At 43.5% G+C, this 252,877-nt stretch overlaps 35 protein-coding genes, 4 long non-coding RNA genes and 2 other non-coding genes across 63 annotated transcripts; 18 read left to right on the top strand and 23 right to left on the bottom strand.

Annotated features, from left to right (window-relative positions):
• Positions 1-1,151: 1,151 nt before the first annotated feature.
• On the top strand, positions 1,152-2,892 carry LOC107277470 (probable WRKY transcription factor 70). The gene is made up of 3 exons (XM_015760947.3): positions 1,152-1,982; positions 2,082-2,201; positions 2,293-2,892. The coding sequence occupies exons 1-3, from the start codon at positions 1,621-1,623 to the stop codon at positions 2,816-2,818; spliced, it is 1,008 nt and encodes a 335-aa protein (XP_015616433.1). The 5' UTR covers positions 1,152-1,620; the 3' UTR covers positions 2,819-2,892.
• Positions 2,893-5,148: 2,256 nt separating this feature from the next.
• On the top strand, positions 5,149-9,997 carry LOC9269169 (vacuolar-sorting receptor 1). The gene is made up of 12 exons (XM_015760943.3): positions 5,149-5,704; positions 6,177-6,866; positions 6,947-7,035; positions 7,113-7,182; positions 7,271-7,354; positions 7,481-7,557; positions 7,635-7,716; positions 8,583-8,665; positions 8,747-8,804; positions 8,948-9,076; positions 9,302-9,408; positions 9,510-9,997. Exons 1-12 carry the CDS (start codon positions 5,392-5,394, stop codon positions 9,606-9,608), a joined length of 1,881 nt encoding a protein of 626 aa, XP_015616429.2. The 5' UTR covers positions 5,149-5,391; the 3' UTR covers positions 9,609-9,997.
• Positions 9,998-10,039: 42 nt separating this feature from the next.
• Positions 10,040-15,411, top strand: LOC4349609 (protein TOC75, chloroplastic-like). 3 transcript variants are annotated; one of them, XM_026021365.2, is made up of 8 exons: positions 10,040-11,026; positions 11,427-11,648; positions 11,772-11,879; positions 11,989-12,183; positions 12,278-12,526; positions 12,855-13,109; positions 13,276-13,618; positions 15,112-15,411. In XM_026021365.2, the coding sequence occupies exons 1-7, from the start codon at positions 10,112-10,114 to the stop codon at positions 13,525-13,527; spliced, it is 2,196 nt and encodes a 731-aa protein (XP_025877150.1). In that variant the 5' UTR covers positions 10,040-10,111; the 3' UTR covers positions 13,528-13,618; positions 15,112-15,411. The 3 variants fall into 3 exon arrangements, with proteins under 3 accessions (XP_025877150.1, XP_015616430.1, XP_066161555.1); XM_015760944.3 differs by having other exon boundaries at positions 15,060-15,411; XM_066305458.1 differs by having other exon boundaries at positions 13,276-13,629; positions 15,060-15,411.
• Positions 15,412-15,642: 231 nt separating this feature from the next.
• LOC4349608 (uncharacterized) lies at positions 15,643-18,585 on the bottom strand. Its single transcript, XM_015760955.3, has 7 exons — positions 18,407-18,585; positions 18,222-18,299; positions 17,328-17,434; positions 16,821-16,898; positions 16,324-16,425; positions 16,071-16,149; positions 15,643-15,972 (listed from the first exon to the last, which is right to left on the bottom strand). Exons 1-7 carry the CDS (start codon positions 18,531-18,533, stop codon positions 15,854-15,856), a joined length of 690 nt encoding a protein of 229 aa, XP_015616441.1. The 5' UTR covers positions 18,534-18,585; the 3' UTR covers positions 15,643-15,853.
• A 1,433-nt stretch (positions 18,586-20,018) lies between these two features.
• On the top strand, positions 20,019-23,329 carry LOC4349607 (chalcone isomerase-like protein 2). 2 transcript variants are annotated; one of them, XM_015760958.3, is made up of 5 exons: positions 20,019-20,198; positions 22,060-22,149; positions 22,247-22,405; positions 22,691-22,917; positions 23,027-23,329. In XM_015760958.3, coding segments are annotated over exons 1-5 (639 nt in total). In that variant the 5' UTR covers positions 20,019-20,197; the 3' UTR covers positions 23,189-23,329. The 2 variants fall into 2 exon arrangements, with proteins under 2 accessions (XP_015616444.1, XP_066161557.1); XM_066305460.1 differs by lacking the exon at positions 20,019-20,198 and adding an exon at positions 21,232-21,535 and having other exon boundaries at positions 21,630-22,149.
• Positions 23,330-25,909: 2,580 nt separating this feature from the next.
• LOC4349606 (RING-H2 finger protein ATL74-like) lies at positions 25,910-26,834 on the bottom strand. The gene is made up of 2 exons (XM_015759718.3): positions 26,715-26,834; positions 25,910-26,627 (listed from the first exon to the last, which is right to left on the bottom strand). Exon 2 carries the CDS (start codon positions 26,619-26,621, stop codon positions 26,115-26,117), a length of 507 nt encoding a protein of 168 aa, XP_015615204.1. The 5' UTR covers positions 26,622-26,627; positions 26,715-26,834; the 3' UTR covers positions 25,910-26,114.
• Positions 26,835-28,417: 1,583 nt separating this feature from the next.
• On the bottom strand, positions 28,418-29,932 carry LOC107275307 (non-specific lipid-transfer protein 1). Its single transcript, XM_015759719.3, has 2 exons — positions 29,423-29,932; positions 28,418-28,713 (listed from the first exon to the last, which is right to left on the bottom strand). The coding sequence occupies exons 1-2, from the start codon at positions 29,767-29,769 to the stop codon at positions 28,704-28,706; spliced, it is 357 nt and encodes a 118-aa protein (XP_015615205.1). The 5' UTR covers positions 29,770-29,932; the 3' UTR covers positions 28,418-28,703.
• Positions 29,933-36,566: 6,634 nt separating this feature from the next.
• On the bottom strand, positions 36,567-37,386 carry LOC4349605 (non-specific lipid-transfer protein 1). Its single transcript, XM_015761855.2, has 2 exons — positions 36,953-37,386; positions 36,567-36,846 (listed from the first exon to the last, which is right to left on the bottom strand). The coding sequence occupies exons 1-2, from the start codon at positions 37,297-37,299 to the stop codon at positions 36,837-36,839; spliced, it is 357 nt and encodes a 118-aa protein (XP_015617341.1). The 5' UTR covers positions 37,300-37,386; the 3' UTR covers positions 36,567-36,836.
• Positions 37,387-44,055: 6,669 nt separating this feature from the next.
• Positions 44,056-46,865, bottom strand: LOC9270252 (uncharacterized). Its single transcript, XR_001541475.3, has 3 exons — positions 46,169-46,865; positions 44,864-44,945; positions 44,056-44,337 (listed from the first exon to the last, which is right to left on the bottom strand). It is a non-coding gene; the product is annotated as an uncharacterized lncRNA (long non-coding RNA).
• A 2,034-nt stretch (positions 46,866-48,899) lies between these two features.
• On the bottom strand, positions 48,900-55,165 carry LOC4349602 (non-specific lipid-transfer protein 1). 5 transcript variants are annotated; one of them, XM_066305454.1, is made up of 4 exons: positions 54,911-55,165; positions 52,804-52,899; positions 49,389-51,487; positions 48,900-49,274 (listed from the first exon to the last, which is right to left on the bottom strand). In XM_066305454.1, the coding sequence occupies exons 3-4, from the start codon at positions 49,727-49,729 to the stop codon at positions 49,265-49,267; spliced, it is 351 nt and encodes a 116-aa protein (XP_066161551.1). In that variant the 5' UTR covers positions 49,730-51,487; positions 52,804-52,899; positions 54,911-55,165; the 3' UTR covers positions 48,900-49,264. The 5 variants fall into 5 exon arrangements, with proteins under 5 accessions (XP_066161551.1, XP_066161552.1, XP_066161553.1 ...); XM_066305455.1 differs by having other exon boundaries at positions 49,389-50,428; XM_066305456.1 differs by having other exon boundaries at positions 49,389-49,870.
• Positions 55,166-58,552: 3,387 nt separating this feature from the next.
• On the bottom strand, positions 58,553-59,569 carry LOC9267894 (non-specific lipid-transfer protein 2). Its single transcript, NM_001404792.1, has 2 exons — positions 59,066-59,569; positions 58,553-58,976 (listed from the first exon to the last, which is right to left on the bottom strand). Exons 1-2 carry the CDS (start codon positions 59,410-59,412, stop codon positions 58,967-58,969), a joined length of 357 nt encoding a protein of 118 aa, NP_001391721.1. The 5' UTR covers positions 59,413-59,569; the 3' UTR covers positions 58,553-58,966.
• A 7,652-nt stretch (positions 59,570-67,221) lies between these two features.
• LOC4349601 (non-specific lipid-transfer protein 3-like) lies at positions 67,222-68,054 on the bottom strand. The gene is made up of 2 exons (NM_001404442.1): positions 67,609-68,054; positions 67,222-67,518 (listed from the first exon to the last, which is right to left on the bottom strand). Exons 1-2 carry the CDS (start codon positions 67,962-67,964, stop codon positions 67,509-67,511), a joined length of 366 nt encoding a protein of 121 aa, NP_001391371.1. The 5' UTR covers positions 67,965-68,054; the 3' UTR covers positions 67,222-67,508.
• Positions 68,055-71,921: 3,867 nt separating this feature from the next.
• On the bottom strand, positions 71,922-72,797 carry LOC4349600 (non-specific lipid-transfer protein 4-like). The gene is made up of 2 exons (NM_001404441.1): positions 72,361-72,797; positions 71,922-72,254 (listed from the first exon to the last, which is right to left on the bottom strand). The coding sequence occupies exons 1-2, from the start codon at positions 72,708-72,710 to the stop codon at positions 72,245-72,247; spliced, it is 360 nt and encodes a 119-aa protein (NP_001391370.1). The 5' UTR covers positions 72,711-72,797; the 3' UTR covers positions 71,922-72,244.
• Positions 72,798-73,682: 885 nt separating this feature from the next.
• LOC107279457 (uncharacterized) lies at positions 73,683-76,984 on the top strand. Its single transcript, XR_010737828.1, has 6 exons — positions 73,683-74,167; positions 74,728-74,818; positions 75,036-75,101; positions 75,632-75,703; positions 75,817-75,941; positions 76,754-76,984. It is a non-coding gene; the product is annotated as an uncharacterized lncRNA (long non-coding RNA).
• Positions 76,985-77,186: 202 nt separating this feature from the next.
• On the bottom strand, positions 77,187-81,236 carry LOC9268373 (pentatricopeptide repeat-containing protein At4g18840). Of its 2 annotated transcripts, none has more exons than XM_015761706.3 (4): positions 79,468-81,236; positions 78,855-79,254; positions 78,042-78,761; positions 77,187-77,925 (listed from the first exon to the last, which is right to left on the bottom strand). In XM_015761706.3, exon 1 carries the CDS (start codon positions 81,234-81,236, stop codon positions 79,623-79,625), a length of 1,614 nt encoding a protein of 537 aa, XP_015617192.1. In that variant the 3' UTR covers positions 77,187-77,925; positions 78,042-78,761; positions 78,855-79,254; positions 79,468-79,622. The 2 variants fall into 2 exon arrangements, with proteins under 2 accessions (XP_015617192.1, XP_015617193.1); XM_015761707.3 differs by having other exon boundaries at positions 79,521-81,236.
• On the top strand, positions 81,130-88,854 carry LOC4349599 (uncharacterized). Its single transcript, XM_015761705.3, has 9 exons — positions 81,130-81,757; positions 83,559-83,741; positions 84,227-84,319; positions 84,510-84,692; positions 84,789-84,891; positions 84,987-85,172; positions 85,827-86,785; positions 87,330-87,754; positions 88,059-88,854. The coding sequence occupies exons 1-9, from the start codon at positions 81,542-81,544 to the stop codon at positions 88,114-88,116; spliced, it is 2,406 nt and encodes an 801-aa protein (XP_015617191.1). The 5' UTR covers positions 81,130-81,541; the 3' UTR covers positions 88,117-88,854.
• Positions 88,855-91,594: 2,740 nt separating this feature from the next.
• On the top strand, positions 91,595-97,745 carry LOC4349598 (probable serine/threonine-protein kinase WNK7). 2 transcript variants are annotated; one of them, XM_026021257.2, is made up of 4 exons: positions 92,335-92,753; positions 94,647-95,955; positions 96,124-96,203; positions 96,921-97,745. In XM_026021257.2, the coding sequence occupies exons 1-3, from the start codon at positions 92,646-92,648 to the stop codon at positions 96,162-96,164; spliced, it is 1,458 nt and encodes a 485-aa protein (XP_025877042.1). In that variant the 5' UTR covers positions 92,335-92,645; the 3' UTR covers positions 96,165-96,203; positions 96,921-97,745. The 2 variants fall into 2 exon arrangements, with proteins under 2 accessions (NP_001410064.1, XP_025877042.1); NM_001423135.1 differs by lacking the exon at positions 96,124-96,203 and having other exon boundaries at positions 91,595-92,753; positions 96,921-97,733.
• Positions 97,746-103,759: 6,014 nt separating this feature from the next.
• On the bottom strand, positions 103,760-105,820 carry LOC4349595 (protein GRAVITROPIC IN THE LIGHT 1). Of its 2 annotated transcripts, none has more exons than XM_015761271.3 (2): positions 105,693-105,820; positions 103,760-105,229 (listed from the first exon to the last, which is right to left on the bottom strand). In XM_015761271.3, exon 2 carries the CDS (start codon positions 105,222-105,224, stop codon positions 103,956-103,958), a length of 1,269 nt encoding a protein of 422 aa, XP_015616757.1. In that variant the 5' UTR covers positions 105,225-105,229; positions 105,693-105,820; the 3' UTR covers positions 103,760-103,955. The 2 variants fall into 2 exon arrangements, with proteins under 2 accessions (XP_015616757.1, XP_015616758.1); XM_015761272.3 differs by having other exon boundaries at positions 105,373-105,767.
• A 3,985-nt stretch (positions 105,821-109,805) lies between these two features.
• Positions 109,806-110,248, bottom strand: LOC107275460 (putative RING-H2 finger protein ATL61). The gene has a single exon (XM_015760597.2). The coding sequence runs from the start codon at positions 110,246-110,248 to the stop codon at positions 109,844-109,846; it is 405 nt and encodes a 134-aa protein (XP_015616083.1). The 3' UTR covers positions 109,806-109,843.
• Positions 110,249-110,826: 578 nt separating this feature from the next.
• Positions 110,827-111,264, top strand: LOC107276734 (E3 ubiquitin-protein ligase EL5). The gene has a single exon (XM_015760596.1). It carries the CDS (start codon positions 110,827-110,829, stop codon positions 111,262-111,264), a length of 438 nt encoding a protein of 145 aa, XP_015616082.1.
• Positions 111,265-119,129: 7,865 nt separating this feature from the next.
• On the top strand, positions 119,130-122,241 carry LOC4349594 (CBL-interacting protein kinase 15-like). Its single transcript, NM_001423134.1, has 2 exons — positions 119,130-119,335; positions 120,331-122,241. The coding sequence occupies exon 2, from the start codon at positions 120,638-120,640 to the stop codon at positions 121,940-121,942; it is 1,305 nt and encodes a 434-aa protein (NP_001410063.1). The 5' UTR covers positions 119,130-119,335; positions 120,331-120,637; the 3' UTR covers positions 121,943-122,241.
• A 2,520-nt stretch (positions 122,242-124,761) lies between these two features.
• Positions 124,762-125,958, top strand: LOC107279318 (uncharacterized). The gene has a single exon (XM_015760595.1). It carries the CDS (start codon positions 124,762-124,764, stop codon positions 125,956-125,958), a length of 1,197 nt encoding a protein of 398 aa, XP_015616081.1.
• Positions 125,959-127,713: 1,755 nt separating this feature from the next.
• LOC107277868 (uncharacterized) lies at positions 127,714-129,323 on the top strand. Its single transcript, XM_015761970.3, has one exon. It carries the CDS (start codon positions 128,276-128,278, stop codon positions 129,014-129,016), a length of 741 nt encoding a protein of 246 aa, XP_015617456.1. The 5' UTR covers positions 127,714-128,275; the 3' UTR covers positions 129,017-129,323.
• Positions 129,324-132,456: 3,133 nt separating this feature from the next.
• LOC4349593 (uncharacterized) lies at positions 132,457-134,742 on the bottom strand. The gene is made up of 2 exons (XM_015759600.3): positions 134,236-134,742; positions 132,457-132,818 (listed from the first exon to the last, which is right to left on the bottom strand). The coding sequence occupies exons 1-2, from the start codon at positions 134,386-134,388 to the stop codon at positions 132,702-132,704; spliced, it is 270 nt and encodes an 89-aa protein (XP_015615086.1). The 5' UTR covers positions 134,389-134,742; the 3' UTR covers positions 132,457-132,701.
• A 2,680-nt stretch (positions 134,743-137,422) lies between these two features.
• LOC4349592 (stress response protein nst1) lies at positions 137,423-143,263 on the bottom strand. Its single transcript, XM_015761846.3, has 3 exons — positions 141,515-143,263; positions 140,458-141,383; positions 137,423-137,790 (listed from the first exon to the last, which is right to left on the bottom strand). Exons 1-3 carry the CDS (start codon positions 142,868-142,870, stop codon positions 137,652-137,654), a joined length of 2,421 nt encoding a protein of 806 aa, XP_015617332.1. The 5' UTR covers positions 142,871-143,263; the 3' UTR covers positions 137,423-137,651.
• Positions 143,264-145,986: 2,723 nt separating this feature from the next.
• LOC4349591 (phosphoglucan phosphatase LSF2, chloroplastic) lies at positions 145,987-150,139 on the top strand. Its single transcript, XM_015761335.3, has 4 exons — positions 145,987-146,370; positions 148,461-148,666; positions 149,180-149,350; positions 149,432-150,139. The coding sequence occupies exons 1-4, from the start codon at positions 146,136-146,138 to the stop codon at positions 149,633-149,635; spliced, it is 816 nt and encodes a 271-aa protein (XP_015616821.1). The 5' UTR covers positions 145,987-146,135; the 3' UTR covers positions 149,636-150,139.
• Positions 150,140-150,167: 28 nt separating this feature from the next.
• On the bottom strand, positions 150,168-151,842 carry LOC107279504 (uncharacterized). The gene is made up of 3 exons (XM_015761338.3): positions 150,883-151,842; positions 150,705-150,767; positions 150,168-150,597 (listed from the first exon to the last, which is right to left on the bottom strand). The coding sequence occupies exons 1-3, from the start codon at positions 151,553-151,555 to the stop codon at positions 150,584-150,586; spliced, it is 750 nt and encodes a 249-aa protein (XP_015616824.1). The 5' UTR covers positions 151,556-151,842; the 3' UTR covers positions 150,168-150,583.
• A 113-nt stretch (positions 151,843-151,955) lies between these two features.
• LOC4349590 (uncharacterized) lies at positions 151,956-157,443 on the bottom strand. Of its 7 annotated transcripts, none has more exons than XM_015761329.3 (14): positions 157,261-157,443; positions 157,008-157,172; positions 156,118-156,216; positions 155,857-155,943; positions 155,702-155,770; positions 155,515-155,611; positions 155,327-155,429; positions 154,814-155,030; positions 154,572-154,685; positions 153,643-153,774; positions 153,268-153,348; positions 152,580-152,696; positions 152,415-152,483; positions 151,956-152,329 (listed from the first exon to the last, which is right to left on the bottom strand). In XM_015761329.3, exons 1-14 carry the CDS (start codon positions 157,375-157,377, stop codon positions 152,321-152,323), a joined length of 1,476 nt encoding a protein of 491 aa, XP_015616815.1. In that variant the 5' UTR covers positions 157,378-157,443; the 3' UTR covers positions 151,956-152,320. The 7 variants fall into 7 exon arrangements, with proteins under 7 accessions (XP_015616815.1, XP_015616816.1, XP_015616818.1 ...); XM_015761330.3 differs by having other exon boundaries at positions 152,421-152,483; XM_015761332.3 differs by having other exon boundaries at positions 152,415-152,458.
• A 713-nt stretch (positions 157,444-158,156) lies between these two features.
• On the bottom strand, positions 158,157-160,786 carry LOC4349589 (uncharacterized). Of its 2 annotated transcripts, none has more exons than XM_015761340.3 (6): positions 160,563-160,786; positions 160,209-160,314; positions 159,179-159,417; positions 158,790-158,987; positions 158,639-158,698; positions 158,157-158,514 (listed from the first exon to the last, which is right to left on the bottom strand). In XM_015761340.3, the coding sequence occupies exons 2-6, from the start codon at positions 160,288-160,290 to the stop codon at positions 158,356-158,358; spliced, it is 738 nt and encodes a 245-aa protein (XP_015616826.1). In that variant the 5' UTR covers positions 160,291-160,314; positions 160,563-160,786; the 3' UTR covers positions 158,157-158,355. The 2 variants fall into 2 exon arrangements, with proteins under 2 accessions (XP_015616826.1, XP_066161549.1); XM_066305452.1 differs by lacking the exon at positions 160,563-160,786 and adding an exon at positions 160,463-160,514.
• A 6,090-nt stretch (positions 160,787-166,876) lies between these two features.
• Positions 166,877-166,958, bottom strand: TRNAS-UGA (transfer RNA serine (anticodon UGA)). Its single transcript has one exon. It is a non-coding gene; the product is annotated as a tRNA-Ser (tRNA).
• Positions 166,959-167,257: 299 nt separating this feature from the next.
• On the bottom strand, positions 167,258-169,690 carry LOC4349587 (peroxidase 4). Its single transcript, XM_015761336.3, has 4 exons — positions 169,393-169,690; positions 169,115-169,306; positions 168,877-169,042; positions 167,258-167,814 (listed from the first exon to the last, which is right to left on the bottom strand). The coding sequence occupies exons 1-4, from the start codon at positions 169,615-169,617 to the stop codon at positions 167,423-167,425; spliced, it is 975 nt and encodes a 324-aa protein (XP_015616822.1). The 5' UTR covers positions 169,618-169,690; the 3' UTR covers positions 167,258-167,422.
• Positions 169,691-178,110: 8,420 nt separating this feature from the next.
• Positions 178,111-179,350, top strand: LOC4349586 (biogenesis of lysosome-related organelles complex 1 subunit 1). Its single transcript, XM_015761343.3, has 3 exons — positions 178,111-178,330; positions 178,428-178,633; positions 178,938-179,350. Exons 1-3 carry the CDS (start codon positions 178,240-178,242, stop codon positions 179,025-179,027), a joined length of 387 nt encoding a protein of 128 aa, XP_015616829.1. The 5' UTR covers positions 178,111-178,239; the 3' UTR covers positions 179,028-179,350.
• A 402-nt stretch (positions 179,351-179,752) lies between these two features.
• LOC4349585 (cationic peroxidase 1) lies at positions 179,753-181,502 on the bottom strand. The gene is made up of 4 exons (XM_066305453.1): positions 181,261-181,502; positions 180,990-181,181; positions 180,561-180,726; positions 179,753-180,334 (listed from the first exon to the last, which is right to left on the bottom strand). Exons 1-4 carry the CDS (start codon positions 181,474-181,476, stop codon positions 179,949-179,951), a joined length of 960 nt encoding a protein of 319 aa, XP_066161550.1. The 5' UTR covers positions 181,477-181,502; the 3' UTR covers positions 179,753-179,948.
• Positions 181,503-184,131: 2,629 nt separating this feature from the next.
• Positions 184,132-186,577, bottom strand: LOC9271062 (uncharacterized). The gene is made up of 4 exons (XM_015761341.3): positions 186,226-186,577; positions 185,997-186,147; positions 185,129-185,195; positions 184,132-184,566 (listed from the first exon to the last, which is right to left on the bottom strand). Exons 1-4 carry the CDS (start codon positions 186,470-186,472, stop codon positions 184,423-184,425), a joined length of 609 nt encoding a protein of 202 aa, XP_015616827.1. The 5' UTR covers positions 186,473-186,577; the 3' UTR covers positions 184,132-184,422.
• Positions 186,578-188,836: 2,259 nt separating this feature from the next.
• On the top strand, positions 188,837-189,582 carry LOC9269768 (uncharacterized). Its single transcript, XM_015759930.3, has 2 exons — positions 188,837-188,962; positions 189,063-189,582. The coding sequence occupies exons 1-2, from the start codon at positions 188,902-188,904 to the stop codon at positions 189,317-189,319; spliced, it is 318 nt and encodes a 105-aa protein (XP_015615416.1). The 5' UTR covers positions 188,837-188,901; the 3' UTR covers positions 189,320-189,582.
• A 2,378-nt stretch (positions 189,583-191,960) lies between these two features.
• On the top strand, positions 191,961-193,991 carry LOC4349583 (BTB/POZ domain-containing protein At3g56230). Its single transcript, XM_015760384.3, has 3 exons — positions 191,961-192,462; positions 193,137-193,313; positions 193,409-193,991. The coding sequence occupies exons 1-3, from the start codon at positions 192,274-192,276 to the stop codon at positions 193,868-193,870; spliced, it is 828 nt and encodes a 275-aa protein (XP_015615870.1). The 5' UTR covers positions 191,961-192,273; the 3' UTR covers positions 193,871-193,991.
• LOC4349582 (transcription factor bHLH61) lies at positions 193,965-200,392 on the bottom strand. Of its 2 annotated transcripts, XM_015760385.3 has the most exons (4): positions 200,160-200,392; positions 199,547-199,663; positions 194,419-194,610; positions 193,965-194,263 (listed from the first exon to the last, which is right to left on the bottom strand). In XM_015760385.3, the coding sequence occupies exons 1-4, from the start codon at positions 200,241-200,243 to the stop codon at positions 194,171-194,173; spliced, it is 486 nt and encodes a 161-aa protein (XP_015615871.1). In that variant the 5' UTR covers positions 200,244-200,392; the 3' UTR covers positions 193,965-194,170. The 2 variants fall into 2 exon arrangements, with proteins under 2 accessions (XP_015615871.1, XP_015615872.1); XM_015760386.3 differs by lacking the exon at positions 194,419-194,610.
• Positions 200,393-202,887: 2,495 nt separating this feature from the next.
• TRNAP-CGG (transfer RNA proline (anticodon CGG)) lies at positions 202,888-202,959 on the top strand. The gene has a single exon. It is a non-coding gene; the product is annotated as a tRNA-Pro (tRNA).
• A 4,382-nt stretch (positions 202,960-207,341) lies between these two features.
• Positions 207,342-215,945, top strand: LOC4349579 (uncharacterized). Of its 5 annotated transcripts, XM_015759837.3 has the most exons (6): positions 207,342-208,205; positions 208,296-208,409; positions 210,895-210,905; positions 210,999-211,084; positions 211,152-211,217; positions 214,737-215,945. In XM_015759837.3, the coding sequence occupies exons 5-6, from the start codon at positions 211,183-211,185 to the stop codon at positions 215,650-215,652; spliced, it is 951 nt and encodes a 316-aa protein (XP_015615323.1). In that variant the 5' UTR covers positions 207,342-208,205; positions 208,296-208,409; positions 210,895-210,905; positions 210,999-211,084; positions 211,152-211,182; the 3' UTR covers positions 215,653-215,945. The 5 variants fall into 5 exon arrangements, with proteins under 5 accessions (XP_015615323.1, XP_015615322.1, XP_066161547.1 ...); XM_015759836.3 differs by lacking the exon at positions 210,895-210,905 and having other exon boundaries at positions 210,999-211,217; XM_066305450.1 differs by having other exon boundaries at positions 208,989-211,217.
• A 4,677-nt stretch (positions 215,946-220,622) lies between these two features.
• LOC136353985 (uncharacterized) lies at positions 220,623-221,916 on the bottom strand. Its single transcript, XR_010737614.1, has 2 exons — positions 221,536-221,916; positions 220,623-220,989 (listed from the first exon to the last, which is right to left on the bottom strand). It is a non-coding gene; the product is annotated as an uncharacterized lncRNA (long non-coding RNA).
• Positions 221,917-222,385: 469 nt separating this feature from the next.
• On the top strand, positions 222,386-224,737 carry LOC112936879 (uncharacterized). Its single transcript, XR_003239303.2, has 2 exons — positions 222,386-222,607; positions 224,294-224,737. It is a non-coding gene; the product is annotated as an uncharacterized lncRNA (long non-coding RNA).
• The last annotated feature ends 28,140 nt before the right edge of the window (positions 224,738-252,877 follow it).

Raw genomic sequence — 252,877 nt, 5'->3', positions numbered from 1 at the left:
TTAGTTTTAATGTAGTATTTTTTAAGACTAATCTATATATGTTTTTCTAACTTCTTCAAACTAAATATTTTCCGATAGTGAAAATTCTAAAAGTTTAACCTTAACCTTATCGAAAATAACAAGAAACTAAGAAGTGCATTTCTTTAATTTGGTTTCAAAAATATTTAATTTGGTTTAATTCTCATGTGCGTTCCTTTAATTTGGTTTCAAAAATTCTCATGTACATTACTTTAATTCTCACGTAAGTTCCTTTAATTTGGTTTCAAAAATTATATATTGTTGCTTGCTCATCAATCATGCATAGATATATAGGAGTACTTTATATGGATATATATGTAAAACGTGACACAGAAAGCTGCTTTCAATCGTGCATATATATACTGCTATATGGGCAAGTTATTTAAGTAGTCGCTAATATACTAGTATTGCAAGTTGCAGCCCTCAATCAGTTGGATCTTACGCGAGCGTACTAATCTTAGGCAGTTAGTAACTTAATCATCTTAGTTAGCTTCATTGGAATGTTCCGATCGATGGCAAAGATCGATACAAGACATTATCTATTTGATGATCTCAGTGTTTATCTGTATGCTAATTGCAACACACGCATGCGCAGTCGATGGGAGCTATAGCTAGTGTCTTTTCTGATTTATATAATTGCAGATGCGCGTTGAGGAAAGATGATGACCTCAGTTAACCCGCAGATCGTTCTATGAGTTTTAATTACGACATTGCGATGAATCCCGTTGCTTGTTTTCACAATTTCACATGTATATATATATATATAAATTTATGGACGCGTTTTCCTGCGCTGGGGTTTGAAATTCAGAAGTTAATTCTGAACCGTAATTTGGCTGATTGCATGGACGCGTGCGTACTTCCGTTCTCCATCTGCAGCAACATATATTCTGACTCTGTCCGATCGAATCGAGTCCAGATGGAACCTCTGAACATGCAGATTAATTTGCAGTTGCAGGGTCACCAATTCTCTCTGCATGCGTGCAGGGTGAACCTGTTGGTCAATAACTACTTATTCCAACCATCAAGTTGGAAGAAGTAGAGGGAAATTAAGCTTTTATTTATTGTTCATCAGAAATTCAGATGATGCAATATGAAATGAGATATGATGCACGCAAGCCATGGATTGGTGAGGCAGGCCAAGTGGAGAGACTAATACTGAGATAGCACACATACATGTGTTACACGAGTGCTTGTGCTGGTAGCAGATAGCATCCATCGATCGTACATCAGGTACGTCGTCGGTCTCGTCAACGTTGACGACGAAAGCAACGTCTTCTCATCCAAGCAAACCTAGCTAGCTGTTCTGCTGTTGTGTGGTAAGTATTTTCAGTTTCACAGCTAACAGCTGATCAATTCCAAGCATCTTCTCTTCTTCTTCTTCTTCTTTCCGAGAGAGAGATCGAGCTAGCCCACAGCATAGTACTCCGATCGAACGTGGGAGAGCTCACCTACTGATCAAAACTACGAAAGGCCGGTCTCAGGCCATCCATATATAAAGGATCACACACCACAATTAAGTTTGCAGGCTAGCTAGCTGATCCAATCAACGAAGAATTGGATTAACTAGCTACACACAATTGCATATAGTTAGCTAGCTAGTACATGGCAGTTACTGAATCAGCTTGTTTGAGTTATGAGCAAGAAGCGGTGGCAGTGAGGGAGGTGGCGCAGGTGTACGAGCTGATCAAGACGCAGCAGCCTCTCCTCCTCGTACACCAGCAGCCGCAGCAGCTAGCGCACGGCCTCCTCAACCACGCCCTGCGAGCCCTCAACGTCGCCCTCTCCGTCATGAACCAACCACATGCTTCTTCTTCTGCTGCTGCTGCTGCCGTTCCGGTGATGAGCTTGATCAAAGCAGAGGCGGCGACTCCAGCGAACAGTAGTTCCCCTGCAGCAGATGTTGCAGCTGACAACCATGTCGTTGGAAAGCCAAGAAGATCATCATCGGCCGCCAAAAGAAGAAGGTATATATAATATATAGTGATCAAGTTCATTGCAAAATCAGCTGATTGTTTGTCTCTACATCTGCCTAATTATATATTTTGTTGTTACTACGCTGGTAGGATTAATGGTGAGGAGTACAAGTCGTCGTCATGGTCTCAATTCACGCCCGTGCCTCATGAGGATGGCTTTCAGTGGAGAAAATATGGAGAGAAGAAGATCCAGGGCACTCACTTCACAAGGTTCGTTTTGATAATGAATTAATTAATTCTGATGATGAATTATGTCCAAATCATTTCAGTTTGTTAATTACATGAAAAATATCCATTACAGGAGCTACTTCAGGTGTACGTATAGAGATGATAGAGGTTGCCAGGCCACCAAGCAAATCCAACAAAAGGATAAGAACGACCCACCCATGTTCCAAGTGACATACAGCAACGAACACACCTGCACCACCACTAGGCTTATTAACAACATCAATAATCCCGCAGCATTGCACAACTTGACAGCCAATCCAAATGGTCACCATGATTCAGATGATGATGATACCATCTTCACCAAGATGATCAAGCAAGAAGAACAAGCTGCTTGGCTGCCTCCTCCTCCTCCTGCTGATCTAGCAACCATTTCTAACAATTTCGATGAAACGCCAGGATTACATGTGTGCCAAGAGGTGCCTCCTTCTTCTTCCAATTCATCTGTCATATCTCACTACGCTGATGAATTCGACCATCATCAGATGTTGGAGACGACGGTGATGGAGGAAGCATTAGGGCTAGGAGCAGATCTAGATGATCCTTATTTCTACGATCCAAACCTTCTCCTCATCTATGAGAGCCTCATGAACTGCTACTAGCTACAATTAAGGCTGAGTAACACAATTTTCAGAAGATACAAACTGCTCTTTGATGAGTAGTGAACCTTTAAACATTTGAGAGCTAGCTTAGTTCGTAGAGTTATTCCTGGACATACATATCAGGACAAATTAGATTTTGTTGCACACTTGTACTTGTACTTCTTCTACTGAACCATCACAGGAAAAAACAAAAAGTAACATTGTCGTTGGAAAAGTAAAAAAAAAAACTCATTTTAGCATAGTCCATTCTCTAGCCAAAATGTCCTCTTGTACTGTTGGTCGCTGGCTTAAGGTTGGATTGTTGGAAAGAAGTGATTTGTTTCTGTTAGAATAGATGTCGAATATGCCAGTCCTATTTAGTTACGGTTGGACTTGGAGTTGTAATAGGTGTTAGGGGGTAGAGTCAGAGTCGGACTCTGTAATCCGGCATCTCTCTTAAATAAAGAGAGGGCACCACAATGTAACCATGGCGACTACAATGTAGCGTAGACACGCAGGAAGATGACGGTGGCGTGGCCATGGACTCGTAGCGGTTAGAAGCTATATTGGTTGGGGAAGAGCGCCCATAATCAGAGCCCCGGGGATGTAGGCTTCGGCTGAACCTCGTTAACAAATATCGTGTGTTCTTGTGTTGTCATCTGGCATGTCTTAGGTGATCAATGACTGAAGCGATCGGGAAGGTTAGTCAGTTTTAAAGCGTCCTAGCAGTCCCTTAATCTCTCTCTCAATATAAGTAAACATATGCACCTTATCAAAAATTTTTCGATGAAAAGCTGTCATACGACCATACGATCCTCGGATGGTGTAAAAGTGGGATGGCCTTCTTCCCTCTTACATATTACGAATTATCATAAACACTTTCAGCCCCCATCGATTGGCCTAATAAGCCAAAGCAAAAGCAAAAAAAAAAAATTGAACATGATTTTAAAGTTAATTTTAAAATATTTTCAACATAATTTCTTTTTAGCATTGGCTTTTAAGTCGCTACGAATAAATATATAAAAGTTTTACCTATAAATTAATTTTTAATGGTTTATTAGGGAATATGGACAATCGATGAGACCGTTTTCAGATTGAATGATTTTTATAACAAAAATTATATATATAAGTTTGTGATATTTTTTAACACATCTTTTTAATAATTAACTCGTTCTTTTGCACTCTCGAATATTATCACAAAATCAGATAATATATCATCCATTCAGGATAAAATGGACTGAGCCTCAAACTGGATAAATGAGATCAACTTCTATAGTAATGGGTGAGCGATAAATTCACATGTCATGTTTTATTTTTTTATTGTAATGACTGCAATAGGTCCCCATCGTTTGGCTTATTTCCTAATAAGCCAAAACGGCTTATTAGAAAATAAAAATGAATTTATGAGTAAAACTTTTATCAATATATTCTTTGTGACTTAAAAGCCAATGTTGAAAAAAGAAACTACGTTGAAAATATGCCAAAATCAATTTTAAAATTAAACTTGAAAATTCAAAATTTGCCTTTTTTTTTGACTTATTAGGCCATCCGATGGGGCTAGTAGCGTCAAACATATTTCACCTTGTACCTCAGTCAGTTTTTATCATCATGGCACTACTTGCATGACTCAGAGATTGGAGATTTGTTTTTCTAGTTTATTGGGTCAGTATAAATCATCTGTCATGAGAAGTAAAGGTCTAGGGCCAGTTTGGTTCATGGCCTATATTTGGCTTACCAATTTATGGGACACATAAACAGTAGGAACACAAATTTGGTTTGGATCCAAATATCGGCCGGCCTGAAGAGAAAGAATCGGTAACGTCATTGATGGGAGCCGAAGTGCGGGCTTGAAATTTGAACTCCTACGCAGGCTTTGGCGGTGGCACATCGACCATATGTATTCCACGCTGCACACAAAAGTTGGCACCAAACCAAACCTGGTTTAGCCAAAAATTGGCAAGGTTAGTTTTGGCCCTTAACCAAACACAATTTGGCCTTGTCAAATATTGGCCATGCTAAATTGTACCTTTGGCCAAATATTGGTAAGGTCCGTTTTGGCCTCAAACCAAACTTGCCCCTAATTTAAAGGCTATTTTTTAGAATATATGGATTTTCAATTACATTTTAGAAATTAGTAAACTCTAACTAGATTCTTAAAAATGTCCTCTATTGTGAAGAAGAGGCTCTATATAGAACTTTCGTGTGTGAAGATAATGATTTTCAACAAAATAGAGCTGCTCAAAACTTCCAGAAAAGAGAAGAACGCTCAAAAAAGGAAAAAAGAAAAAAAAATGGAGCCATGGACACGTTGCTCATGCTGCTTAACTGAATCTGCTTGCTTTGCCTGCTTCGTTACACAAGAACTCGCGGAAATCCCGTCCCCTCCCAAAATCTCACCACCGACTCCAAATCCATCCACGAATCTCTTCCTCACTCCAACTGCCTCCCCCCGCCGTCAAAATCCAATCTTTCCTCTCCACTCCGCCGCTTTCGGCACGCCCTTTCAACCCCAAGATCGATCCTACCCCCCACCAATCCGATCCAATCCGCAGCTGGGTTCCACGAATTGCAAAGGTCTAGGCGTGGATTGGAGCATGGCGCTCCGATCCCCCAACTCGATGCTGTGGTTAGCACTACTGGTGTGGGCCGCGCTGCTGTGCGGTAGCTGCCATGGGAGGTTCGTGGTGGAGAAGAACAGCCTCAAGGTGACGTCGCCCAGCGACATGAAGGGCACCTACGAGTGCGCCATTGGCAACTTCGGCGTGCCCCAGTACGGCGGCACCATGGTCGGCGTCGTCGCCTACCCCAAGGCCAACAAGAAGGCCTGCAAGAGCTTCGACGATTTCGACATCTCCTACAAGGCCAAACCCGGGTCACTCCCCACCTTCCTCCTCGTCGACAGGGGAGGTCAACACCAAACTACTTAACGCCAATCATGTGGGAGTATGTGAGCGTGTACGCAGTATGCCTAGAATAGATTTGTTGAGGTTGAGGCCGTTGAAGCATTGACCACAAGTGGGGGATAATTATTCGTTGATTAATATTTTGGTATTTAGTTAGGTGCGTTCAAAATTAGATCTTGCGTTGTGATGAAATGATTAAGTTGAATGATCCTTGACCCAGTTTGGTAAAACGACCAAATCTATGATGTTGAGGAACCTAGTCTGAAACATTACTGTCAGGCCGTCCTGCGGTTTGTAGTTTCTGCTTTCTGGGTCACTGTCTTGCTGTTTCACCTTCCTGTTTTGTTGCATTGATTTTTCTTTCAACCCTGTTAGTATTATGTAACACTTCTATTTGTCTTCTCTCTAATGTCTCATTCTTACTTGATTACCTAAATATACAGTTTGTTATGTGACATGGTCTCTGTTGTATACAGATTGCTTTTTCACAAAGAAGGCATGGAATGCACAAAACGCTGGAGCAGCAGCCATCCTTGTTGCTGATGACAAGACGGAACCCCTGATTACAATGGACACTCCTGAAGAGAGTGGAAATACAGACTATTTAGAGAATATCACCATTCCTTCTGCGCTGATAACCAAGAGCTTTGGGGACAAACTCAAGAAAGCAATTGATAATGGTGACATGGTTAATGTGAATTTGGATTGGAGGGAGTCCCTGCCTCACCCTGATGAGCGTGTTGAGTATGAATTTTGGACTAACAGTAATGATGAATGTGGCCCTAAATGTGATAGCCAGATTGAGTTTGTCAAGAGCTTCAAAGGAGCAGCACAGGTACTTGAGAAGAAGGGATACACACAGTTCACTCCTCATTACATTACCTGGTATTGCCCAGATTCCTTCATTCTAAGCAAGCAATGCAAGTCCCAGTGTATCAACCATGGGAGATATTGTGCACCTGACCCGGAACAGGATTTCAGCAAAGGGTATGATGGGAAAGATGTGGTAGTCCAGAATTTACGTCAAGTCTGTGTTTATAAAGTTGCTAAGGAGCATGGAAAACCTTGGCTGTGGTGGGACTACGTGACAGATTTTGCAATCCGGTGCCCAATGAAGGAAAAGAAGTACACCAAGGAATGCGCTGATGGAGTTATCAAGTCACTTGGTATGTTGCTGTTTTCTTATGCCTTTCTATGCTTTGTGGTGAGGTGCAGCAATTGTACTGAGTATGTTTAAAATGTCCAGGTCTTGATCACAAAGCCATAGATAAGTGCATTGGTGATCCAGATGCTGATAAAGAAAATCCTGTGCTGAAAGCTGAACAGGATGCACAGGTTACTACATACATGCTATAATTTTCTATTCATACAACTGGTAATCTGAATTTAGCATCACCCACCATTTTATGTAGATTGGCAAGGGCTCTCGTGGTGATGTTACCATCTTACCGACTCTTGTAATCAACAATAGACAATACAGAGGTTTGTGCTCTGCTATCCATCATAACTACAAGAAGTAGAACGCAATTTTGAGGTTCCTTGTGTGCTTATCCAAATCTTTGTTTGTCAGGGAAACTTGATAAAGGAGCGGTTCTTAAGGCAATTTGTGCTGGTTTTCGAGAAACCACTGAACCAGCTGTTTGCTTGAGTGAAGGTTGGTGCATTAATTTCAATAGGTTTCTATCTGTTTGCTCATTCATGATAAAAATTTATACAGCAAGCTTAACTTGCTTGGGCCTTGCTTTTAGTATTTGTTCATTCATGTTACTTCGAATTGTAGATATACAAACAAATGAGTGCTTGGAGAACAATGGTGGCTGTTGGCAAGACAAGGCTGCTAACATCTCTGCATGCAAGGTATTTCTTATGGTGTTATCTTCTTCAGAAACTTTTCCATCTGGCTATGCATATCATACTTGGCTGTGTACGTGTAGGACACTTTTCGTGGAAGAGTTTGTGAATGTCCAGTTGTAAAAGGTGTTAAATTTGTTGGTGATGGCTACACTCACTGTGAAGGTATGCTACCAGACATTAGGGCATAAGTTATCAGTTGGGATATTTGTTGTCTGCATGTGTAGTTAAGATTTAAAAGCATACTTATGTAGATTAATAAGAAAGTATCATTTTTGTGGCAAGCAATTTTCGTCTTCTTGAATTGTTATCAATACTATATCTGGGGCCCATTGATTTTACAAATCCCTTCAGTTTTATTCATGGTGAAGGGTAGTTGTAGTTAATATTAATAACCAAGGGAGCGTATCCTATGCACACAGGCCCTCGCGTGTACACACCGTGTACACCAACTAAAAATTATCACAAAAAATTCTAGGAAAATTCATACATGTACTTTCAATAGTATTACATCTACGTGCAAAGTCGCATCTTCAAATTCATTCTACATAGAGAATAACAAAAAAGATAAAATTCTGATAAAATTGCAACCTTAAAACTGTCAGATTTTTTGTTTTTTTTGTTACGGCTAAAATATAATGAATTTGACGTTAAGATTTTAACCCTAGGTGTAATACAATTGAAAGTATGTGTATGATTTTTTCTAGATTTTTTGGTGACATTTTTTAATTGGTGTGCACGTGTGTACACGTGAGGGCATGTGTGCATAGGATATGTTGCCAATAACCAAATAGGAGATATGATAGTGACGTTTTTTATTTTACTTGATCTTGAAGAACTGCTGTTTGTCCTGTTCAATGCCCAATGTAATATGTTGTACATTTTGCAATAGCTACCTATGGTGGTAGCTTATCCACTGTTCCACATACAGTCTGAAGAAAATGATTTTGCATGAAATTTACTATGAATTCATAAATTTGATCTCCCTTCAATGATCAGCACATGCTAATATGTGCCTTTAATTGTTTTAGCTTCGGGATCTGGCCGTTGTGAAATTAACAATGGAGGGTGCTGGAAGGATTCCAGGCATGGCCGGACATATTCTGCCTGCACGGTAAGCCATCAGTTGGGGTATTTGTTGTCTGCATGTGTAGTTATAATTTAAAAACATATTTATGCTGTTTTTAATGTACAGAATGATGGTTGTAAATGTCCGGATGGGTTCAAAGGTGATGGAGTCCACAAATGCGAAGGTAAGAATCGATTTGTGAACCCTGTTCAGCTGTTGGATGTGCTTGCCATCCTGCAAAGCTTGTAGTTTTAGTGAAATATCACTTGCAATACACCCTTGTTGTGCACTTGACCCCTTGTACTGATGTGAAATATTTTGTGAAAGATATTGATGAATGCAAGGAAAGGACTGCATGCCAGTGCAAGGAATGCAAATGCAAGAACACATGGGGAAGCTATGAATGCGGTTGCAGTGGCGGCTTGCTTTATATGAAGGAGCATGATACATGCATAAGTATGTCCCTCCCGGCTCCTCATGCATATGTTGCTCTTTCTTCATATCAAACAGTCCACTACTTGTGCATTCATATACTTTTGCGGTCTGTCTGATCTATTTGACGGACCCACATAAATCATGATCAGCATTCTGCAACCATTGAAAGTGTAGAATGTCAGTGTATAGATTATAGAAGAAATTTTACTTAAGTGAGTAGACTAATTTGTCTTTGTCTGTATTTAGGCAAAAATGCAGCAACAGAGGTAGGATGGAACTTCTTGTGGGTGATCTTCTTTGGCCTAGTGGTAGCAGGCATTGCAGGATACGCAGTATACAAATACAGGATCCGGGTATGATATGGGTAACTTTGTTCAGGTTAACTCTGTTGATAACTCTGAATTGGCATCTAAATTCTCGCTTTTTCTTTTGCATTGGTTGTGCCTGTGTACAGAGGTACATGGATTCAGAGATCCGCGCCATCATGGCCCAGTACATGCCCCTGGACAACCAAGGAGATGTTCCCAATCATTCTCACCATATCGAGCTATGAAAAGAGGGAGGAAAACATGCAACTTCCCCCCATGTTGCTCAAATGGGATGAGAAGAGGTGAAAAACTGGAGATCATGAGCTGCAAATGAACACACAGCCTGACGATATGTGTGGTAGTATCACTCTGAGGATCTTATGTTTAGCAAATTTAGCCCATTGTAAATTTCTGGATTATCCTGTGGCCGCATAGTTTCAAATCGTACCTGGCTGCTTTGCTCCCATATAGCGCTGGGGAAATATGGAGATTGCAAAATTAGGCAAGTTTGTGATCTCGAGGAAGAACACAAGTATGGCATTCCCCACCCAAAAAGACCTGTTTGGAAAGCATGAATTTTGTATAGAATTTTCGTGTGAATCAGTTTTGCTTGGTTCTTGCGGAAAAAGAAAAATCTGGCATTCCAAACATAAACTGGTTGCGCGATCGATTATTCAGAAGCATCCGTCGTCGTCGTCGTCGTGGTGCTCTCGCGCCATTGGCGCCAACCTTAACAACCGCAATCGCAATGCCAAGCTGCTTCACCCTCGACTCCGCCTCCGATGATGGAAGAAGCACTGCCCAGGGCCAGGGATGGCCCGCCGGAGTCGGTGGCTTCCTGTCCGGCTTCTTCTCCGCCGGCGCGGCGCGCGCGGACGGAGGGAAGCCGTCGCCGGACTGGGACGCGCACGGCCTCGCGGCTAGCGCGCTGCCGGTGCCGCTCTCCAGGCTGGACGGCAAGAAGAGGTACAAGGTCTCGGATCTCACCTTCCTCAACTGCCGCACCCGCGCCGCCGCCGCCGCCGCCGCGGAGGCCCCCCTCTTCGACGCGCTGCGCCCCGGCGGCGTCTACACCAGGGCGCAGCTGCGCGACGAGCTCGACGCGCTCGCCACCTCCGGCATGTTCGACCACGTCACCCTCCAAACCAAGCCCAAGCCGGACGGCACGCTCGGCCTCACCGTCTCCTACGCCGAGACCGAGTGGCCCGCGGTCGAACACTTCAAGTGCATCAACGTGGGCGGCCCCATGGCGCGGCCGGACGGCGATGAGCTCGAGCTCGACGACGACATGACGGCGAGGGAGAGGATGGAACACCTCCGGAGGCAGGAGCGCGAGTACCAGCAGCTCGTCCGCCGCGCCAAGCCGTGCGTACTGCCGGAGAAGTTGCAGAGGGAGCTGCAAGGGATGGTGAAGAGGCAGAGGAAGGTGAGCTCCGGGCTGCTCAAGAGGATGGCGGGGCGCATCGAGAGGTGGTACCACGACGAGGGGTTCCATTGCGCGCAGGTGGTCAGCTACCACGGCAACCTCGACGCCGGCGAGGTGGTGTGCGAGGTGGTGGAGGGGGACATCACCAAGGTGGAGTACCAGTTCCTGGACAAGCTCGGCAATGTCGTCGACGGCAACACCAGCATCCCTCTCATTGACAGGGAGCTTCCTCAACAGGTTTGCGTACAAATAATTTTGCTAGTATCTATCACTGTCGAGCTCAATGTCTAAATTAATGTTCAGATTTTCAATAGCAGATGGCTATGATTTTGTTGTTTAATTTTGCGACGAATTTCTTAGCCGATTTCTCCGATAATTATACTGGTTGAGCCAACGTGACTGTTTTGCAATAAAATGTCTCTTGATCCAAGTTTTGTTAATGTTGCTAGTATCACTGTCAAGCTCCATGTCTAACAAGAAAAACTAACATTTTTAATAGCAGATGGCTATGATTTTGTTGTTTGATTTTGCAACAAATTTCTTGGCTTTGCGTATATTTGATTATGATTCTCTGATAATTGTACCAGTTGTGCCAATGTGACTGTTGTGCAATAAAATGGCTGTTGATATCTTACAGCTTCGTCCTGGGCATATCTACAACAATGGGGCGGGGAAGCAGGCTCTGAAGAATATCGATTCGCTTGGTTTGTTCTCCACTATAGAAGTACAGCCTCGCCCTGATGAGACAAATCAAGGGGGAGTAATAGTTGCAATTAAGCTCAAGGAACATGACCCAAAATCAGCTCAGGTGATCACAGATTGGAGCATTGTGCCTGGCTCTCAAGGAAGACCAACTCTGGTAATGTGCAACCTTTTGTTCTTCCAGATCGAATATGTACTTAACATGCTAGACACCATTGTGAATATATACATTCCCTCATCACTGCAAGTCATTTTGTATAACCTCACAACTTCCTCTTAGGCGTCCATTCAACCAGGAGGAACTGTGTCATTTGAGCACCGCAACATCTGTGGTCTAAAAAGGTCTCTCATTGGTTCTGTTACATCCAGCAACTTGCTCAACCCTGAGGTGAGTTGGTAGTTAGTTTTTTTTTTCTTTTTCCCATCAGCTTCGATGCTGCTTTTGGCTGCTGTTATATCAGTCATACATGATAGTATGGTATTTTGGTGAGTATTAGGATGATCTTTCGTTCAAGCTGGAGTATGCCCATCCTTATCTGGATGGTATCGACAACCTTAGTAGGAACCGCACCTTCAAAATTAGCTGTTTCAACTCCAGGAAATTGAGTCCTATATTCGTTGCTGGTCCCAATATGTATGAAGCTCCACCTATCTGGGTTGATAGAATTGGATTTAAAGCCAATATAACAGAGGTTTGCACAATTGATATTACCTTCCACTCCTTTTAACTATCATGGACAGTTATTAACAACATATAGGAAACTGCATTTTGGATCTTTTATTCAGAGCTTCACAAAGCAGAGCAAATTCACGTATGGCCTCATAGTGGAAGAGATTACAACACGCGATGAGAATAACAATATATGTACACATGGTTCTCGACAATTGCCTAGTGGCGCCTTGAGCATGATTGGACCTCCCACAACCTTAAGTGGGACTGGCGTAGACCGAATGGCGTTTCTACAAGCTAATATAACTCGAGACAATACAGAGTTCGTCAATGGTGCAACAATCGGTGACAGATGTATATTCCAGGTATGCTTATTTGTACCCTGGTTCTAGGAACACAAACTCAACCTTTACTCATTGCCAGGTAGCTCTGTAGCAAAAAGTTGTCACCTGAAAAGACCAATGAGACTGATCGATATTTTGGAAAATTTTAGGAAATGTTTCGGTACATTTGTTCAAGAGTTTCAAAGGAATAGTGAACAAGTAATTTGTGCGTTATTGGGAAAAAAAACATTTTTGCAAACATATTGATGATATTTGGGCTAATAAGTTTTGTTCAAAAGTAGCATGTTTTTATACAAAATTCTCCATGCTAAAGTAAACTCTCTGAACAAAGTTTTCTTGTCGGCTACAGATGGACCAAGGTCTCGGCATTGGAAGCAAGAACCCGTTCTTCAACCGTCATCAGCTTACAGTGACGAAATTCATAAATTTGAACAAGCAAGAGAAAGGCTCTCGCAAGCCACCACCAGCTGTTTTGGCTCTTCATGGCCGTTATGCTGGGTGTGTAGGAGATTTGCCAAGCTATGATGCATTTGCACTTGGAGGACCTCATTCAGTAAGGGGCTACGGTATGGGTGAATTGGGTGCTTCCAGAAATCTTCTTGAGGTGAGTATTAGCTAGTCCATCAGTGAATTTTGAGTCTCATGAATTGCTGAATTCAGAATTTCAGTTGAACAATTTTCACCGTTTATGATGTTACATGCTTAGAGACTCAGATTTCCAAAAAAAAAAAAATACTGCTTTGTTTTCTGAATTGTTGTGACCTATGAAGGTTGCCACTGAGCTGAGCGTGCCTATCACCGTGAAGAACAGACACACGCAGGTGTATGCATTTGCTGAGCATGGCACTGATCTTGGGAGCTCCAAGGATGTGGAAGGGAACCCTACTGAGTTTTTCAGACGTGTTGGCCATGGCTCATCCTATGGCGTCGGTGTCAAGCTTGGTGCGGTAAGGGCAGAGTATGCTGTTGATCACAATGCTGGCACAGGGGCCTTCTTCTTGAGATTTGGTGAGAGATTCTAGTCTAGGTGATGTGTTCCAGCTAGCTCCAGTCACCGGAAAGGTCATAAGATTTCTCTTCAGGATTCATACTACAATGCCAATATCACACAAGGTAGTCCCAGAGTGAGCATTCTTCTTTGTATGATACAGTCACTTATACTAGGTGAAACCCCGCACATTGCTGCGGGAATTTAGTATAATAACAATAAAAAAAATATGTAATATAGCTAGATAACATCAGATTAAGTAAATTAATGTGGTTTATAATAATTTAAATAGTATGTAGAATGGTGATTCAAACGTAAAAAGTAAGGTGGCACGACTTTATGGAGGAAGAAAAGTAGGGAGATAACTTGGACCATAGATTAATCATCTAAAGGCTAAAAGCAATTGATGTGATATGAATTAATTAGAGGAAAAAAGGACAAAGATAATTTGGACCATAGATTAATCATTCAATCTAACTAAGTGAGGATGAACTATATAAGTATATAGAATATCATAAAACATAATAAAGATATACATTGAAACATTATGTGAATTATGTTGGATGATAATTTAACATGTTTGTATTTGAAAAGCTCTTAAATTATAAAAATTATAAAGATATAACATATTTGCATGATGTTTAAATGTGATGATTGTTAGTGGATGATGATGTGGCATCTTGTTAATTAGTGGATGGTGATGTGGCATCTTTGCATGTTAAGCTTAAGGAGTTAGTGGGAATAACTTTATAGTAATATAGGATTAGAGGACACAACAAGGAACATTCTAATTTTGGGCTGGCCTAATGAAAGTAAAAGATCATATTTTTTTCAGTATGGATCTTTTAAACCTGGTAATGGGATGGAAATAAGATTTTGGGAAGACACATGGTTGGGCTTGCAACCTCTCAAATATCAATATCCTTCTCTGTACAATGTGGTTCGAAAGAGACATTCTACTTTGGCAGAGGTTATGAGCATAACACCGTTAAATGTTTCATTCCGTCGATCAATTGTAGGACCAAAGTTAATTGAGTGGAATGATTTGATTTCTCGACTAGCTAACATAACCATGTCAAATGAAAAGAATTGCTTTATTTGGTCGCTACATAAAAATGGCCAATTTTCGGTCAAATCCATGTATAATGCGATCATCAATTCCAATGTAAGAATCCACAAGAGGATCTTATGGGAGGTAAAGGTACCACTAAAAATCAAAGTATTTATGTGGTTTCTTCACAAAAAAGTAATCTTGACGAAAGATAACCTCATAAAGAGAAAATGGAGGGGTAACAAGCAATGTTGTTTTTGTAATACACAAGAGACCATCCAACATCTTTTCTTTGACTGTCATGTTGCACGTTTTGCTTGGCGATATGTCTTTTTTTGCCTTCAATATCCCCCTCCCCACAATGCAAAAGATATTTTTTTTTGTAACTGGCTAAGGGGAGTGCCTAGACCCACAGAAAAATGATTTTATTTGGAGCTAGTGTTCTATGTTGGTCAATTTGGCGTTGTTGTAATGATATGGTTTTTAACCATAAAAAAATGCTTAACATCATGCAGGTTATCTTCATGTGTTCCAATTGGCTTCACTCTGTGTATGATGCTTTCACAGGAACAACAGGATACTATGCGCAATGCTGCTACACGCTTGGAATTGGTAGCCAAGGAACTTTTACTCCAGTTTGGATGGCGTAGTACCTACAGAATTTTGTGATAGAATCTACGTGATTTTAAAAAATATTATTTTAGTAATTCATATTATCTGCAAAAGTTGGGGGTTTGTCCCATCTCGCCTTTTTTAAGCTCTTTTCTATTCACTTCTGGACTTTTTTGGCTGTATGCCTACGGGCAGAGACCGGAGATGTAACCTATTTCCATTATCTTAAAAAAAAGGATTAGAGGACACGGAAAATCTTAAGGTTCAGAAATGTGTGCATTGAGATAGAGAGAATTTTCTTGGTAACAGTTTCTCATTCTGTTTCATCACTAACCATCTGCAGATTCGCTTGTTCAACTGTCGCCAAGTCGTATGCCATTTTCGGGGTGTACATCGGTAGCTAAACTCTAGCTTCCTTTTGATGTTATTCAGAACGGAACCCCGGCTTGAGTGTGCAGACATGTGAAAATGCCATGAGATGGATGATGGATCTTACAATGTGTTTGTCTCATTAATCATCTGCTCTGGTGAAATATGTACGCACATATGCAGTACAAAAATTTGAGAAAGCATTTTGATCCTGTCGAGGGTTCAAATGCTGTAAACAATACAGTCAAGCCTGGGTGAGGTGAGGGAATGGGCCAAAAATGCGGAGACAAAAACTAATGCTCTGTTGATGTCTAGTCTCTCATCTCTTCTATGCTCTGTTCATATACTGGCCAGTTCTTGAATCAATCAGGATATCATCGCCTACGTTCACAAACGAGGGCACTGTGACAACAGCTCCTGTTTCCACGGTTGCTGGTTTTGTTCCTCCTACAAAATATACAGTTAAAAGATTATTATTCTGATCGTGTCAGCTTTAATAAGAAAACATTTTTTTTTCTAATTGTGATATTCACATGCAGTTATACCTTGTGCACTGTCACCTTGCCCTGGGTCAGTATCAGTTACAGTCAGCCTAACGGTGATGGGGAGATCAAAATCAATGATCTGCAGGACATATTAATGTCAGTGACCAATATCCTATTCTGTGCAAGAATACATAACTAATCAAACAGCACATTATCAAGAGTTTGAAACAAAATAGGAACATATGAACTGACAACAGCCAATTAATTGATTGGATTTGGACAGCAGATTATGTAAAAACAAAACAGGAAATACCCGTCCATTCCAGTATAACAAATTGCAGTCCATTCCTTCTTTCAACCATTTCTGCCTGTCGCCAACATCTGACTCATTTAAGCGACTTTCTTCAAAGGTAGTCTGGAAAGGAAAATTATAAAGATAAGTAACATTATGCACTTGGGGAACACACCATAAAAGAACCATTCATTCTCTTTGCCTTCTTTTTTGGCAGCAGTTTGCTGAAAACAAAAGGAATCGGCAAGTTTAATTCATATGTTTCTAAAACTTGACTGTCTGTCTGTAAAACTTCCGACTGTCCATAAAACTTTAAACGATACTTCTACCAGTAGTTTCTACATTGTAGAAATCAGCGAGTTCAATTCATATGTTTCTATAGTACCATATTCCATATGGTTAGCACGTGCTTAAATTTCAAACATGGGTGTTCCATTGCATACTGATTACTGAAGCATACAGACAGCTAGCGACTACTCTTTTCATGATATGTTTGAATGAAAAACTGAAACATGTACCAGATCCATGAACACAAACTGGGCTCCATCCTTGTAGGTAAATTGCTTAGTTTCCTTTGAAATGGATGCCTCTGGGATCTAAAACAAAAGTGACAAAATAAGTGCTCTTCTTTGTTAGAACACATTGAAGGAGAGTTGATGAGTATCATATCAGTTGCTTCTGATTACATAAGCTAAAGCATGATCTGATACAGTCACAGAATGGTACTCCCTCCGTTCTAGGTTATAAGACATTTTGACTTTGGTCAAAATCAAACTGCTTTAAATTTGACTAAATTTATAGACAAATATAGTAATATTGATAATACTAAATTAGTTTCATCAAATCAATAATTGAATATATTTTCATAATAAATTTGTCTTGGGTTGAAAATGTTACTACTTTTTTCTACAAACTTGGTAAAACTTAAAGCAATCTAACTTTGACCAAAGTCAAAACGTCTTATAACCTGAAACGGAGAGAGTAATTTCTACAGGTTTAGAAAGGTGAGTTTCTGCTTGGATTACCGTACTTCCAGCTCGAAAGGTTTTGTCAACTGTGTTGCCAGTGATATAATTACGCATTTTTGTCCTTACAAAAGCAGCACCTTTTCCAGGCTTGACATGGAGAAATTCTGTTGTTGCATGAAGACAGAAAGTTTTATATGCTATATTTCTTATATCGAGCATCTAAAGTAAAATGGAATAGATGAGCAATAGATGGCAAGAAATTATATACATCTGTCAGAATACTCTATGACATTTCAACATTTGTTTTTTCACAGATATAGATTTGTCTGGAATTTTTTTGAAAAACACATAATTTTATTTAGATCAAACGTAACAAATGAAACTCTTAAAGCTCATTTTATAGGTACTAGAGTATGCTTTACCATTCCATTCTAGTAACTGAAAGAAACATAGCAGTGAGTGATCTGAAAAGCGGGGAATACTTGGGAAAGCAAATAACATTCACATATTGTGGCAAGCTAAGCTATATGTGAAGTTTGAAAAATCGAACCAACAGAAGCAAATTTGCTCAAGTACACACTGAAAGGTATGAAAGGAGGTAATTCTTCTGAAACAGTGGATGTAACAAGCAAGAAAATAATTGGTTTTTATAGCACTAGAGTGTCACATTGCTTATGAACAACATGGATTGCAGTTGTATAAAAGGGAGTTGTTATTCTTCCTAAAATGTGATAAAGAAATCAAGGTAGCAGCTTTCGTCCCCCCATCTGGTCCTATATATGCAATGCAGATAATAATGTGCCTTGAAATAATGAAATTTGTGGCTACATGAGGTATGTTCAACAAAGCTACTGTATCCACTGGGAGACTCCAACCAGGAATCAGGTATGTTTTTAGTACTAGCAGAAAGGAAGAAAGAAGATGAGATTGTGAGTGGATACGATTACGAACCAATAACCTTCCAGGGAGCTCCGTCGACCTCGAGGTTGGAGCCCACCCTGATGTCGTTGCTGGACAGCGCATACACCCCTGCAAGAAAGAAAGGAACAAGCAGTAGTACTCAAGCAGTCAGCTGAGAAAAGAAGAAGTCGGGATTGGGACAATGGGATGAAGGGAAGGATACGGGCGTAGCGTACGGGTGAGACGAGAGCGGAGAGGTCGTGGTCCGGCGAGGCAGGAGGAAGGGCGGCGGAGTTGGGCGAAGGAGGAGGGTGGTGCAGTGGCGCCGGAGGGAGAGAGGTGGCGGAGGCGGAGAGAAGCCATAGCTCAGCTGAGTGACGCTGGCACCTGGCAGCTCAAGTGATGCGATGAAGACGATAAGGAAGAGGGGAATTCCAAGGAAGAGGTGATTCCACCCAGGTTGGTTCATCAGTACATGAAGCCCATCGGCCCAGCATCAGTTTAGGCTTAAATGATCAGGCGGCCCATCAAATATGTGCTCCGTCCCCAGCCTTTTGAGAAAATGGACATTTCGCCACGTTAAAAAAAAAAGGTTTCGCTAAAATGCCAATATAGAGTGTGTGATCACAGCCACTTAGCTATTTTCTCCATTTTCGCTAGAATGCGGTTTGATGAGACCAAATTGCTTCTCTCACTGCTTGATGAGCCATGACCAGCTCGCGGCGGAGCTCCTGGCACCGACAATGTCGACCTCAATGCCTAGCCTCCTAACGCAAGCCATGCGAGGCTAGCGTGCACACAGCCACGGTCAACTCCACCGTCCGCGGGGAGGTGGTGGCGAGGAGAGCGCTAGTTAAGCACTTGGTTTGGGGCCACCGCCGCGGATCCGCACGGCGAGAGAGGGGCGGAGAAGAGGCAGCTGAGGGAGGCGAACGCGGCCGCCCTGGACCTCCGCGAGCGCTAGTCAGGGACCGGAGACGAGGAACTGACCCGCCGTGGGGATGTACGGTGGGAGGGAGGAGACGGTGCAGGCGCGGTCGACGAACGCGGCGTGAGCTAGCGAGCACCCGTGCGCCGGTGGATGTGCACCCCGCTGCTTGCTTGGTCGGTGAGGCCTCCTCGGGAGCTAAGCTTGTATGCGTGTGGCTCGAGGGCGAGGGATGAGGCACTGCGCAGTGGAGGGAGGTGTCGTGCCGCTATGCCTTAGATTGTAGCCAAAATAAACCTTATCAAATTTTGTCAATTTGGCAATATTGCCAAGTTTTGACATGATTTATTACGTATTTACTCCCTGCATCCCAAAATATAAGCATTTTTAGCATAGTGACAAGTCAGACATTTTCAACTTTGACTATTAATAGAAAAGATAAAAAAGATCATTCATATAAAATTAATGTTATTAGATTTATCATTAAACAAACTATCAATAATGTATAACTCTTTTTATTTAAAATATTTTACTTTTATAGATATTATTGGTCAAAAATAATATCTCGTTGACCGTGTCAAAGTCTAAAAATACCTATATTTTGGAACGGAGGGAGTACTAAAGTTTGATAAAAAAAACTAAATTAATGTACATATTTAACAACTTAAAAAAAGATATGATTTAAAATGACATCAAGCTAAACATCTGAAGCTAAATGCATCGTTCGGTGTGAACCTGTATATGTTTTGGCCACGATCTAGAACATGGTACCTACCCCTTCTATTAGCAATTTAGCTGCTCTTCTTGTTTTTTTTTCCTTAAGTTCGTGGGGAGCTTGGAACTTTCGGAGTGGTAGGTGTATCTGAAAGTCTGAGATGTGCCACGCCTCTTTTCTTCTGTCCTGTCTTCATCTCCTACCTAACCCCTGCCTGCATCAACCCTCATATGTTGTCCTTGGCGAATAAAAACATTTCCCTACTCACGCTCTTTCGATCTTCAGCTCCTCTCTATTTCTCTCGTCAACAATTAGCGCTCTCTATTCATCGCAAGGAGCAAAAGCAGTTTCAGTTCCAACCTCCTTCTGGTTCCATTGCTAAGAAGTAAGTTAATCTCTCTTTCTTGCTTCCTTCTGATGGATCCTTGCTAGTAGTAGTATTACTCCGAGCATGTTTAATTTGGTTGCTACCTGAGAGAAGCATGCCTGGACTTATGTCCTGTTTGAATCCAGGGACTAAATCACATAGAATGTTTGATATTAATTAGAAGTATTAAACGTAGACTAATGACAAAACCTATTCTATAATCTTAGACTAATTCGCGAGATAAATCTATTGAGCCTAATTAATTCATGATTAGCCTATGTGAAGCTACCGTAAAAATATGCTAATTATGGATTAATTAGGCTTATAAAATTTGTATCGCAAATTAACTCTCATTTATGTAATTTGTTTTATTATTAATTTATATTTAATACTTCTAGTTAGTGTCAAATATAGTCCTTGTCACATCGGATGTTTAGACGCTAATTTCGAGTATTAAATATAGACTAATTAGAAAACTAATTGCATAAATGAGAGCTAATTCACGAGATAAATTTTTTAAGCCTAATTAATCTATAATTAGCACATATTTAATGCTAGCATCACATAGACTATAATCATGGATTAATTAGGCCTAAAAATTCGTCTCATGAATTAGGTCTTATTTATGCAATTAGTTTTGTAATTAGTCTATGTTTAATACTCTAAAATAGCATCTAAACATCTAATGTGATAGGGACTAAAGTTTTAGGCTGTGTTTAGATCCAGGGGTGAAAAGTTTTACCGTGTTACATCGAATATACGGACATACATTTGAAGTATTAAACGTAGTCTAATAACAAAACAAATTACAGATTTCGCCTGTAAATTGCGAGACGAATTTATTAAACCTAACTAATTCATCATTAGAAAATATTTACTGTAACACCATATTATTAAATCATGGAGTAATTAGGCTTAAAAGATTTGTGTCGATCTTGATTGGTTGCTACCCAAGACTGTTCTCCACTGGCCTGGCCTGACGCATACTCCAGCCATAGAGGCGTGCAATTAGCGCGGCCGATTTCTGTCGCCCGAGGCTCCAGGCGTAAACAAATGCGTGCTTTACCATCGAAATCTCAACTGTACGAAGTCATCACCGCGTGCCGCCATCGCACGAGGCTGCCCCTGATCTGACGCCACTGCGTGAAGCCCACACCTACCTCAATCGCCACCGCCGGCAAGCGAAGCCACTGCCGTGGTCGTCGTTGAGCGAAGTCCCCGCGTTGGTCGAGTTTGTACGAAGCTTCGCGTGATCCCCTTTGCCGGATCCAGCTTAGAGCGAAGCTTCAATTCAGCTGATGCTGCTGATTTTGCTGATCGTTATTGCGACTTTGGGGATATTTTTGGAAAGTTAGGTATGTAGCATATGGATTTTGTGAGATTTTTCCCGAGACGCCAAGCCGTTTTGTCGAGATTTTTGTTCTTCCCGTCTAATACTTGAGTTAGCAGTAATCATCTACTCGATCAGGCAGCAGCAGCAAACCAAACAAGCAACTCGTCAGGTGGAACCCATGAGTTTGTTGGAGTGCAAATTCTTCAGGCGTGGTGCTCAGGTCACCAACCAAACAGGCCTTCTGTCTTTCGTCCGTCTTGAGGGATATCAAGAAAAGACATTCTCATGGTTCTAAAAAAAAGGGATATCAAGAACTCAAAAAGACTTTCTCATGAATGAATGTATCTAATTCCATCTGAAACTCTGGTGGTAGCTTCATACCCACTTCGGACTTTGCACTAGCTTGTACATTTAGAGAAATTCTGAAAGTAGTATGTGAAGGTTGTTGAAATATGCTTATATACAAAACATGACCATACATGTACTGGTAATTACAAGATTTCAATGCCCAATTAGTTGCATTTTGCATGATTGTTGTAAGTGCAGTGGGCACAGAGATAGCCACCGTGGAGGTGGAGGGCATCCCATTTCCTCAGGAGATAACCGTCAGTAAGCCATTGTCACTGCTTGCTAATGGTAATTAATTAATCTACTAACGAATTAAGCTGTTAACTAATATCAGATTATCAGTACAACACAAGCCTCTAAACGCCTTTGAAATAACCAATTGCAGGCATCACAGACATTGAGATCCATTTCCTTCAGATCAAATACAACGCCATCGGGGTGTATCTTGAAAAGGACAATGTGCTAGCGCATTTGGAGAGTTGGAAGGGCAAGAAGGCCGAGGAGCTTGTGCAGGATGATGGCTTCTTTCAGGCCCTAGTTTCTGGTAACTAAAATGACCCCCATCATTCAGATTTTGCACTTCAGAATCTGTAAAAGCTGATTTAGAATTGCCTGTTCTACAGTATGTCAATGCCATTCTCCCATTTCAAGTGACAAATCACAAATAGTAGTATTTTCTCTGTAGAGTTTATAGAACATTGTTATATCCTATAAAATAAAACAGAGTAAGGTTCAGCTTCAGCTCGACAGCTCATGCATTACAGCAATAACTTTTTTTTTTCATTATTTCATTTGAATCATGCTGATTGATGATGTTTACGTGTGGTAGCTCCGGTGGAGAAATTGTTGAGGATAGTGGTGATCAAGGAGATCAAAGGATCACAATACGGCGTGCAGCTGGAGAGTTCAGTGCGTGACCGTCTCGTGTCAGTAGACAAGTACGAGGAGGATGAAGAAGAGGCTCTGGAGAAGGTCACCGAATTCTTTCAGTCCAAGTATTTCAAGCCCAACTCCGTCATCACCTTCCACTTTCCTACCACCCCTGGAATTGCAGAGGTATAATCTTGTAGAGTACTCCTTATATTCAGCTGGGTTTGGTTAAGATATCAAGTGATCAAATCTTTGTTCTTGCAAACCTAATTGAATCATGCATATATGTGTGCAGATATCATTTGTGACAGAAGGCAAGGGCGAGGCGAAGCTGACAGTGGAGAACAAGAATGTGGCCGAGATGATTCAGAAGTGGTACCTGGGTGGAGAATCTGCAGTTTCTCCGACGACTGTGAAGAGCCTGGCAGATCAATTCGCAGCACTGCTCTCTGCATGAGGCATGGAGTAATAAACTACTGTAGTAATGTTGCCCGTTTCCCTTTCATTTTTAATTCGATCATGCTTTGATTTGTCCAGCTGCTCTCATGTGCATGCTACAATTGATAATGGTATTGATTTCCCTACTACTTCAAATGCATGATTTACTTGCTCCAAAGCAGAGGAAACATACTCAAATGTATATGTTTCAAATTTACTTGTGTATCTGATGCAAGCAGCCTAAGACAGTGATAGAAGTGAAGGTAGGAATCTGTCCCTGTACTGCTCATGTTCGAATTAAGTCCACCAGTGGTTCCAACTTCCAACTTGTGTATTGAGCTTGCAAAATGAAGCTGGAAAACGACACCAGAATATCTTTGAGAGCAACATCATGACACAAATTCATGAATAGTACTGTACTGCCATAGTTTGGTGTGCAGTCTTCAGTCTTGTACATCCTTTAAAACCTCCTTTCAGTGTTGTACTCATTTTGGAATCAACCAACCCATACAAGTTACCTACTCCAACAAATAAATAAATTAGAGATGTTCTGCTTTAACTTCTTCTAAGCAGTGGCGGAGCCAGCATTTCGAAGTTGGGTATTCCCGTTTAACAAAAAAAAGTTCATAGTAAAAAAAAATCAATGGTTCACAGTATGTCAATACCGATAATCGAAGAAATAAAACTACAAATTATTACATGGTACCTCTAATTTTCTATTTCGGTTCATTCATGGTTTGGAAGAGTAGCTTTAATTCTACGTTCCTTCATGACTTGAAAGCGGTTTATAATATCACAGTCCTTGACTTTCAAAAACATCTCACGCTCAATAAATGTGACCAAGCAATGATTCAAGTATTGATCCCCCAGCCTGTTTCTCAATTTATTCTTCACATAATTCATGGCAGAAAAGATTATTTGAACACTAGCTATTGCTACTGGAAGTACTATAACCAATTTGAGAAGCTTGTAAATAATCTCATGTCTATTGTGCAACTTTGTTTCAACAATCATAATGGAAAGATCAGGAAGATTTTTCACTTTTTTAAACCTTTCAACTATTTTATCTATACGCATCTCAGTGAGGAAGAGTACTTGGCTAATTAATATGTGTACATGTGCATATATTGAAGTATACTTGTTTTTTGATAAAAAAAAGTTGGGTATTCCTGGGAATATGCAGGAATCATGGTGGCTCCGCCCATGCTTCTAAGGATGATCTAAAAAAAATATTCTTCTAAGGGGAAGTTAGGATGCATGTTGCCAACAAATCGTAGATACTAGTCCACAGTCAAGTCGGTTCTTCATTTTGTTTTACAAAGAATATAGTACTATATTTGGATAGCAATGGAGATAAGATAGACACCACTTCGAATAAAGGAACAAATTAAGGGAGAAATCTCATAGGATCAAAATCACATGGATTTTTTTACCACATATATATCCATTGAAATTGTTGGGTTTAGTCCCACATTCGTAATTGTTAATGGAGGGGTACAATTTAAAAGGTGAGGACGGTCGTTACTTATCAGACTAGTCTTTTAGGTTGTGTAGGCCCATGAGCTAAAGTTGTGGTACCAATTGAGTTTGTAGTGGAGTAGACCCAATGTGACCACAGTCGGTGGGCCGGGTTGCACACTATCAAAGCCCACGTATGAAAACACAAAACATTTTTTATAGGTCACATGGTGGGGGAGCTCCAGTAATGTGGCGGGGCATATTATTGGGCCTCGGCTACTTCAGTGGAGGCGGCAGATTCCAAGGAAGGAAATTTGAGATGCGGAAGGAAATTTGAGATGCGGCAGATTCCAAGGAAGGAAATTTGAGACGTGCAGGCATCGTAGTATTCGTTTTGGCCGTGGCCTGCACATCGAGATCCAAACACTAAGAAACGTCATAGAATATCCAAACGTGATGACAACACCGAGATACAATATTTGTTAACGAAATTCAACCGAATCCTATATCTCTGGACACTGATTATGAACACTCGTACTAGATGTAGCATAATTACAGCGTATCAGAGGTACAACAAACTTCGGTCGGACATCGTCGACAGCCATTCCCTCTCGCCTATGCTAAGTTGTCATGTGGTTAATTATAATAAGTTTGCCTCTCTATTTAAGAGAGCTGAAAGAGTTTGACTCTAACTCTACCCTACTCCTATTAAACTTAAAGTTCTAAACTGAAACCGACTTTATATACATATTCACACAAACTCTAACAAGAAGAAAAGATAATCAATTAGAAACCTATATGGAATGACTTAATATATCCGTAGAGAATTTTAGAGGAATCCAAACATAAGATTTAGCATCACCGAAGACGTATTACTATGTGCCACCCCAGGCACCCTCTCCCCAAAATCCTACGTTATTTTTTTGAAGCATTATTTGAACAGAACAATTGAACATTTTCTGAGTTTTTACTCCAATGCTTGTGCCATAACTCGAGCGCAGAACGTTGGCATGGAGCCATCTTATTCTTAGCTACTAGTACTAGTTGGCAACGTGAAGAAAAGGGGAAAGGAAGAAGGTCTCTGGCATGGGAGGTGATTAGATGCTGGACAACACCAATTTGAGAAAAGGACTTGTCACTTGGGGGAAAAGTTTGGCTGAACATGCATCCAAAATACCAATGCAATTCTTCCAAAAGAAAATACCAATTCAGTGCTTTCTCTCCTTTCGTTTTGTTGTTGAGTGGTGACAAAATTATGCCCAGAACAAACGAACAGCGAATCTTGGGGGAAATATCATGTGCTAGCACACAAATTAAAGGAGAAAACTCATAGAAACAGCTAAACAGATGGATAATCCAAGTGACAGAGACACTTCAAACATTGTGTCCAATCCCTTGCATTTACGCAATCCCAATTTTGGAGTACTTTACCACCTATATTCTATTTACATTTTAGACCTCTTCTGTTCAAGAAATTATATTACTAGCTATGTTTGGCCGCCGGCGACGACTCCATGGACGGAGAGAATGGAGTCCCGGCAAGTAGGGCAGGACGTGTGCGCGGCGAGCCACGTGTCGATGCAGCGGACGTGGAAGCCGTGGTGGCACCTCGGGAGCACGCGCACCTTGTCGCCGTCGGCGAAGTCGCCCAGGCAGATGGCGCACTCGCCGTCGGGGACGCCGGCCTGCTTGGCGCCGTACACCTCCACCGGAATCCTCCTCAGCTCCGTCTTCTTCAGCCCGGCCGTGGCAGCTGTCGACACCGACGGCGTCGGCGTCGCCGTGGTGGGGGAGAGGCCGCGGGCGCAGTGGAGCGCGCAGCGGATGAGGGAGGTGAGGCCGAGGGCGCAGATGACGACGCAGAGCAGCGCGGCGAGGATGACGACCATGCTGGCGTCCAAGGCGCCGGAGCTCCCCCTCCCGCCGGCCTGCTGCATGGAGGCCGGCGTCAGCACCAGCGCAGGCGCCTCCACGACGTCACCCAGCCGCCGCATGGCTGGCTGCAGGTACCTCTAGTTAAGCTAGGAGTCAAGCATATGCAGGAGGAGGAGACAAATTATAAGATGTTCTTTTTAATTTTGTTGTACATTGAATTTCCTTTGGATTTGGTGATTGGGTGCACCAGCAGAGTGAGATTATTCTGGTTCGTCGCTGCAGCCAAACCACACATTGGATTGAGCTCTCTCAAAAAGTGGACTCTGAAAGCTAGCTAGCTACATATCTCTCTATTTGTTCAATTAGTTTTCCCTGTTTCGTTTTCGTGTAAGAAATGGCGCTAATGTCGTGGCACGTTATATTTGAGCCACTTCCGAGGATGGACAACAATGCCCCTACCAGTATCTAGCGCACAATACTTCGGCACCCTTTTTCTCAACCCTCCTCCCTTGTTTTTCGTGCGCACGCTTTTGAAACTGCTAAACGGTGTGTTTTTTTAAAAAGTTTCTATACGAAAGTTGTTTGAAAAAAAATCAAATTAATTCATTTTTTTTAAAAAAAATAGCTAATACTTAATTAATCACGCGCTAATGGACCGTTTCATTTTTCGTGCGTACTGGTAGTGTTAGGAACAGCGCTGCCGAACACAGTCTATATATGGTTTAAAGAAGTCCACATTAATTAATTTAATCATCAACTATTGCAATATTGTTCCAACTTTGATCATTTAACTCTATGAAACCGTTTATTTTTGTCTCCCCACACTTATAGATGCCCAATTTCGTTCCTTGGTCTAAATTTCATCCTTGGGTCTATTCCAGGATGATTTTCGATTACGTGGAGTTGCAGAGGGTATAGGTTTCATGCCCAAGTCTATTTCCAATCAGCCAACGACAACTTTTTACAATAATCTATATATGAAAAGGAAATTAATGGATCTACCATTTCAAGCAATAGATAGTGCGCTTATCTATTCATTAGCTCATGTCGATCAAATTAATCTTAGGTTTAGACTTGTAGATAGGGATCGGGCTCCCTATCATTGTCGAATATTCACAATGTGAACATTTAAATTATACATTAAAAGACAGTGTCAACGTGAATATGGGTGACGATGTGAATCCTTAATGTGTGAATGTAAATGTATTGCCACACTAGTGGAGAACCCATTTTTAGCACCAGTTGGGAACCGTTTTAGATGTAGAACCGGTTCTAACAAATCGAGACTAAATATCTCGATCTTTAGTACCAGTTGAAATAACCGGTACTAAAGATGCATACGAAATAAAAAAAATGTGTGGGATATGTGATTCGAACTCAAGATCTCTCACCTCAGCCCTCACGCGTGTAACCATCCACCAACTCCACCCATCAGACATGGATATGGATGTTTTCTTTTTAAACTAGCCCTGTAGGCATCTTTAGTACCGGTTATAACACCAATCGGAATTAAAGATGTTTTTGGTAACCGGTGCTTAAAAATATCTCTAATACCCGTTCTAAATCTATCCGAAATGGATATCCCGATAAAAGATCAGTTGTGTAGTAGTGCCATTTTGTATGACTGTGCATAGTGTGGTGCATCTTTTTGACATACTACAATAATGATACATGAAGTTGTCTTAAGGAACTGCTTGTGAAAAACGATTTTCACATACGGGTCTATTAAGACAACGGCCGCACTAATTGTTTTTAGAGTGGACTTGTTTTATGCCTGTAAAATAATAGAGATGATTTTCTATATATATAGCAGGATCACATTAAACAATTTTGTTGCGTATCACAACGAGGGATTACTACTACTGCAGATTTCCTCAGCAAGAAGCTGGAGTAGCTAGTAGCTAGGACAAAGACATTTGGACAACATGCAATTCATAAAACGTATAGGATTACACGTAGTACACACAGATCGTGTACATACTGAAGAAAATTAAGATAGAACATGCACACAGGGAGCGTGCAACATAAAGTATACAGCTGATACAGAGAGAGAATGGAGCGCTGCATGTCTGCCGCAGGTGTTATTTTAATTACTTTGTTCATATATGCTGTAGCAAATACGTGCTTAATTACTAGCTGATCAACTCCGATCGAGCTAGCGTGTTAAGCTCGATCGATCGATCCAAGCAGGATTAATTGATCTAGCTGACCCTGCACCAAAGAAAAAAAATGCATATATATAGGTAGTTATTTTATGGGAAAATGTTTCATATCTCGAGAAATATCTCATTGTTGCTTTCATCCCCCCACCTTAATAGCCATTAAAAAGTAAAACAAAATGATAAGATAGATTAATATTAAATATGCATGTCCATAAATATACATGTTTAAATTAAACTTGTACAAGTTGTAACAATAATAACAGATATAATAGCGAAAATACGTTAACTAGTGTTAGTTTAGTTTGTTTTTTAATTTAACTTGTATAAGTTGAATTTAATCTTTTATGTCTATGAAGTGAGATATATCTCACATATGGTAATCTATCTTAACTTGTAAAAGTTTTTATTAACTATTGCTCCATTTTAGATTATAAGACGTTTTGACTTTGGTTAAAGTTAAAATACTGTAAGTTTTACTGATTTTGTAGTAAAAAAGTAGTATCTTTTTTAACCCATGACAAATATATTATGAAAATTTATTCAATTATGGATTTAATGAAACTATGATGGTATTTAAATATTATTACTTTTTTCTACAGAATTAGTTAAACTTAGAGAAGTTTAACTTTAACCAAAGTTAAAACGTCTTATAACCTGAAACGGAGGGAGTATTTAGATAGCACGTAAAAAATAAAGAGATATATGCGTGTATATATATATATAGAGAGAGAGAGAGGAGTCATAGAGAGATGATATACTTGTTGCAGTCGGTGGAGAGGCTGATGGGGAAGCCGACGTTGACGCCGCACTTGCCGGGGACGCCGGCGACGGTGCCGAGGTTGAGCGACTTGATGCTGCCGGCGAGGCTCTTGAGGCAGCGGCAGGCCGCCTGGCGGTCGGCGGTGGTGCGGGCGGCGTTGTTCAGCCCCTTCACTCCGTTGCAGCATCCCTGCGTGAGGCCGCTCCTCCCCGTCACGTACGAGATGCACGGCGCGATCGCCGATCCCACCTGCCCGCACGTTATCGCCGCCGACGCCCCCGGCGCCGCAACCACCATCGCCACCACAATCACGGCGACCACCACCTTGCAGTTAACTGCAGCCATATCTAGCTAAACTGACGGATAGCTAGGTGATTAAGCTAGCTAGCTTGATTATATCAGTGAGTGTCTCCTCGTCGCCGGTGATGGATCGTCGGTCGATGGGTGGAGGGTATAAATAGGAAGATGCTGGGCAACGAGCTGAGATGCGGATGATAGATGGAATCATATATACATCCATTGATGGCAGTCGCTGCTAGGTCGTTGGGAGTTGGACTCAGATCGACCTAGGTACTCTACTAGAGTCTTCTCAATCTCAATGATGTACTACAGCATGTGTTCTCTATCAGTATCAGGTGATTTAATTACATCATGGGCGATCCAGTTGGAATTAATATGATCTCTCTATCGAGCGAATTCATCTTCAACAATATTGATGAATATTGCTCCAGTCTTCTGAATATCAACGTTAACGACGTAGTAAAAGTCTTCTGAATCTCGACGTTTGTACAACATGCATGTGTTCCGTTATATAATTCTATCAGTATCTGGTGATATAATCATGGTCATGGGAGAGATAGGAATCATTATTAATTATACTTGCTTTTAGCTCTTCTAGCGAAATCATCTTCTAATTGCGGCAATGAATTATTTGGAACACCAGAATCAATATTCCCATAAGCTTTAATTTCGGTACAACTGAATTTTACATTACTATGTACTCCCTCCGTCCCAAAAAATGCGATTCCTAAGATTCTCGAGGCAAGTTTAGAATTAACATGAAATTACTAAAATACCCTCATTAACTATGTTTATCCATCAACACTGCTATTCTCTGCACACATTAATTTAGTATACTTACTCCAGTACTTTGGAGGAAAGGCAAAAAAAAATTGAGTTGCATTTGCCTCAAGAAAAGATTACATTTGCCGAAAAGGGAACATCTCTCCAATAAAAAAAGAAATATTCTGAATTCACCTGCAAGAACTTTGGCAAGATCAAAGAACAGAGAAGAACTAAGAATAGAGGGAAAAAAATGAAATCAGGTTCCTGCATCAGATCTGCCACAGATAGGTATGCAAACTTTCGCCTTCATCTCCTGCATCACAACAACATGCCCTGCCGTCGCCGCCGTACCATCCACCGCATCCATCTCCTGCCGTCTCTGCCGCATCCATCTCCTGCCGTCACTGCAGATGCGGGAGCGATGGGGAGTGGCGTGGAGAAGGAGGGACGTGCAGAGAGGAGTGGGAGGGACATGGGGAAGGGGAAGGAGCTACCGAGCCAAATCCTTCCACCGGAACCGCCTCTGGCATCAGATCTACCTGCTCGCAGCCCTCCCCCGCCGTATCCAAGCGCCCGCATCTTGGTAGACGAGGAACTCCGTAGGGAGATGCAGAAGCGAGGGAGAGCGGCGTGGAGTGGGGAGGGATGTGCGGGGAGGAGCGGGACAGAGGTAGGGAGGGAATCTGGACGCCGCCGTGTCGATGGAATCGATCCAGGAGAGGGCGGCGGGGAGAAAGCGAGAGAGAGAGAGAGAGAGAGAGACGAGAGAAATCTGGGAGGTGGTAAGTTTTGTGTGGTGTGAACAAGAGAAGTCGCCGTCCACCTATGGCCCACACACGATACGATAGAGAGAAAGTTTCCGGTTTTGTGTGCAGGAATTGGTTTTTAGTGGGACAAAGCCTTCCCTCCGGAAATCTTCTCTTTGTGGGACGGAGGGAGTATGTGCCTAGCAAAATTAATTTACTAGTACTACTCTCTCTATTTTTTTACTCATGACATGGTTTACTTTTAAACGTTATGTGTTGACCGTTTCTTTTATTTAAAAATTAAGTAGTGCATGTAATAAATATGTAAATACGTAGGTTGTGTTTAAATTTCTTATATGTAACAATAAAAACAAGTGGCAATAAAATAAATATACATAAGTAGTTTTAAATAAAATGAATAGCCAAACATCAAATTCAAAAAATAACAATATCACATATTTGGAAACAGATGCAGTACAATGCAACGTGTGGGGATGCTACTGTGTGTGATGTTATTGTCTAGGTACGGCCGGTTCCCTCATGGCGGCGTACCTCTACCGCCAGCAGAAATGGATTCATCATCTGGTGTCTGCTCATGCGACGACTCATCTGCAGTCAACACGATATGTAGGAGAATGCATGTGTGTAATATATGCATGCCAAGCAAATAGGACTATAGGAGTAATTGCCATATTGCCCCCCGCTGCGTGCATGCATGATTATAAGAGTAGTTTGTATGTGTATAGGATTATTTTACCGGCGTCGATGGATGGTTATCCATCCTGTTACAGCCAATCAAAAATCTGCCAACAGGTCTTCACTATAGCTGATCTTCAATCACTTCATTAAATATATCGCTAATAGTGATAGCTTTAAATTTTCTATTGAAAAGTCATTGTTTATAGTAATAATGTAGCCCCTGTAGCTCCTCGCGTACATACGTTCTCTATATTTCATCTTGGCACAATGACAAAGGACAAGTAATTCTATTTATCATCCATTTAAACATGCTACTAGTTATTACTCGTAGACAAGCAATTCATTAATATTTACATTTCTCGATTCCTATGTAGTCAATCTTATGTGGAAAAATAAAAAGTCACACATTAAATCTGAAAAAATCATTAAGATGATAGGTGGTTCAATTGAAATATGCCTAACAAAAGTAAATTTTTCAGATTTGAAAATATACCTATATATCAAAAGTAGATGGAGGGAGTATTTGGAGAAAATTACATTTGTAGTTTTTTCAAAAATAATTAAGCTAATACCAATTAATTTTTGTGAAAATACTACTCCCTCCATCTCAGTTCTCACTGAATAAGACACACACGTATTCTAATATTCAATTGTTTAAATATCTGGTCAATAATTATTTTATTATAAATTAAATTTTATTTGATGAAAATAGTATTATTAGATTGATATTTTAATTTGCTTTCTTATAATTATGATTTGTGATCATAAATATTATAATATATGAGAAATTTAAAGTTAAAGATTAATTCTGTAGGTCATGCCAAGTTTGATTGTGCATTGTTCAGTAACGGAGCGGGTAATATATTTAGCATCACATATGTGCCATGTATTGGATTTGTATCACTTTCAATTAATTTCCTGGTTAGTGATAATATATTTAGAAATTTTAATGATATTAAAGTTTAACACTGGAAACTGTATCAAATTGAAGGCTGTACACCTTATATCTTTTTCAGCAGGATAGTATTAATACTTTAATAGTAGCAGAACATATTAAGGAGTCAAAAATTCTCTCACAAAGTCACAAAGTGATGCATTAATATTTGCTCTGCTCAATCGATAATGACCAGCTAAATCTTCTCAGCCGTGCAACAATGCAACACATATATTAATTGCTTCAATTAATTCCAACTGTACGAACGAGTATCTCGCGACTGCATTTGTTTGTATTAGAGCTACTAGAAAAGATTTCACGCGCTACACCGCGTGGATTCCGAAACAGGTTAGCAGGCTGACTATGCTTATGTCAATCGACTTATCAGATAAAATTTAAATTTGGAGTTTGATTTTAGGATTTTTTTTTCTATGATGTTTATTTTTTTAGTCTTTATTTTTAACTCATTAAAAACACATATATAAAAGCATTTTTTATAAATTATTTTTTATAAACCAGTTATGGTGAGAACAAATTGGAGTGAAAAGATTTGTTAATGGCACACAACTTCACACAACTGAAAACTGCATAAAGCAAGGATAGCCTCATCCGCTGGAACCACACTGGAAGTCTGGAACTACTAGCATGGAGTAAATTCCCAAAACAAAATTAGCCACTGGAAAATATAGAGACCTTAAGGCTTCGCGAAAGGAAAATTTTGGGTGTCACATCGGATGTTTGACCAGATGTCGGAAGGGATTTTCGGACACAAATGAAAAAACTAATTTCATAACTCGCCTGGAAACCGCAAGACGAATCTTTTGAGCCTAATTAAACCGTCATTAGCACATATGGATTACTGTAGCACTTATAGCTAATCATAGACTAATTAGGCTTAAAAGATTCATCTCGCGATGTCCATGCAAACTATGTAATTAGTTTTTGTTTTTATCTATATTTAATGCTACATACATGTGGTCAAAGATTCGATATGATGTTTTTGAAAAAAAATTAGGAACTAAACCCGGCCTAAATATAAAGCTACAAGTTACGGGTTTTGCAGAAAAAGAACAATTTGTACTGTCCTGCATTTTTTAAGAAGAAATTTGTACTATCCTGCTAGCATGGGTTGAAAACTTGGAATCATAAGAAAGATAGCGTCATCTAATTAATCATTTCGCTGGGAGTGGCAGGTTTTAACCAATTTTGCACGGACTAACCAAGTTTGCAGAGTAATAAGTGTTTTGTAAGTTATTGCACCTATTTGTTTCCACCTGTAAACTCATCTATCGTGAGTACAATTTACTCAATCAAGAATTAATTTGCAATATTTAAGAGTGGTGTTGATAGCAAGAATTCTGGGAAAATATAACAGACTGATAATTTAAAAAGATATATGTTAATACTATCTTACTATAAAGTTAATGCCCCCTAACTTCTGAATCTCAACATGTAACCATGTCACATGCATCATCACCCACTAACAATAATTATATATTTAACCTCATACAAACATATAAAATCATCTATAATTTATTTAATTCTACAAACCAGCATGCAAGTATATCTCTAATCATTATTCTTCACATCATTTCCACAATATTTTAACAAATATATCTATCATTTATAATATTTAACATATACATGTTCCACGTTAAATCGTGGGTATCATCTGTTTGTTTTATGATAAGTCCTCATGAACCCTCGCGTTTCATTTTTTTTTCTTTTTAATCCTAGCTCGATAATCGAAAAAAATATTAAAAATTACTTAGTAATTCCCGCAGCAAAGCGCGAGGATCACCTAGTATTTTAGAAACGAGAGTACTTTGTTAGCTTTCTGATGTTGGGGGGTGTTTGGATCCGGGACTAAATTTTAGTCCATGTCATATCGGATGTTTGGACACTAATTTGGAGTATTAAACATAGACTACTTACGAAACTAATTACATAATTGATAGCTAATTCGTGTAAAAAAAATTTTAAGCCTAATTAATCTATAATTAGTACATATTTACTGTAGCATCACATAGACTAATCATGGATTAATTAGGCTCAATAGATTCGTCTCGCGAATTAGTCCCAGGGTTATGGAATGGATTTTGTCAATAGTCTACGTGTAATACTTATAATTAGTGTCTAAACATCCGACATGATGCCTAAAAATTTTTAGTCCCATCCAAACCAATTAATTCCGTTTTATCTCTGTACCTGAACTGGGATCGTTATCGATGACGTGGTGTCAACATATACAGAGTCCAGAGTAGTGATGACATCAAGATAACAATCAATATAAATAGATAGCAGCAAAATAAAGAAATAAAATACTACAACCTACGTGTCAACCTCACTACATTTTCACATGGTGCGGACTCAGTATAATGTACATACATCAACACAGTAACAATATAACATATATACATGCATGATCTCCATTTTGGTGTGCATGGCAGCAGCATCCGTGAGATGCACAAGCGAAATAGACAGAAGTTGAGATGGTGAGTTAAGGTCAAGGGTTAATTGATGTCCTGAATTTGTGGGTTGAGCTAATTTACCGTTTTCATGGGCAGATAGTCGGCTAGTGAGCTGGTGGGCTGAAAAATTCGGATTATTTAATTTGCTAAACGGTTCATCGGATAATATGTTCGAAATACCGAATAATTATATCCACCGATTTTTTGCAATACCACATCCGATCCACACCTGCACCATACAATTCGCATCCGAGGGATTTAAACAAACATATACCATATCTTGCTCCAACCAAATTCGGAGAGTATCGGATCAGAAACTATCACATCCGTTTTCACCGCTAATATCTAAACGGAGGAGTATATATAACCACTGAATAAGCACATATACTCCACTATGTACTCTTAGAATTAGTGAACACTAGTTTCAAACATATATATATAGTAGTACTTTAACCCTGGTGAGTTTGGGTGTACAACGACCGAACCGTCTATCCATCCAGTCATAACCCAGCTGTTTTCTTATGAAAGTGCTACTAGCTAGTAGACATAGATCTTATTATCACCATTTTAAACCGTTGGATCAGGCTATAACATCACACACCATCCGTTGGAGATGTGTGATTCCGACGATAGAAAATGATTTATTATCTGTTTTTATGTTCATTCTTCTCCCTTTATCAATTCTAATATATAATATTTTTCATATTTCGGTAGAATCAATTTCAGAGTATCATTCTTCCTTGTGAACAATCAAGTAATAGAGTGGCCACGAGTATTACACAGATGCGGATAGGATTTCAACATGACTTTAGTGATATTAGGGATGTGCTGTTGGTTTTTGTCTCTTGAAACATGTGTTAGAGGACGTATTCACGGAGGTATGAGTGTAATGTTGTGTGTATAGTGGTGTGTATGTGTGTACAGCTGTCATGTAAATTAAAAATAATAATAAAGTGCAGAGCTAGGGAGCATGATGTGCATTTATCAATTTTTGCATATGACATACTCTCCGTCCAAAAAAACGAACATAAGACTGGATGTGACATATTCTAGTATAACAAATCTAAATATACATCTGTCTAGATTTGTAGTACTAGAATATATGTGTCATATTTAGTATATTAGGTTTGTTTTTATGGGATAGAGGGAGTAGAGGGGACAGGGGAATGTAACAAGGAAATTACTACAGATTGCCTCGGCAAGAAGCTGCCAAGCTGGAGTACGTAGTTAGCTAGGTCCAAGTCTGGACAAGATGCAATTCATCAACGTAGGATTACACGTACACAGAGCGGTGTACAGAGTCAAGAAAATTAAGATAGCATGCACGCACGGAGCGTGCAACATAAAGTATACAGAGATAGAGAGAGAGATGACCAGCGCTGCATTGATATGCCCCAGCTGTTATTTTTACTGTAGCTATTATTTTGGCTAGTTGATCAACTGCGAGCCAGCATCGATCGATATATCGATCGGTCGGTCCAAGCAGGATTAATCGATCTAGCTGACCCTGCACCAATGAAATAATCATGCATATATACAGTGGATTAGTCAGTAAATTAAGTTGAATTAACTTGAAAAAAAGTAGCATGCATATGCATGGATGATTAATTTACTTGCTGCAGTCAGTGGAGAGGCTGATGGGGAAGCCGACGTTGACGCCGCACTTGCCGGGGATGCCGGCGGCGGCGCCGAGGTTGAGAGACTTGATGGTGCCGGCGAGGGTCTTGAGGCACCGGCAGGCGGCCTGGCGGTCGGCGGTGGTGCGGGCGGCGTTGTTCAGCCCCTTGACGCCGTTGCAGCATCCCTGGGTGAGGCCGCCCCTCCCCGTCACGTACGAGATGCACGGCGCGATCGCCGACCCCACCTGCCCGCACGTGATCGCCGCCGACGCCCCCGGCGCCGCCACCACCATCGCCACCACCATCACCGCCACCACCACCTTACCGTTCAAAGCCGCCATATCTAGACTGATGATCGATCGAGTAGCTAGGTAATTAAGCTAGGTAGCTTCGTTCAGTGAGAGTGTCTCTCGTCGCCGGTGATCGATGGATCGTCGGTCGATGGGTGGAGGGTATAAATAGGAAGATGCTGGGCAACGAGCTGAGATGCGGATGATAGATGGAATCATATATACATCCATTGATGGCAGTCGCTGCTAAGTCGTTGGGAGTTGGACTCCATCGAGCTAGCTATACTAGACTCTTCTCAATCTCAATGATGTATATACTAAGAGCAGTACAATAGCAAGCTATAAACCAGCTGCAAACATATTTTAAGGAGATAAATAAAAAGAGAAAAGCAGCGGGCTACAGATTTGTAGCCAGCTATAGCACGGACTCCAAGACACGGTGTATGTATAACAAGTGGGATCAGTATTAATAGTATAGTATGTAACTATTGTGCAAATGAGCTATTAGATTGGCTATAGATGAATTGGAGCTAGTAGTTGGCTATACTATTAAACTTGCTCTAATATGTGTTCCATTAAAATAAGTTTGATAATAGTATAGCTAATTAAATGCCATCTTAAAATTTTCTATAGCTAATCAAACAGCACCATTAATACTTGATTCCTCTCTCATATACATATAATACTCTTAAGCATCCGTAATAGTAAAGTAAGGTGTTATCTATAAAATATGTACATCTCAGCAATAGACTCGATTAATAGTAAACCATCTTAATAGACTATCTCTAAGTTAGTAGATAGTTTTGCTAAGTTAGTAGCTCTCTCATGTATTGCCTCGTTTTTCTCTATAGACTATCTCTAAGTTAGTAGATAGCTTTGCTCTCTCTCTTCATTTAATACCTTTCAAATAGGAAAATATGCTGACATGGATCTCTTGTAGAGAGCCTATAGATAATCATTGTTGGTGCCCTTAGTGTTCGACTAGTACTTAATTAACCGGCGAGTAGTAATCACTACTACTCGTCGTTCAGTGAGAGTGTCTCTCGTATAGCTTCGTTCAGCTTACTTAATTATGTACTCCCTCCGTTCCATTATACAAGGCGTAACTGTTTTTTTTCACAAGTTCCAGTACAATATAGGGCGGCACATGCAGCCGCACCTCCTTGACTCCATTATTCTCGTTCATGCGCATGCATGCATTGAAGGAAGCTGCAGAGGCGCCTCTTTGAATCCTGTAATTCTCATCCATGCACATGCATGCATGCAGTGAAAACTATTGGTTGGTTGCTCTGCTTGTTTTAAAGCCCCCTAATTCTGCGGTAGTTATATGAGCTTCCTTGGTTTTTACATCAAAGCAATTACGCCTTGTATAGTGGAACGGAGGGAGTAACTTGTTATTCTACCTGCTCTTATTAGAGCAAGGTTAATGGTATAGTCAACTACTAGCTCCAATTCATTTATAGCCAATCTAATAGCTGATTCATATAATAGTTGGTTACTGTACTATTAGTATATGGTCCCACCTATCATACACATATTACGTCTTAGAGTTCGTGCTGCAGCTGGCTACAGATCTGTAGCCTGCTACTATTCTCTCTCATCTTTTATCTCATATTTGTAGCTAGCTAATAGTCTGCTATTGTAACTGCTATTAGTGTTCTATCAGTATCAGGACATTTACTGATCATGGGCGAGTAGTAATCACTACTACTATACTTGCTTCTAGCTCTATAGAGCATTCATCTTCTAATTAAGGCAATTAATTATTCTTTTGAACATTAGATTTGATTTTTCGCTAATAATATATATATCGAGCTTTGTTTCGGTTGAACTGATAAATGTTGATCAGTTACAATTATATATATTTAGCTAAGAAAATTAAGTAACTGGCATACTCTCTCAGTTTTGTAATATAAGGTTTTATTCACTTTTAGACATTATATTTGATTGTTTTTATTTTAAAAATTAGTGTAAATATGAAAAAATAAATCTTGAATAAAGTAACCTTTAGTGTAAAAGTTTTTTTTAAAAAAAACGATGCACATATAAATTAAGGTTTTGAAGGAAACGAATGATCGATCTAACATTATTTTCAAAAGTTAACCGTACCATATATTTAATTAAAACGGATATAAGTATACTGCAACGTGTATGGAAGCGATCGTGTGTGTGCGGTTATTCTCTACCGGTTCCCTCAGGGTGCGGTACCTCTACAGCCATCAGAAATGGACTCATCTGGTGTCGATCTGTGTGCTCATGCGACGACTCATGATCAGTCAACACGATGTCGATCTGCATGCCAAGCTAAATTTGCCCAACCGCAATCATGATAAAATAGTTTGTGTCTAGGATTCACGATTTTACCGGCGTCGATCGATGGCTATCCTGTTACAGCCAATCAACAATCTGGCCAGCAGGTCTTCAGTTGATATTCAATGACTTCATTAAATATGGCTAACAGTCATAGCTTTAAATTTTTCTGTTGAAAAGTCATTGTTGTAATAATGTTGCCCCGCTCGATCGCTCCTCGCGCGATCGTTGAACACGTATTTGGAGAAGTAACATTTGTAGTTTTCCAAAAATAATTATAAGCTGATACTAATGTTTTTTTTCAAAAATCTTTACCTATTATAAAAATTCAAGGTGTTTTTGCCCGTGAGTTTCGTACGTCAGCCCAATAACACGGGATTTTATTTTCCGACTCCGTTCAGCACACCAACACAACGCACGATTTTTTTTTGTCCGACTCCTTTTTTTTATCCGTGCGCCGTTTCTCTCTGTCTTGGTTTTTTCCCCTTTTTTTCCACCGTTGGATTGGTTTTTTTGCGTTTTTGTGGGCCCGGTGTGTTTCCCTTCTCAACCTGCCTTTTTTCCGTCCGGTTTTTGTGTGCCTGGTTTTTTTCCCACCATACGATTAGTTCTTTTGGTTTTTTTTCGTTTTTTTGTGGGCCTGGTTTTTTCCCTTCTCCACTTGCCTTTTTTTCATTCGATTTTTTAGTGGGTCACGAGTTTTTTTCCTTTTTATTCAATCTCCTCCAGTCCGATCCGCACGCGCCGCCTCTAATTTGCTCTGATAAGGCCGATCGGTGAGTTTGGTTCATTCTAATATTGGAAAAACGGATAGAGCAGATCGAGTGGATCAAAAGCCCTCTATTAATTTTGAGAGATCAAAAAAGATTCGGCCGAATTTGACGAGGAGGATCAGCTCTGGTATTTCATGGGCACGAGAATACTTTCGCGAGGTTGAAGACTTAGTAGAGTGTACAAGCTGGGACTGCAGCTTCACTTGTGGGCTGGGGCGAAAACATGTAGCGTAGTAGGCCGAGACTGAAAAGGAAAAAAGAAATGGGCTTTCGACCAAAAACAAGAATAATTTTCATTAACTTTTTAATTATAATGTTTAGCGATTATAATATTTTAATTTATTACTTAGCTCCTAACAGTTATTGTATATAAAAAAAGGACTTTACCCGTTGTAAAGCATAGGCATTTTTTCTAGTAATATATATTTAGGGTCATATAGGTGACATGTATTGGATTTGTATTACTTTCAATTGATTTCGTGGTTAGTGACAATATATTTAAAAGTTTTAATTATTAAAGTTGGAATTTGGAAACTGTAACAAAAGGCTATATGCACACCTTCTATCTTTTTCAGCGTGCGGAGGAAAAATGTATATAGTTTTCGCAGTAGCAGGACATTTTAAAGGTAAACATTAATTCTCACCATTAATATTTGCTCTGATCGATCGATAATGACCCGCCAAATCTTCTCAACCATGCAACAGTGCAACACATATATTAGCTTCAATTAATTCCAACTGTACGCATATCTCTGCCGCATTTGATTGTTTCAGTTATATAAATTATACCATGACCTTCAATTAATTCAAGCTACCAAGCAAGAATAAATATAGATAAATTACACTTATGATATACAAACGTATATGGTGGAAATAAATATAGCAACTTATAAAACATTCATTTATGTACAATATAATAACCTGTTTAGGCCATGCAAACATATGCAGATTCAAACATATAGCTCGTAGAGGACTCACATGTTTATTTTGGGATGAAGGAAGTATATGCCGTGCTAGAAATTTGTAGTATTTTTGTAGAAAAAGAAAAAAAATCCAATCTTGTATCTCCGATTACTCTGCCTTTCTGACTTGTCATAGGGTAGCACAAACTGATTGCATGAAGAGCAAAATCGTGATCACCGGCTGGAACAGTGGAACCACACTGGAAATTTGTATTTTGTAGACAAAAAAATTCAATCTTGCCTCTCCCATTACTGGGCCGTCCTGACTTGTCATAAGGGGAGATGCACTTGATAGTGAAGTGGCAAGCGTGGTTTTAATCCTGAAGTCTCGTGTTCAATCCCCAGTATGCTCACAATATCTTCTTAAAATAATATGTTTAGAATGATGTCTCTTTCACAAAATCTTGTTTTTTTACTTGCCATAATAGAAGCCCAGATTGATCATTGATTGCATGAAGAGCAAAGTTGCGGTCACTGGTGGAAACCACACTGGAACTGCTAGCTAGCATGCATGGACCCCCATGGAATTTTACTTGGCAACTAATTTTCCACACCTAACCTTAAGGAAGTAATAATTTTAATAGATATTGTTCGGTTCCTGTCACAACTCTACTTTGTCCTCAACCTTAGTTAAAAATGTATGACAACATTAGTCCTCAAGCCCAAATTCTCCAATAAAAATAGCCATTGAAAAATGCAGGGACCTTAAATACTTATATAAAGTTATACAGTGCAAGTTATGGGTTTTTTTTCCTGCAAAATAACAATTAATTAGTACTATCCTGCTAGCATGGGTTGGAACGTACAAGCGTGTTATAGAGAGCGTCTTGTAAGATCATTTTCACTTGAGTGGTCGGTTTAAAGTTAGTACGGACTAAGCAAGTTGTCACATCGCAAAAAGTGTTTCGTTGCACTTATTAGTATCCACCTTAAGTTTAATTTTACTCAAGAAAGAATTAATATGTTTTAATTGCGGGAAAATATAACATGCAGATAAACATAAGAAGGTGTCCATATTAAAGAAACAAGAGTACTTTATCAACTTTGTTTCTTTAAAAAGCATATATAAATGCTAAATAAGACACCATTAACTTGAATTAAACATCTACAGCTATAGGATTGTGCTATCACACAAGCAAAGCTCGGCAGCTCTCAGTGGTAGCATTCATCAGTAGGCCAATATAATTATAATTTGTAGTGGGCCATGGGCCATATTTTAAATCGCCTTCAATCCTATTACCAATATTGGATGGGCCAATCCTAGCCGTTTTCAAAAGGAATAAGTTCACCTACCATCCCTTAACTTTACATCGAGTTTATATGACATCCTCAATCCCCAATACTAGATATGTCTACCCCTTAAATGTTCAAAACCGTGCAAAATAGGTTCTGTGGCAGTATATATGGGTGGTTTAGCTGATGTGGCTTCCTAATTAGCAAAGAGGGAATAAAAATTATGGGGCCCAGATATCATCCTCACTCTAATTCTCTTCTCTCTATCCTCTCTCAGCCAGGAGCAGGGCAAGCGGGGTGGCATCGGGCGGAGCGGCCACGCACGAAGCAGGTAGGAGGAACGACGATAGCCGGAGCTGGAGGCAAGGGGGCGGGGTAGCGGCGGTGGGGTGCAGAGGAGACCCGGGCAACACGCCTTCTACCATGGTGGGCTCATCGGCGAGGAGCTCAAAACGCAGGCATAGCTCCTTGAAGGAGCGGAGCACCTCCGAGGATGATGGCGGCATAGAGGATGATGGTGCGCGCCGTAGGGGATGATGGCGCGGCCGATGGTGAGGACGACGATGACGCGGCGGGCAGAGTAGCCCGGCGGAGCTCGTCCACCGCCCGCTACGCTCCTCCTCTGGCCACCTCCGCTTGCCACCTACTGCCGCCGCTCGCCGACCGCTGCGACGCTTGCCTGCCGCTGGCCTCCCAGACCCGCTGCGTCCGTCCCAAAATATAACAACTTCTAGGATTTAGAATTTATCCCAAAATATAACATCTTCTTCACCAACATTATGTCCCCAACCAATCATAACTTTTCACCATTCAATTTTCCCACCTACATCCAATTTTCAACTAATTACACTCATCCTCCATTTAATTTTACTTTACTTTCTTAATGACGTATCGAACTCTAAAACTTCTTATATTATGGGATGAGATAGTAGCAATTATGTATCGAGAAAATGGCTTATGGAAATTGCAATACAGGCGCCAATGCCGTAGAGATAGATGGCACTAGAACAGGATCAGTCATCTCTAACGGGCTAAAAGCCTCATCTCTTTCGAATATAGCCCCCGTCACCCGTCACTAAGTAAAGGTCACTGATGTGGTAAAATATCTCAATCGGACATCCGGCCGTCACGGATGACACACATCTCAATCGGGCCAACACAAAAGCCCGTCACAGATAACTCTCATCTCTAACAGGCCTAAACTATAGCCCGTCACAAATGACTCTTATCTCAATCGGGCCTAAACTATAGCTCGTCACAGATGACTCTCATCTCTAACGGGCCTAAAGTATAGCCCGTCACAGATGACTCTCATCTCTAACGGGCCTAAAGTATAGCCTGTCATGGATGACTCTCATCTCAAACGGGCTCTGAGTTAATGCCCGTCACAGATGAGTATAATCCACAAAAAAAAATTGTTTTTTTAGCTAGCCTCAGGCCTTTGCTAGCAATTTGGATAAATATATGAACATCGATCTCAATTCATACATCAAAATTCAAGTTTCTAAAGTTTACAAAAATAGTCCATCTAAGTTCAGTACCAACAAATTCATTCAAATCGGATTTAGAAATATACAAATGGTCCATAGGAAAATTAAATGTGTTCAGTTACAATTCATCAAACACATGTACAAGAAAATTGTCTTCCAACAGTCCGTGTTCTGTGGTGCTTCAACCTTGGGTAACATTCTGAATTAACTGCATACACTTTAGATTCAAGCTATGGCCTGAATGAGAAGCATACCCTGATTTTCATGATGTGCAACATTCTGTAGATATTTAACTGCAGCACTTTAGATTCAAACTATGGCCTGCTAAGAAAAATACGAAGTGCCGTGAACAAGGTAAATTATAAAAGGTTTGTAAATAAGAAAAAAACAAGAGACTAAAACTAATTTATTATTTGGATGGCATGTATCTATCCAACACATGTAGCAGCATGTGTCTTGCCAAAAGATATACAAGGACTTAGACTTGTGAAGTATGTATTTGCACTTCTAGAGGCTAGAAAGCTCTAATGTTTTCATGCATACAAACTGAGCTAAAAATATGTTTTCTTAGTTACTGAAACAGAGAAAACAAAACACTGTAACACTAATTATTCACACAATCCTTACGATGAATTGCAAGGCAAAAATAGCATAAGAAAAGCATCTACATTCTAATTAAATTTGTTTTTCTAGGGAAGATATTAACCAACATCTGCATTCTAACTAAATGTGACCAAGAAAAGCATAGTGTATGATAAGACACTGATCGATTAATTCCATGCCAAACAATTCACTACCAGACACAAACAAAGTTTTATGAGTAGCAGGGACTCTAGTGTGAAAGTACCTGTGGTGCCACAACATTAGGTCTTCACAAAATGGCCAGAGGGAGGAAAATTAGTTGGTCCTGACATAATTGTCTTAGAAGGCTGAAACAAGAAACAAATCATTTAGATGTAAAATAAATATTATAAGCTAGGACTAATCCAAGAAAATTAAATCTCTATTATAGAAATTAAATTACTCTTATGGACCAAATCACACAATGTAGACTAATATGGGAATCAACTTGTCTAGCTTAATGTCTGGGAATCAGAGCTCTGAGAAAAAATAGTAATTGGCAACAATAGTAACGGATGGATGGTTTGCTACCTGATAAATGAAGCGAGCCAGGGTTTGACACAAGAACCCAATCTAGATCTACTGACATTCCACTGGCAATCATTAAACTTCTGGTCAAGGGCCAATAACCAAATCCCTAGCCACTAATTGTGTCGAACTCTAGATCTACTACTGGGCAATCACATAATACAGATCGAAGCCAAAATTTTGATACACAAGTCAGGTTACCACTCTGCTAAACCAGCACATTCCTTGTTGTATTTGATTTCCACTGGACAAAGCAAGGGATTACTTTCACTTGCTTATGCCATAAGAATTTTGACTTCAGGAACATGACATGATAAACCATGAAATGGCAGGCATTATTGGAGAGACACACACATATACACAAGCAGTTTGCCAGTTTAATTATCTTTAGAAAATTCAGAGAACAACAAGTTCATGAGGCATAAACCAAAATGAAACTGAAATAAGCTATGGGTTTTTCCCTTTCTGAGTCTATATCTATTGAAAAATAGAGAAGGCGTCCATTATTTTCTCCTGTCATTTGATCTGAGACCAAAAAATTCTGAAGAGATAAATGGATAAGTGACTGGTAGATGTTCTGCTCATGTAGTTCTATCTTCCTCTACACAACATTAACATTGGAGTATCCGAACTAATCGCTAGCCAAAAATCCAGAAACAAAATTCTTAAAAATGAAACCTACTCGATCTATCCAGAAATATAGCAAAAGAACTAATTTAAGAGCGTAAAATAAATACAAAATTGAGCATGTCTCATAGTTGCAAACAGGAGAAATATCTTCAGAGTGACTCACAGTACAAAGCACATTTCAGTGCATAAAAAGTTTCATTATCTCTGATCTGCAAGTAACCTCAGCATGTATAACACTGCAATACGCCAGTTCCCACCAGAAATATTTGGTTTGCACTCCATCATTCAAGAAGCATTTGATTCATGCACGTCAACCAAGTAGTACCAAATTAAACAACATTCGCTCTCCAAATTTGATCCGATCGAGATTTACCTGGTCGCCCATGGGCACGACGACGCGGACGTCACAGTCGCGGCTGCGGGTGATGAAGTGCAGCCACCACCGCGCGCGGACGGATGACGGCGGCCTCGCCGAGCGCGCAGTCGACGGACAGGTCGACCTCCTTCATCTGGAGCGGGATCAGCGCAGGGGGTCGAGGCGGCCGTACACGTATGGCTGGTAGCTGGGCATGTCAGGGGTGTCGACCGTCCCCGGGTCAGTCACCACCGCGTACGCCATCGGCGCCGACGGCAGCAGCAGCGCCGCCACGGAGGCATCACCCCCACCCCCACCACGGTCCATCCCCGCCGGTGGCAGGAGGTGGTGGTGGCGGTGGCGCCGGATCCCCAGTTCCCCACCCTACTCGTCGTCGGCGGCGGAGGTGGATTGGGGTTCGGACACACCCGGCTCGCCCCACCCGGTGCCGGAGGACGAGGGGTCGTCCCGGCCCCACTCGTCGTCGTCGATTGGGGGGTCGGGCTGGGAGGGCGGCTCGGGCGCGGAGGGCGAGCAGTCGCCCCACTCGTCAGGGACGCCTGACGGGCTGCAGCTGCGACGGGCTGGCGGCGGGAGGAGCGGAGGGGGAGGCGGAAGGGGATCCGAGGGGGTTGTGGATGGTGGACGAAGGGAGGAGGAGGGACGCGTGGGAAGGGGATCCGAGCGGCGGCGAACGCGATGCGAGATGAAGTGCGGAGGGTTAGGGTTTGCAACCCTACATATGCTTCATTGGCGCAACGATAGCCATTCGACCAAGAATCAATGGCCAGAAATTTATGGGCCGAGTTCTGTAACGGGCCGATTTCAGGGTTTAGGCCTACTAACATATGTGGTATTTTTTTAATTTCAATTTATGAGAACTTTAAATTTAATTTTAGGCCGATTTTTGTGTTTCAAATGCAAAAATTATAAGAAATAAAATTATATAACTCATCGAGATCTACAACTATTGTATTGGTCTTTTTTACGAAAAAGTTCATTTGAATAATTCAAATTTTGAATTTTCAAATTTTGACAACTTCGAACAATAATTGGGGTTAATAAATGATTTCAAATGGAAAATTCACCAAAAAAAAAGTTGTAGAGCTCATCAAGATGCAAAATTTTTATTTTGGTCATTTCTCCATCTGTCTCTATTTGAACAATTTGAAATTTGAAATTCAAAGTTTGAGAACTTTAAATAGAATTTTTTATTAGTGAACAACTTCAACTGAAAAAGTCATCAACAACAAAATTGTATAATCCATCTATATCTACAGTTTTTATTTTGGTCATTTGTTCATCCGACAAAGTGATAGTAACGTTGTTCACAAAATTTACGTATCTCCCATATGGTTTCATAAATTATAAGAGAGATGTGTAAATTTTGTGAACAACATTATTATCAGTTTGTTGAATGAACGACCAAAATAAATTTTGTAGATCTCGATCAGTTCTACAATTTTTGTGTTCATGACTTTTTCAGCTGAAATCATTTACTGCTTCAAAATGTCGTTTGAAGTTATCACTTTTTGAAATTTAAATCTTCAATTGATAAAACAAAGTCACATGAAAGTATGGCAAAAATAATAGTTGTAATAACACAATAAATTGATAGATCACGAATTTAGAGAATTTTAGAAAAAAGAATAATCAAATTTAAAGTTAGTATGGGGGAGAAAGACAACCTACAAGTTTTAGCCAGAGATTAAAAAGAAAAACCACACTTGTTCTACAATTCAAAATTTTGAATTTCAATATATGAGTCTTCACTGTTTACTTAACGGCATGCTATAAGTGCTTGAAATTGTAGACAATATTTTTATAAGAATACTGAAAAAGGAATCGTCCAATTTCGAGTTCATATGAGCGAGATAAACTACTTTAAAATTTTATTCACGCATTAAAAGTAAAAATGTGCCACTATTCTTGTGAATTTTATGATGAACCCACGAGTAGTGATGCAGGTCCATTACCTGATAACATTTTGATATATAAAGAAAAGTGCATGTACTGTGACAAAACACTTGAGTGGCTCAGTGGTTAGTCCTTAGGCTTATTGTTCATGTAGTTGTAGGTTCGAATCAGGGTTTCCCAAACCGTCGGGGCCAGGATTACCGGTTACCCCGCGGTAACCGTACAAAACCGTGCAAAATTTATCAAAAATTTAAATTATTTTTTAAATTTATTTGAATTTAAGGAGGTTACTGCGGTACTTATATTACCGTACCCCCGCAGTAAGCCCGGTAACCGCGGTAACCGCGCGGTTACCGGCGGTAAGGTAAACCCTGGTTCGAATCCCTTGACGAGCAACATTTTTCTTTCTTTTTATTACAAGGCGCAGGCCACCCTGGTGGCCTGCTGCTGGTCTTTATCGGGCCTAAATAAAAGCCCGTCACCGATGAATGTAATCCGTGACGGGCCGTAGTTTAGGCCCGATTGAGATATGATTGTTATCTCAATCAAGCCTTATGTTGGCGTCCGTCACAGATGATGGTCATCCGTGATGGGCCGTAGTTTAGGCCCGATTGAGATAACATACCATATCTCAATCGGGCCTAAACTACGGCCCGTCACAAATAGGTGTCATCCATGACAGGCGTGAGTTTTATGACCATATCTCAATCGGGCGTTTTTTCGGCCCGATTGAAATGACTTTCTTGTGACAGCCCGCTAATTCTAGGCATGTTAGAGGACGTCACAGATGAGAGTATCTATACTAGTGTGGAGCTCTACAAAGAGCTATATATGTACCAAAAAGAGCTATATGTATGTGTAATATTCCAAAACAAGCACGTAGTACAAGGAGTTGCAGTACATGCATGTAGAATCTCTAGCTAGCTCTCTCTGGTACACGTACACCTCGAGAAGGAGCAAAACGTACGAGATGAACACACAAGAAGAAGAAAGCTAGCTAGCCTGACCGGCCGGGCCGATCAACCATGGATGCACACACATGCATGCATGGTGATTGATCGACCTTAGCTAGCTCATCTTTTTATTCCAGAATACGTACAGATACTACTAATATTGGATACAGAATTCGATCGGCTCCACACATCGACCCACCGTCGCGCTTCTGTATGCATATAAATGATCCATCCGATCGATAGCTCAGCTCACCCTGCACACATGCACATATATATATTAGATGATGGAGTATATATCATGCAATTAGCCATGCTTAATTAATTATATTTAACAGAATATATATAATTAGAGATGATGAGATGAATACCTGGAGCAGTCGATGGAAGCGCTGATGGTGTAGGGGACGCTGACGCCGCACTTAGAGGGGATGCTGGCGGCGTTGCCGGCGTTGAGCCCCTTGATGCCGCGGGCCGCGTTCTTGAGGCAGTTGCACGCGGTGCGCCTGTCAGCGGTGCTGCTGGCTGCGGCCTTGAGGCTCCTCACGCCGCTGCAGCAGGCCGCCGACGGGCCGGCGCCGCCGCGGGCGTAGGTGAGGCAGGGCCCAACGGCGGAGTTGACCTGGCCGCAGGTGATGGCCACGGCGGCGTGCGGGGCGGCGAGGAGCAGAGCTGCCACAACGGCGACCAACACCAACTGTGCACGGGCCATGGTTCCTACTACTGTTGCTCGATCGATCGGTGTGAATTGGTTCGTTGCTGATGAGATGGATGAGGAGAATACGCGGGAATGCAGGGGCTTAAATAGGTAGAGTTGCTAGTGTGGATGCATGCACAGATGCGGTGCACGCAGCTGCAAGAGATCGAGCAATTAACAAAGCAAGGATGGGTTTGTGGTGTTTAAACGGTGCATGTGTCCATACGTTCATTCAATACGATTGGGAGCTAGCTTAGCAGCTGGTGGTTGGCTGTTGGGAAAACCAGAGCTATTCCCCTCCATCCACTGTCGACTGTATTTGCTCCCCTTTTACGGTACACGTGGAAGGCAATATGAAACGATCTTCGCATATTGCGAATTGTGTTGATGTAAATGTGTAGAAAGAGTAAATATATTTATATTAATTTTGGGGAACGAGAGAACACTAGGGCCGTGTTTAGTTCACCCCCAACTTCCAGCTTTCCATCACATCACATCCAAATCTCTCCTACACACATGAACTTTCAATTTTTTTTCCAAACTACTAACTTTCCCTAAACTTTCAACTTTTTTTAGGAACTAAACATAGTCTAGGAGGAGAACTGTTTTCCACGAGGAGGATGGGTATATGAGAAATGCGAGTAGTCGACAGTTAACCTTAAAAAGAATAGTTGGCAGATGATCAAGACAAAACTAAGTTTAATTTGTTCACACCTGCAGAATAAGAATATTGTTTGGTTACTATTATTCCGAGGGATCACTACTACAAAAAGGGACATATATATCGGCACTATAGGTACCGGACGTGCTAAAACTGGCACCTATATATAATGTTTTTCAAACCTCAACGGGATGAAAACATAAAAAAACCGACACCTTTAAACAACTATAGGTGTTGGTTCTAAAGAAAAATCGACACTTATACTATGGGTGTCGGTTTTTAAGAAAAAACCGGCATCTGTAATATATTATAGGTGTCGGTTAATTAAAAACCGAGACCTATAATATATTATAAGTGCCGGTTTTTTTAAAACCGACACCTATCTGCCGAACTAACCGAGCCGAGCTGAGCCACCCTATCTACTCCCATCCTTATCTCTTCCTCCCCTCCCTCTCTCTCGAACTCTATCTCCCGCACCCGCAATCCACTTCCTCCTCTCTTCTTCTTCCTTCTTTCTCTCCATTTCTTCCTTCTCCTCTCTCCTCCTCTTCCATCCACAACAGTGGCAGCACTCCTCTCCTCCTCCTCCATCCACCATGGCGGGGCCCTCCCCTCTGCCAGATCCGATGGGAGGGGAGGCGGTGGTCCAGCGGCAGCACGGCGGCGTGCTCCCCTATGCCAGAGCCGACGGGAGGGGAGGAAGCGGCCCGGAAGCGGCGGCACCCTCCTCTCCGCCAGATCCAGCGGGAAGGGAGGCGGCAACATGGCGGGGCCCTCCCCTCCGCCAGATCTGGCATGTCGACCCCCGATTTTGTAAATCGGAAATCTTCTGTGTTTATCAGTACCAATCCCTGGATCAGTAGTTGGTACACACATACATAGCCGAATCACAACATATCACGAATGAATTCAGGCTAAGAGAGTTAAATACTTACATTAGGGCCAGGCAGGCCAACAACTATCAGAGAAACAACAGTGGAAGACAAAATAATACAAGGGCTCAGTTGACATGCCACAAGCAGTCGACTGGGGAACGAGACCTAGAACAGAACCGCACTCCGATCATCTTGTTAGGTACGCAAGCGTACTAACAAGGGCTTCTCTTCAATACTCTGCTAAAAGATATACATAGAGCAACAATGAGTACAAAAGTACTCAGCAAGCCACCACAGAAAATGCAATAATGTACAGGATAATACAAGGAGTGGCTATGGTTACTTTGCGTAAAGCTGAGTTTTCAAATATCATTTCACAAACCTAAGACCTAGTATAAACTGATCAAGTTTTAATTCTATTGTTCATTAAACAGCGACGGTTCTGTCCACCATCCATTGTGTTCCCAAGGATAGCTTCCCGCCACTGGTCGTCATGGTTTTCTGGGGTTTACCCCTTCTCGCCTCTCGAGAAGTTGATCCACCAGTACAAAATCATCATGCAACATCCCACCTAACCAGTTTAAGAATTTAGAGTCTAGCCAAGTGTAATACACGTCTCGGTGCTCAATAACCGCGAGCACGGCTATTCGAATAGATTTAGTTTACTCACACTGCAGTGGATGTACACTTTACCCGTACTCCGCGACTTGCCCAACACATGAGCCTAAGTCCCAACGAATGAGACTTGCCATGGCAAAGCCTTTCAACAACCTCACTTTGGCAGTACCCGCTCCATGAACTTTAGTCCTCATGCACTCTAGGCGTCCAAGGTTTCTAACAGTGAGAGGAGTTCTGGCGCTCCCGGGAAAGGAAGACTCACACATGCATTAAGTTATAGTTAAGTTTAGGTTTACATATGGCAGTCCTACCGATGACGACACCACTGTAGGCACCCGCCCCTCGCAGTCCTACCAATGGCTGCCCCACCGTAGGCCCTACCTCACACACATCAAGAAAACCACTATGCAGGGATACTGCCTCCGCTCGGCTATTTACTCTGCTAGGTCTATACCCATACGAGAAGTACGGTTTTACGGGGGTCGTTTCATGCTTAGCTTCATGGCTCGGTCCTTAACTGACTAGGGACGGCACTAGCCTTTTCCGGACACCACCCAAGTCCTCCAGCCGCCCTAGTCGAAAACATTTGTTTAGTTTTCATTTTCTTTCACAAATCATCTCATCAATGTCATGGCAACGTGGCACTCATGTCTCCACATGCCGTATCTCAACTACCTCCCCAAGGTAGTTTCCCAAGTATAAAGCATTTGATAAATATGAGAATGCATGAATCTAAATTAGCATTACTAAGCATTTGTCATAAGTGACTAGGGACTCATTGTAATTATGGGTACAAGGGAATAATGAGATAAGCAATAATCAAAGGCATGGCATAATAACAAGTAGGATATTCATCACTGCATGCAATTTTATTTGTAAACAAAACAATTTCACAATTGGGATCAACATGCTCAAGGAATGGGGTGATGACTTGCCTGCTCAGGATAGTTCTTATTCTTGATATGATCTTGATCAACCTTCACCTCCTGGAAGCTGCATACGTTGCCTCACGACTAACCGATATACAATTTCTATAATATGCGAGAAAACCAATATTCAAGCAACAATCAAATATGCACAAACAAAATATAATTGTTCGGAATATACCTAGGGCTATTCATATCACTCGTGCTTGCTAATGGATTGTAAGGTGCTATGAAGTCTAAACTATGGCTGCTCACATACAGAACTCAATACTCAGGACTACGGAATTATCTATCAACTATTGCTATGTGGAGTTCATGGCTAAACCAGCTTTGATCGTAATTTAAATGGTGACACCCTACAGGAGATTTACCAAGGCTCAGTGGATAATTTAATCATAACAAGAGTTCTAACAGGATGGATTATCTAAGCATGGCTCTACAAATATTACTGTATTAGGGTTCCAACGAATTACATGCTATGTAGGTTAGATTAGTGTGGTCTATAATATTATAGTTAAAGTTTATCTCAATGCATAATTTTACCATAAATAATCCTAAGTCACGGTCAAACTATAATTGTGTGAGGTCAAGATTTATAATTAATGTTTTATCTACTATACACGCTTATCATAGACTCCTCAGTTTAATATATGAAAAAGGTAGGTTATTGTTCTTGTGTATGATTTAAATGGACTGTACAGTAGTTGTGAGTGCAATAACATATTAATATTAGATCATTTACTAAGCATGAGCTATTTACTGTAAGCTATACAGTATATGTGATGCAGGTGGATTTGGCGAGTTGGTACTGTTTATCAACTTAAGATTGATTACCAACTTAAAAGATACTATTCCAAGGAACATGACGTTAAGTAATTAATTTCGTATAGGTGATTTAATCACACTAGCTCTGTTATTATTTCTCATAAACAAGTTAAAGATTCATCTATGAGTATTAATATTTTAGTTACAAAATATAAAGCTAAACTTTATGTAACTAATTTTTAAGTCATGAATTTAATTATATGGCCATCGAATATTAAATAAGCACTAGTATTTTCCTATACATCCATTCATTTGAGACATCACTTATACTTAGTTTATGTGGTTGCTACAGTGAAAAAACATGTTAAATATATTTATTTGACATCTACTCTACTCTACTGTACAATATCAATTTTATTTATTAGCACATTTTTAAGTTGACCATAATCTAATCATTTGATATTAATATATTTTATTAAATAGTGAGTTATATACCATTGGAAAGCTTATGAATTTAGATGAATTTAGGTTCAAGTTTCACTCGAATCGGAGCTAAAATGAATAAGTTATACTAATTTAAAGATTCAAATTTGAGTTAATCCGAGAAATTGTAAAAATGCACTGTTCATAAATGATTTATTTTTAATCGGAAACATTATCCAAAACCCACTGTGGTTGACATGTGGGACCGGCCCTGGTTGACTTAGGGTCAAACCTGCTTGTTTAATTACCATTGGGTCCCGCCTGTCATAGGAATAAAATATATAATTGTGTTTTCTTAGATTTTAACTATAGGGACCCCACCTGCCATTGAGTGGGATAATCACCGTTAGGGATAGGATTACTGTGCGCTAATGACATGTGGGTCCCACATGGTTTCTCTCTCTCCTCATCTTCTTCTTCCTCTCGCCCGTTACCGAGCGAGGCAGAGGCGTGACTCGGCGCAGCCGGCGTGGCCGGCCCGAGCCGGGACGGCGGCGGGCGGCTCGGCGAGGGCCGGGGTGAGGCGCGGAGGAGCTCCGGCGATCTCCCGCCGATGGCAGCCGGCGCGCGAGGAGACGGGGGCGCGCGGCGCCATCAGGCGACGCCATGCCCGAGCTCGGCTACAAGGGGCTTCGGTGCTAGGGACATCCTCCGGCCGAATTGAAGGGTGCGGGAGCATCTACGGGGTATGGGGATTCGATTTCACGAACTATATGGAGAGGGGAGCTGCCGGGATAGCCTACCCACGGAGAGCTCGCCGGCGACGAAACGGCGGCCGGGGCGGCACGGCCATGGGCGCTAATCGCCGATTTTGGAGCCGGCGCTAGCAATTAGATGTATGGAGGACGCTACGGGCGCGAGGGTGTACCGCGAGACGGCGAGATGGCGAAACGCGGCGAAGTGGAGCTCGACGCGGTGCAGGACAGGGGCAGACAGCGGCGATGTAAGGTGCTCGACGGCGTTTCTTGATGTCCAGCGGCTACCTGGCTTCCCCCATGGCGACGGCGGCAGCACGGCTCTTCCTCCACTCCCTCCAACCTCCAGCTCCGGCCGGGGAGCCTCACAATGGTGATCTCTAGCGGTGGTGAGAGGGTGATTGCAAGGTGTTCGATGAAATGCATACGAGAAGAAGGCTGAGAGGGATGGGGATTTTGTTGAGGGCTTCGCTTAGGATGCAAGCAAACTATGGGGATAAGATCACCAGCACATGCCTAGGCGAGCTAGAGTACTAATGGTGATCGGATAAGAGCAATGAGGTGGATGACGCGGCTGAGATTCATCTCCTTCTCCATTAAGGTTCTGTGGCTTAATCATCACACCTATAACCTATAGACTGCAGGTCTGGGTGCTAGCTGGAGGAGAGGGCTCCGTTTTATCCATTGGGCATGGATAGGGGCGATGGGACGCGCGTGTCTGGGTGATGAAGGCAAGCGTGGCGACGGCGACGCGCGCACATGGGCGATGGCGCAGCTCCGTGTTTCCTGGAGAGAATCCAGGAGAGCGGTTAGAGGTGCGGCTTGGCGTGGCGCGGGCCCTGGCACGACGCGGCACGGAAGGGACGACGCGGGCGCGGGCGTGGGTCCGGCGCGATGCGACGCATGGCGCGATACAACGCGATGCGGTTGCGGAGCGGCAAGTGCGGTGCGGCTAGGGTTGGGGTCGGACGCGGCTGAGGGGAAGGAGGCGCGGTTGCGGTGCAGCACGGGCGTGACTGGCACGGCCGGAAGCGATGTGGTGCACGCGGTAGACGGGATCGAACGGTTGGCGGACAGTGAATAGTAGCGGCTGAGAAAAGAGAGAAAAGGAAGAAAAAGGGAAAGGAAGGAAAGGGAGGGGCTAATCTGCAAAAGTGAATGGGATTGAATTTGAATTGAAATGTAATCAATATATTTTGGTTTTGAGAATTCAAATGTTTGATTTGAATATTTATTTGGTTATTCATTAGTTCCCAAATGAATTTGCTTTCCATTAAATTATCCAAAAATTATCCAATATAACCTATAAGCTTTGATATTTATTAAAAACTAATTAAATATTCTAATGTGACCTTAATAATACAATAGCACATTAGTCGAGTTTATTTGTATAACAATGTATTTTACAAGGACACGTTTAATCTATTATTCCATAAAAGTAAATTGATACTTGGTACAGTATTGACCTAAATGTTTAATTAAACACTCACATAAACATATTTTATATATAAAGTTCAATTTATTTGCATGACAAATTATTTTACATGAGTGAATTCATCCCATGAGAGACTCGATGAAAGTTATAAATATTAATTTAATTATTCTAGTGGAACACTCCTATATATATAAAATCATTGTAGTGGTGACTACTTCGTGGTTACTTAGATGTCATGACACTTGTCGATATGGTTCAAGTATTTAACATACAATTTGTAATTATTAATAATTGACTTGTGTTTTATTTGGCTTGCTATCATGTACACAAATATTTATAGGATTAATAATAATTATCTTATTCTAATTACTTCTTAGTTGTACGGCTTTAGCTTAATCTTCAATCGTGACAATTTATAGTTTGGCAAGCAATAGCAACCATAACATCCAGCATGATGCAAAAGTTTTAAAAAGTTTGAAATTTTAGTGATTTTTATTATTAGGGATTTTCAGGATGTTACATGGCAAGAGTGGAGACGATGACCCAGTGGCAGCCCGGAGGGGCGGCCCAGCGGCGGGAGGCGGCATGCGGCGGTAGGAGAGAGCCGGCTGGAGGTGCGACGATGTTGGCGGCCACGGATCCATCTCTTCTCCTCCCTCTTTGTGATTTGTTCATGTTGATGTGATCTAGATGTGTATTATTTGATCTAGATGTATTGTTTTTCTAGGGATTTTTTTACTATAGTTCATGTGTTCATGGATTTGACGCAATTTAGTTCACGTGTTCATGGATTTGACACAATTTTGGGATTTGGTTATTATTTGGGATCAGCTTGACGGCTCGATACATCAAGCCGTTTTTTTTTTGGCTCGTGTATGCCTCAAAGGTGTCGGTTTTGACCCGAGTAATCAATGCCGCCTCCGTGGTGCTGGTTGGGAAAACCGGCACCTAAGGGGGTTTCTCAACTGGCACCGATTAGTGCTTCTGTAGTAGTGGATAAGTAAGGATGTATGGGCCATGAAGCCCTTTCCCTTGTATATACTCCCTCTATCCAAATAAAACTTATCTTCTAGAGTTTAAATTTTGTCCCAAAGAAATCAACTTCTATCATCCTACCTACTCTCAACGCATAAAATGAGAAGTTTTATCCCTTAAATACCTTTTACCTACCTATCACTACTACTGCCTTTTGCAACAATAAGAGGTATTTTGGTCATTTTTACTCTCCACTACTTTCTTCTTGGGATTGGAATTGATATTTTGTGGGATGGAGGGAGTATGATCCAAATGGATAAATATTTATGCATGGCATAGCTTCTTTTCCATATTTGAGATTATTTTGACGTGTATTTGGGCCAAGGGCATCTTCGCCAGGAGAAATGAAACAAGGCCGGCCTGCAGTGCATCCGATTCAAATGAAGAACAAGAAACTTTAGGAACTATATATAGTAGTACACCGGCCTGCCTGTATATATATCGTCCATCCATCTTTTCAAACATTATATTATATCAAAAGAATAAGAGTAAATTGAAAAAGTTATCATATTCACTCTAAAGGTCTAGAAAAATAAGCATCTTTTTATTATGCAGCAGATAGGATAATCATTCTCACACTCTGCGAGCCTATAAAATGTGTGAGGTAAGTTATAACTGGACATATCTTCTTTCTTTTTTTTTTGCGGGGTAGAGATATAAAGCTTGGTCAGATGATTGCAAGATATCTGTTGGCTATCTAATTAATACAATACTCCAACATTGTATTCGTTGAACAACTTAATTAAGTGTTGTCATAGTTTTACCCCTTTCAATAGTCTTTCAAAGTGCGGCTTTGACTATATTAATAATTCCATCCAAAAATATAAGTATTGTTGTACTTCGACATTGTCTTAACGATGCTACTTTGACTAACAATATTTGTTAAAGTAGGGCTGCTTTCGACAACATGTGAAAGAGAGAAAGTTTGTCTCGTTAGCGGTGTGTTTTTTTACACTACTAAACGGTGTGTTTTACACTACTAAAATAGTTAATACTCAATTAATCATGCGCTAATGACACACCTCATGTTGCGTATCTTCTCAATCTTCTCTTTTCTTCTCCTCTTAAACTCAACATATTTTAAATGAAAAGAGTTGCATATTACGACAGTTTGTTTAATGATAAATCTAGTAATATCAATTTTACATTATTGATTTTTTGCTATTAATAATCAAAGTTAAAAATATTTGACTTGACGCTATTTTAAAAATGCTTATATATTTTGGGATGGAGGGAGTAATTTATTAATTGATTATTAGAGTATACATATTTCAAGACAAATTAACACAGTACTGTTTTTTTACCCAAGTTTGTATATATGTGTAATGCCAGGAAGATGGAGGAATCGGTGTAGAACATGTATATGTATACCAAAAGAAGCTGTCTATATAATGTATAATCCACAACGTACACGCACGTAGTACAAGTAGTACTGCATGTACATGCAGAAGTTCATATGCATATGCATGGTACAAAAACTGATCTCTAGCTCTCAGGTACGTACGTAGTCGATCGACGAATAAATTAAGGAAACAGATAGCGTAGTGACCGGGCGATCAACCATATGCATGCATCGATCTAGCAGCAATGCTAGCTAGTCTCGTCATGCATGGCGATCGATCGATCGACCTAGCTAGCTAGCTCTCATTTTATTCAGCATAAACACAGATAACACAAGATACAAAGCGTGAGACGACGACAGGTGCATGTACGGCCTGCGATGTCACACCCTCCGGCCGGTAGCGATCGATCGATCAGATTAGTTCACGCTGCAATTAAACGTACACGCACAAATTAATTTATATGTACTTAGTTAATTAGATGATCGATCATGCAAAACGATATAAAATTTGATTACCTGGAGCAGTCGATGGAGGGGCTGATGGTGTAGGGGATGCTGACGCCGCACTTGGAGGGGATGCTGGCGGCATTGCCGGCGTTGAGGCCGCTGATGCTGCCGGCCACGTTCTTGAGGCAGTTGCAGGCGGTGCGGCGGTCGGCGGTGGTGCTGGCGGCGGAGTTGAGGCTCCTGACGCCGCTGCAGCAGGCCGCCGACGGGCCGGAGCCGCCGCGGGCGTAGCTGAGGCAGGGCGACACGGCGGAGTTGACCTGGCCGCAGCTGATGGCGGCCATGGTGGTGTGTGGGCCCGCCAGGAGCAGAGCCGCTGCCACGAGGGCGACCAACACCAGCTGTGCACGGGCCATCTCGATCTTGGTCGTGTGTGCTGACGATCGATCGACTTGCTGCTGCTGCTGGTGTGTGGTGCTCGTTTGCTGCTGCAGGTGAGATCGATCGATGAGAATTCCCGGGAATGTAGGGGGCTTTAAGTAGCTATGATTTCATCTGTGCCGATGCATCGACCAAGTCAAATGTAGTTACTACGTGGAATATATAGTCCACCTATAATTATAATTAGAGAACATATCCTATACACAGAAGCTTTACTTATGTACACACTATACATATCAATTAGCAAATGCCACAAAAGTTCTAGAAAAAATTAGACACATACTTCCAATAGTTTTACACCTATATGTGAAATCTTATCTTTAGTTTCATTATATTTTAGCCATAACAAGAAAGATAAAATCCTGACATTTTTACCCTTAAAACTGTCGGGTTTTTTCACTTTATGTTACAGCTAAAATATATTAAATTTGAGTATGAGACTTTCCAGATATGTATAATACTATTAGGAGTAAATATCTAATTTGTTTATAGAATGTTTCATGACATTTTCTAATTGGCGTACACATAGTGTAATTAAGCTTGGAGTGCTAGTGTTTAGGCACCGTTCTTAGGGCAGTTCCAACCCATAATGTCCATAAGCAGTGTCTATGGTGTCATGTCAATAAGACATCACAATAAAAACTACACTCCACAACCCATGATTTCTTAAAGTGGGCCATTAATAAATACATCATCTCTCTTCTCTACCAATCATATTTATTCTTCAACTATTATAAAGACACTATTCTCTTCCAATGCAAAACTTGATAGTGTCTAGTGCATAGATTCTCGTGTTGAAGCTGTGTCTTGCATGAGACCCAGTTTCTTCCTCTCTTCACTCTCCTTCTTAATTAATATATTAATATAGTGCCACATAAGTTAAAAGTCATACATGACAATTTAGTTAATGCCATATATAGACACCATTTTAGGTGGAGGGTTGGGACTGCACTTAGTCGTCGGTGCGTCTAATGTTATTCAATTCAATTCAATTGAATCAGGGTGGTTGGTTGTTAGGGCTGGTTTAGCTAGCTAGTCACACAGTGTTAGTATTAGTGATGAGAAAATGATTAGCAGCGGCCTAACAGAGCTAGTCGTTTGTAGCAGCTAGCATGCATGTTGTACACTTGGAACATGCAAGTAGTTGAGCGCATTCATGATGTTTGGATCCAAGTGTCCATCATATCAGCAGTAACATCCAACGATCCTTCCAGTATTCTTCTTTCAACCACAAGGACAACTTATGCACACGCGTACGCTTCACCTGGTTACACTATAGCCCAATAATGCGCTCGGCTATTGCTAAGAAATATAAGAATCTTACAAGCTAAATAGACTAATTAAAATTGCTCAGCTGCTACAAAATAAACTACGAATGCCAACCAACAATTAACGACGATGAGTATTTTTAGGAAACACAGTGAAATATCTCAATAGCACATCACATTTTACACTGGTGGAGAAATCATCTTTAATCGGTCGACCGAAATTTACAATAGTCTCGGTTCCACTAAAAACCGGGACTAAAGATTTAGTCCCGGTTGGTGGCTACAGCGGATATATTTGATATCGGTTCTAAACCTATCATACCTTGTCAGGCCCCCGGATCTTTAGTCCCGGTTGGTAACACCAACCGGGAAGAAAGCGCATGCACCAGCCCACGCTTCTCTCTCTGAATCATGTGCATGCGCAACATCTCTCCATGCTTATCTCTTTTTCTTCTCCTTCCATCCTCCCCTTGCTCTTCTCTCACCCCCTCTCCTCCTCCCCTCCCCCTTGCAGAGGCAGCCGACGGCGGCCGGGCGTGGGCCAGCGGGATGGAAGCCGGCCAGCGGCGGCCCGGCGCGGGCCGGCGGGATGGAGGCCAGTCGCCTGCGGCCTCGCCCTCCCCTCCCCCAGATCCGGCCGGAGGGGAAGCGGCGAGATGGGTGGCCGGCCGGCGACGGGATTGGAGGCCGCCCGGTGAGTCGATTTTTTTTGTTTTTTTTATTTGTGGTTTGGATGTTTTGATCTGTGAATGAATCTATGAATCGATGTTGTGAATGAATCTGGGATGTTGTGAATGAGTATGTGACTCGATGTTGTCAATGAACCTGTGAATCAATATTGTGAATATATTTGTGATATTGTGAATGGATATTGTGAATGAATTTGTGATGAATTTGTGAATCGTGCTGTGGAGTTGTGATGTGGATTTGGGGTTTGATTTGACGATATGCATACCACTCGATTCGGGAGAAAATAAAAAAGAAAAAAAGGACCAGCTGGACCGCCGCTACCCTCTCTTTAGTCCTGGTTGATAACACCAACCGGGACTAAAGATCGATCTTTAGTCCCGGTTTTTTCACCCGGAACTAAAGATAGCGATCTTTAGTCTCGAATTGGTAGTCCCGGTTTAAAAACCGGGACTAAGGGGGTTATAAAACGGGACTAAAAAACACTTCTCCACCAGTGTTAGTGCACAAGAGATTGATATACAATTGGGATAAAAGAATAAAAGTCATATTAAGAAACTAATCCAAATATATTATATGATAAAATTCGGATAACATATATTTAGTAGTATTTATTCATGTTCAGGACGTGTATTGTATCAACCATGCATGCATGTATTTAAGAGGTTAAACCGAAACTTCATGTTTCTTATCACAAAAATGTACTAGCTGGCTTGGCATGTGCTCCACAATGCAAAGCTCTCAGCAGATCGATCAATTAATTAAATCTAAGAATTTTCAGTTACTAAGTTTAACGTAGTTTTTAATCAATCAGCTGTATGCTATTTTGCAATCCAATTAAGCTCTAGATAAGACCACGTACACTATGGAGTAGTAGAATTTTATCTTTCTTTTTCACAAGACCAAGCTGCTAGCTACTCCAGTTAGTAGGAGTATTTATTTATCGTTGACGTAGGTTATCCCTCCCGGCCGGGACGGCTGTCGGTCGCCAGCAGGTGGCTTCCAAATTGAAGCCGACGATCCATTATGTTCATGTCATTCTCGTATCGATCTACCTGCCAACCGTTACTCCTCCTCCTAGGTATTAATGCATATCATGATGCCACCTACAGCAACCCATGGCCAACTTTCTATGTAGACGTTAGACAAATTAAAGAGGGCTACCATCGGTTCATCTTGGCCCGTGTTAGTTTCAAAATATTTCTTCAAATTTTTAATTTTTTCATCACATCAAAATTTTCCTGCATACACAAACTTCTAACTTTTCCGCCACATCGTTCCAATTTTAACCAAACTTTTAATTTTAGTGTGAACTAAACACAACCTTGGTGTTTTCATCAGGCTTGTATGATAGAGCACTATTCCCTTTGAAATAAGGGTGTGCTTAGTTCACGTCAAAATTAGAAGTTTGATTGAAATTGGAATGATGTGATGGAAAAGTTAGAAGTTTATGTGTGTAGAAAGTTTTGATGTGATGGAAAAGTTGGAAGTTTGAAGAAAAAGTTGGGAACTAAACTAGGCCTAATACAGAGAGTTTGAAAAAAAAGAATTGGACGTCACACGCTCACTAGCATATGATAAATAAGATTAGAGGCCTAACTCACATAACTTCGGTGGGCACACGTTTTACTGTTGAACGTATCTGTATATGTAGGTAGAGTATATATATATATATTCTCTCAAGAGATTAAATCTAAAAGAAACAAGCATATGTGCCTATACTATGGCTTGAACCAAGATAAAAAGGTTCTATCACAAGAGAAAGAGCGTTATCATGAAGTCTGGATGACTAATAATGTTTTCCAGTGGTCGACCAATTTTTCGTGACATCAATGGCTATTTGCAGTGGAGATGTCAACGACAGAACCTAGGCAGCCACCCGAACACAAGGACCTTAACTATCAGTTTGTAGCGTTTACAATATTATCACCGCGCGTTTGCAAATTGGCTTATCAACCACATCAAAAATTTGAATTTTCAACCATAATTCGAGAGTTGATTTTCAGGTTTCCTCTATCTTGGTTTGTTTTTTGCCATTGTGTTTTAAATTGCCAACATGGATATACAAGTTTTATCCTGTAAATTATTTTAGTTGCTCTGTTCTTTTTTTTTACGGCTATTAGCTATATATCAAACGATGAGAGTTGAAATTATGATTTGAGGTGCACCAGTAAATTGAAATAAATTCTTGGGATGTCCTTACGAATATATGGGCTAGGGTTTTTTTTCCATCCCAAACAAGTCCTTTAATCTTTTTATTGGGTTGAAACTCAATAAATATATGATAGATTTATTACAAAATGCTAGCTAGCCAACTAGGACCCAGGTCAATGAATAGAACACAAGTAGATAAGAAAAATAAGGGGAGAAATAAAAAAAGCGATAAGTTTTATTTTAGCGGTAAATAACACATTGAGCCTCATAGTTGCCCACCTATCCCTCTTCCCTCCCTTTCCCTCGTGATGTAAAAAAAATATACTCTCACAAGCATTGGTTTTGTCCTACACTCTCCAAACTCCCCTCGGACCCCTCCTGTCCCTCTCGTTCCTACCCTCCTCTTTGGCACTCTCTAACCTCCTGACGAAAAAAAAGATTACTCTCAACCTTTCTAGAGTATAAAAATTATCTTGTAACTCCCCTTCCCCACACCCGCTCTTTTTTTTTGAGAGGCCACCTCATCCTCTTACGATGAAAAAAGAAGTATCCCTTGTTTATGAACATAAAAAGAATATAAATCTTGGTGACAAAAATATTCTTTCACATTAAGAGGAAAGAGTGGGGCATAGTTATTAGGACCGGACTGGCGGTCCGACCGGGAAAAACCCTAACCATGGCCTCGGTCGGTCTGGTCCCCTTAAAAGATCGACTGCGCAATTGAACCGGGGAGACCCATTGAATCGTGCAGTTTTTATATAAACCGAGCTTTGAACCGGAGTGGTAAGACCTCGGCCGGTCCAGTCCCCTTAAACCGGGGAAAACCCATTGAACCGGGCGATTTTTATATAAACCCGGCTTTGAACCGAAGTGGTCAGACAGGGTAACAAGCTACTAGGCTTTTGTTGATGGGCTGAGGCGAGGCCCAATGAGCAAACTCCATCAAAAGCCTTAGCCCACTGAGCAAACTCCATCAAAAATCGACCTTGGGTCGCATGGCTGAGAAGAGCACCCACTACCCAACCCTCTATCTCTTCACTTTTGTTGGTACCAAACATTTACGTCATATTGTACATTAAACCGCGGTTGGACCGGCCTAACCAATGGTCGAACCACCAGACTAGTGAACCGAGAGCTCGACTGGTTAATTCTCCGGTCCGGTCTTAATAACTATGGAGTGGGGAGTAGAGGGGACAAATGAAGAGCCTGCTATACAGAACTAATGTATCACATAAAGGTGAGAGTAGTTTTTTTTTCATAATAATTAAGGCGAGAGAAGGGGAGTGGGTATACACAAACTTATGTGAGGACTACTACTTACAATAAACATCCCATTGAACTGTGTACAATAGTTCTTTGTTTTGTTCTTTTCTTCTTCTTTTTTTCCATTTTACCCCTTTTTTTCTGATTAACTAATCAAATTTTGTGTGGCATGGGCCTGGCAAAAGGAGGTAAAAGGATATAGAGCATTCTCCCTTGGAAAAAGTACACCGAAGGTCCCTCAACTTGTCATCGAGTTACAAAATAGTCCCTCAACCGCAAAACCAGATACAGCGCATCCCACAACTTACAAAACCAGTGCAAACTAGGTCCCTCGGTGGTTTTGATCCCGGTTTTGTCCGACGTGGCGGTTGAGTCAGGGTGGGACCCATGTGGGCCCCACATGTCAAGCTGCTACGTAAGTAGGCCAGCCTCTCCTTTCCTCCTCCTCCTCTCTCTCTCTTCTCTCTGGACTCTGGACTCTGGGCAGGCCGGCTTCGTGGCGGCGTTGCGAACGCCGCCTTGCACGACTCCACGGCGGTGCCATGTGCGTCGCCGCTCGCCACCTTGGGGGCGACATATTCGTGAGTCGTGCGTCCCGACAAACGAGCACGACCTCGCCTTCACCGGCTCGGCCACGAACCGCAGAGGCGCCGCCGCCGCCGCTTGAACTGGAGGAGGTGGTCTGGGAAGCAGGACGCGCCACCGCCAGCCGTGTCATCCTGCTCGTCGTCGATGTCGCCTATCATGTGGAGGTACTTGATGGCGAGGAGCACCTCGGCTGCGTAGAAGTGGGCGGAGGGGAGCGGGAAGCGGCGGGATGGCATGCGGTGGATGAGAGAGTGGAGGTCGCCGCCGGCGCAAAACTCCATGACGACACAGGAGAAGTGAGTCGTGGCGTCGAAGTCGGCGAAGAGGGTGGAGGAAGAAGGGGTGGTCGAGCTGCCGCAAGATCCGCTTCTTTGCCGCCGCACGCTCTAGCTTCTGCTTCCTCGCCACCGCCCACCGGTCCACCACCTTCATCGCGTACAGGCACAGCTCTCCCTCACTGCCGCGGATGCCGGTGAGCTCCGGAGGCGGCACAGGTACACCGTCCCGATGTAACACCCCAGCCCGTTTGAAGCCTAGTAGTGTGTATTTGGCCCATGTGGCCCAGAAGTGGTTGTATAGTGGTGGTTTAGTACCACCTTGGAAGTTTAGGTGGGTGAGGGCCTGCTTATAAGCCTTGGTGCTCCAACCATGGTATCCCCGGGTTAACCCTTTTACACGAAGCGAGGACGAAAGTGTAAGCGGGATACCATGCAAACGTGGGTCCGCTCAACGTGTAGAGCGGACTAATGCGGATTTTGGAGGTAGGGTGTTACACCCGATGTCGCGGCCGCCGATGCGTCGCACAAGCTTGAAGTCCCCCGGCCCGAGCGGCGCCGCGGAGGTCATCGACGCCGTGCGGATGGCCGTCCATGCGACATCCCCGGACCTGCGCAGTCATGCAAGGCGGCGACCGAGCAGCCGCTGCCATCGTGCCGCGTCGGGGCCTGGCGGGTAGGGGACAGGGAGAGCGAGGACGCCGTCGCTGTCGCGCACGTGGCTTCACCGCTTCTCGTTCCCCAACCTCAGCTGGGGCACCCACCGCCTCCTCCGCTGCTCCAAGAACCCTGCCTCGTCGCCCCCACCCGCGGCGCCGGACACCCCTATCGTCGGACGAGGAGAAGGCCGCCCTACCGCTTCACTGACGGCGTGGGCATCAGCGGTTCACCTCAGCGGGGTCTGCAGTGGCCGTGGAACCGTCGCACCGCCACCGCCCCGCCGCGTCTGGAGGGATCGGACGATGCGGCCGATGTCGCGCCGGAGCGAGCGCCGCCGCCGCTGGCGGCGACCAAGAAGCGGATGTCCTCCAGGAGCTTGCCCAGGTCTTCAAGACGAGAAGAGGGGAGAAACTGAGAAAGAGAGAGAGAGATGGTGTGTGATGACGTGGTCACCCTGACATGCGGGGTTCACGTGGGTCCCATGCTGACTCAGCTGCCACGTAGGATAAAACCGGGGTTAAAACCGCTAGAGGATCTAAAGTGACCCGGTTTTGTTAATTGAGAGATGTTATATATCTGGTTTTGTGGTTGGAGGATGATTTTGTAACTCGATGACAAGTTGAGGGACCTTCAGTGCACTTTTTCCTTCTCCCTTTGGATTGTTTAATGGGCTAGGATCCAAGAAATGAATTGATGGGCCATATATGCATGTCTGCATTACGTTTTTTTTTCTTTCAGTTTTCAGGCATGGTGTGCTGCCGGCCCATAAAAAACGTATGTACGGAAGTACGTTCATCACTACGTGGTCGCATGGAGCCTCGTCACTGATCCATCATTATATTCCAGAATTCCATTTGGCATTTTTTCAAATTAATAACAGCTCATATCATTCCATCCATATACTATTACTTATTGAAGTAAAAAAACGGGGCACAGCAAGTTCAAGTGTGTGTACGCATGTATCAGTACGACATTATTATCATTATTAGATTATTATATATGAAAAATATATAAGTAGTGTACATAGTACACTACATGTAAACATTGAAACGCATTATTACATTATATAGTGCACGTACGCATGCAGCAAGAAAATAAACAAAGCTAGCAGTGAACAGTCACTCTCTAGATCTTCCCATACATATCGATCTCAGCTGGAGATGATCAAGCTAGTAATTAGTTGATCCTGCATAAAAAAGGAAAGAGGAAATTAGCTTAATTAGGCCAACACATGGATGGAGCAAATGAAGATAGAGAGAGAGAAAATGTAGAATACTTGGAGCAGTCGACGGAGGTGCTGATGGGGAAGGCGACGGAGACGCCGCATTTGCTGGGGATGGAGGCGGCGTTGCCCATGTTGAGGTTCCTGAAGGAGGAGGCCATGTTCTTGAGGCAGCTGCAGGCGGTGCGGCGGTCGGCCGACGACGAGGCCTTGCCGTTGAGGGTCCTCACCCCGCTGCAGCACGACGACGACGGCGAGCTCTCCCTCCCCATCACGTACGACAGGCACGGCGCGATCGACGACGTCACGTCGCCGCAGCTCACCGCCGCCGACGCCCTCTCCGCCACCACCGCCGCCGCCACCACCGCCACCAACGCAACCAGCGCCATCGTCCTGCGAGCACCCGCCATTGTCTCGATCGAGATCTAGCTCTAGCTAACTAGCAACAATGTACACTGGTAGTGAGCTGTAAGCTAGAGCTTGTGGTGGAGTACTGGAGTGAGCAAAGCTGTCGAGGAGGGGTGGTATAAATAGCTAGCGATAGATGGAGGTGGAGAAGAAAGAAATTAAGGCCGGGTTAATTAGGTTAGCTTAGCTGGTTAGCGATAGGAAACTTCCAGATCGGCCGGCCGGCCGGAGATGGGAGATGATCTACTGTGTTTAGCTAATAGTATAGAGCGTGCATGCATATGCATATGTACCAGCCGGTGGTTGCGTATTGGGACCCTCGGGATCTGTCGATACGTGCGTGAATGCACGCATGTGATCCATCCATCTTTGTTTGCATGCTCAGGAACAACCTTCTTAATTGCCACCACTGTTATCTTGCGTCTTTTCACTCCGCGAATGGACTTCACCATTTTTTTTTTGACAAATTGATCTTTTTAAAAAACTTATTTCGAAACTAGCCACTGCCAAAAACTTCAACTATTTCCGTCGGCTCAGCGCTGAGGTTGTAAATAGCAGCGCCACTGGACCTGACGCTGACCTCGTGCCAGCGTGGCGGCCGAGCCGACCCCCCTGCCGACGTGGCAAGAACCTCAGCGCCAATCGCTTCGGCACTGTGTTGCCCAACCTCAGCGCCAACCGCTTCAGCGCTGAGATGCCCACCCTCAGCGCCAACGATCCCGCAAAGATTCTCTACAAGTATCGAACTTCATAAGTAAGTCCAGTTGCCTCCGATAACCATACGTAGAAATCAGGTTCAATTCTTGGATAATTCATCTAGTCGGTCCTATTTACACATTTGTCATTAAAAAATTGCATATTACTATGTCTTGCGTGTAGGGTGGACAGAAGGAAAAACAAGAAGACCACCGATTGGACTGCTTATCATCAGACACACATCGATCGATGGAACCAGTTCGAAGCCAACCGCATGCCGGATAACGCGATGCACAACAGGTAAGAGTTCGACGCGTACTTAGCCTGGCTCGCGAGGAACTACCGCAGTGCCCTACGTCTGGCTTGGACGCTAACCGACATACTGGATGACCTGATTGAGGTGGAGGAGCAGAACAAGTACGATACAAGTACCCATAGAGGTAGCACGGTCGGGATGGGTCCGGTTCGAGACAAAGTGGTGAGTATGGGTTCTATTTACTCGTTTTCCAATTTCTGTACTTCGTGCTTATAACTTCTCCTACAGACACGGGAGCTGATCAGGACAGTCAACGATGCGGGCGTGGCACTTGGCATGCCCCCTAGCTCGCAACAAGAGAGCAGCATTCTTCGGAATGCATTACAGGTAGATTTGTAAAATTCGTGCACCGCACACATAATTGGAACTAACTGCTTCCTTCTGTTGGTGCTAGACTCTATGACAGCGATGCAGAAGTTGGCGGCATGTCTGGGATGCAGGGCCGACGATGCCTTCGAACCACCTCGACGGGCTGAGCAGGGGACAAGTCGAGGAGTGGCTCAAGAGGGTGTACAAGAGGGAGAGGAGGAGGAAGAAAGAGAGGAGGAGGAAGAGGAGGAGCAAGTGGAGCTCGGTCCCTCCTAGCTGTAGGACGCTCCACAGTCGTTGCAGGGGCCATCTCGACCACAACACAAGATAGCTCATGTTTCAACTGGAGGTACACTCCCGATCAACCTCGTGCTCCAAGGGGTAGGAAGAAGTAGGTGTCACAGTCGATAGCCTCTTTAGTTGTGATCTTGTGAACCTATGAACCTATATTTTGTGAACTTGTGAACCTATATTCTGTGAACTTTGTGAATGGATGTGTGATGGATGGATGGATGTGTGTTGGATGGATGTGTGCTGGATGTGTGTTGCCTATGTGTGTTGTGGATATATAGATGGATGGATGGATGTGTTCTGTGCTTGCTACTTGCGGCTTGTAAACTTGTGAATGGATGGATGGATGTGTATGTTGGCTGTGTGTGGATGTGAACTTGTGAATAGATGGATGCTTGTGAACTTGTTAATGAACCGGCTTGTGAACTGCTTGTGTTGGCTGCTTGCTGCTTGTGAACCTGCTTGTGAATGGATGGACGGATTGCTGGAATCTGTGAATGGATGGATTGCTGGAACCAGGGCCGGATCTCAGCGCCAGCAAAAATGGCGCTGAGTAGTCAGAGCTCAGCGCCATTACAGCTAGCGTTGAGAGCCGAGCCATGGACTAAGCAGATCAGTGCTAAGGAAAATGGCGCTGAACCATGCCATCTCAGCACTCGAGGCCCGCCCAATACAGGAGCGTTGTTTGGCAGGCGCCCGACCGGAGTGGCTCAGCGACTAAGTGCCGGATGTCATCGCCAAGGGATATGGCTACCACTGTTATGTTGTGTCTTTTCACTCCGTAGATGGACTTCTTCCAACTACTAGCTCCGAATAATCTATAGCCAACTATAGAGTATAGTCAACTACTAACTCTAAATCATCTATAGTTAATTTAATAGCTAATTCATACAATAGTTACCTATAAACTAGTAATATCTGGTCCCACCTATCATACACACATTGAGTCTTATAGTTTGTGCTACAGCTGGCTATAAATCTATAACACTTTGCTCTTTTCTCTTCTCATTTATGTTCTCGATATGTGTTTATAGCTTGCTTAGTAGTCTACTATTGTACCTGTTCGGAGAGGTGTTCAATGTCTATATTAATTATATAGATTACAGATTGCAAAACAAATTTAGGTATCATCTTATTCTTTTTTATGTTATAAAAGCTAAAGTTAGTTACTTAATTAAATTTAGCTACTGAGTAATTTTTTTACAAGTCAAGGTTGTGAAGGTTTTACAAGGAAGCTCAGTACAGATTGCAGGGTTAAAAGGAGGAAGAAAAATAGAAAATACATCTTGCCAACGGAGAGCTACAGCCCTATATATATCTTCTTGTTTGAGGCGCTCAGCACATATAGCCGAGCTTCCTGCTTGCATCCTCGCGGAGTGTTGGAGATCGAAGGCTGCTGATTAACTACGAAAGTTGTTGACATCATGTTGATTGTAACCCCCTTCCTCTTTTCAATATAATTCAGGCGGAGAATCTCTCCCTCCGGTGGTTATTTTTCAAAAAAAAAAAAAATGTTCCAGAGCGAGCATCTAGAATTCATCCTTATGTAGATCTAGTAAACACTTTACATTTGATAAAATCGTCATCCAAACCGCCGAGCGAATGGATTTTAATACTGGGGATCTTGTGTTGGCCACGAAAAAATGTCAACGGGAATGAAACTGGGACTCATAAAGTGAACTTTTCCTTCAGTCTGTCGCTCCAACCAAGCGTGCAAACAATATTCCTATTCGATTTTGCTAGATATTTGTCATCAAATTTCTCCCCCTAATATTTGTCAGATGTAATTACAGTACAATCGTAGTGTAATTACACTGTAACTTGCATGTAATTACACTGTAACTATAATGTAACTTGTATGTAACTTTCAAGAATCTCTCGGTAACATGTTATTTCAGTAAAATAGAGGTCGTGGGAACAAATTCTTTCATATATGTGTGTGATGTGATTTTTTTCTTCCTCCATAGAACAAATCTTGTAATAGATCTAACGATTCAAAATTACGTGAAACTTACATACAAGTTACACTGTAGTTACATGCAAGTTACAGTGTAATTACATACAAGTTACATTGTAATTACACTACGATTGTACTATAATTACATCTGTCAAATTTTTAGTAGAAAATTTGTCGACAAATGTATAGGTGGTCCCTTCCTATTTGGACAGGCAAATCAACATGGGTCGCACGACACACATAACGGGCCGCGCTTGAGCCCCATTCCCGTTCCAGGCCAGCCCAGATTTATAGGCTGCACGCGGCCGAAGGGGCTCCAGCCCAACAGGTATAAATGAAGAACATGCCAGAATCTGGAGGAGCATTATATGCAGATCCAGCTAATGAACTGAAATACTAATTGACAAGATGCATTATTAAAAGACCCTGCATTTGATGGATATATATTGAAGCGTGCAGTGGTACAAGGTCCTCTGAGATTCATGATTCGTCTGCCCCAAAATCAACCCTCACAGTCTCTCACACTAGCTAACTATCAAACCGCAGCAGGTAAGCAGGAAGTAACACAACGAAGGAGCAACATGCATATATATTTCTAGCTCGATCATTGACGACGGCGCATGCACATAGCAACCGCGAAATGAGAGCTGGAGATCGATGGATCGATCTCTCCTTTATTATTGTCGCATCACTTGTCGACGTTGATCCGCTCATCAGTGCACCCTGCGTGCGAATTAACGCACAAATACATAGGCAGATTAACAATGGTTAATTAAGCTGCAGCTAATAACGTACAGATCAAAACCGTTATTGATGGCAAATGAATTACCTGGAGCAGTCGGTGGAAGGGCTGATGGCGTAGGGGATGTTGACGTCGCACTTGGAGGGGATGCCGGCGACGAGGTCGGGCCTCAGGCCGCCCATGGCGCTGGTCTGCTGCTTGAGGCAGGCGCAGGTGGTCTGGCGGTCGGCGGTGGTGGCGGCGGCGGAGTTGAGGGTCCTGACCCCGTCGCAGCAGCCGCCGGTGGGGGCGGACACCCTCCCCGTCGCGTACATGATGCACGGTGCCAGCATGCTCACCACCTGCCCGCATGTCACCGCGCTCGCCGCCGGCGCCGCCACCAGCAGCGCCACCACCATCACCGCCGCCGCATAGTTATTATTCGCCGGGCGAGCCATCGATCGGTCACAAGAAGATCAAGTTAAGTTGCTGCTTAATTAGCTAAGCGCAGTAGTGGAGTGGAGTGGAGTGTGGTGTGGGTGAGTGAGTGAGGGGTAGGGAGAGGGGTTTATATAGGGTTTTTGTGCCAGCCGGAGATCATATCGATGATAGGCCTATATTAAGTTGGAGTTGGTTTTCATCCTAGAGAGTAATTAGTGAAATCGTTTATGTGCTTCCCGGTAATTTTTGAAGAAGCGCAGTGTTTCAATCCTAGAGAAAAGAGGACTTCCGATCGAGTCCGAGTGTCCGACACATCAGTTGATACCTTACACGTGCAGTTACATGTGCAGGGCGGTGGAAAGCTAAAATTAAAACACCGTGTGCTTTTTGTTAATTGTACATATGACTTTTGATCATGAGTTGGTGGTTGTTGAATTGTTTCATTTACTACTTGCCAACTTTAATTTGCAGTACCCTAATTTAGGATAAATTCATGGCACATGCATCCAGCCATCCAGAGAGAGTTTATATATTAGTACTCCCTATGTCCGCTAATATAAGGAATTTTAACATTTTATTTATACTGTTTGACCATTCGTCTTATTCAATTTTTTTTTAAATTATTATTTATTTTATTTGTGTCTTACTTTATTATCGAAAGTACTTTAAACATAATTTTTCGTTTTTATATTTGCACAAATATTTTGAATAAGACGAGTGGTCAAACAGTACAAGTAAAATATCAAAATCCCTTATATTAGGGGACGGAGGAAGTATATGCTATTACGGTTTACATATAGTGTTTGCATTTCCTGCATGCATATGTCAATGTCATATCATCAAGTGTGGACAATAGTCTACCCTATAATTCACCAACTCACTCTTATACCTACATTACTCATTCATCAAATCCAACGGACCAGAATATCTCCCGATCATCTAACGGTCTAGATCACTCCTCCTCCCCCGCGTGTGTGTTCTCTCCCCAAAACCCGCTCGCTCCCTCCTTCGCCCAACCGGCGCGCCTCCCAAACCCTAATCGTCGCACCGCCTCTCCGGCGCCTCCATCCCCTCCTCCTCGCCGTACTGCCTTCACATCGTCGCCGTCGCTCCTCCTCCCCCTACTGCATCCCTCTTGCGGCCGTCACCAAATCCCTATTGCTCAAAGGACGAACAAAAAGAATTAGAGCGAACAAAAAGAATTAGAGAGATGGGGATTGGGATCAAGAGACAGATCAGTAAGGACCGACAAGCCAGATTCGTCGACAGATCACAACCGATTTTTGGGTTTGATGTCTTCCATTTGATTTTTGGCGCTCCTCCCTCCTTGCTCCGATCTGGCCTAAGTGTTGCCGCCCGATTTTCGTGGTCGATCCCGGCACCAGCCCCTTCCTCCGGCCGTGTGTGAGTCCGACATTCCAAGTCCCCGCGGTCGGATTTCTCAACCCCGGCATCGGCCTCGCACTGCAACAAGGTAAGTCATTATTGGGATGTTTATATATGAAAATTCAGAGAATTTCTTTTGAACTTCATTAATTGCTTGGTCAGCAACATAGCCCAGGAAACCAATTAAATTGATACACATGTTGTGTGCTCTCTTTAGAGATCACCATCCAAATTGACATCCAAATTAAAAAGAAGAATTTAATTATCTAAATCATGATGCCAATATTGAGAGCTTCTTTTACTTTCCGTTGTATACATTATTCTGTGATGTGTACCGAAGGTTATATACATAATGAGAATTTACCTCAATTCTGGAATTGTGCTCTATTGAACCACTTGTATTCATACTGTAGTTTACCTTGTGTCGTTTAAGTTTGTCTTTGCATATATTAATGAATGGCATGCTTGCACACACACGGAAAGTTCTGATTTGTGCATGCAGTGACAATTTTTCCGGTTTACATTTTTATTCATGACACCTGAATATGTAAAATGTCGTGCATTAGTAATGTGCAAGCACTTTCGATGTATTGTCTAAACTCTAAAGGAACAATTTACCAGTTTATTAGTGAATTCCGGTTGCCACAGAGCATGCAAGCCTAGATGAGTACATGGAGAAATGGTTTGGACTGGATCAATACTGGGCATGCAACAAATTACTGCGACAGCACGGGCAAAGGTTAATTAAGCTTGCCTTGCGTTCTTTACTGAATGGTTTATGCATCTGTTTAGGTTTTATGATTACAATTTTGAGTTTGCAAATGTTTCAGTAGTTTTACTCAATGCCCTGTAACCAATCCTGTATTTGATCCAATTTAGTAATTTACGCAATTGAGTTTAGAATAGTTTCACAAATCAATTCGGAGTCAAACTATCAATTGTTTTTGGTGTTTCAGGTCTTCAGACTGAAGTTTTAGAGTAGCTTCATCAAATTTTTGAAAGCTTTCAGAGTGATTGAGGAGGTAGCCATCTTTGCCCTCCTTGTTTCAGGATTGAGTATATGAGAGACTGAAGATAAGGAGGATTTGTGCATGAAAAATATTGCAGAATTACTTAGTATAGAATTACATACATAGTAATAAAATTCTCTAAAAGATACTATCAAACGATTAGCTCTACTAACTTTCTTCCTTGCAGGAGGCACAATTAGCGGTGCATCTCTCATGCTCTGTGTTACTTCTTTTGATAAGATAAACTACAGTGAGAAATTATTTTCATGATAAAATGTGCAAAATTCCATATGTAGATTGTATTTTGCTTCATACTGTTTTGCATGTTCAAGAATTAATTGTATTGTTATTTACTTCCTCAAGTCATAGAAAAATCCTTATATGAAAAAGGAATATGACAAATTAAGGAAAGTGTGTTATACCAGACCATATTCATGCTTCTATGTTAATCTTGTCAATATTGGAAAGCCTGGAGGTTAGTGCTAACTAATATAATGCCTTTTTCACCCTTACCGAGTTTTGTGCCCATGCATCTATTATAGATTACCGAGATATACTGAGCAATCAGTATTAGAGTTTGACCAGTTCAAAGGGCACTGATGTTGATATTCAAGGTAGAGTTTATGGAATTTTATCTGCTTGCTATCTTTGCTTTTCTGTTTGGCATAAGCATCTTTAAATCATTTTCTGCAGCATGGCCTAATTAATAATTTCTTTCGCTGATCAGACAAGGATTGATTACCTCCACATAAAAACGCAGACAAGTCTAGGCTTTATGTGGAGTGCTCCATGGTTACTGATAACTCCAATGCTAACATATCTTCTGAAGATGTTGATTTTTCGAAATGTAAGGTATATTTCAGTCCCCTTAGCTCTCCGAGATATGTTGTATGGCACAGTGAAAAAGCATCTGATGAACTCACTTCAGATTGTTTATTTTCAAGATAGCTGAATGCCTGAACCTTCAACTTGACTCAAGTATGAGTCTGTAGTAGGTTTCAAAAGTGAAGGTTTTATTATAGACTAGAAAGAGTTACTTCTTATTTTACAGTATTCTGCTTTGATTGGTATATATTTTCCAGTGCAACAGAAAAGTGCATCAAACCACAATGTGTTTTGTATATATATAGCTGCAGCTTTGATTTGAGACATTGGAGAGTCATGATAGTTTGATCATTAACTACATTTTAAAAATGTAAAATGTATAAAATATACAACATTGTAATTTTACCCCTTGTGACGCGGGTTCCACGTGCACACAAATGGTTTCTCTTTGTTTATTTGCATATTCCACATAAGTCCTCCATATTTGGTGATTCATTGGTTCATAAATTACAATATATATGTAGAAACTTTAGTCATATATGTGCATATAATTGTAAGTGAAATGACAAGACATGTAATTTTTTGGGCAAAATTTAGCTATATCGGCTGTTTCCCGTTGTTTATTTCTACACATAGATGAAAACACCGATCATCTGACTTTGATTACGAATGTATTAAATGAGCGTCAATTTTAGTTCAGAGGTTCATTCGTTAGTCATCCAAGCAAGTCCACCTTGCTTATCACAGAAGTTTATCTTCAAGTATGAAATGACCAATATTCTTTTTTTGTGTAAATACAAATAACTACAGTGACAATATACATTTTGGTTGTTTTGTAGGACCACATCAAGCGGAATGGATGGCTTAAGTCAAGCTAATTTTAGATATTTATTATTTTGTATATTTGAGAGGAGCAATACCTGTACTTTATAGCATAGCAAGGGACGGCTTGTTCCTAGATGGTATTGTGGATACATGCTGATTAATTTTTTTCTAATAACTCTATCGCTCTTTTAGCCTAACTATCTGTTCTATGTACCGTTGATGAAACATATATTGTGTCGCTGTCATTTGGTTGTTTCATTTGCAATATTAGTTGTCACCGTAGCGTTAGCACGGGTATGCTACTAGTGTAAATAAGTCTATGAACTTGTGTAATTGTTTTGCTATTATATTGTTTGGCGGAGTGGGTGAGTACGTACGTCTTGCATTTATTTAAGGATAGTAGAACATGCCCATAATCTAGATAAAAACGACATGCACAAGCAGCCGTGGATTCAGAAACCAACGTGTATACATATTCTGCCCTGCAGAACAGTGAGAGTTCGTAGAGTCTCCAATATTACACCATAACAATAGTAGATAATTTACATTGTGAATAGAATATTGCAACAGTAATGACTTAATGGCAGTATCATTTTTATGTATGGCATATATACAAAATACAATTCACAAGCATACATATTAAAAGACAGGTCTTTAGAAAGATTGACATTTGACACGCAGCTTCAATTCCATCTGTGGGCAAACAGAGCAATGGGTACTCCACTGTTGAAGGAATCCATGTTTATTGAATGAAAGCTACCAGCTTCATTTATTTGTAGCCTATCGATTGGGCAGATGGATCAGCAGCTACTTCGCAAATTTCTCCTTTCATCCGTGTGTCCATACAGATACAGTCATGTGCAGTGCTTGGTCCTGGTGCAGAGCTATAACAGCCTGCAGCAACCTGATCGATCCATTAATTCATCCAGAGACGTCGCCTAGCAACGGCCGAGTTTAGTTCCAAATTTTTCTTCAAACTTCCAACTTTTCCATCACATCAAAACTTTTCTACACACAAACTTCCAATTTTTCCGTCACATCATTTCAATTTCAGCCAAACTTTCAATTTTGGCGTGAACTAAACTACTCTGTTCATTTGATCCCCATCTCGATCGTTCAGATCAAACCTTGCATGCACATGAATGGCATCAACTCCATGCTCCTATGTCACCAACCAACTGCATGCCTGAAATAAGAAAATGATAGGGGGTACTAATTAATTTATATGGAATTAAGGAGATAAGATTAGATATGCCAATGACAAAGGAGATTATAATTTATAAGATCAGTCATTTTATATACCTTCTTGCCCATTAATTCAGCTCTTACTGTGAGAACTGAGTCTCCAGAACTGTTTTCATTTATGCCCATATAAATTTCCATTGCTCCATATACACCGAAACTTAAAACTTTTACTGGAATGTCGTTCACCAGCATTGTATAGCAAATATTACAGTTACCATCTGGCAATATGAAGCCAAGAAAGAATGCATTCTGCAATCCTATTTGTGTTTGCCCATCTGGATCAGCTTCTCGAGCTCCTCACCATGGTACTTGCTTTGGTACTTGCTGAATATTCCACCTTTCATGGGCTACTGATCTAGCGAAGCGTCCACATTGAAATTTAGTTCATCACTTCTAGGCAGAGGACAGAGTTCAACTTCATTCTCCTTTTCTGCATTTCAGTAGCCAATTTAGCCAGTGCAGTTTACTGACAACAGACATTCAGTGGAGTAGACATCCAAAATTTCACATATTGCAATGGAAATGGATAGAAACCCAATATTTTCATTTTGTCTGATGCATGTTGGGAAACAATGCACTTCTCCAAAGTCCTAACCACAATGATTGTGACATACTCAAAAACGAGGACTCTCAGTGGAACAGGCACATTTCAGAACAAGAAGAAGATTATCTCCCATCTGCTGCGTATCAATACATTAATAGTTTAATACGACTCAAAGTTCTTACGAAATTCACAGTTCAGCAGTCTTCACTTTGAGAATTAGCAGCAGTATTGGCCTAAACACCACAGAAGGTAATTTTAGAAATATGAAATTATGAATAAACAATATTCAGATAGATAAAAAAGTTACTTGAGAAACGTGAACTCACCCGTTGGAACTACAGTCTAGCGGTAAAACCGAAGTGGTAGCAAAGTGGACTTCTGGAAATGAAGCTGAATATTACACTGTACAGCTTGTGGCGGGTTTATTGGCTACCTAAAATTAACTTGGCTGTTTGCAGCATGCTTTGAGGCATTGTATCTGATCATCTTTGTTCTCAGATACTCAACTTCACTCCATCTCTGCTTCTGTCCGAACCTTTGGTACTGAGTGATATGAGTGAAGGGGCAATGATGTGAGTAATTATTTTGCTGCCAGTTATTCATGTCTAAAACATTCAATTAGCCCGGATTCATGATTCAGTTTCAGAAACATTTGTTGTTGACCAACAAAACCATTCGGTATCGGTTAATTTTCCAGTGCCATCACACATATGTCCATCTGGAAATCTGAAGATAAACAAGCATGCCATAACAATAGTTATAATTTGCCCTTCTTAACCCTTCTGTACTTAAAATGACTTGACACCAACATCAAGATAAAAATGAAGCTACCAACATTAAAATTATTGGAGCTACAGCCCAGCAAAACTCAAGAGCTAGGGCTTCTAGAATTAAGAATGATCATTATTTCCTATAGTTTCAGGCAGATGTATTGCTTACATTACGTCCATTTGACTATGTGCAGCATGCTTCAAAGCACTGTTGCGTCTCACCTTCATTCTCAGATGCTCAACATCATCCCATCTCTTCGCTTCTGCATAAACATTTGATATTGTGACAAGTCCTCCATTATCAGTTAGAATCAGCTCATGTAGTTAATGAAAAAACTTGTAAGCAAGATCGATGTGCCCATGCACTCGGCAAGCTGCCAACAACATCTTCCACAGAACAGAGTTTGCTGTTGAAGGGTTTTCTTTAATCATCAGATAAGCTTCTTCAATTCTTCCATAGCGGCAAAGCATATCAATCATGCAGCCATAATGCTTAACATCAGGAACAATTCTGTAGTCCTCAATCATGCTATTAAAATATTTCCTCCCCTCATTCACTAGGCCACCATGGCTGCAGGCAGTCAAGACACCCAAAAATGTGACAGGATTTGGCTCAATTTTCATCGAATCAAAGAGCTCTAGAGCCTCATATGAGCAGCCATGTACTGAGAAACCAATGATCATCGCATTCCAGCATGTAATATCCCTCATAGACATTCTGTCAAAGACCTTCTTGGCGAGATCCAACCTCCCACATTTTGCATACATATCAATGAGTGCATTGCCAACCAAGCCATCAGATACAATGCCCTTGCTCTGAAGGTTTATGTGGATGTCTGTCCCCAGCTCCAGCTTGCCATCCTTTGCACAAGCCCCAAGGATTAATACAAGTGTAAGCTCCGTAGGTTCAATGGCATTCTCCTTCATTTCTTGAAAAATCTCCAATGCTTTGGTATATTTGCCGAGCTTTGTGTAGCCACTTATCAAAGAGTTCAATGAAACAACATCCCTCTGTGGCATTTCCCTGAAAAGCCTTGATGCCTCATCCATATACCCGATACTAACATTTCGTGCGATCTCAGCATTCCACCATGACAAGTTCCTCTCTGGCATGGCTTGAGAGACGCGCTCTGCACCCATCCAGTCTGCAGCGGCACGATGAGCCCCGACCAACGCATTCCACGAGACGGCGTTCTTGTCAGGCATTTCATCGAACGCCTTCCGTGCATCCCCGAGGCGACCGAACTTGCCATACATGGAGACGAGCGCATTCCGCACGTATCGATCCTTCCCGCAGCCAAGCTTCAAGACACGGCAATGCAGCTCCATCCCCTTGGAGACGAAGACCGACGCGACACCGGCGCGAGAGCTGCGGTTGAATGCGCGAGCGCAGGATTTGAGTAACGCAGGGAAGGTGGGTAGCGGGGTGGGGAGGGAGCACGAGGAGGCATGGTTGAAGAGGATGAGCGCGGACGACGGGGCCGGAGAGGAGGAGAAGGCGACGATGACCGGGCAGACGAGCGACGGCGAGAGGACGGCCGGGGAGGCCTCGAGCAGAAGGGAGAGCGCCGACGGCGAAGGCGGGATGCGAGAGAGGAGAGCGGAGAGGAATTCAGGGTGGTGGAGCAGGCCGAGCTTGGCGAGCAGCGCGTGGAGCTGGTGACCGCCGGCGGCGCAGGAGGCGGTGGTAGGAGGCAGTCGTGGTCGTGGATGTGGAACGCATTGGTGGGCTCGCCTAGTGGGCCGTGGTTTGGTTAGTGGGCTAAGAAAAAGCCCACGAGGCCAGCGAATGGTCGCAGGGGGAAAGGAGGAAACCGTGGCTTGAAGCCGCAGGCAGAGACAGCGTCGTCTCCTCTTCCTCTTCGTCTTCCTGCCGCCGCCGAGGAGCCGAGCAAAATCCAATAATCCATCATCGGAGACGAGCAGGAGCACGCGCATCAATCATCGTAGAGTGACTCATCGGAGGAGGCGTGAATTCCACCTATCCTTTTCTTTTCCCCCCTTGTATTCTCTTATTATTGAAATCCCAACCCCATAATCCGACCGTACCCACCCGCCCCCCATCGCCGGCGGCGCCCAGATCGCCACCGATCGCCTCCACCAGGGGCGCGGCGCCTCTTCCGCCCTCTCTCAGCGGCGGTTGCTCCACGTCTCCGGATTCCGGAAGAGGAGGGAGGGAGGGAGGGAGGGAGGGAGGGAGGAGGCAACTCGGGGCGTTGGACCGGGCTCCCACGGCGACGCCCATGGTCGACAACCAGGGCTGCTCGCCGGCGCTCGAGCCCGTGCCCACGCCGCCCAACCCCGACCCCTCATCCATCTCGCCGGAGGCCTGGGATCCCCTCGAGGCCGCCGCCGGAGCCGTCGTCGCCCGGATCCAGCCCAACCCGCCCTCCGAGGACCGCCGCGCCGCCGTCATAGCCTACGTCCAGCACCTCCTCAGGTGCACCGTTGGCTGCCAGGTTCATCTCTCACTTTCCTCACGCCTGCCTTTCTAGTATTCCGCAATAACTACTACTCTACCTTTCCTTTGTGCGTCAATGGCATGTCCACAACACCTAGTATGTGCTTACTACATGTGAATCTTATTCAGTCGTGTAATTATTCCCCTTCGATCATCTCTATGTACACAGCTGCTCTGGAGTGTTTAGGAGGATTCTTTTATTACTGTTTCACAAGTTATTTCCATTCTCTGTTTGGATATGGAAATGTAGTAAGGACAACATGCTACATACATTGTTGCCTCTGATTTGGCTAATTACCATACTCGGAGTTTCATATACCTACACTATGATGGCCCAAGTATGATTTTGCTAACACTAGCGATAGCGCCAAACTGATGTACAAGTTCATATAAATACAAATACTTCCCGCGGCCAGGGTCGCAGGTGTTAAATGTTTATTCCCTATGAATGTTTTGATATCCCTTGTCATAACTGGGCTTGATTTTCAGCAGCATAAATCTGATAATCTAATTATGCAAAACAATAATATATCGACACATGTTAATGTCCTGCATTTAACGACAGTTAACTTGCAGGTACTGGGTTGGAGAGTTGGGTATATGGTATATGCACTTTAGTGTCCTTTTTTATGACCTGGGTCTCCATAGCTTGCTCATCTTGTATGCTCCTTTTGGATAAGTGCCTCTTCTCTACTATATCTGTGCTCACAAGAAAATGGAATAGGGAAAAGTCTACTGTAACACCTCCAGACCGTGGCGGGAAACTGGCATAGTTTTTTTTTTAGTTTAGTAAGGAGTACTTCCTTCCTGTTATATGGTTAGTTATTTTGGATCTTTGTTCATGTCAAACACAAGAGATCTGGTGACCATAGTGTATTTTAGGGGATTTGTAGAATATTCACTGAACAACTATAGAGCATGTACGAGGCATCCAAAAAAAGGAAAACGTACCTGTATGCAATCTTGCATTAGCACCTAAGCATATGTTCCGATATCAATACTACTTTGCCAAGTATATGTTACTGTCTGGTGTGTGTCCACCATGTCTAGTATCAGCAAGCAAGTCATCCACATCGTTGCTCATACTTGTTGTTCACGGACCTGTTTAAGCTACACTATGTGCGGATGGAGCTAATATCAAACTGTTAATTATGGCAATAATAGACATCAAACGCGTACATGGTCTATTCTTTGATGTGCCAAACCATGCCTTTTCAACCTTTGTTTATACCTAATTACTAGAATTACTGTCGTGCACAGATGCACTTGGTAGATCACGAATTTTCAAGACAAAGGTGAATAATAAAAATAGAAAAGAAGTCAAACAAAAAAAATCAGAAAACAAGCAGTTTATTGCTTTATTTCAATCCAATTCTTAACTGGAACCCTTAGCCACTGTGAGGTGTACATCTGACAAATCAATACTGAAAACTGCATAGAAAATTGAGGTTTATTTATTTAATATCGTTCATGTAATATGTGATATGTTTACTACCTTGGCATCATGTTCTTTAGGAGCCAAACACATGTTCCAATGGTGCATAACATGCTCACTGCTAGTTGTTCTATGAGGAGTGCTCCTTAGTGCTCAACCCTAGGAATTGGCATGGCATTAGATAGGCAATATGGGATTCTCTGATTTTGTTGTGACTTATGTACAATACTTGAAAAAGAATTATTGCTTGCGCTTTTAGTCCTCTGCGAGCACTGGTCTCTCTCTCTGTGTGTGTGTGTTGAATCATCCGACATCGTGCTATTAAAAACTACAACTTTAACCTTTTTCTTTCTGTAAAGCACAGGTCTTTCCATTTGGATCTGTTCCGTTGAAAACTTATCTTCCTGATGGAGATATTGATTTGACTGCCTTTGGCCATTCAAGTGATGAAATTTTAGCAAAACAAGTACAGGCTGTTTTAGAATCAGAAGAGGCAAGGAAAGACGCTGAATTTGAAGTCAAGGATGTCCAATATATTCATGCAGAGGTTTTTCTCTTGATGCTCTTTGTTTTTTAGTTTATATATTAGTTAGTGTCTAATTCATATGCGTTTATGTTTCTGGTAGTGGTGTCTACTTATGTGTGCTTATCTATTGTGTTTATTATATAAGATCACATGAAACCATCCATGTGATTCATTAATACATGAATTCTTTTCTTTTTTCTTTTACTCCCCTTCTTATAGCTGCAATCAAACATTTCGCAGTATTCTTATCCTACTATAAAACGGGAAACAACAATAGAGAAATCCATCGTATTCACATGACATCAATGAAGCCTGTGCATATCTCAATATTTCACTGCTAGCAATAAAAATAAATAGTCAATAGTGATCAAGTAAACTTTCCACCACTGTGCTCTATTGTCATTTAACAACTAATGCATGCTTCAACATAGATTTACGTGTTCTCGCACATTGTTAATGTTTCTGATGGCATCATGTTTGTCTAAAATAAGTCTTTCTGATGGCAGGTCAAGTTGGTGAAATGCATTGTTCAAAACATCATTGTAGACATCTCATTCAATCAGTTTGGTGGACTGTGTACCCTTTGTTTTCTCGAGAAGGTAATGTTTGAAAAGTTGCAACAAATATGCAGTTGCCAGTTCTCTTCCTTAAACTGCAGATCTATCTCGGTCTAATTTATCACAAGCTAGGTCCGTTGTACTTCCTTGTGTGGTTCAACAGTTGGAAGATGATTTCTTTAAGGTCAGACTGCTCAGGGGAAAATATATCTATAACCATTACGTTTTGCAGGTTGATCAAAAATTTGAAAAATACCACCTTTTCAAGAGAAGTATAATGCTGATAAAAGCTTGGTGTTATTATGAAAGCCGCATTCTTGGTGCTCACCATGGATTAATTTCTACCTATGCATTGGAGATATTGGTGTTATATATTTTCCATCTCTTCCATGGAACATTGGATGGTCCACTAGCTGTAAGTTCTGACTTCCAACTATTCTGCAGCATTAGTAAAGTTCTTGTTTCTGACACCCTACATACGTTGCCATAAATTACTCTATGTTTTCTGCAGGTTCTCTATAGGTTTCTGGACTACTATAGCAAATTTGACTGGGACAATAAGGGTATAAGCTTGTATGGCCCTATTTCCTTGTCTTCCCTGCCTGAGCTAGTTAGTAAGTGGATGTGGTCTGATATGTTACCTCTTTTTTTTGTGATTGGAAGTTTTCTTTTTTTCATTGGTCATGCAAACTTTATTTTTTTTTCACAGCTGACTCTCCAGACACTGTTAATGATGATTTTACTATGCGAGAGGACTTTCTCAAGGAATGTGCGCAGTGGTTTACTGTACTTCCTAGAAACTCTGAGAAAAATACTCAGGTCTTTCCCCGAAAATTTTTCAACATAGTGGATCCATTGAAGCAGAGTAACAATCTAGGGCGCAGTGTCAGCAAAGGTTTGTTTCTTACATCTAGATCATGTGTTTTGATGGTAGGATTGGATGATTAGTCTTCGAAATATCACAACTTTAGTCAATTTTGGAAAAATTGATGTGTCAACTTGTTTGTTGTAACTTCACAGTTGTTTTCAAATTCATCTTCATCCCATGATTGGTCTCTCAGGGAAGAATGCTTGTTTACTTGTCAAATTTTAGTACTTATGCTCCAGATAGCTTAGTTTTTGGGCATTTACTGTGCATGCAAAAGGGATAAATTGTCGCTGCGCCCCCTAGTTCACAAGCTATTTATCCATGGGCCAAGAGATTTTAGAACAATTAAGCACAAAAGAAACTCTATGCCACTTAACTAAGCAGTAACACTTAGTACATTGGATATTTGCATGCCAGTGTATGCGACGTGCCCCTGGACCACCTTACTTTAATACCATACATGCTGCTTACTGACATGCTGTAAGTTAGTCATTCAATTGTTGTTTGTTACATGGGTATTTGCTCACATGCATAACTTCCTTTTGCTATACTGCACAATTGCTTATGTGCATTAAGCTGTTGCAGTGCTATTTGTTTTGTCCTCAACATTATTCAAGTCGCTATGGACATAGTATTTTGTCATTTAGTTTACCTGGCCTGATCCCGTTGTGCAAAGCACAGGTAACTTCCTCCGGATACGCAGTGCATTTGATTTTGGTGCCCGGAAGCTTGGGAAGATTATTCAAGTGCCTGACAATTTTACTATGGATGAAGTGAATCAATTCTTCAGGAACACATTGAAGAGACACTGCAGTAGGGTAAGGCCAGATGTGCAAGAAATAGCTCTGGACTTCAATGGTGAAAGAGCCGACAACGATAGTTCGCCTTTATACAGTAATAATTCCTTTGGTGATCTATCTGATGAGTTCAATAACATCAGCATTTCAGATTCCAGCAACCATGGGTCACTAAGGCAAAATGGATGGAATTATGTGGCTGAGAACAAGGAAAGGAAGTCTGTTTCTGGTGGCTTGCTGGCAAGCAAAGCAACAAATCCTGCAGCTACTAATTCAACTGGTATGACGAATGGCAGTGACTCTTGTGAGCCCGCATCACCATCAATTACCGGAGCACATAGCTTGCCATCTGAGGAAGGTCATGACGCACTGGATCTCTTTAATGAGTCAGAAAGTGGTACGAAAGCTGGCATAAAGTATGGCACAAACCCATCACACCATGGAATGTCAACAGTGAGTTATGCAGGCAGATCCCACCAGTCCTTTGAAGAGGTGGATAATGATGATAGAGGTACCATCGATAGCAATTGGTCAGATCTCACTGGAGACTACACAACAAATTTTAATAATCTTCTCTATGCTCAAGGGTTCCACCAAGATTATCCAATGAACCAATATTATCCATTTGGTCCAGTGTACTATCCAATACCCTCCCCTCCACCTGCACGATATCAGAATAGGCGATCATCAAATGGTCATAGCAGAAATAATGTGTATGGATATGCTGGTACAAATGGAATAGGCCCTGCTCCTTGTCCACCAGGTTATTTAATTATGAGGCCATATAGTCAAATTGATGATTCAAATCGAGCTCGTGGAACTGGCACATACTTCCCTAACCCAGTATGTTCCTCCTTTCATGATCTTATGTTCATATTATTAAGCGTGTTATGCACATAGAATTCCTTGAGCTTTGTGAACCATCTAAGAGTCTAGGTTTGGCACAAGTGGTAGATAATACACCTTCTATATAACTCAAATTGCTAAGGAAGATGCACATTTGTGAATAGTATATCCTTATTCTTTCTAACAAGTACAACTTTAAACCTCATTTTGTGTGAACTTTTGGCACTTTTTTTCACATACTATGCATATCAATGCATGATTCAATAATTTACTATTCCCTCTGACCCAAAATATAACAACTTTTGTCCAGATTCGTAGTACTAGGATGTGTCCCATCCGTTCAAAAGTTGCTATATTTTGTGAGAATTTTTCATTGTTGGATTTGGCCATACTATAGAATATAGTATAGAGCATACCCCCATTAGTTTTATGTTTCTGCTGCAGAGCTTTTTTCATTTTGCAGGGTTAGCCATTATATTTGTGTCATTTTGAGGTGCTGCCTTGTGTTTTGCTGACTTTGTTCACCTTGTTCGATTTGTAGAACTTGTCCAAAGACAGATCACCTTCTGGACGAGGCGGAAGGGGAAAAACTCATTTCCTGCCACATAACCATCAAAGACCACACCACTACGGTAGAGCTGATATGTCAGCAGATTTGACTCCTTCGGAGGAATTGAGACATATTTATGATCCTGATGCAAATGACTTGGGAATCCCCTCTTCACTGCGCATATCAATACCTTCTCCATCTTCGGAAGCTCCAAGGGAAATTGTGCATGGCAATGGTTTTATTCAGCCTCCAGCTAAGAAACTTGAGTTTGGGACCTTGGGAGCATTGCCTTTGGAAGTTACATCCCAAGAGCTTGGTATTAACAGATTGAATACTGCTTCCGACAGCCAACCTTCAGCGTCTGCAAGCCCTATGTCTCTGGCAAATAATCCTGGAATTAGTTCTAATCAAATGAGGTAAGTATGCTTCCTTTTTTTAGCTGTCAAAGTCAACAACGTGTCAACGTCAAGTGTTTATCAGAGTCATGCCATAACTAATAATTTCCTAAAGAGAAATTGCGGTCCACATGCATTCTCCAAAAAAATATGGTATGGCAATCATCAGTATTTTCAATCTAAACATGAAAAGCATTATTGAAAATGAAAATGCTCTTTTCCCCTCTTTTCCTTATTACCTCATTCACCTTGTAACTTAACCTATTCAGTTCTAATGAATTTTTAAGAAATTATGTTGCATAATTCCTCATTAAACAATTTACAGGAATGCTCAGCCATATCATCTCAAGGACAACGGTGATTTCCCACCGCTATCTAGTTGATGCCATATAGTTCATTGCATATCAGAGACAACTTGGTCCAAGAAAGATACTGATAAATGGTGCGAGCGCTTGGTGCAACAATAGCAGGGGTTGTTCCGCAAGACAAACATCATCCATCATGTACATCCTATCATTAACTTCACATTCTCCTATCTTCAATTCACCCTTGCTGTTGCTTTCCAAAAAAGAAAAAAAAAAAGCCCAGAAGGCTGATGCATCGCAGCTTGCTCTGCCATAACATTCCCTGCAAAGGAAATATGGAGGAAAGATAGAAGCACAATGTAGCTACTTATGTTATCTTCACCTTTGCCCCCTTGAAGAGGGAACAAGTGTGGTGAAGTCAAGAAATGCTAGAAAGAGGTGAGCTGTGTCTTGCTCTGTTGTTTTGACCTCATGAGCATTCCAGTTACTGGAGGGCTCATTGAGTGTGCTCTGTTTTGGTTTGGAGAGGCCTTCTGTTGAAAGGCCCCACTGTTTGAAGTAACATTTGCTGCCTCAAGCAATGGGTAGTTATAGGGGATAGATATGTACGAAACTTTCACTAGATTTACTGTCTTCATAGAAGCAGTTTAGTTAGTCTATACTAGCTCAGAGTAAAAATGATCCTTTTACTTTGCCTGTTGTGCTTCACATGTCTTTTTTTTTTTGTAACTAATTTGACTTGTAACATAGTTTTGCTCTGCTGTTGTTAGCTCGGCTCCAGGTTAAGAGAAAGGGGTATGATTTTGAGTAACACAACCATGATTGCTATTTACGTTTTGATTAGCATGGTTTTGCTCTTCTGTTAAATCGGAGTAGCCATTTAGCAAGTTTTTCATAGCTCCATGTCAGTAAGATCCCAATGTAGTGATGAGATGGCAAAGTCTTGAGATGTTCAGTCGCCACGTAAGCAAACCAAGGTGGTTTTGGTTTGAATGGGGTATCTTGAGAAGTTTGAGGTCGTGAAATGTACGCTTTTGTAGTTTAAGGCCGATTTCTAATATTTTTCAAGAGCTTAGGTAGTAAAGCAGACTAAAGTTGAAGTCATGTCGCTTTCAAGATGGGAAACTTCAAACTCTCGATGGAAATACAATTAGACGAATCCTGAACCCCATCTTGATAAAAGATAAGACTGTCAAAGCAGGGCAGTACTCAAGGACATGTTTGGAGTTTTTGATTGGATGATTAGCCGAAAAAATTAATTACCGCTAGTCACAGACGCTATTTCTGTTATATGATTTCACACTAGATGCCACTCTACGTCGTAACAATCTTACAATTATTTCTATAAAATATTTCTGATGGTAGCATTAAACTACATGAATTATTGTATTGATACCCAATTATATCACTTCTTATATTTTGCTTTGGTGGCTGGGAAATAAATAGATTTGGCAGATCAATTATTGTAGTCAACTTCAGAAAGCTGAAGAAGTCAAAGCTCAGCTCGCTAATGTGTGGTCCTTCGTTCTTACTTTAGGGTATTAATTTGGGTTGACAAATACTCCTACTAGAGTTTAAGGGCAGGTTACTTACCCTTTGTCTAAGGGTGTGTTTAGTTCACGTTAAAATTAGAAGTTTGGTTGAAATTGGAACGATGTGACGGAAAAGTTGGAAGTTTGTGTGTGTAGGAAAATTTTGATGTGATGGAAAAGTTGGAAGTTTGAATAAAACGTTTGGAACTAAACTCGGCCTAACTCTGAGGGGCTGAAGAAAAATGAGCCTAAGATGTACTCCCTCCGTTTCACAATGTAAGTCATTCTAGTATTTTTCACATTTATATTGATGTTAATGAATCTAGATAGATAAATATGTCTAGATTCATTAATATCAATATGGATGTAGAAAATGATAGAATAACTTGCATTGTGAAACAGAGGAAGTATATTTTGTTTCTGAACTAATTGACGGTATAAATAATTCTCGTTTCGGAGGACAATTCTCGGTAAAATCAACAAATTGTGGCACACGTGTTTGTTTTCCAGCTCTTACATTAGCTTTTTATAAGTACGAGACAAAGTAAAAAAAAATCAGGTTCATTTCCACGAGAAATACTTGTGATATTATGAAATTTATGTACTGCCCTTTTGTTTAAAAAAAGTTATTGTCTCATGAACAATTGAATTTAAGTTCACAAAATCCATACAAGAATGAACCATTCACAAAATCCATAGAAGAATGAACCAGTCAATCCTTATCCTGGCGACTGATGATGTATCACTCTAGGAGTCCTTTTCCTTTTCTCTGAAAAACGCACCAAAATTGCATTTAAAAAATGTATAATTGAATCGTTGACTTTGTGCTAAATCTGTCGCAGCATCCTGCTAGTGGATAATACCTTTTGATCTTTAGATCGGATCTTTCTGAATTATTGAGAGACAAGCTGATTGTCATCGGCCATCATTGGGACCCAGATCCATTTTGCCTGTTCTCATTCTAAACCACTCGTATGCTGAGTTTTTGTCCAAGTGTCATGAGAGCTGGGATAGAATTTTTCTAAAGTTGAAATGGCATAGCTCCTGTCCGCTTCCTAATAAAAAAAGAGAATTTTTCTATAGTTCCAAATGGTTGCAGCAAGATAACTTGTCAGTTTTTGTTAGCATGAGTGTTTTGACATGCATAATAGACTCCTTTCTCCCAAATCATGCGCTTTCCTATGTGTATAAAGGTTAACATAGTTTGAAGGTTCGTGTTGTTTCTTTTTAAGAGAAAAACAAATATGAGTATATATAAGCTTAGTCTCTTTTCTTTTCTTTCTTTTTATTTTGTTGTTCCTTTAGTTGTGGACTACTTGAGTCTATGTATTCCTGTAATCCATTATCTAAAAAGAAAAAAACCTATCAAGTACTCCTCAAGTAGTCTGAAGATGCTTACTTTTTAATACTACTCATTTAGTTTCACAATGTAAGTCATTCTAACATTTCTCATATTCATATTGATGTTAATGATTTAGATTCATTAACATTAATATGAATGTGGTAAATGCTAGAATGACTTACATTGTGAAACGGGGAAAGTACTATTTAATTAGTTAATTAGGTGTCAATCTTAGGAGAAGTGTGTGTTCAGGTTGAAGCCGGTGGTGGTGTTACTAGCACCCTGGCCTACAAGGGAGGTTGGACATGACAAGGACTCCAGGAAGGAGAACCTGAAACCCAAAATGAAGATAGAAAAAGGAAAAGAGAAATGATCGTTTGTCTGAATTCAAGATACAATATTCAGTCTAGTCAAGGAAAGGAATACTACCATTTATAACAATTTATTAGGCATGGTCTAAAATTTGTGAATACTCAAAGGTGTTTTTTTTTTCAAAATAAGAGTATATAAGATACCCCTGACATTACTTAAGCTAAGATAAAACGTGAAAAGAATATGTCAGATTTTTTACGAAAAAATAAGCAAAGTCAAATACGGATCATGTGAACATATTCTGAAAATTCAGTTGTGGTTGGTCTTGTGCTGTTCCAACGTAACCAACCTTTCCTCCTCTTCCCTCTGCACATCTGAATTGTCAAGCAACCACAACTCTTGTCCATCCTCTCCAATCTTAAGCAGGATAACACAAAGAATTCTTCCTTCACATTCCCATTCACAATCCTTCCTTATTCAACAATTTGTCTGATACTTGCATGCCCACAGGCAGCTCAAAAAGCTAGCTACTTGTTTCTGACTTGTATCATTTCTACATAGATAGCTCAAAGCCTCTCAAAATCCTGCATTTCTTGCTCAAATGGATTTTTCAAGGCATAGATTCTTCAAATTCAGATCAGCAGCTGTCTCCTTCCTCTCCATGTAACTAATTTCAAGCTCTCAAGATCAGCAAGTTCAGCAATCACTAGACTAGCTAGGCTCACTCCTTCCACATATAGTCACAGCTGCTCTCATCAATCAATCTATCTTTCCAGCTTCCAGGTGACAATCGAGACCTGAATTTCTGAACTTTTTTTCCCTCTCGTCACTTCGTCAGTAGAAATCCAAGGTTTATATTCCTCTGTACTACTACACAACAGAGTGAGCGTAGTACGTGTCTCATCAGCATCAAAAAGTGACATACTGAAAGCACGCCACAATTGAGGCCGATTGATAGAATCGAATTCCACTCAAAATTGCACGGTGGAAGAGAATCCCCTGCGTGCTTGATTTGATCAGGATTTATATTGGAGGCATCCAATTCCATCACTCAACCGGAGCTGTCTGTCTGTAGCTATCGCCCTATTTCTGCTAGCTCGTGGCGTGCCAGTTTAATTTCTTCCAAAATTCTCCGGCCTCACCTCGCGTCGCGTCGCGTCGCTTGCGTTAGGAGGTGCCTAAGTAGTGGCTTGTCGGCGTCAGATGAGTGCAGGGACGTGCTGCTCGGAGGCGTCCATGGCGTGGATCGACTGCTCCCTCCTCGCCTGGCTCCTCTTCCGCGTCGTCTTCTTCTCCTGCCACGCCAAGCAGTTCAGCATCTTCTAGCACTCGATCAGCTAGGCTGAATCCACATATACTCCAGCATATATATACAGCAACTGATTAAGTAAGCTGTTGCTCGCCGACGACGGTGGCCGAGCATGTCCGGTGCACGGCGGTGCGGTGGCCGGACGTCGGAGAGAAGCTCGGTGGTGGGCGACAACAGGAATGGATACGTCGAGACCGACCCAACTGGGCGCTATGGCCGGGTAATTTATTCACTTCTTCTTCTTCTTCTTCCAAAGAGAAATTTGACTTGTTTCCTTTCAAAGTTCAATCTTATCATGATTGCCAAATGATCAGCAAGCAATTCCGAGCTATTCAGGGTCAATTCAGTTCATTGCTTTTTCGTTCAAAAGAAAAAAAAATCAGTTAGTTGCTTTTGATTCTACTTGGACATGGATTGTGCCTATCATGCATGAGTTTAGTTGTTCAGCTCTATCATGTTCTTTAGATGTGGGCTGGTACTTGGTAATTACATTTCAATACACGTTGTAAGCATCAGTTAAAACATGTTGGCTTCATTCTCTTTCAGAAAAGCATGTAGGCTTTATGTTCTTTAGCATAATTTTCTAGAGTAGATTCCATGTTGATGTACACATCGGAGCTAACACCTCTAAACTATGCAAGACACAATTATTGTGTCTTTAGTACTTTCATCGTATCCATTTGGCTTTTGCTGCTATCTATGGGCTGCATAGGACAATTGAATATTGCGCATTGAAACATATCAGGTTTGAGGTTTCGTTGTTAATCCTAAGCCATTGCTGTACTGAAAGATAACATCATTTTTTTCTATATTTGGTCAAATAACGGAAGTGCATCATAAATTTGAGATGATGAGTGAGAATTCGATTATGATCTCTTCCAATCCAATCAGGGAAGGTAAGGTGTTCCTTATCAAACAAGCTAGAGTTGTTGTTTGGTTGGCATTCAGTTTCCTAATATGTTGGATTTGATCTGAATAGATAAGCATGTTCCATGTGTCAATCTGCCAATAATCAGATGTTGAAAAAGTTTCAAGAGTGGAGTATATGCCCTGTCTGGTCATGCTCATGCCCAACGATTTGATACGATCCGCTCACCTTTTTCTTAGTGGGATGAAGACGTATTGGCAACTTTATTAGTTCATCTTTTTCAGTAGTTTCTCTAGGGTTAGAGGTGTACTTACCGGCAACTTATTTGTAGTTATGTGAGCTTTTTGCAAAAGTGTCTTACTTTTATAAATTTGACAACTACCCACTACTTTGAGTTAACTTTTTATATGTATAGTAATTTTAACTTTTGATCAGAAGTACTGGTTGTTTAGTGCTAAATTAGGGAGAGTAGTTAATTGAGGTGCCAAATTGGTTCTCGTAACTCAAAAGTGTTGATTTTATTTGACTAGAGATTTTCTAGACATTACTGTAGCAAAAACCCGTTTGGAATCTGCATTTTTCACTTCAGAACATTATGAAAATAAAACTTATATAAGATTTTTAAATCCCATGTAAAATTAAATTTTAAAAGATGACTATAAAAGTGCACTACAATAAATAAATAAATAAATAAAATTTATCTCATTCTCTTGAAGAAAAGCAATTCATTAATTGCACTTTCTAGTGTAGTACAATACACAATAATATTGTTTTCTGACCATGTGCTCATGATCTGTAAGTATATATTTTCTCTACATATGCAAGCATGTTTGTTTCAAAAACTTTTTAAACTGCACGAAGTATAAAATATTTAGAATTTAGTGAAAGCAAGCATTTCGAATCAAAATTAAACTTGTCAATTCAGAATAAAGTAGTCTGGCTAGCTTGACAATATATAGATAAATTAATTAATTCGCTTTGTGCTGGCATGCATATTTCTGGTATTTCAGATATATCAGAAATTTCGTTTTGTACTTTCTGCTATTTCAGAAACTTGAAGAATTTCCCCCCCCCCAATATGAAATTAATTTGGCTGAAAAAAAATTCTTGTTTTTAAGTAAGCAAATTTTAACTAAACTTTAACCAAAATTTGTTGAAATTTCAACCTTTTCGGCCTGAGATTTCCGAAATTTCGGTTCTATCGAAATTTGTTCAAATTTTGTACTGTATACAATATGTGTGCAGTTGTCGGAGGTGCTGGGGAAGGGTGCGATGAAGACGGTGTACCGAGGGTTCGACGAGCTGCGGGGGGTGGAGGTGGCGTGGAACCAGGCCACCATCTCCGACGTCCTCCGCACCCCGGACGCCCTCCACCGCATGTACGCGGAGGTGAGCCTCCTCGCCGACCTCCGCCACGACGCCATCATCGCCTTCCACGCCTCCTGGGTCCACCCCTCCCGCCGCACCTTCAACTTCATCACCGAGCTCTTCTCCTCCGGCACCCTCCGCTCCTACCGCCTCCGCTACCCGCGCGTCAGCCGACGCGCCGTCGCCGCCTGGGCGCGCGCCATCCTCCGCGGCCTCGCCTACCTCCACGCCCGCGGCGTCATCCACCGCGACCTCAAGTGCGACAACATCTTCGTCAACGGCCACCTCGGCCAGGTCAAGATCGGCGACCTCGGCCTCGCCGCCGTCCTCCGCGGCTGCGCCTCCGCCCGCAGCGTCATCGGCACGCCGGAGTTCATGGCCCCCGAGATGTACGACGAGTGCTACGGCGTCGGCGTCGACGTCTACTCCTTCGGCATGTGCATGCTCGAGATGCTCACCAACGAGTATCCCTACAGCGAGTGCGACAACCCGGCGCAGATCTACAAGAAGGTCACCGCCGGCAAGCTCCCCGACGCCTTCTACCGCCTCACCGACGCCGACGCGCGCCGCTTCATCGGCCGGTGCCTCGTCGACGCCGCCCACCGCCCCTCCGCCGAGGAGCTCCTGCTCGACCCCTTCCTCTCCCCGTCTCAGAACCACGACGATCACAATATCATTGCTCATGCCACTGCGCCGCCACCGCCATTGCCATTGGCGTGCAGTAATTCCAGTGAGGAGCAAGAGGAGGCGGCGCCGGCGCCGGCAGCAAAGACGACGGACATGGCGATCACCGGGAAGCTGAACAAGGAGCACGACACCATCTTCCTCAAGGTGCAGATCGGCGGCGGCCGCAACGTGCGGAACATCTACTTCCCGTTCGACGTGGCGAACGACACGGCGATGGAGGTGGCGACGGAGATGGTGAAGGAGCTGGACATCGCCGACCGGGAGCCCACGGAGATCGCCGCCATGATCGAGCAGGAGATCGTGAGGTTGGTGCCAGGGTACAAGCAGCACGAGTACTCGTACGCGGATGACAACGACGATGATGACGTCAGCGGACACCCTAATCCCTTCTACTACCTCTCCTCTTCGCCGACCTCCTCTCAGGGATCTCTCTGCGGAGTGGGGTCCACATCGTCAGAGGGGTTTCCTGGCCCACATGGAAAAGTTGACTGGTCAAGAGGTACTATAACAAAGTGTTTTCATCTTGATTACTTTCCTATATATCAACAACGTGCTATTCTAATCTGAATATGGTTCTAGCTATATAGAAGATAAAAGGTTGGGTTTTCTATACAAATCTCTTGAGTAGGTAGAAGAAACTTGCATAATTAAACATTTTTACATACAGTTTTGAAATGGGCACATGACGTAGTAGCATGCATGCAGTGATGCAGATGATAATAGTGCGGCACCAACTTCCAAATGCATGTATGTATACCTGAAGTTAGCTTTTGTTCATTTGCTCAACTGCTTTTGTTCCTATGCAAGAAATTAAATTTCCTAGTCACCATATATATGAACAGAGAAATTGGAAGTCAGACGTGCAAACTACTAGAGGTAGCTAGCTAGCAAGGTGGTTGATATATGCTTGTCCATTTGTCGTTGCTATTCGTGCCAATCCTGTGACACGAATACATGCGTCAGCGTTATATCGTTTCTGTTCCTATATAGTACTAGTAGCTAGCAGCTTACAGACAGCCATGCATTAGGTTCGTGATGCATAATTGTGGCTTTCACTGTCACAATTGATCTCTGCAGAGACATCTTAGACGGATAAAAATTGTGCTCAGTTAGTCGTGTTACAATCATCATCCTGGCCGGCCAGCAGCATAAATGTCAAATGGAATAGTTGTCATGTAACATACACATCAATCATTATATCTACTACAAGTACTACCACCAGCTGGTTAGTGCAGTTAATAATGTGCGCATGAAATAATGGACATGAATAATGAATAAAGATTAGGCACTATATATACACATGGTACATATATAGCTCCCCATTTCATTGTCATCGACCGCATCTTTATTCATATCCATTTATTTCATGCGCACATTATTAACTGCACTAATCAGCTGGTGGTAGTACTTGTAGTAGATGATGTTTTGAATTGACTAATCCGTTTGATTTGATGCATGGTGTAGATTACTGTTACTACCCTCCAAGCAGCGTCAGCGTGAGCGACGACGATGACAGCAGCACGAGCTCACTCTCTGCTGCAGTCAGTGCAAGCAGCCTGCATCAGCAGCAGCAGCATTGCTCGGCCTCTTCCAGCAGATTGGGGCCAGCATCTGCATCTGCATCTGAAGACGGAGGAGGAGGACACGCCGGACGGCCACGGCAGCGAGAGGGGGAGGAGGAGCGGCGGCGGCGGAGGATGAGTCGGAACAGGTCCATGGTGGACATGCGGAGCCAGCTGCTGCACCGGACGTTGGTGGAGGAGCTCAACAAGCGCCTCTTCTTCAACACCGTCGGCGCCGTCCACGACATCGGCTTCCGCGACCCTACTGCTGCTGCTTCTTCTTCCTCTAGCTCTTCCCACCACCGCCGGAGAAGCAGCAACAAGATCGACCACAAGCACCACTACATGTTCTGAATAAACTTTTCAGAGCAACTTAATTTGCTACTCCATTATGTACAGAGAATCAGATGCAGAGTATTAGCCTCTGATAATGGATTAGGGCCGTTCACTTTGATGCCACTTTGAACCTTACTAAATTTTGGTAAAACTACCAAAAAAAAGTGGCTACATTTAGTTTGTTGTCAAATTTTAGTAACTATATATAAGAAATCCTGCTAAAATTTTAACAAGTTGCCAAAATTTGATAAGGTTTTTTTTTTGACATCAAAGTGAACATGCCCTTAATGTGCGCAGTGCAGAGTATGCATTGCGTGCGCGGCCACAAAATTGTGTATATTTGGAACGAGTGCATATATATATATGCGTGTTATCAATGAGAGTTTCGCCATGAGACATGTAAGTGAATATGGGAGTGATATGTACATATAGTTGTTGTTACCAGTGGAGTACAAAATACTACTCCAGCATGCATGCGCTGCTGACCAGAGTTTTTACTGATGAACAGCTCTCCTAATCAACGCGCTGTTTTTTTTTCAAGTTTCAATTTTGCTAATAAAAATGGCTCTCTCTTTTTGTTGAAAGTGTTTTCAGCTTTGGTGAGTTTGCTGGTCGTTCTCCGACATCTTTTCCAATCCAAATTTTTTTCCCCGAAATTGATTGTGGAAATCAACCAAAATTTTCTACCCCGAGATCATCTTGGGCTCTGGACACACTGATGTGATGACCCTACCTTCCTGGGCCACGTCCATCGATCTCTGGGCTGCAGTAATGGGCCTTCGCCCATCACCGCGCGTGTGCAATTACTGCAAGGAATAAGTTCACTTTAGGTCCCTCTATTTGTCGGTCAGTCCGATTTTCGTCCCTTGACCACAAAACCGGATACGACCCATTTCTCAACTTATCAAAACCTAACAAACAAGATCCCTCGGCAGTATGGAGTGTGGTTTTAGCCAACGTGGCGCCTACGTGGCTCCTCTAACTAGGTCTTCATTCCACGTGGCATTGACGTGGCAACTCGATCTGAAAAAAAATTAAACCCCATAGGACCCACATGTAAATTAAACCCCATAGGACCCACATGTCAGTTTCACGCATAAAGTAATAAAAATGGTGGGGCCCCACATATCACTCCCACCCCTACCTCTTCTTCTTCCCCTCTCCCCCATCTCCCCTCTCCGGCCACGGTCACGCCGCCGCCTGGGACGACGACCTCAAGAAGACTTCGCCCGGGCGTCCGCCCACGTCGCTGCCCCAGTCCGTCCCGTCGGGCTTCACGCCGCCGTCCGCTCGCCCGCCCCCCGCTTCGCCCCGCCCCGACGGCTTCGCGCCGCTGCGTGCCGGAAGACGACGACGACGAGGCTGGCGCCCTCTGCTTGGCTCCGCCGCCCGCCGAGTCGCAGCCGTATGCGGACGGGAGCTCGACGCGGCCCGCCGCGGAGGAGGAGGAGACCACGGCGCTCAAGACTCTGCAAGTTCCATCTAGCTTTGCAAGGCCCATCAACCGCAGCATCATCAGTTCTTCTTCTTCGTCGTCGTCGTCTCAGAATTCTCTGCGGCCAAAGCCTGGTATTGGCAGGGCTCGCCGCAAGTGTCGCCGGAGAGAGGCGGCGCCGGAGCACGGTGGAATCTTACTATAAATGCCTGTATGGTGATGTTGGATGCTCATTCAGATTACCTGCTCCAATAATAGTCAAGACTCAAGAGTCGATTAATTTCTAAGTTCCAATAATATTTGGTGTTTATATATATTGGACTCGCAAGCAAGAACTACTACACCAGGTTAGGTGAATGGTCCAGCTTGCCCAAAAGTTGCAGATGAAATATTCAGACCTGTGGATCGGACAAAGTGTTCCCGTTTGAATCATTGATCATAGCTGGAGAAAAAACCTAGGAGCTGGGGATAACTAATATGATATATATGGAAGACGTGATCATCTCAACTAACAATCTATGGCGTTGCTGGTTGTAGTTGCTACTACACGTTTGATGGGAAACATGCAGGGGCGGCAACAACCTGCACGGCTGCGTGGACGAGGGCGCCGCGGCAGGAGCAGGCGGCGGAGATCCCCATCGTGCTGTTCCTGTCGATGGTCTTTCCCGGCACGACGGTGCAGCTCCAGGTGTTCGAGTTCAGGTACCGGATCATGGTGCACATGCTGCTCCAGTGCTCCAGGAGGAGGTCACCAGGTTCGGCGTCGTGTACTCCGGCAGGGGAGTGGGGGGCGGTGTGGCGGCCGGCGAGGTGGGGTGCGTCGGCGGCGACCGGTTTCGCGTCGTCGGCGCTGTCAAGACGAAGCCGTACGTGGTCGCGAGGATCCGCCGCGCCGCCATCCGCCCGCCGCCGCCCCCCACTCCGCGCCCGCTCTACCACCCACGCGAAGCTTCTTCGTCGGCGGCAATGGCTGATAGGGGAAGATAGGGAGAGGAGAAAGAAATTGCTACAGCCTACCGACTGACATGTGGGGTCCCATATGGGCCCCATCACATTTATTTTGTTGTGTAGTTGACATGTGGGTCCACGCGGGCCCCACCATTTCTAAATTATTATTTTTTTGTGTAGTTGACATGTGGGCCCGTGGTTTTTATTATTTTTTCGAGATATAATTGCCACGTAAGTGCCACGTCATTGCCACGTGGAACGGAGACCTAGCCAAACCAGCCACGTAGGCGCCACGTCAGCCAAAACCGCTATCCAAACCGCCTTAGGACCTTATGTGCACTGGTTTTGTAAGTTTGGGGATGCGTTATATCCGGTTTTGCGGTTCAGACTGGGCGACAAGAGGGACCTAAAGTGAACTTATTCCTTACTGCAACGCGTAAACAGCCTGCAACTTGCTGTATCTGTATGCGTGTCGCCAGCTTCGGAGGAGGGCACGGCAACGATCCAGAGTCAACGGTCAAATGTTCCCTATCCCATTTACATCTCTCTCTTGATCCAATGCATTGTACCACCAACTTCTTCTCCAAGCACTGACCCTAAATTGCCTAATTGTTTCCTCTTTTTTTTTTATGAAATAGAAATCATGTATTTGTCTCATCTTCTCAAGGTGTTCAATGTGTCTCAGATATCGCGCGTTGTCAAGGACCAAATTATGCTGCATATCTTGCTAACCTCTTTATATTTTGTATCTAGCTGATCATCTCGTAATTAAAAGGTAGTAAATTTGATCTGTAATTCTAACATCAATGTAATTCTAAATTTGATTTGTCCCATGGAAGCATAACCGATATTACATAAATTAGACTCATCAGCTGCACCCCCCTCCACCCGCTTTCTTTTTCCTTTCTTATTATAATCTCCTAGCCCCTGGGCTATTGTACAGTTTTTCCCCCTACTTTACAAATACACCCCGCGGGGTTTAAAAAAAAACATCAATATGCATCACAGCAGTCAGAACTCAGAAATATTCAGAAAATGCAGGGGAAACCAAAGAAAAACGTTCCATTAGTTGTTGCGAACTAGCTAGCAAATCGATCTCATGTATATATATATGTACATAGTTTCTGTATATCCAACAAATCAACAGATAAAAAGAAACAAGAAAAAGAAGTAGCCTGTGTCATACACTCATACATACACAACTAAGATCGAGAGCCTACAGAGGAGGAAGAGGAAGATGGCAAGTACGAGCAGCTAGCTAAGCTAGTTTGTGCGCTTGCTGGGGCTGGATGGTTGTGGCCTTCCTCTGGGCTTCATACTTCTCAACCAAGACAGCTGCTGCTGCTGCACCACTTGTTCTTCAGTCCTCGTCGTCGTATCTGCTGATGCTGTCTCCGATTCGTGCTTCAGCTGCGGCTGCATCGGCGTCGTCGGCGACGGGAGAAGCAGAGGCCTGCTGCAGCTGCCGTGGTGCGCGAAGAAGACGAGCAGGAGGAGCAGCACAAGCAGCAGCAACGACGACGACGAGCTGCAGGGCTTCTTGTTGCTTGACAATAGCAATGTGGCCATTGTTGTGATCTCCTTGTGTTGGAAGCTAATATGGATGGATTTGCAGAGGAATTGAAGCACAGGTAGCTATCCGGGATATAAATACAAGAGATAGGTAGCCGCAGAGCGAAGAAAAGGGGGCGTTTCAATTAAAGTCAATGGAGAGGAGACGATCGATGGAATTATTAACTCAAGCTAAGACGTGTTTCCTCTTCCAAAAGATTAGCTCTCAAGACGTGTGGAATGGAAATATGGAATCAATTAAGCCAGTTTTGCAAGCTGGAAGGAAGAAGCAGAAGAAGATGTAGATAAAGAAGACTTGGTGTGAGGGGAGGCGTGCGGATCAAGTTGAAGCTAGCTAGCAACGATCGATGGAGGGACGACGCGTTTTGAGTAGCAAGCTCCACCTGGCGAGACCGTGTAGCCGTCTACACATTGATGCCACTAGTATACTGTACATTCTGCTTCACTCATAGGCTGACAGGCCACGTACCGACTTTCTATCAGCACACCTCATCTATCAGTAATTCCATTTAATTTGTAGCGAAAATGTTTAGCTATCGTGCAAAACGCTAGGCCCCATGCGATCGAGGCCATGTCTTACCGATAATGGGAGTATTTGGAGTTGGTAAGCGATAGACCACAACAACCGGATTGTAGAAGGTCTCTGATAAAAGCCCAATGTTTCACTAGACCAGTAATGACTATGTCTTTGGGTGTGATAACCCTATTGAGAGTGTTGTCAAGATACACCTTCTCTTTCGGTGAGGATTTCTGGGTGAAAATCATATCCAGTTTATTTGGATGGCAACAACCGCGTCTTTTGGTATCGCAAACTTCGTGGAGACATCGTTTTTTTAGGTGTTCGCTATGTGGTGTTGTTGTTGGCCTAGCGATGACCAACCTCGTATATCAGTGATTGGTTTAATTGGTGCTCAGTTTCTCTCTCAGAAGCTTATGTTTATATGGTTGATACGTAATTCAGGGCTCTCAGAAGCTTATGTTTGTATAGTTGATGCGTAATTAAGGGTGGGCATATACTCTAATGCACATCCCTCCTTGACAACCGGTTGGAAAAAAAGAAAAGAATTATAGTGGCAATCATATATATGTTCAAAAATATTGCCAATTATTTAAACACCTCAAAATATACATAATAATAGCTGATACACCTCAAAATATATATACGGAATCACCGAAATATAATATATGGAGAAGTCGGGTGGATCAACATGTACCGAATCAAATGGAACCAGTTAGTGATACTAATTAAATCACAAATTAACTTTGAGCGTGCGTACGTGTCAGACCATGTTATCTGCAGCATTATCGGCGGTGGCGGCGGCAGAGAAAACATCGGCTCTGCAGAGCGGGCAGGTTTTATGGGTGTGAAGCCAATTGGTGACGCAATCCTTGTGGAACACGTGCACACATCCCGGCAGCAGCTATCATCCTCCTCGCCGCCGGTGTACGACGACGCCGCCGCCTGCAGTCTGATGACGCACTCGTCGTCGTCCTCCTCCTTGTCTACTCTATTGGGTACTCGTAGCAACAACTCCTCGACTGGCGAATTGGGCGGGTCAGCAATGGCGTTGCGGCGGCGGTGGCGCAGGAGGTGTCTGACCAGATCGGCGATGGCGATGGCGACGGCGATCAACCAGACGGCGACAATGAAGCAGACGAGGAACAATAATGCCTTCCCGTCCGTGCCTGCATGATGCCAATGGTGCATGCGTTGCCAGCTATGAGCTATTCGTACGTGCACTCGATCGATCAGTATCTTGATGATCTTGATCAACAATATAATATAATAATTAATCAAAAGCTGCTGATGCTAGCCGCAGTACGTCTCTTTAATTAAGCTGCCTGGCTGCTTAATCGATTGTGTAACATGCCAGTATTTTTTGCCAATCGACTTGGGCTTATATATCTCAATCGACTCTGGATCGGAGTAATTCCCCCGTCACAATACATAAGAATATATAATATGATGAAACACATTTTAATACTATAAATCTAGATAGACTCTACAACCAAATCTATAATCGAATTCGTAGTACTTAGATATATTCTATTTAATTAATACTAGTTACATAGTCGTGTTACACGTGACTTTTGATTCTGTTTAAGTACTTTGCTATATGCAACCTCGTTATTCCGTTTATGCTTATGCTTGTATTTCTTAAATTCTTTTCATGACTCTGTAGTGTGAGACCATGAACAAATTACTCCCTCGTTTTAGAACATAGCAATTTTTAAGCATGAATCTAGATTGGGATTGAGGGACTCAAGAGAAACACGTAGGGGTCTTTTGGCTAGCTCCACAATGTGGTGGGCTAGACGATCTCGGTTCAAAACCTCACCCCTTCTAATTACTTGATATTAGATCATTCCCTAATATTTGTGTCTTTTTTTTCTACTAAAAAAATAGTTGCCCTTCTATCTCAATATTAATCTTCTACGTAAGTACAAGATACTAGATAATCAGCCAATTAATCAATACAGAATTACTACATACAGTGACATATTGCAGAATACTACAATATACAACATGTTCAGTGACATATTGCAGAATACTACAGTATACAACATGTTATGTTCGACATTCTTTTTTCAGTACAACTGCATGGCCAAAATTAAAGCGAACTCTAGTACAGCACAATCCATCTGCTATCTGAATTTGGGATCAGTTTCATCAGAAATAGTGTCTTGTTGTTCGTGACAGAGGAACACTCTGCACGCCACCATGGTCTCACCCACCTTCATCCCCGGCGTCACGGTGAACGCAACTCCATCTCCTCCGCCACGACCAGCATCGGCGGCGGCGGCGGCCACGACGCTGTCCATGTACTCCGCCGCGTACCTGCTCCCTCTCCTCGCGTACAACATCCTCACACTTCCACGGCCACAACATCGCCGGTGCGCCGTCACCGCCACCTGCAGCGCCCACGCCGACCTCGCCATCGTCGCGAACGCCCTGTAGAACCACGTCCTCAGGTGCCCGCCTCGCGACACGAACGCCCTCACGTCCAGATTGTTTCTGAACATCGCTGCCTCCATCTCTGACGGCACGGCCGCTAAATACTTTGTTCGACAGAATCTCGCGAAGCTGGAGTTTGGATGCGCCATCAACGCGTCAAGAGGGTCACAGCACCTCATGATCCGATCGAAGCGAGCAAGATCGAGTTCGTCATCATCTTCAGCACCATCATGTACTGCAAGCATTGTTCGTGACAGGTAAGCTTCCAGCGAGTACCTCTTGTATGGTGAATGTTCGTCTGCATTGTTGGTGCAATGATGATCAGATGAGGAAATCAAGCTAAAGATCAGCTCTGCGAAATCATGCACCGATGTCGATGCAACCTTGAACAGCTCCAAGACTGCACTGGGTGTCGTCAACTTTTTCAGGACAACGGAGTAATCCTTATGATGGTTAACTGATGGTTTGCTGCTACTGATCTGTTTATTCAGTCTCGAATTGGCACTCTTCAGACCATCCAGCTCTCTTCTCAACAGCATAATGTCTGAATCTTTCTTCCTCGTCTCAGCTTCCAGTTCCTGCACCAGCGACCATCGATCGTTGATCAGTGACCCGACGCTGCCATTCCAACTGCATAAGCTCTGAAGAGCAGTGACCGAGTCGAGCTCGGAGGTGATGATCTCGTCGGCGAAGGCTATCTTTGGAGGATTATAAGGGATATGGGCTTTCTGCAGCTTGATGTAGGCTGACTTGAGAGCTCCGATTTCCTCAAACAGTCTTGTGATAATTAGCCTCTGATCATATCCGCCACAATAATCTCCAAATTCTGTCTTCGTGTCAGCAAATTCAGGCGCGGCACAAATCTTTGTGATTTTGCAGAGCTTGGAGAAGCCTAATACGAGTCCAGGAACATTACAGGTGCTCCTTGCAACTGAACTTCTTGGTGTTCTTGACTCCATTGGGGCTGATTCAGTGAAAACCAAGAAACAAAAGAAGAATCTTTGAGACGACATGGGAGAGTATGGTAAAATTATCTACGAGAAAATCAATGTAATCAATGGTTTGAACTTGCTTTACTTCTCTAATTCGACAGAAAGACTAACAAACCTCTGTTTATGACCACAGACCAAATGCAGCAATATCTTTCATTTTGTGAGATGTAAACCCAACAGTAAACCACAGACTACATAGGCTCCATCTCCACTGTTTTGAGCACTTGCACAACAAAATTCAGATACTACAATGTACTACTAGTAGATTTGAGCAATAAGCTGGAGCCTTGCATTTGCATGGTTGTAATGGATAGAATTGGATAAAGCAGTACACAACAGATAGAGCTATGCAGGATCAAGAAAATATGTTGCAGACAAACAGATTTATTTGTTGAAAATGAAGGGTAGAACCGTAGAAGAGCAAGCATGAAGTACCTGGGACTCTGGGAGAGGGAGGCTGGGACTGACAAGTGAAATGCTGAATTGAATTGGTGTAGAGTGACCAAGTCTGAAGCTGCTGCTGCTGCTGCCTGCTATGCAGAGAGGAAAGCGAAAGAGCAAGCAGGAGCAGTAGTACAATGAAGGACAAGAAATGGACATGGCAGTGGCATTGGGAACAACAAAAGCAAAAAGCTTGCAGAGACAAGGTTTTTGCGATGCATTGTGGCCACTGGAATGGATAGTGTGTGCTGTCCGGTGTCCCCTCCCTTGGTGGCCCGTTGTCTCAAAGCAAAAGTGAAAAAAAAGTGGTAAATGAGCGTATTGAGATGATCTTTCATTCCAACCAAACCTTTTCCAACATTTGACTACTTCAAAATCAAATTTCAGTCACTTTCCGATATACTACTAGTAGCTAGGTAAATATATATCACTTCCAACGGTGATATCAAATAATGTACTCTTTTCTATCTATCTATCTATTCTATTATATTATTAAAACAGCCTTAAAAGGAGTCACCACGTTCACCGTGGAGGCTGGAAATTCCCACATTAATCGGAGAAAAAGAGAAATGTCTACACCGTTAAATCGTGGTGGGTCCAAATTATAACGGTGTAGATCAATTGGTAACTTCTATAATTATGAAATAGAATTTGTATTCAACTAGAAAAAGGATATTCTATCTCTCCGTATTGGGTAGCAGCACATGCATATACGTATAGTAGAGTCCTGATAGTATTTGGATGTGGTGTCCGATTTGGAAAAGAAAAAAAAATGATGTTGCATGCACAGCCGAACTGGGCAGATACATATGCGGGCATAACTACAGATGTATGATCACATATTAGTACGAGTAATATAGCATATGTTGCCAAGTGTTTTTCTTCTACCTACATATTTGTGCGGCTATTCACTATATAGATTATTTACTGTTAGATATGTATTAAAGAAGACATTATGTTCGTTCGTAAATTCTCACATTAGTAATCAGAGAAAAAAAATATCTTAATCGATACATCATGATGGGTTTATATAATAACACCATATATTGATCAATATAGTTATATGTAAAATATAATATATCTATCTAAGACAGCTTTGAAAGAAAGCAACACGTTTACTGTGGAGGCTAGAAATTATTAGAAAAAGAAAAAAAATCTTAACCGTTTGATTACAGTGAGTCTATACTGTAATGGCTAAGATTGATCGTATACTTATAAGAAAAGAAAAAAAAAGTACTACGCAGTACACATATCCTCTTCAGATTTTGTAAAAGTGCTAGATAATCATGTCTGGAGTCGACTCCCAGCCGAACAAAACCGGACGGCAACAGGACAAGTTTTTTTTTGGAATCCTAGCTGAGAAGGTCAGCAACCGGACATGAAAAGTCCTACTGATCCCGGATTCAATCTAAAAGTGACTAGCCGTAATCCTATTCATTCACTAATATAATTACAAAAAGTTTTTATTGACTAGCACATGCTACTTTTCAAATATACGTGTGGTTCATATAGATGGTTCGCTTTTGCTTTCAAGTTTCTAATCGTAAATACTACAAAGCCTATATTTGTCAATTTTTATTTTTAAAGAAATACTTCCATTTTTATTTTTTACATGATTTTGGTTAGTTAAAAAGCGAAGAGTGTTAATAAATAACATGTCCTAACTCAAAGCAATAATCCATGAACCATACATTTTAAAGACATGCAGTTCAAAATAACTCAAAAATAAGATACCATGGTCACTTTAGAGGCTTAGAAATAATCAATTTAAAATAATAATTAAGGACTATTGAAAGAAGAGATCATTTAGAACATAACACGAGTATTAAATTTCGGAATAAAAAATAAAATAAATTCTGAAATTAGAAAAATAAAAATGAGAGTTCAAATAGGAATACAATTTAGAAATAATAAAATGTTCGGAATAAAGTATAAGGAATTTTGGAAGAACATTTCACATAGAACCCAACACAAGATTAATTAAAATTCATAATTAAAAAAATTATAAAAGAATATTATTAATTCTAACTCCAAATAAAATTAAAACATCACTAAAATTAGGAAAAAAAATAACATAAAAATTTTTAAAAAGTAAATGCCGCATATGAAGAATTGTACATAGTATAATGCAATATATAAATATCCAAAAGTAAGAGTAACTAAAATTCTGAATAAAAATAAAATAAATTCTGAAATTTGGTTTCAAAACTAATTATAAATAAACTTTAAAAAAATGAAATTTAAAGTAATAATATAATCTAGAAATAATTGAAATTCTAAATAAAAATATTTAAGCAAACGAAGTGGGCTGTTGTGATGGATATATAGGACCTAAAACAAGTACCAATGTTCACTTTGGTTTATTGAAAATGATGAAACTAGATTTTAAGATTGTAGATTAAGAAAACAGATAAATGAAGAGTTCTGTAAGAATTACATTTATTTTTTTATATCTACTAGATTTTAAGACTGTAGATTAAGAAAACAGATAAATGAAGAGTTCCGTAAGAATTACAGTACTTATGTAATCTATTTTGATTACCAAAATGATAAAATCGAAGATTGACAATTAAAAATACACATTGGGCTAAGTCCTGCTAGGGTGGCGAGAGGGCGAGCTGCTAAAGTAACGAATATTAGGAGCTATGAATGGGTGATTCGATAGGTGTAAAACGAGTAAGATAGGGAAGGAGGTATATCAACAATAGTTGGCGGGATATCTAACCTAATCACGTCGACAATAAATTTTGATTTTGTTAGGTAGCGACAACAACGAAGAAGAGAGACGACACGGGCTAACGAGTCGATAGGCGACAAAGGAGTACGGAGATGGTGATTGGCATGGGAGAGCGAGCAGAGGGGCAGCAAATGACAATAAAGAGGGGGTGGCAGGTGAGCCATATTGGAGTAGAGTGACATGTTGATGGGACATCTAAAAACTATAAAACAGAATTTCAATAACGATTTTAGAACCCCAATAATGATAAAGGGGAGGGCAACGAGTAGATCGTAAAGTAGTAGGGTCGCAAACGGGACTTTAGAAAGTAAAAAATGAACCCCGACAATGATTAGGTTTTATTTTTAAAATCCCAATGAAAAAAAGGCAAGGGATAGCGGGTGAGGGGCGACGAGCAAATCGTAAAGTAGTAGAGTCACAAACGAGACTTTTAGAAAGTAAAAAAATGAACCCGACAATGATCAAGTTTAATTTTGAAAATAAACATGGCAAGGATAGCTAGCGAGGGTCGACGAGCAGATCGTAAAGTAGCAGGTTCACAAACGGGACATTTAGAAAGTAAAAAAATGAACCCCGACAATGATCGGGTTTAATTTTTAAAATCCCAATGAAAATAATAAAGGGCATGGGATAGCGGGCAGCCATAAAGGAGTAGGGTGACCGTGTTTTCTTTAAGACTTTAAAATACTATAAAAGGAACCCAATGAGAAAATGATAGGCCTAATTTCTTAAAGGTCCCAATGAGGATGAATAAAAGCCGTGACGAAGCGGCAAAGGAGCAAGGGGTGATAGTTGGTCTAACTTTTATAAGTTGAAAAAAAAACTCGATGAAGATAAGGTTGGGTTTTTTAAAAAAAATTCCAAAACAACGCTATGACTATTGACAATTTTAAAGAAAATAATGTAAAAAATAGATGATTATCTATGGATGCTTTGCGCGGGCCATTCTGCTAGTTGTCATAATAATACAGTAATTAAGTGTATGTAACCAAACTTCCGAAGCTTCCAAACAATTAATTACATATCTTTTCTAAAAATAGAAAAATGTCAGCTATACATCTCAATATACTCTTGCATGAAATACATCTATCAATTATACATCTCAAAATATACTTGTATAAAAATACTAGCAGCATACATAAGCACTGACTGGACATACGTATAGAGGTCAGATGCATATATATATATATATATATATATATATATATATATATATATATATATATATATATATATATATATATATATATATATATATGCTCTCAATCAAATGAGTTAGTACTTCTCTCTCCGTCTCAAAATAAATCAAAGTATGATTGGATAAGATACTATCTACTGTTTCTACTGTTTCTAGGTTAATTTATTTTAAGACGGAGGTGAGAGATAGTTAGTGAAATCTGAGATAGCGTCAGACCATGTTATCTGCGGCGGCGGCGGCGGCGACGGCGACGTCAGAACGGCAGAGCGGGCATGTTGTGCGGTTGCGCAGCCACTTGACGACGCAATCCTTGTGAAACGCGTGCGCGCACCCCGGCAGCATCCTCCCTCTCCCCCGCTCGCCGCCGCCGCCGTCGACATCGTCCTCGTTCTCCGACAGACAGATGACGCACTGCTCGTTGTCTTGGTCGTCTTTAGGTCGTAGCAGCAGCAGCCTCTCGATCAGCATGTCGTACTGGTGCGCCGACTTGTTATTGCCGTCGTCGTTGCGGCGGAGGCGGATGAGATCGACCTCCACGGTGATGGCGAGGGCGAGGAAGAAGAAAAAGATGTTGCCCCACATGAGCCAGCTGTCCATGAAATCCTCCGCGTCCATGCACTGCACACACTCGAGTCGATCGATATGTCTCGATTTTCTTGTGTACGTACGTACGTATATGTCGATGGATCGATCATCGACTCTGAATTGGATTAGCAAAAAGTAAATCCGTTTCTGACACGTGACCGTCCTCCTGTCCTGCGCCACAGCCACGGCGACCCTTGCTTCGCCTCCTCATACATGGACCAGAGCATCTCACATCACAGATCGATCTTTTTTTTTCTCCGGCGATTAATTAAAGATCCAATCAACAGGCAATAATAATATCGTAGTTGATCCATTTCTTTCTTGTATGTATGCATGGACTGCTGGATCATAACAATATTTTTATCTCATCTCAAAAGGATTAAAAATCAAGTCCGAGCTAACAAGAGATCCATATATTGTGCACACAGATACCTAAAATACACTGATGCTACTATTTTTGGATCTGCATATATATAAAGGGTGCAACATATAATAATAACTGTTTGATGCTTGCAACACATTATTACGCATATATGCATGGGCGGCGCAGAACGAACACAATTCAAGTGGAATTGGAAAAAACAGAAATATCAAGATATAGTTGCGCGATGCTGTTCTTGAAAGAGCTGCCCATCTGGCAGGCGTTCGGGTTCTCCTTGCTCACAGGAGCCCTCGCCGGCAGCACCCTGTACGCCGTGTGCGTCGTCCTCCTCTGCTGTGTCGATCGCCAACGTCGACATGCCGGTGCGCCGCCGCCCGATCCGAAGATCTGGCTGCCGGACCACACGCACCATCGCCGGCAGCGGGATGAATCGTCGGAGTGCAGCATATGCCTGGGGGAGTTGGAGGAGGGGGAGAGGTGCTGCACGCTGGTGGCGTGCAGGCACGAGTTCCACAAGGAATGCATCTACCGGTGGCTCGCCAACCACAACACCTGCCCTCTCTGCCGCCACATGCCCCTCCCCCCTGCTTCATCACCACCACCTGCGCCGCCGCCTCACCATGCTTCTCCTCCTTCCAATGTACCGCCTGCTGCTCATGTTTAGATCATCATCTGAAGAGATTTTGTTTCTTAAAATAAAAAAAAAGGTTTCTTTCGGCTTAATTTGTTTGAACCCCCCCCCCCCCCACCCCACCCCCACAAAAAAAAAAAGAAAAAAGAAGAAACGTCTGGAAGAAAAATTGGAAGCACTGATGGACGATTGCTCTTTTACGTGATCATATATGTTCAAGAAGTTATACTATTTTCTACTATTGTCTACATTTATATATATATTAAAATAAATCTAGATATTTTCTAGCATTATCCACATTCATATATATGTTAATGAATCATATATATCTGCCTAGATTCATTAACATCTATATAAATATGAGCAATGCTAGAAAGTCTTGTAACCTAAAACGGAGGTAGTACAAGATATAGTTAGAAAGGTATACTTCAATAAACCCTTCTCTTTTCTCTACCTGCGTAAGCAACTAGCCAACTACACGTAAAACACAATGTATCAAGAGAAAACTCAAGGAAAATCAATAGAAATAATTTCAATTCTAGGAAAAATCTAATAAAAAATAACAACAAACTACCCCTATAGCCAGAAAATTCCTACATATTCCATTGCCCCTAAAAACAAACAATCAAGCGTAGGAAAAAGCACGCAAAGTCCTTCAATATGACTAGCTAACTCAAATCAATGAGCAAAACTAGCCTGAGAAATCACCTTAAAAAATGCTTAAAAACCACACGGAAAACTAATAAAAAGCTCGCCAATCCGATTTGCCACCACCTCGAAAAAGCCTCAAGAATGGCCCCTGCGATTTCTCCACCTCAAGTTGAGTTGGTTTTCCACAACAGCACAAGTCGCTGTTGACCACACGGACCGATGACCACATGGTGCTCACCGCTGATGAGCCATGAGGGTGAGAGGGGGGAAGGGGGGGAGGGGAAGAAGAAATACAGGGATAGGATAAGACCAAATACTTGGTATACTGATATGGATAAGATGTTTAAGTAGATGATTATTCAGTCGCCATGTTCGGACGGGAGACTGTTATATAGTATTTCCGGATTAGCAATTTGGAAAAGCTAGATACCGGTATCTCACGCCTAGCACCTGCGACGGTATCCGTCTCCCTCATTCCCCAGAGCACAAGCACAGGCATGCGGCAACGGAGCAACGCTGGCATCGGGCATGCAACAGCAGAAGAAGAAGGGAGAGAAGGGAGCTCACTGGAGAAGGCCCCCGCTGCCTCGCCTCACTGCTTCGTCGGGGAGCACATCACCGGAGAAGATATGCGGCGCCACGGGTGATGAGTTCTAGCATGGGACTAACGAGCCTCGGCGTGGGCGTGTACGATGGAAGACGCGGCCACCGGCGACCAGCCCTGGCGTGGGGCATGACAGCGGAAGATTCGGTCGCCGGCGTCGAGCCTCGGCATGGGGCTTGGACAGCGGAGGACGGGCTCGATGTGGAGGACAAGGCTAGCAGTGACGATGTCTCGGTGCCTAGCTCCTGATACCTAGTAAGAAACACATGATATCTGGCAGGTATTGCGCTCTGGTATCGACGAGTATCAGGTGGTATTAACAGGTATCAACATCAAGTACCAATGGGTAAGTATTACCTGATACCTGGCAGAAATTGCCTGATACCAATTAAGTATCATGACATGATGATACTGGTTAAATGCCCTGATACTTAATAGGTATTAAGTCCTGATACTTAACCGGTATCATTCTGTCCGAACGGTATTTATTGTATAGCAGTTTGGATGGTCTATCTTTTTCTCCGGTATCATTTCGTCCGAACGGTATTTATTGTATAGCAGTTTGGATGGTCTATCTTTTTCTCTAATAGAGAGCTTGAACGAGAGATTTGGGAGGTACAGTCGCCTTGATATTACTATTTGATAGGTGGTAAAATTTGGATAGGATAGATATGCTATACATGTTATTATAAGACCCTTCAAATGTAAAAATTAAAATCATATATAAAAGTAAATTTAAATGTTAATACAATGAAATTATTTTATCAAATAAAACTTAATTTGTAATAAAATATTATTGATTAAATATTTAAAAAGTTAAATTTTAGACACTTGTTAAGAGAATATTTGTAAGTTGTAACAACTGAGATGGGTTAGAATATATCCCCATATCTAATTAAAAAAATGTGACACAATGAATCGAAAATAATCTAACACCTATTCAACTTCTCCTCATAGGAGCTACAAAACACCTACAGGAAGCTGGGGTGGGGGGCACACGCCACAGCATGCCTTAGTGGGTCCACACTAGGGATGACAATTTCCCCCGCGGGGCCGAGTCCCCTGCGGGGACCCGCCCCTACGGGGGTAGGACGGGGGCGGAGGAGATTTTCGACCCACGGGTGCGTCGGGTATGGAGCCCCGCATTTGGGCGGGGAGGGGACGGGGGACTAATTTCACCCGCGGGTGACCCGTGGGGCCCGGGGGTACATATAAACCTTAAAGTATAGGTCAAAGAAAGCCAAAAAACCCATATAATAGCTAATGTAAACTTACAGCTAATTCCTTGGCTGAATTTTTATGATGATATTTAAGTATTCATGCTATTTTTGATGGTGTGTTAACTATGCACAATATTTGTTTTTGCTGAAATGATAATTGTGTTGTATTTTTTGAGCTGATTGGATAGAGATGCTACCAAATGCGGGGCCCCGGTCGGGTTTGCGGGGCCCCGCAGGGTCAGGGGCGGGTGATGTTTTCATCCCGCATCCATAGTCAGGGCCGGGGGCGGGAGGTGAAGTCGGGGGTCGGGGTCGGAGGAGTTCTAGCCCAACCCGCCCCCGTTGCCATCCCTAGTCCACGCCTAATACTCATATGAGCACGTGTATACATCGCGATCTGACTCACCAGCGTCAGCGTGATAGCGTGTACAGCGATCTTCTACTACGTATATATGTATACATGCATGATCTAGACATACGTATACTCTAGGAAGAAATTAAGGAAGAGAAGAGAGACGAAAAGTCAGAGTTGTGTGGTGCGGAGGTGTACACACGCATGTGGGCGTGCAGTGCAGACGTGGCAGTGATCCAGCATCATCCATCGATCGATATGATTAGAGGAATTTTTGTCACTATTTTCATTATTGCGACGACCCTATCCAACTGCAGACATCCATTCCCCTCCAGATTTGTGCTGTTTAGTGCATGCTCTAGTATATTCTCAATTACTAGTCTCTTCCCGTTTCTTAAAGCTTCGACATTAATGTATTCAATCATGTGAAACAAATACAAATCCTAGTTTATATATTTGGGTATACGGAGGGAGGGAGGGAGAGGGAGGGAGTTTATTTGCTTCATCCAAAAACCGACGGGCAAAATAAATTTATTTATACTACAACACTTACATACGCTCAAAGATGATAAATTTCAGCTATTTTTATTTTCTCTATCCGTACCAAAATATGCCAACTAGTAATGAATTAGATATAATAATCAAGTACGTTGTGTCTAATCCAATATTTGCTATATTTTAGTATGGTGGAAATAAATTATTGGTAAACTATTTATGCTGATTATATACTTATTATACGGATAAATTAAATATTTTAGGAAACAAAATTGAAAGAAAAGCTTAAACCAAATAGTCTAAATAATGTAAGTAAAATAATTTTTCTTTGAGAAAACATATATTTAGAGCTCTAGAGCAAATAATCTATTGCACTGACATCATGAACAAGCTTGAAAAAAAAGGCCTTAGAATTAATTAATGGTTATAACTGAATTTTGCACAAATAAAAAAAATAATTACCTCCTCTTCTTGCTTTTTTCTTAGGAAAATCTTTTACCACAAAGCATGTTCGTTTCTCATTTTCTTCACTTCTTAGCTACATTTGAATTTTGATACCTCAAACGTTAGTTTTGTTCATTTTCCATTGTCATGCCATTATGTTGGATTTTCTAAGACTCAATTGTCAGTTTTTTTTTAAAAAAAAGATGGTAATAGCGTTATTTCTATTCACATATAAGTTTGCATGATCTTTCTCCGTGTGCAAGTTATGTCCAACTAAATAAAACCCCGCACGTGGTGTTGTTTGAGTTTTGTATGATAATAGTATAAACAAATTTTAAGATAGCTAGACGATATAGCCTTAAATAATTTGCATCTTTTGATTAATCATTTAAAAAAACTAAGGTGATAATATTTCAAAAAGTAAAATTAAGGTGAGTTGGCTTCATAAAAGAAAAAACAAAAAGGAAGGAGACAATATAGATTGGTCATTCAAAAGCAAAACAAAGGTGATATTGCTTTATGAGAAAAAAAAGAAATAATTTGGATCATGTATTAATAAAAAATAAGAAATAATTTGGATAATGTATTAATCATCAAGTGCTAGAAACAGTGGGGGTGAGAGAAACGGCATCAATTATGAAGTGAATTAATTGACAGACTGAAAGACGCGTCAAGTACATAAAAACGATCAATCCACGCTTTCCTGAGAGTAGATCTGTCGATCCATAATCATAATAGAGGAAATGCCATCTTATGAAAGAATGAAGACGGAATTCACTCTAAATTACTTCTTGCGGCAATGGTTCCTAAGACCGTGGATAGTTCTTGAGGTCGATGAATGAAGCCAGGAATTTGGTGCACATGCATGTGCTGATTCGTGTTCCGATAAATGTACCACATAAAACCATCGGACGAATCAAGCCGGGATTCTAGACAAGATTCAATGTACATGGGACTGAGATCAAGTTCAGCAAGGGGACAAAATAAATCATCAGAAGCAACAGAGAACAAAATCAACATCAGTAATAGATGCCACTCTATCAAGATTGTTGTTAGTTCATGGAATACTCCTTCATACCCACGTAGAAAAAAATAAAAATGCTTGATCGTACTTAATAAGCTAGATAGGAGTATTAGATAAAAACATTTAGTAATCACTATTATGATATTTTTTGGCCCCTAAGAATTTTTTCTTTGTAATTTTGAAACCTTTAATTCCTCGACAATAATTTAATGAAATTGCAATTCTCTTGCCATTAAAAATAAAAGTTACTAGCGCTTGTTTCTTTTCAACATAATTGTTGCTATGAGTAAAGATAAATGGTCAAATGTAGTCAAGAATCAACGGTGTTATCTATTAAAAAAATCAAGAGTAACAATCTACGAATAAAATATGTTGCTTGAGAAGTGTGTGTATAGCTTAAATGGTTAGGTTCCTTGTGGTGGAATTACCCATTCGGGTTTAAGTTCTAGACTTGACACGACACTACTAGAAAAACGATTTTTATTGACATTGGCTTTTTATTTTTCTAGGCGGACAAAAAAAACCCTCTTATAACCGTTTGCGAAAATATATAGCTAAAGAGCATCTAGATTTAACTCCGTCTACAAAAATTAATTTTTTCAGGCCTGCGAAAAGGCGGATCTTTTGAGGGGTTCGCCTGGACAAATATGGTTTTCGCAAGCGGAACCTTACGTGATCCGTCTGCAAAAATCATGCCTACAGAAAAAAATATTAAAGTCCCATCCTTATCTTCTCCTTCACCATCCTTATCCTCTCCACCACTCATTTTCCGCCCCCTTCTCTCTCTCATCACACATCGGCTGAGGAGCGTCGGCGGCTCCAAGGAGGTTCACCACTGGCTGCGACGACGACGACGACGCGGACACCTTGGTCTCGCCGCCAGCTACGACGATGACAATGACTCCTCCTAGATCCACTACTGGCTCGCCCCGGGCACACGGATCCGCCAGCGACCGGTCTAGGGGAGGGGGAGGGGAGGCCGCGGCGACGAGGAGGTGAGGCAGCGGCTCGGCTGCTCCCTCTCCAGCCGATGGCGGTGGCTCAATGATGAGGAGTGGAGGCGTCGGTCACAACAAGGAGGTGAGGCGGTGGTTCAGCTCCTCCCTCTCCTGGCCCGGTGACAGCAGCGACAAGGAGGGCTAGCAGCAGCTTGGCGACGAGAAGGGGTGGTGGCAGCGGCGCTCCAATCCTCCCTCCCTTCCTCCCAGATCCGTCTACCAGCGGTGGAGGCGACAGTGGCGGGGGAGGAGCCGACGGCGGCGGCCACCGCAGAGAGCGTCGCCCCATCCCCTCCTAGATCTGGACGGAAGAGGCGAGCCAGCCGGCAGCAGCGGCGGACGGAGGAGGAGAGCCATCGGTCGGAGGGGGAAGGGCCAGATGGGGAGGCTAGCGCCGGCGCCAGCGCCGGCAGGTAGGGGTGGTGGCGGCGGATTTTTTTTGTTCGCTGAAAATATTTTTGCAGGTGGGTGGATCTAACGTCTGTAAAAATCATCTATTTTCGTAAGCCTTTGCTTACAAGCGGTCATTTCTCCCGCCTGGAAAAAATATTTTTGGCCTCTTGGGAAAATGATTTTCCTAGTAGTGTGGGTGTTTATATTTATGGCTAATTATTATTTTAGTGGTAGGTGACGTACTCACCGACAGCGAGACGCCCGCGATGACTTCGTTAATTTCAAAATATATCGGCCCAGTCTTTCGGATGTGCTCCTAGGGATAGGGTGTACGTGTCTATGTTTGTAGAGGTGAATGTACGCTTGTTGTTAAAAAATTGGGTTGCTTGGTTTGATTGTATGAGTCTGATAAGTAATTGTTTTTTTTTTGTTTTTTTTTTGTTGGAAGGAATAGGACATGTAACGATTCGTGCTGTATGTGGCACCACGACGCTGTTGCCATTGCAACGTAAGGTGTACATTCACCAGCTTCCCTTTCCGTTTTCGAGCAGCAAATTCCAAATGTAATTCCTTTTGTCACACGCAGGCAACACAACGCATGGACTCCACATATCGTGTGCAGATAATTAATTTTGGACAAAGACATTTCTTGGAAGTGGCACAGATTTTTTTTCGCTCTCATGAAAGGCTTGATTGATGCAAACCAATTGAGCCGTCATCGGCTATCTGTACATTATCTGTACAGCTGCCAAGTTTGTATTGATCGGTTTTCTTTGAGGTTAATTTGTAAGTATGTTTTTCTTCTAGTAACTTAAGTAATTATTTTTAAATCTAAGGTCAATATGCATAACAACATATTCTGAAAAACTTATGGATAAGCTGATTATTCATTGGTAAAATATAGACAGGCCGATGTCAATAAAAACCAATGATGCCTGACCGAAACAAATACTACATGTCTACATCCATGCTAAAATTAAATAAGTTCAGTTCTATACATGAATTTGACTATATTCATATTTATGTAAAAAATAAATTTATTTTTGAATGGAGGAAATAAGTATATACGGTGATAATTGAATACCGCTCACCAAAGATCCAGCTAGTAGCACACGGATAAATGGCTGCAAGTCACCAACCATTTCCGGTGGTCCAATACCTGAAGAACAGCCAACCCATTGATGAGTCAGCAAAGGATCAGATCATGAGAGATGAGCCAATGCCATGCATTTGAGTAACTCCAAACCAAATTAAACACAACATCACATGGAAAACTACTCTAACAAATGCCTCAATTAACATTGGTTCCTCAGAAAATAAAAGTTGCAGTTAACGGAATCAGATTAAAGAAGGAAACAAGTGCTCATTTTCTGTAAGACAGCATCACAGCCTTCAGATCTATAAATAGGATTAGGCAAGGTGATTAGTGGTACATTATGTGCTGTACCTGTTTCAAGAACACAATGATGAGCTGTACCATCATCAATTGTGAAATAATTAATTAAATTATCATTAAGCCCCAAGCCAAGCCAAACCAATCCAAGCCAAGCCAAATGAATGATTGCTGTGGTGAAGGGCGACTAGTCAGGGGTGAGTCGGATGGATATGCTCTTTATGCGATGCGGTGCCCAGGAAACGCGGCGCAGCCAAATCAGGGTCATTAACGTCAAATCAATCTCTGCTAATAATGCAAGGCACCACTGTTTCTTCTCCAACTGGCGGCTGCCTCCTCTCCTCTTCTTGATCGGTTCCCCCTGTATAAAAGAGAACCCCGTCTTCTCGCTGTCCTCGCATCCACTCCTGATACTACCACTCAAAAACTCTCTCTCTCTACCCAAACAGGTGTTGAGAAAGAAGTGAGGGACAGATCCAAAAAGTTCACCTTTTGTTACCTGAATCTCCTCTTCTTCCTGTCACCGGAAGGTATGCAGTTCCTCTCTCCATATCATCTTCTAGCGTTTCTTTCTACTGATTCTTGATTGCTCGCTTTTTTCCATTATTCTCTTTTGCTCCAAGGTAGGGGTAGGGGCACATCAGTTGGACAAGTAGAAATTGATGGCACATCAATTGAGTAGATGCGGAAATTTATGGTTTTTAGTTAAAGTTTAGACCAAGCCGATGACAAAGTGCTGCCGTTTAATCGAATACGACGATATGTACTCTTGCAATGGCATGTGTCATGAGGTGTTTGGGTTTGGCGAGGCTCAGTTTTCATTAATTTCCCCTCCTTCCCATGGCCGTATCAAACCTAATCTTTGAAAAATATTCAATTCATGTGGGTGCGGAATCACTAGATGCAGCTTAACTCCATGCAAATCCTAACTCCTGCCATGTGCCCATGTGCCTGTCCCTTATCCTGATTTGCATCTGAATTCATTTGCTGAGTAATTTGCTTGTTCAGTGCCTAATCTGCTAGACGTCCAAACAAAGTTTTAATTATGAGCAAAAGATCTAGTAATGTCATTTTTTCTAAATTCGTAATGTTTTGGTCTCTGAATTCGTAATTGACTAGTTTTATTAATCACCTTTCTGAACTTGAACGAAAGATGTAGAATAATTCACATCGGTTGCAAATTTTAATTCGTAATTGACTAGTTTTATTTTGTTAGCTTCTGATTTACTGTCCTAGATTTCTGATAAGTACTTAGTTGAAGTTCCTTATTATATTAATTATCTATTACATAACACGTTGAACTCATGTAAGTTCTGATTGATTCTAGGGAACACTTATATTATATAAGTAGTAGGTACAAAAATGCATTTAGTATTACAATAAGCCTTCAAAATTCTTCGCATTAACTTTTGTTTGGTTAAAGTTCTTACAGACTTTCAGATTATTATACGTACCTTGTTAGCACTTGAGTGCATATCCTAGGACATTCAATTACTAAATCTGATGCCTGGTTTTGTTTATACAGGGGAATCAATAAAAAAAACAAGCAGTGAAAGCCTCAAGGAATGCTGAAAGATGTGCTTGCATAGAAGAAATTTTCCGTGTGAGATAAAACAGATTGCTGGTTCACCAGTGCTACTGATCTACTCAAGTCTTGATGTGAGTGATCAACTTTCCTGCACTAATTCTACACCATTTAGACTCCGAAACGACGATGATATAAGAATGTTGTTCTCCATCCACGATCATGACCTTGGGGAGGATGGCTAAAGAATTGCAGTCCATCTGATTGGTGGTCAAAACATAGTGCTGAGATTTATATCTTTGTGGGCATGGAGAGTAGAGGGAAGATTCTAATGGAGAGGTATGAGTTGGGGAGATTGTTGGGGAAAGGAACATTTGGCAAGGTGCACTATGCAAGGAATCTGGAGTCAAACCAGAGTGTGGCCATAAAGATGATGGACAAACAGCAGATATTGAAGGTCGGGCTTTCGGAGCAGATCAGACGTGAGATCACAACCATGCGGTTGGTGGCTCATAAGAACATTGTTCAGCTTCATGAGGTCATGGCAACACGGAACAAGATCTACTTTGTGATGGAGTATGTGAAAGGTGGTGAGCTATTTGAAAAGGTTGCAAAGCGTGGAAAGCTTACAGAGGTTGTTGCACATAAGTATTTCCAGCAACTCATTAGTGCAGTGGATTACTGCCACAGTCGAGGTGTGTATCACCGGGACTTGAAGCCTGAGAACCTACTGTTGGATGAGAATGAGAACCTGAAAGTCTCAGACTTTGGATTGAGTGCGCTTTCAGAGTCGAAGAGGCAAGATGGCTTACTCCATACCACCTGTGGAACACCTGCATATGTAGCTCCAGAGGTGATTAGCAAGATAGGCTATGATGGTGCAAAGTCAGATATTTGGTCTTGTGGTGTTATCCTGTTTGTTCTTGTTGCTGGTTACCTTCCTTTCCAGGGCCCAAACTTGATGGAAATGTATCGGAAGATACAACACGGTGAATTCAGGTGCCCCGGTTGGTTTTCACGCAAACTCCAGAAGTTGTTGTACAAGATCATGGACCCCAACCCAAGCACAAGGATTTCAATCCAGAAGATAAAGGAGTCTACCTGGTTCCGGAAAGGTCCTGAGGAGAACCGTATTTTGAAGGAAAGAACTTTGAATGAAAACACCACCAAAAATGTTGCTCCGGTGCTTGGTGTGAGACGCAAGAAAAATGCTCATGAAGATGTGAAGCCCATGTCAGTGACAAACTTAAATGCTTTTGAAATTATCTCTTTCTCCAAGGGATTTGATCTCTCTGGCATGTTCATTGTAAAGGAATGGAGAAATGAGGCAAGGTTCACTTCAGATAAATCTGCCTCAACCATAATCTCAAAGCTAGAAGATGTAGCAAAGGCGCTAAATCTCAGGGTAAGGAAGAAAGACAATGGTGTAGTGAAGATGCAAGGGAGGAAGGAGGGAAGGAATGGTGTTCTTCAGTTTGACATAGAGATATTTGAGGTTACCACTTCCTATCATATCATCGAGATGAAACAAACAAGTGGCGATTCATTGGAGTACCGACAGCTACTGGAGGAGGGCATCCGGCCAGCTCTGAAGGACATTGTCTTGGCCTAGCATGGAGATGAATAGCAGCAGTCGCAAGAGTAGATTTTGATGTCTCAAGCATTTAGTTTCCGCTCCTCAAATTCATTAGGTTTTAGCTCAAATGAATTTATTTGTCTTGCCTGTGTTCTTTTTAGCATCTATGTTTTTGTATCTGGAGAGTTCATGTTGAGACAATGTATGCAATTGTATTTGGAGAGTTGATGTTTAGGCAATTTATGCACAATTTAGATGGAGTCTGTCGAGAGTAATTTTATGAGAAATTGAGCTGCAATATAAAAATTGGCTTTGAGCCTTTCAAGCTTTCTTCAGATATTCGTCCTGATACTGTCATAAAGCTATGTTTGGGTGCAATGTTGTGACACCATTAGCAAGGTTTCTGCAGCATGAAGTATGCAATTCTTGGTATTCACCAGGCACTCAAGAATTTCTAGAGTTTTTAACTTTTTATTATCATCTTGTTGATGAAAATTCTCATATCAATAGTGCTACAGAGGTATACCTTATCAGATATTGAACATAAGTTTTTATCAAACAAATAAAAGAAAAACCGAAGCGACTTCTCATTCTTCGGACGAACAAGATAACACGAGTGCACAGTCCTACAAGATAGTAGCAGGTAGGCAACGAAATACCAAAAAGTTGCAGTTTCATTGGAAGACAAAAAAAAGATTTTTTTTTTAAGAATAAGGATATCCTTGTATTTGCCAAATAGCCACAGAGAGCGAAGTTATTGGTAAACAAAAGAAAATATAATACACATGTTGAAAAGTCTGAACAAAAGCTATTTAAACACCAGTTGTGAGTTGTGAGGAAAATAAATTGTCCCTGTCACTGAGGATAGATCCAACATCCAAGAGCTCATTTTTCACGGTCCTAATTGATCACCCAACAACTTTCCAAGATGTTAATAATACTGCTAATCAGACTGTCCAAATGTCGACTGGATTTGGTTAATCTCAACAACCCAATTGTAGCTGTGACAAGTTGTACATATGACAAAGGCTATACTCTTCAGATTGCAACTTGCGAATTTCCCACCTAGATGCTTTTGTCCTTTGTAAGATTTGAGAATTTTTTTTTGCTTTGAGAAATAATACTGAGATATCAATGATAGATTCCTGATAAGATCGCTGTAAATTAGAGAGAGAGAGAAAAAAAACGTTTTAAGATAAGTCATGTGGTCATGCAAAATTCAGTTCTACTACTATACATTTATATATCTTTCAGCTGTTGCCAGTTTATATACAGTAGTGTTTGTCTTGATAGGATATGCTAAAAAAAAGCCTTGGCCGACAATATGTGATGATGATGATGAGGTAATCCTTTATAACCAGTAAAGCAGAACAGAGGGAATAGTAGTCTGAATTTGCAAGAGATGGAGAAAAACCTTGACCTGCTCTGCTTTCCTGTCACCTTGACCTTATTATCCTCTCGGAGAGGAGATGGAAGGAACTAGGCTTTGATCTGTACAGCTTGTGTGCCGTTTCAGGTCCTGGTTGACGTTTCAGCTGAAGCTCATCAACCTCGTCTCTGGCAGATTTTGCGCCGTTAAGATCTTCACTTCTGGTGGTTACTCAACGACTCTGATGATGACATGATTCACTCTGATTTTGCTGCGGATTTTGCTGTTTTCACTGGCCTGCAGATGGTGCGCCCCCGTGGTAAAGATGATCCAAGAGAGGTTCGGATGATCAAGCACAAGTCCATGTATTACATTTTCAACGCCTATAACATTGAATTTGTTCTCTAAGAAACTAATTTCGAGTTTTTATAGATGAGAATTGGTGTGTTGAAAGTAATATTATTTTTCTATGAATCAATATGATTTTCTTTCTATGGAAATATATTTATCATCCACCTTAGTTAATTTCCGGTGGACGGTAGGAGAGTACTGACTACTCAGTAGTTGTTGGAGCTCTAATAAATTAGAGGTGCATGTGCAATACAGGAGTAGTGTCATGTGCATCCTATTTGGGCCGAAAAGTATTTTTATACCTATGTGCAATGGCATTTAGGTATATGCATGAAACGAGATTTGGAGGGGGAAAAGTCCCTTCAAATATTTTTTTAAAAGAAAGTGTGAGCTTATTAAGAATTAAATATGAGATTTCAGGGTTGAAACCATCCACCGCTTACCACTTCATTCTTATGCGTAACACAAAGTTTAACGATTTTTTTTCCGGTGTGCAACTGTGATTCGTCTTGCAGACGCTAGCTTTTACAAGTTGCATCAGTACTTTGAATAGAAAATGAAGAAAGTAAGAACGACCCTATATTTCTGTAGTACAGTATCATTTTAACAATAAAACGCCACTGTCCAACCAACAAGCATCATTTCGACAAAACTAGAGGTTACAGTCGAACCATTTACTAGTAAAAAAAAAAATCTCTGTCGCAAGGATGAAATTGAAATGAAATTTGCAAGGTGTCATGCGGACTTGTAAAAAGAAAAAGGAATTACTGGCCTACTGAACCGGCCCGTTGGACCCATTAAGGAGGAAAAATATTACTCATGTTAATCGGGCCAACGGGCCCAAAGACGCGAGCTGCCGCAGATTTACCTTCATCTACTCCATCCATGCCGGCACCTCCGCCGCCGCCCGCCGTCTCCAACTCCACTGCATGCATCGAATACCTCCGGCCATTGCTATAAACTCCAAGGATTACTTACTGCTTTTCGACGTATATATAGAGGGTTCTTCGATCTTCTTTAATTTCTCTCTCCACACCATATTGATCTTCTTCTTCGTTGCGAGCTGTTGCATGGTGTCTAATCTACATTAGAATCAGGTCGTCTCGGCGTTTGGAATTTGGAGCAGATACGTACCATGGGACGACGACGATTTGTGAACCTGGTGGTGCAGGGCGCCGGTGGACTCTATTCTCTGCGCCGCATACCCGCGAATCGTCTCTTCTACCCATCAACAAGAGCAGCTGAAGAAGCAACGGCAAAGTCACAAGAATCATTCATGGAGGAGCACGGTGGCAGGAAGCATCCAGGCCTCCACACCATGGAGATGTTGGAGAAGCTTCCCCGTTCGACGTTCGCCTTCGAGCCGGCCCCCGTGGATCGCTACCATCTTAGGTCTCTCGACTTCGCCTGTCTCCTCGGCCACGAGAGCAGGATGCTCACTGCAGACAACAGGGGAAACACCGTCGTCTTCGACGCCGACTCCTCCTCCGTCCTCGCCTTCCCCAACCTCATTTCTCCCAAGAGGTATAACGCCATATCCCTCTCCATTATCAACAACGATGGCAGCAACAACAACAACGGGTTGGAACCACCGCCGGAGGACGGCCTCTACGTGATGACCCGGAGTCCCGACGTCCACAGAATCAAGGATGGTTGCTTTGAGGTGCTCAACTACTCTTCTTCCTCTGCCGATTTCCGTGAGATGACCCCTCATTGGGTTTCTCTGCCACCACCGCCCTTCGCCGGCTGCATGAACGCCGAAATTACCTCCTACACGGTGGTTCACGGCACCACCATCTACATTTCTTGCAATAAGCCAATCCATTCTACTTACGCCTTCGACACGGTTAGCCGTGAGTGGCGCCGGCTGGGCTCCTGGACAATGCCATTCCATGGCAGAGCTGAGTATGTGCCAGAGCTCAACCTCTGGTTTGGCCTGTCTGCTGACCATCCCTACAGCTTATGTGCTTTTGATCTTCCCTCCGACGACTCATCCGTCGCAGCAAAACCACCCACGGTGCAGCATACTTGGGTGGACCTTGTCATACCTCAGTCCTGGTTGCCATGGAACATTAATCTCATCAACCTTGGCTGTGGCAGGTTTTGCATCGCCAAGATGTTCCATTCTATTTCGGGTGATGGCACATTTTGTTCCTACTCTGAGAGTGACGATGGCACAATTGAAGACTCTGACCCAATTCATGGGAGTTTCGCTATCTTCACTGGCCTTCACATGGTTCGCCCTCGTGGTAAACATGATGATGTCCAGATGATCAAGCACAAGTTCATGTACTACCAATTTTTCGATGATTACATCGAATGGGTTATCTGAAGCTGATGGTTATTTTGCTATCAAGCAGCTAGCATATGTGCCCTAATTTCACTTTGGTATTTGAAGCAATGCTAGCTTTAATCTCCTATACATATGTCCATGTTTCTAGCTACCTAGTTGTCTATCAGAGACTCTACTTAATTTGATTGGAATAATTAGTAGGATTGATTGTAAGAGACTCTTCTAAGTTACTAGTGGTATCTAAGTAATTAACATTTCTAAATTATTAGTACCTAATAAGCGTCATATCAATGTCACATGAGACGAAGACCTAGTTAAAGGAGGCATGTAGGCACCACATCAATCAAAACCAGGGACAATACCGCCAGAGGACTTCCTTTGCACTGGTTTATAAGTTTGGGGATGCGTTATGTCCGGTTTTGCGGTTCAAGGATGATTTTGTAATGTGACAAGATGAGGGATCTCTATTGTATTTTTTTTCCTTAAAAAAATATAGTACCATACCACTCAAGTAAAAAGTTTGTGGGTCCATGGGCCAAAGGCAGTTGGAGCAATCCCTAAAAGCCACGATTTTCTTTTGTATTTGTTTATTTAAAAGGTTTACAAAACTAAACTGCCGTTCTGAAGTTTTGTAGAAATGTACTCCTTATGTCCTACCATAGGATAGGACATATAAATCATCCTATGTTAGGACGAGAAATGTGACATGGAGGACGACCGAAGAGGCGTGTTATTGAAATTTTACGGGCAGGGTGCTGCCTCCAAAAAGGCATGATAAATCACCATTTATTAGGACAATCTACTGTTGCAATGGTTTATCTTAAAAAAAATAACAAGTGGGGTGACCACGGATATTTGAAAGTGCCCCAGTAATAAATCGTTCTACGGAAGAGTGAGAAGGGGCGCCTACAAAATTGCCACACGACGCGCGCCCCTTCCGTCATTTGCCACGTCTCGCACTTCCCCTTGTATGGTATGGCGATTAATAAGGGTAATTTAATTTTTATTTTTTAAAAAAATAATATAAAAATAAAGAAATCGCGACTAGCAGGACCCAGACGGCCCTAATCCGTGCCATCGCGCTGAGGCTGAGCCTCGGCAGCCGCCGCCATCCTTCCTGACTTGTCCAACCCTCCTCCTTCCTTCCTGTAGATTGCACGCTGCCCCTGTAGATCAGCAGCTTCCATCTGATCTGCATCCCGGCCGACTGTCACAGATTGCAAGGAATTGAAAGGAAATCCACATCCTTTGCTGCTGCTGCTGCAGGTATGGGTTTATTTTGCTCCATCCATTGCTGTTTCGTTCTATTGGTCCGTCTGGTCGTTCGTCGTATTTTGTTTCTTTTATTCCTTTACGGAATTACTAAAATTGTGTCTCCACAATTCTTGGCTGATTATAGTAAGATTTATCAACATCATATCGATTCTCAGATTCGTTCTATTGCAAGCATGCAAGCCCGTTTTGAATGCCGAGTTACCAACTGCTCTTAGCTGGTATTTTTCTTCGGTCAATGTAGTGTATGATAAAGTTAAGGTTAAAAGGTACTCACATCACATTTGAACTACAATTACATGTCACTTACATTACAGTTACACCGTATTTAAAAATGTAGGTTTAGTTCTATGTGCATGTAAATTTATATTTTTATCTATTTTTGCACAGACCTTGCCTTCTAGCTTTGGTTTTTAGCTATGCAGCTAGTACTTATGCTATAAGTTTAGTGTCAAATTGTTTCATCAGTAATGAGCTTTTGTTTTGTCCTGGCCGTTGATCTGTAATGGTGAAAAACTAACTGTTTTTAGGCTGAAATTGTGGCAACTGTTATATAGGCACTCCCACCCAACAATAGAATCATCCCGTCAGATAAGAAGATCAGTTTTGGTTCGGAAAAAGATATGGGGAGGCGATTTCTAAACCTTGTGGTGGAGAACGCCCGCAGTGGACTGTATTCTCTGCGCCGCATACCTGCAAATCATCTCTTCTACCCATCAACAAGAGCAGCTGAAGAGGCCACGGCAAAGTCCCAAGAATCATTCAACGCGTACGTTAAGGAGCACCATGGCAGGAAACATCCAGGCCTCCACACCTTGGAGATGTTGGGGAAGCTTCCCTCTCCCATGTTCAACTTCGAACCAACCCCCTGGGATGGCCAGCGTCGACATAGGAATCTCGAGTTCGCCTCTCTCCTCGGCAATGAGAACAGGATCCTCATTGCCGACCACAGTGGACATACCATCGTCTTTGACGCCGACTCCTCCACCGTTTTGCCTTTCCCAACCTCATTTCTGACAAGGGTTGTGCAGCCATTTCCCTCTCCATCAAAAACAACAACTCCAACAAGAACATTAGTGGCGACATGTGGGATGAAGACAGCCTCTACGTGATGTCCCAGAGTGTTGACCCTGAAACCAAGGATTACTGCTTTGAAGTGCTCAACTACACTTCTTCTTGTAAGGATTTCCGTGGGAGGACTCCCTGTTGGAGTTCTCTACAGCCGCCGCCCTTTGCCAACTACATGCATGCCGACATTACTTCCTACACGGTGGTTGACAGCTCCACTATCTATGTTTCTTCCATGGAGCCAGATGCTACTTATGCCTTTGACACAGTGGGGCGTCAGTGGCGTCGCCTGGGCTGCTGGACAATGCCATTCGATGGCAAAGCTGAGTATGTGCCGGAGCTCAAGCTGTGGTTCGGACTATCCGTCGACCACCCCTACAGCTTATGCGCTTGTGATCTCCTCTCCGATGCAGCAAAGCCACCCACGGTGCAGCAGCAGCACACTTGGGTGGACCTCGACATACCTGAATCCTGGTTGCCCTATAACATTGACCTCATCAACCTGGGCTGTGGCAGGTTTTGCGTCGTCAAGATTTTCCGTTCTATTGCAGGTGACTGCACATTGGGTTTCTCCGATTACGATGACGATGACACAATGGACTCTGACCCGATTCAGGGGAAATTCGCTGTCTTAACTGGCCTACAGATGGTTGGACCTTGTGGTAAAGATGGTGATGATCAAGGTGGTGTCCGGATGATCAAGCACAAGTCCATGTACTACAACTTTTGGGACTATGAAATCGAATGGGTTATCTGAAGCTGAGGGTTTTACTATCAAGCAGCTATCTAGCATATGTGCCCTAATTTCATTTTGATATTTGAAGCAATTAGTGCTAGCTTTAATCTGATAAGCTTTATATCATGCATGTTTCTAGCTAGCTAGTGGACTGCTGTAAGAGACCCTAGTTAATTAGTAATTAATAGGATTGGATTTCTAAATCAGTAGTGCTATCTAGGTATAATATTTCTGATTAGTACCTGATATGTGTGTACCCATTCTAACGCAAATCGAATTGGTTCTGAAACTAATATCATTTTGCTATATATGAAGCAGAATGGGTTCGCCTAAACTGATTTCATTTTCATATGAAACAATATGCTTCGTTTGATATGCAATTTATCATCCATATTTCCAGTGGACTGTAAGGGACTAGTGAGTAGGATTGAAAATTTGGAACTCTAAATTAGTGCATGGTCTGTAAGAGTCTACTTTGCTAATTGTATGAAGCAGTATCACTCTTGCTGGTTGTATCTTCAAGAGAGCTATCTTGTCAGAAATGGAAAGGCAGCGAAAACAGTGGAGACTGAAGATTTTTCCTTGTCAGCTGAACTAAATTTGGCCGAGTGTTCTATCTGAAACTAAATTATCGTTATGATTTCTATGAATCAGCCCATATGGCCTAATCTTATTCATTTTGATACTCTGAAGGCTGAAGCAATGCTTTTATCTGATATGCAATTTTGCGTCCACATTTCTAGTGGACTATAAGAGACTAATGATCAAGTAAATTAGTGGTGGTATACTTACCAGTTAAGTAGGATTGGAATTCTAAACTAGCTAGTGGCATGTAATATTCCAGTGTTTTTTGGTCCTAACTGAATGACATTACTGGGCTGGCGTGTCATTTTGCTAGCTAGTTAGTGGTACAACAATATGTATCTTACTGTCATCTCCTGGATTTCACTACCTCTCTGCAACCAGAAGCCTTATCCGTATATGTTGTTGAGCAAATACAAGTTCTGAATTCCTTGCATCAGTACAAAGTCATGTGTTGTCTCCGCTTCATAAGCTGATTACTTGGAGGAAAACAAATTTATTCATGGAGAAGGGATAATTAGTTGGAGTGCTTGATAGATATGATATAAATTTGTTGCCTCTTGCAATGCCTGCACAGTTCTCCTTCCTGGAACATGTGAAGATGAAGTAAAACCAACCTAAAGGGTGAGAGCCAATGTAAGAATGTCTCATGTGATAGGGTAGAAAAATAAAATTAAAACATTGAGAATATATAAGTAACTTGCTTATTTTCAGACCGTGTAAATATTATATCTGATTTAACCCTCTAAAAGGCCCAAGTGGTTCGGTTGTCTTCTGGAGTAGTTTATCTTATAGCTTGCCACCTTATCTAATTTCCACTTTATATTTGGGCTGTTATCTTTTGGTTTAGGATTGATAGTTAAAATGTTCTATCTATTATCTCCTTGTAAGGTGGTGTCCTCTGCAATTACCTAGTGGTACCAAAAAAAAACCTTACTATGTTTCTCTCAATAAAAGCATCAAAACTCCTCTCTTTTTTTTCAGGAAAAAAAAGGGGAAAGGGGGGGCAAATCAGCTGAGAAGGGCACATTTAATCAGCATCAGAGTTTGTACAGTTATCAGCATATATATAGAGTAGATGATAGGGGAGCAATCCAATCAGAAAATAATCAACTTTCTTGTTGGTTGTCAGCTACCGTGCAAGAACCAAGAAGAAGGCCCTAGGCTGTGGCCTGTCGGGCCATATATAGCCCAAAGGCACGAGTTCTCTGTTTCGCCTTCATCTAATCCATCTGACTTCACCGCCGCCTCCTGCTAATAACTTGTTCTCTTTAATTCGATTGATCAGGGCAGTAGGGTATTTGGAGATCGATGGGTCGACGGCGATATCTGAATCTGTTGGTGCACAACAACCACGACGACTTGTATTCTCTGCGCCGCATACCCGCCAATCGTCTCTTCTACCCATCAGCGAGAGCAGCCGAAGCAGCAGCCATGGCCAAGTCCTACATCGATCACGATGGCAAGAGGCCGCATCCAGGGGCGCTGCATTTCATGGACAGGTTCCGCAATTTCCCATGTCCCTTGCTCAACCTCCAGCCCACCCCAATGCATCACCGAAACGAAAGATCTCTCGACTTGGTCACCCTTCTCGGCGACGACGAGACCAAGATCCTCACCGCCGACAACCATGGACACACCGTGCTCTTCGACGCCGCCTCCTACTCCGTCGTCCACTTCCCCAACCTCAATTGTTCCAAGGGGTATGATGCCATGGCCGTCTCCATCAACCAAGAACCGGACTGCCTCTACGTCCTCAACCTCAGACACCACCCCACTACCAGCAACCATTGCTTCGAGGTGCTCAGCTATGGGGTTTTTTGTGAAAGGATCCCCATATGGCGTTCTCTACCGCCGCCGCCCTTCACAACGACCACCCAAACTACAATTACCTCCTACACAACACTATCTACGTTTCTTCCAAGCTCTGTGGCACTCACGCCTTTGACACGGTGAGCCGTCAATGGCGGCCTATAAGCAGCCTCTGGTCAATGCCATTCTTAGGCAAAGCTCAATATGTGCCGGAGCTCAAGCTCTGGTTCGGACTATCATGCCACCACCCCCATAGCTTGTGCGCTTGTGATCTCACCAATATTGCACAGGGTCAGCTACACACTTAGTTGGACCTCGACATACCTGCATCCTGGTCGCCGATTCGGCTCGACCTCATCAGCCTCGGCTCTGGCAGATTTTGCGTCGCCAAGATGTTCTCTTCTATGATGCAAGATGACGAAATTCACATGGAGTTTGCTGTCCTCACTGCCCTGCAGATGGTGCCTCCCCGTGGTACCAAAGATGATCAACAAGCCCCCTGGATGGTCAAGCACAAGTCCATATGCTACCCATTTGGCTACTATAACATAAAACGGGTTTTCTGAAACTAGTGAGTATCGTTTTGGTTTCTATGAAGCAATGCTTTTATCTGCTACGATGCATTTTGTCGTCCACATTTCTGCTGGACTGTAATTAGGAGGGTACAACTGTGCCTTCTGCTTGCATTGCAGACACTGTGATTTGATTTGCAACCCCCTACCTAATCTTCCGGCAGGCGGCAGCATATATATACGTGTTTTGAAGCATGTATGTATATGCTCCAGCCTCCAGCAATACCAGTAATCTTACCAGGATGAGTACAGCTAATTTTCTTTTGCACATCACAGCCATATATCTTACCTGAAGAACTTACCATAAGATGTGACATCAACCATGAAATTGTTGCCCTTGCTTTATAAGCGCCATCACAAATACCAGGCACCTAACAGGACATTTCAGAAACACAGTCCTGGACCAGATACTTCAAACAACACATAGAAAGGAAGAAAGATAATATTGAAGTATCATTTCAACAAAACAAAACAAGCATCATTTCAACAGGAAAATAAAGAATAGTGTCCAACTATTGTATTCAGAAACTTCAGTCCAAATCTCATGTATTAATACAATTCTCCACTCATTGTTTTAGGTTACACGAAAAGGCTCAAACGTGAACTATTTTGTACATTTACTTCAAGATGTAATCCTCATGTTACAGTTGCCATCATATTACACTTCAAGAACAGAATCTAACCACAATAGGGGTTACGTCTATTCCCAAATCAACAATGATATAAATATCAGAACTCCATCACTGGGCCTTCTCAGATTCACATTTTGTTGGTGGTGAAACAAGAGTGCGCCAAAGGTATTTCCCACTTGCCATGTCCACCATCGTCCAGAATCCTGTTTTCAAAGCCGACCCAACCTACAGTTTCATGCAAAATTATACTTCAATAGAGAGAAAGTTATGTGGCAAGCAACGAAATAAAATCCAATATTATGCTGTAGCTTGGTTAGGAAGCATGAAGATATGATGCCAGCACCCATTTTTACTACATACATCAAAAGATTCAACACTGGAACAAAAACTGGGGCTCAAGACCAAATATGGCCCGTAATAATCCAGCTTCCGCGATATAGGACGATTCGCTTGCTATCTGACCCGAACCGCGCGAAATGGTCGCCAATTACACGGCTCACAAACTCTGTCTGGGGTGGGGCTACCTATTATTCGTAGGTGGTACGTACGGCGTTCTGATGCGCTCCACCCTGAAGAAAAAATCTTCTTCCGCTATAAATTTTTTTTTAAGAAAAAAAAGAGAGGGTTATAAGTTTGTGGGCCTGGAAATATAAATTTCAGGCATCGTCAACAGGACAACAACCCAATCTTTTCCCTAGTACTTCTTTCAACAATCCAGCATCTCCAGTGTATAAACTATTATGCTTACATAATCCATAAGGACAGGTTCACAATGTAAAACCATGATACCATGGTTTAACACAATGTAAGAAGCACTGCCAACTAGCCAACTACATGTCGCTGTTTAAGTAAGATTTGTTATCAAGCATACTGCAACTATAGAAATACTTCAAAATAGCTCATTTTTTAGTATGATTCCTGATAATTTGCATGCAGTTTTTTTTCTTTGGAATAAGAACAGGCAATATCTTTGCTTATCGTATTATAACAGTGGTTGCATATAAGTTTGGAATGGCGGGTGTTAGTTCCTTTTCAACCTCCAAGCTCTAGACAATCAGCAGGAACCAACAATACTGTACTGAAACATTTGTTCTAATTGTTATAAGGCTGAAAAAAATGACCGAAAATGAAGCCGTGAATCTAAAAATTAGCATGAAAGCCATTGGATTTTTTTTGTTGTTGCTGTGCATGAGTCGATTATGTGTAGTGAAGTACTGCTGTGAAAAAACAAAAACAAGAGAGAACATGTTGTGTGCACTAAAAAGAAACATATGGTTGTGATTTATCTGAAAATTAGGCATATGCCAGAAACATTTCCAAAGCACATGATTTTCGTCCCCTTTCATAGGAAAGTTAGCTAGAAGATTTCTTTTTTTTCAGCCGTAAGAAGAAAGCATTCCTAGAATCGCTAGCTTCCATATCCAGCAACAGCAAACTAGAAGTCAAAGACAAGACAATGTTGTGATTTGCCATATGAGACGGGGTACATGGGGCTCGTAGCAGGAATTAAGCAGTAGAATTGAAGCGTTAGTCCTCTAGCAAGGGATGTCATGAAACGTGTGTGTGAGGTAACCTAACCCAAGAATAGTATGGAGCGACCAAGAAAGAATGGTTTTTTTTCCCCTTTTTTTGGTTTGATTACCTTGGAATGGAGGGGCACGGGGGGCCTTTCCCTTGGGGATTCGGAGGCGTCGGCATCGTCGTGGAGGTCGGGATCGGCGTTGAGGCCCCGGATGAGGAAGAATCCGGCGATGGTGGCGGAGAGGAAGATTAGGATCACCCTCAGCGGGCACATTCTTCCTCAAATGCGGTGCAAAAATCAATGAATGAACCAAGGAAGGAAGGAGGCAAATCGAAAGGAAGGAGTGGATTTGGGGAAAGGGAGGATGGAGCAGTTGGGCCTCCCTTCCTTCTGTTCTTGACTCCCTAGCACGCCCCCACCTAACGCTGCGTTACCACCCTCTCCTCTCCTCTCCTCTTCTCCTCTTTCCTAGAAATATTAAACTAGTAATAACAAATCTTCTCAAGGGAAGGTGAGAGAAGATGAAGAACAAGGATACAAGCACGAGATGACGGCGCGGCGCCGTGCGCTGCAGCAAGAGGTAGGAGGCGAGAGGAGGAAGAAGAAGGTGAATTCTCAAATCGCAACGAGAAAGAGAGGAAAATGGAGATGGGATTTGGCAAGGAAACAAAAAGAAGAAGAAGAATTTATTTATGGGATTTACGCGGCCGAGGAGAGGGTGAGATGAGATGTCGTCAAAAGGGACGCGGTCCGCCTCTCTGGGCCCGCATGTCATTCTTTGTCTTTGTAACAGCCAAGCCAAACCAGCCCCCCTCTCTCTCCTGTTGACCTCTTCTTTTTTTTCTCTCTTTGACGCATTATGCAAACCACGTTGTTGTATCACTTGTAAAACTTTGAATTACATACTTTTCATTAAGCTATAACCCAATCTTTTTTCATATAATTCTTTACCACACCCATTTGGTTTTACACGAAAAGTTATTACTGCTAGTATACGAATTTCGTCCCAAAAATTTATTACCTAGAATGAAATTTGACACATCTTAACACAATAAATCTGGATTTTAGGACGGAACAAGTAGTAGACAGTGAAAAGAATTTAATAATTAATATATCTCAAGTGTTTGGGCTAAAGTAAACATATGGCCATGTGTCATTCATAGTCAGGGGAACCTTATCTTAGTATATGATTTTCATCCCTTTAGTCCTTTTAATTAATTGTCCTTGTTTTTTTTATCACTATATATGTCACAGTGGTCTCCACGTTTTCTTCCATGACGGGTAGAAAGCAAGTAACTAAATGAGCCTTTTACAAGCAAGATTTTCTTCTGGAAGATGGACCGCAAAAAAAATAAATTAGTATTCATTCATTAGTCTATCCGTGCATAATATCCTATTGTTGGTTTGGAAAGTCAACATGCATGTGCACTGGATTAGTGGTTACCAACTACGGAGTATTCTTAAATGAATTCCATCTTAAAAAGAACTACTACTGTTTGTCCTTTTTTTTCATCATAATGGGGAGCTCACCATTAGTGATTAGCCAGCTAGATATAGCTGCTGTTAATTCTTGAAGGCACACAGGGATACAGCCAAGTAGATTTGTTGTAATGAGGTACTCCTTGTTTATATACTACTACTAGGAGTACGTATATTGATGTTGGTTGTGTAGCTGAATTGTTCAAGAAAGAAAGAGCCAGCCGCATGATGCAAAATATTGAATCAGTACTCGATCGGTTGCAATGCAAGAGATTGAGAGTGTAAGCCATGTGCTAACTACCAAACTAACCTGGACAGAAGAGTACGTGACCTGCTCTGGACAGACCGATGGCATTTTTTTTCCCTGCAGTTGAGAAAATACAGGAGACAAACAGGGTAACAAGGTTTACCGTGGCGGTAACCTCCTTAAATTTAAAAAATAATTTAAATTTTTGATAAATTTTACATGGTTTTATACGATTTTTCACGGTTACCGCGCAGTAACCGTGCTTACCGCCGGGGCGCGGTAACCCCAGCCCCGGCGGTTTAGGAAACCCTGGAGACAAGCATCGATCCAACTGTACTTACTATCGAGCAAGCTAGTGTCGTTTTTCGGAGGAAAGAAAGAGAAGCATACGCTAGCGATCGGCATCAAGGATATATAATGCTTGTCTTTGTAAGCATGCTGTATCGATCATAGCATCAAGTTAATTGTAAGCTTGCTTCGTTTCTTCTAAGCATTTGTTTCTACTCGTTCGTAATAGTGACTTTTCTTTTTCTTTTTTTTTTTGAGAACTCGTAATGACTTTTCTTGCTGCTCCATCTCATTTCTCAGTTTTTATGTATTTCCACGAGCAGTCGGTCCATCGCTCTCAAGCTTGTGTGGGTTCAAAGTACACGCACCAGCCCACTTGAACATTTGCAAGAGACTCAGACAAGGGCCGCCCAACCAGATAGATAAGATACACATGCAGACATGCTTGTGCATCAGTCCAGGCGAATCCGGCGGCTACCCGGATATATCATCTGCTCCTTTTTCACAAGGGGATAATGATAGTCTAATCTCACATCTGCAATTCCTTTTCTTTTGACTGGGATACATCCACCCAACAACTCTGAGGACTTACTCGGTTCATAGGGTTTTCAAATCATTGGTAGAAAAAAAATGGGATTAGGATGACTCGTGCACTCCAATTCATAGAAATTTTTCCAAGAGATCACCCATAATATAAAAAAAAACTTATAGAATTAGGTTGTAAGAATAGATTCCTAGAATTGGATAGGATTTATTCCTATGAAATGAATGATGGTAAAAAAAAATTCCTAAGGTTTCAATTCATACAAAAAACCTTTGAAAATCCTTTAAATCGAATGCGGCACCGGCAGAGGCAGTGAGTGAGCTAGTGAGCTTTCATCATGCCGCAATCATGTCCATGAGCGCAACAAAATAGTTAGGCAGGCAGCTAGCTAGTGACCCACTTGCCCACACACCTTTGGTTTGACTTTTGTGGACCGACTGATGCAAAAGGTAACCATGCAGATTAACAAACCCAATACTAAAACTTTTGTTATAGAAATCAAGGATCGGCGCGCTGGATAGATAACAAGCACAAAAAATGCAGTCAATTAATGGGAACAGCACTTGCTCCACAACCATTCCTTCATTCTCTTCTCTCCACACCTCTCAGCAGACTGAAAGCAAAGGTCACACTGGAACTAACCAGTCCAACCACAGGGCAAACTAGGGAATCCATATCCCCCCAGTGAAGTGCTGGACAATTGACTGAACTATGATTTCACTAGTCACCACATTAATAAGAGCAAGTGATTGTGCACCATGAGTTCCCAGCCCATTTTGCATTGAATCCAAAAAAAAGGTTAAATGCGCCAAAACATCAGGTGAGAGACCTAATGCTAACGCATGTTAACAGGTAAGTGATACTAAATAAAAGGGGACTATCATTCACGTCCAAGGAATACAGTCCAACATATCACCTCAACTTCCTAAACTCAAATGAGGCAAGGAAGCATTGGCTTGACATTGTGTTCTATATGTTCTATGTTGTCTCTTTTTGATTGAACGACCAAACTGACTGTACATCAGGATTAGTTGAAAAAAAGCCACCGCCAACATGTGCCCCTGTTGATGAGCAAATCTTACTAGCTTCCTGAGGTCCATTCAGCACCACTGCCTCCCTGCATAAATCATAACCAGACAAAGTCTGAGTTCCACGAAGATGAACGAATCTGTTTTTAATAATGCATGACTAGTCAACAGATGTAATAAAAATTGAACCATCAGTTGCAGCATACAAATTATTATTAGTTGCCTAGAACAATATTTTCAACACCAAACACATGTCGAAGAATACCAGAAAAGTTCAGGTATACACAGTTCACCATGCAACTTCTGAAAATGCAGTACAGCCAAGAGCCAAGCCAACCATAAAATCCCAACGGCCACAAACCAAGGTGGGGAGGAAGGGGTAAAAGAACAAGGATTACACAATCATGTATTCCATTTGTATAGGGCCCTGTACTTAGTTCCAAGCTAGCAACTCGTCCAATCCAACTATTCGAGGATATATTCATGGTTTAGCTCAGACCATGTAAATGCAATTTCTTAGTTAATAGTTAGGCCCAAGGCATATATGTCAAAAAAAAAACTAAATCTCATATATGTTCAACCCACCAGAGCAGTACAGGCAAGGGAAAAAACGAATGGTGAATTTATCGGCAGTTTCAAGTGATGACAACAATAAACAATTCAAAACAACATCCACGTTAGCACATTGGAAACCCCTGTATATCACCTGGCCAGTGCATAACCCACACGTGATCTAGTAACTGTATTTACTGGTGCTTACTGCTTAGATAATGCAGCTAACTATCATCACATAATGCAGCCCAATGGCCACAAGTTGAATCCAGCAGATAAAGCAGCAAACTAAATGACTAAATCTTTGATTGCAAATATAACTAGTGAGAAAATCTTTGCACCTGGTTTCCAAAGGAACGTCCTTAGTGACTTTCAATTATTTGTTTACAGTTCAACAGGGTACCTTAAACCCCCGAAAATCAACCCGGTTAGAAAACAAGCATTTTTTTTGCTTTTAAAAGAAAAACAAATGGCAGTCTAATCACAAAAGCTTGTGTATTGATAACATGGAAGATAGCTACAAATTGCTAGAGAAACTGAACAGTGAGCGCATAACTGATTGCTCTGCCAAGTTGCCAACATTACATCAATCTATCATGCCTGCTCTATTTACATGGCAACAGTTCTGTATGTCAGAGACCTACTCCACAAAAAAACACCGAAGTATAAAAGCAAACCCTGTTAAGTTTTCATTATCTTGGACCTGATGCTTGGTCTTATGCCTCACGGCCTCATCTTTTCGTTTATGCTTATGCTTATCAGCCAAAATTTGAATTTTCAACCTTAAATTTGGAGCTGATTTTGAGGTTTTTTCATCGAAGTTTATTTTTCAGCCTTTGCTTTTAGATTGCTAAGAACACGTATATAAAAGTTTTATTCACAAATTGCTTTTCGTTTGCAAATATGCCGTTTCACTCCGTGAATAAGCAAAATAATGGCACCGTCAAACATGAAACTTGGTTTGTTTGAACTATAAAACAGTTTTTCCAACAAGCCAATAACATGCATCGTTCTGTCATTCACAAAAAAGTCAAAAGAGATGCAGGCAAACCAATCAACATTATGAACTGAACACATTTTCTAAACAAATGTGTCAGACATCTACAATGTAAAAATATATATATCCAAAAAACAATATTGATTTTTCTATGGTGAAACAACCAGTTAATAAATTTCACATAAACAACACTCATCCATCCATGGATTCAGGCGTGGTTCTTATCAGTTATTTAGTTTGGACAGACAGTCAATTGAACTCCACTCTCAACCATTGAGTAATATACAGTCCCACATCCCCATGCTGACCGCGAAACAACCCAAAGAATAGAGCCAGACAAGGACTGTTGAAACAGGTTCCAGATTGGCAGTACATTTAATTTCTATGGCGTCATCATTCCTTCTAGCTAATACTACTTCGGAATGCCAGTGGAGCGTCACCAAGAACCACTAGACATAATCCCTTATTTTAATATGATATCATCATCAATCCATAGTTCCATATTAAATATAGAAATATATAAGAATACATTCTTTAAAAGAAAGAACAAAGAAATATTCAAGTGTTTCATACAACAAATGCACAAACACATAATTGCATGCCATGTGATGTGTCTCTCATAAACAGAATCCACAGAAAACTTGCACCCTGTCACTAATGCCTCTTATTTGTCTAAAGCCAAAATAACCATCCATATAAGGATGCAACCACTGCAAGGCATGGTCAAACTGGGCCATGGTCCCCAGCTTTTGGGGGCAAAAATTGCTATTATGGAAATTTATGTATTTGCTCCCTTGATTCCTTCTAAATTGGAGACTCAGAGTGTATTGTTTGCTCTTAACTGGTATCACTCTTGCCCCATTTTTTATAGATAAAGTGGTAGCACCCATCCTAGTCATTATGACAAAAGAAATTTAGGAGTCCCCTATGGCATATGATTATTCCTTGTAAGAATACTCTGTGAATTTGATCTCATTTGGTCCTTATGTGTATTGATACACGAAGCTACATTCGTAATGATTTTTTATGACCTAAATGAAAATTATGCTCACATAATCAAAGTGTGGGGTAGGGTAATTCTGTTGTAAGTTATGACCATGTTTCTAGCTCAAACCAAGGTTATCGAATTGTTGTCTATAATGGAAGCAAATGCTTCATTGCTGCAGAAAATACTGAAAGCGGTACAAGAATGTCACAACATACTTACTTGGACCAAGAATGACCAGGTGGCCCAATGGGGTGCAAACGGGCTGATTTGTTTGGTGATCCAAAATCCAAATTGTTGTGTATAGCATTCTCTGAGACATCATGTGAAAGGAACAGACTCCTTGTATCAAGAGGCATTTGCTGGAAAGGCGCTTTCTGCAGCCATAAATCATTGTCATCCAAACCAGAACCCACTGAGCTTCTTGTTCCACCATTCAAATGACTGACACCATGGTTAAATTGATTTGCGTTTGGTAGGAGCCACTCAGTCTGAGGACCTCGTAGACCTAAACTTTCTTGAACTAATGGCGTGCCCCACATTTGCCATGTGCCCCCCTGTTCATTGCTAGCCTCAGGCAAAATAGAACCATTAGGCCCTTTTCCAGTTGAGTGCCTAATAGGATTATCCTCGAATGTACGTGATCTTGAAAGAGGAGATTCGATTGGTGAAGGCTTCGTATGTGTTTCCTTGGTGATGTCACTAGAGATGAACCCGCTATCCAAGTCGAGAGGAAAGTTATCTAGGGACTCTGAAACTGGCCCAAGCAACGCAATTGCATCAGGATCATAGCATGGGTCCTCAAATTGTTCTGGTTCTTCAAACACTGTTGGTTCTGGCTCACAATAGTAGGGCACATGTCCAGCTGGAAAATGAGAGAGTGACATGTTGGCAGGTGCTCCATTCACTGGTGGAAAACCTGGAAATTGCATACAGCGGCTTGAACTAGGGTTACTGTCCAGAGGGGGATACTGCGATAGGAAGATTTGAGCATTGCTAATTTGTGCTCCATATGGTTCTGGTTGCCCGTTCATTTCACGGGCTGCAGCAGGAACATCAGGACAAGGTGACACAGATGCTGAGCGACTAAACAGCTGGTGCCATGACTTTTTAAGGCCAGTAGGCTGTGACTGCACATTTGGACTAACCTGCATAAAAGCATAACAAAAATGCAAATGGTATTTGTAAGACGATAGTCAGGGTGAAAACAATTAATGACATATGTCGTAATCGTAACAGATAGACTGCTGCAGCAATTAATAATGCCTTTGTTACTCACAGGTCGATGAACATTAGTCCATGAATTTGTCGTTCCTCCAGCAGTAGCAGATTTGGCTGTTGCAGGAGGTTGGGTATCTCTTTTGACTACATTACTCTGGTCAGTTACAGTAACAAGCGGTTTAGTCACCTTGTTAACTTGAGGAGCAGAGGTCTGAGCACTTCTACCAAAAAAGGAGCCGCCACCAAAACCTCTTGAAGAAGATAATAGACCGCCTGTCATACGGCCAAAGTACTTTGCCTTGCTCTGTACTGTCTTACTACCCTGGTTGTTAGCATCAAAATTATAGGGCTTATGACCCTCAGCGCCAACTCTTGTTGCATCCCGCTTCTCTGGCTCATTTCTTCTATCAGAATCCCGCTTTCTCTCCCCTTCCCTGGTTACTCTTCTCTCGATATCCTCGCAATCTGAATTGCTCTTGCTTGATCCCTTATCCTTCTCGTCCTTCCTCCTCCTCTCCTGCCGTCTACGTTCCACTTCCTTCCGAGGATCCTTCTCCCCAACAGGTGTGGCGCCTTTGGATCTCTCTTCAGCCTCTGCTTTCTCATCCCTTAGCCTCCTCCGCTCCTCCACGAGCTTTGCCATCTCCTCCCGTTGCTTGCGTTCCTCCTCCTCTAGCATTTCCTTCTCCAGCCTCGCCAACCTCTTCTCCTCCGCCTTCCTTTTCGCCTTCTCGACTCTGCTCTCCTCAGCCTTTGCTCCGTTCTCCCCTTCTTTTGCTAATCTTTTACCATCTCGGCCCAAGCCATCGCCGTCCCCCGAGGAGCCAAATCTGAGCACTTCCCTCCAGAACCACCTCATGCTGACGCAGAAGGAAGAGAACAAGCGCCACGAGAACCCCGAGTACAGGTTATCGGAGGAGCAGCGGAGGTCGAGCCAGTAGGCAGGGTCACCGGCAGCATTTGGCCAATCCTGGGTGCAGGGCCAGCCGGTGGGGAGGGTCCCGGCAGGGCCGAGGTCGAGGACGGGGCGCTTGGAGACATGGCCGCAGTAGGAGCACATGAACTTGCCGCCGCCGGGGTTCTGGTCGCGGTAGGGGTTGTTGCAGTTGCGGCAGCGGCGGGTGGCGGTCTTGCGGAGCTTGTGGAGCTGGAGGGCGTGGGCGCGGCGCTCCTCGCGGAGGCGGGCGGAGCGGCGGGCGCGCCAGAGGGAGAGGCGGGGGAGGAGGATCTCGTACCAGAAGAGGGTGAGGAGGAGGACGGAGACGCAGGCGAGGCGAGGGGAGGTGACCTCGAAGCGGTAGGCGGCGGGGAGGAGCTGGGAGAGCGCCCAGAGGAGGATGAGCGGGAGCACCAGCCATGGCAGCATGGTGGCGACGCGCCGCGACCACCGTTGCACGGCGCACAGTATACACATTATCCGCCCACCTCCGCCTCCGCCGCCGTACCAATCTCGATCGCCAGCGCCGCCCCTCTCAATCTCAAACCCTAACGGACCCAAGGGAAGAAGAAGCTTGCTGGGTCGGGAAGATTGCTGCGATGCGAAACGAAACCCTGAAATGGAGGGGGGGAACCCAATCAAATCAATTGAAGGACGCGGATGCGAGATGCTGTCCTTGGCTTGGGGGGTGGGAATACGGGATTAATTAGGAGGAGTCGGAGAGATTGGGAATGGAGAGGGGGAGCTCGAGGTGGTGGGTGGTAGCCATGGCGAAAACCCTAGCCTAATTTCCTTTCGGATTGCCTTCCCCTCTTCCTCTTCTTTTTTTTTCTTTTTTCTGTTCTCGCGAGGCAAGGGATAAAGCGTCTCGACGCAGCTGCTGCCAGCGTCTCTTCTTCTTCTTCCCTTTTCTTTTTTCTTCCTTCTTTGCCATTTTTGCTTTCTTTCCTCTGGTTAATTTTGTGTCGCTCCCTCCTCATGTTTTGCTTCTCCTTACTCCGACTACTAGTACTACACAATTAAAAGAAAACACAATATATAATTTTTTTAACATAGAAGTTGTATTGAAAATTTTTCAGATTTCCTAAAAGTTTCGTATATTCTAGAGTATGCTTATGTGCTTTGTCTCAGCCTTTGACTATTAATGCAACATTTTATTCTTGTTTTAATAGTTGTTTTCAATTCAACTAATATTAGCATATACTAGGTTCTTCCAAGCTATTCATCATAGTACTTTCTTTTTATCCTTATCCTTAGCTTTACTTTCTTTATAGAGCTTCCTTTTTTAAGAGATCAAGAAAAGAATGTGAAGTACTGTAGTTCTCCCTATGTGTATAACTAAAAGTGAGTACATGTTTGTTCTTCTCTTAATTTAAGAGTATAGTATTTACATAGTAGTGTATTACAAGTCAGTGAAAAGAATATATAAAAATAGGATTCATCTCCTACACCAAGAAAGAAATAAGGCTGCCAGTTAAGATCTTGTTTATAAATGCAATATTTGGATATCATCATATTTTTAAGTGTATCATACTACCATGGTCCTAAATATTGTTTTAATTATATTAACATCCATAGTATTAATGTATTATAACACCTATTGAGTAATTAAGCACATGCTTTCTAAAAGTGTACACAAAATGTTCACTTTCCATTGTTAAATCAAAGTGTTTGTCAAATACTATGGGTTGCTTTCAAGAAAGAGAGTCTAGTATTTAGTTTTATTGTCCAATATATTGTCCTAGGTTTTGAAATGGAACCATTTGTTATGTTAGAATGGCCACCTTGCCTATCACACACTCATAGTTTCTTCAACATGAAGTTTTCTCATGCTCATGAAATTTTCTCTTATTTATTGTAGTATGTGTTTTCTATAGAGAAAGCTTATGCTTACAATTAGCACTATCAATAAGCAAAAGCAAACCAAAATGAAATAAAATTTAGGTGGTGATGTTGTGAAATCGTGTGGCTGCACACTAAAAACATATATCAACGTCGATTATAAATGTATACATAAGAAGATTATACTCTTTTGATTACTTAGATGCACATAGTATGCACTAACGACATAATCAAACCTAAACTAGTTATGAGAGGGAACCTATTTAAAGACAACTTTTTAGTGCGTATCAGAGATATTATCCTTCAGGCAGGATTAGTAGAGATCGGGAATGGAGAAGGGGGAGCTCAGGAGTCAGGATGTAGCCATGGCAAAAACCCTAGCTTAGCCTTCGGGTTGCCTTGCCCCCTCTCTTTGTTTTTCTTGTCTTATTTGCCTTTCTATTTTTTGTCTTCTCTTCTTGCAAAGCATGGGATAGAGCATCTAGACGCAACTCCATCTTATCTCTTCCCATTTATGGTCTTGACATGAAAACGAATGGAGGGTTAAGATAAAATAAGGTAGAATAAATGGATGGTTAAGATTAAACGTTTTTCCAATGAACCGTATGAGACAATGCTCATCTCATCGAATATATCTAAAAAGGATTACATCCTGGAATAAAAAAAAGAGAAAAAAAATAGTGACTACATAAGGTTAAACTATAGCAAGTGCTTCTCTTTGGCAAACATCAACATTGTCACATTCTGTTTGATTTTTGCAAAAAGGCTAGATAACAATGTTTTCTTCTCCTGGTGCTCAAACGCTCTTTGATTCTTGCTTTTCAGATACCTACGTGATTAATAAGACGAGTGTGCACCTTCCCCTTTGGGAGGGGCTTGGGAATTTTGCTAACATCGCCCAAGATTTCCTATACCTTGTAGCTAGGCTTCTACTAGTTGGACGCAAGCTTTTGGCACGCCACCCGATTTACCTATCATACGGTTATAGTTTCTTCAATATGAAGTTCCCCATATTCATGAAGTATTTGTTTTTTTTGAAAATGTGTTTATGCTTACTAATTACCACAAGTAACATTAAGTCAAAAGGAACAAAATTTCTGTAGACGAAAGAGATATATTAGTGTCTATTATAAAATGTGTGACGAAAAAATATACTTGTTACACTCATTGATTACTTGGATCGAACCAACGGTTTTTAATTATTTCTTAATATCTCTCTCTTTAAAAAAGAGCAGGGGACGAGATCCCATTAATACACGAAATACTCTATGTGCTAATGTCATACCATCGTCAACACGATAGCTTGGTATGTTGTACTAAACCTAATATGGTACCAAGTATGATACTTATAGGTAATATATTAACATCAAAACGATTTCGTAAGTTATATCGGAGGCACCAAACATAGTATAAGTAATCAGCGTAGTATCTACTAAATATTATACTGAAAGTTATCGACATATACTCTTTTGTAAGATATAGTATTTCTGTTTTTTCCCAATGATTGCCATATGAATTTTAACCCTCAAAAATAAAATATGTGTAACTGCATAGTGCAGTAGTAGACCAATCTGGTTGATTGCGTCGTATAACAAAATTCTTTTCTTCTAATATATTGACGTGCAATTTTTTTACGCGTTCGCGAAAAAAGAGTGCGGTTGTGGCATGAATATTTACAGCAAAAATGCTTTTTTTTAAAAAAAAAAAACAATTCCTTGTAAATATTGGCATTTTCTTGGCTGCGTGGTCTCGTGGGCATCGTCCCAAGTCGCCGGGATCCAGAAGCCGCGCCAAATCCGGCCGGAATCCCCACCTCCACCACCACCACCACCGGCCGGTCTCCTTTCTGCTTGCCTCGCTCTCTCGCATCGTCGCATTGGTACATCAACATCCTGCAAACATGGCCGCCATGGCCACCGCCCCGTGTTTCCCGGCCACCCCGGGACTCCCAGCGCGCGGCGCCGTCGCTGCTAGGAGCAGGATGGCCGCCGGAGGAAGCAGGAGCCAACGGCGGCGGAGTTCCTCTGGGGTTTTCCTGTGCCGCTCCTCCACGACGGGAAGCAGTAGGATGGAGGACTACAACACCGCCATGAAGAGAATGATGCGCAATCCCTACGAATACCACCACGATTTAGGTCCGTACCAATCATTTTTCCTCGTATACGCGCTTTTGATGCTACCTAGATAATGATTCCATTTCGGGATGGGGATTGTTAATTTCGTCCCGCCGAAACGATTGATTTGGTCCGTGCACGCGTTGTCTTGCTATAGCATTACTGCGTTAGTGCGCTTATATCAGTTGATGTTCGATTGTCCCGTCCCATCCATGATGCCTGAGTAACGCGTATCTGTGTTATGAAGGTTTTCTTGTGTGGATGTTAGAAATCCTAGACTGGACACAATCAACATTTTGGTAAAGATTCAATCTTGTCCGAGGAAATTTGGGTTCTTTCCTGAGTCAGGCCTGGGGAAATGTCAAATCAGTGAGTACACTGTGGGAGATTTCCTGTTACCATTAGAAAAAGAGAAAAAAAAAAGAAGATTGTGGGAGGTAGGTCAAGTCTAGATTTGGTGTTCTGTTCTATCCATCTGTGCGATGTTGCTTATGATGTATCATGGTTCATGTTCAGTACTAAGTTTGCTACAAATGTAAGTAGTCGGTAATGGTTTGTGATGATTGTCAAAAACCATGGTATGTAAAAAGAAGCTAAACATCCTGTTTACCGAGCTGAGACTTTTTTAATTACCATTTGTTTCATTTTCTCTTTGAGCGCTCTTTGCTGTAATAGCTCCTATTGGCTAAGGTAGGACTTCTCTCCTTCCTGTGTGCACCCCCGGTGTTCGTGTTGTGTAACTTAAATGCTTTCTTCTAATTGAATGACACACATTCCTTTTGTGCGATTGCAAAAATAGTTAGCAAGTTGCAGTAATTGTGACCATTTCTATCCTTCTTAGTCGTAATAAGTATCATTTATTTGAGCATTGTGCTGGGCCTTTCTCTGTCAAATTTGCATTGATTTCTTTTAGAAAGGAGGCCAAGGGCCCTGCATTATATAGAAAGCAATAGAGGTTTACATAGGTTTAGCTGAGACTCCAGCTTACACAGCAGAGTGCATTACATCCACCCTCTGGTGATGGGGAGAAAACATTCAGACAAAAACCCACTGCAACAATTGCTGACCAAGTAACTCACACCAGCCAACGTCGACAACTGAAATGCAACAAAAACTAAGCTACCAAACTAGTAAACTAGCCAATCCCTACTCTTTCTTGGCGAAGGTTGTTGATGGCCTCACGAAAGCACCGGCCAGTGTCTCCAAGGTTGGAAGTTCTTCAGGTTTCAGGAGTGGCTTCCACTGTAACAACAGACAAATAATGCGAAGAGGAATTGTTAGCGGTGTCAAGATGAGTTTGCTTCTAAAAATCATATAAATTCTGACAGACCAAAGCAACCAACTCACAGCCACCGGTAACATGTATTCAACTCTAGTTTTTTTTTGGAGCTATCATTCCCAATGACCATGGTAAAGAAATTCTCAAAATCTCGAGGTATTCTTTGGGCATCTAAAGCAAATGTGCACAGAGGTCTCAATTTCACCACACAATTGACAAAACTCTGATCCTACCCAACTTCTCTTCTTCAGTTGTGCAGATGATTGAATCCTATCTCTAATAGCCAGCCACATGTAGTGTTTTTGTTTTGGGGGAACAAGGCAACTCCACAGGGCTTGCATTCTTATATGTACCACCCCTCGAATAGTGATCAAATCTGCATTGTTGATCTGCATGGAAAGTACTTCTGCATTTTTTGGTCATCTTAAGGGGCTTGAGGGCTTTGGTGGTTTAGTATTTTATCTTCATATGGCAGTTTCACTGTGTTACCCTAAACATAACTATTTGAGAATCACTTACATAATAATGAAAGTTACACCATGATGTGAAAAATGTATCCTTTTAAGATGGTACAGGCCCTTATCTTTTGTACATTAAATGTTTGTGAAATATCCATTCTTTGATAAGTTTTATGAAAGTTCTTGCTGAAGATATAGCAATTTGATGTGGAGATAAACATTGGTGTCATACTTTGTCATGACTTAATTGAATTGCACAGATTGCTTTAATTATTTTTATAAGTCACTGAAATAGATATGGCAATTAACCGGAGCAAAACAAAATCCCTACTTTGTGTTTATGCAATTCTTACTCAATTACTTGTGGAATGTAGGTATGAATTATGCTATCATAAGTGATAGCTTGATTGTTGGCTCACAACCTCAAAAGCCAGAGGATATTGATCACTTAAAAGATGAGGAGAAAGTAGCCTTTATTCTTTGCTTACAGCAGGACAAGGACATTGAATATTGGGGCATTGATTTCCAAACTGTTGTCAATAGGTGCAAAGAACTTGGCATAAAACACATCAGAAGACCGGTGAGACGATTATTTATGTACTGAGCTAGTATCATGCTTAATTTGCTTATGAAATTCTGACTCAAACAAAAATGAGCATTTTACATTTCTACTTTCAAGCTTGATTAACTTTTATAGTGTCTGATCTTTTGCACCGGTGCATTTTTTTATTCATATAAGCATGACAAATGAGCTAAGAAGTTGTTTAATGAGAAAATATGGTAATTGTTCTTTTACTACAATGAGCACAGCTGGCCTTGTCCTTTGCATTGGACTTTATAATTCATTTGAGATAATCACAATTCATTTCCGCCTAGCAAGCTTTCATATTTCCATTATATGATGAAATAGGTGAGCAATATGAAATATTGACCTCCAACATTTTACATCAGAAGAGCATAAAGAAATGGTATGCTGCTATCTTTGAGTGCCAAAAGTAAACTATAGAAGTCTAAGAAATAATTAATTCCAATGAAGCTAGTCCAAGTTTTTATTATGAAAGTGAGTTAAAAGCTTGCACTTATTTGGTTTCAGGCAGTGGACTTCGATCCAGATTCGTTGAGGACTCAATTGCCCAAAGCAGTCTCATCACTAGAATGGGCTATATCGGAAGGCAAAGGGCGGGTCTATGTCCATTGCACTGCTGGACTTGGGAGAGCACCTGCAGTTGCCATTGCTTACATGTTTTGGTTCGAGAATATGGATGTAGGTTTCATCTTCTTGAAATCTTAACTTGTCAGGGTTATAAGCCAGGCCACATTCTTATCATTTATCCTTTGCTTGCAGCTTAGGACAGCTTATGAGAAGCTAACTTCCAAAAGGCCCTGCGGACCCAATAAGAGAGCGATCCGTGCTGCAACTTATGATCTTGCTAAGAATGATCCACATAAAGAGTCTTTTGACAGTCTGCCAGAGCATGCTTTTGAGGGCATTGCTGGCTCGGAGAGGAGTTTAATTCAAGAACGGGTCCGTGCTCTTCGGGAGGCTTGAGAAGTAAATGAAAACTTCTCCACATCCTTCTATTCAAGCCTACAGGTCAGGAAATGCAGTAAACATATGATAGAACTAAATAAACAAATCTGCGCAAATTGAATTCATTATGGAACAGACAACAGCAGAACCTTAGCTCCTCTAGTAGTATTCTTCTTTGCTGCCAGATTGCTAGCTGGTGCAGATGAAGAGGTTCTGATTCACCTATCCTCAGAATAAAGCTCAGACAAGATCTAATTTAGTAGGTATCTGGTAATAATAAGAATGAAAAAATAAGGAGGTGCCAGAAGATGGCATTGCTGCTCTGGATGATCTTGGTTCTTGGCTGCAATTGCATAGTCTTAATGGCGACCAGTTGTGTAATTGGGAAACTCACACGTACATAGTGCCTCGTATATTCAGAGTATCTTGAGACTGTCACTTTGCTCATGTGTACGGCTATTGCTGTTGAAAGTGAAACACATACTATTGCTGAAAGTGAAAATTCATCATATCATCGCCAAATGTGATGTATGCATGTTCAGAGGTTGACTGCGGATGTTTAAGTTTACTGATATTTATGTTTTCCTGTCAATTTGATTATTATAACAAGTAATGTTGTAGACAAAGCATTCCATTCCTACTGGAATTTTGCTGTGCAGTTGACCTGTATTTTCAGTTTCCTTATTGTCCCAAATTTCACTCTCTTTAGTTGTGGAGAAAGAATACTTGATGAAATGACTTACATATTTTTTCCCTATAAATAAGAAATAAACTCTTACACCACGCATGATGTACCAACCTATCTTATGTAGTTATATAGCAGTGTGGTAGCTAACGCCGTGGTTTACTGAAGTACAGGCCCAGCTGTTTCTGAAAACACAACCCTCAAGACCAACAACAGCTTTGTAAGCTTAAACTGAGATACTGAATCATCAGTAACCTTTGAATCGATCTTATCGTGAACCATCAAGGCGACATTGCTGCATATTAAGAAAACAACAACAAGAAAAACATTAGAACGCAAAAAAATCAAGAATGAGCAATGTGTGAATTAACAGGAAACCAAGAGAGCAAATTCAGCAAGAACCTGAAGAGAGCGTCGACCAGGAGTCAGGAACACGGGAGAGCACCGGTGGGTTAGGCTGCCCGGCTGCCATAATCAATCAAAGAATCAATAATATATCAGTTTTTCGTCAGAAAGGAATTCATCTGATAAAAATTTGAGAATGATGAATGAATGAGTGCAAGTGAAGGTAAGAACTGACTGAAGCAGATGAAGAGGACTTGAGGCGGGAGGACGAGGCCGCAGGCGATGGGGAGGTACATCATCCTGACGGGATCCACCGGCTTGGGCAGCATCCGGTTGACGTCGCCGAGGATCACCGGGCACAGGCACCTCAACGTCCGGTCACCCTCAGCCGCCGCCGCCGTGCTGTTCAGGAACATCCCCAGCCCGCCGCAGCACTCGCTCGCCGGCGTTGGCGTCTCCGCCTCCGCCCCCGTCAGGAACGACGCGCACGTCGTCAGCCCCGCCAGCGACGTCACGCAGTCCGGCGCCGACGACGACGAACCGCCGCTGCCCGGCATGCCCGGGATCAAGGTGCCCGGCGGCGTCGTCTGCGACGACCTCCCGCACGGCGGCGGCAGCGCCCCCGCGGGTGGAGACAGTGGCAGACCGGGGACTGACGACGACGACGACGACGGTGGTGATGGCTTCGGCGGCGCCGCACGCGGCGACGGCCTGGCTCCGGGGAACCCCGGGAAGCGCTGGCGGCTTCCCGGGAAGCCGGGGAAGCGGAGGACGCGGGCCTCCGACGAGACCAAGGCGGCTGCCTTCCTCCTCGGTCTCATCGCTTCCGACGGCGTCGCCATCATCACAGAAGCAACCACGACGAGCAAGACGACGGCGGCGCGCTTGGATGCCGGTGACGCCATCATCTTCTTCTTCGCTTGATCAATGATGAGCAATTACCTAGCTAGTGTTAAGCACTAGCTTAAGCACTTAATTAGTGACTAGTATTAAGCACGAGAGGCTCGCAGCTTGATGATCCGGCGTGGCGCGCGTACCGATTTATAACTCACTCGGGGGATTCTTCGCGCGCAATTTTAAAAAGGGTTAGCACAAAGATCATGCAAGGCAATATTCATTCTACTCTCCACCATTCAATCTTGGTGCTCTCGCTTTGCAAAGAAAATAATAAGAAATGCAGCTTGTCTTTACATGTAAACATGATCAATAAGTTATCAGAAGGTGCCATGGGAGCACTTCTGTAGTATCAATTTGACAGTAAATTGTACAAGCCTGCAGATCATATTGAGTTCGCAAAAGAAGCAAAAATGCCCAACAAATCCAGCCTTGTTTTCTCATTAGCAATGTAACAAGTCACATGCATTGCCGTGTGCAAGACAGTATTGTTTCTAACAATAGATGCAGAGATCACATACTCATCTGTTATTCATCTAGTCATACAGCATTCCTTCTTTCTCTATACATGTCGTATCCTTCCTGTAGTAATCCTAATGCTATATTGAAAGCAAAAAAGTTTCTTGATAAATCTTCTATTAATCTTACAAGGCAAAAGGAGTATCAACGCCAATGGCAACCTGACTTGTCGATGTGCCATATTTCTTTCTGCACTCTGGTTACTTACAGTGTGCATTTCTGTGGGTACGTGCAGCAGTTCCCCTTATCAAGCATTTGTGTTAAGAACACTACAAGCGAATAAGTAAGCTACAATCACCTTTACTATAGGTAACCAAGTACCTATCTAGGAATCTAAGATGCAAAAGAAGCAACCTGAACCTTGACAAGGTTTGTCTGGAGCCGGCCCAAATGAAATGCTGTGAGAAGCCACACGAAGCAGAGCTGTTATCAGAAGGGAGAAAAATAGTTCTTCAGTGATATATGCAATCCTATGTGGTGATGGGGTACAAATACAATGACTGAAACCATGACACATACCGGCAACGCGTAAAGGGTGACCATGGATGCCTTCTTCTCAAGGCTGCTGAACAACAAACTGTATATTCCGGCAGCTGTTGCATCACCAAGCCTTTGAACAACAACATCTATACAAACCTATTAGAATTTATATTCATTAGTTAAATAGTCAAAACTGAAATTGGTCATACATTTGTGAACACGTATTTAATATGATTTCAAATATAAGACTAAGAAGGCAACTGCAAAACTGACTATTTTTCTATTGATAGCCTACTTAATCTGGAAATTCAACTTCAAATTTCGCTGTTAATCACCCACTCTCCATTTTAAGAGACAAGGCTAACTCTGATGTGTCTAGGTGAATTCAAAACAGAGCCAATATTGAATGGCCAATTTTTCTAAGGAATACCATTGTGCTTCCCTGTGCAGTGCGTGTGTGTGTGTGTGTGTCTGTGAAACAACAGCATGGAAGATAGAACACACCACGTGTTGATGTGTATATGTTTGATATCTACCAGAGACATGTATAACACAATGCAAATTGATGAAAATTGGTGAGCAATCCAGGGATTAGAAATTTTGTTAGTTCTCTGCGGTGAATGATGATGTGTACTACTGGCACAACTCATCTATCGCATTCAAGCAAATGTATTCTTTCGTTTCTTATTGGTCACTAAATTCAAATAGGTAGCCGCATATCTTTTACCTTCGCTTTGTACTTCTCATCCTGTGAGACGACTGTGAATAGCAATTCCCTTCCAGGTCTTGTCAAAACATAAGTAGTTACCTACAGAGAATAGAAGATGAGACTGGGAAAGCAGCAATTTAGAGCTAACATTCAAAACCCTAAATTGCACAAAAATGGATTATGAGTGCTTAGATATCCTTGGCGTGCAAAAATTCTAGATAAAATTCAAATTAATGTGTCTCAGCTCTCAAATATGAATATCCAGGTGGTAATGAATGCTCACATCTAGATATGCATATTTATTTGTATGTGACTTTTGGAAAGTATCATTTAATGGTAAAAAACGGTTATTACACCAAAAGTTACAATCATAGCTCCCTGGTCTATATGTACCTTTCGAATTGTTTCAGTGACAGCAACAGCAACCCAAGTTGGCCATAGAGCAAGGGCAACCATATTCAATGTGGCAATGAATGGGGATGCACAGATAGCAACTGTTACACCAGCTACGGTAAGGATACGACCCTGAAATAGTTGTTTAATTCATAACAGGAGTCAGTAAAGAAATTTCAAGAATCCTCTTTTTCTTTTTCAAAATGAAAGAAGAAAACAAAATTAGCAAAACTTCTTCCGTTATTGCAGTTTTCTAGCAACGTGTTGGTTAGGACATATTTTTAAATTATATTGTTTTTGTCAATGCTAATAAGTTGCTCAGTACTTGGAATGTAGTGATGTAGACATGCACTACATCATTTTGACTACATTGTAATGAACTATTCCCTTCTTTTGATGACATGAGATGCGAATTAGCTCTGAATTGTCAAACTGAAGAACATATGCGTGTATGAGAATTATATCAGAATTCAGAAGGAAAAACTATTGAAATTTTTACACATTCTTGTCTTCAAAAGAACAAAGGAAGATATCACTAAATAATAAGTTCAAAGTTGTATGAGAAAATATAAGCACTCTGGGGATACGCATGCATGCTCAAATAGATGTTAGAAATGAAGCTGAGCTTTCTAATTGACAAAAATGTATCCCCAACAATATAATTTAGATACGCATGCAATTTAGATAAGCACTCTGGGGATACGCATGCATGCTCAAATAGAAAACTGCAATATAATTTAACATCTAAATGTATCCCCAGAGTGCTCATTAGGAGAGCCTAATGAGTCAAAATGTTCAGTTTGCAACATATAAAGCTACTTCACCATGATGTACATCATAGTGGTCCTGTGCAGGACAATTTGTCAGGTTAAGATTTATTAGGAGTACTTAATAGTAAAACCAAGGACAATCTGGAGATGGACAAATACCGTCAAAGTGAGTTGCCCCGCAAGAATAAAGACAGCGATAAAGCTGTTTATGAGTGCAAAGGTTCTTCTTCTGGCAGTTGGGCTTGATATTGTTGTAGCAACTATCGTCACTTTCTGGAAATAAGGTAAATGCAAATGGATGGTAAATGGTGGATCCTTCCAACGATGTAACTAAGGAAGCAACATGGTCACAGTGATGTGGAATTTATTCATGTCAATAAACATATATAGAAGAACCATACCTGGAAGTAAAAGAAGGACGACACAACAGCGCTCAGCCACAAAAATAGAGATATATACATCAGATAGGAAGAGCGTGCAATCAGCCAGAAACCTTCAAACATCAAAAAAATCTCAGGTTTGGTTTTGTGAGATTCGGAGACTTGGGATGGTGATCCTTGTGAAGTGACCAGAGAAGACATTTCATCATCAGCCTCTGTATTTTGGCTTTGTTCGGCTCTGCAGTTAGTTAGGATGCAATCATAAGCAAAACAAGAAATCACCAAAATACCGAATCAAATAAGCAGCAGGCAATCTATCTGTATTGCTATGAGACGTTCAAACTAACAAAATCCATTCAAGAGTTTTGAGGTTGGTTATAAAAGAAGGAATTCACAAACTATACTGTAACTTAGGTTTAAAAATGAAAGTAAAACCGGACATTAATCCGTATAGATGATACGGTTTGCCCGTGTCATAGTTAACAGTCATAGATAAATCAGGATATTGCAAACCATGTCCAGAAGGATACATACATTGTAGAAGACAGTTCCATTGAACTGTGAGTATCATCAGTGCAGATTCCTTTCGATGACAGTGCAGCAAGTTCCATCAATAGGGATGAAAACAGGAGCAGAACTGAGGCACGTTTCGGAAATGTTAAAATGCATTCCAGAAATTTTAAGTCAGGAACTCATTTTCTTATTCAGAAAATCATACGTACAGGGCCCTAGCCATGCCATAGTTGCAGCAAATAATGAACCAAAAAGTTGCCCGAGCGTAGCACCAGCCCCAATAAAACCAAACAATCTAGAACCTGACTGAATTAAAAGAGTAATAAGGATATCAGAAGCAAAAGTAATCAGTTGTAAGTAATTGCAAATAAGTTTTAGAGCAGCTATAAATGATACCTCATTATCCATGACATCAATTACTCTTGCCCATGTTGATGATATTGCAATGAGATTAAGCAAGGAAACCTTCAAATAGACACAATTACTCAAATCAATAATCACTTTGAGAATTAGAATAAATGAACATGCCCATGTCGCATGAAAAGTCATACCCAAAGAAACAAGCTTATTCTCACTAATATGTAGAACCAACTGTGGTTTCCCCATCCAGGAGGTTTATTTGAAGCATCTTCGCTTGACTTGATTTGTACACCAAGAAACAGAGAAAAATTAGGAAATTCAGGGGGACATACGAAGCAGCTGAGTGAAAATTCATGGTACGGTAATTTTTCCCCTTCACAATTTCATTGAAATTTAACAACTTTATTGTACATAATTGCAAAATAACCAAGATTAATAGCAATGTATATTACCTGGGAGATAGAAGGGGAATGCCCAGGGGTAGAGGCAAACCAAAGAACAAAAAAGACAAGAAGGGACAAACTGAAGAACCTGTGTATGAAAACCAAAGCCTGAAATTAAAGAATATAGATGATAAAATTAGCTTATGTCAGTGAACAAGAAATAACTGCAAGGAAATTTGTAGCCCGTAATGTTCTTCAGAATGTTTGGAATTCTTAAAATGTAGACCTCATCATCGATAAATAAACGGAAGAAAATTGAGGACAAGAAACTGGTATTTAGTCAAGGAAAAGCTAGCTGAACCATCTTAGATTAAAGGGGTTTACTGAAGAGATACCCAAATTATTGCAATACCATGGTAAATATACAGAAGTTCCCACAACACAGACCAGAATTGTTTTTTTTTTCTTCTCAACAGACAGAAGAATACAAATTCAATTATTAACATGGTACTCTTAAGTAATTCATCAACTGTTCCAGTCATACAGAAGGCAAAGCTAGCATCTTGATCAATTGAAACAAACTAAAGGTATATTACTTTTAACTAGTGAAACACTAAAGCAAGAACAATTCAATCATTGAAATAAATGAGTTGAGTAAGCATAATATTCCTTCAAGTTTAAGAAGTGTGCCTACGTCTGAACTTAGAGCAAAAGCAAGTTTTCATCTGAACCAATTCAAGTTTTCATATTCGTTAAGAAGAGTTTTCATACTTGTGAGAATGTAATGCAGGTGTTGCGTGATTGACTACAATAAATGTGTAAAAAAAAATTGCGTTGGCAAAGGTACAAAGCATTACCGAAGTTTGCATCTGAGAAATCTAAGTGGTTGACTTGTGGCATAAGAAGCAAGGTAATAAAAATAGATAATGTAAGTGAGGAAGAAAGAGATTGATACGGACCCTGGGTTTGGGGATGGATGGGAGGGAGAAGGCGAGGGAGGCGACGGGGGCGGCGACAAGGGTGAGGAGGAGGGAGCCGGCGAAGAGGCCCGGGAGGGTGGAGAGGCCCAGAGAGATGGCCCCCTCGTCCCGCAGCGGCAGCACGACGAAGTAGGCGCTGAGGATCTGCACAGCCATCAGCCATAGACGAATCAAGGAAATGAAATGAGAAGAAGCAAGAAGCAAGAGAGAGAGGGAGGCATACGATACGTACGAAGAAGAAGGTGGAGGCGGCGCTGATGAGCGGGGAGATCTCGTGGGGGAGGACGGCCACCACTGACGCCACCGCCGCATCCCGGAGCCGATGACTCCTCGTCGTCGTCGTCGTCATTCCAATCCAAACTCCGTTGTCTACTCTGCTTTGTCCTCCGGGCAAATCTAATCAAACAAGTCTCACACACACAATCACCAGACCAACTCCGAGGTTGACGTCGTGTGTGTGTTTTTCCTTTTTCTTTTCATTTTGACGAGAGAGCGAGAGCGAGAGAGAGGCTGTTCTTTCGTATTGTCCATGGCAACACAGCCTAATGCAGCAACAACAACAACAATCACGATGATTTGAACAGCTGCAGATCCATGAGCTGTAAATTTATAAGGGCACCCGCAATGGTTATCTATACGCTCTCTACAAGAGATCCATGTCAGCATATTTTTCTACTTGAAAGAAATTAAATGAAGAGAGAGAGCAAATCTATCTACTAACCAGGAGATAGTCTATAGAGAAAAACGAGGCAATGGATTAGAGAGCTATAGATATCCATGTAGACGTACCATTGAAGTGGTTTACTATTAATCTAGTCTATTGCTAAGATATACATGCTTTATAGATAGTACCTTACTTTACTATTGCGGGTGCTCTAATAGTCTATTATGTTCGCGGCCGGATCCAAACTTTGCACGCTTCAGTTAATTTGAACAACATCTATGTGACAAGTTTTATCATATACTACTATGTATAAATTTAGTTTCTTCAGGTTGTGTACAAATTCTCGCTCAATTCAATACTTCAATAGTATTACCTCCGTTTCTAAAATATAGCAACTTTTAGCTAAAAGTAGTTATATTCTAGGACTGAGTATGAGTACAGTACTTCATACTCCCAGCAACAAGTACACAAAAAAGTAATCATAGCATTACTTTCAGAATTCAGATAGCAGCACAAGTATGTGCACATAATTATCGTATCATCCCCTTCACATAGTGTATTGCCTAATATTTCATTAATAATAACCATATGTACAAGCTGCCATCACTTCGTCTTCTCCATGCCTACCACAACTTGATTCGTGTACGCACGCTTCCTACTACTTCATGCGTCACGCACCAATTTCCGTGCAGAGAACAAGTTGAGTGCCTTCCTCTTGCCTGCATCACAGGCTTGGATCATTGCGCACACATCGTTCTTCTCCAGGAACTTCTCACCGTTCACCAGAACCAGCGGTACGTACTGCAGAACCATCCTCTTGCACTGTCAACAAGATAACGTACGATTTCATCAAACGCATGTCACTCGTGTAGACATGTACATTAACCAAACTAGCATTATTGGGTCAGAGAGAGAGAATTTTTACAAAGTACTTCAAATGTTTTACCTGCTGCTGATGACCTTCAATCTTGTTGCATTCCTTGAGTAGTAATTGAATGATCTCAAACTGCAAACATCACACACAAGATGTTAGGGTCCAAATGTATGCTCATTATTTATTATCGATGTAATTGTGTAATCGAGGGAAAATCAATCACCTCTGCATCAGGATCTTTCAGTTTGGACGTAATTTCATCGATGATGTGGTGGCAGAATAAGCATGTGCTTTCACTTTTAACAGCTGATAAAAGAGCCATGTCCCTGCAGAGGCCATACTGTTTGCAGAACGCAGCTGGCTTGATCTCAGCAATTTTTGCAAAGACAAGAGTTGCATAGGAGTCCATAGTCTCAAGACACTGCAGAAATACAAAGTGATCATGTTAAACTACTATTGTCCATGGAATATCTTTCCTGCTTGGTACTTTAGTAAGGGAATATAATTCCTACATGTGTCATATCTTTTGATCAAACTGATTGTATTTCTATTTTCTAATATACAGACACAATATATAAGATCTAACAAACCAAATCAAAAGGAAACAATTACCTTTTGCTCAAAGGAGAATGTCTGAGAACAAGTGTCATGAAGGATCGTCCTTATCTTATCTTGTATTTGTTTTTCACTAAGAAAATTGACAGCTTCACTTGTGATGTTTTCACAAGCCGAGCACAGTGAGCTGTGCTTGCTCCTCAGAAGAGTTACAGGTATCTTGGTCGACGCAATTTGCTCCTTGTACATTGGGCTAGCATCTTCCCCGATCTCAGTTGTTTTTAGATCAAGGACAACTGAGAAGGAATGAATAATAAACAAACAAATAAATAGAACGAAATAAGATTGTGAATTTTCAGTGCTACATAACTAATTTTGCCTAAATAAAATATCATGAAAGTCGTCAGCAAAAAAAATATCTATTACATATTTAAAAAGTAAGAGTAAACTATTGCTAATAATTGGGAAGCACATTCTCATTTCTGTGAAGCTGGAACTAGCTAATACTGTCACATTATGCGACATTGCATGTCTAGCCTTGTTGTATGTACCCATAATCCTTTTCATGAAGAAGTATGCACCCATAAGCAGTAATCGGTGTTGCAGAAATATAAAGAAGTAACACTGTTCAAAACATACCATAACTAGCATAAACAAATGAGTAATAACAAGCCCAGGTTTAACATACGAGAGAAATCAGAAATGCCAACAATGAGATTAGGCTATCCTCATTTTCTCTCTCTATGGAAAAAAATATCATCGATTGTGTACCAATGTATGAGATAAACATGGGACTTTGTAAAGAGTGCATGGCAAAGCTTGAACAAAAATAAAGGATGCATTTTGCAGGCAATGAATAACCAGGCTAAGAGGATCAGTAACAGGTTATTGTCAAGTTGAACTTCAACCAAATAAAATAATATTCACTGCAGCTGCCAATATATATAAATTTTACAATGATACTTTACTATGCACAATAAAAAAATTGTCCCATTTTCCCTTGAGAATGTTTGACATGTTCGTTCCAATCTGCATGCAGGAGGAGCATAGGTAAGGGAGGAAGGGAAGGTGTTTGATTAGGGCGTACCAAAATCGTTGCCTTGACCTTGAGCAGCTCCGCAGGTGACGATTAACAGGAGTAGGAGAAAGGAAGCAACTTTGAAATCCATCGCCTCTTTCTGGCTGCAATTGACCTGCAATTGAGTATGTGTGTGAAGAACAATTGGGGATTAATAACAGATAGGGCGGCCAAATCGAGAGATTGAGGAATCAAATCGCGACGATTCTAATCTAGGAGAGAAGAGGAAAAAGAAAGGGCCAGGCCGGGAATCCAATCCACACAAGAGAGGAAGCAGCAGAGGGAACAAGCAAGCAACTCGAGCTAGTTGACGATAGGGGAAGGAAGAGAGGAGGGGGAATCGAAAGGGGAAAGACAACTCACAAATCGCAAGCGGCGGCGGCGGCGTAAATCCTTTCTGCTATGTTGGTTTGTAAAAAATCGATCTTGCCGCTGCAATTATACCCTCCTGCAGGATTGATTGTAATAACAAGGGGATCGAAGAAGCAGAGAGGAATTCCTTCCTAGTCGTATCGGGGTGTGGTTTCTGTTGCGTGGAGGGTATGAATTCGTGGAGGAAAAGGAAAAAAAAAACAGATTAGAACGCCGAATAGGATTGGATAGTTAGAGTCGGTTAATTAGACAGTGATTGGATTAGTTCATGCGGTTGGAAGTTGGATTTCGACACAACTGTGGGCTTCAGCTGTATGAAATGAGATGCGGCCCAATAGAAATTAAGGCCGGCCCACTCAAGGAGTGAGTAAAAAACAAAGGCCCATTGATACTGAAGGAATAAAAAGATTAAGGAAAAAAGTACACCGAAGGTCCCTCAACTTGTCATCGAATTACAAAATCGTCCCACAACCATAAAACCAGATATATAACGTCCCTTAGGGCATCAGCAACGTATGTCTACTGGTTGGGTATTAGTGCAGGCCCATGCCACAGGCGGCAGTAGGAGAAGACACCCTCCACAATGTTTATTTCTGAGAGACAGGCAATAAGGTGGGTCCACGAGTTAAAAAATCGACTCTGGCAGAAACCTTTCTATGCACAAGTTACGTTCCTGACTGATTTATGCGTACGTATCATTTTTTATTCCGTTGCTTCCGGTAGTAGTACTATGACCCGGTTGTAACTATGCACCACTCTCACAATATTTAATACCAGATAGTAAGTAGTGATTTGACCCTTACTACCTGGTTTTTTACAACATTGTGGATGCCCTTAACTTACAAAACCGGCGGGTGAGTTAGCATGAGACCCACATTGGCCCCACATGTCAGGACGCCACATCATCATCTCTCTCTTTCCCCTCCTTTCCCTTCCTCCTCCTCCTCTCTCTCTCTCACTCATCTCCCTCTGGGCAAGCCGGCCGGCGGTGGGGAGGAGGTCACCAGGACGAGGAGGTCGGACGGCCAGCCAGCGATGCGGCGGCAGCAACTCGGCAGCGACGACACGGGAGAAGGGGAGGGAGGCGACGGCAGAAGCACGAGGTGCTAAAGCAACCTCCATTAAAATCGAGCAGAAGAAGCCGAGGCGGATTTCGCATGAGCTAGCGCAAGCGTCGACCATGGAGGAGGTCGTCGTCGGCAAGGAGCGCAAGCGCCCGTGCTGCGCGCTCGTCGGCGTCGGCGACCACGGCGGCGGCGTGGAGGACGAGCCAGGTGGCGCGCGCGGCGGCGGGCGATAAGGACAAGCACAGCAAGGTGGTGACATCGCGGGGGCTCCACGACCGCCGCGTCAGGCTGTCGGTGCCGACGGGCCATCGCGTTCTACGACATCCAAGACCACCTCGGCGTTGACCAACCAAGCAAGGCCATCGAGTGACTCATCTGCGCCGCCACCGCCGCCATCGACGTGCTCCCGTCGCTCGACTGCTCTCTTGTCCTCCCCAACACCGCCCAGCTCCTCACCCGCTGGAGGCGGAGGCCGTCGAGCGGGCAGCCTTCGGAGGAGCAGGCGCGCACGAGGAAGGCTACGGTGGCGGCGTCGCATAGGAAGTCGGGAGAGAAGAGGCGGAAGACGAGGTCGGGGTGCGCGGCGTGGAGGGCGGAGCGCATCGTTGTAGCGCCCGTTCCGTCGTGGCGCCTAGCGGGAAAACTATCTCTTAAAAACTCTATTTGCGAAAGCTGTTTCTTTGCTTGTGGTCTAGTGTCCGTGCCATCTCAGATCTCAAATCCCCGATCTATCATCGAATTCAATCCTAAATCCAAATCCTTCCCAAATCAATTCCTCCGCAAAAGTCTATTTTGCCTCCCCGGGGTCGATGGGCCGAATCTCTCTCGGCCCATCTCCCCCTCCCTCCCCGGCTATCTCTCTCTCTCTCTCTCTCTCTCTCCCCCTCTTCTCCGCTCTGCCCGCGCGCCGCGCGCGCGAGCGCGTGAGCCGCGCCGAGCCGAGCCCTCCTCTCCGCTCCCTCGCTCTCCCTCTCCCCGCCTCCATCCCTGGCGAGCTCCCCGCCCGCGAAGTCGGCCCCCGCGCGCCGTTGTTCGCGCGCGCGCCCGCGTGGTTGCCGCCCGTGCCGCGCCTGCGCCGTCCGCGTCACCCGGCCCCGCTGCCCTGCCGCGCCTGCAGCCACGCAGCCGCTCGGCCCCGCGCGCGCGTGCCGTGGTGGCCGACCGCCTGGTCGCCGCCGCCGTCAGCCACTGCCGCGCCTGCCCGCGCCTGTCGCCCGTGTCGCCGCTCCGCTCCACACCGCCCCGCCGTCATCGCCGTCGTCATCGCCTCGGCCCCGCCACTCCGCGCGCAAGCTGCCAAGGGACGGAGGCAGAGCCCCTCCTCCCTCTGCCGCGTCGCCCCCGCTCCCCTCCTCCTTTTCCCAAAGAGGCAAGGGGCAAGCCCCCTTTCTCTCCCTCCTTTTCCCCTTTTTCCTCCCGCCGGCGTCATCCTCCCTCCGCCCTGTCGCCGATTTGGCCGCTAGCCGGAGCGCCAGCTCGCTGGCTTGACCGTCCAAAGTCGGTTCCCCTCTCCCAAACCGACATTGCCATCCTATAAAGCCCAGGCGCCCTCCCACTCTTCTCCTCTCGTTGTCCCATCGCCTCCACTCCATTGTTGCCGCCCCTCTATTTCGCCGTCGCCGTTCGTCGTTGCGCGTGTCGGAGGAGCCGGCACGAGCGAGGACGCGGAAGGGGACTCCGGGCGCGCCCTCTTCTTCCTCTTCCTCGGCCCGAGGCCGAAACGATCACGTTTCGCGCCGTCGGCTCTCGTCACTGCGCCCGCCCGCACGGTAGCGCATCTCCCCGTTCTCCCTCTTCGCTCCATCTCCTCCCCTTAGACTCGGGTAGTAGCATGAGTAGCCTCCCCGTAGCTAGCCGGCGCCGCCCCGACGGCTGCCGTCGCTCGCTGTGTGCTCGCCACCGTCGCCGCCCGAGCTCGGAAGCGCCGCTCGTCGCCGGCCTCGCTCGGCGCCGCTCCGCCCAAACCAACACTAGCATCGGATTCCCGTAGCCGCGTAGATGCTCTCGCCGCCGGGAATCGGCCCCTCGTGACCTCGTCGCCGTTTCCCCCTTCTTCCGCCGCCGGTTGCCGCCGCCGCAATCCGCCGCCGTCGAGCATCCCCCGGCAAATCCGAGCCGTTGGCTCGTCTCCCCTCGTCCTGAGCAACCACCCGGTGTGCTCGCTTTCACCTGTATCGCCGTGGTTCGCTCCGCCGCTGTCGTCCGCCGTCCGTTCCGGCCGGCGTCGTCGTCTACCTCCCGCCGGCCCGCGTGGCAGCCACGTAGGCGCCACGTAGGTGCCACGTCGGCGCCAGCTCGGCCAAGACCGGGTCGAGCCGACCCCGGTCAGCCCCTCCCCGTGCGCGCGTTCCACCGCGAGCCGTGAGGCTGCGCGTGGGCCCGCCGCATCCGCGTCCTCCGCGAACCGCGCGCGTGCACCGCGTCCCTCTCCCCGCCCGCACGCGTGCGTCGCGTGCTCGCTCCGCACGGTGAACCGTGTCACCGACAAGCGGGTCCCACTCGGGACCACGCGAGGTGAGCCCGGTCCACCGGCTCCCTCTCTCCTCCCCTCCCGCGCGCGCTCTGGGCCGCCTTTTGGGCCGGCCGGCCCATTTAGCTCGGCCGAGCCGCTCCTTTTCTCTCGGGCCACGCCCTAGCCACCCGAGGGAAGTTTAATTCCCCTCCCTCTTCCTTTTCTTTTTCCAAAAGGGTTTAATTAAATCCTTTTTCCTTTAGACCAAAAATCCAATAATCTTAGAAATTCAATATCTTCCCAACCGTAAATCCGTTTGACTCCGTTCAACTTCCAAAATTCCTCAAATCTTGAGATCTATCTAATGGCACGCTTAGAGGTCAATAATAGGGCTTTATTTTCACCGTTGGTTGAGTTGTCCCGTTTCGCGTGTAGTTTCGGAGCCCGAAGACCCGCAGTGCGAGGATTTCGAGGATCAAGCTCAAGATCTCGAGCAAGGCAAGCCACCTTTGAACATCTTGAGCCTATATTTGAACTTAATTATGTTGCTTGAAAAATATTATGCATTGATAGGATCACACTTAATCTGTTTGTCCCGTCTGCAAGGCAGATTGGCGGACCTACCTAGTTTGTTGCATTTGATCCTTCCTTTGTTAATTGTTATACCATGTTCCCTTGTAACCACCCAGTTGCGCCTCGGAAATCGTGCACTCTGCACGAGTATCGACGGTCGCCTTCAAACTTAAAATCTGAAAAATAACTTGGGTAAAACTTGGGTTTTACAAAAGACTTGGAAAACCCGACACCTGGGTCGGTGCTTGCGAACTAAATGAATTTCCAAAACCGCGGACCAGGGAACGTACCGGGGGTACGGTTTCCCGCTCTTGCACTTAAGGACCGTTTCCTTGGAATTTCATCCGAACATAAGACAAGTACGACCACATGGGTGGAATGGGACACCCCTGGCTGAGTAACTAGCTTATCAGGAAAGCCTTGATGCCGAGAGACATGTGGATTCGCCGGGGTGGTGTCGGGGAGGACCCCTGGGTTTTCTGGCACAGTATGGTCTGGGACCTAACCTGTTGTTGGTCTGGGACCCCTCTCGTCGGCATATGGTAAACCTGTGTCGGCTTTGGAAATGCCTTGTCATGAAAGCTTGGAGGTCTCCCGACGTGGCTGATCCCCACGGGCTGGGTGATCCGGGTTAGTAATGTCGTGTGGGTAAAGTGTACCCCCTCTGCAGAGGTTAACAAACTATTCGAACAGCCGTGCCCACGGTCATGGGCGGATGTGAGGTGATTCCTAGCGTAGTTTTGTTTGACTACTGCTTGTGAAATTGCTGTTGTGGAAAGGGGATCGATGTTTGGAAAATCTGTAGCTGATGGGATCAGCTAGGCCCGGGTGGCCGTTTGAAAGTTGTTGGCCCGGGTGGCCATTTGATAGTTGTTGGCCGGGTGCCAATCTTGAACAATTTTAAAGACTGATACATTGCACATACTCCGACCGGACGAGACGCACTGTCTTATCCGTGTCGTTTGAGAAGCACTCACTTAGTTGATTTCAGAAAAGAGTTCAAATAAAATCAATTGCAAAAACAACAGCCTTTCCTTGAAGCCTGCATTAAACACTTATTTCCCATGGCTTGCTGAGTACTCCTGTACTCACCCTTGCTCTATATAAATAATTCCCCCCCAGTTGCTGAAGAAGATGAAGCGGATCCCGCCGATGAGGAGTTCTTCCAGGAGCAAGCCGGCTACGATGAGTTTTAGGGTTTCGGCCTAGTTCCCAAGTCGCGCCTGTGTTGCTTGGTCCAAGTCCTGGCTTCCACTTCCCTTTTGTAATGCAGTTGTGAGCTCGGGATCTGTCCGCAGCCCAACATGACTGTACCTCTACTCTATAATAAAGAGACCTCTGTTGCTGCGATAATCTGTCTTCCTGTGATACCAGCACTGTTTCCTGGGACTGGTATCGATTAACAGGTTAATTTAGAGCGTCACGGGCTAGTTCCAGTCGGTACTAGTTCGGGGCGTGACAATCGCGAAGTTGAGGGCGCGGATGGAGGGGTGGATGTCGAGGCGCGAGGCGAGCACCTCGGCGGCGTTGGGCAGCCAGAGCTGGATCAGGAAGCTGTCGACGTCGGGGAGCGGCAGCTCGTGCTCGTGCTCCGACGCGGGAGAAGGGAAGGGAGGCGGCGGCGGGAGCACGGGGGAGATAGAAGAAGACGAGCTCAAGCACGGCGGCGAGCAGAGTGGGGCGATGGCGAGGCAGAGCGACGGCGTGCGAAGTCGGAGAAGTGGCGGCGGGCGGAGAAGGCCGGCGAGGCGGTGGCGCGGAGCGGGGCAGTGGTGGACGACGACGACGATGGCGGCCCGCGCGCGCAGCTCCTCTCCCGCACGCCCGCCGGCTCCCGGCTCCTCCCCCGCCGCTAAGTTCTTCCGCGCCTCCGCTGCCCAGCTCCTCCCCCGTCACCGACGCCGTCCAGTTCCTCACCCGCTGCCGGCGCCGCCCAGCTCCTCCGCGCTGGCCGTCCGCCGCGCCCATCGTACCCAGCCTTGTCGCCCGTTGAAAGGGGAGGAGGGGAAGTAGAGGCTGACATGTGGGTCCCATGCTAAATCAGCTGCCACGTCGGTCAAATCCGCCGAGAGATCTAGTTTGTAGTTGTTTTTTAAGTTAGGGGATGCGTTGTATCTGGTTTTACGGTTGGAGGACTATTTTTTTAATTCGATGATAAGTTGGAGACCTTCGGTGTACCTTTTCCAAAGATTAAAAAGCCTAAAAAAAATGGTCGTCGACAGCAGGGTTCGAACCTGCGCGGGCGAAGCCCAACAGATTTCAAGTCTGTCTCCTTAACCACTCGGACATATCGACGCTGCTGTTTCGGATCTTGTGCTTTTTAATTAACTAGCTGAACTAACTACGCCATCAACAAAAAGATCAACCGCGTATATGATGATGATAGAAAGGTCCGTACATTTTGTTAGCTTGTCACATCAATTCCTACTCAAGTTAAACACACACTATACTTCCACGTACAAGAGTCGATATTAACTTTGCCTTCCTTTTCTTTTTTTTTCTTTTGAATGTATTTTGCCTTTCGTTTTACTCATGCAATTCATTTTTTAGTTATAAACTCCTTTTCAGTCTTTCAGTCAAGTTCCATCGTGCTATAGTCCAAACCTAACCGATCATTTACCACCACATAAACTAAGCATATGTTACATAACACATGAAAGAAATTAAGGAAGATGTTGCAAACATATCCTCGAGAACACACGACACAATGTGCATTTGCACTACTGGACATGCACACCGCTTGCCTCTTAATCACTTAGTTAATTAATCCTTCTGCAGTTCTTCCTGATCTCCCCGTTTGATCCCGTCAACGGTGTGATGTCCCCCATCTTGATCATGCCCGTCACAAAATCAGCAAAGAATGTGCTCTGGCTACTAATGTAAGACTGAACCAGAGCATCAGTAGCTCCGCCATTGAAGAGCTCCTGATCAGAGTGCAGGAGCCCCTTCTTGACGACGAGGTTCTTGTAGTAGTTGTTCTCGAACACGGTTGGCGTCTGAAGATCCAAAGGTGCCAGATTGTTGTCACCTGAGCCTGAGCTACGAGGGCAGCCTGATTGCCTGCTCATCGCAAAGCCACTGTCGATGTTGGTTTCGTTGTATATGTGAGCTCTGAAGTTTGTGCATCGTGCTTGTCCAATGGTGTGAGATCCTGCAGGTACAATATGAAATCATGCTATACTTAGTTTAGAATAATTTAGAATATTTAAGAGCTGAGCTTTTAGGTCTTTGCTTTTGTATAATATTGTCAATATTTTTGTTTTAGAAAGAAAGTATAGGTTCTTCACCATTCCCTAATTTTAATTGGAATAAAGAAAAAAAATCAACATTATTGGAACACATTATTAACAAACAGAACAAAAGGAACATTATCTGTGGTTGTAATTAACTTGATGGGTAGCCAGGGTTTATCAACTTTATTCTTGCTTTTGGGTTTTTAGGAAATAAATTAATTTTTGCTTTTGTAATTTAGCCAATTCACGGCATGTGATGGCAGACTGATCTTTTCGATTGGCAGCAGTCTGTACTGATTACTAACCTTAAAAAGAAAAGCCTGTACTATTTCTTCAGAAGCAAATTAACCCATACCGACAACGCAGACACGGTTAGGAGTACGTCATTACCTCAAATTAACTTTATGCCATCCCATCGACAACCATGCTTACCGACTTTGCTACTACGTTTTGTTTGGTTAACAAGTAAGTTAACAAATTGCATGTTAAACAGATGACACTGATTCTTTCTTTTTCTTAAAAAAAAATAAACAGGGGAGACAAGTGGGAACTCAGAGTCAGAGGTTATACTGCTAGTTGAATCTGAGATGTTTATCCAGACTTTCGTAAATTAATCATCTTGTCAAAGTAGTATAGGCTTGGAGAATGCCAAGTATGCTGCAAATTGAAAACGTAGCAATCTGTTCCGTTTGCGTGGTACCCAGCTGTGTGCAGATTGACACAAAAGCTACTGATACTATTCAGAAACAGAAACAGAGTGTGAAATGAAGTTGTTCCGAACCTTTTTCCTTTTCCCTTCTAGAAGGGATTGAAAGATGGAACAGTTGTCGATGCTTGTTGATTTTGTCATGTGAATGAATTGATGCTTGCATTTTTAGTAAATTTTATTTTTTGTTAGTTAACAAGCTAGACTTAATTGAATGCTCAGTGGAAACAAAAGTACTAGTAACAGCTAGCTAGCTAGCACTAGCAGTGGTTACCGGAGAGGGCGACCATGTCTTTCTGGGAGAGGCCCTGCGCGGCGAAGAGGGAGGTGAGGTTGGCGAGTCCCGACGTCGGCGGCGGGATGTTGTTGTTTGCTCCGCTGAGGCTCGCCGTGCGCGAGTCTCTCCGACCAACCTTCACGTCCCAGCTCGGCCCACCCAGCTGCATATACATATGTACCATTTTCAGTTTCAGTTTCAGTTGCAACATAGAGATCGAAGTAGGTGGACGTACGATGGCGACGCTGTCCCTGGCAGCGATGGCGAGGATGTCGGCGCAGGAGACGACGCCGGGGCAGATGGTCTCCACCGCCGACTTGATGGCGTCGATCACCTCGAACCCTCTGACGGAGCCGTTGTTGGGGTTCGCCATCTTCTCGCCGGTGAAGCTCGCCGTGTCGTCCAGCAGCAGCGATGCGTCGCAACCCTACACGTGCTTATGGTCATCGATCAGTCGCTGCAAGAATGGTTAGCCCAACACGTACCATGATCGATCGATGGTCAAACAGTTACTTGGACGAAGCAGTCGTGGAAGAAGAGGCGGACGATGGAGGCGCCGATACGCTTCTCATTGGCGATGGCGGACTGCATCCCGCACTTGACTGCGTCGAACACTCCCGGGCACGAGTATGAGTAGAAGCTCGGCGACAGCTGCGCCGACGACCCGCCGGCGACCGCGAGCACCACCACCACCATCACGACGAGGGAACACCTTGCTGACGAAGTTGGCTGAGCCATATTGCTCAAGCAGCTAGCTAGCAAGGTAGTGCCGTAATGCGTGCCAAAATATGCAGCACTAGTGCCTGGAGATAGCTAGGAGAGCTGTGGTGTGCATGTATTTATAGCTGCCCGGCGAGAAAGCTAGAGCTTCACAGAGGCACAAGAGTACGTAGCTAATTAATTAATTAACTAAGAAGAGTATGAATTAATATATGGTGTCTGCATGATTAGATTGCGTCATGGTCATCTCTGTGTCTTAATGTTCACCTACTCTGTTGGACTTTGAGTTGATCATCAATCAAACCGTCCATGCTGAATATGCTGATGGCCGTCAGAGAATCAGACGCTTCCCACTATGCGAGGCCTGCACCTTCAACTAGCTGCACTGTCTATACCATCTTTCTTGCCGTGTCGGTCCTTTTTGCTGTGCCTTTTTCCTTATATTGTCAGGCACTGTGGAGTAGCCACGTATACTAGTGCACCATTCTTTTTTTTTTTTGCAGTTTCAGAAAAAAAAAGAATAAGAGAATGTACGCGTACTTTTAGCTATAGGATTTGGTACGTGAGAACACTTGGACCACGTCCAACAGTTATACACGCTTAAGTAAAGCTAAAGCATCATCATGCATGCCTACATATATATGCATAATGCATAGTATATATGTGTGTCTTTTGTAGTTGTTCCTTTCTCTTTTTCCCCCTTTTTCCTAAGGGAGCTAGGCTAACACATGCAGTTAATTAACAAGCTGCTCATTATCAAATGATCGTATCATGGTAATCAAAGTACATGGCCTTGGAACCACCATTAATTCTCATCGCCATTTCAACTCGAAAGTAGCTACATAGACGTTCATGGTCAAAATATGTCTACGAGGGTCGACAATTCAGTCGTTTAGTATATGCTAGTCAAAGAAGATCATGTTGGTCGTTGGTTAATAAACTAAAGATTACTCACCTTTCAAGTTACTACTAGTATATGCAGTCAGCAAAAATTCTTTAGCTTTTACTAACTCGGATAACTTAAAATAGTATATGCGCAATGCAATTAGTTTACTTCCGACATGATGCTTTTCTACCTGCCAGAGCATGGGTGCAGGCTTAGGCAGGAGTCCAAGCTGTTAAGCTTAAGCATGGGTGCTAGCTTAGGCAGGATCTCCATGCTGTTTTGCTGACGAATTTGAGAGATCAGGCCCCAATACACCTGAAGAAGATTAGAATATTACTCTTGATGATACTCAGTTGCTTACACTGGTGGAGAAACCATCTTTGGTCGGTCGTCTGAAATCCACAATAGTCTCGGTTCCACTAAAAACCGGGACTAAAGATGATCTTTAGTCCCGGTTGGTGGCTACAGCGGGCATATTTGATCTTTAGTCCCGACTGGTGTTACCAACCAGGACTAAAAATGATCTTTAGTCCTAGTTCTAAATCTGTCAGGCCTTGTCAGGCCCCCCGAGATCTTTAGTCCCGGTTGATAACACCAACCGGGACTAAAGATCCCAGAGATCTTTAATCCCGGTTGATAACATCAACCGGGAATAAAGCATACGCACCAGCCCACGCACAAGCGCATGCGTAGCCCCTCTCTCTCTATCTCCCATCCTTATCTCTTTTTCTTCTCCTTCCTTATCTCCATCCTCTCCATCCTTCTCCTTCCATCCTCTCCCCTTGCTCTTCTCTCACCCCCTCTCCTCCTCCCCTCCCCCTCTTCCTCTTGCAGAGGCAGCCGACGGCGGCGGGATGGAGGCCGGGCGCGGGCTGGCGGCGGCCAGGCGCAGGCTGGGGCTGGCGGCAGCCGGCCGGCGGCTGCGGGATGGCGGCCGGGAGCGGGCCAGCGGGATGGAGGACAGCCGGCGGCGGCCCGGCGCGGGACGGCGGGATGGAGGCCGGTCGCCGGCGGCCTCGCCCTCCCCTCCTCCAGATCCGGCCGGAGGGGAAGCGGCGGGATGGAGGACGGCCGGCGGCGGCCCGGCGCGGGCCGGCGGGATGGAGGCCGGTCGCCGGCGGCCTCGCCCTCCCCTCCCCCAGATCCGGCCGGAGGGGAAGCAGCGAGATGGGTGGCCGGCCGGCGGCGGGATGGGAGGCCGGCCGGTGAGTCGATTTTTTTTTGATTTTTTTTAATTTGTGGTTTGGATGTTTTGATCTGTGAATGAATCTATGAATCGATATTGTGAATGAATCTGTGATGTTGTGAATGAGTATGTGACTCGATGTTGTCAATGAACCTGTGAATCAATATTGTGAATATATTTGTGATGTTGTGAATGAATATGTGAATGGATATTGTGAATGAATTTGTGGTGAATCTGTGAATCGTGCTATGGAGTTGTGATGTGGATTTGGGGTTTGATTTGATGATATGCATATCACTCGATTCGGGAGAAAATAAAAAAGAAAAAAGGACCAGCTGATGGACTGCCGCTACCCTCTCTTTAGTCCCGGTTGATAACACCAACCGGGACTAAAGATCGATCCTTAGTCCCGGTTTTTTCACCCGGGACTAAAGATAGCGATCTTTAGTCCCGGATTGGTAGTCCCGGTTTGAAGGGGGGTTACGAATCGGGACTAAAAAGCACTTCTCCACCAGTGTTAGTATACTAGCTAGTTGGGTGCTCGTGCGTAACAACCACTACTAGAGAAGTGGTCTTTGTTGGGTTAGGCAAAAATCACAATAGTCCCGGTTCGAGTAGGAACCGGGAGTAAAAAATATCTTTAGTCCCGGTTTTAAAGCCCACTGGTATTTTTTGATCTTTAGTTACCAACCGGAACTAAAGATAAATCTTTAATCCCTAATGAGCTTGGCAGGCCTCTAATGAGCTTTAATCCCGGTTGGTAACACCAACCGGGAGTAAAGATAGATCTTTAATCCCGGTTGATGATACCAACCGGGAGTAAATATCACTAATTCTCGCGTCATCCCCCTCTCTCTCATTTATCTTCTCGTATCGCGCGCGCTCAGCCTCCTCTCTATCTTCTTTCTACTCCTCCACTCCTCCTCCTCTCTTATCCACTCCTCTCTTTCTTCTTTCCTTATCTTCTTTCTTACTATCTTCTCTTTGTCGGTGCTGGCAGGTGGTAGACGGCCGGGGGCGCGCGGGGGGGGGGGGGTGAGGGGGGGCGGCAGCGGGCACGCCAGAAGGAGGCGGCGAGTGCGCCGGAGGGAGGCGTGGGCGGCGGCCCGGCCGGATGCGCGTAGGTGTCAGCCCGGCCGAAGGGAGGCAGCCGGCGGCAGGCGCGCCTGGATGGGAGGTAGCTGGCGGTGGGCAAGCTAGCCGGAGGGGATCGATGATTTTGTGTTGATTTTGGGGATGATTTTGTGATGGAAATTTGTGAATGATTTTTAGATGTTTTTGTGAATTTGTTGATGATTTTGAGATGTAAATTTGTAGATGATTTTAGATGTTTCTGTGAAGTTACGGATGAATTTGTGATGTCAATTCATGCATGATTTTGTGATGTTTCTGTGTGGATGATTTTGTTGTTGAGTTCGGTGCGAAATCAATATGCAAGTAGAAAAAAACAATTAAAAAAGAAAAGAAAGGGAGGCGACAGTCACGTGGCGCTAATATTTTTACTCCCGGTTGGTAACCCTAACTGGGACTAAAGATAGATCTTTAATCCCGGTTATTTCAACCGGAACTAAAGATGGACATCTTTAGTCCAGGATTCGGGGTCCTGATTTGCAACCTGAGAGTAAAGGGGGTTACAAACCGGAATAAAGCCCACTTCACTACTGAAACCTAAACTTAAATATAAAGTAATATTTCTGTTGTTTTTCCCTTCTTCCTTTTTTACGCAAAAAGGTAGAATGACTCTACCTTATATCCATTAAAGAAATGGTGGTCAAAGGTACATAGCCAAGTGGCCAATGAAAGAGAAAAGGAATACAAGAAAAAGATAGACTGAAAACTGAAGAAGAAAGAAAAAGAAAGAGAAAAGGAAAGAAAAAAAACAAAATTTCCCTTCTTTTTTACTAAAGGATATAATTAATGTTATTTTGCTCTTTTTTTTAACTGGCGAGGATAGGTAGGGGTGTGGCGTACTGGTGTAGATTAGTCTGGTTCATATAGGAAGCCTGTTTTCTTAAGTACACGGTTTTTTTGACGAATCGATTTTTGAACAGCGCTTCATCTTGGGAAGGCCTTTTCTTGGGCAGGTGTTCTCTTTGTTAGATTGGTTTTCGAACGGCTGTGTTTTCTTAATGTACGTGGGTTAAGCGCCGCTTGTAGTGAGGGTAGGAGGAGGACGGCCTCTTGAAAGTAGTATAGATTTATCAAAGATATGTGCATTCTTTGAAAAATGTTTTACAATTTTCGATCTTGGTTCTGATCAATACACACGGGTGTACCTGTACAACCTAATCCTAATGTCAATACGGTATCTGCGTGCAATTATTTATCAAGACGAAGCTAATGGAAAATATTTGGCATTTATACCTACAACATACCATAGTATAACGATTAAAAAATGATACATAAAGACCTATTTATTTTCAAGATTATACTACATGTCCTTTTTTTTAAGAAAATCCTAAACCAACAAAAGAATGGCCAATTACATTTCCGTATGTAAAAAAAAACATAGATGCTATAAGAAAAAAAAAAGTACAACATATCCGACAACTTAGACCCATCGCACAAACAACTAAAACAAATGATGGAGCACAGTATATACGCATCGTTGCCAAACTTGACACAAAAGTAGCGTAACATGAAAAACTTCACAAATACGTATCATTATTGTTGAACTTGCCGTCCAGTGACACAGCAGCTCGGATCTTAAGATGGACGCATCATCGAACCTATCTGTTATCGTGGTAGCAGTTAATGCCTTAATGGCATCGACTAATCGCTTGCTTAATGGACTCCTAGAGGAAGGAGTAGTAAATTAAGTTAGTCCTTACTACGGAAAGGACGAGCAAGATACATAAGGCCGGTCGATAAAGGAAGTACATTATGAAATTAACTAGCAGGACAACATCGTTAGGTGGAGTGTCAGAATTAAGAATCAATTAGGCAAAGCAAGCAGCTGATGCAGTACAAATATTCGATATGGATCGTACTCACCAAACCTAAAACTCAACGTAGTACGTGTACTCCCTCGTACTTCCTTCGTACTCATAAAGAAAGTCGTTTTGGACAGTGACACGGTCTCCAAAACACAACTTTGACTTTTTTTTATAAAAGTATTTATTGAAAAATGATATATGTATACTTTTATGAAAGTATTTTTCAAGACAAATCTATTCATATAATTTTTATATTTTCAAACTCAACAACTTGAGAGATTCATGATTTATATTCCCAAGTTTTGACTTAAGGATTGTCCTAAAGTATTCCTTTGCGAGTACGGAGGGAGTATTGCAGATTAAATTGCAAATCGATCCTTAATTACCTTTAAGATGAAACATGCATTGAGCCTGAAAACATCATATTGCCATACATGCATGTGATCAATTGAAGTAGTGGACAAATGGCATTTCAGGTCTTTGATTTAACCAATCAAAAATGGAGACAAGTCAAAATGTTCTTCCGGTAGCTCAAATGTCTCATTTTGTTTTCGGGGTATGTTTTTAGGAGAAGGCTGCACTTTATCAAGAAACCTTTTCTGGAACTACCTACCTAGCCAATTAACCATGACAAAACGTCTAGCTTGTTTCTTGTATACTATTCCCTCCATTTCATATTCCCTCCGTTTTTAAATATTTGACGCTGTTGATTTTTTTAACATGTTTAACCATTCATCTTATTCAAACAAATTAAGTAATTATTAATTCTTTTTCTATCATTTGATTCTTTGTTAAATATACTTTCATATATATATATATATATATATATATATATATATATATATATATATATATATATATATACATATAGTTTTATATATTTCACAAAATTTTTTGGATAAGACGAACGGTCAAACATGTGCTAAAATGTTAACGGTGTCAACCATTTAGAAACAGAGGGAGTACGTCTCATAATATAAGGGATTTTGAGTTTTTGTTTGCAACGTTTGACCACTCGTCTTATTCAAAAAATTTTGAAATTATTATTTATTTTATTTGTGACTTACTTTATTATCTACAATACTTTAAGCACAACTTTTCGTTTTTTATATTTGCAAAAAAAATTTAAATAAGACGAGTGGTCAAATATTGCAATCAAAAACTTAAAATCCTTTGTGTTGTGGGACGGAGGGAGTAGCATAGAATTTTAGCCAACCGAATTCAGTGCTAGATGACTGCTGAATGCATCCGGTCATGCAGGTTTATTTGCTTTTGTAGCGCAATCAATGGAAGTTTTGGCTGACCAAACAGGACCAAATCTGCATACATGTCTAGTACTCTAGTCTACTGCAGAAGGAAAACAGAGACCATGCATCTGCAGTATATTAACAAGTCAATAGCCTACAGTGTGGTAGCTAGTTAAGCTACTTAGCTAGACCAGACAGGACGGCTAACATTAACAAAAGTTAAAGAGCTGTTAAGATGTAAAGAGACTGGTCAACAATCAAAAGATGGAGATTGGGCAACAAGGCTAATACTAAGTTCCATCATGCATTCTTGTTAAGATAAAAAACAGATATGATATGGAGTTGCATCTGAAAAGATTTGGCTCCTAGAGGTAAGGTGTACAGATGCACATCCAACTGCATGCAAACCATCAGTTTTTAAACAAAAAAATTATAAACTTTGGTCCGCTAACCCACTACTATATTTATAAATTTCATCAAACACCATTAGAAACATTTATATCCTTACAAACTAGGCGTTCATCAGAACCGTGGAAACAATTTTTAATATAATAAAGTCTTCAAACGTTCTTATTCGCAAGGAGGTTATATACCGTGCAATCAAGCATTAAATTCAGTTTCTAAGTCAGTTTTAAAGACAAATAAAAATCGACTATTGTTTATGATATTAAAAAACAATGTATAAATAGAAACTATAATTTACCTACCTTATTGTAAGTCATATATATGAACCTTGATTGTGGGAATTTAAGTACAAAGATTATAAATCTTGGTCTACTAACCTCTAGATAACCTCTAGATATGTATGTATTATTCTTTTCACCCTTTTCCTTTGTTCCTTGGTAAGTTGGTAGATCAACTCGAGAAGCTTAACCGATATATGCAACAATATCATGCCATCCACCATGTGCTCCATCACTCGTTGGCCACCTCCTAGGTGCTACCTACGCATAACCTATCTACTCGTAATTGCGGCTCTTTCTTTCATCTCTCTCGTAGTGTTGGCCTTCTCTGCCTTCAACATCATTTGCTATTGGATCCACTGTCATAACACAAATTGTCTCCTATCACTCTCTTCTTAGAGCCTCCAAAACTCTTCTCACTTCTCAACACCGACTCAATGTCGAAGCCATTGCTTGACCGTCTCTGTCACACAATGTTAGTATTTTGTATCAAATCGATGCCCCTCTAAATGAGGAAACCCTCAAAATTTTGACAATCTAATCCTTTTAGACAACTTATTTGAAGAGTAAACCATGCCAAAAACTTATTTAAAAAATGAACCGTCACCTCAATGTCATCGGGATTGGCGCTGAGGTCCAACGGCTCAGAGCCAACGACCATGGCGCTAAGCGTTGCCACGCTGGCGGAGCCATGGGCGGGGGGTTAGCACCATGCATTTTGGTGTTGACCCCATATACATATTATATCCAGAACATATTAGTATAGTTATGAACTTAAGTGTAGCACAATAGTGAAGCCATCCTTTATCAAGCGAGAGACTTGGGTTCGATCCCTACGTCTTGCAATTTTTTTGTTTCTTTTCCCGTGATTAAGGCAAACAAAGAATGAGTAACGAGAATGAGAAGAACCTAGGATCTCTTGGTTTCTTGTCTAACAGTTAAACCATCAAGGCACATTGAAGGCAATGACAAAAATTAGCACAAACTCCACTTATCACCGTACAAGAGGTTAGCGCCAAAGTACATAGCGCTGACCCCATCCAACCTCATGTCCCCGCCAAGGTGGCAACACTTAGTGCCATGATCGTTGGCACTGAGTCATTGGACCTCGTAGACCACGTTTTACTTTTGAAATAAGTTTTTGACACGGTTTACATTTCAAAAAAGTTTTCTAAAAGGGTCAAATTATCAAAATTTTGAAGGAAACCCTCGTAAAAGTCTCCATCTCACTCACATATTCAACCGCAAAACTTAATCACATGTCGAGTTTGTCAAAGGTTAACAATTATCGTAGACACATGAATTGAGGAGCAAATTGGAAGGTCATAAATTTGTAAAAATTTCCTCAATTTTATGTTGAACTTCTTTTAGCACATCTGATGTACATACGATCGAACATTTTAACAATTATTTGTTTTGTTTTCCTTAAAAAAGCTCACCATCAAATTTGTGAATTATGAGGGGTATGAAGGAAAATATCATCTTAACCCGAGGTTATCCGTTGGAATTAAACACCAGCCAATCTGGTAATGCACGGAGCTTTTGTCACTGACATGTGGGCCCAAATGTCAGTGATAGAGGATCCTGATCCCCAATCTCCTCCCCTGCAGGCCGCCGCGCCGGAGAGCGGAGACCGTCAACATCCTTCTCCCTCCTCGAGGTCTCGCGGCGGCGTTAGCTTCAGCCTCGGATTCAAGAGGACATGGAGGCGGCGGGCGGGCAGCTGGAAGCGGCGCTGCTCCACATCATGCAACGCCACCACCACCAATCCCTCCATCAGCGCAACAAAACCGGTAAAACCCCTATTGATTTTGCCCAAAACCAAATTTTTTGATGAAATTTACCTTTGATTTCTCGAATTGCTCATTCTCCCCCGTTGAACACATGTAGAGAGAGTAAAGGTGGATGCTGTGAAGAGCGCGGCGCGGGTTGCAGATCTTCTCGTGGCCACGGTTGACGGTGGAGTGCAGGAGCTCTACATCAACGAGAGGCGCATAGAGTTTGAAGCCCGCGCGCTGCTTGCTACAATCGCGCGGTTCAAGAAGCAGACTGACCAGTGGCTTGCTGCCACCAACGCAATCAACTCTGTCTTGAAGGTCTACTCACCTCCCCTTTATCTCCTTTTCTTTTAGACGCTTTTCTCCGGTTCATGTATACTGCTCTTACTAGAGCACCAATCACATGCTCTTTTATCGTCAAATAATGAAAAATGAGATGACATTGCTTGGATTGCTTTCTTTTGGTGCAGTTCATTTTCCCCAAAAGTATCCATGTGTAGCACTGCATTTGGAATAACATGATAAATTCGATAGTACAATGCTAGGCAATTTGCATAGCTTCCTTAGTCGATCATATTCCATTTCTTGTTGCTGAAACATCTGTTGTTTTATTTTGTTACAGGAAATTGGAGATTTTGAGAACTGGATGAAGATCATGGATTTCGACTGTAAAAGTATAAATGCAGCTATCCGTAACATTCACCAATCCTGACTCTGCTTTCGACTATGGTGTTAGGAATATTTTATCCTGTTCCTACTCAGCTAGCACCTTTTTTTTCATTTGAGTTGTCAACTCTGTTGTATAGGACTGGTTTGCTCTACACAATGGATAAACAAAACCTTCCCAATCGTTTTAGTGGGAAACCTCCTGTGGGAAACAATATATTTTGTTGAAAATATTTGTCTACCTCAGAAAATAAATATTGGTTCTAAGGAGAAATCTCGATCTACTATATGACAAATTGTATACTCTTGACTATATTGTCAACTTTTTCACTTTGCTATTGAATATGACGATATATTCATGATATGATATATTACTAGCTTTTCCTTGTTGCTGATATAGGCTCTTGCATATCTGCATATCAAGTGCAGATAGTAGGAAAATATCTAATGCTCAAATTTTCCTTTTCAAATAAGCATGATTGCCGCATTTCTTAATGTTCATTTTGATCATCCTGTGATCATATACCTGAACCCTACACAATTGATATGCAATTTGTCAACTTGGATATACTACGGTGAAGAAACTATAGCTGAATATTAGAATTAAGCCAAGTAATGATCAATGCCAGCATGATAAGTCATTCTGAACAGCTGTTCTTAAGCATTATTATTACAAGTTTGTTTTAGTCATGAACTTCATCAACCATAGTAAGAGGCTTGGAGCCGAGTTTTGTTATCAATGATCTTTCAAGTGCAAGAATTGTAGATGAAAAGATGAAAGGCCATATCAACTGTTACACCAGTTGCCTTTTTATGCCATTTTATTCTTTCACATATGTGTTCTTCAATAGCAATACAGACACCTTTCAAGACGACTACAGCATCAGGAAAGGGACACTTCTCCCTTCTCTGAAGATTATACTCTTCCACACAGGCACACACAGGCTTAGACTGTAAAAATTATGACCTAGTTTACCTTCCTGCAGTTCTTCCTGATCTGTCCACTGGATCCAGTAAGGGGGTCGATGTTGCCCATCTTCACTATTGCTGCGCTGAAATCAGTGAAAAATGTTGCCATGTTTGATGAGTAGGTGGTCGTCTGGGAATCTGCTGAACCACCATTGAATAGTTGCTGGTCAGAATGCAGGACACCCTTCTTGTTCAGCAGGTTCTTGTAGTAAAAATTGTCAAAGGTGTAGGGTGTCGATGCATCAAGGGGGGATATGTTGTTGTCGCCGGTCGTGTTTGGACAATTTGATTTCAGAGATGTTGCCAGGGAAGTGTCGATGTTGGTCTCACTGTAGATGCGGTTGCGAAAATTGACGCACCTTGCCTGGCCTATGGTGTGAGCCCCTGGCACATATTTTTATTTGATGTTAGTGATCAATTGATGAGTAGCATCTTGATACTAAACAACTTGTTGGGGTTGCACCATGATATATTGATACTCTACGTAAATGTAACACCACTTGTACAGTTTGTTTTGACAATCAAGCTTCAGCAAGGATAGCTGTTTTATTTTATGGTTTTATTATAGATGGTATTATATACCAAAAAGTTCAATTTACATACACAGTACCTGAGAGTGCAATCATGTCAGTTGCGCTTAGTCCTTTGTTTGAAAAAGACTTGGTGAGATCACCCAGGTCAAGGGTTGGTGCTGGAATGTCATTGTTTGCAGTATCCAGGCTTGCTGTTGTTGAGTCGCGCCGTCCCAGCTGGACAACCCAAGTAGGACCTCCTAGCTGAAAAATAAATTGTCAGTTTTTATATGTCACTACTGATTATATTTTATAAATATCAATCAATTTATTTACTATCTTTGACAACTTGACTTTTAATACTTTGTAAGGCTTGTTTTGGTATAGAATTTCATAGCTATACATAAAGAGTTATGTTTTGTTCATTTCAGTTGCTCATCTACTGATGTCAGGAGTTCCTGTTAACTTTTTAAGACAGACAAATAACTAACTCTTAGTTTGATATCCTTTGTATTTTCTCCCCTTACCGCAAAAACAGAGTCGCGTGCTGCCACAGCAAGGATGTCAGCACATGACACCACCTGCGGACAGATCCCCTCAACCTGTGCCTTGATGTTGTCTATAACATCGAATCCACGCAGAGAGTTGTTGTTCGGGGCGGCGGTCTTCTCTCCAGTGAAGGTTGGGGTGTCATCTAGCAGCACCGATCCATCACAACCCTGCATTGTCAGAATACTGAAGGTTAGTACTTGATACTTAGAAGTGAGAAAAACTTGAGTATCTGTACAGGTTCTGGACACTTTCATTGACAAAGCAGTCATGGAAGTGGAGGCGGAGCAATGATGCACCCATGCGGTTCTCCTTTGCTACGGCAGATCTCACCGCTGTTCGGATGGTGGACAGTGCATTAGGGCATGACTTATCATAGAAATTTGCGCTAAGCTGAGCTGAAACCAAGTGTGCAGCAAACAACAAGGCAATGACACTGCAGGCGAAGGATTTAGGGGAAGCCATTTAGTTCAGGCTTGAGTGCAATGTGCTATCTGCCAGTCAAATGTGCATGGATATTTATAGGCAGAATTCAGTGCACATGCTCAATTGGTCATATGTATATTGTTGTGGCTTTGTAATTCTTTGCATTTTGTTAGTTGATCTTCCTTTTTTTTGTATCAGGCTAATTAATGGAAAACTCTACAGTCAGAAAGTGCATGCAAGTGGAGAGGATCAGATGGGGGCATGCCAACATGACAAGATACCCTTTGTGGTTTGGTCTTTTGATCCCTCCACTAAGATGTAACCATCTAGAAGAATTACTGAAGAACCAAATGGATAGCTCCAAAACTCGAGGTAAATATTATCCATGAATGCACATGTGTTTTGCTCCCTTTTAGTATAAACAAGATTGTGTGGTTTTGTACCCCTTTCTGTACAGAAGAATGTTGACATATTTTTTGGTGACAAAATTAATAGTTTAATTGACTAATCGTATAATGGAGGCGTTTAGTAGTGGAAAAAGTTGAATTTGAGGTTTTCTGACTTGAGTGACAAAAAATTGAATTTCTGCTGGATGGTAGGTGAATGATCTTATCAGTTATCATTGAACTTGTTATTTCTTATTGTTCAGGTTGACTTGTTCTTCTACAATATCGTTGTTGTAGTTTTTAGTACAACCTAGCCAAAACTGTTGTGGTTTAAGCTATTTGGGTAAAATATTTTAGGACTTACAAGGATTCAACTTATACATAAAAGTTCTGTATTAGACAATAGCTATTGCAGTTGTCAATAAGCTGTGCTAGACTGTATCCGCTTAACAGCCTGGAATATTCGATTTCGGTCACCGGGTACAAAGTCGGGATGACTACATATGTTTACTGAAGTAATATTAAATACACTACTACGTCGGAAACACTAAAACCACAGTTTGCTAATGGTTATTGAAAACTCGAACTATGGTATCAACAAATAGCTGTAGTAGTCCACAAATTAGAGTGGCTGCATTGAGATAATATATGTACTTTGGGCATGATCAGTTGGGTCATAACTTTAGGTGTGAACTAATTCGTTAGCCGGAGATACTTTGTCAACAAATTGTGCACCTTAAGTCACTTTTAGCAGTGTGATCTCCTTTCTTTTATTTTAAAACATGAAAATAATTAACTATTAGGAAGATAGAGGAGTATCATTAACCAATCCTATATTCCATGTATGCAAACCCCCCAAACTTTGGAAGTTTCTCTTGATTGTCGAATATTTTCATTGTTCAATTTGGAGGAGCTTTTCCTCTGGATGTCAATGGTGTTTTCAACTGCTTCTGTTACCTATCTGTTCATTCGAATTGATATATGCATTTGCATACAACTGCAGAATATGGTGGTATCTTTCACAAGCCGCATCCAAGGACTAGTGACTCGGAAAATTGTGCTCAATCCTTGCATAGATGGTGCTTGCCAGCCAATTGATGTATGTTGACTCGACTGCATGTATACACTGAAGTAAGATGGATAGAGTGGGAGCAGTTGGGCTGGTGGTGAGTGGTGAGCACAAGCACAAACCAAAAGCACAGCAGAGCAAAGCAAAGGAAATGGCCGCCATCTCTTTCAAAGAATATTCAGTGCCTTATTGTATTTGCAGCAGCAAAGCCACTCACTACTTATTTTAATTATCTTGGATTCTGCAAAGAAACAAGATTTTGACGAAGCTGATTGTGCCAGACGGCCTGTTTGTGGATAAAACGGTACCTACCTAGCTTGTAACAAGAATAATCTTCTTCAATGACTTGGGGGGGTTCGATCTGCGTGGTCTAAGGCCATTCCCAACCCAATGATTAGGATGATGTTTATAGCATTAAATAAGCTGCCACTTAGAGCAAGTTTAATAGTATAGCCAACTACTAGCTCCAATTCATCGATAGCCAATCTAATAGCTTATTCATACAATAGTTATATACTACACTATTAATATTTGGTCCCACCTGTCATACACACACTGTGTCTTGGAGTCCGTGCTACAGCTGGCAGCAAATCTGTAGCCCACTCCTTTTCTCTCTCCTTATTTATCTTCTTAAAATATATTTGCAGCTGGCTTATAGCCTGCTATTATACTTGCTCTTAGGATGAAAAATGATGTGGCAAGTGAAAAATGAGGAAAGAGAAGGAAACCATGTCTTGCATGAGACATGATTTCTACACAATATTCAAGACACTATGTGAGATAAGTAGCATTAAAGTTAAGTATGGAGTAGTGGTGTTTGTATTAGAAAAGTAGTGTCTAGTACTAGTTTCTTGATGATGTGAAGTTTATGAAAACTATATCTAATCTCTTGGGTTGGGAATGGTCTAATAATGGCAGTATCGCAATAAGTATCTCTGTTTAATTGATTATTACAAAGAAACAAATGTTTGGTTTTGGTTGATTTGATAAGTCATCAGTCCACACCTTATACTGCATGCTGCAAAAGCACATGTTGAACGGCGACATGTTATGACTTTTGTGTTGGTGCTAGGCACATGAAGCTCCATCTATAGCTTCTAGCATAATTAGGCTGAGGGTGTCGAGTAAAATGCCAGTCATAGATTGAAGCAAATTTATGTACTCCTGTAACTTTGAAGAAAACTGAAGAAAAATCATCAGAAGTAACTTTGAAGAAAAATTAGTACTTCAAGCCAGCAGTTACTTCCAGAAAAAACAAAGATCATAGCCATTGTTTAGGTCAAACGGGGGAAAGCACCGGTCTCATCTTGATATCTAAGTACTACTTGATATTGTACAACTATAAGCAGAAGACAGAGAGAACGTCAGTAGCGCTTTGACTGGTGATGATTGCGGTACACGGGTTATACTAACTCGCAGTTACATTGTTGTAAAACTATGCGAGCGTGCTTCTGTACAGGTAGGGTAGTCACATATTCTAGTAATTTCATACAAGCTAGCTGCACCGATACACTGATTTAACTTGAGTCTTCACTCCAGGTCCGTCTCTGAGGCCTCCTCCTCTGGCAGCTCAAAGGCATCAACCTCCTCAAAGTAGGCTCTCTGCTTCTTGACAAAATCTTCTGGTAGCATATGTTTACCTGAAGATGTATTCTCCATCCTCGTGCTCTTCGTCTGTTCAAAGTTTCAAGCAATAAAAAAGGTGAAACATCATGACAACTGTTTATTTTTCTTTGAGAGGCGTTTCTGCAAAAGCTGTTTATGAAGACACTGGTGCAGCTGGTTTCATTACCTTCACCGGCTCACCCGATGAAATATCTAGGACCGAAACTCAAAAACAAAACAAGAACAGTGCACTCTACTTGTGTACCTAAGCTAGGTGATTCCTAAAATGGCCAAGAGCATATTATACTTCGCCGGGCAAGAGCATATTATACTTAGCATCATAGCATATATCCATAAAGCACACTAATGCAGTGTGTGTCAAAATATTCATAGGATAACATCTGGATATGCAGTATCACAGTTGAATTGCAGAATATATATAAATATGGTCAGGGAAGTGCAAGAGAAATCAAATACATAGCACATTTAGCTTTTAGTAATTATTACATGGCAAAGGTGGGCAAAAATGTAATGGACAGTGCATCATGTAGATCACTCCAAGAGGCAATAGCACAATGATTCAATACCTAATAACAAAACATGTATTATGGTTCTAGGAAATGCAACTGACCTTTTTAGATCGATGACAAGGAACCAAGGATGAAATAGGCCGAGTACCCTGAGCCATAGAGGTTTTCCTAGTCAGAAAAACAACAAAGAAAAGTGCAATTTAGTATTTCAGATATCACCCACTGTAACTATTTGTTGGCTGTGAATGAACTAACAGCACAACACTTTCTCAGGGACTTTAACGAAAGGGCATGTAGCCTAGTGGTTACAGTGACCTAAGTAGTACCCCAAGGTCCTGAGTTCAAATCTCCTATGAAGCGAATTTCAGATTGGGTTATTTGCGGGGCTAAGTTCCCTATTTCAATGGCCGTATATATCCGGTTGGATGTAGAGGCCGGGTAAAAAATACCCTTCTCTAAAAAAAAAAAGAGCCTTACAATCTCAACATACAGATTCCCCTTTTTTTTTTGACGGGAAACATACAGATTCTTCACAGTAATGCAGATAGGATGCCCACAATTTCCTTTACAAGATTTGCAATTATCTGGGTAGGAACATAACATTTATCCTTCTACATGAGTCAAAGTACAGACATACAGCATCGTGCTAAAGTGGTGACAGTGATTGTCATGGACCTTTTACTCTTATTGTACCATTTCCAACTGCAATGCATTGTCAGACAGAACAAAAGTCTGGATTACTTCCACATTCAGTTTAATGTAGCTGATTTTCAGGCTAAAACAAGAGAATGATCCAAGGCACTAACCACCCCAGACCCCAGCACTAGAAGCTTGCAGTGTCTTTGTCCCATAAGTCAATTTGCACAACAAGGTAGTGCCGTTTGGGATGAAGCAAAATTATTACGAAATGAAAGTGAATGAAATCTGTAGTAGGTGCATGCAGATAAAGAAAGAAAAGTGGGGAGCAACCTGTTTTTACTTGCAAGAGTTGCAGGAGGAGGGCAGCTTGATGTTCCGGCAGGAAATGGTGTGTTGTCGTTGGTTCTCCTCTTCTGGGCGGTGTTGCGCCTTGTATACACGGTGGAGATGGCCGATTTAACCAAGCTACGCTCCTCAGCAGCTGCAATGGCGAGCGTTAGCAAAATCCCAATTGCTACAACGAAGCGCGCAGAGATTGGATTGGGGGCAGTGGTCTCACCGGAGGCGGAAGAAGGCTTGGAGACGGGAGTGTGCGAGGGAGACGCGGAGCAAGTGGAGGCAGCGGCGGTGGTGTCGGAGGGGAGTGGGCGGGGGCGGCCGGTGGTGGGGTTGGTCGGGGTGCTCGGGAGGAGGAGGTTGGTGACGTCGCCCAACGGCTGCGCCGCCGCACTCCGCTGCCGCTTCACCTTAGGGCTGCGGTGCCTCTCCGACGGCGGCGGTGTCGTGGTAGCAGCGGCCGGCTCCATCGCATCGCTGAGTCGAGTCGCTGACGCTGACGGCGGCGGCGGCGGAAGAGTAGAGCGGGAACGCAGGGGCGGTGGTCGGTGGCCGGAGTCGGAGAAGAAGATTGCAGAAGAAGCCAGAAGGGGAATTTTTTCCAAAGAAAAGATGCAAGTTTTGGGCCGAGAGTGTGATTGTTTGTCAGCCCAAGCCCACCCATCGAAATAAGGGATATACGCCACGGAAATAAGTTCACTTTGACTTCCTTAAGTATTGACTGAATCTAATTCGTAGTATCTCTCAATCACAATACTGGATATTTTGGCCCCACAACTATAAAACCGAAACGGTTTGGCTCCCTCAGAGGTTTTGTAGGGCGATTTCGCTGATGTGACAGTGTTGACTCGGTTTTCGTTCTACGTGGAGTTGATGTGGCGCTTATGTGTATTAATTAAAAAAATATGTGCAGGACCCATTTATCATTCACACAAAAATAATATAGGAATGGCATCCTCTTTCCTTCCTTCTTCCTCCTCGATCTCTCTCTTTCTCCCTGTTTCTTCCTTCTTCAACTGACGGTGGATCGTTGTCGTCAGCAGCCCCGGTGGTGGAGGCGTTGGGGGCGGAGGCCGGGAGGGAGAAGACGCCAAAGGAGATGAGTGCGCAAGGAGGAGGGCAGCAAGGGCGACTCCCAGCGGCGCAGTTGACAGTGCTTGCCAGCGCCGCAGAGGGCGGACCCTCCTGCGGCTGCCGCCCGAGCGCTTGTCTAGCGATATCCAGCCTTGCGACGGGCGACGTCGGGTGAACGCTGGACGGGATGAGGTTGGAGGATGCGCCGGCCGCCGCCGCTTTGGCCCGCGTCCGCCGCTGCCGCTGATGATCCGGCACTCGCTCCCATGAAGAGAAATGGGGGAGAAAGAGAGAGAACCCAATATATCTAAGGCTACGTGCAGCTAATAGCAGAGACAAACGGGAACGACCCTCCAACAATTTTTTCAACATAGAATTGCCCAATTAATTAATTAAGATAAATAAGTAGTAGTGTATTAGACCCTCTTAAGAATTCTTAGATCCCTCTAGTATCTAAATAATAATTCTGTTGTCCACAAGGTCAGTACAGAGGAATTATGTGGGACTATTGTCAAATTGTCACAGCCCCCATGCTATTATGGCATTATTAAAATAAACCGTAGAAAATTACGTGTTAACCTCTCGAGGAGAAAAAAAACTCTAAAAACGTGAGGAAAACGGTATGGGTAGGAGGGTTAGGTGGTGTTTGATCTAGGGACTTAACTTTAGTCTCTGTATTTAGACACTAATTTAGAGTATTAAATATAGACTACTTACAAAACTAATTACATAAATGAAAGCTAATTTGGGAGACAAATTTTTTAAGCCTAATTAATCTATAATTAGAGAATGTTTACCGTAGCATCACATAGGCTAATCATGGATTAATTAGGCTCAATAGATTCGTCTCGCGAATTAGTCCAAGAATATGGATGGGTTTTATTAATAGTCTACATTTAATATTTATAATTAGTGTCCAAACATCATATGTGATAGGGACTTAAAAGTTTTAGTCACATCTAAACAGGGTCTTATTAATTGATGATGTGGTTTGGTTAAAATATTATTCTGTACTTGGATTTGTCATGATGCCATTCTCGACTAGGGGAGTTTCTGAACAAGAAAATACGAGACTTTTGCATGATTTTAAATCTTACATTAACTTTTCTATATATTCATTTCGATGAAGAATGGGTATGATCCTACGAAATTCCTATGAAATGCCTCATTCAATAAAAATTAAAGACCTGATCTCAAGGGAATTTTATTTGTGGTATCTATCTATCTTTCCCTTCTCAAATTTTAGTGTTTTATTAGTGGCTATCCAAACGGCTATTCCTACATTAATTTTCATGTTTTTTAATGATCTGTTTTGCCATTGAAGTCTTATGAATTTTTCTTTTTGTAGAAAAAAAATCATCATGTTCCTGTGTGAAATAAGCAAGCCTCAGCAAATGTAAAATACAATGACTATTGACTGGGCCTTTTACTTGTTACTACTAGTAAGAAACAACACAATAGTTGTGAAACATGCAAGGCAAACATGAACGAGGCAGATGCCTTGGCAAGAGAAGAGAAGAGAAGAAACCATGTGAGTAGCCAACAGACAAGGAAGACCAAAGAGTCCAAAACCGATAGAGCCAACTGTTGGGAGCAAGCAAAACCGACAACCTTGGGAGCCTTGTAGCAAAGAAACGGCGGCCCACAAGAAGCAGGTGGCCCGGCCACTGGTTTCAGTGGTACTATGTGTTTGCTGACGGTTTTGTTTTTGTGTGTTGGGGCTGTTCCTATAAATTCGATGCGATAGCATCCCATTTCTCATCACTCACAGTCTCACTCCCAGATCACATCCTCAGATTCAGAGTCGTCGAAAATCATCAAGAAGATGGAGCGGCTGAGCTCATCGGTGCAGTCGTGGGTGGAGGAACACAAGCTGGCCAGCATCGGTAATCCATCGAATCGATCCCCTTTCTGATTCAATCCAATTCCTTCATCTCTACAGTACTCCTTAATCAGTCAATCCTTTCTGAACATTCGTGTATTCAGGAGGGCTGTGGGCGACGGCGGTGGGCGCATCGGTGGCGTACGGGCGGAGGAAGACGCCGCAGATGCGGCTGATCCACGCCAGGCTTCACGCGCAGGCCCTCACCCTCGCCGTCCTCGGTGGAGCCGCCCTTGCGCACCACTACTACAACCCATCATCCAACACCAACAACAGCAGCAGCTTGGACTACGACTTCTACTCGCAGCTGCCGCCGGCCACCACCGACGACGGCCAGGAGAACGAGAGGTGGAGCTGGTAGTGCTACCCTTCCTTCCTGCTGCAAGATGCAGACAAATGAAGATGATGACGATCACGATGATCAATTAGTAATAATCTAATCGGCTCCATTAGTTTTATCTTATCTTAATAATAGAGTATGTCCTCCTCCTAATCCATCCACCTAGGATGGTCTTATCCACTCCAACCCATCCTCTGCTCTGTACTATGTAATTATCCATTCCATTCCATCCGGACCCTGCTTTTCCGATGCCTTGATTACAATTGATGTCAGTGGTATGCTTATTTGTTCCTCCATATAAATTGATCTCTAAAAGATGCACTAAAAATGAGTATATGCTCAACCTAAGGTTACGGATTAACTGCCAACGTTCTGTTGAGAAGGGCGTCATTCAGATTCAGTAATCGTGACATTTTATTATTACTCCTACCAATCTTCCGTTTTGTTATCAATAATAGTCCGGCTTGGAGTCAAGCCATGCTGTTAGGATCAACAAGTCAGCACTACTCTACAAGGACTACTACATGGTCTGTCACAAGTTCCGCTAATTGTTCAACACATGATTTATTTAATAATAAATAATAAAATAAAATGTTTTAGTTAGCGATTATTGGCAGGCGTCTTTAGGCCATGGGCTAAGGCCCATGAGACATACAGACGCCTGGCCCAGGTAACCGTGAGGCCTCTGCTTCTGGTCCGATACCTTGCTTTTCAATCAGAATGAGATCCCAAAAAAATTGTTGTCAAGGAATTAAACCTCAGCATATGCAGAAAATATATATAACCTGAATATATGCAGAACAATTAATGTGCTCTCCGTATTTTAAGAATGCTCTTGAAGAGAGGATAAATGGAGGCATCCTTAATAAGCTTGCTAATGAGAATGAGATGCTTCCATCCATCCATTTCATTGATTGACTCCACAACTACACTAGGCCAATCATGGAGAGGATATATATGATGGATTATTATGTGCCAACCAACATATATATCCATTCCCCGACGTTGATCTCCCGCCAAATTTGTCTTCACCCTTTTCATTTTTTATCAACACAAATTGCAGGAGCGAGCAGGACTGCCTTAATTTCCCACTAGTGACTAGTGTAGACCTTCTGTAATCCCAGGACTGTCTATTCCTCATGCATATTTTTGTTCCTGCTACAATCAAATTATTAAGAAGGCCTACAGTAAAAACATTTTGAAAAGCTAGCTTAATATACTATGTTACTACTTGTACTGTTATAGGCTTATAGCTTGCTAGCTCATCCTGAGACAGTAATTGCAGGAAGCCAGGAACATCCTTCCAGCTTCTGCTCTTAGCAGCAAAATGGATTGTTTAAATCATCATATCTAGTTTTCTGGTATATCATGCTTTGTTATAGTATCAAACACAGGCCGTTGGGTGAGGAGTGGGAGGGAAGTGGTTAGCTTGTTAACACATTAGCCAAGGCCGTGCCACCCTCCATGCCTCCGGCCAACTCCTACTTCCTACCTAAAGTCTCTTATAAGGTTGGAAAGTCCTTATCAACCTTCTCCCTATGATTCCTTCACGCATTATATAATCATGAATTCATCATTTTGTCTGAGTTAATTTCAGATTATGTTCTTCTGAGGTCTACTTATATCTTGAGAGGAAAAGACAGTATTGTCCCCTCAACTATATTGGTCATGTGTTCCTTTCCTTGGTAATATGCATAGTATTCATTTTAAAACAGAGTTTTCTTGCGAGAAAACGCATAGGACAGCAACTTTTCATGCCTTATTTTTTTTCAAAATTAAACATATCACAGTTTTTTTTTCTCGCAAGGAAATGCATAACAAAATATCATGCCAAAAATTTTCAAAACATAGGTTATTACTATAGTTACTCTATAGCTACGTATCTGGGCTATCCTCCACAAACCGGGATTGCGGGATACTATTGTGGTGGTATCTCGACGTTTGCACCAGGTGGCACGGGATGCTTTTACCCAAGAGCATGGATGACGATCTAGTCTACGGATTGATAGTCACTAATACCTATGTTTTGTGATGGGGATTTAGTTTTATCCTTTTATTAGCTGTGTGTATTTTATGCAGAGGCCGGGGTGGGCTCGGTTGAAATGTATCATCTTGGTGTTATTTGACTGAGTCATAATAAAGCTTCCATTATCTTAAAATTTTTTAAAACATATCACATTGTTTTGTTCTTTTCATTTTCAAACAAGTTGCAAGATGAAGATTCATGAACTGAAAAGAAACCACTAAGTATAAAGAGACAGCACTTTGAGTCTTTGACATTATATTGATCAATGACTCTGCTACTACTGCTCCCATATTTATTTGCATCGCTAGTAATTCTTAAGTAAAATTTAATCTCTACATTCTATGAACAGACTGTTTTTGGTAAACGGTAGTTGGCCTTGGCCTAAATAGACAATTGTACGTTGCGTTCCATTAAAAGGAAATCCCATGCTTTCTCTAACTTTATTGACAAGGCATTCTCTTAGTCCTGTAGGATTAGGACCCAACTTGAATGTTATGAATGACTGTTCACTGTACATTAATATGCACTTCATTTTGTAAAAGGACGTAAGGCCATTTTAGTCAATGTACTGAAACAAAAAAGTGCTAAATGTACCTACTACATTCATGAGTTGCACATTTTGCATATCTTTTTTTTTCTCTCTGTGGAGAACAAACGTGTACTGAAGAAAGAGAGAGCAGGAGAATTTTAATTCCCCTGGTTGTCTTAGTTAGCAACCACCACTCATTACAATACATTAGTCCCTGCAAACGAAATAGCCAACACACCATCCTCCTCTCTATCCCCCTGTCGTCCCAAGCATTCGTTTTTATAGCCTCACCACAGCTCAAAAACACAATGCTAGCGTTGCTGTTCACGTCGTTGCCTAGCCACAAGGAGAAGGAAGAAGGAAAAGAAGGCAGAAGGCAGCAGCAGGAGCAGCAGGAGAAGGAGAAGGCGAGAAGAAACAATGGATTGCTGCGTGTGCAGTCCCATGGCGTCCATGTACAGGCTTCCAAGGAACGCCATCTGCGCTGCGTGCTATGAAGGTGCCAAGGCCATCATCGCCTTCTTCAACGACGACGACGACGAGCACGCCGATGCTGATCAAGGCTCGGTGAAGCCCAGCAGATTGACAAAGCTCAATAGCACAATCAAGGTAAGACCTTCTCATATCTCATTTTGCTCCTTTATTAGTCCTTTAGGATTGGTATGTTCGGTTTACAACCATCTCAAATTCTCAATTGTGCCGTGTGCTCTGCTTCCATGAAAAATCTTTCCTTGCGTGTTTCTAGATTCTAGGAGCAGAGCAATTTCGGAAGAGAATGAATTGATAAAAAGGAATTCCATGTCGCATGTAATGAATATAAACTCTTGTTGCATTGGTTACATCATTCAGTTTCATTGACGCATGCGTCAGGTTTGCTGTCAACGTTGTGTTGGTTAATGGTGAGGAGCAAGTCTCAATCGAGAGCTGCATGAGAATGATAGGTTTGGTGGAAATCTCATTGTCAAAAGGTTCATGATTGATCGATGCTTAAAGCCCGTTTTCAGAAGCTGTATTTTATATACTAGTGTGCTTCAACAGCTGATGTTATCTTTTTTTTATTAAAAAACCAAACCGGCATGACATACATAAGATTCTCCTTGATTGCAATAGCTGGAATGAGGAAATAAAGGTGCATGCCTTGGACAAGTTGTTATGCTAATCTTCAGAAAGAATTAATTCTGAACAATCACAGATTAATGCTTTTTTTTTTGGTGGGGGTGCATGGGACATACTACACTAATCAGCATCATGGTGCTAACATTTGTGCGTGTTACGCAATGTAGGGATTGAGAGATGCGTGGGAGGAGGTGAAGCAGATGCGATGCAGAGAGGAGGAGACCAAGCAGAGGGCATCGTTTCTCCAGGAAGGCTTCGCGGCGGCGTGGAAGGACGGCATCCACACCGACATCGCCATCAGGCCTGGAACTGGGCCTCCAATCCAAGCCCACAAGGCCATCCTTGTCAGTCTCTCTCTCCCTCAATTTCAGCCTAATAGGCCGGCCTTCTTTTAGTTTGATTCGGCCCAATGAAACTAATTAGGCCCAGCTATATACAGGCGACCAGGTCGGAGGTGTTCCGGCACATCCTCGCCGGCGACGACGACTGCAAGGCCCCCGCCGGCGACTCTCTGTCGCTACCGGAGCTGACCCACGACGAGCTCTCCCACCTCCTCGCCTTCCTCTACACGGGCTCCCTGGCGACGTGCGCGGAGGAGCGGCACCTGCACGCGCTGCTGGTCGCCGGCGACAAGTACGACGTGCCGTTCCTCCGGCGAGCTTGCGAGGCGCGGCTGGCGGCGGGGGTGGAGGCGGGCAACGTGCTGCGGACGCTGGAGGTGGCGGAGCTGAGCTCGAGCGCGGCGCTGAAGGAGCGCGCCATGGGGACGGTGGTGGAGCACGCGGAGGAGGTGGTGTTCTCGCCGGAGTACGAGGAGTTCGCCGTCAGGAACGCCGCCCTCTGCGTCCAGATCACCCGCACACTTCTCGCCAATAAAAGCTTACCCGCCAAGACGCCTTAATATTCTTTTTTTTTCCTTCGTTGATTTAGAATTTAGTTAGACGACGTGCGATGTATACGTGTAAATGATAGTACATGCATCTCTGGAAGATTAATGTGATCAATATATGCAATTTATATTAGTTTCTTTGCACGAATATTTAAACGACAAATTAAACGCCGCCCTTGTTCATTCAGCACCAAAAGATAGCTAATTTTTACAACAAAATTAACTGAAAATATAGATATATTTAGTATCATCACAATAAGTTTGCGCTACGGCAGATGAGAATTTAAGTCGAAACATAAAATTCATTCTGGATCAAATTGATGATCCGTCAATGCATTTCTTGATGGCTTGCAGCACTGCATGACGAACCATTTGCTCATCCACGCTTGTCTCTGCAGCTTCACTCTGTAAATACAACAAGTAAGTACTAATAAATAATTCACCAAAGATTTAATTTAAGTATAAATATTCTTCCGTTGTCACAAGAAAGGGCCGGCTTAATCAGCCAAATTAATCAACGAAATAACTTGATCTATCGATAAATAATTAGTGGCACGTACTTGGCTGGATCCAAGCGCTTCAAGACGAAAAGCGGTGTCGTCTGCGCACGACACGTCAGCATCAAGGACGTCGAGGCCAAGCTCCTCGAATGCTTCTAACACCGACGTCAGCAACTCAGGCTGACTCTTCTCCATTGACACATTGATTCGAAAACCTATCTTCTTCTCTAGCTCTACCGATGAAACACTGACCTGCATACATCCATACGTGTTCAATACGGCATTATGTTTTTTTTCCCGACACATTTTATGCTCAATGAGCTACAATTCGAAACTTAAAGTATCAAGAGAATTAGTTGCGGAACTAGACCCACCGTCGAGTCCAGACGACTAATAGCGTTTTTCAGTGATGGATTGATTTTTATGGACGTCAACAGCTATCCGTAGTAAAGATGGTAGCGGTGCAGCCCAGGCCCGGCCACCCGACTTGCTCGGAAGCGGTCTCCTTTGCTGAAGATCCAAAGCTATATTCTTCAGAAATTCGCTTGCTTCATTGGTGAAGATGTAACGCTCCGCTTTTCGCGAGACGTTAAAAACTATTTCGGCAAAATCCTAATTGCGAAAAATTTGATCTTTCAGTGTGAGTCTAAGTCGTGCCGTGGATCTCAGTTTAAATCTCCTTGTCCCCTCTCACCAAAATGAAAATTCACCACCTCATCAAAGTTCCTCTTCCAATTCAATTCCCGAAATCAAATTCTGAAATTCAAATCCTTCCTTTGAATCCTCGCCAAATACTCCTCCGAATCCAAATTATTCCAATTCCTATTCAATTCCAACTCCAAACCCTAAATCTTCTCCAAATCAATCTTTCAGCAAAAGTCTAGTTCGCCTCCCTCAGATTCGGTGGGCCGAATTCCCTCCTCGGCCCATCTCTCTCTCCCGGCTCGCTCTTTCTCTCCCTCAGCTCTCCCCTCCCTCGCTCTGCTCGTGCGCCGCACGCGCGTGCGCGTGAGCCAAGCCGAGCGCTCGCTCCCTCTCTCTCTCCCGTTCTCTCACTTTCCCTCTCCACGTCTCCCTCCCCGGCAAGCTCCCCGCCCGCAAATTCGAACCCGCGTGCCGTTGCTTCGCGCGCGCGCCCGCGCGGTCGCCGCCGTCGTCAGCTGCCTACTACCCGTGCCTGTGCCGCCCGGCCCCGCGCCTTGCCGCGCTGCGCCGCCTGCGCCGCGCCCTGCCCCGCGAGCCAGCGCGCGTACCCGCGCCGCTCCACCCGCGCCCGTCCAAACCGGTGAGGCCGAGCTCCCGCTCCCATCCCTCTCCCTCCCCAAATTGGCAAGGGAGCAAAGCTCCTTTCCCTCCCCTTTTTGCCTCTTCCCCAACCGGCGCCATCGTCAACCCTGCCACCGCTTGGCCGCATGTACCGACGACCGCAACTCCTCCTCCTTGACCACCAATGTCGGTTCTTCCTCCCCAAACCGACATTGCCATCTATAAAACCGCAGCCGAGCCCCTCCTCTCTATCTCTCTCGTTTTCGCCCTGCCGTGCCTTTGCCGCCTTGCTACCGCCGTCCTCTCCTCCCTCCGCCGTCACGCGTGCTAGTGAAGCCGGCGTGCGCGCGAGGAGCAGGCGCGGGACTCCGGGCGCCGTCTCCTTCCCCTTCCCGGGCCCGAGGCCGGAGAGCTCGCTCCCGCGCCATCGGCCGCTCGTCACTGCGCCCGTCCCGGCTTGGTAGTGCCACCCTCCGTTCTCCCTTCTCGCTCGCCCTCTCCCTCAATAGCTCGTGTGGTAGCTCGGCTAGCCTCTCGAACACGCACGGACGCCGCCCCAAGCCCCGCCGCCACCCGGCATGGCCTCTCCGCCATTGCCGCCCGCTCCCGAAGGCCACCACGGCACCGCTCCGTCCAATCCGGAACCGGAAATGAATTCCTTGCTCCTCGGAGATGCTCTCGTCGTCTTGAATCGATTCCTCGTCGCCCCTCCGCCGTTTTCCCTTTTTCTCGCCCCCGGTGTGCGCCGCCGCGATTCGTCGTCGCCGGCCTCCCTCCGGCGAATCCGAGCCGTCGGCTCGCTTCCTCTCGTCCCTTCCACCCCCCCCGGTGTGCTTCCTTTTCCCGTTGAGGTCGCGCCTTGCTCCGGTGAACGCCACCGCCGTCCGCCGTCTATCTCGCCCCCTCCCTTCTTCCTCCTCCCGCCGGCCCGCGTGGCTGCCACGAAGGCACCACGTCGGCGCCACCTCGGCATGGACCGGGTCAAGCTGACCCCGGTCAGCCGCCTCCCTCCGTCCCCCCTCGCGCGCGCGGTCCACGGTGAGCCGAGCGGCTGCGCGTGGGCCCGCCGCTAGCCCCGTCCACCCGCGCGCCGCGCGTGCACCACGTCCTCCCCCAAACCCTAGCGTCGCGCCGCATGCACCGCTCCCACGGTGAGCCGTGCCACCGACAAGCGGGCCCCACTCGAGACCCCGCGAGGTGAGCCCGGTCCACCGGACCGCTCCCTCTCTCCCGCGCGCCCCTAATGGGCTGCCTCCTCGCGCCCGCGCTGGCCCATTTGGTTCGGCGGAGCCGCGCAAATCCTCTCGGGCCGCGCCAAGCCGCTCGGGAAAGTCTAAATCCGGTCCCTCCCTCAAATTCTTCCAAAAAAGGGTTTGATAAATTATTAAATCCTTTTTCCCTTGTTCCATAAATCAATCCTTTATTCCATAAATCCCTTCCTTTGGTCCCGTACGTCAGTGACTATCAATAATAGTCTTGAGAATATTATTTCTACAAATTCCATAAACCATTTCTCGTATTCCAAAAAATCCCGATAAATCATTTCCTAGTCCGGAGAATCCCATTCGAGCTTCCAAAATTCATATCTCTCGATCCGTAATTCCGATTGACTCCGTTCCACTTCCAGTAACCCTCTAAAATTGAGATCTATCTAATGGCACTATTAATTAGTCTAAATAGGGTTTTTCCTTTGGTCTTTTGTTTAGGTTTTAATTGTTTGCGTATAGTCGCGGTTACCGGATTTTTCGTCGATCGCGGGTTTTCTCGAAGATTCATGAAGCTCCTTGAAGACCTTGAGCAAGGCAAGTCACCCTTTGATCAATTACTCCTATAATTGGATAATCATTATTATTTTGTTTGCAACTTGCATTATTAGAATCACACATTTAACTTGCTTGGCCTCGGTTTGCGTGCCAAACCGACGGACCTACCCAGTAGTCGCACTAATTCCTGTAGGTTGTACTACCCTGATTCCTTGTCGCTCCACCCTTGTGGTACCTCGGTATCCGTGCTCTCTGAGCACGTATACCAAATATCCCACATACACCGTTGATTGTCGAAAATTTGGGAAATGGGTTTGAGAAGCCTTGAAAACCCGACATGTGGTGTCGGTGTGTTTGAAAATAAAATGAATTGTGAAAACTCGCGATGCGGGTGTTGTGCCTGGGTGGCGCCGTCCCGTATTCGCATATAAGGACCGATTTCTGTGGGAAATTCATCAAGCATAACAAGTGCAACCACATGGTGGTATGGGACACCCTGGCTAAGTAATTAGCTGCTTTTGGGAAATCTTGTATGCCAATAGAGGCGGAAAGCCGGGATGTGGCGGTAGAGGCATCCTGGGAGTCCGAAACAGAGGAAGGCACCCAGGAGTCCTAAAAGGAAAGTTGGAGTTGGCCTGATGTTGGTCAGGGAGACCCTCTATGTGGCATGAGGTGACCCAGAGTTAGCTTTGGAAATGCCTTGTCGTGAATCTCCTTTTTCCAACCGTGCGTCATGAACACGGGTTAGGCGATGGGAGCAAGTTCGCGTTGTGTGGGTAAAGTGTACCCCTCTGCAGAGGTTAACCAACTGTTCGAACAGCCATGCCCACGGTCATGGGCGGATGTGAGGTGTTTCCCGTTGCGTAGATTTGTTTGCCTGTGCTTTATGAAAAGTGTTGTGGTATGGGAATCGTAACCAGAATCAGCCTATGTGGCAGATGGATGACCTGAGTGGTCAGAAACGAATCTGTGTGATTCGGGATGTCTGCGGGCATCATAGACTAGGCTTCCCGAGTGGAAGCGGATTGTGGTGCTGCTGGGCAGCAAGACTCTAGGAGTCCGAGATAATGAAAAAGGCTCTGGGAGCCGCTTAAACAAGTGAAATGACTCTGGGAGCTGAGAAGTAATGATCTAACCTGGGAGGTCGGTACATTACCAATTGAGTTGTTGAAAAACATCTCTTAAGGTCGAATCGAGACGCAAGTCTCTTTTCGGCCCAAACTTAGAAAGAAATAAATCACTTAGTGATTTCAAACTGATTTCAAACAAAGGATTTGCAAAACAACCTTGCCTCTCTTCCAAGCTTGCATGAAACACCTAAGTTCCCGTGACTTGCTGAGTACGAAAGTACTCACCCTTGCTCTCTCTCTCTATATATATATAGTTCCTCCGCCTGGAAGTGAAGATGAAGTGAAGTGAAGGTTAGGGTTTCGTCCTGGTTCCCAGCCGTCGCCTGTGGTGTTGGGTGTTAGACCGTTGGTTCCGCTGCTGATGCTGCTGTTGGTGTTTCCTCGTCCGTGTCGTCGGTTGTATTCTCAGGCTGTTCTGAGCTGCAACCTAAGATAAGGTAAATAAGTCCTCTATTTATTTTAAGGTTCGCAATGATTCATATTTGTCACCGTGGGTACCAGCGCTATGTCCTGGGACTGGTACTGAGATCGCGGTTTCGTAGGAAGCAGTTCGCGCCGTTTTTCCTACGACACGCTCCTATCAGGTGCCGTTGTACAGCGGTGCCAGATTGGGGTGTGACAGAAGACTTGTGTTAATTAGCACTATATATATTTGCCTTTTTTTTAAGGAAAACTAAATAGACTTGCATTATTGCTGTACTCACTTCAGTCACAAATATTTCACGTTTAAAATAAAATTTGGATAAATCATAACCAAATCAATAGTCCTCGAAGGCTTAGTAACTTATTTAAAGGTATGGATATATTTGCTTAAAATACTATCATAATATCATAAACTTAATTATTAGATTTCATAAATTTGTTTTGATGTAAATTGTTGGTGAAAATTTAAAAGTTTGAATATTTATAATAGATGTATTAGCACATATTGTACTTGTTTACCCATATACACTTTGTATCATTGTATGCATGCGTCCTAGCTTACAAATTATACAGAGAGAGGGACAAGTAACAATGCGATGCACATACTCTTGGCATTGGCATGGAACTGCTAGTGCTGCCCAGCTGTTCAGGCTCCTGAGATACCTTGTCCTTGAGCTCTTTGATGTACTTGGACGCATCTACAAGGATTGATGTCTCGTTTGCCTGCACATAATCATACATTCACTGCTACAGAAAATTGTAATTAAACTCTCACTGCTACAGAAAATTCTATCACTAACGATTCATAACTGGAAGCGCACAAGTTTTTAACCAGTAGTATGTGTGGCCCAGGCCAGTATCGCTGCCGGTGGATGGGAGTGAACCGACACTGATACATGCATGGAAATCACTGCTGGTTTAGAAACCGAAATCGGATATGAAATGGTGCATAAGATCGATGTAATAAGCCATCGTAGGAGGATGATGGTCGTTAATGTTTTAGGTTTTAAGCTCGGTCTTTATAAAATTCCAGTTTAGGAGAAAAGATAGGTGAGGATGCATTGAAAAAAGATCGATTTTTGCAATAGGAAAATTAGAAGTAACCAATGTAGATATAAGTTAATATAGCTCATCTTATTCTCAAATTGATATGGAGATACCGAAACATATATAATAACAATAATAATAACATGGATACAAATTAAGTTAAATTACATACCGCACTTGACTTTGTAACATCACGTAGGAGCTCGAGCTTCTCTTCTAAAGCTGTTGTTGCTTTCTTCTGATCCTTCCCTGACATCTCTCCCTCGATCTCGACCCCGATCTCTCTCTTTCTCCGGAAACACAAATCAAGAGAGAGACCAGCTGCTAGCTACTTTGTAAGGGGCATCTCGATCATATATAGATCGATCAATCACAAGCTCGCATGGTCATTATATATATACGAGGGGGCACTAGCTGAAATATGATGAGTGATGATATGCATGATGATATATACCGTAAGTGGGCAGTACAGTACTTTGCTTTGTCGTACGTATTGATTATTGCAATTGTACGTTGGGGTGCACATGCATTATCGTTTCTGCACTGGTGTTGCCTGACAGCCTGAGGATGGATCCTAAGACAAAACTAATACTCTAGCTTGTTTTTCCTTGTCTCTTTGCCTTCTTCGTTTTGTTCTGTATGCACACGTTCCTTACTATTTTATTTTGATACCAAGAGGGTCGATCATCCACTCTAAGTAATAGAGATTGAGTACAAGCAAGAAACGTCTCTAGGGGCGGAGCCTGTATCTTAGATGGATGGTGTCATTCGTAAACTATAATTGACGATCACAGTTTAAGTGAAACAATAATACATATGAAAATTATAAGAAATTCCTCACAATAGTAGTGGTTGCTTACTCCCTCAGACCCAAAATAAGTTGATTCGTGGGTTTTCGTATATAACCTTTGACCGTCCGTTTTATTTGAAAAAATATGAAAAAAATTAAAAAGATGAAAAATTTGAAAAGATAAGTCACACATAAAGTATTATTCATGTTTTATCATCTAATAAAAATAAAAATAATAATCATAAAAAAAATTTATATAAAACAGACGGTTCAAGGTTGGACATAGAAACCTACAAATCAACTTATTTTGGGATGGAGGGAGTATGTTTCACCTAATCACTCAAGAAAACTTATGATGCATGAACTTTATTTAGCCGTTGTGCATAGTCTCGTTGAATTAGCCATTGTGCATGGTCAAATAACTATAAATTATAGTTTGCTAGCAGTTAATTTGTTGCTACTATGTAGTTGTTCTTGTCCACATAAGCTAAACTTGTCTAACGAAAGTGCAAAATTATTCACACATTGATGTCACAAAGTAAGATTTATTGGTGTCACTCATTGAAAAATTAGAAGGGTACTTAGACTAATATGGAGATTATTGGTGTCCTGTGACACCACACTAGCTCCGCCCCTGAACGTCTCAGCTAGCTATATATAGCTATACTTACTTACAGTTTACATATATATTTAATTAGCTTGATAAATACTCCCTTCATCCCTAAATATTTGACACCATTGACTTTTTAAGCACATGTTTGACCGTAAATCTTATTAAAAACTTTTGTGAAATATGTAACACTATATGTATACATAAAAGTATATTTAACAATGAATCAAATGATAGGAAAAAAAATTAATAAAATTAATTTTTTTAATAAGATGAACGGTTAAACATGTTTAAAAAAGTCAACGGTGTTAAATATTTAGAAACGGCTGGAGTATATCGAATATCGTACGTGTTGGAAACCTGCAAATCACTCTGCTTATATGTTGTATATTATCCTGATCAAGCTAGCTCCAGTCATTTTCTTTATCCAGATCACGTAAATGTGTACGTCAAACACGCCTTTAATCCTTTTATCCGGCACGTACTGATTAGCTTGATCAGTCCAACCGCGTCAGGCAGCTATTAGCCAATGCAACAAACTGATAGATTAATCAATATATACACATCAAACGCGTACGTCTAGCTTGTTACACAACATGTATACAAATTAAGAGACAAATTAGCCATCAGATCAATGTGTTTTCTAGTGCTATCTCTTATGCCGGGGAGACCATGTCACCCGGCCTAACCTGACGTGTTCTGATGCCTAGCTCCACAGAAATACATATACATCTGATCGATCAATCGATGCGTTAGTGTTGTTCAGTCAAGCAGTACAGAGTCACAGCAAATGATTAACGTACGTACGTATACTGATGAGAACGATGGGTTGGTCAAACATATAGTGACTGCTTGCACGCGCGTGTTTGCTTGCTACACCCCGGCCAAACTTGTCATCACTTATTAATTATCAGTGCTCAAAGCTAGCTTGTATTATTATTTCATCTCTTTCCATGTATGCATTATACTATATACATACTGTATCCTAGCTAATGAAAATTAGTTTAAGTTTCAGAATTGGAGGCGTCAAATTAATTATTAAAAGCGATCGAAATGATGCATGCTTGCATTTGGGATGCTTGTGTGCGACGCAAACGCGTCTCTGCAGGCGTACGCATCGATTCTGCCATCCCATATATAGATGCATATATATTCATGCAGCATGATCGATCTACTTGTACATGACAAGAACAAATTAAAAATCCATACATCCATATGGTGTTTTGCTGTAATTGGTCCGCATGAGCTTTCTAGGTCTCGTGAGCTCTGAGCTGTGCGTCCTTCCAAATACTAATTATACCTCTCTCATCACGGGTTCTCATCGATCAATCATCTCTTCGATCGATCTCCTGTACATCTTCAACTCAATTATCTCCCCACGCACAGCCACAGCTAGCTAGCGACATGCATCCATGATATTCACGTTGGAATTACGATAGAAATAATAGGCTGCAAAAGTAAATAGTACAAGTAAAATTTATATAAACTTATTTCCAGAAAGGGTGTTTGGTCTAGTGGTATGATTCTCGCTTCGGGTGCGAGAGGTCGCGAGTTCGATTCTCGCAACACCCCTTTTTTTAAAAAAATTTCCGTGTTGTATGCCTTTTTCCTATGTAAACTGATATGTTGCTATCGAAACTGTTTTTTTTTCCCCTGATCTGGATTCATCCTACTATATGGTTAAAAATTTTTTCTGTTCTGAATTCATCCTACTATGGTTTTTTCCTATGTAAACTGCTCTGATCTGTTGCTATCAAGACTGTTTTTTCCTTGTTTTTTTCCCTGTTCTGAATTTATCCTACTATGGTTAAATTTTTTTCCCTATTCTGAATTCATCCTATTATGATTTTTTCCTATGTAAACTGCTCTGATCTGTTGCTATGGAAACTATTTTTTTTCCTGTTCTGAATTCATCCTACTATAGTTTTTTCCTAGGGTTTTGCTAGATTTGTGCCTTTGTGATGACACATTTTTTTGTTTGATTTCAGTCAGATTTGACCGTTTGATTTCCATATGATTCGTGCATGCGTACATTTAGGTGTGCTAAACAACTTTATTTGTTGTTGCAATTATACATTTATACAAATTTACAGTGTAGTTACACCCCACTTACACATATAATTACTATATAATTTTAAAACTTACATATGTAAATTTTGAAACTTACACTGTAAATACACTAAATTTACATATATAATTTAGGGACTTACAATGTAAATACATGATAAATATTTTTTATAAAAAATATGGCGTCATATAAATATAGCTACTCCATTTTTCCTATGTAAACTGCTCTGATCTGTTGCTTTGGAAACTGTTTTTTTCTTCTTATTGCTCTGAATTCTGAATTCATCCCAACGCCTCCCTTTTCCAGTTGGGAGAACATTATATATATATATATATATATATATATATATATATATATATATATATATATATATATATATATATATATATATATATATATATATATATATATATATATATATATATATATATATATATATATATATATATATATATATATGTAAATTTGAGTGATTTTGTGTATTTGATATCATGGTGCCCGGGCACCATGGTGCCCCATATGAGTGTCCTATATATATATATATATATATATATATATTCGGCTTGAGACGAGAGAATAGAACATTTCGTGATCATCGATCCATATGGCGTGCATACAGTGCAGAGTGCCACAGTAAACAAATTAACAAGAGCCTTGCCGTAGCAAGCGAGCACAAGAATCAAAATTCTCTTGGTCGGATTTGCTCTGAAGAATCAAGCCCTGGTGGATGGAACGAAAGATTCCTTCTTGTATTAGATGTTAATTAATTTGTCACAATTGATATGGATGTGGAGATCGATCTCCCTGCACGCACGCATCAGAACATGCATGTCAATTGGCAGTGGAGCAGCCTCATCCTTAATTAGTTGAGCAGCGTGGGCTTCAGTTGTTTCTTCTACATTTGAGATGTGCTCATCAGACATGTGATATGATGTACCAGCCGGATAGAGTTTACAGACGTGTGACCACTCTAAGTTCCAACTTGAAGGAGCAGGGTCGGAGGAGATCGACCACAAGAAAGTGGCACTGTTAGTGCAGTAGTGCTGGTTAATCTGATTGGCATGCTGATTACAAGTGGATGGACAACATATCCGGCGAACGCTACTATCGAACGCTACAACATATCCGGAGGGGTCGCTGACTCTGGCTTTAGCGCTCAGGACACCCCTACTGAGATGGCCTGAAAGCCCCAGCCGAGCGGACCGTCTCTGACATGTTCGAGGCGTCCACCTTCTTCGTGCCGGGCGATGGTGAGTCGATGCTCTTCAGGTCTGAACGATGGATCGGTGACCGCTCAGTGGCCTCCTTGGCTCTAGATCTTCTCTTCACCGTGCCCCAACACCTCCGAGGTTCACGCACGGTTGTTTCTGGCCTGGCGAACGACTCCTGGGTTTCTAATATCCGCGGCACTCTTACTGTCCCGGTCATCTCCTAGTTTCTTCTTATTTGGGATGCGGTGCATCATATTCAGCTCTCTCCGGGCGCCAGGGATCATCTTGTTTGGCGTTGGACGAGTGACCAGCGCTACTCGGCGCGTTCGGCGTACCAGGCGTTCTTCTACGGGCAGCACTCTTTTGCATGTACTAATCTTCTCTGGCACGCGAAGGGTCCTGCTAAATGCAAGTTCTTTCTTTGGTTTGCATTTCAGCAGCGCTGTTGGACGGCCGATCTCCTCCAAAAAGTGGCATTGATAGCCACTCAGCCTGCCCCTTTTGCGCTCAAGAGCTTGAGACAGCAAACCACATTCTCCTTGACTGCGTATTCACTCGGCAGGTCTGGCTCCGTGTGCTATCACCTCCTGGCTGGGCTACCCTTTCTCTCCCCGTGGCAGTTGGTTCCAGGACTGGTGGCCTTCCTCCAGGGCCTGCTTGTCTAAGCATCTCCGCATTGATTTTGACTTCCTGGTACTCCTAATCTCTTGGCAGCTATGGAAGGAACGCAACTCTAGGGTCTTCGACTCGGCGCTCTCTTCAGTCTCAGTGATTCTGGAGTCCATTTTCTCGGAGGGTCATATGTGGTTTTTAGATGGGGTTACCGCTTTTGGGGTTTTACTGAGAGTGTAGCATGGTTTTATTCCTTCCCGCTCTTTGGAGTTACGGTTGGTCACCGTAGTAGTTACTAAGCTTCAGTTTTTGTTTTTGTTTTTTCCTCTTTCCTGGGCATAACCCAGTCTGGCTGATTGTGTTGTGTGACAAAATTCTTTTTCTTCTAATATATTGACGTACCATACTTTTGCGCGTTCGTGAAAAAAAAAAATATCAAACGCATGCAAGGTGATATGGTGAATATACAGTATCAGCAACACAAGATGGTGATATATGAAACGGCAAGGTTCTTCTTCATTGATCAGAATTTGCGATAGATATAATAGATCGAATAGAAGGTGTTAGGTGTGCCATCCCAATTATTCCCACACGTCCTGATCGTGGCGCTGGAACACCACACGATTCCACGAACACGCGCGCTCGGATCGCACACCACGCAAAACGCACGAAAAAACTAGTTACAGCTACACCAACTACAGCTAAAAGTACAGCGAATAATAAGCAGAAGATTGCAAGGAGCAGATAGAGTAGAGAGGAAAAAGTGCACCGAAGGTCCCTCAACTTGTCATTGAGTTATAAAATCGTCCCCCAACTGTAAAACCAGATATATTACATCTCTCAACTTACAAAACCGTTTACTTTAGGTCTTTGGTGGTTTTGACTCCGATTTTATCCGACGTGACAGCTGAGTCAACGTGGACTCACATGGGCCCCACATGTTAGGGTGGTCACGTCATCACCTTCTATCTCCCCTCTTCTCTCCCTTCCTCCTCTCTCTCTCTCTCTCTTGTCTGGTAGGGCGGCCAGCGGATTGGGAGGAGGCCGGCAACGGGCGTCGTGACGGTTGCAGAGGCCGCAGGCATGGGTATGCGGAAGAGGGCGTCGGGTATCGGCGACCGTGGCGGTTGCGGAGGCCACAGGCGTGGGCGCGCAGAGGAGGGCGTTGGCGGCCGGCTCACGTCCTGGCGGAACCACGAGTGGCAGGGAGAACAGCTCGATGCCGGCGGCGAGGTCGACGACGAAGTGGACCGCTGCTCTTTCACCGACTCCATCCCCAAGATCCAAAAACGTGGGCCCCTTGCTCCCTCTATCGCCTCCTTCGCTAGGTGGAGCGGCCTCCGGCTTGCCTCACCGCGGCGCTGCTATCGGAGGTGATGAAGCGGTGGGCTTCTTGACGGCGACCTCAATTTCCAGGCTCTTGGTGAGGGGGGAGGCGGTAGATGTGCGGCGGCGTCGGAGAGGTAGGTGGATGAGGCGGCGGTAGCATGGGCGTCGTGGTGGCGGCGGCGGTGGCGTTGGGAATAAGTGGAGGGCGATGGCGATGTCCTCGGCGGAGGAGGTGGAGAGGCCTCGCGTCGCCCGTCGCCGGCCTCGTCCCCATCCGTTGGCCGCCCTGCTGTAACGCCCCGATTTTCGTTCGGGATTAAAAATTAATTAATAATGCATTTTCTAGAAATTAAATAAATATTAAAGCAATTTAGTCAAGTGAAATAATGGGAGAATTAAAATTTTCCTTTAAAAATCATGGCCGTGAATATTTTGTAATATTCTTTGTGCCCTAACGAACTCTCTGGAATTTCCCGTGAAATTTTCGGAGCTCAAGAAATAATTTTAACTTTACAAAGTTCATAAAATCAATTAAAACAAATTGGAAAGAAATTAAAAATTCCATTTTCCCTTTGGGCCGCTCCCGGCCCAAAATCCCTTTCCCTCCCCGCTCGGCCCGCTCCCTTCCCCCTTCCCCTCCTCTCTCCATCTTGGCCAGCCTCCTTGCCTCGGCCCGGCTTGGCCCCTTCCCCTCAAGTCCACATAACCCCCCACGGCCTCCTCTCTCTCACTCCAGCTGACATGTGGGCCCCACATGTCAGGGCCACCTCCAACCTCCAGCCCTCCTCCATGGCAGCCATATCGCCCACTCCCTAAGTCAAAACCGCCCATGCCGTCGCCATTTCCGCGCCTCCTCGCGCCCTCTCTCGCGCGGGCCGAGATGCCGCCCTCACCCTCCACCAAATCCCCCACTTCTCCCATCCAAAACTGACGCCAAACCGCCCCTCCCAGGCCACGTCGGCGCCCCCACGTCGCCGGCCGATTCCGCCCCCTCCGGTCACGATCCCGAGCTCCCCGCACTATAAAAATGCTCCCCAGAGCCCCCTCTCCCATTTTCCCCAAACCCACGAGCTCGCCGCGCCCTCTCTTGCTCTCCCCACGCTGCTCCCGTGCGCCGCCGCTCTCCGGCGAGCATCGGCCGCCTCTAGCCGTCGCTCCCGCCGCCGCCGCGCTGTGTCGCCACCGCCATCGGCTCCGCCGCTCCACGCCGCGCCTCGGCCACCACTCGGCCGTCGTCTCCCGCGCTCGAAACACCACATCCACCGCGGAGCAGAGCCACCGTCGCCATTGTCGCCTCCAGCCGTGTCGCGCCGCATCTCCGGTCCACCTCGCGCTGCGCCGTCGCCTTCCTCGGCACCGCAGTCACCGTGCGCAGCCCGTCCACCCCTCCTCCTCCTCCAATCGCCATCAGGACCGCTTCCTCACCACCGACCCGAGCTTCACCATCTTCTACCGTGCTCCAGCCGCTCCTCGCCGGTGAGAGGGACCTCGCCCGGCCGCGTTGTCGCCTCGGGCACGTTCGACGTGCTCTCCCGCACCTCGGCCACCACCTCCTCGTCGTCGGAAAACCTGCCGTTCGTCCGTGTTCCCGTGCGCTGGTGAGCCCTTCCCTCTCTCTTTTTTCTCTCCGACCGGTAATGCTGCCGCCCCTTTCTTCCCTAACCCCCTCCTCCCCTCCCTTGGTGCAGCCGCCGCTGTCTGCTCCTCCCCAAGCGCCGCCCATCGACGGAGCTCCGCCGCCTCCCTCCGCCTCTCCCCGCCGCTGGACGCTCCCTGTTGCCGCTTCGCCGTCTCCGCCCTCGGTGAGCACCCCTATCCTTTCCCCTCTCCCTCTCCACCGCATTTCCGTGCGTGCCGCCACGCCGGTGGTCGTTGTCGGTGACCACCGGGCCGCACACCGCCGCTCCTCAGCCGGTCAGTTGGCGAGTCTTGTCGCCAGTCGCCGTGGCCGCCCGGTCCCCTTGCCGCACCGTGCCCGTGGCCGCCGATCGGTCGCCCCGGCCGATCCTGGCCGTCCACGTGACCCCCTGGTGCCGCCCCGCTTCGGTACCCTCGTGGCGCCACCTCGCCCTCCCCGTCCGCCGTGGCCACCACGTGGCTCCCACGTGGTGCGCCCGCGGGCCGGTGCGCGCGTGGACCCAGTCCACCGCGCACCCGCCTCCCTTGAGCCACCGATAGGTGGGGCCCGCTTGTTGGCGCCACCTATTCCCCTCGGTGACGTCATGAATGGTTATAATTGCGCAATAAATTCGGTTAATAATTCTAGAAATTCATTAAATGTCTCAAAACTTTCTAAAATTCATATCTAATTCATACGAACTCTAAATTGAGCTCTACATGTTTGTTTACTTTTTATGTATTGTTTCTTTGGTTTTTGTTAGAGTTTTTCCTCGTTTTGCGTGCTAGCGCGTAGATTTCGCCGTTTCGGAAGTCCGCGGTCGCGAGGAAAAGAGTTCAGAAGATTGTTTGAAGAAGCAAGGCAAGTCACACACTTCCCCTTGAACATGTTGATCCCAATTTATAAATGTTTTATCGTTTGCAACTAAGTATGCATGTTTTGCTAATTACATGGGAATAGGGATTACCTATCTGCTCGCTTGTGCCATGTTTACTTGACATCTGTCCTTTGTCAACCTTGGGTGTTAATTTATCTAGCTTGTGACACTTATGTTGATCTTGCTAGAATTATATGCTTAGCCATGCTTAATTACCACTAGCTCACACAATGGGATAATCACATTATTAGACTCTTAGTATCAGAACGAGCTGCGTGCTCGAGACATCCGGCCATGCTTCATTGGTCGTAATTACCCAACTAAAATACGACTCTATGGTGGGCATTGGGTGCATGGTTTTGCAAGTCGCACCCATGGCAATTAAGGGTCGGTTCGCTGGATGCACTGGAAGACATACAGGGCTTGCCACAAGCGGGAATGGGTAACTGCTTGATCTGTAGTATAGCTTTCCTCTGGCTGACGTTCCTAGGCTAGGGTGGGCGTGATGGAGTATGGATGGGCCCTGGGACGGCCTTTGCTGCTTCCGAATTCACCATGGCACGAGGGAGGCTGCCCGTTGCCTACGGGGGCGGGGGTGAAACCTGAGGTGTGGTGCGATTGGTCAGAGGGGGTTATATGAAGGGTCTTGTCACAATCACTCGACATGGTGACGTGTCAAGCCAAGCACGGTGACATGCCGGTGGATTGTGTCTTGTGGGTACAGTTATGCACCTCTGGCCAGAGTAAAACTATTTAAATAGCCGTACCCGCGGTTATGGGTGATCGACCAGAATCACCGTGATTAGTCTCACACTCAATTGGCTTGATGAACTGGTTAGTTCAGGTGGGATGGTTGGCCCTGTTCAACGTGGTGTAGCGTTGTTCAATGGAGATTTTAATATTACCTTAATTAATCAACTGTTTTACTATTTTCAACTATAAATGCTTTGCAACCGCCTTTATGCAAATAGCCACAAACCTTCCGTTGAATCCCCTTGCACGTCTGCATCATTGGTGTGGCTTGCTGAGTACGGTGGTTGTACTCAGCCTTGCTATTTTTCCCCCTTTTTTCAGAAGTGTCGTGCTTCTGAGCTGAAGGCGATGTTAGAGAACCAAGGCTCAGACCCCAGTTGAGTTTTACCTGTGGAGTGGAGCTGAAGCCCCGCTAGGATCGCCTTTTTCCGCTGCTGCCGTTTCTTCTCGATGTGAGGACTAAGTGCCTCTTCTATAAGTATTTACGCTTTATTTACGTCTAGATCTGTATATTAATTTGTCGTTTTGTGTACCCTGGCTGATGCCTAGACAGGGATTTAATACACAAAATAGTTTGGAAATTTGGACTAAATTTCTGGGCGTGACACGTGCCTAGACAATAGAGAGAAAGGAGGAGGAAGGGAGAGAAGAGGGGAGATAGAAGGTAATGACGTGGCCACACTGACATGTGGGGCCCACGTGAGTCTCACGCTGACTCAGCTGCCATGTCGGATAAAACCGGGGTCAAAACTAACAAATGACCTAAAGTAAACGGTTTTGTAAGTTGAGGAATGTAATATATCTCATTTTGCGGTTGGGGGACGATTTTGTAACTCAATGACAAATTGGGGGACCTTTGGTGTACTTTTTCCGAGTAGAGAAGGCCGAGCTGGCCCAATCTGTTATGTTTGGAGCTCACCTTCGGTCTATAATTGGGCCGTTTATTCTTTCCCAAATATGCAGAGAAAATTGGGCCCAAATGTGGTAAGCCCTATCACCAAAAGCTTCCTCACTTGACACTAATTTTACAATTTTGCAGGTTGATCCTCGGTGAGCTTCCTCACTTGATGCTAATTTTACAATTTTGCAGTGATCCTCGGCGACAATTATGTGCAATTGGCTTGATTCACATCGAATTTGCAGGTTGCTTATTTTTCTGGATCAATGCTCGAGTTTGTTGGGATGTTAACTACTCCTGAATTATGCAGAGAAATGTGGACCCGAATGTAGTAAGCTTTCCAGCTTCCACCTTAACTGCCCTGTTCGTGCTAATTAAGCCTGCAATTTTGCACGCAGATGATCCTCCCCTTCCCTCGCCGAAATTAGCATGGTACCGAATTTGTGCGAAATTAGCTTGATTGGGTAAGGATTTGAGACCCGTGTTAGTCTTTTTAGTGCTTTTCACGTTTTGTTTGTCAAAGCTGCAGTCTGCATGGTATAGAATCCGCAATTGATACATCAATGTCGTTGTTACCTAACTGCCAAATTCTAATCGAGTTACCGCTGGAACAAACCACGTAAAATCTGCAAATCCATTTGATGCAAAACATGCTTCTATCAGGAAAACAAATCACTGCAAACATATGATGAACGGCATGCATTGTTACAATCCATCAGATCACACACATTCATAATTCTGACTTGAAACATTTTGTGCTAGAAAAGGGAGAAATTAATATCCAGATTTGTAGCAACTGTACCAATCCACGATTATGACATCAAATTTGGACTAAACTGTAATTGCATTATCTTTGGCAGCAAGAGGATTGAAACTGAAACTGCAATTGCAATCTTAAAGCACATCTTGAACAAGTTGACAGCAAGAATACCTCTACCAGGACGATCGATCAAACGAACATAACGGGGTAGAAGCCACGCCGGCGGTGAGTAGTTCGACGGGACTTGCTCCGGCAAGAACTTGACCGCTGACAACCACTTGCCGACGGCCACGTTGAACTCGGTGGCCGGAAAGTCGTCCGCATTGTACGATCTGCAGCGACGAACAGGAACAGCATCAGCCCACCCAGCGATTCCAGCTCGTTCCAAGCACCATCTCCAACACCCTGATCGCGGACGTCTTGGGCGGATAGGAGAGGAGAGGACATGGGTGCAGAGTAGTTGATGGCGGCGAAGAGAGGGTCGCGGCCACCAAGGCCATTCCCAAGTTGGGCTCGCCGTTGAGGAGCGCGTAGTCCAGCCAGGGAGTGGGCGTGTGGCCGAAGGCGATGAAGACCCAGCCACCGTCGTAGTACGCGCGTGGGTGGCACAGCCGGCGAGGGTGCACGCCAAGGAAGGTCCGCCGGCGCGCCGGACGAGGATCGACGATGGCCAATTGTGGGTTGTGGCAGACTTGGCCCGCCGGTAGAGGAGCCAAATGTGGGCTATCCTGAGCAGCTAGCATGGCCGTGGCGGGGTCCGATCCACGGCGTAGCCCTCGCCAGCGACGTCGACGTGGTCCTTCCACGCCCTGTCGCCTCCTCGGGCGCAGCGCCGCGTCAAGGTGGAGCAGAGCATGTTGCGCCTCGGCAGCCTCCGCCTCTCCCCGCCCGTGCCGGGTATCCAGTAACGGCGGGATGTCGGGGAGGCCGTGGCGGCCTTGGACGACCAGCGGCGCGCGAGTAGCTCCGCCGAAGCTGCCGCGCCAGATGCCGCAAATCAGGAGCAACCGCGGCGGCAGAGGTGGTGGCGCTCGAACGGCACGATGCTCCCAACGCCCTGCTGGATGTCGGCGTGGGTGAGGCGGTGCCCGGGAACGACGTGGAAGCGGACCGCGCGCCGAGACGTAGTCGTCGTGGCCTTCGCCGACGAAGATGGCCTGGTCGTCCAGCGGGAACACCGTCATGTTCGGCAACCTATCGAGCTCGGCGAACTTGACGCGCATGGCCAGCGCCACGAAGCCATAGTGGTCGATGGCCTCGCGGATCATGATGCGCACCACGGACACGGAGGCGGCGGTGATGTGCTGTTGGTGGTGGCAGTGGCGATGATGCAAGCCGTGGGAGAGCGCGCGGTGGCAGGAACGAAGCCGTGGAGGCCGTGCACCCGTCGTTTGTAGAGCTCAGGGAGCCTGACGTGGTGGATGGCGAACGGGACCCGCTCGGAGCCGGCGAGGTTGAGGTTGAGGGAGAAGCCCCGGGAAGCCGAGGGGTGGGGGCGGTGGCGAGCTCGGAGCAGGGGAACCCGGGAAGTAGCCCGGGGCGATGTGCTCCTGTAGGACGCCAGCCGCCGAGGCCAGCGAGCTCGTCGTCGTGTTCGTGGCCGCAGCAGGTTCATCGAGTGGCGGAGCCCTATTCCCGCATCTGCGAAGGCGCCGTGGAGTCCAGAACTCCAGATCTGGCGGCTTGGCGAAGTCGATCAGCGTCGGGGTTGCCTCCGCCGCCGCCGCTCCCACCGCAGCGATGGCGGGCAGCGACTGTCGCGGCGGAGCAGTGGTGCCGTGGTGGCGAAGCGGGTGGAGGGGGACGGCAGCTCCTCATCCCGCCGGCGAGTGGTGGTGGTGGGACTTGGGAGTTGGGAGTGGGACGCGGCGGTGGTTTGGTTATGAGAGGGAGGGGAGAGAGAGAGAGAGACAGAAGGAGAGCCATGGATGCGGGCTTGGAAAGCATCCAACTCGCGGGCCGCTTATTTTCTTGCGTAAGGAGTTGGTGGTCCTTCCTAATTCCTTTCGGCCTGTTAGGCAAGAGAAGGAAAGAGGAATGGGAGTTTTAAGAAGGAACTTGATGGTGGGATTGGTTATGAGAGTTACATTTTTAGTCCTTATTCCTTGTTTGGTTTCACGTCGAATTCCCTCCAAGTCTCACGAATTAACATGCCTTACCAGGTAAGATATTGGTGGGAATTCGACCTTTTAATTCCCCATCCCAAACCCCCTCGAATTCTCAAGTCTTCCAACCAAACTACAGACTTAAACTCCCAGATATCATAAACTCCCATTCCCCATCACCAACTCCCTCCAACCAAACAGGTCGTTTGCGCCTTGGCCTGTTTCTCATCCTTGGGGAAAGAATTTTTCTTACTAAAATACTTACAAAATATAATTCTTTGTTTTGGAAATTTACAGATCTACACCCTTATAGAGGGCGAGAAGGGTCTTAAATGTTTTTTTTTGCATTAAGATCCTTCTAGCCGGTGTTAATTTTAAAAAAAATAGTAATGCTTATTTGACACTTTAAATAATTTTAAATGAAAAAGAAAATGATAAACAACACAATTGTAGATCTCATTTAGATATACAACTTTTGTATAAAGCTTGTCTTCATCAGAGGTCATTTGACTCCTAAAGATCTTAAATGAAAAAGTTGTTAACCACAAAGTTTGTAGATCGTCTCGAGCTCTAAAATTTTGATTTAAAGTTTGACTTCATCTAAATTCATATGACCTATTTGAAATTATAAAAATACAAGTTGGCAAGCTTTACGTTAAAATTTGCATTTAAACTCCTCAAGGCAAGGCGTCGACTCTTGTACTTGCAACACATCACCTCTGACGACGTAGCCTACCTTGACATGGACGTGGAAAACCAGGGGCGTGGTTGATTATCACGTGTCCATTAGGGTCCAGCTTATTGACCGTTTCGCACCATACACCGACATGTAGGTCCTACCATTGGGAAGGAGTGGTGAACCATGTCCCCTGTATGGATTCGGAGGGGTGCGTCGCGAGCTACCCCTGCACCTCACATGTAATGGGCCCTGTTCAGGACTACCCCGAGGCCTCAGTGGATTGAGCGGGTGTGTGTGTCGAGCGATCGACATGTTCCGCTCACCGTGGGTTCTATCAAGGCCTACCCCCGAGGCTAGTGGAGTGGGCAATAAGAGTTGTTGACTTGATTTTGTATACCCAATCCCTATAAAGCTAACTCTCCCCTTGATCTTGGTGTAGAGCAGAGCTTGCCAAGGAGTGCTGGAGGGAGCACCTCCTTGGCGCTTCTATCCCGTTCGAGACCTTCACCTTCCATGTCGACGCCGACTTCTCTTCATCGTCCGCCTCCTCCGCCGATCACCGCGGCAGCTCGGTCCTTCCTCCGGGTCCGGGCGACATTGAGGTTGCACATTTGCAGAGCATCGCCAGCGCCAGGCTCGCGGCCCAGGGGTGCGAGGTGCTCGGGAAGATCAAGAGGGAGCAACTCGTCGAGTTCGAGTCGGTTTACGGGCTCCATGGTTACTTCGACACCACCGGCACCCACGACGACGCCTCCTCCTCCGCCGACCACTGCGTCGGCCCGATCCTTCCTCAGCTCCAGAGCGACAGGTCCGCCCACTTCGCGGCGTGGGCACACTCGTCATGGGCTCTCGCAGCGGCGGCAGCGGCAGCGGCGGTCGACGACGACGACGAGGGGAAGTGGATGAAGCCCTGCATCGGGCCGGTGCTGGCTTGCGATTGCGAGCCCGAGTACTTCGACTCCGACCCAGCTCCCCCCACGCCGCCGACCATCGCGAGGCCGCCTCGTCCTCTTCCTCCCGCGTCGCCGCCGCCACCGTCGATAGCAACGCCTCCGCCTTCACCCGCGTCGCCACCGCCACCGTCGACAGCAACGCCACCGCCTCCTTCCCCGACGCCCACCACCACCAGAGCGAGCCCAACGCCGCCGCCGATACCGACGGCCACGGTGAGGCCTCCGCCTCCACTTCCACGCGCCACCGTGACCCCGACCCCGACCACGCCTCCCTCGACTGCGACTACTACACCGATACCGACATGGGTCTGGGTCGGCGGCGTGCTGGTCCTCAGTGCGGGAGTGGCCGTCCTAGCGATCAAGCTCGCCTACGACTACCTAGGCGGCGGCCGCAACGACTGATCGATCCCATGCAGGCCCAGCCAGCATCGTCAACCTGGCCGCTGCGGTCGCCCTCGCCTCCGGCTCCAAACAGATCGCCTCCGCCGCCGCTTACGGCGAAAGACAGTGCGTGAGTCAATCGTCTCCATTTTTTTCACCCCTGCTGCTGCGGCTGCGGTTTTCTTCTCTGATTAGGACAGGATGATGAGTAATGTGCTGTGACGACATGCATGTCCTACTACTTTGTGTGGTTCGGCTTGAAATGAAATCTTTGAAGACATTTTCAGCGCCGAATGATGCTGCGTTGTGCGTTCCATCGTTTGGGTTTTAATTGGTTTTGCTCTGTTTTTATCTGCTACTCTGCTCTCTTTGCAAGGTTGTTGCCTACTCATTATGGAGTATTTTGGTTTCCTTAAAATTTTCTTTCCTGATGTGATATGCTAACTTCGAATCCTCCTACATCATTTTACAGCATTCACCTTAATTAGTAAGTACATGTGGTTTCTCAAGTGGTTCAGTTGAGTTGTTTGTCTTTATAGCTTTCCTGCCATCCTCTCCTCCGCCCTGTTGGAACACTGATTCTGAGTCTTCTGTTAACGATACGAATACACTTCTTGATCGATTGGTCAGTCTATATCAAATTCTGCAATGGCCTACAACTTGTGATGAAATTTGCGTGTGCCGAGTGGTTTGCAAGCATTGGCACTAGGCAAATGTGCAACCTGCAGATAACCTGTTAAGTTCATACTGGTACAAAAAAATTCAGTGAGAAATGTGTGTGATTCGATCGTGTGCACTAGTTGTTGGTTTCTTATCTGTGTAAGAAATGTGCAAATTCATTACGTAGGCTTCACCGATTCAGCACTGCCAAACCTTTTCTTGTATATTTTCTACTTGAAGGTTTTTTTTCAAGTTGTGTTTAATGGTGTAGCTGCAATCCCCTTAATTTGTTTCATTTTCTGCTGATCTGGCTGGCGTCGTGTCAGGAGTTCATAAATTATGATCATGCTTAGTGCATAGCACATGCATGAACGCATACAAATCTTTAGTGAACATACTGATACTTGTTTATGAATCATTTTATGCGCTTAATTTGTTGATTTTTTGTCTCCTGATGAGTTGTGCTAAGCTTCCGTTGTGCCTCACTGCGTCATCATGTTTAATGGTTAAAATATTTTCATTTCTGGAGGGAACATTAACTAATTTCTTGCATGTTACTCCCTCTGTTTCTTTTTATTTATCGCTATCAGCACAAACCGAAAACATCCTTTTTATTTGATGCTCTAGTTCATCTCCACCTGCTATCCTACGCGAAATTCCATCCTTGCCCCTCGCGCTCTCTCCATCCCGCAAGGCCGCAACCCAGTCTCCAGCGGCGCCGGCGCACAGCATGGCGACCTCGGCCTCGCGTGCGATGGCGACTTTCTGTCATGGCCTCGGCCCCAGCCTCCCGCAGCTCTGCACCATCTTGTCATTCTCGCATCCGCGGGGCTGGGGATGCTGGCTGGCGTGGCGATGGCGAACAGGAGCAGCAGCACCAGGAGGACGTCATCGTCACCGCCAGCGGCGTTGCTTCGGTGGGGGCGCCGACGTCCGCGCCACGATGCCGATGGATCAATCAAACCCCAGGCTCTCGATCGCCGCCATCCGCCGGCGTCGAGCTCCGAGCTCGCCGCCCGAGCTAGGCAGAGCTTAGTTGGTTCTTGATTTCTCCCGTTGCTGGGAAGGAGATGAACTGTAATATGCATGAACAGCTCAGAGCACTAGATTAGCAGAAGATTATCAGCCATCTCTAGAGTGTCCCGGTATCCATAGATTAGGAAAATGAGCAGATGGACGGCGGCGGCCGCTGACGCCGGCGTACATGAATCCCTCCTCCCCCCCTTCTCCCTACTCTCTTTGCACCTGAAATGCATCAGCAGGTCGGCATTGGTTTCTTGTGAGTTCCGTATGGATTTTAGGCTTAACGAAATCGATTTCAATTTCATCTCCGAGTCAGTCGTGTCAGTAATTCATGCCCAGCGTCAAGCTCCTCTGTTATTTTTTTCTGTTTTTTCTTAGTTTTAGTCTGAAAGAATCTTCTTTTTTTTTTTCTGGAATGACCGAAGGAGGTCATTCAATATAATTAAGATAGGAAGAAAAAGTTAAAAAAAAAGTTTTACGTCGACAGCTGGCTGTCGAGGAAGGATGTGCACCAGAGCACACACCCCGAACCATGTGCCAACCGTCCAAACACACACTACAGAGAGGAAAGCCAAGCACCGAACTAGCCATCGCTATGCGAGACCGATCGCCACTGAGCTAACGACACCACTACGACACGAAGACTCTAAAATAACACCCTCACGAGGGTCACGACGCCAAAAGACACCGCTGTCATCCATCCAAAGACTGGACAAGGTTTTCACCCAGAGCTCCTTGCCGAGGGAGGAGGGATACCTCAACAGTGCCCTCAAGAGGGTTACTACGCCCGAAGACGAAGTCACTATTGGCCCAAAGAATTGGGCTAAGCTTTCGCTCGGCACCCTCTACCACCATGGTACGTCACCCAATCCGAATCCGCCATCTGAACATCGGCGGCACATGGCTTCCACCACACCTGACCGACGCCCCTCCATCGGCCGGCTTCATTGAACCACCATCCCTAAGAACTGGCCTAGGACCTCTCCGTTCCACCACTTGCTGGCCTCCTCACCAGATCTGGCCGAAGGAGAACCTGGGATTGGATGGCATTGCTTCAGCAGCCTGAGCTTCCCCCGCTGACAAGCTGCCGCCTCAATCCAGTCTAAAACTCCCCATAACGAAGGGGAGGAGCTCCAAAAAGGGTGAGGATGCTGACCGGCAACGAGGAAGACGACCCACCGCTGCCAGCTCCCTTAGCACAACCATCTGGGCCTGCGCCAACGGTGGAAACGTTGCCGCTCTGGCTCCGGTGCCACCCGCCTGCGCTCCCATTGCCCAGCCGCCGCTCCCCACCTAGCCACCACGGCGGCATCCCGGTTGCCCAGCCGTCGAGGCCTGGCCGCTCGCGCCCGCACCGGCGAGCCACGGCCGCCGCGCCCAGCCGCCACTCGCCCACTCCTCATCGCCGTCGAAGGCTCGGCTGGAACCGGACTGCACGCCTGCGCCGTGCGCGTTCGCACCCCGCCGGACGGACGCACCCCCTGCCTCCATGCCCGCGCCGGCGCTCGGCCTCCTCGCCAGTGCCGCTCCCCGCCGCCATGCCACTGCTGTTCCCCGCCGCCACGCCACTGCCGCTCCCCGCCGCCCTCCCACCGCCGATGGTTCGGGGGCCAGCCTCCCACGCCGGGGAGGCCGGATCCGGAGGGGAGGGGAGCGGATCTGGTCGTCGGCCGCCGCTCTGCGCCGTTGGCACCTCCTGCCCGAGCTCACGCCGCGCTGCACGCCGTCGCCCCCGCCGCACGCACCGCACGCCGCCGCCCCCGCCGGTGGGGCTGTTTCCGGGCGGGGCGGTGCCGGATCCGTCGCCTGGCGCCGGAGAAGTCGTCGCACCGTGCACCGCCGACCGCCGCCTCCCGAACGATGCGCTGCTCCGCCTCCTGCGTCGAGGAGGACCTTCGCCGGCTTGATTTCCCCGCCGCCACCTTCCCAGCCGGCCGCGCGGTTTCCGGCGGCGGCGAGGCGTCGAGAGAGGTGGGGAGGGGTGGCGGCGCGGTTGGCTAGGGTTTCGCCCCAAGCCGCCCGCGCGAGAGCGACGCGGGGCGCGCGCGAGTCATCCTCCACCTAAAAGAAACTACAGACATGAATAAGAGCTGGGCTCTGAGATGGTCAATCTTGCATAAACAAACCACTGGCATCATGCTAACATGCCAGAGATGAGAGCCAATAATCTTCTCAAAGCAGGTGAGTGAAGTGAAGCATAAAACTTCTACTCTTACAGGCTGCATATACATTCACTGAAAGTTCTGAAAGTAGCAAGAAAATTAATATGCAGAAGCCCGAAGGTTTAGACAGATTATGCTGTCAAATTGCACAATGATGCAGTCTATTTCATGTCTTAGATTATTTTATGTATCACAATCTGCAGCATATCAGGCATACTCCCTTTAGACATGGAAGTACTATAGAATTGCCTACTGCAAGCTTACAAATAGGAGTACATTCAGAGATGTAATGAGAATGCCTATAATGAGTTTGTAATGTGAATTTTCTGCACAAAATTGTACTCCAAGTAGCAGTTCAGATGCCTGGGCAGACGTGAAGTCCATAAATACTCAATATGTTTGTTGATCTCAATATCAGTTTGAGGGAATACAATATGTTGATCTGTTTTTTTTTTTTAGAAAATGTTCTGAATGGCAATGAGATTTTCATGGTGGCAATCACCGGACAAATGCGCTGTTCATCAGCATGTTACAGGAATACCAGCCTGCACACACAGTTTGCAGCAGCTAGCAGCACCACCACCACCAGCACTAGCAAACACCAGCAAGGGATTAGCCTCTTTTACTCCATTCCTAAACATGAAGTATACTCACAAATATACCAGCAAGGGAGTACATGCTAGTGCTTATCATAAAACATCGGAATTAACCTTATTAGAAATGAGGAACTGCCATTCCTCAAAATTTAATTATGAAATACTCCTCGAATAAAAACCTGTTAGAAGTGACCCAAAATCAAACCAGGGAGTACTTGCATTACACACAAGAACACCCGGTATCTTCTAAGACCTGTCCAGTGAGCATCAAGATTAAATCAAATCCCTGAACCTAGCATTGTGTATCTCAAGATTCAATCAAATTCCCAACACTTTGGTTCTAAAGAGCATGATTCGGCCATTGATTAGCTAATTAGGAGTAACATTTCTTCCAACAGGAAATGGGACTTGTTCTGAAATCTAATTACTCCAGCAATAAGGGTGAACTGAAATAAGCTCACTTTTTACTAGTAATACACTAGCTATAATTTGATAATGCTTAAATTATAACCAAAGAACACACATACAAATTCTGGAGATCTCAAAATCCTCAGTCAGGAACCAACCTTGCAGTACATTAATTAATCACTTAATCGAGACCAACAAACCACACATTACAAAGTTGAGCAATATATTATGCATTCTGCACCCATAAGAACTGCATACATATACAAAAAGTTGCAATACATAATTAACGAATTAGTTCATTCCATACTCCCACCACAGTATCATTTCCATACGCAACAGTTCAATTAACTAACTAAATTAACAAGGAAACTAAATGAGGTTTCTTTTGCTTCTATTGCCCATTGCAGGCCTTTTTCTTTTGCTGCTTGTGCCCATATCTCGGCTGTCAGGAGCAGCAATAGAAGGTAGCTTTCCTCTTGTCTTGCATGTTCATTAGTGCTAGCCCTGCACTGCATATGATTGCAGAGACAAATTATAAACTGAATAAGAGCAGGTACAATAGCAGACTATAAACCAGCTATAAACATATTTTAAAGAGATAAAAGAGAAGAGAGAAGATTAGCGGGCTACAGATCTATAACCAGCTGCAGCACAGACTCTAAGATGCAATGCGTGTATGATAGGTAGGACCATGTATTAATAGTATAGTAAGCAACTATTGTATGAATTGGCTATTAAATTGGCTATAGATGTTTTGGAGCTAGTAGTTGGCTATACTATTAAACTTGCTCAAATACTGCCGATTACTCATTAGTTTAGTAGCAGTTGCAACTCACAAATCCTGTTTTTTCACTTAGTTCATCGTTAGCTATGAGCCTATGACTATGCAGCTCACAACTCACCTATAACTAATATCTGCTGAAGTGCTAGTGCAGCAAGCAAACATAGCTGATTACCTGAACAAATACATCACAGGTGTCTGCACTTAACCACACCAATCGAACAAGCAGCTCTCATCAACTATTACTACTACCGCAAGTCATATTGCTGATTACCTAAGCAAATACGCGAAGCCGTGGGTGTTCTTGACCCACGCGCAGCAGCAGTGACAGCAGCAGGTGGTGGCAGTGGGAAGCTTGTTGTCCTCACAGATGTCGCCGCCGGCGGCAGCGGTGTTGGTGGCCGCTCTTGTGGTAGGGGAGGTCGTGCTGGAGCGGTTGGCAAGGCGGCCGCCGGGGACGAGGTGCAGGGGAGACCGGCGGTGGGGAAGGTGTTGCGGCAGGAGCGGCAGGAGAGACCGGCGATGGGGATCAGTCGAGGGAGAAGATCGGTATGGGGAAGCCGCGGCAGGGGAGGTGGAAAGAGAGCCGCCGTCCCGGCTGTCGGCCCTGTCGAGGCGCTCAGGATCAGGATGGGGCGCCGCTGCCGTCACGCGTAGAAGGGGAACGAATCGGGGAAGAGGAAGGGTAAAAGGGTAAATTCACGTGAACCTTAATTTCGCTGAAGCTGTCAAAAACGACAAATAAAAAGAAACGGAGGGGTACATAGATAGTATTTTTTTTTGTAAAAATAGATTAATATATACTCCCTCCGTTTCTAAATATTTTACGCCATTGACTTTTTTAAATATGCTTGATTGTTTGTCTTATTTAAAAAATTTAAGTAATTATTCTATCATTTGATTTATTGTTAAATATACTTTTATGTATACGTATTAGATAGAAGCGTACCGCAAATTAAAGGCTAGTTAATTGGTTTGCACACAAAAATATGGCACGTTTATTAGTGTTAGGATTAAGGTAATTATATATAACCCATTAATGGCCCATTAGGCCCAAGAAGGACTAACGTGGGGGCGGGATCGATAGTCCGGAATATATACGACTCCCGACGGCGCACTCACCCGCGACCATGATCCCAAGTCGATCTTCTTCCTCCTTTCTTGCTGCATCTGCTACCCCTTGAGATTGGGATCCACACCGGCAAGCGCCACCGCCGCCAAGTGCAGATCGATATATCATCCCAAAGCTAGGTTAATTTGCCTCCTCTACAGATCGATCGATCGGATCCCCTCGATCCCAACCACCACCACCAAGTGCAGCTAGCGCAGTTCATCCCCGCCCAAAGGTGTGCCTGCCTCCTCATTTGCCCTGTCTTTAATTTCTCCTCCACAGCTTGAGCTTCTTCCTTCAATTCAGAGCTTCCTTCTCCCCCCGGCCGCCCCCATTGCTCGCACACGGTCGCCGCAACATTACCATCACCATACCCTAGAAATTAACCCCCCACATCTAACTTATATACTCCTTCGTTCTAAAATATACGGCACAACTACTTTTTGTTTCATAATATAGCGGTGCATGCATGCATTTAATTAATTAGCACATTCTATCTTCTAAATTATTATTTTAAATCCTACACTCATAAGATTTTTAATTCTATTAGTTGCATGTATTGTACTAATTAGATTGATTTATGATAATGATATGATATTAATTATTTTTTGGTCTTTAGGTTAAGGATGGTTGAGGTTTATATTTTGGAATAGAGGGAGTATATATATATATTTGAAATTTTATGTTGTAATTTCTGTCATTACGAAAATCTTTTTATACCAGTATAAATCACTTTTGTGTTCTTGGTACAGTTCTGCCTGTTACAGTATGTCCTCAACGAAATTTTACCAATGACGACTGCTTGCACTGGCATGGCACAAGATCAGTATAGGATATGTGTCTAGCCGAGTAGCCATTATTGTAACGTCCTATGGCTATGACGATGGAACCGTATCCTCTAACATTACACACTAATGTCACGGTATGACATTCCTTTGATCCACACCATCCATTTTAAATCAACAATCATAGATTATTTGGCATGCAATTAATCAAACTAATTAGTAGATTATGTAGTTATAAAAATTCTCATAGCCCAGATATATATTGCATTATCAAGGAGGCAAATATAGCTAAATGGTACAAGAATCGGCATGTAACTATAGCACATGATGATAATTAGCTTTTACTTACCTGTTAGATGCACTGATTAGCATATGATCTTGTGAAGGAATGAATCTCGTCCATCAATTTTCTTTGTGTTGCCATCCTCCATAAGAAAAAAAGACAATTCTTAATCTACAGGTCGCTCGATCGGCTAATGTTAATAAACATGAAGGGACTACTTTAGTGCCTAAAAGAATTTTCCTACTCATTAATTAGGTATGGTAATGTTTATCTACATAATCTGCTAATTAATTTAATTAGTTGTATGCCAATTAATCTATAGCCATTGATTTAGTTTGGATGGCATGGATTCAAGAATATCACACCGTGACATTAGTGTGTAATGTAAGAGGATACGGTTCCGATGAACGATATATTGCATGATTTCCTAAGCGATAGATGTGATGTCAGTTGCATTAGCTGAGAATCAAGAAGAACCAAGTATGATTACTATACCATTCAATCATCAAATGGGTGGATAAACAATTTTAGGGACACTAAAGCAGATCAATTTTTTTTTGGGTACCTATCTTTTTTTTAATTAATTGGCAACATGACTAAGGGAATTATACAACTTCAGGTTAAATCTCTAGTTGCCTTGCCCTGGCAAGCGTCTAGGTCCTCTCTTCTTTTAGGGAAAAGTTTATTTCTTTTATATTTATATATCCTAATCACTGCTGTAAATTAACTTTGCAAACCTTTTGAGTGGCTTGACTGCTTTGTCTTGTCCTGCTTTTGATGTGTTATGATATTTCACTTATGAAATTAACTTCGAGTGTTGTGTTATCTCTCCCTAAAACCAATGTGCTTTCAGGTGCATACTATTATTACAAGGATATGCCTCGATTGGGGGACCCGGATGCAGACCTGGTGCAGAGAGTTCTTTGCGAGATTGGATATGTGTGTTGCATCCACTATATTGGTGTGACCTCAAACTGGTATGATTTATTAGGAGGCGGCCTTTTGGTGACATGGAATGCGATGTTTTTAATTCTAGACAAGATTAACTCGCCCAATGCACGGTCATGGCGTAGAGGAAGATTTTAGATACACGATGATGCATGCAACTCTTAATTGCATGCTCAGTTCAAGTTGACATGTCATAATCTTAATATATGCATCATCATATTCTACTGTAGGATGATTCGAAGCTTGTGTATATACAAATGTACTATATATAAGACCTTGATATATTCATAACAAATCCTGGTTCAGTCATGTGTATATAATGAAGTTTCAACTCGATCGATTCAATCAATTAATACAGAGAATAATTCTGGACTGGTTACCTTTGTAATTTTCAACATTTGTGCTAAGTGGCAATGATATAAGAGTAGTATTCATATAATTTAAATATACCATTGTACTATAGTCTATGTCTCTATATCTACTATTATATAAAAATTAAAGATGTTTTCACCAGAATTTTGGTATGTCATCCGTATTTAAATTGGTTTTAATTTTATGTTTATGTCAAATCATTTCCTTTTTTCATACGCAAGAGTGACCCTCTTATCCGAGACGCGCGAATTAATTGGGCCCGCACTTTTTTCACGCGCCACTTGCCACACGCAGCGATTGGGCCGCGCCTGAGTTCGTTTTCCACACGCGCCTTTGCGCGCCGCCATGATTGGGCCCGCAATGCTTTTGTGTGCGTGATTTGCCCTTGCCGCATGTTCGATTGGGACTGCGTCGCCCTCGTCCGCGATTTAAAAATTGAAGATGTTCTTGTCTAAACTATGGTACGTCGTCCATATTCGATTCCCATCACATGTAACATTCATTGTGAAGCCACGACTCGCAAGCGAACTGCAAAAGAGAGTCCGTGTGATGTAGATACCAAGCGAATAAAACTCGCAGAGTCCATGTGGATATCACGTACGTTGTTGCCTAGATCATCTGATTCTATTCGTATTACACGACACGATTCCTGGAACATGTTAGCATGATTTCAAGTCAGTCTCCACACATGCTCGTACGTACTATTAGGGATACTGTTACAATAATCCATAATAATCCATAATAATCAGTTTTACTTTTGAAAAGAACATGCCAACTGAAATAAAGGATGATAGAAGTTGCTGATTCCGTCCATCATCAATTCCTGCCCGACTTGAAATAAAGTTGGACGATAAAATAAGCTCGTGTTTAAAGGCCTCATTGTTTGGCTTATCCTTTGAATTTGACTTTTTGGTTTTTATCGTACTTTATTTTACAACATTTGTTTTTTGGTTGCTAAGAACATGTATATAAAAGATTTACACACAAATAGTCTTTTATTTGGCAATAAGTGATTCGGATAAGCACATGAATAGACGAAACAATAGGTTGTAATTATTTATCCACTGACACATATGTACAAATTAAATCGGCTCTACCCGTTGCAACGCATGGGCATCTTTTCTAGTTTAATATCTATCTCTACTATTATAAAAAATTAAAATGTTTTTGTCAAAACTTTCGTCCGTCATGCCTTTTATGATTCGGAAATGATAATTTTGTCCACGATAGAGATAGAGTGGTGTACGCATAAAAGGAATAAGGTCACCGGAGGTCCCTCAACTTAACATCGAGATTTTCTAAGATCCCTTGACTACAAAATCAGAAATGTACCCCTAAACTCACTCAAACCGTTCAAAGGAGGTCTCATGGTAATATTTTTTTTCCGATTTTGTTGACGTGGCATCCTAGTCAGAAAAAAAAATTAAAAAAATACGTAGGGCCCACATGTCAGCCGAGGCTCGCGGTAAAAAAATTACGTCAACCCGAGGCTCGCGGGGCGCCTCCGCTTCATGGACTACCTCGACGAGGAGCAGCGCCGCGCCATCACCATCACATTGCAAGAATCCTGCAATGTGCTGCAGATAGTATTCCATCTTTTCGTCTCAACAACCAAATGCCCCTCTGCATATCCAAGCAGTCACCACACTCATTTCTGACGATTCTTCATCGCAAGGTGACACCTGCTTCTGCTCCAAAACAATCTAGCAGTAGGCACCCGTGTCTAGCTAAAGCGGACGGCGGCGAGAATCTAAACACGAAGAACACAGCAAAATCCAGCGAGAAGTGGAGGAGATGAAATGGCAGCCGAGCACTCGTCGCCCATCCAAAAAAAAAGCCAAGCTAAAGCGAGCAAGAATCCTGCAATGTGCTGCAACTATACATGTCGCGCCATCACCATGAAGTCCGCCACCTCGTGCTCCACCACGGGGGACACCGCGTCAACCTCATCGACTCCCTGGGGCACATCGACTTCTGCTCCGAGGTCTCCTCCACCGGCGCCGCGAGGCTCTCCGACTCGATCGGCGCTCATCCTCGTTGACGCCGTCGAGGGCGTCCACATCCAGACCCACGCCGCCCTCCGCCAGGCCTTCCTCGAGCGCCTCCGCCCCTGCCTCGTCCTCAACAAGCTCGACCGCCTCATCTCCGAGCTCCACCTCACCCCCGCCGAGGCCGGAGCAGGCGGAGGGGCGGCGTCGGCGAGCGCGGCCGCAGAGGGCGAGCGGCAGCGGGCGGCGGCGCGCGGTTGGAGCAAGCGGAGGGGCGGCGTCAGTGGGCGAGCGCGGCTGTGGCGGCGGCAAGCGGTGGGCGAGCGGCGGCTCCGGGCTCGGGCGGAGCAGAGGGACGGGGTTTCCTTGTAGCGCTCGTCGCCGTGAAGCCGATGGCAGCAGCGCCAGGTCGTCCATGGCCGCGCCCGCGTCGTCGCCGTGAAGCCGTGGTGAAAATCCCGGCGAGGCTAGCGCCGGAGCAGGCGGCGCCGCTACTATGCGCCGGCGTGACGGTGTACAGCCCACTGAAGCACTTCGGGCTGATGTTGCCGGGGCTCCGCGGCGGCATCCTGGGGCTCGGTGGCGTGGGGCTCGAGCGCAACGACGTCCACTACCGCTTCGTCGTCGACAGCAACATCAGCAGCAACGCCGGCAGCAACATCGGCAGCTGGCGGCGGGTGAGTGCGACGACGGCGACAGCGGGGATCGGCTACCTGTAAATCCAATCATCTCCAAAACCACTTCGTGAATAAATTCCAAATAACAAAACCAATAACTTTCAATGCCCAATTGTTCATCACAAAATAATAATCAAAAACACCTTTGATTTTACAATCTCCCCCTTGATAAACACATTGGCAAACTCATAAAAATGTTTTGTTGTTTGAAAAAATAAAAACAAAAGTGGTAAAAAGCACACTTCGTACAAATGTACACATCGTGCTAAAAAATCCAAAAGAAAACTTCTTCCCCTTTTTCCATTTTAAAAGAAAGAAATTCCCAACTGAACCAAAAAACATGCTCTTCTCAACACCTTGCTTCTCCAAAAACTCATCTCTTCTCCCCCTTTTGACAATGATTTCATCAAGAATAGGAATTATATTCATTAATGTTCAAGAGCTTAGCATACATATAGCATATCAAGTCATGTGTCGCAATAAAAAAAAGATGAACCCATCTATAATATAACAAGCATGCATTAAAGTATAAACATGAACCAAAGATTTTACAATTAAGCTTGAATCAACAATCAAAATTCATGATTTCATACGATTTATAATGCAACATCTTAACAAGCACATAGATTGAAGAATATACACCAAACACATATACCTATTTGCATTTATCACTCTTTCCCAAATAACCTTTAGCACAAAAAACAACCAAGAGAATTTCTTGAGCCTTTTTGCTCATATTTTTCTCTTTTATTCCGGGTACGTCCCTGTCGTCAAGACTGTTTCCAGGGATTCGGCACCCATTATTTTGCTCACGTCGAATACGTCCTTGTCGTCAAGACTATTTCCAAGGATTCGGTATTCATTTTTTTTTTCATATTTTTATTCTCTTTTCACAATGAGCAATTAAAACTAGTTGAGGAATAACAATTCAATAAAGCATATACATAAAGCGTGCTTTATAGATCAAACCATATGCTAGCATCAACATTGCATATTTTCTTAATTCAAGTATAGAATTTAAGTGTCATGTATCATCTCCCTTAAAAACAAAATCTAAGTCTCATTGAAAGACTAGAATACATACAAGCTATACTAGAGACAAATAAACCTTCAAAGTATTGCTAGCAAGCACAAGAAAATACCATATGCATAAACAAAGCTCTCTTTTCTTAATTTTTCTCATTGTCATATTATAGCTTGATAAAACCATGAGGTACAAACTCCCCCTCAAACCATGCCAAAAGGATGAATTATGCCCAATTCACCACGAAGAAAAGCAAAGCGATTAGAATCCAAAGGTTTAGTGAAAATATCAGCAATTTGCAACTTGGTGTCCAAAAACTGCAATTCAACATCTCCTTTCTCAACATGATCCCTCAAAAAGTGAAAACGAATATCAATGTGCTTTGTGCGTGAGTGTTGAACAGGATTCTTAGCAATGTTAATAGCACTAGTATTATCACAAAAGAGAGGTACTTTCTCAAAAGTAAGACCATAATCTTTCAAAGTAGATAAAAGCCAAAGAATCTGCGAACAACAACTAGCAGCAGCAACATATTCAGATTCAACAGTTGATTGAGCAACACTAGATTGTTTCCTAGAAGACCATGCAATCAATGATGTACCAAGAAAATGACATGTTCCACTAGTACTTTTTCTATAAATTCTACAACCACCAAAATCAGCATCGGAATATCCACTTAAGCATATAGAAGATGAAGTAGAATACCAAATTCCAAACTCAAGTGTATGATTCAAATACCTCATTATTCGCTTGACCGCTTGACGATGTGAAGCACGAGGAGAAGCTTGAAAGCGTGCACACAAACACATAGCAAATTGTATGTCTGGCCTAGAAGCAGTTAGATACAACAAAGATCCAATCATACTTCTATACTCCTTTTGATCAATAGCTTCACCATCTTCATCAGGATCCAACACAGCTGTAGAACCAATTGGTGTTGAAATTGGCTTGCAATTATCCATCTTGAACCGTCTCAAAAGATCCTTTGTATACTTCGTTTGATGCACAAAAGTACCTTGAGGTGTTTGCTTAATTTGCAATCCAAAAAGTACGACAACTCACCCATCATGCTCATCTCAAATTCCCTGCGCATAGTCTCAGCAAAATCTACAACCAAAGCGTGAGTTGCACAACCAAAGATGATATCATCCACATAAATCTGAACAAAAAGTTGATTATCACCATGCTTAAGAACAAAAAGCGTTTTGTCAACCTTTCCCATTGTAAAACCTTTCGTAAGCAAAAAGTTCTTAAGCATATCATACCATGCTCTAGGAGCTTGTTTCAAACCATATAAAGCTTTAGACAATTTAAAAACATGGTTGGGAAAATCAGGATTTTCAAAACCTGGTGGTTGTTTGACATAAACTTCCTCCTGTATAAAACCATTTAGAAAAGCACTTTTCACATCCATTTGATACAATTTAAAACCTTTTGAAGTAGCAAAAGCCAACAAAAGTCTAATTGCCTCAATTCTAGCAACAGAAGCAAAAGTTTCATCAAAATCCAAACTCTCCACCTGGGTAAAACCTTGAGCAACAAGTCTAGCTTTATTTCTCACAATCAAACCATCCTCATTTTGTTTATTTTTGAAAACCCACTTGGTTCCAATAATATTATGTCCAGAAGGTGGTTCAACTAAAGTACAAACTTTGTTTCTCTCAAAATTTTCAAGTTCTTCATGTATGGCGTTAATCCACGATTCATCAGTTAATGCACGTAACACATATTTGGGTTCAAAAGAAGCAACAAATACAGAATTTGCAACAAATACGACCATCCTCCCCCTGAACCTGTGACAGTGTACCTGCAATATCGGGTCTAGTACCTGGACTAGCCTCATCAAAAGAAACTTCGCAAGTCTCAACGATTTTGTTAGTCCCCAAAATAAGTACACGATAGCCACGAGCGTGTGCGGGGTAACCAAGAAACAATCCATCGGTAGAACGTGCCTCAAACTTATCCAAATTTCCAGATTTCAAGACAAAGCACTTGCAACCAAAAACACGTAAATGTGAAACTTTGGGTTGATGTCCAAATCGAAGTTCATAAGAAGTTTTTCCAAGTTTTGATCTCAAGAGAACTCGATTTGAAATATAACAAGCAGTGTTAATCACCTCAGCCCAAAATTTTCTAGGAGTTTTATATTCATTCAACATCGTTCTAGCCATCTCAATCAAAACACGATTTTTCCTTTCAACAACACCGTTTTGTTGAGGAACACGAGGAGAAGAAAATTCATGTTCAAGACCTCTTTCGTTGCAAAATTGTTCAAATGAAGCATTTTTAAATTCACCACCATTATCACTTCGAATTCTTTTCAAAGAACCAGGAAATTCAAGATCCAATCGAAGAAACAAACCACGAAAGTGTTGAAAAGCTTCGTCTTTAGTTGCCATAAAGAAAACCCAAAAATATCGAGAAAAATCGTCAACAATAACCAACACATACCACTTTCCTCCAACAGATTGCACTCTAGCTGGACCAACAGTGTCCATATGTAGTAGTTGTCCCGGTACATCCGTCATCACAGAAACAATAGGAGCATGTGAAGAAGCAACCATCTTAGCATGACGACACGGTGTACAAACCAGATCAAGATATTTCTTAAGTTTCGGCAAACCACAAACAAGATCCAAACCACTTAACCTAGTGAGATGATCAAAACCAACATGTCTAAGTCTACGATGCCAAAACATCACATTTTTATCAAACTTAGCAACCAAACATGTTATCACAGGTGAAACAGAATTTTCAAAATCAGCTTTAAACACTCTTCCATAGCGAGAAATATTCAACACAGAATCACCACAAGAATCAAAAACCTTACTTCCAGTTTTCTTAAAGTGAACCTCAAAATTTTCATCAATAATTTGTTAAACCGAAAGCAAATTGTACTTTAAATCCTCAACCAAAGCTACATTCTTCAATTCAAAATTTTCATTAACCTTAACCAAACCTGTAGCGAGAACGGCACTTGTAGCAGCATCACCAAAGATAATTGATTCAGTCTTGGATGCCTTCTTTAGGGAGGAGAACCAATTTTTATCACCGGTCATGTGCCGCGAACAACCGGAATCTACGATCCACACGTTCTCCTTCCTTGCCACCAAAGCCTACACACAAGTAGAAGTCGAAGCCTCAGTACTGGGGTTAGATGATAATAAAAATTTAGGAATCCAGTACTGAGACACACGACCAGAAGATCCAATAGGCATATATCCATGTGCAAAAACAGTTTGAGAATTTTCAGAAAAATTCGTCCGAGGCCGGTCTAACTGAGGTACAGTGGCCGGTCTGACCGCTTCTGTACCGCCAGTCTGACCGGTGCCCGGTCTGACCGACGCTCAGTAGCCGGTCTGACCGTGGGACCCACTGCGGTCTGACCGGTTTCCTCGAGAGAAAACCTGATTTTTGCCACTTTGATTTTGCAAAAGCAATCTCTCTCTCCTTTTTCTGTTTATGAGCTAATCTGAAACAAAAACCAACAATATGTCCATCTTTGCCACAAAAAGAACAAGTATATTTTTCACGATGATTAGACACCTTGTTAGAATTAGAAGACTTAGCAACACAAGCAACAACATGAGGTTTTGCATGCACAACATTGGATTTTGAAGAAGATGCACTCAAGGTAGACATGATACCAGCAGATTTAAACACAGTTTTATTAGTATCAGGTTTAATCAAAATCTCACAACTTCTAGCACCAACACCTAACACAACAGGAGGATGTCTAGAATTATGAGCATAAGGATTAAAACCTAAACCACGGTTGTGTGTGCTAACCTTAGATTGATCCAAAATCATATTGAGGTTCTTTTTACCATCAGAAAATCTTAGCAAAAAATTTTTCAAATAAGAAACCTCTTTTTTCCAAATTAGCACAATTTTCACAATCTACCATGACACATTTGCTTTTACGACATTTGGGGCAAGAAAGCACTTCATTGTTTTTCACAACATCTTCCATGTACTCAACACGACCTAAAGCATCTTTTAGTTTCATCTTATTCAAATTACATGTTGAGCAATCCAAAACATCATGAGATTGTTTTAAATTTTTAGCACAAATCATGTTAAACATCAAACTAGCATGAAAAGCAATTTGATATTTTTGCAACAACCTTTTAGTTAAAAACAACTCATCCAAAGTGCGTGTGTGCAAAACAAAACTATAAGCAAGATAAGATTTATTTTTCAAATCATGTGCAGCATTAACATCTCTAATTTTTGAAATCTCATTCATTAAAACCTCACAATTTGAACAATCATCATCATTAGGAATAAGAGATTTTAATCTATCAATTTCAGATTTAAGAGATTCAATGATAAATTCCTGTTTTCTATACATCTTCTCACACTTCTTATTTTTTGCACTCAAAATATTAATAGCTTCCTCAAAAGCACTCATCTCATTATCTTCATACTCTGTATCAGATTCACCACGCGCCATGAAGCAAACATCGGAGACGTTCTTTCCCTTATCATCATCTCCACTTTCACCATCTACATTACTTAGTGGCTCGAAGGCGGCACAAACTTGTTGAAAAGCCTTCCTGAGATTGTCCAGCTTCCTCCCTTGGGATGAACCCTTCGACTTATTGTTGTTGGGCCTGTTGTTGTTGGTCTTCTCACCATCTTTTTCTTCTCTTTTGCCTCTCCCAAGCTTAGGACAATGCAAACGAAAATGATCAATTGAACCACATTCAAAGCAACGATTTGGACCACCTCTTTTCCTGTTCCTGGCATTATTCATAGCTCGAGCAATTCTGTTAGCAACCAAAGCCAAATCCTCCTCCTCGATTTGTTCGAGTTGATCACCGGATGTGGCATTAAAAATAGCAAGAAAAGACGACTTAGATGAAGAAGTATCAACTTCCAAAGAGGAAGAAGAAGAAACCAAAGCATTCAACTTAGAATCAACTTTTCGAGAAAGAACATTCCTCTCATGTGTTTTCAATTTTGTATAAAGTGAATCCAAAGTCAAAGTAGACATGTTAACAGACTCCTGAATAGATGTAACTTTCATCTCCCAAATAGACATGTCAAGACCATTCAAAAAGTGGCGAGAAATCTCAGATTGTGGATAATTAGCATCATAAGAAGAATCAACAGATCCAAGATCACTCAAAATTTTATTAAACCTAGAAAGATAGTCATCCAAAGCTTCTCCAGGTTTCATCTCAAATTTAATGTACTCCTTTTTGAAAAGATTACGACGAAGTTCTTTAATATTATTTGTTCCTTGATGAAAATTACTCAAAGCAGTCCAAATCTCATGAGCAGTTTGAAGATGAGCAACACGATCATAATCCGAACGAGAAATACCACTCAAAAGAATGTTGCGAGCTTTGCAATTTTGTTCAAAAGCAATTTTTTCAGCAGCAGTATTAATCGCTTCAGGAATCACATAAGGATGAGAAACTTTTCTCCAAATATCATAATCTTCAGCCAGAATATAAAATTGCATCCTACTACACCAATGAGAAAAATCCGTTCCATCGAAAACATGAGGCTTAGTTGAAAACCGAACCAGAGCAGCCATGGCAAAAGAAAAACTCTAGATCGATAAAAATCCAAAGTAGAAAACAAGGCTCTGATACCACTTGAAGGATCGAATCACAAGAACTAAGCCAACCAGAGCGAGGGTGAATGGTTGGTATACCCAAAAACCGAAAACTTTTAGCGGAAATAAAAGTTACCCTCGAAATCGACGGAAGTCGGTCTGACCGAGATTGATCTGCCAGTCTCACCGAGTGGATGCCGCCGGTCTGACCGGTATTGAATCTCCGGTCTGACCGCCGAGATCGCCTGCAGCGCCTGTCGCCGCAGCCGGTCTGACCACCGTGCTCCCGCCGGTCTGACCGCCGCTATGCCACCGGTCTGACCGCCGGTGAGTTGCCGGTTAGACCGCCGAAACCCGGTGAAACACAAATCGAAGAACTCTTAAAGTGGATGACGACTTTATTACTTCTCTCTGTGTTTACAAAGTGCACCAACAGCACTCCTTACAAAAATTTCGACTAAACTCGAAACCCTAACTCAAAACTCAACTCAATTGCTCTCAAAAGCGATACCGGGAAGCCTCACGCTCCTCCTCTATTTATACCCGAGGTAGGCAGCCTAAAGCCACGAACCAAACTCATACTAGGAGTCCTAAACACCTTAGGAAACCCTCTAGTACAAGAAACAAACTTTACATAACCAATCATACCAAATTTGGACTCCTTCCAAATTCGACTCCGCATCCCATACGCACACACTAACTCCATCGTATGCCATATGGAATCTCCATCAACCACGTGCATCAACTCTAGCCTAAGTATCCCGCATGATCTCTGACCACCACGGACGTCGTCTTATCTCCAAGCTGACTCCCGGTCCATCACCGCAAATACTCTCCCGAGACATCGAGTCACCTATACATGGAACAAACAAAGAAACCATATTCCGAGACCAAGCTATCTCCAACTTGACTCATTAATAACAAACAATAGTATTACATACGTATAGTATCCATCTAGAAGCCATAATCATGAAATAATCACGGATATCCAAACAAAAAACCAGAAACCGAAACCGACACAGTGTCGGCCGGTCAGACCGTGGGCTGCACCGGTCTGACCGCGCGATACACGCCGGTCTGACCAGCTACCAGAGCCCGGTCTGACTGGTCCACATAAAATGATAAACCTGCGATTCACCTGTAAATCCAATCATCTCCAAAACCACTTCGTGAATAAATTCCAAATAACAAAACCAATAATCTTCAATGCCCAATTGTTCATCACAAAATAATAATCAAAAACACCTTTGATTTTACACAGCCCGCCGCCCGCATCCGTGCTCGCCCATTGCCGTTTTGCCTGCCGCCGGCGAAGAGAGGAGAGAACAGAGAAGAGAAGGGGAATAAAAGAGAAGGAAAAAATGTGACATGTGGGCCCTATATAATTTCTTTAGTTTTTTTTCTTACTGGGATGCCATGATAGTAAAATCGGGTAAAAATACTGTCATGGGACCTTCTTTAAACGGTTTAAGTGAGTTTAGGGGTAAACATTTCTAGTTTTGTAGTTAGGTGTCACGCCCGGAAATTCACTAGTAATTTCCGAACTTATTTGTGCATAAAATCCTCGTCCAGGAATCAGCCGAGGTACACAAACTGACAATTTAATATACAGATTCATCAAATTAACTAAAACGATAAATACTTACTTAAGAGGCACTTAGTCCTCACCAAGAAGAAAACTGCAGCGGAAAATAAAATCTAGCGAAGCTCCGGCTCCACTCCCACAGGCAGCTCAACTGGGGTATAAGCCAAACGTCTTCTCCTTCTGGATCCTTTTTCTTCAACTGAGGTTGATTGATTATTGCAAGGTGAGCATATGACATACTCAACAAGCCACACAGCAAATATGCAAGTGCACGAGGATACCAAAGGATGGCATAATATTGGCTCATTTGCAAAAGCAGCATTTAGCAAAACATTTAAGAGAAGTAAAACAGTGGAGTAATTAATCAGAAATTTTAATTAACACTGAACAGCACACCCATGCTGCACAGGCCCAACCATCCTGAACAACCATACCCGGCTGTACAGATCTAACTCCAAACCAGGAGCTAAACAAATTATTACCAGTTATAGCATCAATAATTATTGTGAGAGGTGTGAGACTAATCACGAAAAACATTGCTCAACTCGCCCATAACCGCGGGCACGGCTATTCGAATAGTTTTACTCTGGCCAGAGGTGTACCACTGTACCCACAAGACACAGCCCCACAACATGTCACCATGTGCCTCAATACCACCACGGTATCTCGGAAAGGAGCTGTGACAATACCCCTTGCATAACACAATCCACCGCAGCGCACCATTCCTGGATCATAATCACCCCCTCAAAAACCAGAGGCATGGACTCCCCAGCGACCCCCGTGGGCTTATCTCCGCCACTTCTCAGTCTGGTGCTCCGCAATGAACCATGCTATACAAAAGGTAAAGCCGTTGCCCACGCTGGCTTGTGGTTGGCACGATTAATGTTTCACAATAGTAGCTCGCGAACCGGTCCTTAATTGTCATGAGCACGACTCTCAAAACCATGTGCTCACAACCCACCATTATCAAGTTTTAGTTGGCAAGTAATTGATTAACCAATCACGATTAACCATCATGAACTATCATTAAGCCATCATTAAATAATAATGAGTCATAAGTTATCCCAATAGTGTGCTAATGTTTCTAAGCATGGCTAAGCAATCATATCTAATATCTAGCTGAACCAATATATAAAGCCCAACTAGTCAAGTTATAATAACCCAAGGTATCAAGGAATAGGGTAATCAATGCAAACTGGCCATAACAAAGGAATAGGTTCACACCACCCAGTGACATTCGAAAATAAATGCACAGTTGAAATAAATAGAGAATTTAAATATAGGATCAACATGCTCAAAGGATTGTGTTTAGGATCTGTGTGACTTGCCTTGCAATAATCGGTCTTCAATTAATCTTCTTGAATACTTCCGGCGCACTCGCGAACCTTCGCAACGACGGAAACGACAAGCTAACACGCAAAACGAGGAAAAAAACTAATAAAAACAAAATAAACAATACATAAAAAGTAAACAAACAAGTAGATCATAATTTTAGATGAATTATGAGACTTGAACGGCCTCATTCTGACTTCAAATGAATTTATTATGAATTTTACAAGATTAAATCTAATTAAAGCCCATTTAAAAAGAATTAAATAAATTTAATTCAATTTATGGACAATTTTAATATGTAGATCTTTATTTTATACAACTTTTGCAACTTGAACCACATTAAACTGAGTTACAAAGAATTAGTTATGAATTTTCAAAGATTAAATCGGTTTAAAACACTTATATGGATTTTAATTGAATTATGACGCAATAATGAATTATATTTGAAAAGAAAAAGAGGATTTATTGCGTCAACGGCTAGGGTTTCGGTGGACCGGGCGCACGGGCGACGGCTCACGGGATCGGACGGCCGAGATCGATCCATTCAAAACGAACGGCCGAGATCGAACGGTCCACGACCGGCTCACGGGAGAGGGCGACGATGACGTCGGCGATGACGTCACCACCGGCGGCGGCGGCTCGGACGCGCAAGCCCGCCGGCGAATGGCGACGCTTCGGCACGAACGGAGGACACCAACGGGTAGAGCGCAACGCGGCGAACTCACCGGCGACCAAAGCGACGGCGGAAGAGGAACGGACGGCACCGGCGGCGAGGTTGAAGCGGCGGCGGTCTTCGGGTTGACGGCGGCGACGGTGCTCCGGCGGTCTACAACGACGGCGAAGGGGCGGACGAGGACGGCGACAACTTGGCGATCCCGACGGCGGTCTTCCCGAGCGACGACGATGACCGGAACGGCGGCGGCGCACGGCTGGAGCGACGGCGGTGCTAGGGCACACGGCGCTAGGGCGCTACGGACGACGAGAGGCGAAGGCGAAGGTGGCGGCGGGTAGCGGCGACTCCGAGGGTCCTTTTAAAGGGGCTAAGAGGCGGCGGCGGAGGCCCACGGCGACCGGCGACGAGAAGGAAAGTTCGGGCTCGGAGAGAGAGAGACCGATCCGATTCGACCTCGAATCCACGGATTTCCAAACGAAATTAGGCGATGATTCCAAAAGAGAAAAGGAAGAGGAGATCGAGAAGATCATTTCCCCTCTAAAGATTTCACCGGAAACGGAAAGGATCGGCCAAATTTGGAAAGAGACGGCGGCGGCGCACGCTAGGGTTTCGGGCGGCGGCGGCGACGCGAGGAAGACGACCCTGACAGGTGGGACCCACCTGTCAGCGACTGAGAGAGAGAGAAGAGAGCGGCGGCTCGGCTGCGGGCTACGGACTGGGCCGACTTGGGCCGGGGAGAGAGAGAGAGGAGGTTTTGGGCCGGCTTTTGGCCCAAAGCCAAAAGAGACTTTTAAAAACCTTTTTCAATTTAAATTATTCATGAAATGCAATTCCATTTATTAAAAATACTTCCTTGGCTCAAATAAATCCCAGAAAAATCTTGGAATTATAGAATCAAGTAAAGTATTTAACAAAATTTTATCTAGCCCAGTTTTATATTGAGATTTAACAAATTAAAATTAGATCTTCTCTTTTAGGCTTTTAAAATCATTTCTAATAATTCCTTTTAAACAAAAATTTATAATTTAAGGATTTTTAAACAAGAAAAGCTCTTAACAAATATAATTAGATCATTAATGATCAAATAATTACTGAACTGTTCTTTGTATCATTTAGGAATTGAGCCCTGAAAAATCTGAGAATAGTTCAGAGAGTTGACTTAATCATGGAGAATTTAATAAAAATTAAATCCATCCATGCTTTAGATTTAAGAAATTTTATTTCCCACATTTTACTTCACTTGTAAATTAAAGAAAATTTAATATAAATTCTATTATTAATTTATTAAATAATTTATAAATCCTGAAACGAAAATCAGGATGTGACATTAGGGGCCTCAAAAAATCTCGTTGTTAAGTTGAGGGATCTCCGTTGACCTTATTCCACGCATAAAATGATCAGATCGCCTCCAACTTCCGTCATGCTTGGAATCTCCATACCGTGCAGCTGCAGCCTTTCACGCGCACCTGCAGGTCCATCTAGACAATCGAGGGAATAAGTTCACTTTGAATCCCTTAAAAGTGACCCAAATCTAATTCATGACCCTGAACCCCAAAACCAGATATCTTGACCCCTAAACTGTTAAAACCGGTGCAATTTGACTCCCTCAGTGGTTTTGGAGGACGGTTTTGCTGACGTGGCGCCTACGTGGCGATATTGACCGAGTCTTTGTTCCATGTGGCGTTGACGTGGCACTTACGTGGCATTAGAATTAAAAATATGCGTGGGACCCATTAGTCATTCACACAAAGAAATGTGGGCCCACTGACATGCGGGCCCACATGTCAGTCATCCTTGTCTCCTTCCTTCCTCCTCCTTCTCTCCCTTCTCTCTCTCTCCCCTTCCAAGCCAGACATGCGCAAGGACGTGGCGGCTCACCGGGATCCCCGTCGCCGCGACCACATCGCTCTGCCGGCGCCGCCCTGATGTTGCCCACCCTGCTCCTCGCAGTGAGCTGCGCCGACCACCTCCTCCCCCGCTCGCTACTTGATGCCGCCGTCGGCCTGCTCCTGCTCGCCGCCATCCCCATTGATGCATCAGTCGGGACCAAATGCGTGAGACAGGAGACAAGGAAAGGTAGCGCCCTGATGGTTCGGAGAACTCAATGGTATCCTGAGCTACCGCTACTGCCTTTGGCTGAGAAGAGGATGATGAATCAGCAATCATAGACGATGCCTCCAGTAGAGTTTGTGCAGATGCTGCTTGCCCCTTCTCTGCACACCTGAAGTGGAAGAAGCAAAAGCTCAATGAGTAGAAGAACAATTTATATGAGGAGATGCACAATCCATATTACCACCATGAGATGTAAGTTAGCTCACGAATGTGATTAAGCGTTACATGATATAGCAGTATAATTTGCAAAAGAGATGGATATCACAGCCGAACAAGTAACATACAGATTAACAAACAAGTAAAACTGGTACAGGCCAAAAATTTATCCGTAACTTGCAATATGAATCCAACTGAAATACATAGGGAACTATACTTGAGCCTTCTGTTCCAACCACCCAAAAATCACAGAAAGCCCCATCGACAATCACTAAGAACATAGGGAACGTAGCATGGAGATGGCGAAGAGTAAGAAGCGTGGGATTAGGGATTGGATTGGTGACTCCCAGCGGAAGCAGAACCACAAGCCAGGCCGACTGTTCTTCCTCCTCTCGCTCTCCTCCCACCCTCCACGGCTTCGCCTTCGCAGCCGTGAAACCGACGGAGGCTTCGGGATGCGGCCGCGGCGGCGCGGCGGCGAGAAATGAACTCCGACGAGGGGAAAAACTCGAAGCACTTATCGGTCGGATCCCCGCATCGCGTGCAAGGTTGTGGCGGTTCGCCGGGATCCCCCCGCCACGGCCACATCGCTCTGCCGGCACCACCCTGATGTCGCCCACCCTGCTCCTCGCAGTGAGCCGCGCCGCCCACCTTCTTCCCTGCTCGCTGCTTGATGCTGCCGCTTCCTCTACCACCGCCGCCACCGGCCGAAGGGAAAGGAGAAAGGGAGAGAAAGAGAGAGAAGGGAGAGATGGAGGAAGAAGCAATGAGACAGGGAGGACTGACATGTGGACCCCATATTTCTTTTTGTGTGAATGACTAATGGGTCCCACGCATATTTTTTTAATTCTAATGCCACGTCAACGCCACGTGGAACGAAGACTCGGTCAATATCGCCACGTAGGCGCCACGTCAGCAAAACCGCCCTCCAAAACCGCTGAGGGAGTCAAATTGCACCGGTTTTAATAATTTAGGGGTCAAGATATCTGGTTTTGCAGTTCAGGGTCATGAATTAGATTCGGGTCACTTTTAAGGGAGTCAAAGTGAACTTATTCCACAATCGAGTGCCATGGCAGCCCACGCTACTCCCTTTGTCTTGCTCAGCCCATCTAAGATCTTCTACTGTGTGTGCGAGTATACCAAATGTATGCGCCTCTCCGTGCAACACACGACTTTTCTTTTTCTCTATCGCTTGATTGATTGGCTCGCAGGATTCTACTTTCCATTCACTAGCCGATCAAGTGTAGCAACATATGTACGTGCTTTCATTGATTTTGGGGCCTACTAAAAAGTTGTTTGCGATATCTACACATCAGCCTAATCGCGTGGCTTTGCATCATGGCTTGTTGGTTTTGATTGCCAGCAAAGTTGTTGACGCTTGCGGCTGCTGCTGGAGATTCGCTCTGAATAATTGCACAAATTAGAGTATAGATAACCGGGTTGATAATTAGTCAGTACGTATCTATACTACTACTTTAAAGTATGATTGCACAATTAAGAGTATACTCCCTCCGTTTCATAATATAAGACGTTCTAGCATTGTTTATATTTATATAGATATTAATGAATCTAGATATATGCATGTTTAGATTCATTTACATTTATATGAATATATACAATGCTAGAATGATTTACATTATGAAACGGAGGAAGTAGATAATTGCTCTGAATAAAGTTGGATTGGATTGATAATTCATCTTTGGGCTTGTTAGCGTTATAGATTTTGTATATCCCACACGCAGAACATCCCTTTTGGATCCCTCCATACATGCCAACCAGATCGACACGGACTCCATGAGCGCCGTTGCATCCAAATCATCAGCGATGCCACGTCGCCCCATACCCAAAGTCACAAATAGATGGAAACCTAGAAATGTATGTATTTTTATAAACTCAATTAAAAGCTTACTTATAAATTGTTCATGGGTTTTCCTTTTGTATGTTTACAACGTGTAGTTCACCCATAGCAACGCACAGATTTTTTTTTCTAGTATTAAAAAAGCGGGGGTAGTACTACTCAAGAGTAGAGTATTATATTAGGTGTTGACCGGAATTGGATTGGGTTTGCTCGCTGATGGTAGGCTGATTGGTTTTGTGTGGGATTGGAATAAAGGAATCTTAACAAAATTCTATCTGGATTCGGTAGTCTCGATCAAGAGACAATCCATTATATGTCACTGAGTTTGTTAGAGCTCTACGATTTGCCACTGACTTTGTCACGTTCTACAATATGCCATCGATTTTTACTTAACTTTTATGATTTACCATCGCCGTCCGGTTTATATCCGTTACTACTGTACAATTTTGTCCAAATGACCAAAATACCTCTGATATAAAAACTTCCAAAATGTGGACAAAAATTTCGAAATACCATATTATAAACATAAGATTGTAAACATTCAAAATTTGGCCAAAAACTTAAAGTCTGACATTTCAGAATTTTTGTCCAAAATTTGAAAGTTTTTGTCTCAAGGGTATTTTGGTCATTTGGATGAAAGTGTACAGTACTAACGGAGACTAACCGGACGGCGATGGTAAATCGTAGAAGTTAAGCAAAAGCTGCATATTATAGAACGTGACAAAGTCAGTGGTAAGCCCATAACAAACTCAGTGGCATCAAATGGATTATCTCCTCGATGAATTATATTCATCCCAACAAAATAGGAATAGGAATCGGGAATCACGAAGTGATTTTCTTCGTGTTAAATGCATTGATCTGTTTGTAAGCTTAAAAAAACGACGCGCGCGCTCGTCCGAGCTCACGTACGACTCGTCCCCTCGGCCGCGGCAGCGCTCCCAATTAAGTCGCCGTCCGGCACGACACCTCAGCGCCGGGGCTTCGATCTTCCTCAGAAAGGCAGCTACCCCATCGCCATTGCACCTTCAAGCGCCAACACAACAGGTGCAGAATCGAATCGATCATCCCCAAGGTGTGACTCCTCCTCAGCTTCTTCCTTCCTTCCTGATCTCCGGCCCAGTCTCTCTTCCCACACTGCTCAGCTCGCCCGAGGTTGCCAGCGACATGAATGAACCATCACCAAACCCTACATCTATTTATGTTAATTAGTTGCTTCTTTTCTGCTCCCACAGCACTCCTTGGACAACTTTTTATACTAGTATATATAAGGCACTTTTGTGTTCTTGGTAGACGTACTGCCTGTTACAATTTGTCCTCAATGAATGAATCATCTGGTATGCAACAACAGTGTACTGCCATACGCCCATACCTATGACTATCTATGAGGTTAAATCTGTATGTGGCTTCCAATGCTACTAGGCATGGCATAAGATAATATTTGTCTAGCTATTGGAACCATAGGGTCCAGGGTTCACCTTTGTTGACGAAAAAATATGACACACTGGTCTGGGAGATCTGCTTAGCTCCAATGCAGGTCCAAAGGTTGATGAGATGCGGGCGTGCCAGTCAGTTTGATCCTGCAACTGACAAGATATGTAAACAGTGGATAAAACAGCCGATCGGCTGACAAGCCGATGTAGTAGTTCCAGCCGATAGCCGATATTAGCCGATGCCGATTCGAGCCGATGTCGATAGGGTTTTAAACAATTGGCTATATGTCCAATGTAGATAATGATATAAAGGTGATCGGCTGATGATGATAAATAACAATGATCTAGCAATATAATCTAGTAGAAACCAATCGGCCAACAAAATGATGTAATAGAACAAGTACCAATCCGAAGGGTAAAAACATACATCGGCTGGGGGTCCGATGTCATAAAATCCACAAGATTAGATTAATCAGTAAAGTCTTTATTGCGATCGACTAAATCCAACTTATATGTAATCCTTATAAGCCGATGCAATGTCCAGATAACTCATCGGCTGAAACCCCGATGAAACCCTTATTGGCAGTCAAAAAGCAGGCTAGAGATTATGGTTCTAAGCACGATTTAGTAGATCAAACTTAACTGATGCAGCACTAAGTATAAAAAGAAATACAATATCTAAACAATTAAGCCATTGACTGATTTTCAGGGTGGTAGATGTCTAAGTTAATCTAATCTAGCAGGGCGATTTAGCCGATACCGGCAGAAACCCTAAAGCGAGAGACAACCGATAGAGCTAAATTGAGATTCTAAGACTAGATTAATATAGACACATGATAAATAGCCAGGCAAACATATTGTCCAAATCAGAGCAATCCAAGAGGTCGAATGTACTGATGCAGCATTGAACGACGCCGACGTAGACGATACAATTGCCTGGGCCAGCGGAACATTGGACTTACCCATTCGCCGGAGATCGAAGCCGATGCAGCCCCGCGTCAGGTGCCAAGTTCCGCCGAACGATAAAATAAAGTAGAAAAGGTAAAAAAGTGGCGATGCGCCGAATTGTATTGATCATAGAGATAAATTACAATGACCCCGGGTGTACATATTTATACCCATGGGTAGATACTAGTCCTTGTAGGAAAATAAAGAAACTTTCCTAAAGATAAAAGGAAAACATAAAATCCTAATCGGACACTAAACACACTTTCCTAAAGATAAAAAGAAAACTAATAGACTATTCCTAATTAATATATACAATTGCCTTCTTCGGACTCAATCCGTGCATGGCAATCCTCATGAAGCACACCAATCTGATCCGACAATGATTCTAATGTTATCTTGCCGGAATCGGCTACATCGGCTCACCTTGTCCGATTCGGTATCAGCCGATGAACACCGTAGCCGATGTGGTTCCGAAACCGATTCATACTCTGTTCCTGTCATCGATTTCCTTTTAAATCCACTTCGGCCTTAACTCCAAATCCGATATATGATTTACCAAATTTGGTCGTTAACAACCTTTCTCCGATTGAGTGCCGGATTAGCTGTTGGAAGTAGGAATTTCCTTTCGTGACATATTGCATAATTTCCTCATTAATAAGCAAAGAGATATGAATTATATTTTGCTGCAACAAGTAGATAGTGTGATGTCCACTCTCATTAGCTGAGATTCAAAAAGGAACCAAGCATGGTTTTTAAGGCATCGCCATTGTGTCGCGAAGGCATCACCGCTGCAAATTATCTTGCAAACCTTTTGAGTGGCTTGACTGCTTCTTCTTGCAAACCTTGCGTTTGATTTATTTTGGATTACATCTTTTAGTGCTGATATTTCCCTTATGAAATTAACTTTGAGTGTTGTGTGTGTTATCTCCCCTAAAACCTGTGTGCTTTCAGGTGCATACTATCATTACAAGGATATGCCTCGACTGGGTGACCTGGATGCAGATCTGGTACTGAGAGTTCTTTGTGAGATTGCATATGTATTTTGCATCCACTATCTTGGTCCCAACAAGTTCTCCCTATGTTTATTCTCAGACTGGCATGATTTATTAGGAGGCAGCATTTTGATGACATGGAACGCGATGTTTTTAGTCCTAGACAAGATTGACTCGCCCAATGCACGGCCGTGGAGAGGAGGAAGATTTTAGATACATGATCTCAATGCACGGACATGGAGTAGAGGAAGATTTTAGATACATGATGATGCATTCAACTCTTAATTGCTCAGTTCAAGTTCACATGGCTCATAACCTTGATATATATACATCATCATCATATTCCAGTCTAGGATAATTATTTGTTTTACTTGAAATTCGAAGCTTGTGTACATACAACTGTACTTTATATAAGACATATATATATATATATATATATGCATAATAAATGAAGTTTCAAATCTATTGGTTCAATCAATTAGTATAGATATCTATCGTGGACTGGTACAAGGTTCGAAAATGCTACTACCTCCGTCCCAAAATGTAGCTATTTCTAGCACAGTACTTTGTTCCAAAATGAAGCTATTTTTCTACCTACCTTCTCCTCTCAACTAATCACAACCATTCTTTTTCACCTACTTTCTCTTTTCAACCAATCACACACCTTTTTCAATCATTCTCACCTACTTTCTTAATACCCGTGCCAACCTCAAAAATGCTTACATTTTGGGACGGAGGAAGTAGCTAGCTACTCCTGGCAGTAGAAAAATACTTCCTCCGTTTCATATTATAAGACTTTCTAGCATTGTCTATATTCATATATATGTTAATGAATCTAGACATATATGTGTGTCTAGATTCATTAACATTTATATGAACGTGGGCAATGCTAGAAAGTCTTGTAACCTGAAACAGAGGGAGTAGGCATGATTGTATCGACGTTTGATGTCATCATTCTGGTATTTGCATAGTATGGGGACCGTTGATGCTAGGATATATGCGAGACTGAGGTAAAAGAGATGGGGACGAGGATTTTTATACAAGTTCGGGCCCCTGAGTTGTCAGGTAATAACCCTACATCCTGTTGGCCAGAGCCGGAGTTGCTTTTATTTACCATAATCACACCAGTACAATATGTGGGATAGCCTATCTAACTGTTGTCGACATGGTGGTCTGAAGGTCTGACTCGTAGTCGACAACAGGGTAGCCTTCCTCCTCGAATCCGTGTCCGGCGAGATCAGAGATAGCGCTTTCGTCTCTCTTGACGGTATCCGGAGACACCGTAAAGGAGTAGCCATGCCTATCCCTGAAGTCGATATCCGGCGGCGTGTCTTAGCGTATGTAGGCTTGTATGTTGATTGTGTTGGGTGTTGATGAGGTGGTCGTCCCGATCGTGGTGATCGTCTCATGGTCGGTGTGTGTCCCCTGTCCTCCTAGGGGGGCTTGTATTTATACCCATAGGTGTCCTCTTGTCTAAGTAGAACTAGGGAAACCAATATGGATACAATCCGAGTAGTCCTTGTCATTTCCATGTAGAACTCTGGTTGTCTTTCCTTATCGGAACTCCTCCTATATCCGAAGGTTGTTTCCGTATAGGACATAGTATGTGGTGGGTCCTGCTGAGATTTAGTCAACTACTATTAGGTATGTGGTATCCATAACCATGACAGTAGCCCCCGACTTTAATGCAAATGAATGAATTCATATTCTCAACCACGCGCAGACATTGGAGTAACTGTTATCGAGCTCATGTGACCGTTCTCGGTGAGTTTAGATATAACGTTGGACTTCCTTTGTCAGCCTCGTGCGGGCACCGAAAGGGTTTGTCTAAGTCAATCTCTGATGTCGACCGAGAAAGTATAGAGCATATGACTAAGTCTCCCGTCTTGCTGTAGTTGAGAATTTGGATTGAAGTCAAGAAATTTTATCTCGGCGGGTACACCATCTCTTCATTCCGTATTCCTTGTCGAGATCCAGCAACCGTTCTCGAGCGATCGAGAAGGCGTAGAGTCTGCGACGGAGCTTTGTCGACATTGGTCATACTCGCCTTAGTCAATCTTTGTGTAGAACCATAGAGACATAGAGTCTTCCACAATGTCGAATAGAATTTTCCTGAAATCAATACTCAGAAAAGAATATCAAATAGAAATAGCCCCCGAGCGAATGCTCAAAGGGTGACATGTTATAATATGTATGGTAAACTGAAAATGAATCAAATTTACTAACCAATGTTTTGTGTAAGAGTGTCTTCTCAGTTCACGACTTTGGTCAGTCGTTTGAGTTGTACACTCTCCCTAGCCCCCAGCCTTGTCATCGGAGAATCGTTCTCGGAGGAGAAGGCTCTTGGACCCTTGACCTGTCTTGGTTGAATAAGCACTGATCCTAGCCCCCAGCCGTGAAGTTGGAAAGTTCATTTTCCGATTACACAGCTTGGTTAATACGCACGGCGAGAACTCTTACACGACCAGATCTTACATGGTCTTTCGTCTCTGAAGGATCCGACAAGGCCTTATCGGCTCTGGGCGTCCCCAGCCGAAGATCCCTTAGGTTCCTCGGAGGCCTTGCCAAGACGGCGTAAAGGGACAGTAGGATAGGTTTCAACGCTAGGTGTCGTCGTGGTAAGGGATCTCTGGGTAAAACACTTGGCGATATTGTGTACCTGATACCAACTTTGTTGGAGTAAAGGTAGTAGGAGAGTCGCTACACCGCTGGTCGAGGACCAGGCAGTAGTTGTAACTCGACCACTTAAAGTGGAAATAGTCGGAGGAACACTACATCGCTGGTCGAGGACCGGGCAGTAGCCGTAACGCGACCACTGAAAGTGGAAGTAGTCGGAGGAACACTACATCGCTGGTCGAGGACAATACAGTAGCCGTAACTCGACCACTGAAAGTGGAAGTAGTCGAAGGAACGATACATCGCTGGTCGAGGACCAGGTAGTAGCCGTACCTTGACCACTTAAAGTGGAAGTAGTCGGAGGAACGCTACATCGCTGGTCGAGGACCAGGCAGTAGCCGTAACTCGACCACTAAAAGTGGAAGTAGCCGTAACTCGACCACTGAAAGTGGAAGTAGTCGGAGGAACGCTACATCGCTGGTCGAGGACCAGGCAGTAGCCGTAACGCGACCACTGAAAGTGGAAGTAGTCGGAGGAATACTACATCGCTGGTCGAGGACCAGGCAGTAGCCGTAACTCGACCACTAAAAGTGGAAGTAGCCGTAACTCGACCACTGAAAGTGGAAGTAGTCGGAGGAACGCTACATCGCTGGTCGAGGACCAGGCAGTAGCCGTAACGCGACCACTGAAAGTGGAAGTAGTCGGAGGAATACTACATCGCTGGTCGAGGACCAGGCAGTAGCCGTAACTCGACCACTTGAAGCAAATGTACGAGAGATCACTACGATCAACTGGTTGAGAACCGGTGAGTAGGTGTCCCTCGATCACTTGGAGTCGTGGTACGAGGACCGCTACGCTGCCGTAGTCGTACCTTGACCATCTGAAGTAAAGGTGCGAGAGATTGCTACGTACTGGTGCGAGAACCAGTGAGCGAGCAGAATTATCTCTCGAACACCAATGGAAGGTGCGGTGCGAGAGATTGATGCGTGCTGGTGCGAGAACCAGTGAGCGAGCAGAATTATCTCTCGAACACCGATGGAAGGTGCGGTGCGAGAGATTGTTGCGTGCTGGTGCGAGAACCAGTGAGCGAGCAGAATTATCCCTCGTACACCGATGGAAGGTGCGGTGTGAGAGATTGCTGCGTACTGGTGCGAGAACCAGTAAGCAAGCAGAATTATTCCTCGAACACCAATGGAAGTGCTAGAGTTGGTTTATTGCAAGTGTACCTCATGTGGCCAGCATGACTCATGTACCCAACTTAAAGCATATCCGGATGTCCGTTCGCAATCATGTCGGGTGATCAAGCCGACGACGTTCGCGAGGAATTATCCGTTAACAACTGACGGAGCGTGGAGCTCCTCACCGGGAGACTGCGCTGTCCCCCCTTTGCCGGTTCGGCCGGGGACCCTGGGTGAGATTCTAAGCTCCTAATCTGTGGAAAGTTCGCGAGAGTGGAAACACACAAGACACGGGCGATGTATACAGGTTCGGGCCGCTGAGAAGCGTAATACCCTACTCCTGTGTTTTGATGGATCTGTGTATGAAGAAGCTACAAAGTGCAAGCCAGCCCCTCCTCGTTCTGGATCCGAATCCTCCTCTTCTCTAGGTGGGCAAGGTCCTCCTTTTATATCTCAAGGGGATACCACATGCACCATCTCTCTTTTTTGTGTCGGGACTTCTCCTCTCTTCCCTCTAACTTCACTTCTCTTCATTAATGGACGGAGATTTGTTTGGTTGCCCTCGGAATGACCTTCTAATGGGACGGCCCATACCTACCTCCACTTCCGCCGGAGGCAGGCGCGATGTGGGAACATGGATGTCTGCTGATGACATGACCAGTGTCAGACCGGTCATAAACCGGTCATTCTTGTCCACCACGTGTCAGTTTCACAATCTGCATGTTCGCCCTTCTTCATACAATATCTTGCCTGTAATGGTTAGGATGAAGCCTGGCATATATCTGACCGGGACCAACGTGCCATCTCCAGGAGGTAACACGCCGGCTCCGGCTAGGGACGAGTGCTTGGAGGCACTCATCTTGACGGGATGGGGCGAGGCGTGTGTCAGACCGCCTGTCGCCACCTAATCCACGATCTGACCGGTCTGAGACTGGTCACAGACCGGATAAACGAGCGCGCTGCACTGCGTTACATGCGGCGTGACGCGCTCGTCCAAACCGCAATAAATGCGGTTAGGTGAGCCCCGCTGTGCTCACCTAACCCATACACGCGGCGCAAAACCTACAAGGGGTCAGGGCGCCTCAGCCCTCGGGGCCGAAACGGGAGCAGTCCGACCCCTCGGGGAGACAAAGAGAGAGGGGGGGGCGGCCACATCACCCTCGGGCCCGACCCCCCCGAGGGGGTCAGGCTTCGTGGGTGATTGCTCCTGCCCAAGCCTCTAGTCATGATACTCCCGGTCCCATGTCACCGACAGTAGCCCCCGGCGTTATGCCAGGGCGATCGCCCTCCTTGAGGGAAGCGGTCGGGCGTGACGCCACTTCCTAAGGCCTGGTGACAGGTGGGACCGGTCTCCACAGTTGGGCAGAAACCCAACGGTCGCAAATCACGCACATCGGCAATGGTTACTCGGCTGTCAATAATGAGCGGTCTCTTCAAGACTGCCACATTACTCGAGTAGCACGCGAATCGGGACGAGCCGGTTCGTTTTGCCTGGAGATATGGTGATGGCACTTCGGTCAGCGAGCGCAATTAATGCACGCACGATATGTTCCATCTCGACTGCCACAACCGCATATCCACCTCATGCGCCGCAAGCGGGCGAACGGGATTAGTGGAAGCGTGGGCGCGAGAAACGAGGGAGCGAGATAGTGGGCGCGAGAAGCGAGGAGCCGGGCACAGCGTTGGCAAGGGTATAAAGACGCCGAGGAGGAGATTTGCTTCCTTCCTTTCGCCATTATTCCCCTTGTCTTCGCCGCTTGCGCCCTAACTCCTCCTTTCCTGTGCCCTACCTTCGCCACACGCGCTCGCTCTCAATCATCTCTTCCTCCGGCGTCATGGCACGGGGCTCCGCTCTGCTCGATGGTAGCATGCTGCCGCCTTCCCGCATCGTAAGCGAGAGGCAGGCCGGGCTGCCGCGCCGCTTCATGCCGGAATCTGCCACCGGCCGGGAGATAGTCATGCTGGGCGAGGGACGCCCAGCGCCATGCTACCCGGGGCGGTCCGTCTTCTTCCTCCCTTTTGCAATGGCAGGGCTGGTTCCGCCATTTTCTTCTTTCTTCATGGATGTTCTGGAGTTTTACGATCTCCAGATGGCGCACCTCACCCCCAATGCGGTAATGACATTGGCCATCTTTGCGCACCTGTGCGAGATGTTCAGCGGGGTGCGCCCATCCCTTCGGCTGTTCCGGTGGTTCTTCACCGTACAGTCGGTGTCGCCGCCGTCGGTGGTTGGTGGCTGCTACTTCTAGCTCGGGAGGAGGCCAGACTCCACCAGGCCACGGCGACGACGACTTCCGAGGCAGCTCGCGACGAGGCTGCGGGCGAATCGCTTGGGCCCAATCCCTCAGGCGACGCTCAGGACAAGCCGGGTCCGGGGGACGTCCCTGAGTCCGGCACGTCCATCGGCGAGCCGAACCGCGCGGCATCTTCTCCGAGGCGGCTCTTCCCCACGCCTTCCGTCGCTCCACTGAGCGCAGAACCCCTTCTACAGGCCTTGGCCGTCGCAAACACCACGGTGTTGGACGGGTTAAGTGCCCAGGTAGAGGCCCTGCAAGCAGAGCGGGCGGAGCTCGACGCCGCATGGGCGCGTGTCGAAGAGGGGCGACGCTCGGTGGAGGCCATGGTGGAGGTGGGCCGCAAGGCACACCGCCGGCACGTCTCTGAGCTCGAAGCCCGCCGAAAGGTGCTGGGGGAGATCGCCAAGGAGGTGGAGGAGGAGCGGGGGGCTGCCCTCATCGCCACCACTGTGATGAACGAGGCGCAGGACACCCTCCGCCTTCAATACGGGAGCTGGGAGGCGGAGCTAGGGAAGAAGCTCGACGCCGCCCAGGAGGTCCTTGACGCTGCCGCTGCCCGAGAACGACGGGCGGCGGAGACCGAGGTGGCATCCCGTCGGCGCGAAGAAGCCCTTGAGGCCCGTGCCATGGCGCTGGAAGAGCGTGCCGGCGTGGTGGAGAGGGGCCTGGTGGATCGCGAGGCCGCTGTTTCCATCCGGGAGGCAACGCTGGCGGCGCACGAGGCCGCCTGCGCCGAAGAGGAGTCCGCACTCCGCCTCCGCGAGGACGCGCTCACCGAGCGGGAGCGAGCTCTCGAGGAGGCCGAGGCCGCAGCGCAACGGCTAGCGGACAGCCTGTCCCTCCGCGAGGCAGCGCGGGAGGAGCAGGCGCGCCACAATCTGGAAGGTGTCCGCGCCGAGAGGGCCGCACTGAACCAGCGGGCCGCTGAACTCGAGGCGCAGGCAAAGGAGCTGGACGCGAGGGCGCGCAGCGGCGGGGCGGCCACGGGCGAAAGCGACTTAGCCGTCCGCCTCGCAGCTGCCGAACACACCATCGCCGATCTGCAGGGCGCGCTAGACTCGTCCACCGGGGAGGTCGAGGCCCTCCGCTTGGCAGGCGAAGTAGGGCCCGGCATGCTTCGGGACGCCGTCTCCCGTCTAGATCACGCCGGCCGGCAGGCTGGCCTCTGGGGCGGGCGGACTGTGAAGTACGCCGCCAACCAGGGGGGCCTCGCCCAGCGCCTCTCGGAAATGGCCGGGACTCTCCAGCGGCTCCCCGAGGAGCTCGAGAGGACGATTAAGTCATCCTCGAGGGACCTCGCCCGAGGAGCAGTGGAGCTCGTACTGGCGAGTTACCAGGCCAGGGACCCCGACTTCTCCCCATGGACGGCGCTGGATGAGTTTCCTCCCGGGACCGAGGACGGCGCGCGCGCGCAGGTCCGGGACGCCGCCGACCACATCGTCCACAGCTTCGAGGGTTCGGCCCCTCGGCTCGCGTTCGCCCTCAACTCCGACGAGGAGGACGATGACGGTGGAGCGGGCGATAGTGGCGACAAGGCTGGCGACCCGGGTGCATCGGAGTGAGCCCCCAGGCCCCCGCCAATCTTCAGCTTTTTCTTCTTTTCTTTCTTCTAAGGCCTTCGGGCCTCCTTTTTGTATAGATTAACTTAATCTGCAATCAAAATGAAGAAATTTTTGTGTCAA

Source organism: Oryza sativa, chromosome 11, assembly GCF_034140825.1.
Source record: "Oryza sativa Japonica Group chromosome 11, ASM3414082v1".
Lineage (NCBI taxonomy): Eukaryota > Viridiplantae > Streptophyta > Magnoliopsida > Poales > Poaceae > Oryza > Oryza sativa.
Note: the sequence above shows the minus strand (reverse complement) of the source record. Positions and strands in the feature narration are given on the sequence as shown.

Coding starts and splice junctions, on each gene's coding strand:
- LOC107277470 (XM_015760947.3), top strand. CDS start 1,621: ATGGCAGTTACTGAATCAGCTTGTTTGAGTTATGAGCAAGAAGCGGTG. Junction 1,983..2,081: donor TCGGCCGCCAAAAGAAGAAG/GTATATATAATA, acceptor CTACGCTGGTAG/GATTAATGGTGAGGAGTACA. Junction 2,202..2,292: donor CAGGGCACTCACTTCACAAG/GTTCGTTTTGAT, acceptor TATCCATTACAG/GAGCTACTTCAGGTGTACGT.
- LOC9269169 (XM_015760943.3), top strand. CDS start 5,392: ATGGCGCTCCGATCCCCCAACTCGATGCTGTGGTTAGCACTACTGGTG. Junction 6,867..6,946: donor TGGAGTTATCAAGTCACTTG/GTATGTTGCTGT, acceptor TAAAATGTCCAG/GTCTTGATCACAAAGCCATA. Junction 9,077..9,301: donor GGAGCATGATACATGCATAA/GTATGTCCCTCC, acceptor GTCTGTATTTAG/GCAAAAATGCAGCAACAGAG.
- LOC4349609 (XM_026021365.2), top strand. CDS start 10,112: ATGCCAAGCTGCTTCACCCTCGACTCCGCCTCCGATGATGGAAGAAGC. Junction 11,027..11,426: donor ACAGGGAGCTTCCTCAACAG/GTTTGCGTACAA, acceptor GATATCTTACAG/CTTCGTCCTGGGCATATCTA. Junction 13,110..13,275: donor CTTCCAGAAATCTTCTTGAG/GTGAGTATTAGC, acceptor TGACCTATGAAG/GTTGCCACTGAGCTGAGCGT.
- LOC4349608 (XM_015760955.3), bottom strand. CDS start 18,533: ATGGCTTCTCTCCGCCTCCGCCACCTCTCTCCCTCCGGCGCCACTGCA. Junction 16,899..17,327: donor CCTTTCGAGCTGGAAGTACG/GTAATCCAAGCA, acceptor CTTTTGTTTTAG/ATCCCAGAGGCATCCATTTC. Junction 16,426..16,820: donor AGTTTGTGTTCATGGATCTG/GTACATGTTTCA, acceptor TTTCCTTTCCAG/ACTACCTTTGAAGAAAGTCG.
- LOC4349607 (XM_066305460.1), top strand. CDS start 22,041: ATGATTGTTGTAAGTGCAGTGGGCACAGAGATAGCCACCGTGGAGGTG. Junction 22,150..22,246: donor ATTGTCACTGCTTGCTAATG/GTAATTAATTAA, acceptor AACCAATTGCAG/GCATCACAGACATTGAGATC. Junction 22,918..23,026: donor CCACCCCTGGAATTGCAGAG/GTATAATCTTGT, acceptor ATATGTGTGCAG/ATATCATTTGTGACAGAAGG.
- LOC4349606 (XM_015759718.3), bottom strand. CDS start 26,621: ATGCGGCGGCTGGGTGACGTCGTGGAGGCGCCTGCGCTGGTGCTGACG.
- LOC107275307 (XM_015759719.3), bottom strand. CDS start 29,769: ATGGCTGCAGTTAACTGCAAGGTGGTGGTCGCCGTGATTGTGGTGGCG.
- LOC4349605 (XM_015761855.2), bottom strand. CDS start 37,299: ATGGCGGCTTTGAACGGTAAGGTGGTGGTGGCGGTGATGGTGGTGGCG.
- LOC4349602 (XM_066305454.1), bottom strand. CDS start 49,729: ATGGCCCGTGCACAGTTGGTGTTGGTCGCCGTTGTGGCAGCTCTGCTC.
- LOC9267894 (NM_001404792.1), bottom strand. CDS start 59,412: ATGGCCCGTGCACAGCTGGTGTTGGTCGCCCTCGTGGCAGCGGCTCTG.
- LOC4349601 (NM_001404442.1), bottom strand. CDS start 67,964: ATGGCGGGTGCTCGCAGGACGATGGCGCTGGTTGCGTTGGTGGCGGTG.
- LOC4349600 (NM_001404441.1), bottom strand. CDS start 72,710: ATGGCTCGCCCGGCGAATAATAACTATGCGGCGGCGGTGATGGTGGTG.
- LOC9268373 (XM_015761706.3), bottom strand. CDS start 81,236: ATGCGCGTGCTCCTGCTCGTCTCCGATGATGGATTATTGGATTTTGCT.
- LOC4349599 (XM_015761705.3), top strand. CDS start 81,542: ATGGTCGACAACCAGGGCTGCTCGCCGGCGCTCGAGCCCGTGCCCACG. Junction 83,742..84,226: donor TCCAATATATTCATGCAGAG/GTTTTTCTCTTG, acceptor TTCTGATGGCAG/GTCAAGTTGGTGAAATGCAT. Junction 84,693..84,788: donor CATTGGATGGTCCACTAGCT/GTAAGTTCTGAC, acceptor TGTTTTCTGCAG/GTTCTCTATAGGTTTCTGGA.
- LOC4349598 (NM_001423135.1), top strand. CDS start 92,646: ATGTCCGGTGCACGGCGGTGCGGTGGCCGGACGTCGGAGAGAAGCTCG. Junction 92,754..94,646: donor CAACTGGGCGCTATGGCCGG/GTAATTTATTCA, acceptor ATATGTGTGCAG/TTGTCGGAGGTGCTGGGGAA. Junction 95,956..96,920: donor AAAAGTTGACTGGTCAAGAG/GTACTATAACAA, acceptor TGCATGGTGTAG/ATTACTGTTACTACCCTCCA.
- LOC4349595 (XM_015761271.3), bottom strand. CDS start 105,224: ATGGAGTCAAGAACACCAAGAAGTTCAGTTGCAAGGAGCACCTGTAAT.
- LOC107275460 (XM_015760597.2), bottom strand. CDS start 110,248: ATGGACGCGGAGGATTTCATGGACAGCTGGCTCATGTGGGGCAACATC.
- LOC107276734 (XM_015760596.1), top strand. CDS start 110,827: ATGCTGTTCTTGAAAGAGCTGCCCATCTGGCAGGCGTTCGGGTTCTCC.
- LOC4349594 (NM_001423134.1), top strand. CDS start 120,638: ATGGAGAGTAGAGGGAAGATTCTAATGGAGAGGTATGAGTTGGGGAGA.
- LOC107279318 (XM_015760595.1), top strand. CDS start 124,762: ATGGGACGACGACGATTTGTGAACCTGGTGGTGCAGGGCGCCGGTGGA.
- LOC107277868 (XM_015761970.3), top strand. CDS start 128,276: ATGTGGGATGAAGACAGCCTCTACGTGATGTCCCAGAGTGTTGACCCT.
- LOC4349593 (XM_015759600.3), bottom strand. CDS start 134,388: ATGTGCCCGCTGAGGGTGATCCTAATCTTCCTCTCCGCCACCATCGCC. Junction 132,819..134,235: donor CCGTGCCCCTCCATTCCAAG/GTAATCAAACCA, acceptor ATGAAACTGTAG/GTTGGGTCGGCTTTGAAAAC.
- LOC4349592 (XM_015761846.3), bottom strand. CDS start 142,870: ATGTGTATACTGTGCGCCGTGCAACGGTGGTCGCGGCGCGTCGCCACC. Junction 141,384..141,514: donor GGACTAATGTTCATCGACCT/GTGAGTAACAAA, acceptor GCTTTTATGCAG/GTTAGTCCAAATGTGCAGTC. Junction 137,791..140,457: donor CCTGGTCATTCTTGGTCCAA/GTAAGTATGTTG, acceptor TGATTTATGCAG/GGAGGCAGTGGTGCTGAATG.
- LOC4349591 (XM_015761335.3), top strand. CDS start 146,136: ATGGCCGCCATGGCCACCGCCCCGTGTTTCCCGGCCACCCCGGGACTC. Junction 146,371..148,460: donor CGAATACCACCACGATTTAG/GTCCGTACCAAT, acceptor TGTGGAATGTAG/GTATGAATTATGCTATCATA. Junction 149,351..149,431: donor TTTGGTTCGAGAATATGGAT/GTAGGTTTCATC, acceptor CTTTGCTTGCAG/CTTAGGACAGCTTATGAGAA.
- LOC107279504 (XM_015761338.3), bottom strand. CDS start 151,555: ATGATGGCGTCACCGGCATCCAAGCGCGCCGCCGTCGTCTTGCTCGTC. Junction 150,768..150,882: donor AGTCCTCTTCATCTGCTTCA/GTCAGTTCTTAC, acceptor TGATTATGGCAG/CCGGGCAGCCTAACCCACCG.
- LOC4349590 (XM_015761327.3), bottom strand. CDS start 157,377: ATGACGACGACGACGACGAGGAGTCATCGGCTCCGGGATGCGGCGGTG. Junction 156,217..157,007: donor CATCCATCCCCAAACCCAGG/GTCCGTATCAAT, acceptor CTTTAATTTCAG/GCTTTGGTTTTCATACACAG. Junction 152,459..152,579: donor TCACCCTTTACGCGTTGCCG/GTATGTGTCATG, acceptor GGCTTCTCACAG/CATTTCATTTGGGCCGGCTC.
- LOC4349589 (XM_015761340.3), bottom strand. CDS start 160,290: ATGGATTTCAAAGTTGCTTCCTTTCTCCTACTCCTGTTAATCGTCACC. Junction 158,988..159,178: donor CATTCTCCTTTGAGCAAAAG/GTAATTGTTTCC, acceptor GTATTTCTGCAG/TGTCTTGAGACTATGGACTC. Junction 158,515..158,638: donor TTGAAGGTCATCAGCAGCAG/GTAAAACATTTG, acceptor TCTTGTTGACAG/TGCAAGAGGATGGTTCTGCA.
- LOC4349587 (XM_015761336.3), bottom strand. CDS start 169,617: ATGGCTCAGCCAACTTCGTCAGCAAGGTGTTCCCTCGTCGTGATGGTG. Junction 169,043..169,114: donor CCAGGGACAGCGTCGCCATC/GTACGTCCACCT, acceptor ATGTATATGCAG/CTGGGTGGGCCGAGCTGGGA. Junction 167,815..168,876: donor AGACATGGTCGCCCTCTCCG/GTAACCACTGCT, acceptor TTGTACCTGCAG/GATCTCACACCATTGGACAA.
- LOC4349586 (XM_015761343.3), top strand. CDS start 178,240: ATGGAGGCGGCGGGCGGGCAGCTGGAAGCGGCGCTGCTCCACATCATG. Junction 178,331..178,427: donor CCATCAGCGCAACAAAACCG/GTAAAACCCCTA, acceptor GAACACATGTAG/AGAGAGTAAAGGTGGATGCT. Junction 178,634..178,937: donor CAATCAACTCTGTCTTGAAG/GTCTACTCACCT, acceptor ATTTTGTTACAG/GAAATTGGAGATTTTGAGAA.
- LOC4349585 (XM_066305453.1), bottom strand. CDS start 181,476: ATGGCTTCCCCTAAATCCTTCGCCTGCAGTGTCATTGCCTTGTTGTTT. Junction 181,182..181,260: donor ACTGCTTTGTCAATGAAAGT/GTCCAGAACCTG, acceptor CTGACAATGCAG/GGTTGTGATGGATCGGTGCT. Junction 180,335..180,560: donor TGACATGATTGCACTCTCAG/GTACTGTGTATG, acceptor AATATGTGCCAG/GGGCTCACACCATAGGCCAG.
- LOC9271062 (XM_015761341.3), bottom strand. CDS start 186,472: ATGGAGCCGGCCGCTGCTACCACGACACCGCCGCCGTCGGAGAGGCAC. Junction 186,148..186,225: donor CAAGCCTTCTTCCGCCTCCG/GTGAGACCACTG, acceptor TCGCCATTGCAG/CTGCTGAGGAGCGTAGCTTG. Junction 185,196..185,996: donor ACTCTTGCAAGTAAAAACAG/GTTGCTCCCCAC, acceptor TTTTCTGACTAG/GAAAACCTCTATGGCTCAGG.
- LOC9269768 (XM_015759930.3), top strand. CDS start 188,902: ATGGAGCGGCTGAGCTCATCGGTGCAGTCGTGGGTGGAGGAACACAAG. Junction 188,963..189,062: donor ACACAAGCTGGCCAGCATCG/GTAATCCATCGA, acceptor TCGTGTATTCAG/GAGGGCTGTGGGCGACGGCG.
- LOC4349583 (XM_015760384.3), top strand. CDS start 192,274: ATGGATTGCTGCGTGTGCAGTCCCATGGCGTCCATGTACAGGCTTCCA. Junction 192,463..193,136: donor AGCTCAATAGCACAATCAAG/GTAAGACCTTCT, acceptor TACGCAATGTAG/GGATTGAGAGATGCGTGGGA. Junction 193,314..193,408: donor AAGCCCACAAGGCCATCCTT/GTCAGTCTCTCT, acceptor AGCTATATACAG/GCGACCAGGTCGGAGGTGTT.
- LOC4349582 (XM_015760385.3), bottom strand. CDS start 200,243: ATGTCAGGGAAGGATCAGAAGAAAGCAACAACAGCTTTAGAAGAGAAG. Junction 199,664..200,159: donor ATGTTACAAAGTCAAGTGCG/GTATGTAATTTA, acceptor GATTATGTGCAG/GCAAACGAGACATCAATCCT. Junction 194,611..199,546: donor GTTCCATGCCAATGCCAAGA/GTATGTGCATCG, acceptor GGATGTATGCAG/GTCAGTGTTTCATCGGTAGA.
- LOC4349579 (XM_015759836.3), top strand. CDS start 211,183: ATGGTACCGAATTTGTGCGAAATTAGCTTGATTGG. Junction 211,218..214,736: donor TGCGAAATTAGCTTGATTGG/GTAAGGATTTGA, acceptor ATCTTGGTGTAG/AGCAGAGCTTGCCAAGGAGT.